At 45.4% G+C, this 269,103-nt stretch overlaps 5 protein-coding genes, 1 long non-coding RNA gene and 1 pseudogene across 22 annotated transcripts; 5 read left to right on the plus strand and 2 right to left on the minus strand.

Annotated features, from left to right (window-relative positions):
• Nucleotides 1–19,919: 19,919 nt before the first annotated feature.
• Nucleotides 19,920–50,395, minus strand: ERMARD (ER membrane associated RNA degradation). 14 transcript variants are annotated; one of them, XM_032651000.1, is made up of 20 exons: nucleotides 50,337–50,375; nucleotides 47,257–47,425; nucleotides 46,074–46,103; nucleotides 45,788–45,927; nucleotides 44,730–44,831; nucleotides 44,349–44,438; nucleotides 42,083–42,180; nucleotides 41,505–41,641; nucleotides 40,006–40,120; nucleotides 38,971–39,073; nucleotides 35,460–35,489; nucleotides 34,735–34,803; nucleotides 33,032–33,205; nucleotides 30,188–30,274; nucleotides 28,550–28,626; nucleotides 27,868–27,993; nucleotides 27,335–27,553; nucleotides 26,361–26,474; nucleotides 25,097–25,190; nucleotides 19,920–22,904 (listed from the first exon to the last, which is right to left on the minus strand). In XM_032651000.1, exons 1-20 carry the CDS (start codon nucleotides 50,340–50,342, stop codon nucleotides 22,617–22,619), a joined length of 2,268 nt encoding a protein of 755 aa, XP_032506891.1. In that variant the 5' UTR covers nucleotides 50,343–50,375; the 3' UTR covers nucleotides 19,920–22,616. The 14 variants fall into 14 exon arrangements, with proteins under 14 accessions (XP_032506891.1, XP_032506890.1, XP_032506889.1 ...); XM_032650999.1 differs by lacking the exon at nucleotides 50,337–50,375 and having other exon boundaries at nucleotides 30,188–30,271; nucleotides 47,257–50,329; XM_032650998.1 differs by lacking the exon at nucleotides 50,337–50,375 and having other exon boundaries at nucleotides 47,257–50,329.
• Nucleotides 50,396–50,463: 68 nt separating this feature from the next.
• On the plus strand, nucleotides 50,464–66,810 carry TCTE3 (t-complex-associated-testis-expressed 3). Of its 2 annotated transcripts, none has more exons than XM_032651763.1 (3): nucleotides 50,464–50,606; nucleotides 58,856–59,062; nucleotides 64,029–66,810. In XM_032651763.1, the coding sequence occupies exons 1-3, from the start codon at nucleotides 50,499–50,501 to the stop codon at nucleotides 64,137–64,139; spliced, it is 426 nt and encodes a 141-aa protein (XP_032507654.1). In that variant the 5' UTR covers nucleotides 50,464–50,498; the 3' UTR covers nucleotides 64,140–66,810. The 2 variants fall into 2 exon arrangements, 1 of the variants encoding a protein (XP_032507654.1); XR_004352602.1 differs by lacking the exon at nucleotides 50,464–50,606 and adding an exon at nucleotides 55,311–55,991.
• A 5,327-nt stretch (nucleotides 66,811–72,137) lies between these two features.
• PHF10 (PHD finger protein 10) lies at nucleotides 72,138–91,415 on the plus strand. Of its 2 annotated transcripts, none has more exons than XM_032651246.1 (12): nucleotides 72,138–72,305; nucleotides 75,244–75,350; nucleotides 78,027–78,157; nucleotides 78,782–78,865; nucleotides 79,756–79,889; nucleotides 79,980–80,129; nucleotides 80,738–80,847; nucleotides 82,872–83,025; nucleotides 84,922–85,077; nucleotides 89,575–89,683; nucleotides 89,947–90,135; nucleotides 91,222–91,415. In XM_032651246.1, the coding sequence occupies exons 1-12, from the start codon at nucleotides 72,219–72,221 to the stop codon at nucleotides 91,305–91,307; spliced, it is 1,497 nt and encodes a 498-aa protein (XP_032507137.1). In that variant the 5' UTR covers nucleotides 72,138–72,218; the 3' UTR covers nucleotides 91,308–91,415. The 2 variants fall into 2 exon arrangements, with proteins under 2 accessions (XP_032507137.1, XP_032507138.1); XM_032651247.1 differs by having other exon boundaries at nucleotides 78,788–78,865.
• Nucleotides 91,416–91,967: 552 nt separating this feature from the next.
• Nucleotides 91,968–93,207, minus strand: C12H6orf120 (chromosome 12 C6orf120 homolog). Of its 2 annotated transcripts, none has more exons than XM_032651061.1 (2): nucleotides 93,097–93,207; nucleotides 91,968–92,820 (listed from the first exon to the last, which is right to left on the minus strand). In XM_032651061.1, the coding sequence occupies exon 2, from the start codon at nucleotides 92,774–92,776 to the stop codon at nucleotides 92,222–92,224; it is 555 nt and encodes a 184-aa protein (XP_032506952.1). In that variant the 5' UTR covers nucleotides 92,777–92,820; nucleotides 93,097–93,207; the 3' UTR covers nucleotides 91,968–92,221. The 2 variants fall into 2 exon arrangements, with proteins under 2 accessions (XP_032506952.1, XP_032506953.1); XM_032651062.1 differs by having other exon boundaries at nucleotides 93,023–93,157.
• A 10,227-nt stretch (nucleotides 93,208–103,434) lies between these two features.
• Nucleotides 103,435–109,207, plus strand: WDR27 (WD repeat domain 27). Its single transcript, XM_032651785.1, is given in 2 exon segments — nucleotides 103,435–103,701; nucleotides 108,881–109,207. Coding segments are annotated over 2 exon segments (594 nt in total).
• LOC116763401 lies at nucleotides 103,621–183,259 on the plus strand (annotated as a pseudogene).
• A 57,780-nt stretch (nucleotides 183,260–241,039) lies between these two features.
• On the plus strand, nucleotides 241,040–244,176 carry LOC116763567. The gene is made up of 3 exons (XR_004352555.1): nucleotides 241,040–242,358; nucleotides 242,537–242,740; nucleotides 243,780–244,176. It is a non-coding gene; the product is annotated as an uncharacterized LOC116763567 (long non-coding RNA).
• The last annotated feature ends 24,927 nt before the right edge of the window (nucleotides 244,177–269,103 follow it).

Consider the following 269,103-nt stretch of genomic DNA (forward strand, 5'->3'; position numbering starts at 1 on the left):
CCCCAGCCCAGCCTCTGCCATCAGCCACCTTTAATTATGAAACACGGCGGGCGAGGTGGGCTCAGCCCAAGGACCCCCAGAGGTCCCGGGGACTCCAGCGCCAGGCTCTGGTCACCCCCAGAGGGCCCCTGGGGCACGTGTCCCATGGGAGAGACACTCCTCTTCCGTCTCACAGCTGTCGGGGTCCCGAGTGGCCTTGGAAGGTCACTGCCAGCCAGAGTTTACAGGACATGCTGCCCCTGGTCCCCTCCCCCACCCCACTGGGTGTCTCCATCTCTCTCCATCTCTGTCTCCCCCTTTCCCCTCCCACTCTCCCTCCAATTCAGGGCGTCTCTCCCATTTTGAATCACATGTGGGAGCCTGACCTGGACACAGGGAGACTTGCTGAGCTGTCCCTGGGTGAGCAGCCTTCCTCTCCTTGAATTCAGTCCAGATCAAGAAAAACAAACTCTCCTCGCTGGAAACACAGGGGAGGGTCTTGCTTCTTGGGGAGCAAGAGTTTTCGGGGTTACACGTTGGCCCTCTGCCCAAACCGACCTCGCTGTGCTGATTTCTAATCGAAGAAGCATCCTTGCCTGTTACAGTTTGTAGTAAAGGCGCCCCTGATAACAAAACTCTGGCCCAGCCGGCCGGGCACCTACACCCACACCTTGAGAGAAGCACGGCCCCTGCATGGGCAGCTGCAAGTCCGAGGCTCTTCCCCTAACTTGGAGCTGAAAACGTCGGGGTCTTCTTTCCATCTGCAGGATGGAACCAGGGAAATTTCTTTATGTCATCACGGCAGATACATAAGACCAAATGTCCTCCAGTGCTGGAGTCCCGACAGGTTACCTGCTGTTGTAGACGGCCCAGTACCTCAGTGCCTTGTCCCGATGGGTGCGAATTGCTCCTGCCATGGCCTGGTGTGGGTGAGGCAAGGGCTCTGCCCCATGAGGTTGTCCGGGGGCCCTGCACACCCCTGGCGGCGGAGGCGAGCGCGCTGGCGGTGGTGTCGTCCTCGCCCGCGTCCCCGGGACCCACTCGGCAATGCGGAAGTCCAGCAGTGGGCCAAGAGGAAAACCAAATGGGGTTCAGCCAACATGGCACGTGGTCTTCGCCCTCAGTGTAGGAAGGGGCGGTGGATGGAGAGTGTGTCGTCCCTGCTCTGGGCTCACTTGGCCTCTTTCTGATGTGGCCATCGTCCTACCACCGGGACCACGGCCACCAGCTCCTGGTGGGCTGGTGGGGGGCACGTTCCCTGCGGAGACACAAAGTGGATATGGGAGTCTGCCCCCAAAGGGAGACCATTCGGGCGAGTCCTGGGAGCGCACGGCTGGCACGGATCCGCGGGGTGGCGGGACCCACCTAAGCGCCTCGGGCTCCAGCACGCATGCGCCTGGCTGACGGCTCAAAGCCAGGGGGCCGCTCGCAGAGCTCAGCCAGGAGCCAGGAACGCGGGGCTGCTGAGCATCGACCTCACAGGATAAATGTTCTCAAGTTAAATGGCAACGAGACAGAAAGAACGACACGATCCTGACCCTGGTGGCTGGCTCCTCGCCCTTTTCTCCCGTATTAATTGTGACCATTAACGAGCAAAAAAAGGCTCCAAGTAAACACGGTTTCAGAATTTAATGGATAATTTAAGATTTAAACCTTCACTGTTGTCATTTAGGCCACATTTAGACAAAAATAAAGGCTTATCTCAGAAGATGGAAATCTCTTAAAGAACGTGCACTCACGCCGTTCGACGCAGATGACACACAGATGACGTCTCAGGCGCGGGGGCCTGGCAGGAGGGGAGGGGGCGTGGTGGCCGCGGAGCACGCGCGGCATGAGGGGGACTGACGGGCGAGGAGAGCCCCTCCCTGGGTGAGGAGCCGCAGGTCCACGGTGTAATGGGCACATCACAGCAAAGATTGTGGACGAAAGGCAGGACACGCCGTGTCCCTCCTCAGCAGCGGGTCCGCTGCCCCATCAAAGGTGATGACAGCCTATCTGTTCCTTGAAATTTCTGACCTGAAGACCCATAACCTCCTTAATAGATATAAATCCCATGTCATTAACGTGCTCGACGGGGACCCGAACACCCCAAAACACGATGAGCAGCTCTGAATCCCCCCAATAACCAGCGCACAGAGGCGACCTGCTCTGTTCCCCACAGCAGGTTGGGGGGAGGAGGCTCGCGGGGCATCAGGGCCCCCAAACCATCTGAGGACAGTGGGAGAAGATGCAGAAGTAGGCGTAGAAGGTGAAGAGAAGCGTCAACTTTTGCTGAACAAGCCTGACCTCATTTTCTTCTGCTCTTGGCAAAATAACAATGACAATAAATTGTTTAATTCCAAAAAAAAAAAGAGTCAGATTCCTTAGGTGTCTGCACAGAGCTGTGGTTGGTACAAAACATAGGTTGATGGCTCCTGAGACGAGCTCGGAATCTAAGAAATTAGTAGAGTCTCTTAGAAAATAAATTTTCAATTTAGTGACAATCAGTAGATTCAAGGGAAAATAAGTTCTCGTAATTTCATCCTAACAGCCGTTATTCGGTGATTTGTAAGATACCTCTCTTTCAAAAAGGTTAAAACATTTTGAGCCTATGTACGTTGTTTTCACAATACAGAAACCAAGAGGGGCACCTTTATCCTCTTCCTGATAAACAAGAACCGTGGCAACCCTGGCTCAAAACCTACCACTCCCACCAGAACTTAATACAGAAATCCCAGTAACGACGGCCTTGGCATTTCCAGAATAACAGGGTAGCCTGATCCTGGCTGTGTGTTTGACCTGCCTACGGGAGCAGAAATATGGCCTGGGAGGTGCCCGACATCATCTAAAATGGGTGCAGATTCAAGGAGAACCTAGATCTTTAACCTAATAATCTCCGTGTCAGCTGACCCAAGTAAACAATGTACAATTTTAATCTATGGCGAGGCCGGCCATAAAATTAGTTAATAAATGTGCAGTGGAAAAGCCATCCGCGACGACGGTGTCTCCAGTCTCCCACTTAAGCTTTCCACCTGGCATCTGTCCCCTGACTCTCGACCTTCTGGAGTGGATAGGATCTTACCGTGTGACCCTGTCACCGAAGGTAAAGCACATCCCACGTGACCTGTGTCCTGTATAAAGGGCCTTGTGAACGGCCGCAACACCAGTTTTCAGCCTCCGCAGCAGGTGCAAAAGCCGCTGAGCTCGGAGTGACCAAGCGTGCTGGCGATCACACCCCAGACCCGGCCGGCATCCCTGACAGCCGGCGCTTCGATGAACTCCTAACGGCTCTGTCAGGTCTGCGTGATATGTGGTGCTGCGTGACTCCGATTCCCCTAAGGAGGAGCCCAGTCTTCACATCCCTCCCCTGAGAGGAAGGCTCAAGAGTCTGCCTGTGCCCCTCGTGCAGAGTAACTGCATCGAGGCCCCGCCCACCCCACGCCCTCCAGCCGCAGGGACACACCCTCGTCCGCCAGCCCCTCCAAATCTCCCCACGCTCCTGGCGGGCCTGGAGCTGCCGCGGTGCCTGTGAGGACGTGAGGCCCCTGACGATAATTTCAAGACCCAAACCCCAAATGGAACCCACAGTGGAAAGCACAACTCCGTGGTCAAGTTGGGGACGACGCGATAAAAGCCGAGGGGCAGGGTCCCCACCGTCTCCTGCTCTGCTCCGCGACTCGGGCCCGATTAGCAAAGGCTCATCGTGGGGACAAGCCGTCTGCGAAATAAGATCAACCGAGAGATGAAAAAATCAGACCCACCCCCATCGTTTTCAGGAGTGACTGTGGGCCTCACCATCCCGCGTGGCCTGGCAACGTTCGCCTCCGGGCCGCCAGGGGCTGTGAGCGAGGCCCGAGCTCCCAGACACGGCCGAGCACCCGCTTCCCGGGAGAGGCGAGGCGGCGCTTGTGAAGACAGGAACCGGGGTCGGCAGAGGCCGCGGCCTGGGCACGGTACCAGCCAGGCTGTGCCGGCAGAGCGTGGGCCAGCCGCTCCCGCCGGGCCGGCTCCGAGCAGGAGGGCCCCGCGGCCCGCGCTGGGGGTGCTGTGAGTGGCCCATGAGGGTGCCCCAGGGCAGAGCTGCTGCAGGAGGGGCGGCAGCCTCGCCGCGCACCCACTGTGGCTCTGGGCCTCCGGCTCGCTCTTGGCCCCAGATCCCCACATGCACAGAATCCTCCCGAAGTCCCCAGAACACTCTGAGCGCCAGCCTTTCCCACCTCCGACGCCCTCTCCTCAGCTGCAGGTTCAGAGCATCCCCTGGGGGCAGCCGTCCGGCATCCGCGACAGAGAACGGCGTTTCCGAGGGTCACCAGGAGCCAGCCACCTCCACGGGCCACCACCCCACACGCGGTCACAAATAAAATTCAGAAAAATTTCTCAAAGCTCATTTTTTGTGAAGGCGCTTCCCAAATCCGTGAGTGAAAAATAGAGCAGCGCTCCTAGAACTGCTGAATTTCTACTTAAAACGTCGGTTTCACAAGCTGTCAGACGTCACTGGACCGATGGAACTACATATTCGGTCAGAACGTCCTGCGCCCTGTGTAGAAAATAGGAAATAAGAGACGAATCACCCGTGAGACGCCGAGTCCGAGGCACAGCCCAGGCGTCAGGAGCAGCGAAGAGCAGCAGAAGGCCTCCCGCACAGCAGCAGGGGAGGCGCGGCCGCACGCGCAGGGGGAGGGGCGGGAGGCCACGCGAGAAAAGACGCGCGGTGCCCGGGGGAGCACCGCAAACACTGCGCACGTCGCAAAATCCCAAGTAGCGATGTTTCTCCTCAACTGCCTGACACCCCGCTAAGTGTTACTCCTCCTACATCTTCTCGGCTTCCTGTCTTTGCCTCTTCACGTGAGAGCAGTTCTCACGTGTTTTCCATAAAGAGAAGAGATAATCAGCCTTTCCTTTCACATGCTGTGTACAGAGCTGCTTTTGTTATGAACGGCTCAGAAGTGTTGCAGCTTCATGTCTTGTCACTGGTCTAAACTCTCAGAGGAGCACCTAGTCCTGGAAGGCCTTGCGGCCCGGGCAGCAGCGCAGAGCAGCTGGATCCCCTGATGCCTGCAGCCTGGCCGCCCCCAGAGGGGTGGAGGAGGGGCGGTGCAGGAACGTGGGCCACCCGGCAGCCGCTGGGCCAGCAGACTTAGGGGCCGAGGAGCAGGCAGAAGGGCCTGGGAAGGTGGGTGCAGGGGTGCTTATGGAGGGAAGTCGGGAGAAGCCACTTGTCTACATGGCACACAGAGGCCCTGGTGGGGCTAGGGGCTGGGGTTCAGCAGAGGAGTCTGGACAGAGGATGGCCCCCAGGGACACTGGTGGGAAGGAGGCCGTGTGCGGGAGGAGGGAGGGAGGGGAGAGCCGGGAGGAGGGGTGACGGGCAGCGTCTACTGGGGGAGGGAAGGAGGGCGACAGGAAGGACAGGCAGGGCCCCGCCTCACCCCGCAGACTCTCTGCAGAGACAACTCAGTGACCCGAGTGCCCTTGCAGGGAAAGGCCAGCGGGCACCCACGGCCCCCCGCCAATCCCGGCCCCCCATGCAGGCTCTCCGCTGGCTGCGGGGAACACTCACAGGGCCTCACCCCTGCCTGCCGGGGGCCCCGCTTTGCAGAGGGGGTTTGGGGCCCGCATGCCACGTGGAGGTGGAAGCCCGTCACGGCAGGGCTGCGTCTACGGCATGTGCAGCCAGAAGAGAGGCAATTTCGGTCTGATGAGGTTACTCTCCGGGGGACTCTGAACGCAGGCGGGGGCGGGGGCAGGGGGTCTCTGCCAGTCCCTGGAGCATGAGCTCCACCCGTTTCCCGACAGGAACCCCGGAGCAGGGTGCTCCCAACCCCTCTGAGCCAAGAGTTCACTTATTAGGCTCTTGACAAACCCCACTGTCCCACTGAGTCAGCTGGCAAAGCCCCGTGAGCCGCCCCCTGGCTGGTAAAGGGTCGTGTCCAGAGGCTCAAAGCCGGCCTCACCCCCAGGGCCGCGTGCCAGGGATGGCCCCAGACAATGCCACCAGCCCCTCCGTCCCCAGACCCTAACTACAGGCTCTGCTGTAAGATTAAGACACTAATCCACGTTCATCTCCGGTCCTTTGAGGCCATTTTTAAAGGTAATTCGGGGCCAGGGGAACTGAGACACAAAACCTTGGGCAGGAATGACCTCTGACCCCCTCTGGAGGCGCACACCAAGGCGTCAACAGGTGAAGCATTTCTATCCCATCCTGACAATGCTGATTGATAACATGGAGCTAATCTCCCGCCTTTGTTCCCAGGGGGCAAAGGTTTGCGCTGGGCCTTTGAATCCGGGCCTTTCAACTCTGCAGTGAGTAAATCATAGCAGGACCTGAGGCCCCAGGATTAATTCCCTGCAGGAAATGCTGTCCCGGCCCCTAACAACCACGGCCTCCCCTTGGCTGCACACGCCTCTCCCACACCTTGGAAACAGGGAAACCCTGCGTCTCGTGGCCGCTGTACCGCGAAGGGGGGATCAGGACGAGAGTTTAATGCTCTGCGGGGTTCCGCAGCTCATCTGAACAGAGCCAGGAAACCAGAGCGCACGGCGTGGCAGACAGGGCTCAGACTCCGGCCTGGGTGCCAGGCTGGCGGGTGCCCGGCCTGCCTGGAGGACGGACCGGCTCCAGACACGAAATCGGCCACAGCTGAAATGCACTCTCCCTAGAGCCGCGCCCCTCCCTCCCCACACGCGCCCCTGGACCCAGCACGTCATGCACCTTCTGTCCAGGGGTGGCCTCCTGATCTGCTCCAGGCCGGCTGCCCTAGGAGAGCCCCCGCGCTACAGACCAGCACCATCAACAGAGATGCTATGAGAGCCACACCGAAACATAGCAAGGAACAGAGAGACCAGTTTCCACAGTATATTTCATTAAACCAATGTATTCAAAAAGACACGTGCACCCCAATGTTCACAGCAGGCCTATTCACAGTAGCCAAGACATGGGAGCACCGTAAGTGTCCATCCGTGGATGAATGGATAGAAAGGATGTGATATATACATAATGGAATATTATATTATGTATATATACAGAAATGTTATTCAGTCGTTAAAAAAAATCTTACCATTTGTGGCAACAAGGATGAACCTGGAGGGTATTATTCTAAGTGAAATAAGTCAGACAGAGAAAGATATGGTATAATCTCACTTGTATGTGGAACCTGAGGAACAAACCACCAAACAAAAAATCCAAGTCCGTGGGTGTAAAGAACAGATTGGTTGTTATCAGAGGGGAAGGGGGTTGGGGGAGGGATGACTTGGGTGAAGGGCATCCACCGTCTGGTGATGGATGGTGACCAGGCTTGTGGGGGGGCTCACCCTGCAGTATACACAGATGTCATAGTACAATGCTGTACTTGAAACTTACATTTTAAAAAATCAATAACTAATTTCATGTTTAAATGTAGGTGGTTAAAAATGCTAAAATCCTTTTCCTGTTTGGAGGGGTAGAAATACTGAACAATTTTGGGTCTGTTAAAAATAAAAATATAGTAAGATATATGTATTAAAATCTTAGGGTAATTTTAAAAAGAGAAATTGAAAATAAAAAAGAGGAAAAGAGGAGGAAGTTATTTAGATCTGTTTACCAAAACCAGTAGCACTCCTATACCCAATAATTATCAATTAGAAAATATAATAGGAAAGAAGACATCGTAAACAACAGCATGAAAGCTATTTTTAAAACATTGCTACAGAAATATGTCTAAAAAGGACATCCACAATCTTTGGTGGGGAAGTGTTAAAATATTGAGGAACATAAAAAGATTTGAACACGTGGAAAATATACTGTGTTGCGGGATGTTAAGACTAACATTGTGAATATGGTGACCCTCCCCCTTAAAAGCTGTGAGTTAGATGCCAGTTCAATCAGAATTCCTGCTATATTTATCATGGAACTTAGTGAGCTGATGGTAAAGTTTATTAAAGCAAAAAGCTAAGAATAGCAAAGAACATTTCAAAGGAGGAGGAGACGGTGCTACCTGCCCTGCTGGGTGTCAAGACTGACTCTAAGGCTGTAATAAGGCAGTGGTGTCAGGAGACGCAGAGGCCACGGAACAGGACAGAGAACCCAGAAACAGATACACATGTTTCGAGAATTTTGACATATGACAGAGGCAGCAGTAAGAATGAGTAAGGAAAGAATGCACTATTAAAATGTAATAATATGACACCAAAAGCATGGCAACAAAAGGAAAAATAGATGAATCTGACCACATCAAAATTAATAGTTCTGTGCATAAAGAACAGTATCAAGAAAGCAAAAAGACAACCTACAGAATGGGAGGAAATATTTGCAAATCCTCTATCTGATAAGGGATTAGTATCCAGAAAATATAAAGAACTCCTACAGCTAAACAAAAAAAAAATTAAAAATGGGCAAGTGACTTGAACTGTCATTTCTCCAAAGATAATATGCAAATGGCCAACAAGCAAATGAAGAGCTGCTCCACATCCTTAGTCACTGGGTGAGACAAGCCAAAAGCACAGCTGAGATGTCACCTCACACCTAATCGGATGGCCGCAATCATTGTTGAAAAATGCTAAACAATGTATGTTGGTGAAGATGTGGAGAGCCTGGAGCCTCATGCACGCGTGGTGGGTGAGAACGTCCAGCGGAGAACAGCTCAGTGCTATGTGGCCCAGCAATCCACTCCTGGGTATATACGCGAAAGAACTGAAAGCAAGAACTCGAACGAGTATTTGCCGTCACGTTCACAGCAGCCAAACGGTGGAAACAACGCCAGTGTCCACCAGCATACGAAGGATAAAGATGATGTCACACACACACACACACACACACGCACACACACACGGAATATTATTCAGCGGTTAAGAAGGAAGGGAAAGTTGATACATGCTACATTATAGACAGACCTTGAAAACATTATGCTCAGTAAAATAAACCAGACACAGAAGGGCAACCATTGTACGATACCAGTTATAGGAGGTACCAGAATTAGCAAATTCAGAGACAGAAAGTCAAAGCGAGTTGCCAGGGTGGGGTGGGGTGAGGAGTTGTTGATGCCTGGGCACAGAGCTGATGTTGGGGATGAGGAACATCTTTAGGTAAAGAGAGTGGTGATGGTTACACAATACTGTGAGGGTATTGAATGCCTCTGAATGGTACGTTTATACAAATGGTTAAATGATCAATATTGTAGTATGTATATTTTACCGCAAACATCCTCAGAAGTGAGCTAGAGAATTGTGATTGACTCCAAGTCTGTACTGCAGTCAGGCATCCCCTGATTCTTCAGCATTAAAAGAAAGGTTAGGCAGAATCCATGTTGCTAGACATGAGAATCTGCCCACAGAGAAGGTGTGACTCGCCCAGGGTCCTGCAGCTTGTGAGCAGCCTTGAACTCAGACTTGGTGGAAAAAGCATAGACCTGAGGCCAGACAGGCTGGGTTCCAGCATGACGTCCCCTGCAGGATCCGAGAGCCCGCACAACCTCACCTGTAAACTAAGGACAGAATCCGGGGGCAGCGTCAGCGGGCCGTCAGCCCAGCCTCACACGCCCCCTCCGTGGGCAGCATCGCCCTGGGGCTGGGCTCCCCAGAGCCTCCATCCCCTGCCACTGGCACCTGGGTCGGCGGGGAGAGGACCTGCCACCTCCGGGCAGGGAGAGCAAGCCTGCCGTCCCCACCCCGTGCTGGCCGAGCAGGGTCAGCAGCTGGCAGCCCGGCCATCCACTTCTCTGCTGCAGGCAGACGGAGAGCTGGGCCGAGACAGCCCCGCCTCGCCGACCTGGCCCCTGCCCCAGAGGAGGGTGGAGCCGTGAGATGGAAGAAGCCCAGGTCCCTGGACATCCGCGGGCATGGGAGCCACAGCGCCCGTGGTGGGAGGGGGATGAGCCACTGGGAGTGGCCGCCCCACCCTGCGGGCACACCTACTCTGGGCAACATGGATGCCACTGTGAGCGTGCACCCCTCGAGGGGTCCGCCCGGGACCACCAGGGCTGGCGTGGGCTCAGCTCCTCCCCTGAGCTGCACGCTTCACTCCCCTGATGGTCACCTCCCGGGGCTGCCACGCCGTGTCTGGCTGACGGTGGACACAGAGCTGCAGGGCCAGCATGGGAATGTCACACACGCCAACGGCGGGGCGGCCAGCGGACGGAGGGCGGCTGTGGCGGGCAATGCTCACCTGAGAAGCACGACGGCGGGAGTGGGGCCGGGCAGCTCCAGCTCCAGGTGATGCCGGGTCAACGTTCCCTCTTGGCCACGCTGCTGACGACAGCAAACCAGCCCGGGCGTGACCCAGGGGACGGGTCTCCTGGGTTCCTTGGGAAAGCGGACGGAGCATAACTGAAGGTCGTGGCCTTAAGGTGACCACGGATCACGCAGAATTTAGAATTTTGCTGACAGAAATGTCAGCCTCAAAGCACATCTTACAGCTCCTGCAGCCCAGCCCGTGTTTCTGGGGCTGCCGTTCCAGTGCAGGGTCCCCAGGCGGTGGGCTCCACTCGGGCCGTTGGTCAGAGGCCAGTATCCTTCCTTCCACACAGCTGACCAGGAAGCCAGTGTCCCAAGTGGGACAGCGGGTTGTCACTGGGAAGCTACTCAGGAAGCACAACGGGTTTACAGCCGAGGCCTTGCAGGAGCCCCTTCCCAGCCTTTGAGAGAAAGTAGACAAATAGTCCGTTTTGAGTGGCTCCGGCCAACGGCTTGAGGTCATTTGTAGGAAACGGTGAAATCAACCCAGAGTCTCCCCGAACCAGTATGATGCCCCCGACTCAGGCCGCGACAATGGCTTTTCCGTCTGAGGACTTAATGCCACAGTCAGCGGGTCAGGGCCAGTCTGCTCGGCCCACAGACACCGGCCTGTGTGCAGACGGACGTGCAGACAACCTGCGCCCCGGGAACCCGGGCCCGTGGCGCTTCGTGGAAAGACTCTCCCGGGAGCTCACCACCCGGCCCCATCCCAGGACCCGGGACCCAGCCCCTCCCTCCGTTGTCCCGGCCACTGGGCTGCTCCTAGCGGAGGGGCCCAGCGTGGCCTCCTGTTCACACCGTTTGCTGCCTCCCGAGCCCCGCGGGGCTTGCTTTTGTTTCTCTGTTGGTCTCACCAGGACTGAGACAAAGAGACGCTGCCGGGTAACCAGAGGTATGGCCCCAAATGCGGAGCGGGGGCCACAGGAAGAGCCCCCTGTCCGTTCGGGATGCACGGGAACCGCTCTCCTGGCACCGGGGCTGCTGTGAGCATGAACATGGAGGTTCCGGGCACCAGCTGGGCTTCCGTCCCGCTGTCGGAGCCGCTGCCAGCCCGGCCTGGCAGGAGCCACTGTTGCCGTGAGCTGGAGGGAGAAATGGATTAAGTGCCGCCGAGCACACCAACCCCGAGTCAGATGGAGACTCAGGCATCAGCAGAGGAGCGGGGGGCGGGGCCCGGCTTCGGGGCCGTCAGGACAGATTGTGTTTTGGCAGCTGAGGTAACGCCTGGCGGGAAGGTGGGAGACCCTCTGCGCAGCACAGCCTGAGGAGGTGCGTGATTAGAAGCTGCCTGGCTGCGGCTCCAGGTGAAAGAAGGGACCCCCGGGCAGCGGGGAGGCTGTCCACACGGCACACGCCCTGGGCCCCGCCAGCGGGAGCCGTGTGCACAGCAGGCGAGACGCAGAAACATTAACCAGACCGACAGTCAGATCGTTTGCCTGATTGCTGCTTCGGGAACAGTTTACCTTTCACACAGGCCCACCTGTGCTCCCCCCAACACTTTATTTGGGCTTTTGGGGGCGTGTTATCTTGTTCAAACATTCCTTTGCCGAGCTGGGCAGTGGGGCAGGGGGAGGGGCTGTCAGAGGAGGGAGAGCTGCCCCTACCGTCTGGCAGCCTCGTGGGGCTCGGCTGACTCGGGACAGCAGGAACCCCTGGGCGGGCATCTCTGTCGGGAGCTTGGTTTTAATTCGCCACTAATGTTTTCAAACTGCTTCCTGATACATGAACGTGTCACCACCTCGTCTCAGCCTCTGCCAAACTGAATGGCAGGTGTGTGTACAGTGTGTTTTCTGTTTTCCGGGAAAGATAAATAAATAACACTCGCTTTGCATAATGGCTTGGCCCTCGCCACGGAGCTTGCTAGGAGGTACTTCTGACAAACACGGGTCTTCTCTCGGTGTAAATGCTCTAGTCGGGATTATCCCTAAAGAAATCCAGGCCAAGGAAGGATTTAGCTTTTTGACTGAAATATTATATTGTGCTCCCGGAAGCTGAGTCCGCAGGATGGACTTGGATGATGGAATAAGCCTTCCTGCTTATCTGATGCCTGGTCACATATGTAAAATGTCACATCACGCCAGCCGCTCCGTCCAGGGTGCGCCGTCCACCAGCGCTGCCTGGGGGCGCGTGAGCCTCGGCTATTTTGTCCTGTGCGTGGACGGTAGGTCCTCCTGACGGAGCAGGAGGCTTCCCAGGCACAGGAGCCCTGGGGCAGAGCTGAGCACACAGACGGCCGTGTAACGCCAGTTAGTCAGCAGATACGCATGGGCCGTAGGCCCCCTTACAGTGGCTTCTTCGTTAAGCAATCTTTAAAACGTTGAAGAAGCCGTTCCGCTCCTCTGCTCGGCCGCCCACCCCCGGATCACCCCTCCCGCAGTTTACCCACCGCCCAAGGCCCCACTGCAAACGTGACCTCAGTGGGCCGAGATCCGGCTGGTTGGTGGGGCTTTTTGAGCGGGAGCCTGCCCGGTGCCTTCTCATTCGTTTCCAGTCTTTCGCTTCTGGTTAGTCTCTTGTGCGGCTTTGACCCCACGTGCAGGTGAGAGGCGGCGGCACGGACAGCACGCGGGGAAACCCTTGGTTCATCTCCCAGGGCTGCTGCTGTGGGGATGGGTTCTGTTATCGTCAGCCATGCTTTGCCCCTTTTGAAAAATGGCAGCGTCAAGGCTTTAAGGCTCGTGCCATCATCAGAAAGCGTTGATTGGCTTAAACAAACATGTTCCAGGAGCCTTAGATCAGACAGCATGCAGGTGCGTGGCTCCACCCGCACTGGCAGCCGCGTGAGATCCATCATCCAGCGTTACAGCCATCGGAGAGGCGGATGCGGTCCCTGCCCAGCTGTTTAAGGAGGAGGTTCAGGAGGAAATGCCAGCAGGTGAACAGCTCTCAGCTTGATGAGGCTTTCCCAGCGCCCCTACCTCAAGGTGGTGTGTTTATTGCCAACTGCACTGCAGAGGCGACAAATAAATAACCCGTAAGTCAGTGCCTGTAGCCCATTTACAGGCACCTCCACGACACACATAATATCAAAAACTGGGTCCTGTGTGTCATCCAGACCCAGGGCTTGGGCTCCTTGCACCTGACCAAAGTCCCGGGGGATAAATATTTTGTAAAAAGCCTCAAGATCGCTCCCCTTTGGTGGTGAGTGCCTGCTCCATCTTGGAGGTAGAAATCTTTTCTCCTCTTGGTTTCCAGTCACCACAAAATTGTAATGTGATTCTGTAAAATTGAAAGGCAACAAGCAAGCTTCGGAAATGAAGGTGTTCAGGGGATCCATAGGCTTACTGTGGCGGTTCCTCCGTCTCCGGTCCCTCACTCTGCTGTTGCCATGGAGACTGGCGTGCTGGCAGGTCTGTCTGATAGCAGGCATCTGTGAACTTCGATTTCCTACGTATTTGCTTTCTAACTTATTTCTTAGGTTATTTTTAAAAGGCTAAATTGACGTGTATCCCGTCAATTTAAATTTATTGACAATGTTTATCTAATCCTTCTAGCTTCCTACATACCTACTTCTGTGCACTCTTGCTTTGTTTAAGACACTTGCTTTGTTTAAGATGAGCATACTGTATGTCACTTTCTTCATTAAAATATATATATCTATTATTTTTCAAACTCAGAGAACGAATGTCAGCTTTTAAATAATGGCATGGCTGCACAGCTCTGGGTTTTTTTTGCCATAAGGTTTGTTAAATGAATTCAAGATGCTGTTGAACTCCAGATGCTTGAGAAAATGGTACGTCCTTATGGAAAATTGGGTTTTCAATAATACATGCTATAGAGCTCAGCTAAACATAATTACATGTCAAAATAAAATTCAAAACTTTTAAAAAGCTGGTTTCAAAAGTGGTTATAGGTAATTTGTTTTATCTCTTAATAGATCTAAAGATTTAAAAAATAACAGGATCATCTTCAGAGAAGCTGAAAAAGTATTTCATAAAATTCAGCATTAAAAACCTCAATAAAGGGCTCCCCTGGTGGCGCAGTGGTTGAGAGTCCGCCTGCCGATGCAGGGGACACGGGTTCATGCCCCGGTCCAGGAAGATCCCACATGCTGCGGAGCAGCTGGGCCCGTGAGCCATGGCCGCTGAGCCTGCGCGTCCAGAGCCTGTGCTCCGCAACGGGAGCGGCCACAGCAGTGAGAGGCCCGCGTACCGCAAAAAAACAAACAAACAAAAAACCCTCAATAAAATAGGATTAAATATTTCCTTAACATGGCAAAATACACTTATCTCAGCCCAAAGACAACACAAAGTGAAAACCTTCTACAAATAATAAGAAAATTTAGTAAGATATCAGTGTATAAAATTAAAATAGAGAAACCAATAGCTTTAAAAGATATAATGGAAGAAATTACCTCCATTTAATTACCCAAAAAACAAAGATAAAGTTTCTAGGAATAAACCTAAGAAATTAACATCTATTTGAGAAACATTTTTAAATACCCTAAAAAAATTCATATAAGAAAACGTGAACAAATGGAGAGGTTACTGCGTTCTTCACCAGGAAGACTCAACATCACAGGACAGTCTCCCCAACCTGTTTCATAACTTAATGCAACCACAACAAAAATAAGGATGGATTGAGGTTTTTCTGGATATCTGATTTTGAATTTTTTTAACATCTTTATTGGGGTATAATTGCTTTACAATGGTGTGTTAGTTTCTGCTTTATAACAAAGTGAATCAGTTATACATATGTTCCCATATCTCTTCCCTCTTGCGTCTCCCTCCCTCCCACCCTCCCTATCCCACCCCTCCAGGTGGTCACAAAGCACCAAGCTGATATCCCTGTGTTATGCGGCTGCTTCCCACTAGCTATCTACCTTACGTTTGCTAGTGTATATATGTCCATGCCTCTCTCTCGCTTTGTCACAGCTCACCCTTCCCCCTCCCCATATCCTCAAGTCCATTCTCCAGTAGGTCTGTGTCTTTATTCCTGTCTTACCCCTAGGTTCTTCATGACATTTTTTTTCTTAAATTCCATATATATGTGTTAGCATACGGTATTTGTCTTTCTCTTTCTGACTTACTTCACTCTGTATGACAGACTCTAGGTCTATCCACCTCATTACAAATAGCTCAATTTCATTTCTTTTTATGGCTGAGTAATATTGCATTGTATATATGTGCCACATCTTCTTTATCCATTCATCCAATGATGGGCACTTAGGTTGTTTCCATCTCCGGGCTACTGTAAATAGAGCTGCAATGAACATTTTGGTACATGACTCTTTTTGAATTATGGTTTTCTCAGGGTATATGCCCAGTAGTGGGATTGCTGGGTCATATGGTAGTTCTATTTGTAGTTTTTTTTTTTTTTTTTTTACGGTAACGCGTTTGCCACCCCCCCCGCCCCGCCCTGCCCCGCCCCACCCCTATTTGTAGTTTTTTAAGGAACCTCCATACTGTTCTCCATAGTGGCTGAACCAATTCACATTCCCACCAGCAGTGCAAGAGTGTTCCCTTTTCTCCACACCCTCTCCTGCACTTATTGTTTGTAGATTTTCTGATGATGGCCATTCTGACTGGTGTGAGGTGATACCTCATTATAGTTTTGATTTGCATTTCTCTAATGATTAATGATGTTGAGCATTCTTTCGTGTGTTTGTTGGCAGTCTGTATATCTTCTTTGCAGAAATGTCTATTTAGTTCTTCTGCCCATTTTTGGATTGGGTTGTTTGTTTTTTTTGTTATTGAGCTGCATGAGCTGCTTGTAAATTTTGGAGATTAATCCTTTGTCAGTTGCTTCATTTGCAAATATTTTCTCCCATTCTGAGGGTTGTCTTTTGGTCTTGTTTATGGTTTCCTTTGCTGTGCAAAAGCTTTGAAGTTTCATTAGGTCCCATTTGTTTATTTTTGTCTTTATTTCCATTTCTCTAGGAGGTGGGTCATTGAATTTTTTATTGTGAGAAGATGACTAGACAATTTGATTCGAAAGTTCAAATAGAAAAAGAAACAAGAATAGGTAGGCAAATCCAGTGTTAATCATTAGACCATTGCTGTGCTGGAAGTATGTGATAAATTAGTATGTAGTAAAGGTGACATCTCAGATCAGTAGTGAAAAAGCAACCGTGGGATAAACAGCATTAGGACAACAGAGTAGCTATCCAACAAAATAAATAAGAAAAGATAAAAGCTGCAACCATGTCTCACACTGTATGTCAAAATGAGTTCCAAATGAGTCAAATATTTAAATGTTAAACATAAACTCAGAAAAGTACTAACAGAAATCATGGGCAAATTCCTTTATAACTTTGCAGTCAAGGAAAGACTCTTCTAATTAAAACTGAAAATCCAAAAGCAGTAAAAGAAGGATTTATAAATTCAACCACACAAAAATAAAAACTTCTGCATAAAAGAAAACTACCATCAGCAAATTAAGAAATAAGGGAAGACAATGAGGAAAAAATACATATGTGTATATATATATATATATATATATATATATATATATATATACTTCCTATCACAAGCTATATCCTTAGTATATAAAGAGCCTCTAGAAATCAACAAGACAAAGATCTGCAACCCAACAGATAAATGGACAAAACCTCTATATAGTCCAGGGGAAAAAAATACAAACAGACGCTCAAACTTACTATAAAAATACAAGACCTATTATATTGGCAAAAGTCCTTTCCCGAAGCCAGCCAGAAAAGAGATCAGAACTGTCAATCGAACCCAGTGGACTTGGGAACTTTGTGTTGGTCCAACAGAGGCTGAAGTTCCAAACCCTGCAGGGCTGACAGGCCACAGCCCACGGCCTGGCCACGCTCGGTTTCCTCCATCCTCAGGTGGACCCACAGGCCTCATTCAGCATCCAGTCCAGGCTGAGCGCTTGGGTCAGACAGGAGCCTCCCGCCCAGCCACCTCGGCCACGGTGACTGTGCTGCTGCCTTTGTCCACTGGGTCCCATTCCCGTCTCACACGCGCTCCCCCCGCGTGGGGTCCCTCTGGCACCTGCAGCAGCTTCTGCCCTTGCCCTTCACTTTGGGGTCATGCTCGGCCCACTCTCTGAGGTTGAAACACACCCCGGCTCCGGCTGACCGCTGCCAGCCCTCTGCAGGGTGTCCCCGCCCCCCGCCCCGGCGGCTGCCCCGCCGGCTCCCCTCCTGCCCACTGAGGCCTTGTGGGCGCGGTGCCCCCGCACAGAGGGAGCAGCAGGGCCTGACCTGTCCTCCACCCACTTCAGCGTCCACCAGGACCCGAGGACGCGGCGGCCCCACAGGTGCTCGCAGGGTGGGCAAGGAGTCTGGGGAGCCGCTGCCTCAGTGAGCGGCCGATTGGTCCGAAAGCTGGTGTGAAAAGTGCCTCGCCACCACAGCCTCAGCAATCAGACCTCCTGTCACGAATGCCCTAGAAAAGACGGGACGGTGGGGGTGAGTTAGCCGCTTCTTCTCGGACCCGACGGGCGGCGTCCCGGTAGCCACGGCAGAGCTGTCACGCGGGCGGAGGGCGTGCCTGGACCGCTGGGTTCACAGAGCACCTGCTCTGCACGAGTGACAGCTGAGAACGTGGCAACCTCTGTGGCGACGAACACCGTGGAGTCGGCAGTGCCGGCGCCGGCCTCCAGGGGGCGTCCCTCTCGGGATGGAGACGCCCTCTCGTCAGTCCCTGGGGCCTCGGCCCTCCGATGCTCGTCGGGCGCCGGCAGAAGGTGGAGGAAGCCGCGGGGACTCGGGCGAGCAGAGCCGGACAGGCAGGGCCTCGGTGGCCCCGGGAGGCGGCGGGGGGCAGAGGAGGGGGGTGCTCTGAGGACGTGTTACAAACACAGCGACGGGGCTGGACGGGCGGCAGCCATCTGGACACAACAGGCTTTACAGGCAGTGACACCCCAGCGTTTGTCTCGTCGCCGCAGCCCCACCGGGGTCGCTCTCACACCTTCTTGCGTTCCTGCCGCGCCACGATAAACAGCACGAAGCAAATGGGCCTCGACTGGTTCCCAGGTGCCCCCAGCACCAGCCCGTCCTGAATCCCCACTCGTGGAGGCGATGGCCAGGCTAAAAGGGCCACAGGGCTCCCCCGACCCGTAAGTAACCGAGGTCGACCGTCCACAGAGAAAGAACGGGAGGATGGAGCCGGCTCGCTCCCGTGTCCTGAGAGGGGCGGCGGCAGGTTTCCTCGCCTCCGGCTCCGGGGCAGTGCTGTCCTCCGCTGACCGATGCCCTCACCTCCTCCAAGCCCTGGTCCCACATCCCCACCCTCAGCCCCTCCTCCGACCTCTCCGCTCCTGGAAGACCCATTCTCTTCTTGCTTCACCGAGGGCATTTAGCTGCTTTGTGTCCATTTCTTCAGCTTCCTTCCTCCCTGAAACCCTCTGCACCATGTTTTCCCTCCCTCTTCTCTGAGGTCAGGCGGCCTCACGCAGGGCTCCGCACACCTGTCCATCTCACCTGCTCCAGGATTTTCTCCTCCTTCAGACACTCTGAGTCCTGAAACACTCTGAGTCCTGAGATGCACTGGTCTCCCCGGCCCTCTGGGCTCTCCAGCAGAGCCCCTGCCAGGCCCCTCCCCTTCTCTGCGAACCCCCGGGGACACAGTCTGTGGTTCCTGCCTGCTGCCCCCTCCCGCCCACCTGACCCCGATTGCCAGAGCCGTGGACGTCCCCCAGCCTCGTCCCGAGACATTTCTGGGGTCATGTCTTCCTCTGAACCCCCGGGGCCTCCTTCCTGCACTCGGCTGGATCCTTCTTGGCCTTCCTGGTTGTGCTTTGTTCTAACCATCATTCCTCCCAAGGGTTCGTCCTCACCTCTCTCCTCACCTGGCATACCCTCCAAGCCCAATCTGATGACTCCAACCCAGACCAAGGATGGAGAGGGAAACAGCAGGACCTTAGGGCACCTGGGGCCCCTGCTGACCCCAGACCCAGCGCCTCTCCGATGGCACTTCCTGCCATCCATCCCCGCCATCCACGGGGATTCCCTCTGCAGCCTCTTGGGACCCTTCAGCCTCCCTAGCAGAATGCCTTGCCCACAGTGGAATGAAGTACTTATTTTCTGAGTAGTTATGTCTATTTATTATGTAACTTTCATCCAAGCCAGAGAAATCGGAATTATCAACTACTACAGGGAAGAAAAAGAAAGAAATGAGCTGAAATACAGGAATCTGATCCCAGCAAGAAACTGGGTCCCTCCAGAGCGCTGACAGCGCTAACACACGTTCACAGGAAGGGCAGGCTCGTGACATTTCCTCACTGACACTCAAAGCCGTGTTACGTCTTACAAATGGGAGGGGAGAGTTGCAGTAACTCAGGGGCGAGGTTTTGTGAGATACAGTTACTCATGGGCTACAGCAGCCAAGTTAAATTCCCGCGCAGAGCTGCAGGAAGGCCCAGCAACACTCCTGAGCACCCTCAGGGGTCTCGCAGTAGAACAGAGAACACGCCTAGGCGGGCTGAAAGGAGGTCAGACTCGGTGCCGCCACCCAACAGGCCTTGCCTCCGTTTGGATGAGTCCCCGGCCCAGAACGCAGGCCTGCATCAAGACCCTCCCCTCCGCGACGCTGGGAGCCCCTCTCTCGGGTCCTTGCTCTCTCCCCTGTAAAGCTGGCGGGATTGCGCCTTCACAGTGCTGCTGTGGGGATTCGCTCTCGGGAGAACCCACCCGTAAAGCCTTGTAGAAACGGGGCTGTGATGAGATGGAGAGGAGATGCCAGGTGGCACGGGCCTCGCTGGCCACGCCCCCTTCGGGGAGAGGACCAGCCCCACCCCGGCCCCGCCCTCCTCCCCCGAGGAGATGCCTTCCCAGGCCCCCCCGCTCCTGAAGGAGCTGTCCTACTGGGTGGGTGCGGGTGGAGAGGGGGCGGACGTGAACAATAAGGACCTCGAGGTACTCTGGGAACAAGGCGCCCACCCGGTACTTACACAGACGCACCTGTGCCACCGCCCGCCCCGACTGTAACCAGTGCTGCGGGGCCCAGCGCGTGACGGGCTTTTTTGAATGTACCCTAAAATACTCTTGTCTTAAAGGAATTGAATGATGTGTCAAAAGCACTTCCTGCATCATCCAGGGTCTCCTTTGGAAAAACTTAAGAACTGATCTTAGATGGGCTGTAAACGGTCCCAAATCGATTCACTCTGGTGCCACATTATCCAGGGCCCCGGGGACCCTGAGGGGCCCAGGTGCAGGTTATGTCTGCCTCGGAGACCTGGGGGCACGGGCACCAACAGAGCGACGTCGTCTTACGGGCACTGCGAAGCGTGGCTGTAGACCGGCCGCAGCCACGCCCTGCGGAGGCCTGCGTCCCCGCGGGCTCTTCTTAGCCGCCCCCAGACGCCGCAACGCCAGCTGGGAATTCGCGGTAAAGGGGAGCCGTCAGGAGGCCACTTCCACGGCACCTCCGCGCCGAACACCGTCCTCCGCAGGAAATCCACCTCAGTCTTCAAACAAAGAGCTTCTCCCCTGCGGTTCGTTCTCTGAGCTACACGGTCAATCCCGCCCGGGCTTTCCTCCCTGAGGACGGGAGCTCCTGCCTCGCCGGGCCGGAGTGAAAGCTCGTTCCCGGGGAAAGCCCCGTGGGCCCTGCCGACAAGCGGGCGGCCGCTCTTCACCCTCCCGGGCGGCCCGGGCTCTGCCCGCTGCAGGGAAGGCCGAAGGAAGGGGCAGGTGCCGCCCGGATCCATGGTCCCCCAGCCCCTCCCCTCAGAGGCTTCCAGCGCATCCCGCGGCCGCCGCGGCCTTGCTTTGCCGAAGAGCGCCGCCCCGCGACCCGACAGAGAAGCGCAACGACGGCGCTAACAGAGCTCCGGAGCGGCCCTCGCCTGAGGAACCCAGAGTTTACTCGCAAGAGCAGCTTCGCGACCAAACCCTTGAAGCACAGCGAGGCAGGAGGCGCCGAGGGACGCGACCCAGCGACCCTCCTCCAGGTGTGCGCGCGTCGGGGCGCACCGGACACCCACCTTGAGGGGCGCCCCCCGTGGCTCCGGTGCAGTCCTGCGGCGCCGCTCGGGCTGAGGCCGAGCTGTCCTTAGCGCCGACGGGCACACGGGGGGCAGCGGCCGGCTCCCCAATCCCTCCTTCACCGAAAAGCCCGCAGAGCTCCGGAGACTGCGGTGGCGGGAGGGGACCACGGGCTCAGGCCGGGACGGTCTCCGCCCGCACGCAGCTCGGCTGCCACACGGAGGCACCCAAGTCCCTCCTCCTGGCAGGGCCACCGACGCCCGGGTCAGGAAGGGGCCGGGGGCTGCCCGCACGGTCGTCACGCCAACCTAATCGGGGCGGGACGGTACCCTCCACACGTCACCCACGGAAAACGGTGTGGGGGGCTGAGCCCGTGAATAAACGTGACGGAGCCGGGGTCTAGCCTGTGTCCAGCGTCCGAGCCTGTGGCCTCTGCCCTCTGCGGCCGCGCTCCTGAGGCCGGCACGAGCTGACTCCCTCCCGGGCTCGCTCTCGAATGGCTTGGAGAGCTTCTGATGGAGAACGAAGTTAGCTCATCTTCACTTCTTTCCTTTTCGCCAGCAATTTCCATCTGCTGAAGGTACTCGCCAGCAGAGAAAATAAAAAGCGTCCGGGGGCGCGTGAGGCTGACTCGCTAACTTCAGGCACCTCTGGCCGCTTCTCAGTTGCTTGGCCTCCTCAGCCGTGACGGACGGTGCCCATCGGGTCGTGGACCCGCAGCCGCCGGCGCCTGTTACCCTGGCGACTCCCGCTGGCTAGACAGCTGGTGTGGCACAGCCCCCAGGACGCCTGCCCCGCGGAGTGAAGTTCTACATCAGCTCAACGGTGAAGGGCAGCGGACATGGGACATTGTTTGAGGAAAACAATGAGCTTCAGCCCTCTCTGCTGCGGCTGCCACCCGCGTGGACGCAGGGCGGCATCCGATCAAGGCAGGGGTTCTGCAGGAGCAGGGCGGACAGACCGGGCGGAGAGGACGAAGCCCGTGCGCAGTGCCCAGCCCAGCACCGGCCAGGAGCGGCGTGGCCTCCCCGAGGGCGGGCAGGCACCAGCCATACCGCCCGGCACCCCAGCAAGGGCAGCGCTTGTCACGGGTGCCACGTTGCCGCCGCTTGCCCACAGGGAGCCGCGGGAAGGGCCTGCAAGCACGGCGCGACACCAGAAGAATGCACGCCGCTCCCTGTGGGAGCACACGCTGGGGTCCTCGGACTACGGGGGCAGCACCCACACAGGCCTGCGCCCGGTCTCACAGGAAGACGGCTCCCCCACCTCGAAGACCAGACCAAGACCGGCGAGAGTCCTGGGCAGGACAGGAGATGGTCTTGGGGCAGAATGGACGGAAAGCTGACTGCGAAGTGACGGCCGAATGTGACTCTGAAGTCGCCAGCACCGGCATCTGGGGTGTGGGTGTCGAGCCTTCGCGGAGGATCTTGGTGTGCGGGCGCGGCCCGTGCGGTGCTGGGGCTGAGCTACAAACAGGCCCACGGCACAGACCCAAGGGTTCTGGGACACAACCGTGACAGTAACTCTCCTAGCTGCCCTCCGGACCGTGTGCCGGCTAGAACCCCGACTCCACCGAGGCTCCTAGTGTCCTCGTGACCGAGATGGTGGGAGGTGTCGTCCGAGCCCTTGCGGCATCGGGCTGGCGCCTGCTGGAGCACCTCCTTCTGAAACCGCAGACGCCCACGCAGGACCAGGCTGCGCACGTTCCAAGGCCCAGGTCAGACACAAAAGGCTCACATGCCCACACCTCCTCGCCGTGTGCCCACAGGCTTAAGGAGAGCTTCCTACGGCCGGCTGCCCCAAGTACGAGTTGTCTGATTTCTGCAAAATCCACTGACACCACCTAAAGGAGAAAGTTGTAGTGTTACAGCCTCAAGGGCAGCCCCCCCCCCCACTGTCTCGGGGGGCAGGTCAAGCGCCGGGAAGGACCCATGGCCGTGAGGGTGGGTCTACACGGAGGAAGCAACTGGTAAGTGTGGCCAGGTGGTCAGGGGCCTGGAAGCAACGAGACCGGAAGTCGAGGGCCAGAGGTATCAGAGCGGTTCGTGGGCGTGAGGAGGTGAGTGCACAGCATGCTGACGTCTGTCCCACGAGAGCGCCCACCGCTGGCGTCAGGTGACACGGTGACCTGTGGACATCAGTGACCCCCAGCCCCCGTCACCACGGCACAGAAGCCTTATCCGCTGGGTGGCTCTCCTGGCACCACTTCCAAGGCCTCAGCACGCGCTGCAGCCCTGCGAGCAGCCCCTGGAGGACATGGCGGAGACGGGGACGCCTGGGGCTGCTGTCCACCCGACAGGCACCCTCCTCTCTGAGCCACCAGGACACATGGTCGATGGAGGAAGCAGGTGAGGGGGGAGCATCCCTGTGACCCCCTCGGAGCCACGGCTTGTGGGGAGGCTAGGCCCCCAAGGCAGCCCTTACACAGGACTGAGGGCCCGCCCGCAGTGCTGGCCTTGTGTCAGGGAACCAAAGGACCGAGAGGGGCCGACTGTAATGGGGGTGACCACCCCCCACGCCCCTGAGGACAGGGCTGCGGCCACAGGCGGGGACTTGGGGGCCCATGGGAAAGGATGCCCATTTCTAGGGATAAAAGTCAACAAAAAACTAGTTACCAAAACTAGGAAGATTTCTAGCGGGAAAGCCCTTTCAGGAATGAGGTTTGGGTCAACCTACCAGGTGAAGACCCACAACCAACAGAGGTGGGCAGCTGAGGGCAAAGGAACGCGATGAGCTGTAGAGCAGCAGCATTTAACACGAGCTTCCGCCAGCCTAGTGGCCGCGGGGCTCTGCAGATCCTGCACTGGCTGGTGAGAGTACAGATCAGTCCATTTTCCCCCTTGCCCGTTCCAGCGCCAACACCAGGAGGGTTAGGAGTGGTTAAGCCTTCGAGCCCACACCCAGGAGGCCGTGACCGACCACAGGAGCACCTCTCCAGAGGTGGACACTCGACGTGGGCGTCTGACATCCCATCAGGCAGAAGCAGGTTTCACTGTCTTTACCCACAAGTTCACTTTACAAGGGGGTTGCAGGTACTGGGCTGGTGAAGCGACAGATGGAACACGGATGGCTATTGTCACACGGCCCTACCTCCCCAACGGCGGCCTCCACGCTCATCTCTGACAGCTGAGAAGCCAGAACAGGCTGTGGAAAGTCCTTCCTGGGAGGCCAGACCTGCCAGCAAGGCTGGAGAAGGCTGTGCATCACGGCAGGTGGGTTGGGGGCAGCCCTGCAGGGGTTCCTGGAGAAACACAGCCTTGCTGCTGCCACCGAAGTGGACGAGGAGCTTCCTGCAGTAGCCACCCAGGGCCTCCTGCGAGGGCTGACCTGGCTCTTCTGGCTGCAGCCCTGGCCCTCACTCCTCCGCCCTCCTGGTTCCTGCACTAAACCCGCCAGACCTGGAAACCTGGGGACGTGCAGACCGTTAGGCGTGCTGCCCAGCGTCTTCCAGGAGCTGTTCCTCCCCAACCCTCTCCCTCGAGATCTGAATCATATCAACCTCACTCTCAGCTCCAGGGACAAGGGTGACCAGCCCAAGCCCTCCCTCTACGCCCCAGTGGCCGGTCCAGAAGTAGACGTCCACCTAGCCTGACTGGTGAGTGCAGGGCAGGGTCTTGGCCACAGCCATCGTTTCAAGATTAGGCCTGTGGCCAGTAAGATGAAGCCGCCCATTGCTGGGTGACAGCTGGGTGAGAAAAATCTCTCCTCTGGACAGTATGCATTGGGAGATGAGGCCCAAAACTGCTACGGCCATTTGGTTCCCAGGGATTCAGCTTGAGGTTCACACCAACAACTTGGGAAAAGCAAGTCAGGAAACTGCAGAGCAACGGACCTTGTGCCCTGATCAAGCAGTACCTGGAATCCACCCTGCCTTTGGATTTTCAACTCACATGCTGTAAAGTCTATTCAGGTCAGGTTTTCTGATAGATCCCAAAGCATCCTGACTTATTAGACTACTTTACTCGTGGATTTCTTGGCTAAATGTATTAACATTTGTTTCTTCTCACTAAAAGTCCAAATTTTCAACAAGGCCACCTGTGTGAGATTGACAGCTTCATCCCACTTGTTCTTGTCTTGGCTGGTGTAAGCCGCCAGGTTCTCTGTGTACTGCAGGACGGACTTTAAGAACCTGTTTAAAAGAAAGAAATTAATTTCTTTATCTATGCCCTTGTAAAATGCAATAATGATTTAAATGTATCCCCTTCATTTTGAAATTACAACTAAAGTTCTGTAGTTAATTTTTGTCTGAGGATTCAAGAAAAAGAAATACATTCAAAACAGAAATGAGAGAATACAAATTGGATGAAGGAGAAGAACGCCGAACTAGAGTGTCACTGGAGGGGATGGACACCTAGACTCCACACAGCTCACATACCCTCCATCTTTCTCTACCAAATCCACATATGACGGATGCTCTTAGCTGATGGGACTCGGTTCCAGAAAGGACCTTAGAGGCCGTCTGGACCACACTCACGCGTAATAAACCCACAGGACACAGGACCTCGGGGGCTGTGCCTCCTGTTCCCACCCTGATGACCAGCCTCCCCCGACGGAGAGAGGGGCCACCCCTTCAAAGGAGACACGTCCCACCTGGAGCAGCTATTGCAGGCTTTTCCTGAAAGATAATTCGTCAGAAAGTTCACAGGGGAATTACCTCTGACTGATGGGAAGAAGCGCTATTTTCACATTTTCCAAGTTCTCCTCAGAGGTTCCCAAGTAGCCTAAAATTTTCTCCAACTATGAATTTTTGAAATTTTCAAACTTAGGGAGAAGTTAAAAGAATAATACGATGAAAATCCACAGACCCTTTGTCTAGAGGCGTAGCTTTCCTGTAGGGTGATTTTGCCCCCAGAGGACTGTGGCAACATCTGAGCCGTTTTTAGTCATCACGACTGGGGGCTACTGGCATCTAGTGGGTGGAGGGCACCACCCTACAGTACCCGGGGCAGCCCCGCGGCAGAGACAGTCCACGGTTTTGAGCCGTGACCTGGCCCCAGGCATCTGCACAGCTGCCTGAGACGGTGGCACCCTCTCCAGCTTCCTCCCGATAACACTGCCTGGACACTATTCTTACACCAGAGGGAGGAATTCCTAAATCATTCACATGTAAATCACATTAAATTTTCTGAAACACGTCAGTTTTAAAGGCTCACAAATTTGCACTTAAGTCCACGGAGAAGAACAGTTCAGGACCAGACTGTGGGGTTGAAAAAAATCACCAAGAAAATAACCAACAGGAGTGAACATGATTCAGAATTAGCAAAACACAGCTGCGTCTCCTGTACGTGAGGGCACTGACCTTAGATACTGCTGATATTCCGAAGTATTTTTCCCAAGAACCACATGAATGTTGACCAATTCCAGTGCAATCAGCAATAGAATCAGATAAAGCACAGGAGACAGAAGCTTAATACTAAAAATAAGGTGAAAGTTAAAAAACGTAAGTATTTATCACCTTTATAAGGAGAAAAATGTTTCACCTAACCAATCCTTCTTTCAAAAGTCCTTAAATCCAAACTTCTCAAAAGAACACTCTTATGTGGACAGCCGTTATCCCAGTGGCCGTGAGCCCCGGCCCCTGCAGGCTGTGCGGGATGCCCCCCAACCTTGGGCCTGAGCTCCTCGCCTGGTTCTGAGCCCGCAGGCGCCCTGCCTGCTCTGAGGACCAGGCTCCACCGGCTCGGCACCCGGTCCCTTTGCCCAGTGGCAGCTCCTTCCTTACAAGTCAGCGTTCAGCAAAGGACTCTCCCAAGAGGAGAAACACAAATGGCTTAAACATGAGAATGGGTTCGACGTCTCTGGGACCAAATTCCAGTTAAGGTCAGACTCCAGTCTTCCCGGGAGGCATTTTTAAATATATCCTGTTTTGGGGAAGGATGTGTGGTGTAACAGCATCATCTCATAAACTGCCGGTCAGGGTGTATGTATGTATGTATGTAACCTTCCGAAAGCAAAGGAATACTTACTAAAAGCTTTATAAACACAGGTACCATTCAACCCAGAAATTCTAGGAATTTGTCCAAAATGGTAATTTCATGAGGATGTAGCACATTCTAAAATACACAGTGCTGGCATCCCCAGGTAAATCTGCTGTCGTATTTTAAATCCGGGACCATAGAACCCATATCCCAAAATTATAAATTGTATTTTTAAGTGACACATATGTAACTTCTCCTGAAAATAAGTATTTCTCTGAAGTCAGGGGTAGAAGTGTACCCTGAGGTAAGAGCTGCCCAGCAGGGCTCCTCTAAACGAGACCTGCGAGCCACGCACCTGTGAACCAGGCGCAGGTAGTTCCGCCGCTGCCGGGAGCGCAGGCTCCTGTCCTCCCACTGCCGGCGCCTCAGCTCCGCGCAGGCGGCCACCTGGTCACACACGCGGTGGCAGTGGGCGCCGATCTTCCGGAGCACGGCCAGCACCTCCAGGACGGCTCTGGGGCAGAACAGGGTCCGGACAGGGATGCTGCAGAGCTCACGGAGCAGCTGGGGCCACCTGCAGGGCAGAGCGAGAGTCCCGAGGGCCTATGGTCACCAGTCCTCCGCGGCCTGCACACCTGCCGCGGCCTCCAACGCGGTCTCGGTTTCCTGCTGCAATCGTTACACTGGGCTGGTGTCGATGGTGAGAACAGATCGTGTGTTGTAACGTCCGTCAGACAGACCGACGCACGCACCATCAGGGCTTATCTAATAATTCCTCCTGGGACACAGTAGGATTCTAACACTACCTTCAACGTGTAAGACTTCAAACACAGAAGACTGCAAGGTCGGCGACCCCAATATACTTCACCCCGGATACCCTGAACTTACTTCTCAGGTGGAAGGTGCTCCGAGTCGTGAGGAACGCGGTGGGTCTCGGGCACGTGGTGACACAGCTCAGCCACGATTTCTGTGATTAAAGAGTGGCAGGCATTTATTTCAGAATTACCTTCTGATCTGAAAAACAGAAAACATTTAAAGATACATGACAATGAGCAAGATGCCTAATTAGTGCCAGTGCAGAATAATATTTCAGTGGTTCACTGAGCAAAGCACTCAATCTGCAACTTGCTTTCCCCAAAAATAAAATGAAAAAGCCACCATCAGAGGGAGAGGTAAAAAGAAACGACACAACACACTGTGGGCGATGCACCTGCTGTCAGAAGATGCCCTGTGACCCTCGAGAGTCCTCCCTCAAGCTGACTCTGCAGTGTGTCCACGCCCACTCCTCTCCTGAGCTTCAGACCCGCTGTCACACCGTCCACTAGGCATTTCTGCCAGATGCCACCCTCCTCCACACAAGGCCTGCCTCTCGTCCCTGTGCCCTTGGTCTCTGCAAACGGTTTCCCCATGACCGGGCCCTGAACCCCCAGTCTTGGCCCTCCAGTCACCAAGACCTAGCAACTCCTCCTTGGGATCTGTCTCCCAACAGGCTTGCCAGAGAAAAAAAAATCGTTCATAGGCTGACATTCTCGGACCCTCGCGAGGCCTGCGTGACTTGGGGGGCACTCACCGCTGAGCCTCCCTTTCGGATCCTTCAGGCAAAGGCAGCAGAGGCCAAACTCCGATGCTCCTCTCACAGTTCAGCACCTGACAGGACAATGTACAACTGCTTTTCAAGATTTTTAAATAATGTTCTAGAAAATATGTTTTTAAGTTGTTACAGATGTTGTCATCACTTCCAAGAAAAGACGTATCTGTAAAATTGTTACAGATGCCACACTTTAAAACTAGGTGATGGGTCTGTTACTCGATCAAATCAGGTAAAGGAAGGCAGGTGAAATATGGGATTCCAAGGAAGTGTCCAAAATTCTTCTGACGCCTCCTGATGAGAGTTGGTCCGTGTCCCCGCCCCTGGTTGAGGCCAGCCGTGGCGAATAGCTGTGGCCTTGAGAACACAGGGAGAAGCAGGTTGGAGACGGGCCCCTCCCCTCATCCCCACCTCTGCTTGGGTGCAGCTGGCCGAGCACCCAGCACAGACTTCCACTTCTCAGATGGGTTCCTGTCTGGCAGAGCCCGTCCCAAATTTACGACCCACAAAAGCACAAGCAAATTAAGTGGTTGTTGTTGATGCCACCAAACGAGGTACTTTGTTACGCAGCTGATATCCCAAGCAGCGGACTTAGAAAAAACAGGATGCAAGATTGGCTGCAGAATAAAAGGTGACTAAATCACATGCGGCAGGAGTACGAGGCCACGGAAAAGGTGAAGGTGCAGAACGCCCACTGTGAGGAAAGGAAGGGGCGTTGACCAGGGACCTGGAAGCAGCAGCCAAGGAGCAGGAAGGCTGGCTCCCCGAAGCTTCTCTTCCTTCCAGAACCTTCCCTCCTTTGCTGAAGCCTCCCTCCCTGAACGCTTCTGGGTCCTCCTCCTAACGGCTTTTGTTCTGGAAGCTCGGAATCACGATGGGCAGACAGTGCGATGCGAGTGGATAAAGGTACCAGAGCGGCCCGACGCGCCATCGCAAACAGGACCCGCTGACACAGGAACTCAGGCTGATTCCTTCCCGCAAACAGCAAGGACAGAGCGCCGCTGGGTTCTGCTCCTGCACAGCTGCTGCTAAGCCCCTCCTACCTGAGGCTACTCAGGGCCTGTCTTCTCCAGGCTCGGCTTCTCCCCGGCGCCACTGCAAATCTCCCCAATCCATTCTGTGCTGATTTTACAGCTTCCTTTTAGAATTTCTCAGTTAGCAACTATCATGATTATTATATTCTTGGAGACGACCCCATTTTTGCCCCCTCGTACCGCCTACCATACAGAAAATATAGTCTCTAGGCTACTCGCCAAATTGTAACTTCCTGGTAGAAACGCTTAAGAAAGTTTGTTGCCTGCTTGTTTACTTTACAGGTTAACAAAGGCTGGCCTCATAAAGCTGGCGTCCCTCACCACCGAAAAGCAACACCTGTGACCAATCCCGGGTTAACAGCACTCAGCCACCCATCAAGTACCAAGAACGCCGAGGACACAAACCCCACCACAACCCTAACTGCTGGACCTTAGAAAGACACAGTGGCTTGGCCAAGGCCATGTGTCCAAGATGAACGCAGGCTACAAAGCCAGCTCTGCGGACTTGCAGCCCGGCTGGACAAGGCCTGCCTGTACCTCTCAAATCTCTGCAACAACTGACCTGCACACGCCCCTCCCCACACACCTGCTTTTTAAGCTGAGAAACTGGATGGCAGCGAGCGCCGTAGGCTTCTGCAACGCTCACCAGTGCTCTCACTGCTGCCTTTTCCTGCTTTAGAGAAAACAGACAATTGTTACTACAACTTCTGGTCAGTCTCCTACTTTTCTTCCATTGCATCTTAGGTCATTTAGGAGTCCCAATTTCCAATCAGCTTCCTTCACATAATTCTCTCAGCTAAAAGAAAGCAAAACTCTTCATTAAAATAAGTCTAACAAGGCTTCCCTGGTGGCGCAGTGGTTGAGAGTCCGCCTGCTGATGCAGGGGACACGGGTTCGTGCCCGGGTCCGGGAAGATCCCGCGTGCCGTGGAGCGGCTGGGCCCGCGAGCCATGGCCACTGAGCCTGCGTGTCCAGAGCTTGTGCTCCACAATGGGAGAGGCCGCAACAGTGAGAGGCCCGCGTACCGCAAAAAAAAAAAAAAAAATAGGTCTAACATAGTAGTCAAACCGTAACCAACAAAATTTTTAAAAGAGGCTGATTAACAATGATAAATTACAAAGGCCACTCTGTTCACAATGCAGCAAAACAAGAAATAAATGGGGGAAAAAAAGATGCCAAACAATTGGAAAATGTAAGAGATTCTCCTAAAAAACTCGGACGTAAGAATTTAAACATTAAAAATCAATATAACTAAAAGAGGATTACATACTATAAACACTCAACTGCCACACATACATTTTTAAAGGAGTAAATACAACATTATTTACAGCTGACGCATCTGTGTAACTGGAAGACCCAAGGTGGCGGACTATTGCCAAGTCAGTGAGCTAAGAGTGGACAAATTTAATGCACACAAGCCAAGAGCTTCCTACGTACAAGCAGTAGCTACCCAGACTCTCAGCAGCACAGAACAACTCATATAGTTAGTCGCTACGTGGAGAAGAGATGCACTCAACTTTCACTCACGCGGATACCTACACGCGTGCTACACGGAGCAGAGAGAAACCAGCCCTCACTGTGTGAACGTCCGGCGGGGTCGCCAGGACTCACACCTGAAGTCAGTGACGAGCCGGCAGCCACCACAGCACACACGGCTTCTCCCCTGAGACAGGAACCTCAGGAGGGCCTCAGAGCACAGTGGGGACACGTGGGGGCCACACCCCTCCCAGGGGCTCAGGGGAGCAGTGGGGGTGGCAGAGGAGGGGGGATGCAGATCTGGGGCACCAGCTTGAGGTAGAGGATTGAACGTGGAGAGTGAAGAGTGGGGACTGGCCTGTGTCAGGGAACAATGTGCAATCTTGCAAAAATGTCAATTACCCCCACATTAATCCATCAGAAGCCCATTCCTGTGGGCTGGTTGGTTGGGCTTGGGCTTTGTGTTTAACTACACAGGTTCACCGGAATAATAACAATTAGGGAAGAGGCAGGACAATTCTGAAGAAGAAGAGGGGCGGGAAAGTAATCTCTCAGATATCAAACTGTACCAGGAAGCTTAGTAAAGACAGGCAAAGAGAGTCCAGGTCTGCAGTCCAGTGCACACAGTATAGAGATGTTTATTCTCTAAATGGCGTTTGGCCAACTTGCAAGCAATTTGTTAAAAAAAGAAAAAAAGTACAGCTAGATTCTCTAACTCACTCCCAGCTGAAATAAATTCCAGCTGGATCAATAGCTGTAAATCAATAGATGTAAAAAAAATCAACAGATGTAAATGATGTAAATTTACATCAACAGATGTAAATCAACAGATGTAAATGATCAATAGATGTAAATGATTTACATCAATAGATGTAAATCAACAGATGTAAATGATCAATAGATGTAAAATGTAAATCAACAGATGTAAATCAATAGATGTAAAAATCTATAAAACTATACAGGAAAACATATGAATACATTTATAATTTTGGAAAGCAAAGGGTCTTTTAAGAACGACTTCAAATGCATAAGTCAGAGGGAAAAAACATCAAAACCTAAAGACCGGTAACAAGCAACACATACTCTGAAAATGGCAAATAAGGCTAATAAACCAGTGAGGAAAATGAAACTGAATAAAACAGAGCAAAGATGTTAACAGGAAGTTCACAAAAGAATTTCAGCATCATAGTTAGACATTTTCCACAGCAGAGAAAATTCTAAATCACCCATCAATGAAGGACAGCTTAGACAAATAATGACACGTTGATAAGATGGGGTATCAAGCAGCTGAGACAGAGTAAGGTAGAACAAAGTTGCCAAAAATAAACTGTTAATGAACTGCTAGTTATAAAACAGAGTATGTCCTGCTTTGGAACCCGCACTGCAGGCTCATGGAAAGATGTGGAAGCAGAGACACTCAGCTACTGACAGCAGTCACCTCTGGGAGAAGGGATTCCTGAGAACTTTCACTTTTTGTATTAATTTTTCTACCCTGTTGGAATTTTGAAACAAATTTTACCATAACTGTTACATGTACAGTCTGATAAAAAGATTAAAATATAACTAACAATCTAACCTATTTCTTTTAAAATATAAAAGAATTACAGTTTATTGACAAATGCAAATATTCTACTCTCTCATTTAATATTAATAGTCCTCTGTAAATTTTTCCAATTTATTTAGTTAATCCTGTTTTATACTTTGTTCTCTGGTTTGCACATCCCATCACCGTTAAACACACAAGCAAATGTATGCTTAGGAAACAGGCTGAATTACTTCAGGTGCTTTATTTGTTATAGACAATGCCTGTACATATGTACACGTGTTCAGAAGAGGCACACTGTGCTCACAGAAATTAAAAGATGAGTGAAATATAATTACATTTGACAATAAGCTACATTCCTTCATAACTTAATGACCGTGAATTTAATTAATTTTCTTTCCTACACATTACCTTAAACACTGATAATAGATCTTCATCAATAAATCTGAGTAAAAGTACAAAGGAAAATGCAAGCAACTGATTGGCTGCTTCTTTCGGAAATTCAGGTAAACTGATCTCCCCGTGGCTTAAACGATCTCTTAGACGGGGACCTTCCTGATGGTTCAGGAAATCCCAGAGAAATTCCTATCAAGAAAAGGACACAGAAAATATTTGGTTAGTATTCTCAGCAGAAAGAAGGAAAGTCCGAAGGCCCAGAAAGGGCAAGCCCAAAACATCTGAGGAGAAGCAATGTTCATTACAGAAAAGTTAGCCTGAAAAAGAAAGTCATTCAAGGTCACGCAACGGAAAAGTATCAAGTTACGATAGCCCCTGGATCTCTTGGCTTTATCACTGCACTCGACTACCTCAGGCAGGACTGCACCCCACTAGCTCAGCACGGCCCTGAGGAAACCCCGTCCTCTGTAACTGCACTCCACAGCCTCAGGCAGGACTCCCCTGAGGGCGCGCTGCTGTCTGTAACTGCACCCCACTAGCTCGGGATGGCCCTGAGGAAACCCCGTCCTCTGTAACTGCACCCCGCCCCTCAGGCAGGACTCCCCTGAGGGCACCCTGCTGTCTGTAACTGCACCCCACCCCTCAGGCAGGACTCCCCTGAGAGCGCCCTGCTGTCTCTAACTGTACAGCCTGCTCCTCAGGTAGGATAACCTGGGGAGCCCTGTTTCTGTATCTGCTCCTTGGCTGATTGATAAGAACCTAAGAAGTTTGTAGAACTCACCACCAGGGCTGCAAAACTGCTTGCGTGGCTCCAGTGCTTAGTAAAAGTACCCTTTCTCATTCTCACCCTCATGAAAAACGAGAACTGGGTTGACCACATTTGGAAGCCAACTTTCCAATCAATAAAAGAATCCACTGCTGTGCTCCTGCATGGACAACACCATTTTTCTTTCCCCTCATGGCTCTCCTTCTTACATGTCCTTTCTCACATTACTCGTTTACTTCTGAAGCCCTATGAAGACACTGCTTCTTTCTTAATGGCGAAAATCCGAGGACTCTTCCACAACACAGAGGAAAATAAGTCAGAAAACCCAATTTGCTGACCCAGGCAAATTGCTGATGGACAAACAGAATTAGACAAACTACTTCAATCATCCTAATTTCCTGATGGCAGAAAGGACGCCCAGAGAGCGTATGGAATCTGACTAGTGTCACACAGCCGCAACTGGAACCTAGGTTGCTAACTCCCAGTTAAAAGGAAAAAATATGAAAATTCTATTTACAGTCCAAAGTAGTCACTGCAATAACTTCATAAAATACAAAACTGTGATAAATAGAAAATGGCTCTAAATAACTACCTTCTCTAATCCAACACTCTTACTAGTCGCATCTGACTTTGCTGTCATTCACGAAGCAAATGCAGTCCCTGCTACCAGCGCAATACAAAACCCATAAATTCTAATATTGCTCAGAATCAGGTCAGCTAAGTCATCAGGCCTTAGGAGAAGGACATTTAAACAAAAACATGAAGCACAGTACCTGAGCTGGGCTCAGAGCCAGCAAATGACAGTTGCACAGACAATGAAGTTCAGACATGGGAATGCTTCAGAAGCATTTTTTATGGGCACGTCACAAGCCAAAATTAACATCATTTTTGAGAAGTGCTAATCACATCCATAAATACAAGGATGTTAGATCGTAAATGCCTAATACTTTACCATTGCAGGCTCTCCAAGGAAAAGAGGAAGTTGATTGATTTTACCATCATTCAAGTGTTTTGCCAATATCTAGAACAGCAAAAAGAAGTAAGTTGATTAACTGGTACATATACAGAACTTTCAGTGTCAAAAGATATTGTACATTTGGTATGACATGCTGTGTAAGTCCAAAGCAGAGTAAATGAAATAAGGACAGTCTTAAGAACATAGCAACCACCTGTTCAGAAAAGGTTTTCTCAACCAATACAATGACTTTAGGAAGATATATATATGTGTTCTTAATTGTGTGTATGTGTTTATGTATATTTACATGTATATAGGTGTGTTTATGTGTATTCATGTATATATGTGTGTGTGCATTTATGTGCATATATATGTATATGTGTATTTGTGTGTTTATGTGTAGTGTGTGTATACAGGCATACGTGTATACTGTGTTTATGTGTATTTGCAAACACTGTGTATGTGTACGTGTATATACATGTGTATATATGTATGTTATGGCCTTTCCATAACTTTAGAAGCTAGGTTAATAAGACTGGGTCTCAACTAGTCTGAAAACTATATGCAACACTATCATCACCTTTTTCTTTTTTCTTTTTCTTTTTGCTTATATGACTATCAACGTTTTCCTGTAAGCATATGATTTATGGCTGATCTTTAATTTTAATTTTAAAAGAATACAATGTTTTATCTGTTTCAGAATACCTTGTAAGTTTACTTACCTCATCAAAGGTAGTATAAAGAGCTGTTGACTTCAGAAAAGGAAATAAAAGAAATAATTAAAGCAAAATACAAGTAGTGTGACACTATTCAAAGCAGGAAAAAATTCTAGCACAGGGCCACAAATATGAAACCTTCTTTTTTGTAAATAAATCTTTATCTAGCAACACTTTGGGAAGAATGTCATTGACAACATAAACACAATATAAAAGACATGAAAATACAGCAACCCTGGCAGTCTAGCCATGTTAGAATACTGCTCTAACAAGTACTGTAGCTCAGATACTTCTTTTTTTTTTTTTTCTTTTCTGTTGAGAAATGTTTTTTTATTGTTCATGGACTACTGATCATAGACAGAAAGCATCTGGCTTACTTGTGACTTCAATCATTAGCTCTCCATTTTAGGTTAATGCCAATATTTGAGAATCAGGCCTGAGTGAAAGCAGTAATAAATACTAGACAGAAATGAACAAAAAAAGTCAGAAGTATCATAGTCCAGATTTCCAGAGGTCTGATCTAAATCAGCATATCTCAGTTAACGGGTCTTTATGATCTTATAGATTTGAATTTAAAGTGTGTAATTGAGTTTAAGGACTTGATAAGAAAATAGCATCTTTATTTTGCAAATTAAGGGTAAAATGGCTGTTCAATTTCTTCATACAAACTGGGCTTTTAAAGCATACTTAAATATTTTACCCTCCAAGCATTTTTTCCCGCTTTTTTTGTTTTTTTTTTAACATCTTTCAGATACCACAACTTCACAAATCACTACTCACACAGAGCACTTCTACTGATGGCTGGTATTTGTGTGCAAGTGAGCACAACTGAATATTTTCCCCAACAAATAGCCTTTGTTTTTCATGCTTCTTGGTATAATCAGCCCAGACTGTATAGACACGGCTCGGGGCCAGGCTGCCTCAGCACTCTAATCCCAACTCCACAGCTTCTACAAGTGAGACCCTGAGCACCTCCATGCTCAGCTTTCTCTGCAGAAGTGTAAGTGAGGAATGCCCAGCTCAAAGGCTGCTGGGGAATTCAGTAGGATTTTACACACAGGTGCTCAAGAAAGGTGTTATACTTATTAATGCTTATTAACATATTTTCATTTTAATATTACCAAATACTCCTGAACATTCATCACTGTGCAGATGACTCTAAAGCCCCTGTATTGCTGACCCTAAAATTTTTTCCAAGCTCTATTCTAAATATTCAATTGCCTACTAAATATCCCCACTACTTCCTCAAAAAAGCTGAACTTTTCATTCATCTCCATAAACGATGTGAATTAACTTCTACCTTTTTTTTTTCTGCGACGCCGTGCAGCTTGCGGGATCTTAGTTCCCTGACCAGGGATCGAAGCTGGGCCACGGCAGAGAAATTGCGTAGTCCTAACCACTGGACTGCCAGGGAATGCCCAACTTCTACCTTATTTTATGGAGTTGGTATAAATGTCTTATCTCTCACCCCTAATACACACAAGCTTCTAAAAGTCACTAGGTCTTTGCTCATCTTCATATCCTGCGTTGATTCTGAAGAGACCTTATGCCATAACAAGTATTCAATAAATAATTACGGCATTTGCACAGCACTTTATAATTTTCATGTACGTATTGCTTTGTAAATAAATTGATGCTATGTTTATTCTGGATAAAAGCCTGAGCTAAAATTTAAGATATTCTTCGATAAACTACATCCTCTGTAGAAACAGTCACACTATTTATTTGTGCAGTGAAATGACAACTAAATAACCAAATTCATGGCACCACAGAGCCGTGCAGTGACTGGTCATGTTACCATGAAGTCAATTGTAAGAGCACTCGAGTGAGAGCTGTGACAACTGGGGCTCTAGTTTCTGCTGGAAGACCCAGGCTTCACTCCACAACACTGGACTGGGCAGAGCCTACATCAAAGGCACCGGGTGTGGGCACCAGCAGACATATATGGATGACCCACTCCAAAGGGGCCTACACCAGAGAGCTCTACAAAAATGCACATAAGGCAAAGCAGAACTGCCTCAAGATAAGACAGAAAGAGAACGCAGAGAAAAGCAGCTGTTAGATCCGAGTAGATGTGGCTCTGGGAGGTCACCACTGTGGCCGGGAGTGGTCAGGCAGGGGACAGTGGGCAAATGAGAGGAAAGACACACACATGTTCAGGAACTGGCGAGGAGCTTAAATTATGCTGGGAATCAGAGGGAAAACAAACTGGAGAAAGGCTGAGGCCAGACTCTGACATCCTTACAAGCCATGCAGAAGCGTGAGCCTTGCAGGCAGGCGCTGGGAGCCATGGAAGGTTTCTAAGCAGAGGAAACCATAAAAGACACAGGAATACTCGTGAGTTTAGGCAGTGTGAGAATGGATTAGAGAAGGAGAATCATGAAGACTTGTGGAAGATGAGTTACCAGGTGAGCATGATGGGGAGCCAGGTGAGGCCTCAGCACTGAAGGACCACAAGACAAATCAGGAGTAGAACTGATCGGCAGGGCAAGTCCATGAGGAGAATGGAGTGCAGGCAGAGCATAAGATGGTACTAAAGCTTAGTGCAGAGCAATTCAGAGAATAAGGATAATAAGGAATACCAGAGAACAAATTTGTGGAAGAAAAAATTTGCTTTTCTGAAATAAAGTGAATTTGAGATGCTGGGGAAAACTCATATGAAGATATTCAACAAACAGGTGTAAACCTAACTCAGGAGATCAAAGAACCGTGAGTTAGAGACAATGCCTTGGAGACTGCTGGAACTTAATGCTATAAATTGCCCTCTTGGCACTGCTTTAGCTGCATCAACAACTTCTGCCATGTTGTGCTTTTATTTTTATTAGTTTCAAAGTATTTACTAATTGGTGTTGCTCCCACACAGGTAACAGCTTAAGGCATGGTATTATGTGAGGTCTCCCAAGGAATAAATATAAAGAGAGTACAGGGTTGAGAACAGAATTCTGAGGAACGCCTATATAAAGGGGCACAAAGAGGAAGCTGAACTAGTGAAAGCAACAAGAATCCCAAGTATGGTAGATGCTGCTGTTTGTCCCATAATATATATTCTTCCTTTCCCCTACCTAATGGATTCTCCCATAGCTAACTAGGCCCGTGGCCACCCAGAGACATTGCTAAGCCTCCCTGGCAGTTTTGGCCAAAAGGAAGCAGTATCCTTCGAGAAGGGCATGCTGTAGACCACCCACGGCCCACCTCATGGGGTTACAATAGTACACCAGTAAATATGGCTACAGAGAAAACATAAGCATCAACGCATTTTATGACACCATTAGGTTTAAAAGACTACTTGGAAATATGACAGAACCCTCAAAGACAATCACAAATAAAATAAATATATAACATATAAAATCACAATAGGAAGCCACAAAAAATGACAGTCAAGCCTTCCAAAGAAAGTTCTTAGCTAAAAAATTTATTTAACAATAAGCAAAAATATGATATTAAAAGCTTTTAATTAGGCACGGAAAAAAGTCAATACAGCAACAACAGTCACCATCAACCATTTAAAGCAGTGTACCTCAGCAGTCAGAAGTCTCTTTGGACATTTGTTAACTGTGGCAAAAACTTTCCTAAGTCCAGTCTCTAGTTGCACCAATAACAATATGGCACAGTCAGCAAACCTGTGAAATTGAAGGAAATAAGCAAAACTTCATGTTTTCAAAGTAAACACTGGCACCAACACCATAAGGGTGCTGTATTCCAGATACTACCAATATGTGTCCAAAGCAAGGAGGAGTGACATTACTCACTAATATGAGAAACAAAACCAGAATCAAAGTCTCATTAGACTAGTGACTGCAAAACTATTTTCCAGTGTCTTAATGTATGATGAAACACTTTTAGCAGCTGCAGTAGAATAAAGTGTCATCAAAGATCTGCTAAACTTGTTTCTTCACTTCTAAAAAATACTCAGAAACCAGGATTTCAGTGGGTTCTCAAGGTATCCAATCAAATGTACATATCAGGATAAGGTAACTTGAAAGGAAGGAAAGACCACTGACCTCCTGATGCTTCCACTCCTGGGCTTGCTCCCCAGGGAACACAGAGACAAACTGTCATCTTCTTTCTCTCATGATTCTCTAACATTGGACACTATGTTTCAGTCACAGTAAGAACTCAAAAAACTATTAATAAGTTGATTCTGAAAACTGATCATCAGGGAGCTCCCCGGGGGCCTAGTGGCCAGGGTTCTGGGCTTTCACTGCTTGCTGTGGCTCGGGTTCAATCCCTGATGGTGAAACTGAGATCCCACAAGCTGCACAATGCAGCCCAAAAATTTTTTTTAATTTTTAAATAAATTCATTAGTTAAATAAAAAATAATTGTCTTTATTAATTGTACAAAAACAGTACAAAAAATAATGCTTAAAACACAGTTACAAGATGCCTTTTAGTTAATTATATGAAGATATTCTATGCTCGGGTCTGCTCTTGAGTCAGTCCCGCTCCTACCTGCTCCAACTCCAATAGCGACAAAGCAGAAAGGTTAGGGTTTTTAGAAGGCCTGGCCTCCAAGCTGCCAATGACCACTATGTAATGCCACACTTCAGTTACCTGTGAGACTTGAAGTTGAGTAATGCAACTTCCCAATATGGCAACATGATTTTTAGTATAAAAGTGGATTTCTTCATCACTTCTTCTAATACTGAAAGTACCTCATAAGTAACATCTGTAAAAATAGCAAATATTTTTAAGCACAACCACACTAATCAACTGAAAAAAAAGGTGTAAACACACTTAGGGAGTGATGCCACTGAGCCGACCTCTTCAGGAAAATAAACCGTGGGCCCTGGGCAGCGTGCCACCTAAGCGTGAGACCACCTGAACTAGCGCCAGGGTTGCAGGTGACCACAGGCACCCTTGGAAAAAGGGAACGTGGGCAATTACGTCTCTTTAAGCTACAACAACTTTGAGTAGAGGAGTTCAGGGCCAACAAGCTGACCACAATGACCAAGAAAATTAAAAATATCTTCAGAAGATACAGGAATCAAGTGTGAACCCAAAGGTAAACTATGGACTTAAAGTGATTATGACTTGTCAATGTAGGTTTATCCTTGGTAAAAAATGTACCCTCTGGTGGGAGATGTTGATAATGGGGGAGGCTGTGCGGGGGGGCAGGGCGGGGTGTGGATGGGAAATCTCCGCACCTCCCTCTTGATGTTGCTGTAAACTCAGAACTGCTCTACAAAAATAAAGTCTTAAAGAATATATACATTGGGCTTCCCTGGTGGCGCAGTGGTTGAGAGTCCGCCTGCCGATGCAGGGGACGCGGGTTTGTGCCCCGGTCCGGGAAGATCCCACATGCCGCGGAGCGGCTGGGCCTGCGTGTCCGGAGCCTGTGCTCCGCAATGGGAGAGGCCACAACAGTGAGAGGCCCGTGTACCGCAAAAAAAAAAAAAAAAAAAAAAAAAAAAGAGTATATATATTATTGGCAGTCACCTGACTACCAGAAGGATCCATGATACAAAAAGGCTAAGGCTGCCGGGACCAAGATGATCTGTACTGTTCCCTCCAGGATTAACATCAGCAAATACAGACAAAACACTTCAGCCAAAGTGGAAAAGAACGAGCCTGGAGCAAACACATGGTTTAACTGCTCTTTCAAAGTCCTGTGTCCCCCAACGCCACTAATCTGGTAAATGGCTTTCTCATGAAAAGAAAACAAAAGATGATATAGGAGAACATTTATGCTAGTGGTACTTTTGGCCTAAGGATTATGAGTACAAAGACACGAGAGCTAAAAGGAGAAGGGAAAGTGCATTACAAACTGGTCCAAAGCCATTTGTATGCCAACATATCTGCACAATGAACTAACTTTATCATTAACGTTGAGTCACGTAGCCATGGCCCTCAGATAACCCTGGGGGCACTGTGGGAAGAGGTAAGGGTTGATGTGGCCAAATTTAAGAGGTTCTTCATGAAACTTTCAAAGGCATCTTGCCCCTGGAGAATAACTATTCCACCTACAGAGTTCAAGTCTCAATGCTATTTAATAACTCTATAAATATCTTTACAGAGATATATTCAGGAAAAATGTGTCATGTGGTACTTACCAGGGAAAACGATCAAATCCTCTAAGCTTGTAAGAGTTATGAAAGGTCGATGTGCCAATGTGAACTTAGTTTGTTGAAGGTAACCCTTTAGTAGTTGACCCAATCCCGCTGTCAACAATATCATCATTGAACAGTATCTAGTGGAAAATACCATAGAGATCCATTAGAAAAATGAACTCAGCACACATATAAAAAGCTCACTTTCAAAAACAAAAAGTTTAAAATTAAGAAAATAAAACAGCATTAAATTGCAGGAAACTCCATGGGCTGTGGGGATGGAGCTGTGCAGTGGTCGGGAGGACCAGTGACATCTCAGAAACCTGTGAGCTTGAACCTCGGGTCTTCCACACACCAGGGCGCTGTGCCCATCACCACCTGAGCTTCTGCGGCGCAAGTCAGTGAAATCATAACCCTATCACGCCAGTCATTCTGCCACTAACATTCAGTTTTATCTTCAAAATCTTGTCCCCAAACTCTCACTCTTCTCAAAATACATCTTTCCTTGATGTGAAATTCAAAATAAAACAAACTCTTAAGTATATCAAAAAAGAGAGAGAATCCCTCCCCCAGCATCTTACTTTGGAGGAATCTCCTCAGGTGCCACGAAGCCGTGCCACAGAACGTTGCGAAGGTTGAGTCCACACGGAGAGCCCACGAAGACCTTGAGCACGTCCATCTAGGTAGTGAGGGGGCAGATCACCGGGTCACTGAGTAAACCAATACAACACTGGGATTATGTGAGCTCTCTTCTTGGAATTAATGGAACCAACGGTATATAGTAATGATAACAATAATAATAGACCAACACTTGCTGAGCATTCAACATGTCAGACACATTTTGTGTCTGTTACTCGCTAACCCTCAGGACAACCTCTGAGGAAAGTACTATTATTCCCACTATGCAGAAGAGAAAAATATAAGCAAGGAGAGGTGAGACCAAGGTTTCAGAGGCCACAAAGCCACAAAGAGGGATGAGATGCCATCCAGGCTACACTACTTTCATACCATACATCAACATGGCCAGTATCTAGATAAAACAAAACAGAAAGTGATAAACAGAAACTCCACAGTAAGCAGTGTGTGCTCGTGATAAAATACAGAGGGCAGTGACGAAGAGCCAGACCACAGAGGCTCCAGCCTCTTCTCTGACTTGAAGCTCACCGTTCACCTGCTCTGTCCCTCCATCTACAAAGCAAAGACCCTCCCAATACAAGGACCCTGCTTATCAAACTGCAGTAACTATACCTTTCCATGGGCTGCCTCTGGGTCTGGAGCACCACACCTTAGAGGAGATTCAGAAAAACGGAAGCCATTCAGAGACTAAAAGAACTCAACCCCACGTCACATGAAAGAAGAGCTGAGCCTCCAGGAGACTCAGGAGAGGACTGAAGCTGTCTTCATACAACTTAAAGACTCGCTGGGAAGAGGAAACAGATGCATTCTGGATTTCCCTCAAAGGGCAGGAAGTTTATAAAGAGGGGTTTCAACTCAATGTCAAAAAGCTTGACAGCCGGTCCTTCGATGCTATTCTGGGAAGTCTTGGCTCTCACACTAATTTTAAATACTTTACTATCACCTTAATTAAATGTTAATGACTATAATATTAAGAATTTAATATTGTTTTAAATTTAGTATTATTTTAAATTAATTGTTCATACCATCTGGGCAATCAGAAATATATATGCGAATCAACTAGGAAAATTATCTGGGAGCTAAAAGGGCTGCAGGTAGGCAAAAGGCTCACCGCACAACACAGGCAGAAAATAAAGAGCAGGAGAAAACGACGGAACTTAAGAATTCAGCGTGACACCAAGCAGTCTGTATTTCCCTCCACACTCTCCACCAAAGAAAACAATCCTTAAGCTGAAAAGGGGTAAGGAACCGCCACCGTAAGAGTGGGAAAGCTCTACTGACAACGGATTTCTTAATGTCTTGTTTGTAGTGTCCTCCCGGCTTGGCACTACCCTGGCTTCCACCTTCACCTCAGCCCGGCCTTATTCAGTTGCCTGAAGGTTATTCACTGGTCTCAAACGATCTTGATCATGTGGCCTCTAGAAGGTTTGAAAACGTGCATAGCTCTGCATGTTTTTTAATTGGCATCTAAATTTTTTTTCCACGGTAAGTTTGAACAGCTGCAAAAGGTGTAATTTCTCGGATGTTAAAAATATTGATCTTTTTAATAAAACTATAATATCACTCTTTAAAGGGTTAAAATTTTATTCTAGAATAAGTATTACAATCTATAACTTGCAGAATTAGCATTATAATTAATACATAATCAGTGGATCAAGACTTCAAATTGCTCATTTGCCTGGCCCTCCAGAGGTTATTATATCAGAGGCTATCCCACCAGAGGTCATCACATCAAAGGTTACTACTACACCTGAGGCCCTCACACCAGCAGTCATCACACCAGAGGCTATTATCAAACCACATTAACACTCAGGACAAGAGGGAGGTGTGTCTTTTGGCTGGAAATGGGATGTGGGAAAGGAAAATATGCTTGAATCACCGAAATTAATTTTTTCCTAACAGAGCATCAATTTTTTTTTTTTTTTTTTTGCGGTACGTGGGCCTCTCACTGTTGTGGCCTCTCCCGTTGCGGAGCACAGGCTCCGGACGCGCAGGCTCAGCGGCCATGGCTCGTGGGCCCAGCTGCTCCGCGGCACGTGGGATCTTCCCGGACCAGGGCACAAATCCGTGTCCCCTGCATCGGCAGGTGGACTGCCAACCACTGCGCCACCAGGGAAGCCCAGAGCATCAATTTTTGAAGAACAGAAGTACAGCTAACATCGACTGTTTTGCGCTGTGTCTACTCCATCAGGTTTAGGCAAACAAGCTTACCACAGACTGCCCAAAGACTTGAGAGAGCTCCTCAGATGCAATCAGATCTCTTAAAAGAAAGGGGCATTCCTTCCCAATCAGTAAATACACCTAAAATTCAAACAAATATTGTGTAACAATCGTATTATGAGTCAGATGATGTTAACAAAAAAATCGCCCATAAAGCAAGTGTCTGTACAAATGAGAGGACAAAAGTACCGAAGAAACTGACGTTTTTGATCTCATAATCATTCAAAAAGAAAAATATTTTAAAAATCTGTGCTAAGTGATTGTATAGGAAAACAATACTTAAAATCAAGAAATCTGAGCTAAACTGCAAAACAGGTTAATGTTCTTTCTGATACTTTACTGGACCAACAACGAAAGAGTCCTCACACTTACGTCAGCCAGGGCTCGCTCCAGACATGATGTCAGCTTCATTAAGCTAAGAGAGATAGCAAGAGATTGAAGACTTCCCAAGGCATCAAACATTTCAGGAAATAACTGTTTAGAATAAGACATATGTTAGAATTCGTGTTCAATAAGTATTATTTCTCAGAGGCACAGTTCTATTAATGAAGTTCAAACCTCTGATGATTTCAATTGGCATATTTTAATGACTTTTTTGGTATAGGTAAACATTTTCTATATAACAATATCCAAAGAATCAGAGAGATGTTTAACTCGTTAGACGTTCAATATCTAAGGAGTTTTTGGAAAGTTCTTTATTTATTTAAATGTTTATTAAAAGCAATAAATCTGGCATAACTGTAAATTGAAAGGTCAAATATTTTGACCTAATCTTATTTCCCATTTTGATTAGTTCTTAAAAATAGGTAAACATAAGGCAGCTCACCCTGCCACTTAAGGGAGCTACTACACAGGGAAAAGGGAACACCCTTCCACCCTCCATTAGGAAATCCAAAGTATTTTAGAATTAGACTCTTTTATAGTTACTGCTCTACTGTAATAATTTAATGTTCCAAGTGAAATGGTTGGTTTGAACCAACCACCAAACCAACCATCAAGCCATCCAAAACAAGGTTTGGGCCCCAAGCTATTCCTCCTCCCTTCTATTTGCCCTCAACAAGCCAAGCATCCCCACCTCCGGTCTCCCAGTCCCACCGTCTCAAGAACACCTTACTACCAGTCTGTAAAGTCTTTCTTTTTTTCTGGAGCTGTCCATTTTTCTCTGTCCCAGAACCAGCACCCATGCACCAACCTACGTCCCTAAACCCCAATCCTGACACTGCATCCAAAAACTTCCTTTGATCAAAGGATGTCTCAGCTCAGGCTCTGCGGGCTTTGCCAACAGCTCCAACTTTGCCTTGCAACACTCAAGCCTCCTTACAGCTGAGGGCCCAGAGGATGGAAGAGACCCCTTTAAAATCAGCAAGTAATAAGGGCCTCTAAGTGGAATCTGAAGTCTTTTATTTCTAAAGGTTGTTCAAAAGCCGAACCTCTGGAACACCTGTCCACTGGAACCCCGATGAATATCGCGTTTCAAATTGCCCCTTGGTCAGAGACGACAAATGTAAGTGGACAGCCTGGCACACAGGGCCCAGCAGCCTCACGCTTCCCCCGTAATCCAGACCCTGGGCTTCAAGGATAAGAAAGCAAGTTAGTACCACAGCTCCACATCGTGTGATGCAAATGCCTAAATCATCAAAGAGAAAGGGCTTTAATTATGAAATTTCCATAAGTTGGCAACCAGTTTATAATTGGACTTACAATAAAGATACTCACGTTGTTGAAAATAAGTTACATAGTGTTTATCTGCTTATAAAAGAAAAACTCTCATTAGCGAGTTTGAAAAATAAAGGTTCAAATATTTTTTCATTTTTTCAATCTCTTTATCTGTATATAAGTTTGTACAAAATCAGCTTCATGTTGTTATATTTTAACCTGACTTTTTAATGTAACATTTATTAGACTATGAGATTTCCAATGACATTATTAATAATTATTATTATTATTTTGGAACGTATTTAGAATATGAATTTTTGGTTTCGTTTTTTTGATAAGTTTTGGTTGAACATTCACACGGTTCACAACCAAAAAATATAAAACGGTGAAAGTCTCCCTCCTGCCACCAGTTCTCCTTCCTATAGCAGCTACTGTTATAAATTCCTTGGGTGTATTTAGAAATATTTATACATACACAAGCAAATAATACATGTATGTGCTCCTCCTATTTTTTCACTCAGCCATACAGCTCAGAGAGATTTCTGGATCAGAAAGATGGGCCTCCTCACTCTTTTTCACCACTGCATAATATTCCCTTGCGTGCATTTTTTTTTTTTTTTTTTCCCATAATTTATTTAATCAATCCACTACCGCTTGACATTTGGCTATTTCCAATGTTTTTTCGTTCTTTCTTTCTTTTTCTATTACAAAATGCTGCAGTAACTTGGCACAAACACACGTTCATACCTGTGACTGGGCCTGTCTTGTACGTTCCTGGATGGAATTGCTGGGCCACAGCACATTCCCTTATAATTTTTACAATTACTATTATTTTTCCCATCCCACATCCCTACTTCAAAAGACATACAAGAATGCCTGGAAGACATTTAAAATAATTGTATGTATCACTGGTCATTCTACACCCTTAATTCATATGACTTCTTTCTTCTTCCCTCTTCCACCTGGATCACAGGCCGTAAGCTGAGAGCCCCTCAGCCCTCACTGCCTCCCGACCCCTTCCTTCTCACACCTGGTTTTCAGAGCCCAGCTTTCCCTTAACTCTCCTATGCTTCTCTGCCTCATTCCCTCTTGCCACATCGATTCCTTTTCTCTTTCAAATTAAGGCTGTACTATAACATCTCCTAACCCAAAAAGCAATGAGCAGAGAGGGAAATTTTACAGGTCAAGACATTTTAAATGCAACAGTATTGACGGGCATTTGGGCTTCAGAGAAAGTACAAACCTGATTCTGTATAAACCACACAGTCTGTAATTGTCGTCCAGCATACTTCACCATTTTGAGTTACAATACTACTGATATCGCAATTTTCTCTGGCTTCAAACCCGAGTTTACAAATCATATCATACACTGGAGGAGAAAGACACGTGGTAATAGGATCCTCTACTAATATCTGAAATATAAAACATAAAACACTGTTTAACATGAAGTAAAAATTAATTTTAGTATATATTTAAGTCACATGAAAATTCTATTCTGTCTATTCTGAGTATAGAATATACTCAGGTATAGCTACTGTGTTAACACACTTTCCAAATGTCATGAGAACTATATGATTAAAACATTGTGATTAAATGTTAACTAAGATTACTTATGCAAATATTTCCAAGTAAATGCTTAAAGATTTTTAATTTCTTTATTAATCATAGTATTTAAGAATTTACAGAAGCTCAGTGTATTTTATGGATAGTGCCTTATTCCTTTCAGCATTCTTTTGCTATCCCAAAGTTATCAAAATAAGCATTTTTTAATGAGGGGTGGGAAAACAGAAAATCAAGCATAATGAGTTAAAAGAGAAGCAAAATCCATAACTCTGACTCCCTATATGGTGTAAAAAGCAGCAAACCACACTGCTTTTCCATGAAGGATTAAATAAAACCAAATTTTCATAATTTTCCCAACATTACACGAAGCTCATCTTATAAACCTGCAAAGAGATCACATTCTAGGTCTAAAACTGACCTGGGGTCCTTATGTGATGTATCAAGTTCAGGGGTCTCTGTGTTCTAACATCAGTAAGTCCTGGCAGCTCCCTGATTTGGAAGCCAGCCAGCTTAAAATCCCGGTCAGCATCACCCTGTTATCCTGTCCGCTATTCCTGTCCCCAAAGGTTTCACTTCCCCCTCTCAGGCCTGACTGTCAACCAATCCTTTCAGGCTCTAGCAGGTGAGGTGCTGCCCGAGAGACTTGTGTGGAATATTCAGTGGTCCTCTGGGACACCTGCTCAGCCAGTCGGTGCACACCCCTAGGAGCACTGCGGGACGGCAGGGGAGAGGGGACTTGCTCCCGCTGCCTGCAGCCTGGGGCTTCCTGTGCGCTTCCTATTCCTTTGAGCACTGCCCTGCAGCAGCAGCTGAACTCAGTCTGCAGTCTTCCCGACACCTGTAGGCCCAGCTTTACCACCGAATGCCCACCACAGACACAACACCATGCGTCAGTGCCTTCCCTTCAGAACTCTGCTTCCCAGACTTGCCAGGCCCTTACACATAGCTGGGCAGCACAGTTTCCTCCTTAGACCCCTGAGTTTCAGCCAGGCAGGGGCCCTCCTCTAAGTTTCTAAGCTCTAAAATTCCAACCACTTCCCTTAGCTCCCTCAGTCCTAGGGGGAGTGACTGCTTCCCGCAGCTGCCGTGTCCACAATACTACTTGCAGAGATCTCTTTTTATCCTTTCAGATAACTAGTTAACAATTTTTACCTAGTTAACTCTTTATACCAAATTATCTTAGTGCAAAAACTAGTGTGGTTTGTCTCTGGACTAACACAGAAATATAACTCTAAAAGGTCATATTCACATCAGAAGGGACTCCTTGCATTTTTAAAAAGGATTCGAACTCTAAAGGAATGAGCTGTAGTTCTGGAGTGACAGGTGACAGGCAGAAATGATATTTCTGCACAAAAGCCCATCTACCCCACTAGCAGAGTGGGCCCTGGATTTGGCACCTGAAGTTGTAAAAAGGGTCTCTTTTGGTTGTAGGCACTGGATCGACACAGTTGTCCCTCAGACTCAACCAAACAGTAAGATCTTAGAGCACAGAGACCACGCCTTATACAATGCTGTAACCCCAGGACACAGCATAGACCCTGGCACACAATAAATGAAAAATAAGTTACATGAATGATTGGCTCCTCCTACCCTGAGCTGCAATACACCCCTCCAAGTCTCCAAGACCTTCAGATCTGAGGAATGGCTATATTCTACCCCTACCAACACACATACAATTCTACAAGTTGGCTTCTAGGTTAACTTTTAAGCCCATACTCTGTTAGACAATAAAATCCAACCTCAAATCAACAAACATGAAATGCTGCAATGCTCTGATTGTCACTCATGACAATAAATACATCATCCTGTGTATTACACTCAGGAACATGCCTGTCCCCCCCAGAAGCCGGAAACCCTGCATGTTTGTGTACATGTGTGTGCACCTCCCACGCCCTTTTTGATACTTCAGTGTCTTGTCCAGAGCAGCATGGGGTAGTGCAAACGGCCTGTGCTTGACAGCTAGAATGATCTGAGTTTGAATCCTTTCTCAGACTCTTTACCTCTTGCCTTGAAAACGTTACTTAACATACCCGAGGCTTTTAACTGTAAAGCGGTGCAAAATATTATCACCTTCTCTGGTTGTAGTAATTAGAGATAACACTTGAAAAGCCCCTAGCACACAGTACTCAGAAAGTAGCAGCTAGTGCTAAATCTGCTGACAGATGACTGACATTGAACTCCCTGAGGCAGGAATGTAAGTAAAATCCTTATTTTGAGGCAACCCCACTGAATCCGATCTCCGGTCAGTTAATGAGACCCTTGTGATTTAGTTTTACGTTATCAAAATGGCCCCAAAATGTCCAATGTAATTCTCACTTGCAAATGTGAGCCAGAGGCGAGTATTCCTACACAAACTTCCCACACTGCTCAGGGTACCACCTAGCGAAAACTTCCCTTAGGGGCGAAAGCCAGTCAGAACAAAACCTATAACCAACGGCGCGTTGTGCGTGCACGACCCGGCCCCGGTGAACAGCTCCGGGCCGTGGCTGTCGCGGCCACAGAGCCTCCACACGCGCGCAAGGCGTCCCCTCGGCCCCCACACCACGTCCTCGCGGACTGCAGCCGGGACCCCGAGCCCCAGGAACGACGTGGGGTCGGGCGGCGCCAAGAAGCAGGAGGGCGGGGCGGGACGGGTCCAGCAGGCGCCACCCCGCGCAGGCACGGCCGCCCTCCGCCGCGGCACCGGCTGCGGCCCGGACGGCGCTTCCCGCGCCGCACCCCCAGGGGCGCGCTCAGGAGAACCGGCGACTGCAACTCTACCTCCATGACTTACGGCTCCCGTCCACGGCGCCGAGGGATGACGCAAGCCACGCCATGTCACGTCACGTCACGTCACGGCCCTCCCTGCGGCGCACTTCCGGCTTCCGCGGCGCAGGCGCGAGCGAAACCCTGTCGCGGAAGTCGTCCGCGAGAGCCTGCGCGATGGAGAAGCGGGGCTGGGGTGGGAAACCGCCCTCGGCCGCGGCGCCTCAGCAGCCGCCGATGACGCCTCGGAAAGAGAGGAGGCCTAGCATGTTCGAGAAGGAGGCAGTGAGTGAGGAGACTCGGGACGAGGGCCAGCCCCTAGGCTGCAGAGCTCCGGCTTTTGTGGCGTAGACCCTAGACCACCGCGCTAACTGACTGAAACAGCTTTTTCAGTTCTCTTCAGATTTGTTCAGCTCAGGTTTCCTAAGAGGCGCTTTCCCCAGAAATACGTAATTATAGTGTGTTTAGTGCCACCACACAAACCGCAGCTTTACCAGCCAGAAGTAGGTGTATGGGTGCTGTGCTTCAAAATAATGATAATAATATTTGGATTGGATATACCAAGCAGAACAATGAGATGTTTTGAGTTTTTGTAAACAGCAGCAGCCTCACTATTTGAAGAACGTACGAGAAAGTTAAATTGAAAATAATTCTGTTCATTAACTTACTGTCTGAAATTAATGCAAAATGACGTTCTGTTTTATTGGCGGTGTAACACCGTGATTTCTGTATGAGCATAGTGTGAAAACCATTACAGTACGAAACTGTAATCATGGAGCTGGGACTTCTGGTCCACTTGCCTATAATTGTTTCTTTTCATACCTACTTTGTGGGACCCATAATCAACAGGATGAAAGAGAGATAATAGGCAAGACACTAATTTTTTTTTTTTTTTTTGCGGTACGCCGGCCTCTCACTGCTGTGGCGTCTCCCGTTGCGGAGCACAGGCCGCTCCGCGGCATGTGGGATCTTCCCGGACCGGGGCACGAACCCGCGTCCCCTGCATCGGCAGGCGGACTCTCAACCACTGCGCCACCAGAGAAGCCCAAAACACTAATTTTTGAAGATCCTTATTTCAAATAACAGAATCCTTCCCAACCCCCCTCCCCCCCAAAAAGTCATGGCAACATTTCAGGTTCTAATGACTGCTCTTTGGTGTCTACATTTTACAGAGGAAAGAGAAACAAAAGGAGGAAAAATAAATAGGGCAAGTTCTCAGAACCAAGCAAAAGCACAGCAAGGCTAGAAACCTTAATATATTGGATTTTAAATCCATGCTCCCAGAAACTTTGTTGTATTGCCTCGTAATAAGTCTGAGAAAAAGATAGGTTGCCTGCAGTAATGAAAAATATTTGTATTTTGAGGTGCCTTTTATAAACTTACTGTCTACTGAAGATCTGAAGCCTTGAAAAGTGAAGAAGTCTGAATCCAAAAGGAGGGGACGACAGATAGGTTCACTTGGTATATAGGCCAGAATCTGGGGAAAGGGGGAATGGACCAAGGCAGTTCTTGCTTATTTGCTATGAATGTGATTAACCATAGCTGCCTTTAAAATCTGGGTTTCTACAGGTAAGAAATTTGAATTGGGAAGAGACTGAGAAAAGATTTCGCAAATGCTCACTAAATGTGCCTGAAGGCAGTGAGTCACTAATTAGTCATTCCTAACTTTCAGGTAGCTGATTATTCTCATGATCCTGAGCATAAGAAAGACTAGGGCACACAATTTAATGGTTATAAATGTCTTTTGATTTTCTCTCTTGTGCATCCATTTATTTTCTTCTACTAGTAGCAACTCAATTTTCCTTTGGAGAATTAACTAATTCCCTATTGGATAGAGTTTTGGTGGGACTGTCAGTCACCTTCCTTAACTTTGTGGTGAGGATGAGACCAAAACTAGGCTGATTAGATGAACTCTTCCTGTAATAATTAAAGAAGATGGTTGAGATTAATTTAAATTGAAGGCGGCATACTGAACTGCCTCAAGTGTCAGACTCTTTAGGCTGCTCTTCCATTCTGTGAGCTACTCCATATCTTTCCAATTAGTTATGTATATGGTTAACGAGATTCCGTGCTTATTGCTTGCAACCAAAGATTCCAAAACCATAAACAAATTACCGAAAATTGAAAACTTGGTTAGTCTCACTTGTCTACGTACATTTGAAAATCTTTAATACTAGCAAACAGGTTTTAGAAATACATTAATGTAATGGCATCTCATGACCATGCTCTTTTTTTCCTAGGATTGTAGGCTCAACATAAGGAAATGCCATATCAATAGGTTAAATAATTAAACTCAGATTGTTTTAGTAGATACCAAAAAGTTCTTCATATTTAAAGCCTATTTCTAAGTTTTGGAAGTGACCACAAAGATTTTTCCGTAATTAAGAGATAAAATACTCTTAATAAAGAGAATACTAAATCAGAAAGCCAATATATATATGGAAGAAATGGCAGAGATGTGAGTTTTCAGCATATTAGAATCTCTGATTGTTATTTTTAAACCACAAATGCATGCCCTATCCCCAAGGAATTCTTTGCAGTTGAGAGCCACTATTAATGATATAATATAGTTGTATCCCTTGGGTGTATTGTGAGAGGAAAAGAAGATGGCAGTACCCTGGAGAAGCATTCTATTAATCAAAAAGAACAAAATAAAGATTTCATTTTTAAGAGGTTTGGGGAGCTATAATGCTTCTCTTCCGCAACTAAAACATAAAGCAGTCTGACAGATGATTAAAACAGCAGGTTTATTTCTGATTAAGGACTTCTACTAGAAGCCAACTCCTACCAGAAACTACAGAAAATTACAGAAAATGTATGAAGTACTTATTTCCACTGGCTGGATGTAAGGCAAGACAGGATTGTGATCTTTGAGAGATGACAAACAAAGGTGAGCCCCAAGATTTCCCCTAATGTACTGCCTGGTGAGGGCTTCCAGCCCATACCTTATGGAGATGTCTCCCTTAGTTGAGAATGATTTGGGAGTCAGGGTAGGTTAGGGTGATATAAGAGCAGAGTATTAGAGAGGAGAGAGCTGTACAAACAGTTCCCAAGATCTGCAGAGGATTTTCCTCAAGTCTTCAGCTTAGTACATCAGCGCATCTGGTGAGGAAGTCAGGTGTGGCTAGAGAAAGAACCACCCAAAAGAAACAGAAAAAAATCCTTGGACTCACACAAAATAGTTTTTTTTTTCCCCACCAGTAAGAATGGAAAACCACGTAAATCATAGGGCATTGGTTAGAGTGCTAAGAAGTGTATTGTCTCAGTGTTGGGGGAAAAAGACCCTAGACTTAGGGTTTTCTCTAGTTCAGCCTATCAAAGCTTAAATTGGATTTTAAATTGCCTCGTAATAAGTCTGAGAAGGATTACAATGTTTCCAAGTTACTGCATTCTAGAAGAAAGCTCAAGAATGCATGTGGGAATACAAAAATATACAGCAAAAATGGAAGGTAAAATTCACAATATCTGGTATTTAATTAGCATACCTTCAAAGAAGCAGAATAGTACAACTCAAAATGGAGAGAAGAAACAAAACACCCAGAAATGATAAAAAGATAGAAATAGTATAAAAGGACACTAAAGCGGTTATTATAAAAGTTATTGTATTATATTAGTTTTCATCACATTAAAGCAGTTATAAAATACTGATATTATAAAAGAGTTAATATGTTCTGTTCAAGAATGAGGAGAGGGACTTCCCTGGTGGTCCAGTGGTTAAGACTCCATGCTCCCAATGCAGGGGGCCCGGGTTTGATCCCTGATGGGGGAACTAGATCCCACATGCCACAACTAAGGATCCTGCATGCTGTAACTAAGGATTCTGCATGCCTCATTGAAGATCCTGCATGTGGCAACAAAGTTCCCGCCTGCTGCAGCTAAGACTTGGGCACAGCCAAATAAATAAATATTTTTTAAAAAAATCAGAAAAGATTAAGCGTGGTAAATCCAAATCAAACCTCTACAGGTGAAAAATATAAAGTTGGAAATGTAAAATAAACAGTGGAATTAACAGCAGATTTGACACTGCAGAGCAGGCTTAGTGAATTTTGAGACAGCAATAGAAAATCTGACATGAGCTATGGGAAAATTTCAGGCAAAACTTTTATTGTCTTTGGAGGCCCCAAGTGAGGAGAGGGGACAAACTGACCAAGACTCGAGAGAAAACTCAAATAAATAAAATCAGAAATTAAAGAGAAGAAATTAAAATTGATACCACAGAAATACAAAAGATCATAAGAGATGACTATGCCAACTAGTTGGACAACCTAGGAGAAATGGATAAACTACTAGAAATATACAACCTTCCAAGACTGAGTCATGAAGAAAGAAAAAATCTGAATTGACTGATTACTAGTGAGGAGATTGAATCAGTAATCAAAAACCTACCTAAAACAAAAGTCCAGGATCAGATGGCCTCACTGGTGGATTCTACCAAATATTAAAATAAGAATTAATACCAATCCTTCTCAAACTCTTCCAAAAAAATAGAAGTGGAGGGAACACTTCCAAACTCATTTTCAAGGCCAGCATTACCCTAATACCAAAACCAGCCAAGGACACCACAAGAAAAGAAAATTATAGGCCAGTATTCCTGATGAACATAGATGGAAAAATCCTCAACAAAATATTAGCAAACTGAATTCAATAGCACATTAAAGAGATAATACACCATGATCAAAGGGAGTTTATTCCAGGGATGCAAGGATGGTTCAACATCTGCAAATCAATCAGTGTGATACACCACATTAACAAAATGAAGGATAAAAATCTCATGATCATTCAAATAGATGCACAAAAAGATTTGACAAAAATTAACACCCATTTATGGTTTTTTAAAAAAACTCTCAACAAAGGGGTTATAGAGGGAATGTACCTCAGCATAATAAAGGCTGTATATCAAAAGCCTACAGCTAACATAATAATGAAAAACTAAGCTTTTCCTGTAAGGTCAGGAAAAAGACAAGGATGCCCACTTTTGCTGTTTTTATTCACATAGTCCTGGAATTTCTAGACAGAACAATTAGGTAAGAAAAAGAAATTAAAGGCATTCAAGTTGGAAAGGAAGAAGCAAAATTGTTGTTTTTTGTATATGACTTGATATTATATATAGAAAATCCTAAAGACTCTACCAAAAAAAAAAAACATTAGAATTAAAAAACAAATCCAGTATAGTGGCAGGACACAAAATCAATATAAGAAATTCTGTTGGGTTTCTATGTACTAATAATGAACTATCAGAAAGAGAAATTAAGAAAACAGTCTCATTTATGATTGCATCAAAAAGAATAAAATACTTAGAAATAAATTTAACCAAGGAGGTGAAAGACCAGTCCACTAAAAACTGTAAGACATTGATGAAAAAAAATTGAAGACATAATAGAAGTATATTTCGTGCTCATGGATTGGAAGAATTAATATTGTTAAAATTTCCATAGTATCAAAAGAACCTACAGATTTAATATAATACAATCCCTATCAAAATTCCAATTCCAATTCCAAAAAAAAATCTGATGAAAAAAGTGGGCAGAAGATCTGAATAGGTATTTTTCCAAAAAAGACATACAGATGGCCAACAGGTACATGAAAAGATGCTCAACATTACTAATCATCAGGAAAGTTTCATATCAAAACTCACAACTGTTAGAATGGCTGTTATCAAAAAGACAAGAGGTAAGTGTTGGTGAGGATGTAGAGAAAAAACTTTTGTGCACTGTTGGTGGGAATGTAAATTCATGCAGCCGCTATGGAAAACAGTAGAGAGGTTCCTCAAAAAGTTAAAAACAGGACTACCATGTGATCCAGTAATTCCACTTCTGGGTATTTATCTGAAGAAAACAAAAACAGTAATTCAAAAAGATACATGCACCCTCATGTTCACTGCAGCATTATTTTCAATAGCCAAGATATGGAAATGACCTGAATGTCCAATGATGAATGGATGAATAAAGAAGATACGGTGTATATATACAAAGAAGAGTGAAATCTTGCCATTTGCAAAAACATGGATGTGTCTCGAGTGCATTCTGTTAAATGAAATGTCAGAGAAAGACAAATGCCGTATGATCTCTCTTATATGTGGAAGCTCACAGATGCACAGAACAGATTGGTGGTTGCCAGAGGTTGGGGTGTGGGGAAAGGGCTGGAGGGTGGGCAAAATGGGTGAAGGGGGTTAAAAGGTACAAACTTCAGTAAAATAATAATAATAATATGCTCAAGTGTGGTTTATTCCAGGAATGCAAGGTTGGTTTAACATTCAAAAATCAATGTAACTCACCATATTAACAAACCATTAGGGATGAAAAATAGGATGGAAATTGGTAACATTTCTACCTAAATTAAAGCAGCTCACCCAGTCATGGGTCTAGCTGGATGATGACATATATCTAAGATGATGTCCTATCTCTGTAAAGCATATGCAGTGGTGGAACAGAAAATATGTACTACTTATAATTAGATGTCAAGAGGAGAGGTGGGGAGATTCTGCACTAAACATGCTCTTCCTCTTCCTAACTTGCTTACCGCATAAACTCCCTCAGAGAGGAACAAATCAGAGGGCAAAGAAGGGGAGCTATTGCTCCATAACAGTTTCTGCCACATAGAAACATCAATGGTAGAGAATAAATATTTTCCCATAGTATTCCTGGGAATATGATGTTTAATGTATACACTTTAAACTACTGGTCTATGAAGTAAGGTGTGAAAAATGAAGAGGAGTGATAGAAATATGTAGGACTGTAGGAAAATCAAGATGTAATAAACATTAAAATTAATAAAATTTTAGTAGGCAACAATGGTATTTTTATATACAACTCCTAAAAACATAAAATGTGTTTTTAAATCACCTTAAATGGGACATTGAAAGAATATCAAAGGAATTAATGCTTCAGAATAAATTGAAAGAAATTCTTGTAATATAAAAAATTAATTGTAACTAAAAGTTCTTCTGTAAATGCAGAAGCAAACCATGTTCCTGGTTTGAAACGCTATTGTACACTTATGAAGTTATTTATCATTAACATTATTTGTAAACAAGTGTTTTAAACTATAAATTATTACCTCAGACCCTGATCTCCCTCTAATCTATTCACCATACAGCAGCCACAATAATCTTTTAAAACTGTAAACTAGAAAATATCACTTGCCCGTTTAAATCCTTCCACTGGCTCCTCACTGTTCTGAGAATAAATTTCAAATTCCTTTTCAAACTCTTAGTCCTACATGATACCTTTTTGTTTTTAATATATTTATTTTATTTATTTATATTTGGCTGCGTTGGGTCTACGTTGCTATGCGTGGGCTTTCTCTAGATGCGGCGAGCGGGGCTGCTCTTCATTGCGGTGCGTGGGCTTCTTGCGGAGCACAGGCTCCAGACGCGCGGGCTCAGTAGTTGTGGCGCACGGGCTTAGTTGCTCCGCGCCAAGTGGAATCTTCCCAGACCAGGGCTCGAACCCATCTCCCCTGCATTGGCAGGTGGATTCTTAACCACTGCGCCACCAGAGAAGCCCCATGATACCTTTTTAACCTTATTCTGTTACTACTATTTTCCTCACTCTAAACGGTCCAGACACACCAAACACACGTCTATTCTCAGAACATGTTCTTTGTCCTTCCTATTTCCTGTTCCTTTTAGACTTCAGCCCAAACCGGACTGAAGGGACTTCTCCAATTATTCAGTCCAAATTAGGCCCTCATGATGAGTTTCTATCAAGTCATGTGGTTTTATTTGTATAGCGATTACCACTATTTAAATTGGCTTAGTCATTACCCCATATATGTTTTTATTGTCTGTCAGTCCTCCTCCCCACTAGAAGGATAACTCCATGAGTGCAGAGTCCTTGATTATGAGTTAATACAAGTAAAACAATTAATTCCTGGTTGTTATAATGAAGTTCACCACTGTAACTTCAGAGCCTAGAGTACTTAACTGAACCATAGTAGCCGCTAAATAAGTAGTTCCTTAAGACAGGTTGAATGTCATGCAATAAATGTTGAATGTAAAAAGCACAGAAAGATGTATATACCAAATCAATACACTTTTGTTATCTTTTCAATTTAAGACTTAGAAATGTGTTATGTAAATAATTGTATTATTTATTCAAAGATAAAATAATTAAAATTATAAGAAGACAATAAAGGATAATATTTTCATAATGTCAGGGCAGGGAGCATGAAAGGTTTTCCTTACATACCAGTCTTCTAGCCACTCTGTTGCCCTCTCAGGGGCCACTCTTGTTTCTAGTTCTTTTGCATCTTCCATGGATGTTCTAAATATATGCATTCAAATTTGTGTTTGTGTGTATTTCTGTTTATAGATAAATAGATAGATGATAGCTATATTCTTTTTTCTTCTTTTACCAAATTGATAGCCAGAAATGAATCTAGGATTTAGCGACCACACAATCATTGAAGTCTTATAATGGATTTCCAAGCTTTGTGTCAGTCCTGTCCCATTGCACCAGGGTTCTTAAAAACGAAATTTCATTTTACAATTAAAAAAGTAATCTCTGTCTCTGTCTCTCTCTCCCTCCTTTCAGTATGCACAGATTTTAAGAGAAAGACTGAGAGGATCAATTCATGATGTTCAGTACGTAGAGCCACCATTTGATGACTCAATTGCTGACATAGGTAAAGAATGGAAGAGTACCCTGGCAAAACTAAAGTTTGCTAATTCATATAGAATGGAGCCATTGAAAAAATTCCAGGCTTATTCAGTCGAAACGAAAGTCCAGCAGATATTAAAGGTAGGTTGATAGATACATATGATAGTAATATCCTAGCTTTGGGGGTTTGATAAACTATGTTAAGATTTATGGCGGTATAGTTACCCTGATTGATTTTTTTGTAGCTTTTATCTCTGAAAATATGAAATTACTTTGGAGTCATACTCAATAATCTTCATGGTGATGCTATGATTAAAGCTAGACCAAAAGGAATATTCTTTTGCTATTTCATTTAATTCTTAATTATCCGTAAATTATTTATCCTTCAGGTTCCATGTGTCTCCCATATTTGGAGGAATGAATAAAAAAAACCCATATTGAATATGTGTGAAAAATTGATTCATGGCGACACTAAAACATCTTAAGAACAGGCAATCCCCAATTTATGCATGGGTTTTCTTCTTCATTAAACCAGCTGGAATCTAAAGTTCATTTAAGACAGTTTGAAACTCAGACACATGTTTTCAGGCTAGTCCAACAAAGCTTCTTCAATTTTACAAAATTAATACTGTAATACGAATACCAATATTAATTATGCTAGTGTTGGTATGTGAAGACTACATGGTTCAGATGGAAAGAATTCCCTTCACCATCTTTCCTAATAAAGGGCCAAATTAAAAACTTGAATTATAGAATGTTTGTTTAAGGGACCACTTTTTCTGAATCCCCTTTTCACCTTTGGGCACCAGGCACCCAGGATTTTTCTGATGACCAGATTCCCTTTGTGGGACTCTACCCAGCCTAATCTACCCCCCCCCCACCTCTAATTTACAAGATGCATTCCTTTAGTAATAACTGATGTAAGCTAGCTATTGGGAAGAAAGCATATGTTTAGTTTATTCTGTATAAATGATTAATGGCCCTTTAATTGTATCAAAGTTAATTCTTAAATGAATTAACCTTTATTAATATAGAAGAATATTTAGGAAACCCACCCTCCAACCTCCCTCCACCACCATAGACATAGATACATTTCTAAGCTGAATTAATAATTATCAGATAATATTTGGTAAAGATATTATGGCTCATAACTTCAGGAAATAAATTCAATACAATAAAATAATGATTAATTCTCTGATCTAAACACTAATAGCAAGCATTTGTGACTGAGTATACATTTTGGTGTGTCACTCAGCCCTACCACATAGACTGAGTTCAAGTTTATTGACTATAGTAGAATTTCAAATTGTGTTTGCATGTGATAGCTGAGCATGATGGGGCCTGGAACAGCTTATTGGAAATATAGGTGGAAGGCTAGGGGTCATAGAGAGGCCGGGGATTTTCCTTTGTGTTTAGGGAACATTGAACACAGTTCTAGACACAGAAACAGTATATACTGATGGAGCTTATAGGTATCTTCCTATAGCATGTGCTCTTTATTTATTAAAAATGAACACTTAGGTAGATAAAGCCTGGGATCTGTTAGGCAGATTCAGAAGGGAGAATGGATGTCGCTAAGTGTCCAAAAGATTGAGCCAATTGCCTGAAGGAACTAAATTCTTCTAGACCCAGTTTAGATCCAGAAGCATTCTAGAAGGGAACCAAAACCAAAAAATGGGTAATTTATTTGGTTTTACTTGCCTGTAAAATTACCAGGTAGGCATCCATTTGTTGTCATTAGAACTCAGGACATTGGTTAATTTATCATTGGTCTGAGTCGGTTAATCAAAGCCAGGCCCCACCTGCTCACCAGCTGGTTCAGGTCTGCTTATGGTTTGTAGGAAAATGTAGTCCTTCATGGCCCACATCTGTCTCCCCGCCTGCCCCCAGCTATATATTAATTTAGTAACAAACATGAGAAATCTTTGATTTCCTTGATATTCTCCTGGAGGCCACAGAAAAAAGCAGTAGAGTGAGAAGCCATAGAAGCAGAATTAGAAAGAAGTGGCCTTTAATTTGTGGAGACAAGAAGACAGGAATAGGGACTTCCCTGGTTGTCCAGTGGTTAAGACTCTGCCCTTCCAATGCAGGGGGTGTGGGTTTGATCCCTGGTCGGGGAACTAAGATCCCACGTGCCACATGGCCAAAAAAAGAGACAGGAAAAACATAATGCAGGCTCTGCTCCTGAATTTTAGCAAATACATAAATTTGAGAAACATTTAAGATTCTCTACCTAAGAATTCCCAGAAGCTTTGTTTTAAAATTCCTTTTGTGTCTCCCTAATAACTGCTTGCTTGGTACAGTAATCTAGTAAAGGAAAACTTAAGCTTAAGGGTTGCTAATGAAGGGCAACTGAACATAATTTAAAAACCAAACTAGGGCCTCCCTGGTGGTGCAGTGGTTAAGAATCCACCTGCCAATTCAGGGGACACGGGTTCGAGTCCTGGTCTGGAAAAATTCCACATGCTGCAGAGCAACTAAACCCATGTGCCACAACTACTGAGCCTGTGCTCTAGAGCCTGTGAGCCATAATTACTGAGCCCACGCACCACAACTACTGAAGCCCGCATGCCTAGCGCCCATGTTCTGCAACAAGAGAAGTCACCTCAATGAGAGGCCCAGGCACCACAACGAAGAGTAGCCCCTGCTCCCTGCAACTAGAGCAAGCCCACGCACAGCAACAAAGACCCAATGCAGCCAAATATTAAAAAATAAGTAAATAAATAAAACTAAATTTTCTTCAAAATTATTATTGAAATAAATTGGTAAACATATCAACCATTTAATATTATTTGGTTAGAAATATGTATATTTTTCAAAAAGTTACATGTATTAATCAGACACATTTTCTACTTCAATTTTTGTTTAGAAAATATTTGGTTTGAAAATTAAAATATTTTCTTAATTTTTTTAAAGGAAAATCTTAAAGATGTCAAATATGATGACAAAGTCTTCTCTCATTTGTCGCTTGAATTAGCAGATCGCATATTGTTAGCAGTCAAAGAATTTGGGTTCCACCGTTATAAGTTCATTATAAAAGTATTATTCATTCAAAAGACGGGTCAGGCAATCAATGTAAGTACCTCACTGATCAGCATCTACCGAGTTCAACTATGAGGTCTCCCCTCTAAGTGACTTGATATTTATTGCAATGTCTCAAAGGCACTTCCGGATCCTGAGGTGCATCTTGACTGAAAGGATAATTATGTGAACTATATTTTCTTTCACTATGAATTATTTGAAAAATACTAAGCTAGAAATGGTAATTTTCTGTTAATAATTTATTAAATTGTATGGGTATTCTGTTCCTTGACCATAACAGTTTTGACAATTTAATGTCATTTAATAATTGATTAACCAGTAAATTGATTTAGGGCACTAAATAATAGGTATAGGTACTGAGGAAAATACAGAAAATTACATGACATGGACCATGATTGCCAAGGAGTTTTTACTCCAGTCAAGAAAATAAAACAACACAATTTAGAGTGTAAGAAAATAAAATGATGTGGAGAGTGTAATAGCCTAGGTTTTAGCGTCCAGCTGGCCTGGATATGAATCCTGGCAGCGACACACACTGCCTCTGGCCTGGACATCGTTTTCCTTCTGTAGAATGGGGATGATAAAACCTACTTGCTTATCCATATTAAAATCCCTAACAGAGTGCCCAGCCCAGAGGCCTCAATAAACAGAAAGACACTTTTTGTATTCAATACATATTCATTGAGCAATTCCTACACGAGAAAGGCTTATTACTATTACTTACAAGTAAGAGTGAATACCCTGAGAGCTGTGTGCGTTTCTAGTGAGTTGAGCGTGAGTGTGTGGGGTGGGACAGTCTGAGGGGCTCCATGAGGAAGCCTGGCGGGAGGACTTGGCTGGGTGGAAGGCTGCCGCCCACAGGGCAGTCAGCAAGGCTCTGGGGAGGACAGAATTACACCACAGCCTACGTGCACACTTGAGGAGCGAGACGCTTCTAGATGGTGACGAGTGCTCTGCGGACGGAGTGACTACTTGGGATTGTCTGGAGACGGGGAAGGGCCTCTGATGTCTGAATGACAAGAAGAAACCAGCCGTGCCAAAGATCAGGGAGAATGTCCAAGCAGAGAAAACATGGAGCGCGGAGACGCTAAGATGGGCGAACTCACTGTGCTTGACTACTAACCAGAGAGGTTGTGGTGTATTTAGGCAGCCCCACCCCAGAATTTAGCAGCCTGTTTGCTCACCATTCTGTGGGGCAGCTTAGCCTGGATTAGCTGTTTGGATTTTCTCCTGGTCTCACGGATGCACTTGTAGCCATCCAGTGACTCGGCTGGACCTAGACGTCCACGACAGCCTCACTCACAGGTGTGACAGTTGGTGCTGGCTGTTGGCTGGGGCACCTGGGTCCCCCTGCACAGGAGCCATCATCCTCCAGTGGACTGAATGGGCTTCCTTACATGTGGGGCTCCTCACAGCATTCCAGGAGGTGAGAGCAGAAGACCTCTTAAGGCCTTTCTTGGAAGTTGCAGTGTTACATTCTTTTGCTCAGAGCAAGTCCCAAGGCCAATTCATATTTGCAGGGTGGAAAAATAGCCTCTTGATGGGAGATGCCACAGAGGGTTTTTGACCATTTTAGAGCCACCACAGAAAAAGATTATGTGTGGCTTTGAAGGTGAAGCAAGGAATTAGGGTTTCTCTTTTAACAGCCTACTCACAGAGTCAATACCATCTTTTAATTTCAAGACAAACTTTCGGGCGAAAATCTTTTAAGGGTGGGAAGAATAATTCCTCATTACGGACTATAACACCGCAGACTAGTACTGCATGCAGAACTACTAGACCCAGATTACAGAGTGCCTCCTGTTCCTGCCCCCAGACACTCTCTGCTAAGGGAGGGTCATTCTGTGTTAGATAACTTACCAGCTCCAGTAAAAGAAAAGATGGACCCAGGAAGCATCACTGTCAAGTCTTTTCAGCAAAGGGAAAATTGGACAAATTACTTTTAAAATATAACTTTCTGAGATAGTGATGCCTCTTCTAAACAGTATCAAACATTGTATAGATTTAAAAATGACTACTTAACATGTTCGATCTAAAGTGGATCTTCTAAACATTTCTCTCGTAGATTGCCAGCAGATGGATCTGGGATGTTGCTTGGGACAGCTGGGTTGCTGCGAAACACGAAACTGAAACTTACGTGGCATTGGCCTTAGTATTTGCTCTTTACTGTGAATAGCTTGTTACATGTACTAAAGAGTGTTTACTTCTCAACTTTTCAAAAATACATGAAATTTATAGATTTGTGAACCTCATAGTAGTTTTGATTAGCTATTTTTATGTCTCCAATTGAAGCTTCTTACTTGTATTCTTTTAACAACAAAGTTAAAGCTGGATTTCTACCTTTATACTTACTAGTTATCATATTTATTAACATTGTATTACCCTGAAGTATAAAAGTATAAGAGGTATATGTATATGCCTTTTTCATATATATATACGAATACATGAATGCTTATGATGGATTATAATATGGGGGAATTATTTATCATCCTAGTTAGGTTTAAGAAAATTAGAATTTGCTACAGGATATTATGATGCAAACTTGTAAAATGTCAAATTAAGTAAATGTTAAGATAGATTTTTGGAAAACTTCCAAAGGCAGATATTTTGAATGGTATCTTAATATACTACATGCATTCTTTTGAAAGAAGTCACCAAGTTTGAAAGAAAGATGTTGATATATTTAATACTTCCCTAACACCTCTCCCTCCAATTGAAACACTTCCAAGTGTGCAGTCTTTCTAGTTGTTAGTCCATTAGTTAAGCTCTTTTTAGCTGCAAGAACCGAAAAACCTAACATAATTATTTTTTAAAAAGAGGAAAATTGTATCTCTCAGGCATTTGATCAAGGATCCGGGTTCTTTCTGTCATCCTGCGCTCCCCTCAGATTCTACGTACACGAGTTTAACTTGGTAGAATTTAACCATGTTCTCATGGCTTTATCATCACGATTCACTCCCTGAGCTGGGTTGGAGCTCACCTTCCCTGAAGCACACGGCCATGTGGAGAGTGGACACCACTGTCAATCGGGGCTTCTCCTGCAAGGAGGCAGGGGGTGGGCTTGGTGAGCCAAGCAGTAACGTCTGTGATAATTCATACTATTTTCAAGTTATAGTCAGAACTTGAAAACACATGCCCAACTTAATGTACAGTAAAAATACTGATTAGTTGAATAATCTATAAACAGAAAGACAGAGGAGAGTTTTCTTTTCACTTGTGTGTTTTAATGCATTGGATAATCCAGGACTGGCAGTTCCATACTACACAACATAGACATAAAAAACTGTAAAAAGCTCAGGCTCCTGGAAATTTATGCTATCTGGATATGCAGCTCTTTACTTCTGTGTGTCATTGCTGCCTACTAGTCCCCTGGCCTGTTCCTTCTCGTTTCTTGAAAACCTGAGCCACTGGATTGCAAGCTTCATCTCCACTCAACTCCTGCTGTCATTCTTTGGGACTTCAATATCCACGTAGATAATCATCCAGTAAGGCAGCTCTCGCTTTGCACAAGTTGTAGCTACTACAGTTTAGTAGAATCACACCAGTCCCCCAACAACATGGTTCACATTTCAGTGACCACAGTATATTAACTGTGAGTAACTTCATAAAGTACAAACTCCTCAGCCAGCTCTTCAGTCCTCAAGTCACTACGTACATAGCAGGTGGGCGTCATGAGCCTTCTGTCAAAGTCCGTCAGTCACTGGTCACTGCACTTCTGGTATTCAGCTCTTCAGGTCACAAGACAGCAAAGCATGTAGTTGTGTTGCCTCCTTGTCTCCCAGTGACAAAACCACATGATGTCTTACAAAAATGGACCACCAAAAGAGGAAATGGGGCAAAAAAAGGAGAAAGTGCATCAAAGAAGAAGTGATGATGCTAGAAATGAAATTGGTTAGGAAATTTGAACATGACAACAGCAAAACCAAGATAGGATGAGACCTAAGCCCGCATGGAAGTACTGCAGGAATCATGGGGAGAAAGTCCAAAATAAGTAAGAAAAGTAAGGTGAGGTTGCGTCAACATCTTTTAGCTTAAATTGTCTAGGAACAGGAAGCCACTTGTGGTTGCGAAAGACTTTCTTCTGCTTTGGATAGAAAACTGTACGGTATCTGCTGTTCCACACCCACGGATTTAACCAATGGCAGATGGTGTAGTAGTGTAGGTATATTTAGTGAAAACAATCTGTATAACTGGACCTGCACAGTTCAAGTATCAACTGTAATAATAATTTTAAAAAATCTCAATCAGTTCGGCTAGCATTCAGGCCAAAGCGTTGAAAGAAAACGGCAATTACAAAGAGACAGAAAACCAACCTTTTTCTGCCAGCAAAGGCTGGTTCCATCATTTAGGCGTCGACATGAACTGACTCATGTCGATCTATCTGGTGAATCTGCTGTGAAATATGCACCCAGATGTCACAGGTTAGTTACAGACAGTTGTTGTGAGAAAAGGATGGAGGTGTCCAGAGGAAAGGAGGCTAAGGGACCTCATGTTAAAGAGACTCTTGGCGATTACTTACAACATTGAAAATGCAAAAGATAAAATGCTGGAAGCCATCCAGACTTCGAAAGAAGTATGACAATTTATCAAGGCATAGGAAAGATAAGTTACAGGATGAGAAAAAGGCAAGCACAATTTAACTTACTCTTGGTAAAGTTTTTAAAAGAAAATACTAATTCTCAATGTTTGTCATGTTTCAAATTACAGTGTACTAAATGTAAGTTTTACATTGAAAAAAATTCTGTATAATTGTCAGTAAGGGAGTTTTCAGTTTTTTAACGAAAGCTTTTTAAAGTCGTAGAAGAACTCTACTTTTTCTCTTTGATTAATAAGATTACTTTGTATGACTCCAGCTCCCATGGTTGTTTTTATGGCCCTGGGCTATCATGCAAGTAGGACTGTCTGTGCTCTAGGTTCCCAGTTCCTTGACCAACTCACATTCAAGGACCTTTTCATCTAGCACACGTCGGGCATCTGCTCCTTGGTTCATCCTGTAGACCTTGTTAGCCTCAAGATCAGTATGACCTCTGAAATCTCAGTTTCGAGCAGGTTACTCTCATGCAGTGGTTTCCTGTGCTTCTAGCTCACCACCTGGCACACCCTGAAGACAGTCACTTTTCAGTCTTGTTGAACCCTCCCGCTCACTGACCTTCCTCGCTCTTTCACAGCTCTCTTGTTTTCTGCCTCAGATCTCATGGCCCATCTTTTATAGCTGCTGTACAGTCACTCCCTGACAAACACACTCCAAATTCCTTTGCCCCTCTTCTTCCTTTGGGAACACCCCTTCCCGAACAATCCCCAATTCCCTTGTCTTCTTTGTCCAAGCCTGAGTTCAAATAGCTGAACTTGACTGACTGGTTTCACTTTAAATTCACGACCACAAACCTCCAGTGGGCAAATACTTGGCATCCTAGAAGCTTTGTTTTCCTATCCCCACACCTCCTCTCTCCCCCAGTTTCCTATATTCCTCTCCTCTGCTCACCTTCAGCTTATGATCTCATCTCATACCTGATCAAGGAAAGAAGAAGTATCAGAGGAAAAATCCCCCAAGTTCCCACCACCAGATCTCCAAAGCTACTCGCACCTGCAGCCACAGTCTGGTTTCCGTCTGGTTACGATAAACGGACTGTGCTTCCTCCTCTCAAAGGCTCATCCCAACATGTGTGCTGCCTCCCGTCCTTCTCACGGCAGGCACTCTCCAGCACTATCCCCTCTCTCTCCTGCATCATGATTTCCCCATTCTACCGAGTCATCTTGTCAGCACGCAAACATGCTCTAGTGTCTTCTGCAGTGAAAACGACAGCAACCCACCTCTCCACCCACCCTCTTTCTCTATTACTCACACTTCTCTCTGTGCAGGACCCTGGTTCCAATCCCTAGCCTCCCATTCCTTCCCTAATCGACATCAATTTAGCTTCTGAAATCGCCACACCATTGAAACAGCTTGGGACAATAAAGATTGGTAGTTACTACCAAATTTCTAAATACAATGGACATTTTCCTGTCCTTATCTTACTCGACTTCTCAACTGACATGTTGATCAGTCCCCTGTTTGAGACACTCTACCCTCTCAGCTCACAATACTTGATAGTTTTCTTCCTTCTTCTCTCTTTCCGCCAGTATCTCTGGAATTCTTGAACTTGGGCCTTTTTCTCACCTATAGCTACATATGCTAAGTGGCCTCATACAGTTTTATGGCTTTTTTTCTTCACCACTCTATTGCCAGTGCTTTACTCAGGGCCTAACTTAATACATAGTAAGGTAGTATTTGACGAATGAATGAATAAATGATTCCTTGTATTTTTATCACGTAACATAGTTCTTAGTTGGTTTCCATAAAATATTTGTGAAATAACTGAATGGACATTATTATTCTAATCCTGCAAATGAGGAAATGGAGGGTCAGAAAGATTAAATAATTTATCCACGATCACACAGCTAATAAGTGGCACAGCTGGTATTCATTTGGTCTTAATTCCAAATCTTTGTTCTTGCCATTACATCAAACTGCCTCCCTGTATATTTCACTCCTAACTCCAAGAATCCACCTTCATTTACCCTATTCTCAAGCCACAATGGGAATGACCTTTGCACTTGAATATGCCTCTTATTTTCCCACCTCTCAGTCTTTTTCAGGCTTGAACCCATATTTCCACTTCTAATTGCACATTTACAGGAAGTTGTCCTACCAGTCTCTTGAGATACTTTTCAAATTCTATGTCAACCTTAAAATGTTAATTTTCCTGGTTGCAAGTAAATTTTCTCCCACCTGTGAACGAAAAATGTCACCTGCCGTATCAGTAAACAAAGGATGTTGCAGCCATCAAGCCATCACGTTATGGCCACCTGACAGTCGGCCCTGGGGGAACTCAGGATGGCGGCAGGATGCCCCACCATCCCGCAGTCATGTGCTGAAGTACCCGTCCACCCGGGCAGTGCACCTGAAGAAACTCAGGATGAGAAAACACAGGATACTGGCCCCCAGTAGCTGAGGTGCACATCAAAGGAATGCTTTCAGTGAGCTCAAACTCTTGCATCTTCCCATACATAGAAAAGTACTAAATTCCTTAACTTGAGATATCTGGTTTTCTTTAAATAACAGTAATCTTTTGATGTTCCGACTACCAGGTCTTTGTTGCAAAAACACCTGTATATCCTGGCTCCCCCATTGCCTCTTCCCAGCTGTCCCTCGGAGTGATCTGAGAATCCTGTCTCCTGGGCTTGAAGTCCTCAGAATGTCCACCGAATAAAACGTAACTCTCAACTTCTAGGTTGTGCATTTTTTTTCAGTCAACACACCTAAACTGCCTTTAAGTACAACTGTATATTTGTATCATATTCTTTCAGTGTTGAAACTGCCTATGTGCAGGGATTGTAATCGCACAGTGCCACCTTAATATTATGCTTTACCTTTCATGTTGAAAGGCTGAATCAGTGATTATTGACTTGGAATGAAGAGTTTTAACTTTGTATTTGATCTAAAGACAGAATACTCAAGGGACATGAGTAGAACCAAGTAACTGAATATACAAATATATATTTAACATTAAACTCTATCCAGAGAATCTAACTGAGGGTCTGGATCAGTTGAGGGAATTTGGGGGAAAGATGTTGGTTCTTCTTGGCTCATTCAGACAATTAGGCCATTTTCTTCAGTGGGCTTTTGACAGGGAAATGGGGAGCTGCTCTGACTGAGGTTGTGAGATAAAGCAAAGTCTAGATTAGCAGCAGCTTGTGAGTTTTGAGTTGTTGGTGATGCCATCTCTGATCTGAGGCAAGTGGAGAAGCCAGGAAAGGGTGGGCTGGGAGAGTCAAAGGAGGTCCTTTGTGTCAACGTGATGGGCTAGAAACAATCCCTTTGTCTTATCTTTCCAAACTTGTCTGCTGAGTGTAAGCGAAAATAATGAAGGAAAGGGAAGCCATCTTGCATTCTAAATCCAAGAATCTTCTCTGTTGCCATAAAACAAGTCATCTACACTCTCAGATACAAAGTGTCTGCTGAGAGGTCAACTTTAACACATTTCTGGCACCACTGTCATTTTTTTTTTTTAACATCTTTATTGGAGTATAATTGCTTTACAATGGTGTGTTAGTTTCTGCTTTATAAGAAAGTGAATCAGTTATACATATACATATGTTCCCATATCTCTTCCCTCTTGCGTCTCCCTCCCTCCCCCCTCCCTATCCCACCCCTCTAGGTGGTCACAAAGCACCGAGCTGATCTCCCTGTGCTATGCGGCTGCTTCCCACTAGCTTTCTATTTTACGTTTGGTAGTGAATATATGTCCATGCCACTCTCTCACTTTGTCACAGCTTACCCTTCCCCCTCCCCATATCCTCAAGTCCATTCTCTAGTAGGTCTGTGTCTTTATTCCTGTCTTACTCCTAGGTTCTTCATTACATTTTTTTCCTTAAATTCCATATATATGTGTTAGCATACGGTATTTGTCTTTCTCTTTCTGACTTACTTCACTCTGTATGACAGACTCTAGGTCCATCCACCTCATTACAAATAGCTCAATTTCGTTTCTTTTTATGGCTGAGTAATATTCCATTGTATATATGTGGCACACCTTCTTTATCCATTCATCCGATGATGGACACTTAGGTTGTTTCCATCTCCTGGCTATTGTAAATAGAGCTGCAATGAACATTGTGGTACATGACTCTTTTTGAATTATGGTTTTCTCAGGGTATATGCCCAGTAGTGGGATTGCTGGGTCATATACCATTGTCATCTTAACACAGCTGTCTCTCGTGTTCTTTTAAGGTTCAGTTACTTTGTTTTCTTCTTTTAATTTTTGGTGAAGTCCAAAAGTGACCAGGTGAAGCCTAAGAACTCGGATTAATAATAAATTCAGTTCAAATAAAATAGGTCTCTTTCTTGGTGACTTTTATGGGTCTACCATTGTACGCACTTTACAACAACCCTGAAGATTCAATAAATGATCGGCTAAGGCTATGCAGCCAGAAAAAGCGAGGCAGAATCCAGCGGAGGTCAGTATACTCCCCAAATGTTCCGCTGCGGAAGCGCTGTCCTCCCTCTCCGCACGCTCGCTCTCCCGTCTTGGGTGGGAGCTGCTGCAGCAGCTACATCCCAACGAAGTCGAACGTGAACTTGTAAGTTTTATGATTTCCGCACGCACTGAGGTGAATGTGGATAAACTTTTCAAATGAAAGCAAGCTGAGGATGTCTTTGGAAAGTACACATTCCATGGCAGGTGGTTCAGGAGCCCCAGACAGCTCGAGGTCGCGAGCAGAGAACAAAGGCGGACGACGGGCAGCGACTGGGAACCGGGAACACCGGTTCCCGGGAACACCCGGGAAGGGGGGTTGGGGAGGGACCCCCGGGAGGGAGGGGACGCCCGGAAGGGAGAGGACCCCCAGGAGGGAGACGATGGGGGTGGTGAAGACTCCGGAAGGAGGAGGAGGAGGAGGAGGAGGAGGAGGAGGAGGGGGCGGGGCGGCGAGGACCCCGGGAGGGAGGGGAGGGCAGAGGCGGGAGAGGGACCCCTGTAGGGAGAAGAAGGGGGCGGGGACCCTCAGGAAGGAGGAGGAGGAGGGGGAGGGGAGGGGAGGGGAGGGGAGCCCCGGGAGGGAGGGGGTGGGGACAGGGGCGCGGACACCTGGGAGGGAGGGGCGGGGAGGGACCCTCGAGATGGAGGAGGAGGGGGAGGGGCGGGGAGCCCCGGGCGGGGCGAGGTGGGAGGAGAGGGCTGACGTGTGAGGGGCTGGGCCGGGGGCGGCGGGCAGGGGGCGGCGGCGAGCGCGCCCAGGGCGGCGGGCCGGGGCGGGGCTGGGGGCTGAGGGGAGCGGCGGGAGGTGGGGCCGCGGAGCGCGCCGGGCTGCGGCGGCCGGTAGGCGGGGTAGCGGCGGGCTAGGGCCGTGCGGTGCCGAGGGCAGCGGCCGGGGGGCGGCGGCGGCGGCGGCAGCGGGCGCGGCGGGCGGCGGCGGCGGCGGCCGAGGGAGCAGAGGGCCCAGCGGGCGCGCACGGCGGCGGGCTCGGCGGGCGGCGTCCTCGGCGGCGGCGGCGGCGGGCGGCGCGCTGGCGGCGGCCATGGCGGTGGCGGCGGCGCTGGCGGGCCGCGGGGCGCGTGGAGGCAGGGGCCGGCCCCCGGGCGGCGGGCGGGCGGAGGGGGCGGGGCCCGGGCGGCGGGCGGCCCGCGCTGCGGCGGCGGCGGCGGCGGCGGCGGCGGCGGCGGCCGGGACGAGGCGGCGGCGGCGGCGGAGGCGGCGGCGCGGGGCGCTCGGGCTGATGGCGGCGGCGGGCGGCCCCGGGGCTGAGCTGTCCCCGCGGCCGTGCGACAGCGACCCGGCCACCCCTGGAGCGCAGTCCCCGAAGGTGAGGAGCGGCGGACCGGCGGCGGCGCCTCGGGCCCGGGGCCGGGGACCTGGGGGCGGCCCCGGGGGCGGGGGTGGCGGCCGTAAGGAGGCCGTGAGGGGGCGGCGGGGACCCGGCGTCGGGCTGGCCCGTCCGGCCCACCGAGCCCTGGCACAGTCGCGGAGCCCCGCGCGGGTCCGGGGGCGAGTCGGCCTCGTTCCGAAGTCTTTTTGGCGGTTTCTGCGCCGAAGGAGCTTCTGAGCACGTCCCCCGGGGGACTTTCTGCTCCGCGTAGAAATAAAACTTTCTTCAGAAACGGAGAGAGTTTTCTTCACGTTAGTCTGGGATACTGTATGTTTTTAAAAGCTTCTTCATTTGAGGAGTATCTTTTTGAAATATTTGAGCTCTTCCTAAAAAACAGAAATGTGTTCAAGTGGAAAAACAAGCCAGCCAGTTAATGAACTTGGTTTGAGAACAAATAACCGTACTGTTATTTTCAGGCCGACTTTTTTGTTTTCAAGTTTTGTAGTTTGCACTGTTTTAAGGAAGTAAAACGGACTTAGTGTTTTAAAGTCCGAGAGGAGTGGAGAGGAATCGACATGAGCGGTAGGATGTCGTGCATTAAAACATTTTGTTTTCAAAGTTAGTTTACTAGTTTGTGACAGAAGGTTGCAATGGAGCGATGAGTTGTACAACCCCAGTATTTCAGTTGTAAGTGAAAAGTTGGAATTGCAACGTGATGGGAACCGGAACCCCGAGGACCCTTGTCTTCGCTGATCCGGGGTCAGCGTTGGCATAGGGACGATTCTTCGGTCCCCTGGCGAGGCTGCCCATGCCAGGAGCCCCTCCTGTGCGGTCCTCTGTGCACGAGGGTCCTCAGGTGCCCCGACCGGTGACAGCGGCCAGGCGGTGGGTCTCCGCGCAGCTGTGCTCGCAGAACCTGAGGCCTGGCCTGCGTGCGGCGGCCCCCCCCCCCCCCCCCGAGTACAGGCCCAGCTGCAGGAGCGTGTCTGAAGCAAGTGTGGGACCCCCAGAAACGGGTTTAATCCCAAGGTGGGAGCCGCCTGTGACTCTGAAATGCAGATAGCTGATATCGGAGATTTCGGCAGCCTTAAAGCTTAGGACTTCTGGGTCAATATCGAGGTTGCAAGCGAAGTTCTTTCAACTTAATTGTATTCCATCATAATATTAGGAGGTATATATTGCTGTTTGACCTCTCCGATGTTCACCTTATGTTATAGCACATTTACCTAGAATTTATAATAGTGAATTCAAACACTACTTGTGAAATTGTGGTTTCAGCTTTTCTGAGGACTTCGCATTTTTAACTTTTTGTCCCTTTTTGAGTGTCTAAATTTTTAAGCCAAGGGAAATGTGCTTCAATGGATATTAAAACCCTTAAAGTGCTCAGAAGCAAGTAAAATATAAATGATACTCAAATGCTTATTGAATATGAAATGTTTCACTTGGGAGAATTACTGTTATGTGTAAGTTTTTGGAGAATGGATTTAGACTGTTCTCCATCTCCTACCTGGTTGCTTTTCTTTATAGGAGTATACAGAGCTCTTCAATTGAATGCTTATTTTGTAAGAACTGAAGAGGAGAATATTCCCCGTTGTTTGCTATTTGGTAAAGAATCTGAGTAAATTCCTAACAGGTGGAGATTTTTTTTTTTTTTTTTTTTCGGTACGCGGGCCTCTCACTGTTGCGGCCTCTCCCGTCGCGGAGCACAGGCTCCGGACGCGCAGGCTCAGCAGCCATGGCTCATGGGCCCAGCCGCTCTGCGGCATGTGGGATCCTCCCGGACCGGGGCACGAACCCGCATCCCCTGCATCGGCAGGCAGACTCTCAACCACTGCGCTACCAGGGAAGCCCAGGTGGAGCCTTTTAATACTTTATAATCATAGCATCATAATCATATTAACTAACTTTTACTGGGCACTTAATTGTTTGCTAGGCCTTGCTCTAAGGGCTTCCCATGTATTAACTCATTTAATCCCTACATTAGCCAAGTATTGGAAGCAGTATTAGGGTCCCAGTTTTACAGATAAGGAGCTGATCACAGAGGATAACCACTCAGCCCGTGAAGGGCAGTGCCCAGTAAGATTCCAGGCAGTCCAGCTTTGGCATGCTTGACCAACATACTTACTACCTCTGTATTCTTAGAACCGTGGTATTTAACAAAATTGTACTGTCTTAGGAAGCTACATTACCTTGATTTTGTTTTTTAATTTGTTTTTTAAAGTCTTAACTAATATGCGATTAAATTAATTTCCTGACACTTGATAACATCATTCATTGCCTTAATGAAACGGTCTAACTTAACAGCCCTTCATATTGTCACGTAGTGGAAGATGTCGCTTAAAATTTTTTTTAAGCCTCTCCTTTTTGGGAGGTATTGTGTGGTGTTATATAGGTTGATGACTCTTATTAGGGTATATTTTTTGCTAAATATTTGCAATGTAAGAAATAAATTAACAGGATTGATCATCTGTTTTTAGTCCTTTTGTGTTCCCTTTTCACAGGGATATAAGTACCTAAAGTAGCCAGTTAGAATAGTCCAATAAACCAGCTATAAGTTGAGTTCAACACTACGTGATCCGTACATTTTTATCCTAGCTAGGGTAGGAGGATTTGCTTTAATTTCAGAGTATTGCAGCAATTTTATGTGTTTCTCTAAAGCAGGAGGCAGTTTAACCTCTTGGTAAGAAAGCAAAAGTAGATTTAGACTTACAAGTTTATTGAAAATTTTCTTACTTTGATTTGTATTGAAGATTAGTTTTTCCCAGGTCTTGCCCATTCCAGATTCTTGTCCCTCATTAATTATAGTAGGAAGTTAACATTTGTATAGTCCTTAGAAAGCCTTTAAGTTGAGCCTTCTAGCAAGTCTGGGAGGATACATAATTAATCTTTCCTTATTTATTGGTCTTGTTATCTCTTGAATCTTTTAAATGTTTAGGATGATAATGAAGATAATTCAAATGATGGGACCCAACCATCCAAAAGGAGGCGAATGGGCTCAGGAGATAGCTCTAGGAGCTGTGACACTTCCAGTCAGGATCTTGGGTACTGTCATTTTATTGCTTACTAATGTTTTTTGTGGTACGTGTCTTTTCTCTGCATTAGCTCCCTGCTCCCTATCCCCCAGCGCTGGCAAAGGCAATCATTAAAGATTGTAGAATGTTTTTATTGTGTTTTACAACGTGAGAGCCAAGTTGCTTTTTGCTACTTAGTGCAATTTAAACTCAATGTTTCATGTGGTTAAAATACACTTAAATTCACCATTTTAACTATTTTTAAGAGCATAATTCAGTGGCATAAATTACATTCACAGTGTTGTGTAACCATCACCACCATCCATTTCCAAAACTTTTACATAATAAAATTCCCATTTCGCGTATCCCCAGCCCCTGGCGGCCACCATTCTACTTTCTGCCATTACGAATTTGCCTATTCTAGGTACCTCATGTAAATAGAATGATACAGTGTTTGCCTTTTTGTGTCTGGCTTAATTTGCTTAGCATAATTTCTTCAAAGTTCATTCATGTTGTAGCTTGTGCTAAAATTTCCTTCCTCTTTAAGGCTGAATTATACTCCATTGCTATAATTATTCTCTGTGTTATGTTTCTCTCTTTATCTGTTGATGGACACTGGGTTGTTTCCACATTTTGGCTGGTGTGGATAATGCTGCCTTGAACATTGGTGTATAAATATATTTGTTCAGACTTCTTTGGGTATATACCTAGGAGTGGAACAGGTGGGTCACGTGGCAATTCTATGTCTAACTTTTTGAGGAGCTGCCAAACTGTTTTCCACAGTGGCTGCACCATTTTATATTCCCGCCAGCAATGCACAAAGTTTCTGACTTCTTCACATCCTTACCAGCTTGTTGTATTTCCTTTTTTTTTTTTTGATAACAGCCATTCTAAAAGGTGTGAAGTGGAATCTTGATGTGATTTTGATTTGAATTTCCATAATGACCAGTCAAATTGAGCGTCTTTTCATGTGCTTATTGGCCATTTGTATATCTTTGGAGAAATGTCTGTCCAAGTTTTCTGCCCATTTTTAAATTTTTTGTTGTTGTTGTTGTTTAGACATTCTTATCAGACATATGATTCGCAGATATTTTCTCCCATTCTGTGGGTTGACTTTTCACTCTGTTGATAGTGTCTTGATACACAGAATCTTTAATTTTGCTCAAGTCCAAATTATTTACTCTTTCTTGTGTTGCACATGCTATGAATCCACTGCTGATTCATATCTAGAATCCATTGCTAAATCTGAGATCATGAAGATTTACCCCTATGTTTTCTTCAAGTTTTCTAGTTTTAGTTCTTACATTTAGGTCGTCCATCCATTTTTAATTAATTTTTCTGTGTGATATGAGGTAAAGGTTCAATTTCATACTTTTGCATTTGGTTGTCCAAATTCCTAGCACCACTTTTTTTTTTTTTTTTTGCGGTACGCGGGCCTCTCACTGTTGTGGCCTCTCCCGTTGCAGAGCACAGGCTCCGGACGCGCAGGCCCAGCGGCCATGGCTCACGGGCCCAGCCGCTCCGCGGCATGTGGGATCCTCCCGGACCGGGGCACGAACCCGTGTCCCCTGCATCGGCAGGCGGACTCCCAACCACTGCGCCACCAGGGAAGCCCCCTAGCACCACTTTTGAGAAAACTGTTCTTTTGCCTGTTACTTTTAATTGGATGGATGCATAAAATGGTGTTATATTCTGCCTGTATTATCCCTGATGAAATTTAGAGGTTGAATTGGTCCGGGTCCAGACATCTGTAGTCTTTACTATTCAGGATTGGGGATTGATCTGTAGTGCACTGGGTATGTGGAGTGTATGTACTTTATAGTTCAGTTTATTGAGAAATGGGTTTTTAGAGTTCTGCTTTCTCTGCTGTTTGTGACTCACTGAACAGAAGATGGGAAACAGAAGTTGATTACTTTATCCTTTGGGTGCATGAAATAGTGGCTGTGGGTGCTAAGCCCATGAGAAAGAATTCAGAACTGGTATCACTACCCCGATTTGCAAAAGCTAAAAAACGTTGCCTTTGTTCCTGACAGTTGTGAGACTTTGTTCTTTGTGATATGTGGAAAATGTTATGTCCAGTGTACATTTTTTAAAAAAACATTCATTTATTTTTGGCTGCGTTGGGTCTTTGCTGCTGTGCGTGGGCTTTCTCTAGTTGCAGTGAGTGGGGACTACTCTTTGTTGCGGTGCACGGGCTTCTCATTGTGGTGGCTTCTCTTGTTGCAGAGCATGGGCTCTAGGCATGCGGGCTTCAGTAGTTGCAGCATGTGGGCTCAGTAGTTATGGCTCATGGGCTCTAGAGCGCAGGTTCAGTAGTTGTGGCTCATGGGCTTAGTTGTTCCACGGCATGTGGGAAGAGATCTTTCCAGGCCAGGGGTCGAACCTGTGTCCCCAGCATTGGCAGGCGGATTCTTATCCACTGTGCCACCAGGGAAGTCCTCCAGTGTAATTTTTTGCTTTGGTATTCCAGATGGTTGTTTCTTTTATCTCTCCCTCTTTTGTAATTTCATTGATGCACATGAAATCATAAGAACTTCTTTGTATTACAAAATCATAGAAGACTGAGAATTAAAATAATTAAAATAGTTTTTCCAAATCCTTAAAATATATTCTCAAAAATGTTTAAAAATGAATATCCTTTAAAACAAAAATGATTAAAGTGTTATAAAAGCTACATTTAAGGCATAATACATATTTCTGTGCTTAGCTTTAGCTACTATCCAGCAGAAAATTTGATAGAGTACAAATGGCCGCCTGATGAAACAGGAGAATACTATATGCTTCAGGAGCAAGTCAGTGAATATTTGGGTGTGACCTCCTTTAAACGGAAATATCCAGGTATTAAGTCTTAGTTTATATAACAGATTACATCTAGCTTTTAACTAATAGTAATTCTTGTTGATAGGTTGTCAAGTGCTGAATACTTGAGTACGGATTGTTTATAACGTTTTATATTCTTCTGCTGACTGATTTTTATTTGCAGCTTTCATTCGTTCAGCATCTCTCTTATGTCTTGTAAACTGATATACAAGCAAAATGAGGAAGATGAATTTCCTGGAAAAACTTGAGGGAGAAATCCTTTTGTAGCCCCATGAATGAACTAAGGGCTCTGTTACTTGACTGCTGCTTCTTGGCCTTAGGGATCGAGGTAGCTGCATCAGCTGTATCTGAACTTGGAGAGGCTGTGTTTCACCAGCTAGTTTAGTACAGCTATTTGTCTTACCTTCTGGCTTTGGATTACTCTGTTTTCAGTTTTATTTTACCTTTCATTTTTTTAAGTTGTAAGCTTTTTTGTGTAGTCTTTTAATAATAATATTTGGAATATGTAACAGGGAATACTTTTTTAAATCCATGAAGATTTTAACTTTAAACATTTTTTAAAGGTTTTTAAGCTTTTAAAAGTTTTACAAGTGCAAAAGACTATTTTTGATAGTCTTTTATTCTTTTTTTTTTTTTTTGGAGATTTAGAGCGACGAGATTTGTCTCATAAGGAGAAACTGTACCTGAGAGAGCTGAATGTCATTACAGAAACACAGTGCACTCTAGGTAATGAACATTAATGAGGCGATACCGGATGAGTATTTATTCTCTTTCCCAAAATATTTTACAGAATTAATAAATAGATTGAATTATTTAAATGCTAAACTGTTAACTTCATTTTTGATTATTGTTAAAATACAGAAGAGAATGATGTTTTATAACAATATCATTTTCTAATAACTTTAACAGAAGTGTCAAAGTGTGTGTATGTTTTGTGTGCAAAATTTGTACAGTACTTTTTAAAAGTATTGGTCCTCGTCTCTTAAAAGGCAAATTTTGCTCAATTTTTAGTTATGTATAGTTATCTCCCTGCTTTATTTGTAATTTTCCCTTCATAAATATATTAAGGCAACTTTTTAATATAAAACCATGGGAGTTCATCTCAGCAGTTGGTATAATCTGATGCCATGAGTTCCAGAAGTTGCCTTTGTGATTTATGTGTGGGTGCTGATGCTTTTGGTGAAATTTGAATTGACTCTGTAATATTTCTGGTCTATCAAATTTGAAGACTAAGAACTGAAGTATATACTGAAAAAGTCCGTTTCTCATCTAGTGTCCCATGTTGATTGCCAGTGGTTAGTGTGTGTCATTATTTAGCAGTTGTTTCTAGTAAAGGGATATGTGTTTATATATAGTATGTAGAATCTTAAAAAAGTTTTGGTTGAAAAATTGATTTATTTGCCTTTGCAGCTTTGGTAATCTATTTCTTTTTAATTGTTTGACTTTGTATTATGAGTATTATTTTTTACTATTTTTGAATGTATTAAACTATTTTGCTTTGACTATTGGAAAACTTCTTAAATGTAGAGTAGTTTGAAGGAAAAGCAAATTTTGCAAAGTGGTATGTTCACTTAGCCTTGAAAAAGCTTCTTTACCTTTTCTTTGGTCTGAAATAGGCTTAACAGCATTGCGCAGTGATGAAGTAATTGATTTAATGATAAAAGAATATCCAGCCAAGCATGCTGAATATTCTGTCATTCTTCAAGAAAAAGAGCGCCAACGAATTACAGATCACTATAAAGAATATTCTGTAAGTATCTAGGTAACCACCATGTTGGTTTGGGGGAATGACGTTTTATAAAGTTAGATGTGACTTCCAACTGTAATATTTTTATTTCAGCAAATGCAACAACAGAATACTCAGAAAGTTGAAGCCAGCAAAGTGCCTGAGTACATTAAGAAAGCTGCCAAAAAAGCAGCTGAATTTAACAGCAACTTAAACCGGGAACGTATGGAAGAAAGAAGAGCTTATTTTGACTTACAGACGCATGTAGGATCTCTTACATTTATTCATCCCTGAGCCTCGCTAATTGCTTGTTACCGTAGGCTACTGAACACCTTTACCGTAGTGTTTCGTACCAGCAGTATGTCCTTTTCTTCCCCAGAACCGAAGCTGTCGTTTTTAATGTGCCTGATACTGTTTGCTTCACTTCTCTGCGTGTGTGTGATATGTCTCTTGCTTTTTGGTTGGCATGCTACTGAAGGAGTCTAGTAGCTGCATAGCATCCTTGTGTGTCCCAGGGGTAGGTATAAGAGACTTCCATAGTCGTTCACGTACTTCTCACCCCTACCACATGAGGTTAAAACTTACAATTTCCGTTTCATAGATGAGGACGTTGAGCTCCAGAGGTTTCATAAGTAGCCCTTAAGTGGTGAGCAGACACACTGCCTTTCCTCAGAAATGACGGCCACGGTAAACAGCCAGACGAACTCACTAGAACTAGGAATACCAACCCCCTTAGGTCATAGCTCCTAACGTCTCTTATATTTTTAGCTTTTGCGGGGAGAAACACGGTAGAGAGCAAGAGGGAGCTGTTTTCCTAAAGCCTTGATTCTTCGCATGGAGTCCGGTGTGTCTTTCTCTTTGTGTTAAACCAGGTTATCCAGGTGCCTCAAGGGAAGTACAAAGTGTTGCCGACAGAGAGAACCAAGGTCAGTTCTTACCCAGTGGCCCTCATCCCTGGACAGTTCCAGGAATATTACAAAAGGTACTTAGTGGTTTTTTTTTTTTTTTTTTACCATTAACATCAGTGTTGGTGAGGGACTTCAAAGCCTTGTGTTTGTCTTCTAGAAGTTTTTAGCTCTATAAGCATCACCATAAGATGTATAAGATTTGTGTCAGTCTTTTGTATCTTCTATGGTTCTGTGGTGAAGAATGCTCTCTACAGAACTTGAACATCTGCTGACAAAGCCTGAGGTGCCATCTCACTGCCCACCTGTTTGTGTTTCTGTGGACAGGTGCCAGGGGTTCTCCAGACCTCCATCCTTAAAGTATGGTCCATGGCCCAGCATCGCTGGTGTCATGTGGAAGCTTATTGGAAATGCAGACTCTCAAGCACGCCCCCAGACCTTCTGCCTGGGCGTCTGCATTTTCACAGATGTAGAGGGTGTGAAGGAAGGCACAGAGTGGCTGTGGGGAGGCATGGCCACCTGGGAGCTTCTGCTACCCTGGCCTGCCACTGCTTCTGTTCCTGTAGCAAGAACGCTGCTTGTCTCTCCTTTCCAACCTGGATATAACTGAAAACAGGGCCCACAGCATCACTTGTGTCAAAATCTCAGCTTTTACTTCATAAAAAACCTTATGCTTTCTAGGATAGAGAATATTCTTTAGACAGTAGTATTTAAAATAGACTATACGTGCTTCCATGGTGGTGCAGTGCTTAAGAATCCGCCTGCCAATGCAGGGGACATGGGTTCGAGCCCTGGTCCGGGGAGATCCCACATGCCGTGGAGCAGCTAAGCCCATGTGCCACAACTACTAAGCCTGCACTCTAGAGCCCAAGAACCACAACTACTGAGACCGCGTGCTACAACTACTGAAGCCCATGTGCCTAGAGCCCATGCTCCACGACAAGAGAAGCCACAGCAATGAGAAACCCGCGCACCTCAACGAAGAGTAGTCCCCGTTCGCCACAACTAGAGATAGCCCATGCGCAGCAACAAAGACCCGACACAGCCAAAATAAATAAATAAATAAATAAAAAAAATTAAAAACAAATAGACTATACAATCACACTATTTGAAAGTCAAACTTAAATCATGGGTCAGCAAATTTTCATTTTCTCACTTTGGGCAAAGCACATTATTGAGTGATAGGCCTGTGTCCCAACCCCTGTGCTTTTTGGTGTGACGTCTTAGGTCAGCGGGATGCTGATCCAGTGTCCTCTCCCTACTGAGGTTCCGAGATCATAGCCGCCTGGTGCGATCCTGTGGGGATGGCTCGGACGTCATCTGCAGGCCGTGTGCTGACTGACCTGGGGAAGGGGTTGCTGATCCCTAGTTTCAGATGAAAGAGATGATTACATTTGTTAGAATACATGCTTCACAAATTGGTTTAAAATAATTTGTTGCTGGAAATTTTGTTTCTTAAATAGTATCTTGTACTGTGCACCGCTGTGACTTACCTGTGTTAATTTATTTGATGCTCACGTTCACTCTGTGAGGTGGACTTGTTACCATACCTGCTTTACGGGTGAAGCAGCAGCAGTGCACAGGCAGTGAGGACTCAGGAAAGTGGGAGGGTGGAGGTGCTCAGGCAGGATTCTGTATTGCCACAGTTTCGTCCTTGTCTGCTGACATTTTTTGCGGGGGGAGGGTGTTGAGGGTAAAGGAGAGAGACATAATCTTTTGATAACAAGAATCAAATATACATTTTATATTAGACTGGTGAAAAAATGTTTAGACTTTTTTTTTATTCCTTGTCCCTATTTGAGTACCAAAATGAAAAAAGTATTTATTGCCTCTAATCATTTTTCAAAAGTATTTGTGGTTAATATTAAGGCTATTATCGTAGTTCAAAATTAGTCCATATATATTTAACAATAAAGGAAAACTGGGGACTTCCCTGGCAGTCCAGTGGTTAAGACTCCGAGCTCCCACTGCAGGGGGCACGGGCATGGGCACGGGATGGAACCAGTTCTCTCCCTGGTTGGGGAACTAAGATCCCGCAAGCCGTGCGGCACAGCCAAAAAAAAAAAAAAGGAAAACTGAAAATCCTCTCTCTGAACTATAGGTACTCGCCAGATGAACTGCGGTATTTGCCATTAAACACAGCGCTTTATGAGCCCCCCCTGGATCCTGAGCTCCCTGCTCTCGATAGCGATGGTGACTCAGATGATGCCGAAGATGGTCGAGGTGATGAGAAACGGAAAAATAAAGGCACTTCGGTGAGAACGTTTATCTTCAGTAGGAGGTGTCTCCTTTTCCTTTGAAGTTTTGCTGATAGCTTTCCTGGAGTGTTAAATTGAACTTGTATCACTACCCTCTTTTTGAAAAAGGACAGTTGCATATAAGTTCCAAAAGCTTCCATCAGGAAAAGTTATTGATTGTGTGTGTTGATACGGACTATCTGTGTGTGGCCTTTGGTAAGTTTTATCCTTAAAGTTGCCCCTTTGTGGTTTTCATGAGCAGGTTAGGCAGGGTACTAGACATTGGTTTACAATCTTATGCTTAACCGTCTTGGGTTAGGGGGAGCACATTAACTTGTGTTTCTGTTGCTTAATTAATAGTCTTCGGCCTCTTCTGGGATAATGTTAAGGTTACCAACATGTGCTGTTAGTTAGGTTTTCCTGCATGACTTTTTTTTTGTAGCAAAATGCAATTGCAGGACAGTCGGGAAGTTGATGTGCTCTGTGGAACTGAAGGAGAACAAAGAAGACAGTAGTCAGGGGTTTGATTTTTATTTAGCATGGCATATTAAGCAGCTGGCCGTTTTATATCTTTCTAGCCGACCTGAACGTGGGGTTGTGTTAGCATTAATGGGCACTACACTTTGTCACTAACAGCTTCTAAAACATATTTACTGATACATATCGCATTAAAGAAAGATGCTCTTCAGATACTAAAGTGACGACACTGCTTTTCTTCCGTCACGTTGGTACAGGGGTGCTGTGTTGTGACGAGGGTGTGATGAAGTTGACACTCTCCTACACTGCTAGTGGGAGTGTTGGTTAATACAGCTTTCTGGGAAAGTGTTTTCACAGTCTGTACCAAGATTTTTAACTTCCATGGAATTTGACTCGGCAAATACACTAATAGAATTTATCCGAAGAACCTGATCAGATGGTAACAAAATTTAAAATCCAATGAAGAAATGTCCATTGGAGTGTTATTTTCTATAGCAGAAATTAGAAATATCATGTCCACAGTGGGTTACATATTACATTTACATGGTAGAAATGCAGTTCAAAGAATATTTAATGATGTGATGAAGTGCACATAACACTTAAAAATATTAAAACACAGATGCACACACACATACAGTGTAATTCAGCTTCATGTTTGTGTTTTAAAAAATGAGGGCACACATGTAGGTAGGATGTGTGTGTGTTAGTGTGTGAACCTGGGTATCTGTACAAACACGTAACTAGAAAAGAGATACATCATGTTCCCAGGCGTTGTCTCAGGATATTTACCAGGGTGGTTATGGATAACTTGGTCTTTTCTTTTATAATTTTCATAATTTATATGAATGTAACATTTTTATTCTAATTAGAAAATTTTAAATTAAAAAATGGAGAATTAAGTGATTATTGAACTCCTAAACTTTGAACATGTACAATATGTCTGATACTGTTGTAAATACTTGACGATATTGGCCCTCTGCCTAGTTTAACATTAGGAAGTTACAGGTGTGGGCTTGAAGAACTTCTTTAACAACCTTTATTACTCAGTAAAAATACCCACACTTGGTTAAAGTAGTTTCTTTTTTAAAGAATATTTTTGTGTGAAACAAATATGCTCCCTTGTGACATGGTAAAATGGTGTTGAAGCTGTGTCGTGTAATAATAGCTGAAGTAGATAATTCTGTTACTGTTGACTTAGGTCAGAAAACAAAGTCGATTAAGGTACTTGCTGATATAAATGGAACTAGCTATAATGTAAGATGGATAAATGATTCTTACCATGACTTCTTTCAGTCTCACACTGGAAGATGTTTTCTTAGATTAGAATTCTTTTTATTTTTGAATTAATGGAACTTTAAAACTTTTCTTGGATATATTCTGTAGTTTTCGAATCTGCATGAGTTCCAAGGAACCTCTGTTTGTGCCTTTGGCTTGCAGGACAGCTCCTCTGGCAACGTGTCTGAGGGGGAAGGCCTTCCTGAAGGCCAGGAGGAGCCTCTGCAGGGAAGACAGAGGTCCAGGGACAAGGCTGCTCCTCCACGAAAAGATGCTTCCAAACGTTCTGTACTGTCCAAGTCAGTTCCTGGGTACAAGGTAGAAGAAAAAAGCCCCTGACTCAGCTTCCTTCCTGACCAGCCTCTCTCCCTGAAATATTTTAACTCTGAATTTCAAAGTTGTGGAGCTCCTGCCTGCTGCACTTCACTAGCTGTTCTTCTGTGGTGTGTGCCCTCTGTCAGCCTCCCTTCCTTTTTGCTTTATTTTCCTGGTGGCTTTTCTATCACTTTGGCTATGGTTTAGCTTCTGTTTTCTGTATATGTACAATTGATAAGAGAATCTTTTTTTGTTCTTTTAAATAATAACCAGGCAAGTATGGGTTTTTAAGGAGTGATCTAATAGGCAGAACTTTATACTTGTTTCCTCAGACTAAAAAGCATCATGGTCTGATGCTGAAAGCGCCCTGGTACTGGTAAAGCTGGGCCCGCTGAGCCATGCAGTGGGGAGGGAGCCCCTTAGGCCAGGCTGCATTTCTGCAGTGCCTTTCACTAAGAGCCATCTGGGTTCAGTCTAGGAACTCTTGGGTCCACTCACTGGCCACGTTGAGCTAACCCTCTGGTGGAAAACAGTAAAAGTGGTCTACATTGTGGTGGCTTTCAGCCTAACCTTGGCAGGTAGCCTGTGCAGTTCTGTGACGAGTATTTACGCATTATCTAGCAGGTGGTTTGGCTTAGATGTTAACTTGTTAACTTTTGATCCGGTTATTCTCAGAGTCAGGTAGCATGCTGTCAGCAATAGGGTTATTTTTATCGGTTCCTCCTTCCGTCTGCCCCTTCCCCTTCAGAGGGTCGGGTGAGCGATGAGTAGCCTTATTCATATATGGGGATTTAAGAGTATCATAAAAGGAGAAGAATTAGCTGCAAGTTTTATGTTTTGAGTGGTAACAGTGAAATATACACTTTTCAGTCTGCTATGTATCAGTATGCTTGTTACGTGCTTATGAAGGGATTTTGAAGGAGCATTTTAGAGTAAGTTGATCAGAAAGTTTTGCTGAGCGGAGTTGCTGAACACTTGTGTATGTCAGGTCAGGGTTGTGGTGTATAATCCAGAAGCACGGGTTCAAGTGGGCGCTGGCCAGTGTCCCTAGCCTAAGCAGAGCCCTGCTAACAGTCCATTGCCTTTCTTTTCCTGAAGTAAAAAAGCAACTTCACAAATTAGCATATTCCGTATTTAATTAGAAAATGCCTTTACGTCATCAGCTTTCAAGTATATATTTTTTCAGCCCAGCTTCATTCAGCAAGGACGGCTGCACTAGGCTGCAGCCATGTGATTTTTGTCCTTGTTTTACATACATAGATTATCTAATTGTTTTAAACTAAAGATTTAAATTAATGCTTAATAATTGAAAGCAAATGACCTCCAGAGATTAAGTTTTGGAAAGTTGGCCTGCTGTGTTTGCTAACAGTGTGCTTCTGGTCCTGGAAGAGCTTGGAATGGGAGCTGCAGCTCAAAGCACACTGTCAGTGTTACATAGACCTTTCAGAAAGTAAGCCTGGATTAATCATGGGTTAAAAAAGAAAAAATACTGAAACAGACGTTTAGAGGCTGAAAGTGAAGAACTATTCAATGCTATCATTGATTTAAGGTAGAAGAAATGAACTGATTGACCTAAATTGGTAGTACTCACGGGAGTCTGATACGCAGAATGCATTTTATAATCTGTGAACATTTTTAGTACCTGAAAGTGTTTCAGTTATTTCCAAGTTTGGAACAACCAGTATCTAGACAATACATTAATGTGAACATGTTTATTAAAAGTTACCCTCTCTATGAAAAGTATTAATAAGCCAAGATGTGCCTAAAAATTAGGGTACTTTAAGCTGAAGGTCATATATATAAACATGTTTTAAAATATGGGAGTTAAGAAAAATTATAATGTATTTGATGTCTTGCTTAATAAGATTCACTAGTGCTTGCCCTTAATTTTGTAGGACAGTATTGTTAGGTTACATTAACCTGAAATCGCAGCATAATTATTAGGATTCAGGCCTATGTTAAAAGTATATAATTAAAATCTATACTATATTAATGCTAACATGGAAGTCTCACTATCTTTGGTTGTTTTTCAAGCAGGAAAATAAGTGTATTGTGAACCTTTTATTTGAGATGCTGAGAACTCTTAGGGAGATTATTTTTTCTTGTCAGTAGTGAAATTTTGATGTTGTGCTGTTACGAAGTAGGACTGTCTCCATCAGACATGTATGGAGGGTTCCGTTTATTAACCTTCAGAGAGTTCCATACACTGTTTCCTTCCTCCACACCACTGCAAAGCCCGAGAGACGAGCTTCCCAGTCAGCGATTGGTACCCGACGTGTACAGTCCTCCACGTGAGCAGTGTGGCTTCTGAGAGAGCTCAGGAGTGCTTGAGTGAACAAAGTGTTTTCTTATATTGAGCTGTGGCATATCATCATAGAAAATGCTGCAAAGCTCTCTCTCTCTCTCTGTCTCTCTCCCTCTCCCTCCCTCTCCACCCGTCTCTCCCTCTTTTCATCAAGACGAAGACTATTGGGTAAGAAAAATTTTAAGTGGTTTAACAAAACATTATGATTTTAAGCTTAGAAGTAAACCTAGAATTTTCTTGGTATCCCTTTTATCATAGGTGTTCAATGTATATTTTAATGATTGTAGAACTTGAACTGCTCTAGAATGTGAATGACTAGCTTTGTGTTTTATTCTTTTGGATTTTTTGTAAAGGATCTCCTATGAGGAGTTCTTGATTTAGATTTCAATACTGTGTGGTTACTTCCTTGACTTTACTGAAAAATATTAAAGTACTTAGTATGCCAGTATCTAACTTGAACTACAAGTATTAAATAAGTGTATCTTTTACATTTAGTGCAGGTACCGTAACCAAAAGATATTTCTTTTTTTGGTGGATTGATAGGTAGCTTTCTGCTGTATATTATGGCGGTTACAGATTTGATCATAACTGAACCAGAATTTGGATCATAGAAGTGCACTTCCTAGCTATTTTTTATTTAGGAATGAGAACCTTTTATGCTTAGAATGTAGCAGTGACAACAGAGGGTAACTACACTGCAAGACTTAAGAGGTTTGAGCATGTGACACTATCCTTCTCTTGGGGAGCAGGGTATAAAGATACACAGGAGATGGAGAATAGTCAACAGTAAAGTTTTATATGTATGTTTTAACTTCCATGATATTTATTATTTTGTAGAGACATTTGTGATTGTTTAGAGTTATTGTTTTTATAATATTTATGTATAAGGTTGACTTTTTTAAAATAAATAAGCCAAAAATTATTTTTGAATGCCTCTGTCATCTTTTGTAGAGAAAGATAATTAAAAAAAATTTAAAAAACCTAAAGAATTCAGAACAAATTAGGCTGTGCAGGTTTTGAAGGTGGCAGTGAGACATTTCAAAGCTGGAATAATACAGTATGCAAAGTTGGAATTTTGTTTAGGCTCCTCTTTTGTTCAGTAGCTTAGGAAAGGGAAACATAAGATGCATTTGGCTGGGTTGTATTAAACAGAAATACAATATTTCTATTTAAAATGCCTTTTCTCCCAGTTTTTATATAAATGAATGAATGAATGAGTGAGTGAGTGAGTGAACATGCCCCCGGCCCCCATTTCCTACCTGGCCCCGGCTTGCTCTCCTTTCCTACCACTGCCCCATGTTCATGTGGAGCCAGTGAATATCGTGTTACTACGGTCGAGGCTGTGATCTTCCAATGTCCCCTTTCCCCTCCCGATTTCAGGTGTAGTGAACCTTCTTCTTTGTTCTTTTCCATGTGTTGCCACGTGTTTTCTTAAAGCCCAGATGCCTTCATTGGATAGTGCCTGTTTTTAATCTGAAAAATGAATGGTACTTAAAACATAGGGTGTCTGCATACTTTTAAGTGATAATTTCATATTCTGCCTGTCTGAGAACTACTTTTTCATGTTTTGTATGTCATAGTGAATGCTTTTCCTCTTAAATATAGGCTCTTTTATTAATGTATTAGATATGCAAAGGGAATAATCACACAAACCTTTTTTGCGCACGATTGTATGCTGAGACATCTTGCAATTAAAAATGTTAAAACATTGATTTTGTAACTTAGATTTTATAGATCTAGTTTTGCAACTTTGGAGAATATCAGGTTTTTTAAACAAGATGAGCATATAAGCTGCTTACAATGGAGTCTTCCCTTTGGGAACAAGCCTAAAACTTCCGTGTAGTGGTCACTCAGTACTTGGACTTTTCTCTTTCAGTTAATAGTGCAGTTTGACATGCATTAGTCTTCCCTTCCAGTTCATTATACGGATCTTACTGGGCATGTAGGGAGTGTAGAATGCTGTATCTAATCCTAACATGAGATCATGCCATTGACAAAATTTAAAAATGAAATCTAAGGCTTTAGTCGGTAGGCTGTTGTATGTTGAAGGCAGATTCATGTCAGGTTATGTCCTTCAAAAAGGTCCTCGTTAGCAAGTTAACCAGAGTAAAGATAAGGCAATACAGTGATAATTCCTTTTGAACCCATAGTAAGTTCTTCTGGCATGAATTTATAGCCCTCTTCTACCCTTCCAGCCAAAGGTCATTCCAAATGCTCTATGTGGAATTTGTCTGAAGGGTAAGGAGTCCAACAAGAAAGGGAAGGCTGAATCACTTATACACTGCTCCCAGTGTGATAACAGTGGTAAGTATTGACATGTCTTCACATTTTAACCACCCTATTTGTTGCTTCGAAAACTAGGATTCTTAGTTGTCAGCTAGACTTGAACCAAAGAATCATCAAATATATAAAGTCCATGTATTTTTTTCGACTTTGTGTTTTCGTTCCTCTTTGGCAGTTAAACATTGTAGCCATTCTTGAGACGTCCAAGCAAACTAGCATTTTATTATGCCATATTAAGTTACAAATTCTTGTGTGAAATACAACTAATACTGGTTTTGGTTTAGGCCATCCTTCTTGCCTGGATATGACCATGGAGCTTGTTTCTATGATTAAGACCTACCCATGGCAGTGTATGGAGTGTAAGACTTGCATTATATGTGGACAACCCCACCATGAAGAAGAAATGATGTTCTGTGATGTGTGTGACAGAGGTTATCATACTTTTTGTGTGGGCCTTGGTGCTATTCCATCAGGTAAAGATTAAAAAAAAAGGAATGTTATCTCTGAGTGAAGGGACTCTTCCAGCATTTTTTTTTTTTTTTTTTTTTGAGGCTGCATGAACACCATAATCACCTGACGGGCCTGGAGATCCTTTTATTCACAAGAAGTGACCAAAGCTGTGATCATGTCCACCTGTTTTTCATCCTTAGACAAGCTGACTAAAGGACAAGTGAGACATCAGACTGCCTCTAAGTTTTGGAAGTAGAGCTCAGTGTATATAGATTGAGGCAGTGTTCTACTGAAATAGCTACAGGAGTAGCATCCATTTGTTTCAAAGCCTTGATTTTGTAAGTCATCTAGAAACGTAACAGAAGCTGCGCCTTTATACAAATTAAACCAGATTTTTGTAAGTTGAGGCAGCATAACAATTCCAGATAACCAGAATGAACAGAGAGTAAATCACAGTAATCGGACTAAAACATCACACGCATAGTTGTGTAACTTTAGAACTTCTTTGCATGGGTGACACCGTCTCATACTTTATAAAATACGTGCCTAGGTTTCCTGGGACTTGTTGAGATGCAAGCAACTTACTTATTCAGACTTGTTTAGTGATTGAGATCAAGTACGTTGTAGGGCTCATCACAGTGCCGTCAGACACTTGACACGCTTTACAGGGCTGTGTGAGTGCAGCACACCAGCACTTGAGAGGATGCCAGGAGCGCACAGCTGCCGCTGAGCAGCACAGGCTGAAAATAAGCGAAAGTCAGTAACAGGTTTTATATTGGGATTTGTATGCTTGAACTTTTAGCGTATGATAGTGTTTGAATTTCAGAAAGGATTTTAACTGTTGAAAGGTCCCTACCATTATTTAGTTCCTCCCATGACCCCTTCCCTCCCCCTGTGCATTTCACTCACAGGGCATTGATGACACGGATTACCTTAAGGGAAGTTTGCATTTTTCTCCTTAAATTAAGGAACTCGTTAGTGCCCGTCCCACCAGAAATCCAGTGAGGATTATCAATAGCCGTTGCCAAAGAAGGAGAGCTAACTGGGTTTAAAATTCAGTCCTAAAAAGTTAAATTTCATCCTGTATTAACTAACAATTTTTCTCCTAGGTCGCTGGATTTGTGACTGTTGTCAGCAAGCCCCCCCAACACCCAGGAAAGTGGGCAGAAGGGGGAAAAACAGCAAAGAGGGATAGTTTTTGACCCCAATACTGTAATGTGCATTGAAATGAAGTATTTGGTGCCAATTTACAACATTCTCATTTTTATGCCAATAAAAGATTTCTGAAACTGTGTGCTTAAAATCTGCAAGTTCATTCATTTTGTTATAAGCTACTCTTACCCTTGAAACCAATTTCAGGTAGAAGAATAGTTCCATCTCCCAAAAGGTCTTTATCTTAGTACCCTGTCTCTTTCCAGAAATTCAGTGGTAATATCATGCAGCTTAATTTGAAACACTTTATTTCTCCGTTAGCCTAAAAGTTACTATTATTTTCATGTAACTTTCCTAATCTGTATCCTTTCTTGTCTACCATGGGTAGCATAGCAAAGTTATTTAATAACGGAAGACTTTTAATAGGAGCCCAAGATGATAAAATTACAAATGACCTGATGAGATTTGGTGCAGGTGGGTTTAGAACTGTCTTTAACTGGGACCTGCCTACCAGGAAATCCTGTTTGGACAGGAGGTGCTGTCCCTGCTTGGGGTGTAGGCATGGGACTTTAGTCCATGCTCAGGCAAGTGTGCAGAAATCATTACATTTCAGACTTGCTTTTAGTTAACTCTTCAACGCTGACACTTTGTAACTTCATAAGTCACTGCAATCATGTTTAGTCACCTGACAGACTAATCAAAATGGGGTTTAAACATTTTATTATGCACACTCCTTTTACAGGAATTTTGATGTTTAGAAAGAAAATAAATGTCGTGCTTGATGCTTTTCATACTTCTGGGGTGACTGAGGTAACAAAACTGTATGGCTTTATTTTTCCATCCCCCATCTAGGAAAGGTAACCAGAATTCCAACCAGGTACAAGTAGCTAGGTTCACAGCGAACTGCACTCAGCTTCACAGATTAAGGGTATTATACTCCACAGTATGTTCAAAGAATCAGAAAAGAATTTCAAGTACCAATTTCAAAATACTAATTAATATCGTCCAAAGAACAGATTCCTCTTCCTGAGACGCATCTTCTGGAGCATAAGCCTGCTTCCGACTCGTATCTGTACCGTCTGAATAAGCAGTCTCACCAAAGGGGTGCTGTTCGATCGTTGTATCATAATACACTTTCATTTCAAATTCACTCTCGTGGTGAGACGGATGTCCATAAATCCCTATTCCCACGGGGCGCTGGAAGTGCGCTGGTATGAAAACCACGTCCTGGCCACAAGTGACAGACTGTAACTCGTAGTCGTCAAAGCTCGGGTGCAGGGTGCTATCGGATACATACAGGTCCGCATCACCTTTCAAGCTCTGCATCTTAAGAACTATCTTTCCCTCATGATTTAACCTCAAATAGCTGTAATTCCCAGCTCCTATCTGACCCTGAACAACGTGCAGAAGGATCCACTCTTCTGGAACTTCCTCCTCGTCAGAGGCGTTCAACGAGGAGACAGCCTGAGATGCCAGAAGCAGCAGCAGAGCGCTCTTCCACGGAGCTGCCATGACTGGGGCGCCTAGTGCGGTGCCTTCCTCATCTGTGACTTGTCCTGCGGACACACGACAGCGGGAGGACACGCTGAGCGCGTCCGGAGCCGCAGACTGCGGGCGGGTCCCGGCCACCTCGGCGGCCCGCCCCGCGCTGCCCCCGCCCCGCCCCGCCCCCGGCCCGGGGAGGGGACCCGCGGGGAGGAGGACGCGCGCGAAGGCGGGGCGGGAGGGGCAGAGGAGGGGAGTGGGCCGGGGACCCACCGGGCGCGGGGTCGGGCGGAGGGTCCGCCGGGGTGGGCGCGGGCGGCAGGTCCGGTATCCGCCCCTGGACTCACCTCCACTCCCCGCAGGCGCCGCGCCGGGAGCATGAGGACCGGGCGGCCGGGCCGGAGGAGCCGGAAGTGAGGCGCGCCCGGAAATAAGGTGTCCGGAGGTGGCACGGCGCCCGAAAGTGAGGAAAGCCGGTAGTTGGCCGGCGCCCGGAAGTGAGGCAAAGCCCGGAAATGAGGTAGTGCGTAGACTCCGGGTTCTCGCGAGAATGGCGAGGTGGTGAGGGCGCCGAGGTGGTGAGGGCGCCGAGCTGCGGGGGCTCGTAACCAGGGCGACGGGGGCGGGGCGCTGGCCCTACGCCGCAGGGTGCTCACCTGGATTGCGCGTCCACTTGGCGAGTTCAGCGTCAGGTCCCAGAGGGTCCCCAGGTGAGAAACAGGTGCGCCCGAGGGACCGTTGTCCGGGCGCCTGTTACCTGTTCTCTCTTTCTCTTAACTGTGTTACTTCTCGAAATGCTCCTAAGAGAGGCTTCAGACTGAAGTTGTATTCATATTTATTTTGTTAATTTGGAATATGGTGTTAATGGACGCCTGTTGGCCATTGGAAAAGATTCTCCCAAGAAAGATTATGTGCATTTTAGTATCACACTTTCGTGTTGATTCCAATTCCTGTGTTTCATTTTAGAACTTAATGGATCACTTTTGTGGAAACAGGTGGAGTGTAAATATTAAAAACAGGCAGTGACCCTTGTGCTCCTTTCTACAGAACCTGAACTCTGCTAAGCAGCTTACAAGATGTGGGTTCGTCATGTTGCTAAGGAGATTGTCATGTGTTGGGTGAAAGAATATGTCTGTTGCCGCATTGAATAGTTACATTTGCTTTCACCTTTGGGCATGTAAAAGAGACATGACAGACTTAAGGCTGATTATTTTGGGGGGGTTGGTTTGCCTGAAGTTAGGAGAAATTGTATCCAGGTGGGTAGTTACTGGTTTGGGTTGATGATGAGATGGCACTAGTGGACCTCAACACTTCCTCCTGCAAGAAGTATCTGGTTACCTGTGACACCCGCTGAACCGGGGCTGTTCCGAGTTTAACATTTTCCTGTCAAGAAAGCATATCAGACTGGAATACAAGGAAGTGTGTAGGTTATAGAGATACATCTGGAGCTGTTTTAAATCATTGGAAAAGATTGACTTTAAAACTTTAGCATCATTACTGCTATTGGTAGTCAATGATTTGTGCTTGCCTAGCAAGTCATGGTGGTGTGGACTGAAAAAAATGCACAACCTAAAAGCTGAGAGTTATGTTTTATTCGGTGGACATTCTGAGGACTTCAAGCTCAGGAGACAGGATTCTCAGATAGCTCTGAGGGATGGCTACGAAGAGGCAAGGGGGAAGCCAGGATAATATGTAGGAATTTTTGTAACAAAGACCAGGTAGTTGGAACATCAAAAGATTACTGTTAATTAGAGAAAACCGGATATCTCAAGTTAAGGAATTTAGTGTTTTTCTATGTATGGGAAGATGCAAGAGTCTGGGCTCACTGAAATCCTTCCTTTGATATGCACTTCAGCTATCTGGGGCCAGTATCCTGTGTTTTCTCATCCTGAGTCCCCTCGGGGTGCACCGTTGGGATGCTGTAATGTGATGGTTTGATGGCTGCAACATCCTGTGTTTACTGATACGGCAGACAACTTTCTTCATTCCCGTGGCATAGGAGTACAAAATTTGCGTTTCAAGAACCACAGGTTTGTAAAATCAGGCTTTACTCAGCCTGACCAACAGAAAGAGTATATCAGTTTTATTTTTAATGAAAGCAGCTAAATATAAAGAGTAGTAATACCTTTTAAAGTGTTTAATAACTTAGGAAAGGACTTAAAAGTCACGGGAATGCCTGAGTATAATTCGGTAGTGTTCCCATACCTCTGTGATCAGCCATTGCTCCATTTTTATACTAGTTCTGTCCTCAAAGGAGCTAGAATTAGAACCTGTCTCCGGTTCTGGAGAATGTGTAGAACTTTATATTTTCTTTTGCTACAAAGTAAGCCATTAAGGGTACTTTAATTATGGTGCCTGTGGGCACTCAACCTGCTGTCTGACTACCACACTGTGTTTTCCTAACTCAAGAATAAATTGGCACATCTCTGGCTGGCTTAGCTGCTAAAAGAGAAAGGTTATGATCTTTTTTACTCAAAGTGGAGTAGTTTTCTCTTTCTAAAAAATATACATATACACATTTATACAAAGGAAAATAAAACAGAAGGAGACGCGCAAGGTTTTAACAGTGGTGCCCTTGTTTTTTTTTCTAGTCTGGATTTTCTAATTGTGTGCAGCTTACATGCTCTGCTGTATCAGTGGAAGGGTCTTGAATATACAGCCTCTAGCTGTCTGGGAGTTACTGACTTAACTTTAAAACAATGGTCTCTCTAGCAGCCACTGTCTCCAGATTTTCCTAAGGTGCTTCTGTAGCCTGAGATACACGAGAACCTCATTAGAAACGAACTGTAGTGTGCCCTCTCAGACTTGTTCCTGTGATGCGCATACTGGACTCTTACATTGATTTTCCCCGGGGAAGACACAGCAAGGAGGGGAGGTAGGGAGGGAAAGGCCAACTCTATTATTTTTGCATTGTTTAAATATTTTGCATTGTATTGCTTTTGTACATGAAAAAGGTTAAAAGATTTCTGTCGGTGTGGGTAGACTAGTGCAGAAGCAAAGGACCCTGACAGATAATAGCATGCTTCCTGCCCACAGGGTCCTTGTGGCTGTTCAGGCCGGATGCCACTCCTCAGCATCTCTCCACCCTCCAAGGCCTCTCCATCTAGCCAGCGGTGGTGGGGGGGGCGGGGAGGGAGGGAAGAGAGTCAGGTGGGAGGGTTTTCTGGGCTGGGCTTGTAGGTGGCCTGCATTGCTTATCCCACATACTCCCTGCCCCTGCTGCCCTGGCCAGAACTCAACCACGTGGTGGCACTTAGCTCCAAGGAAGCTGGGTCTTGTAGTTTCCAGAAGGGAAGGGAATGGCTTGGGGAACAGGGGCAGCCACCGTTATCAGACTAAAGCCAGAAGTCTGCTTCGGCTCTGAGCCCACAAGCAGAACCCATCTCCCCGGGGCACAACCTGGGCAGGGCGTCCAGCGGGACACAGAGGACTCTCAGCATGCACTGCTCTCCCCGTCAGCCCCGGACGTGGTTCCTCAGGGTCCAGTGACCCATGAACTGCTCCCCCTCCAGAGACTCTCCCCTTCCTAAGGGAGACAGGTCCATAGCAGTGCTGAAATCAGGTGGAGTGGGTGTTGGAGGAGTTTCCCAAGTGGACCCTGACTCTGCTGCCTGGGGACCGGACGGCTGTTTTCTGAAGCCTTTGGTCCTCCCCACAGACCTTCCCCTCCATGGCCTCGTGTAAAGTGGTCTGTGAGGAGGGGGCTGCCGTGGTCCCCCTCCTGCAGCCGTGAAGATGGGGGCCCGGAGACGCTCAGTCCTAAGCAGTCAGCCGTCGTGCCTGCTGTGCCCTTTCTCTGGCCTCCTGGCTCTCCCAGGAGCACGTGGGCTCCTGGCTCTGTTCGTCCTGTCAGCTCCGCCTGCCAGCCGGCAGCTCTACCTCAGTCCCGCCGGGTGTGCTGTTCAAGCCCGACTTTTTCTTTTCTTTGTGCGTACTTGCTCTCTTGTGTCTCTTGAAACTGAATGGCTGAGACCTGGAGGTTATGTGGAACTAAAGGCTTGAGTGGGGAGGTAACCATCCTTGACCCTGACCTTCCCGGGAAGGCTGAGTCTAGATGGTCCCTGGTCTCTTGGGAGCTTTGAGGGGCAACCCATTCCAGTTTGCCTCCCTGAAGCCCCCAGGCTTCTGGATACTTTCTGTTTCCACTCGTTTCTGCTTGCTTGAGCCAACTTTAAGTGTGGGCTACCAATGCTGGTTCTTTCCCATCATTTCCTTGAGGGCTACAGGATCAGAGAGAGGGGTCTGCCTTCCCGGTCATTACAAAGTGGAGTTTAACCAGATGCTCCGTCGCCGTGGACCACCTGCATACCGTGTTCTGGTGCGTCTGGGCAGGCTTTTGCAAATAATCTCACGTTTCAGTGCCTGACACAGTAGAAGTTCATTTCCTGCTTTTCACCACCCCAGCCCAGTGCTGCTGGTCAGGTGAACCCTACTGGGTAGCAGCTCAGGTGACCAGGTGCTTTCCACTAAGCGCCCTCTCTTGATGTTCCGGTGGACGGAGGCTCGTGCCGGTGGGGCCGAGCCTGTGCGTAGGGCTGCAGCTTCTCCCTGCATTCAGCTGGGTTGTGTGACTTCCAGAGAGGCCGGGGAATGTGGTTTGGCTGTCGGGAGAAAGTGGAAGGGGTTTTTTGGTGAAAAACTAGCAGGAGAAGGCGTACTAGGAGGCCGCAGAATTCGCGTCTCTGCACAGCCAGGGCACCTACCAGGCACTGGTGGGGGACCACGGACACCAAAGGGGATGGGAGGAACCCCGAGCGACTGGTTGTTTCAATTATAGTTTTATTTTTCCTAATATATTTTTTATCTTTCTAAGTTTATTTTGTTTTCTATTCTTTGATATTGTACTGCTTCTTTCCTTCTTCCTTTCTTCCTTCCTTCCTTCCTTCTTCCTTTCTTTCTTTCTTTCTTTCTTTTCTTTCTTTCTTTCTTTCTTTCTTTTTCTTTCTCTCTTTCTCTCTCTCTCTTTCTCCCTCCCACTCTCCCTCTCTTTCTCTCTCTTTCTTTCTTTCCACAAAGCTTGTGGGATCTCAGTTCCCAGACCGGAGGTCAGGCCCGAGTGCCTGTGGTGGGAGCTCCGAGTCCAAACTGCTGGACTGACAAGAGAACCTCAGACCCCAGGGAATATTAATTGATGTGAGGCCTCCCAGAGGTCCTCATCTCAGCACCAAGACCCGGCTCTATCCAACTGCCTGCAAACTCCAGTGCTGGACGTCTCAGGCCAAACAACCAGTAAGACAGGAATACAGCCCCACCCGTCAGAAAAAAAAAAAAAGAAATGACAGAAAAATATGTTACAGACGAAGGAGGAAGGTAAAAACCTACAAGACCACATAAATAAAGATGAAATAGGCAAGCTACCTGAAAAAGAATTCAGAGTAATGATAGTAAAGATGATCCAAAATCTCGGAAACAGAATGGAGAAAATACAAGAAACATTTAACAAGGATCTAGAAGAACAAAGGAGCAAACGAACAGTGATGAACAACACAATTACTGAAATTAGAAATACTCTAGAAGGAACCAATAGCAGAATAACTGAGGCAGAAGAACGGATAAGTGAGCTGGAAGGTAAAATGGTGGAAATAAGTGCCAGGGGGCAGAGTAAAGAATAAAGAATGAAGAGATCTGAGGACAGTCTCAGCCTCTGGGGCAACGTTCAACACACCAACATTCAAACTATAGGGGTCTGGGAAAATATTTGAAGAGATTATAGTCAAAGAGAAGAGAAAAAGAAAGGGTCTGGGAAAATATTTGAAGAGATTATAGTCAAAAACTTCCCTAACAGGGGAGAAAGGAAATAGTCAAGTTCAGGAAGCGTACAGAGTACCATATAGGATAAACCCAAAGAGAAACACACCAAGATACATATTAATAAACCATAAAAATTAAATACAAAGAAAAAATATTAAAAGCAAGCGAAAAGCAACAAATAACATACAAGGGAATACGCATGAGGTTAACAGCTGATCTTTCAGCAGAAACTCTGAAAGCCAGAAGGGAGTGGCAGGACGTATTTAAAGTGATGAAAGGGAAGAACCTACATCCAAGATTACTCTACCCAGCAAAGAGCTCATTCAGATTTGATGGAGAAATTAAAAACTTTACATACAAGCAAAAGTTAAGAGAATTTAGCACCACCAAACCAGCTCTACAACAAATGCTAAAGGAACTTCTCTAGGCAGGAAACTCAAGAGAAGGAAAAGACCTACAAAAACAAACCCAAAACAATTAAGAAAATGGTAATAGGAACATATACATAGATAACTACCTTTCTATCCTGTTCCATTGATCTATATTTCTGTTTTATCTTGTTCCTTCATCTGGTACGTAGCCCTCTGCCTTTTCATCTTGTCTATCTTCCTGTGAATGTGGTTTTTGTTCCACAGGCTGCAGGATTGTAGTTCTTCTTGCTTCTGCTGTCTGCCCTCTGGTGGATGAGGCTATCTAAGAGGCTTGTGTAAGTTTCCTGATGGGAGGGACTGGTGGTGGGTAGAGCTGACTGTAGCTCTGGTGGGCAGAGCTCAGTAAAACTTTAATCCGCTTGTCTGCTGATGGGTGGGGCTGGGTTCCCTCCCTTTTGGTTGTTTGGCCTGAGGCGACCCAACACTGCTCCTACCTGGCTCTTTGGTGGGGCTAATGGCGACTCTGGGAGGAGTACTTCCCAGAATTTCTGCTGCCAGTGTCCTTGTCCTCATGGTGAGACACAGCCACCCCCCGCCTCTGCAGGAGACCCTCCAACACCAGCAGGCAGGTCTGGTTCAGTCTCCTGTGGGATCACTGCTCCTTCCCCCTGGGTCCTGATGCACACACTGCTTTGTGTGTGCCCGCCAAGAGTGGAGTCTTTGTTTCCCCCAGTCCTGTCGAAGTCCTGCAATCAAATCCCGCTAGCCTTCAAAGTCTGATTTTCTAGGAATTCCTCCGCCCGTTGCCGGACCCCCAGGTTGGGAAGCCTGACGTGGGGCTCAGAACCTTCACTCCAGTGGGTGGACTTCTGTGGTGTAAGTGTTCTCCAGTCTGTGAGTCACCCACCAGCAGTTATGGGATTTGATTTTACTGTGATTGCGCCCCTCCTACCGTCTCATTGCGGCTTCCCCTTTGTCTTTGGATGTGGGGTATCTTTTCTGGGGAGTTCCAGTGTCTTCCTGTCGGTGACTGTTCAGCAGTTAGTTGTGATTCCGGTGCTCTCGCAAGAGGGAGTGAGCGCACGTCCTTCTACTCCACCATCTTGAACCCTTCGTCGTTTTTTATTTTTTAATTGTGTTTGGTAACCTGCAATCCTTCTGAAATTCAGTTGTTTTTGCTATTATTTCCCAAGTGTTTGTCTAGTCCCTGAAAATTAAAATGGTCTGTTTCTTACACTCAGGGTGATATTCCTTCATATTGTATCCCAGCTCAGCTGTCTGTCCAGAGTTCTGTCCTGGGCTCTGCTCAGCCTGTTGGTTAGAATTAGTTGGGATGGGCTGCAACTCAGTGCAAAAGAAAGCCACATCTATGTCCTGGGAGAGACCAGCCCAAACCGTGCATTTGGTCCCAAGGGTTGGCGAATCCTCTTGGGGCTCAAGTCAGAATAACTAGGGTGAGTAGGTTTGGAGGTGGCAGCTCCGGGCATGGTCACCTGCCGCCGTGGGCGTAGATGCCAAGCCACTGAGGTGGCCCTGAGTGGCAGACCACAAACGCACGCTCCTCCCCTCAGTGTGTTTCCTTCTCTGCTGAGGCAGTGCTTTCTGGGACCAGATGGGCTGTGAGGTTACATAAAAGCACCTGGTGGAGGTGCCACCCACCACGAGTCAGAAAGTGTAGGTGTGGTGATTCCACTGACTAGTCTTAACAGTTTTAATCTTTCTGATTTTGTTCTCTGGAAAATGGGAAAAAATATAACCATTTTAAAGGGTTATTGTAAGATTTAAGTGGTATAATGTATTATTGATAAACACAAATCTGCATGTTAATATCTATGAAAGTACTATTTGCAAATCATGGTGCTAAACTCTATAGGAATTACAGAAGAGATTAAGACAGTTGAAATAAGACAAATACAATACAGTTTATCACAGTTTGATGGGTGGATTCTTAAAAACTTTGAAACAATTGTGACTTTTGATATATTATTTCATGTGTTTCTTGAAATGTTTATGCTTTCAAAACACAGCGGAAGGAGGCACAGTAACTTCCTTTCATCCACAGGGGACACGTACACCCATCATTTCCACGTGCCAGCAGTGCTAGGCACTGGGTACTTTACAATTATAAAACTTGCAAAGCAAATCATGGTAGCTTTGAAACATTTAGCTATTTTTTATATGAAGCTCTCTGCTGTACCTTGGAAAATGTAAAATAAGTAAGTAAAACCAATTTGTAAATTAGAGAAGAATGTGCTTTAAAATATTCAACACATTTTATTTTTGTTTTTGTTTTCTCCAAACATCGCAGGCTTCTCAAGTCTTTCAAAGTCTCTGATTTATTACTACAGAGAATGTGTGTCCTGGGGAGATCGGGGAGCGCACAAGGCCTGACTGGGCCTGGTGTCTGGCCTTAACAGGTGCTAAAATAGGCCTTCTATCCACCTCCTATTAGAAGTGCTTCCTGCCTTCTTTGGAGTTATTTCCAACAGAGTTTCCTAGGTAGCATGTTTTTGTTTGTCTCCTTTGTCTTGTTAAATCGCGACCCCTGCACCTGCAGGCTGGGAGGTGATTACGGCCCCACCCATTGACCCAGGAGGTGTATGCTGGGGGGTCACCCTCCATGAAGTGGCCTGGGGAGTCTAGATCTGTACATTCCTCGTCCTGCGGGTGCGTGCTGCGTGGGAGCCCCGGCCTGAGGCCCCTCGGCCGGTCCCCTCTGGCAGTGAACTTCCCACCGCTGAGGTCCTGCGCTCCCGCTGTCTCAGATTGTGTGCTGTTTCTTTTCACAGTTGGAATGAAATCAGATAGTCCATTATTTAGGGCTCTCTGGTTGGAAATAACAGAATAGCCTAGACGAAGGGAAACTCCACCGAATCCAAGACAGAAGGAGTAGAACCAAATGCTGGGACCCAGTGGCCCAGACCCAGTCCTGCTGTTCTCTACACAGCGCGTCCTCTGCTCCACACCCCACGGCAGCATCCCGCTTGCCCTCGGCTTCCGTGTTCTTTGCTTCTGTGCTAATGGGATTCTGGCCCCCGAAAGAGAGAATCACTGCAATTTTAGCAGGTAACCCACCAGGTGTCTGCAGCAGATTATACTTTTAGGATTGGCACGACCCCTCACTCGCTGGGTGTTTGAGGGACAAATCTGAAATTCCCCACGGAGAAAGAAAGGGCTGGGCATGGATTGGATATGACGGCAAAAAAAGGAAGGAATTAATATTCACTCAAGCTTTGTGCCTGGAAACTTGGAAACTAGGAAAACGGTTGTGCAGTTAAGAGAAATGTGGGGACAGGAAAGGTCTGCAAGGGAAGGAGAGGGTGGAAACTGAGGTGTTGGCTGACCTTCCGTTGTCCTTGCAGAGCTACTGACCAGGCTCTCTGGGCCAGACCCCAGGCCTGGGCTTGGCTTTAGCCCCGTCGTCCCCACCCAGCCCCTCTCAACTCTGACCCCCGGCGCTGTGGCCAGACTGACATGTGTGTTTCCAGACGGGCAGCCCTGATTGTCTCAGTTCGTAGCTCCCCAGGGTCACCTGAGCATAAGGATGGGCCCTGCTCTGCGGTCTGTTGAGCAGCGACCCTCCCAGGATCTCCCCTCGGGAGCATCAGCTGCCCCCACTTCTTAGCCCCACCCCATCTCTGCTGGTGACTGTCCAGAGTCTTATTCTGTGATAACTACCACTTCCCCCATCAGGCCTGTCCAGGCCGAGTCCACACAGCCAGCATGGTGACCACATGGCTGGGTTCTTTGAATCTAAACAACCCGCTTGGTGGCCGGACGGCGAGGCGCTTTGCTCACGACTTTGTAGCTGAGGCTTCAGGTGTGTCTGGTGCGCGTGAGGCGGTGCGGAATCAGGGGTGACCCGGGGCTACTGCCGCGTGTGTATAACCTGGTAGCCGTTACGGAGTTACTGACTGTGAAGTGGGACAGGTCTGAGACTGTTTTCATTTCTGTCTGTGTGTCACTGATTGATGCTTTATAAGACACAGCCAGTGAACCAGTGGTTGTATAAGCCGAGATAACCAACTTTAACGACCTAGAATGTTGTGAACTAGTTGAACGAGTCCCAGATGCGCAACGGGTATGGATTTGTTTTGTAGTTCACCACTGACTTTGTTCATCAGTGTAGAACATAACTTTGCATCTTAATCGTTGCTAACAGTCTTCGATTTTGGTCGCGGCTCTCTGAAAGCACTTCTTGGTGCCGGTGCTGGAACATCGTTTGGTCCTCGCGAGGCCTCTGTGAGGGTGGCCGGCGTTCCCTCCGTTCCCAGTGGGGGAGCAGGCGCTCCGCGTCGAAGCAAGGTCTGCTCAGTGGGAGCCGTGGCGCTGGAACCGAGGTCTGCTTAACTTGAAAGCCCGTGGGAGCAGTGAGCAGTCATGACAGGGAACTTCCGGGGTGTCAGTGATTTTCTTTTTCTTGGGGGTGGGGAGGGAAGACGAGTCACCAGATGTGACGTGTGTGTGGTCATACTGGTAATTACGAGTAAACAACAGACTGTCCTCTGCATGAAATACCATACCCATAGTCCGCTTATATGTACTTTGTGTTTCAGGTTGAAGATGGAATAACCACAAGAGATTTTCTCCATGAATGATGACCACGCAGGTGACATAGTCGTGGAAAAATACCTGGTGGATTCCAAGAAGTCCGCATCCCACGTTCAGCTCGCCTGCAGTGGGCAGTCCTGTGCTTTCCCCTTAGATGGAAACGAACTTTGTGTATGGGACACCAAGGAACCTCCTCACCAGGCATTTAAAAAGTTATACGTGTTTTTTGTTAAGTCACAGAAATTTGCCGTCAAGCTCTGTTCCTCTGATGCTGTTTGGGTGAGTTTGCCCTTTGTGGATTCAGTTACCAGCTGTAGGAGAAAAATGCTAACAAAACAAAGCATATTAAGTTTTGACTTAGGAAATAAACTGGAATCACTTTATTTAAAAATAAATTTAAATACTTTAAAATCATTTAAAATTTCTTCTTGAGTAAGAATATTATCAAGAAGAGGTTCTTCTTAACGCAGTCAAGACAAGTTGAACTTTTAATTTTAATTGTAGATTTTTAATACAACATGTAAGTGAGTTTATTGTGTTTATTGCAGAATCTTTAACATCAAACTGATAGGGTTTTAAAGACATCAGTTTTCTTTCTAAAGGTTATTTCATGACTAATATAATTATCTTAATACTCCTAAAAACAGGTTTTATTGTAAAAAATAAAAAAGCAAGTCTATCAACATTTTTGGTATTGGGATAGCTATAATCTTCATTTTGGGCTTCAGGGGTTTGAGAATAGTGATGACAGTATATGCAAACCAAAACTGTATTTGCTTTGAAATTTTCTTTAACTTTCAATTATGCTGGCAAACACTTTACTAATGGTGGAAGCTGTTCATCATTGCTGAAGGGAAATCTGTATTTTGATTTCTTTCCCACTTAGTTAAGAGAGGTTTTTATGTGTTTCTTCAACACAATTTGCATTGATGAGTTGACCCTACATTCCGATCTCTGGCTTGATCTCTCTTGTTTTTCTATCGAGCATAAAATACTTAGAAAAATGTGTCCCAGGTGTTAAGTGCACATTGTAGTGATAATACCAAAGTGAACACAGCCGGGCGGCCACTGCCCAGGCTCTGCCTCAGCTGGTGCTCCCTTGTCTCGTCCCCAGAGGTGGCTCTGGCCCCACTTCCAGCATGTAGCTTTGCTCCTGTTTGAACTTTGTATAAACGGTGTCACACATTACACATTCTTTTTTGCTGGTCTCGTTGGTTTGCCATTATGCTTATGAGATTTATCCACATTGCTTGTTTTCATTGCTGTGCAGTATTGCGTTGTACGGCTAGACCACACTTTATCCGTTCTACTATTATTGGAGGTTTGGTTGGTTTCCGTATTTTGATTGCTACATTCTTTTATGTGTCTTTTGACGCACACGTATATACAATTGCTGAGTCTTAAGGAATGCATATATTTAGTCTAAAAGTTAAAGCTAAGATTTCCAAAGTGGTTGTACCAACCTGTCCTTCTTCACATGGTGGGTCCACGTCCTCACCTACACTTGGTCCTTTGAATGTTGTCCCTTCTGGTGGGTGTAGTGGTACTTAATTATGATTTGCAATTCCCTGATGATTAATGAGGTTTAACTCCTTTGTGCACGTTTGTTGGCCATTTGGCCATTCCCTTTTGTGATATATGTGTTCAATCTCTTGCCAGTTTCCTACTGAATTATCTGTCTTTTTCCTGTTGATTTGAAGGGGTTCTTTATGTATCTCAATATAAACTTTGTATTGGTGTGTGTGCATTTTCTAGAGTTTTATGTAAGTGGAGTCAGGCAGCTTCTCGTTTTGTCTGGCTTCTTCCACTTAGAATAATTATGTTGAGATTTATCTACGTTGTTGCATGTATCAACAGTTTGTTCTTTTTTTAATTATTGAGTAGTATTCCATTGTATGGATATGCTCTAATTTGTTTATCCGTTCTCCTGTTGGTGGACGTTCAGGTTATTTTCACTTTTGACTATTACAAAGAAAGTTGCTATGAACACTTGTGTCAGTTAGATCGAGTTGGTTGATAGCATTCTTCAAGCCTTCTATTTATGACCACCTGCTCTATCGGTTATTGAGAGAGGCATATTGAAATCTATGACTCTAAATGTGAATTTGTCTATTTCTCTTCTATCAGTGTTGCTCCATGTATTTTGAAGCTCTGTTATTAAGCAGGTAAATGTTCAGTATCTTTATGTCTTCTTGGTGAAGTGACTCCATTAATATTATGAAGTGACATGCTTTATCCCTGGTAATATTTCTTACTGTGGAATTTTGGCTACACATTTCTTTTTGGATTCTACTTTTTACTTGCTTTTTGTATTCTGAGGCCATTATTTTTTAAGAGCAGTTTTAGGTTTACGGCAAAATTGAGGGGAAAGTACAGAGAGTTCCTATATCCCTGTGATATGCGCCCACACATGCGTGTTTTCCCCCGTGCTCAGCATCCTCCAGATGGTACATCCGTCACAGTCGATGAACCGACATTGACATTGTTTTCACACGAAGTCCATCGTTCGCCTTAGAGTTCCCCCGCTGTGTGGTACATTTTGTGGGTTTGGACAAGTGTACAATGATATGTAGCCACCACTCTAGCACCACGCAGGGTGTTTTCACTGCCTGAAATTCGCTGGGCTCTGCTTGTTCGCGCCTCCCTACCCCAGCTTCTGGCAACCACTGATCTTGTACTGTCTCCAGAGTTCTGCCTTTTCCAGAATGTTGTATGTTGGGATCATACGGATTGGCTCCTTTCTCTAGTCATGTGTAGTTAAGGTTGCTCCGTGTCTTTCCAGGACTTGATAGCTCATTTCTTTTTAGCGCTGAGTCACACTCTGCTGTCTGGATGGACCAGAGTTTATTTATTCATTCAGCTACTAAAGGACATCTTAGTTGCTTTCAAGTTTGGGAAATTATGAATAAAGCTGCTATAAACATAAATTTCTGTGCAAATTTTTGTGTGGACATAAATTCTCAACTCCTTTGGTAAATACCAAAGAGCAGGATTGCTGAGTTGTATGATGAGAGTATGCTTCATTTTGTAAGAAACTCTAATAAGGTGGCCACACCACTCTGCGTTCCCTCCAGCAAAGGATGAGCGTTCTTGTTGCTCCACATCCTCGCCAGCATTTGGTGTTGTCAGTGTTCTGAATTTTAGCCATTCTAACAAGTGGATAGTAGTATCTTACTGCTGTTTTAATTTGACTTTCCCTGATGAAAAGTTTCATACGTTTACTTGCTATCTGTGTATCTTCTTTAGTGGGGTGTCTGTTAAGGTCTTTGGCCCATTTTTAAATTGGGTTGTTTATTTTCTTGTTGTGTCTTAAGAGGTCTTTGTATATTTTGCATAACAGTCCTTTATTATATATGTCTTTTGTAAATATTTTCTCCCAGTCTGTGGTTTGTCTTTTTAGTCTCTTGATAGTGTCTTTCACAGAGCAGAATTTTTTAATGCTAACGAAGTCCAGCTTATTAATTCTTACTTTCATGACTCATGTCTTTGGTGTCTTATCTAAAAAGTCGTTGCCAAACGCAAGTCGTCTAGATTTTCTCCTATGTTACCTTCTAGAAGTGTATAGTGTTCTCCGCTGTATTGCCTTTGTTCCTTTGTTAAAGGTCGGTTGACTCTTTCTGGCTCTCTGCTCTCTCCCAGTGATGTGTTTGTCTTTTCTTTTGCCAACATCACTCAGTCTCGATTGGTGGAGCTTTGGAGTAGCTTTGAACTCAGGTAGGTCAGTCCTCCAACTGTGTTATTTTACAGTATTATGCGGCTGTTCTCGGTCTTTTGCCTCTCCGTGTAAACTTCAGAGTAAGCTTGTTGATTTCATTTGGATTGCATTGAATCTGTAGATAAAGTTGGGAAGAACTGACATCTTGACAATGTTGAGTCTTCATGTCCACAAACATGGAGTATCTCTCCATTCGTTTAGTTCCTCTTTGATTTCTTTCAGCAGAGCTTTATAATTTTCCTCGTGGTGATCTTATGCATATTTTGTTAGATTTGTACCTATTTCATATTACATTACATTTTTGCTAACGTAAATGTTATTGTATTTTTAATTTCAAAGTCCACTTGTTTAATGCTAGTATATAGGAAAGCAACAGAATTGTATATATTAACTTTGTGTCCTGCAAACTTGCTATAAATTGCTTAGTTTCAGGAGTTTTTTGTTCATTCTTTTGGATTTTCTACATAGACAATCATGGAAACATCTGTGAACAAAGGCAGTTTTACTTCTTCCTTCTCAGACACTATTCCTTTTCTTTTCTTGTCTTAGTGCATTAGCTAAGACTTCCAGTATGATGGTGAAAGGAATGGTGAGGGGGACATCCTTGCCTTGTTTCTGATCTTAGTGGGAAAACTTCTAGTTTCTCACCTTTAAATATGATAACTTTTGATATTTTGTAGCTATTCTTTATTATGCTTGGATACTAGTATACTGAGAATTTTTTTTTATCACGAATTGTTGTTGGATTTTTAAAATGCTTTTTCTACCTCTATTGATGTTTTTGTGTGATTTTTCTTCTTTCGCCTGTAGATATGGTGGATTCGTTGACTTTTGAATGTTGAACCAGCCTTGCATACATGGAATAAATCCCATTTGGTCATGGTTTATAATTCATTTTATGCATTGTTTAGTTTGATTTGCTAATATTTTGTTGATTTTTGCATCTCTGTTCATGAGAGGTATTGGTCTGTAATTTTCTTTTCTTGTCATGTCTTTGTCTGGTTTTGGTATTCAGGTAATACTGGCTTCATAGAATGAGTAAGGAGGTATTCCCTCTGTTTCTTCTGAAGTGTTTCCTCTTATTTTTCTTCTATTTTCTGACAGACGTTTTGGAGAATTGGTCTGATTTCTTTCTTAAATGTTTAGTAGAATTTACCAGTGAGCCCATCTTGGCCTGGTGCTTTCTGTTTCAGAAGGTTATCAATTACTGATTCATTTTCTTTAACAGATATAGGCCTATTTAGACTACCTACTTCTCTTTCTGCAATGTCTAATCTGCTTTTAATCCCACTTAGTGTGTTTTTCGTCTTTCATTTTAGTTTTCATCTCTTGAAGTTAGAATTGGGTCTTTTAAAAATATATTCTAAGCCTCTGTTTAACCTTTAGAACATATGAAATGAAGTTATAATGACTGTTTAAATGTCCTTATCTAGTAGTTTTGACACCTGGATCAGTTCTGGTTTGGTTTCAAGGTCTAAACGACTTGTGGGTGTTTTCCATCATTTCTTATTTCTCTTGTTTTTTGACCGAATGGTCTTGTCTCCTTGAGTACCTTTCTGCTCAGATGGGCACAGCGTCCCTTCTGCCTGCTTGCCACGGGCCATAGCAGGTCACTGGCCAGGCGTGGAGCCGCGGCGGATGCAGGGAGGAGGGAGGACGGGATGCACAGCTCACCTGGAGTCTGTGCGCGTGACCTTCTGCAAGACATGCCGTCATCCTCGTGATGCAGTGTCTTCCCTACAGACAATGCCCGTGTTCCACGTGTTTCCAGAAGAACTTTTCAATGTTTTTAATGCTCTCAAGGAGCCAAAATCAAACCAAAGCTCACGCCATTCTGCACGTAATCCTGGAATAGAGGGTTACGCTCTCAGCATCCCCCATGAGGTCATCTCGGACATTACACTAATGACCCAACTCCCTCCAGGGCGACTTCCACGAGGGGCCGTCCTCGGCACCCTCCTGGGAAAGGTGCTGTGTTTAAGGCCTAGTCCCACCGATCATGTTACTGCGGTGTGTGCTGGAAACAAAGTATTCACACTGGACGTTGAGCTAAGACCCGACACCGCGTGAAGTTCCCCGGCACGACGCCCACGGCTCCCGGTGCTGGGCCTCACCTGCCTCTTCTCAGCAGGGTTTGTAACTGGGCCTGTTTTTGTAAAGATGTGAGGGGCAACGAATGAAAACATTTCTTTATCTTGCGATTGGAAAGCACTGGACGCAGATACTGCTGTTCTATGTAAATTAGGAAACCTTTCCAGGAAGTCTGGACACCAGGGCTCACTGAGCACATGTGTGGTAAACTGTGTTTCTCTGATCGGCTCCTACTTGAGCGGTCTCTTCAAGGCCTGGAAAGCGTAGTGCTTTTATCTCTTCTAGCAAAATTTGCTTTTCATCAAGAATTGGCCTCTTCTGCCTTAATTCTCAGTTGGGACGAGTTTAAGTAGGTGTGCCACCTCCTGCGGGTTCTGTGCTTTGGTGGCTCTACGCGCTGGCCGGACGCCGGGCCTGGAGAGCAGAACTCACCTCCTGCCCGAGACGCAGCTTGGAGACAGATATTCCAGGGCCTGGTGTCGTGTCTTGTCTTCCATTTGCCAGATGAATGCAGTCAGCAAAGCTAGTTGCCTGCAAGGCGTTTTCTTGCCATTTCCACCGGAAAAACCTAGCGTAGGAGGGACGTTAGCGCACCAGACCTTCACTGATGGTTAAGCCATGGGGCCTCAGGTGTGCCGGGCAGTTTGCGGTGCAGAGTGTACGTTTCTGTCTTCAGGCAATTTTGGGCCAGATTGTGAAGCTGAGGGTCGCACATAACAAAAGGTCAGATGGTGGAGGTGACCTAGGATCAGGGCAGGGCTGTGAGCTTGTTCAGCGACACGTTGGCATTTGAGCTGTAAATATTTAACACGTTTTGTGCAGACACCTTTTGATGGTTAACTGGCTTAGCACTAGGTCACCGCCCAAACCTAACAAACACCATCTTCATGTCAGGGGAAGGTAAACCAGGATGAACAGGCGGACACTTAGCACGTACAGTGTTTGAAGGAAGACAGATGCTCCCGAAAGACAAAATGATAAGCCTGGCATGGAGTGCGGACGCCTCTGCAGGGCCGGCCCGGCGGCGGGTGCGGCGGGGCAGCGTGTGTGGGGTGTGGGCCGTGGGGAGGTGGGGCGCCCCAGATGCTGCTTCAGGGCGTGACGGGGGTGTCGGCCTCGGTCAGTCTCATCTCTTCAGTCGCTGCTCCTGGGGCCACAGGACCGCGGCGCTTCCCTCTCGGCTCAGCCCCTGAACTTTAGCTTCCAGCGTTATGCACAGGAAGTTCCAAATTCGGACCAGGGGATTATGTAAAGTAGAATTAATTTTAACAGAAACTATTTTCTGTGAGATTCGTAGAACTTATTAATAAAAATAATAATCACCAGAACACTCGGTGCCTGGTCTTCCCTCACCAATTCCCCCAGAGCTGGTCTACCCTAGCCGACCCTAGCCGGGCCCAGTGACCGCGGCCGGGTTTTGCACTTGGCAGGCACGTGTCATCATCGCGGTGTCCGAGGACAGAAGCTTCGAGGTACAGGACGGGCATTAGACTGTGGTAGTGTGTGAACGATTCGTGTTGTGCTTCTGGTTCGTGGTCACTGCCACGCGTGTAACGTCCGAGGGGTGACTGTCCTGGACTCGGCCTGCTGTCTTGGCTGCTTGCTGGGCGGGTGTGGGGAGCCGGGGCTCATGGCACCCTCTGGTGAGCTGGCATTCCAGGTGGGCTGAGTCAGTGACGGAACCCTCCTTCTCCCGGAATCCAGGGCCCTGGAGAGCTAGCACCTTAATTTACCTCCACAGTATATCCTGGGGGCCCAGCAGCAGGGCCACTTTCCGATATCAGAAGATTCATTCAGAGCTAAATTAGGCTTAAGAAGGAAATAACGCAAAACGCAAGCTCAGTTCCCATCCACCTCCGAGTCAGTGCACTGTATTTTCTAACTGACAAAGTGAGGATGTCCTATGTTGTGGCTGGAGAAAAGTTGGGGGTGATTAACAGGCATCTGCAGAGAGAGCGAGAGAGGAGAGAGATTGTAAAATGCTTCTGCTGTCACCTTGAAATTTCGCACTTGCAAAAGCTCTGGAGCAGGCTGCTGGGGCCAGAACCCCAGCTCGCCACTTACCAACTGCTGCTGACAGATTAACCGGGCTCGCCTGACCTCTCTTATCTGGAAAATGGAAATGATGGCCTCCGTCTCCTCAAGGGGTGTGAGAATTAGAGCTGATGTTTGGAAAACAGGAGGGTGCGCCTGTCGCTTAGTAACTGGTCCTTTCTCTTCAGGATACAGGTGACAGTGACCTTGTCCCCTCTCCTGGGCAGTGCTGATGAAGTGCTGGAAATGTGTCCAACCTTCTCTTGTCTGGGTCTTCCAAACCTATAGGTTGTTATTTCTGGAAATGTTTATCTCCTGTATGTATGATGCTGATATCTTTAATTGTATTTCTGTAGTTTTATTATTTATATGCTTATTATTTTGTCCTTTAGATAACCATTCACATAAATTAATTTGTAATTTGGTAGAAGTATTAGTTCAAACTATAGCAATAATGGCAAAATTTTTACCTCTTCTAAAGAAGCGTGTGTCTGTCCAAAGGTTTGGGACCATCGTATGGGATCATTAACATACAACTCATCAGTGTTAACAGGTAACTTAAAACTTTTACCTGTTTTCTGTCCGTGGGCTATATGTAACCTAATACATACATGTTAACCTGTAAGCCAGAGCTGTGACAGTCAAGGGGGTCTGAATCCATTTATCAGTCTCAGGGATCGAGCATACTTCTTGGAATTATGTTGGAATTATTGTCCTGAAATTAACTATGGGGACTTTATTTGACTGTTAAGAAAACAATTATAAACTTGATTTTGATGTCATCTATAAAGTTTATTTAGGACGTGCAGTGTTTTCAATATTCATGTATCCTAACTCTCCTTCTAAATCCTTGACACTGTGGATTCACAGTAAGTTTTAAATGAAATGACATCCTAGGCAACGATTTAAAAAAGAGACATTTATTTAATTGCTGTTTTCACCACTAATTCCGTAGTCTTATTGTTTCTTACTTAAGAATCGTTGTTGCTGCGTGTTTAATGTTTTTTGGTGCTATTCTCACTCTGGGAGTTAGTGACTCATGGAGGGGCTGGGATGACCCCCCAGGCTTCCCCCCGGGCCGTTCCGACCACTGTCTTCCCACACTCATGCACTTTCCAAAATTTGTGTTCACTTACAGTTTCTACTTCCTGGTGAGGAACTTACTTTGGAATAGTTCACATGTGACTAAAAGAAATAGCATCAGTGAAAGTGCTGGCTCCCAGTTTAAACTCTGTCAGGCGCCTTTAAAGCTAAGAACTCGCGTGCCCCCTCCAATAGCCTCTCCCCTCCCGAGTCTCCTTGTGAACCAGCAAAGGCTGCAGCTGGTCACCGGCTGTGTGGATGGCCAGCTGAGAACCACAGGCTAACTCCAGTTTTCAGACGTTGTTATGACTAAGTGAACACGTGCACAAAGGTCTCTGTTTCACTATTGCTTTGTGTCCTTTGCTGAGGCCGTACCTCCAGCGCCTGGTGGGGTTTTCATACCCGCGGGGCCTCGCCTGCAGAGAAGCTCGGTCCTCTGTAAGATCTCGTACAACCATTAGTGTCAGCTTTATATATTTTGAGAAATTTGAAGATATTTGATATTTTTAAAAACTTAGTTTTGTTGACTTAAAAAAATACGCACAATGTGAGAGCTGTGAGTTAAGTTTTATTTGAGGCAAAATGAGGACTGCGGCCCGGGACATGGCACTTTAGATAACTGAGAACTGCTCCGATCAGGCGAGGGGCTGGGAGGGTGAGGGCCAGGGTATGTAGGAGTTTGGCAGCAAAGGGCAGGTAGTCGGAACATCAAAGGACTATCGTTAAATAAAGAAATCCAGGCATCTCAAGGTAAGGAATTCAGCGCTTTTCTATGTATGGGAAGATGCAAGAGTCTGGCCTCAGTGAAGTCATTCCTTTGACGTGCACCTCAGCTACCTGGGGCCAGTATTTTCACGTCCTGAGTTGCCTCAGGGCTCGCCAGGGCTCGCCGCGGGGAGTGGCTGCAGTCTGATGGCTGCTAGATGGCAGCTTTCTTTTCAGCCCTGAGTTTCCTCGGCTCAAGTTGCAGGCAGGGCTGCAATCTTTGGTGACTGTGACATCCTTTGTTTACTGATGTGGCAGGAAATATTCCATTTATAAATATTCCATTTACCAGATTTTAGGTGAGCAATTGAGGTTTACTTCACAAAGCGTGGATACTGTTCTCTTTTAAAAACAGTGGCTGTTGATATAATTTGGGAAAGACCTCGCGTGAGGAGGTAACCCAGGTCTTCCTCCTGTGCGTCTCCTTGGCTTTCACATCGCACTCTTCTGATGCTTCTGTCCCCAGACCGGGGGGAGGGGGTCCCCCGGGAAGCCGGTCAGCACGACACCAGTGGGGGTCCCACAGTTAACCCAGTTCTGACACTGTCTACCTGGAGGTGGTTAAGGGCTCAGTCCTACGAGACTGCCCCTCACTTCAGATGCCAGTCGCAGGTAGCGGGTCCCCAGGTCACCCACAACTTTGCCTGACTCGGCTGCAAATCAGAGGTTCCCACGGCCCCTTCCTCTGCTTGATTAATACAGGCGAGCAGCCAGAGGAAGAGCTACCAGGGCAAGGTTTGGGGGCGTCCTCAGCGTAGGAGCTTCTGTTCCCATGGACGTGGGGGGCATCGCACCCCAGGGAGGATGTTGTCACCCACCTGGATCTCCCTGAACCTGTACTTCTGGGGTTTTTATGGAGGCTCATTGCTTAGGCAGGATTGATTCGATCCTTGGTGGTGGGTGATTGAAGTCCGTATCCAGCCCCTGCACCCCTCCCCCGAGGTCAGGGGTGGTTCCCCTGGCAACCAGTCCCCATCCTCAGGTGACCTGAGGGCTTTCCAGCAGTCACCTCATTAACGTAACAAGCGACACCGTGGTCACTCTCATCAGGAGATTCCAAGGGTTTTGGGAGCTCTGGGCTGTGTCCGCAGTGCTGTGTTTGGAGAGACCAGGCGTGTGGCGCTGGGGACAGGAGCACATCGTGCTTGGTCCAGTGTTTTACGGAAGACAGTGACCGCTGGGTTGTGTCTGCACCTCAAGTCGGCACTGCCCCCCCGACGTGCCGTTAGGAGGACGCCCCCGGGTGGGGGCATGAGGGAGGGAAGGATTGGAGGCCAGAGGAGAGCAGCCAGGGCGCCGCCTCTCACCCTGTCGGCTCCCTGCTCACTCTTCTTGGCTTCCTGCTTTGCATCCGACCACCTGGTGAGAGTCCTGTGTCTACACGTGTTCTTGCGTGTCTAGAGGTGTTTTGCTTTTCCAGCTTCGGACCTTCGGTTTGGTGGAAGGACACCATTATCGCTGTGTGTGACACACGTTGACCTGAGGAAAGAGAGAGTTTCCGCACCAGGGGGGTGGAGTCCAAGCCATGCAGCTGGCCAGGTGATGCCCTGCAGACCCGCCCACGGGGCTCAGGCCCACAGCGACCCCCTCCCCAGCAGGGGTTGGAGAGAGAGGGAGGAGAAGCCAGGGTCCCGGGCGAGGCAGGTCCTGTGGGAGCGGCGGGGTGGGGCGGGTGGAGGCCTGTCTCAGTGGACAGCGGGCTGCGGCTCTCCAGCCCGTTGGCAGTGTCACAGCGGGGGCTGCCCAGGGGTCCGCGGCTTTTCCACTGAGCCCGCTCGTCACCCCTCCCTCCCCACGCCTGTCCCCGTTGCCAGGTGCCCGAGGATCTGCCACTCTGCCCCAGGAGGAGCTGGGGAAACTACTGGTTTTACTGTTTAATCCCGCTATGGATTCTCTTTCCTAGGCACCTGCGTCCATTCATTTTCTTGTTACAGCAGGTGTGTTGTCTCTGCTCTGCTCGCCTTCAGATTTATCGTGATTGGTGTTCTTTCAGTTTGTGATATATGTATATATATATATATATATATATATATATATATATAGGTAAATGGCTGTAAGCTCTTTCTTTTTAGAGTAGGTCAGAAATTGCCTTTATCCATTAGATCTATTTTTTCCTAATGTGTTTGCCTTGGCTTTCATTATTTCTTGTGTAAATACTCATTTATTATGAAGTAATAAGCCCACTTTAGGAATTCACAGTTATCTCTAAGTAGACCATTTCCTCCTCACCCCCTTTCTGTGGATCTATCCTTGAGACTCCATCTCTCTCCCTACAGGCCTCAGGATATAGGGTCTAATGTTTATTTCTAACCTTGTGCTTTATAATGTATAAGCCTAAGGATTTTTCTTGATTTGTGATCTGAGCTTTCCAGCAACATGCATTTCCTACAACATCCCACTGGGTCAGCTGTTAGCCTTGACCTTGACATCATTTTAATGTCGCCTCTCAGATTGTCAGTAATTCTGTCCGTAGAAGACAGTCAGCCTCCCTCCACAAAGGCACCGGACACAGGAGAAGAGATTGAAGTGACACTTCCTGTCCTGAGCCTGGCGCCCTGTGACTGTGGATTGTAAGTACCATGGACTCCACCACGGCCGTATGAAGAAAGCCTCCTTCCTAGATTAGGTTCATTTTTTTTCTAGACTGATTAAAATAAACCGAATTATCTTTGTCTGACATAACCGTAAGTGTTCTTAGGACTGCATATTTTATGTCTTAAGGTTGATAATCTCGGCCAGTTATTTTTAAGTCTATTTAATTAAAAAAGCGAGATTAATTTTCTTCACCCAAATCTAGGCAGATCTTGACTTCTGCAATAGGGCAAAGGGTGATGTCGTGACCTCATTCCCCTTGGCTCCACACAGAGTTTGGAGAGCTCTGGAGATGACTAAAGAGCAGCCTCTGGTCCTGCTGGGGTGGGAGACCTGAGGAGGCTGCTGGCGCGGCCGCAGCCCTTCTGTGCTTGCGCAGCAGGCAGTCGTGTCTCTGCACAGGTGCCCCTGCCTGCTCCGGAACAGCGCCTGGCCTGAACTTGAGCTGACTAGTGGGTCTGAGGCCTTGGGTCCCCACCGTCCCTCAGGGAGCAGTGATCCCACTTCTGCTCAGACTCGCTTGGTCTCCCTGGGGCTGGTGTTGGAGGCTGAGGACCCGAGAACAGCCTGGGCAGTGGCTGAGGCTGCTGTTTGGCTTCATGCCCAAAGCGCATGTGGGACAGAGGTGTCTGTGGAGGCCGTTCTGAGTCCAGGTCTGGTGAAACCAGAGGCGGCTGATCAATCAGATTACAGCCTGCGTCTAGTTTGTAAACGGAAAAACAAAGAAGAAATGGCAGATCTGTGTTTGCCTTGATGTGCACGCTGCTCTCGGTCAGTCTCCAGTCTGTCAGCACCACCCGGCAGGGTCTTCTGTGCAGCCGTCACACAGGCGTGGAGCCCGCCCTTGGGGAAGCCCACCTGTATGGGGTCTCGCGGGGGCCGATGTGCTGACCTCCTGTGACGTCAGGGGGGAGAAAAACCTCCGTCCAGAGTTGAGTTGGGCCCAGCTTGTGGCCTTCCCTGGACAGTGGGTGTCTAGGAAACCCAGACCCTGGGATGTGCTGAGAGGTTATAAGTGATCGGACTGGCCTCCTGGGACACAGGCAGAGGGACCCTCAGGTCGCCAAGGTTGTGTGTCACCTGTTCCGCTCACGTGGATCCAGCGCAATTCTCGGTGCCCTGGAGCTGAGGAAGATCAGGACACTTTTTTCTCCTTTTCTTTTAAAATGAGTCTTTCTTCTGAGAATGCCAGCTGCTTGCGGACTGGAAGCCCAGCGGGTTTATTCATATTTAAGTTGGCAGACTTTGAATTGGAGGCCATTTTACGTTGCAAGGGTAAGACCTACGTTCAAAGGATCTTTGGTGTGAATTTTGTGTAACTTTAAAATTTTGCTTTGCCTGCTGCGTTTGGAGGTCAGAGGTGAGGAGGACGAGATGCGCTGGTCCCCAGCGCCAGCTGCTCTCACCAGGCTGGCGGGTCACCGCTGCGCTGCCCTGGCCTCTCCTGGTGTCCCCAGTCCCGCTGGCAGCCCGGCGCCCTCCCTCCTTGTCCCGGGGCTCGGCCAGGCCGCGTCAGGGACCCTGAAGTCGGCTCTGCCTGTGTTCTCGCCGCAGCCTTGGTGTGGTGCCTGGTCACCCTCACACCTGTCAGGCTGAGCGACGTCTCCTCGCCCCTCCTGGTGTCCGCTGAGCTGCAGGGATGACCGACTCCTGCCCGCCCTCCCGGCCCCCCGTGGGCCCTACAGCCGAGGCCACTTCTGAGCCGGCTGCCTGCACCCTGCGCTCTGAGGGATCCCGGCCGGCCAGGGGTGGGGCCCAGGCCACACCTCACCTCCTCGTGGGACGTCCCCCCTCCCTTTTCATCTGTCTGCTTATGTGACGGTCCCTGAACTCTCCAAGCCTCCACTGGCCTCAGTGCCCACGCCTGCCCCCCTATCCCGCTGGTCTATCCTTTAAGACCCAACTGGATGTCCCCTAGACCCGGCTCTGTGTTCTCACAGGGACGCTGCGCTTCCCAGCACTTTCACAGCCGTGTTATGTGTTTAGTCCGCGGGCTTGGGCTGGGTTGGCTCTCCATGGGCCGGGCCTTGAGCCGCGGGCCCCAGTGGCAGGGCCTGTCTGCTCCCTCCTAATGTCCTGGTGTCCTGAGGTCGAGCCCCCGGCCCCAGCCTGTGTGCAGCAGGCACTCAGGGAGACGGCAGGGAGCACCCCTGCCATATTGCTTGTCTGTTCCTCTTTGCTGGGAATTAAGATTTCAGGAGCCTCCGCGTTCAAGTTGCTGGCTCGTGTGCTGTGATGAGCAAAAGCAGTGGTCGTGAGGCCAGTCGTAGGCCATTCACTGTGCGTAGAGTCTGCACGGTGCACCTGTCTGTACTGTGGTTTATCCTTCTTTTCTCCCAACGGCGCTGTAGTGGCTGCTTACTGAGACTGTGGGTGTGAGAGTTCAGGGGATCACACGGGGCCCTGCAAGCAGTGCTATCAGCACAGCTAAAGCTGCGTCCACAGTTCGAGTTCATCATTAATTCTCTCACGACCGGTCCGTGCAGGCCTTCTGCTTGCTCACATCCATGTTCGAAAATCAGATGGCCCTGGTGGAAGTCAACCCCGCCGCCCCGGTGAGGTCTCAGCGGCGCCCCGGCGTGGGAAGGGATCTGTCAGTGCCGCCCCGGTACAGTCTTTCAGGAAGGATGTGTACGTGTGGGTTTATCACTCGGGAGAATTTAGATTCCTTTTTATCTTAAGAAATAGAAGTAAAGTTTAGTAAGCTCCCAGCTGTACCAGCAATAAGGAAATTATTGCTCACACCATGGCTTCTATCTTGTTTAAAAGTAAATGGCTTGTGGTTTATTTTCGTGTGAAACATTATTTTATTTCAGGATAGAAGGTAGACTTCACAACAGGACTTTTATTAAAAATACGAATTCATTTTTTAGCAGGATAAGAATAAGCTTGACGGTTTTCCTCGCTTCCACGTGCTGCACATCTGTATCTGCATGAGTTAATCGTCCAAAACTGCCTTTAAGTCGCACGTCTCCTTGAAGTAACTCCGTCATATAAGTTTGCTCTCATAGACCAGTTTTGTGTTTTTATTTTAGCTCCTGTGTCTTATCGACTCCTCCGCTGTATTTCGGACTTGTTAAGGAAAAAAGTACTAAGCCGGCTACTCACAAACAATCTGGTTCGTGTAATGTAGTCTGAAATACAAACTGCAGAGGGGTTCCTTGTCTGAGTTACCTTTGTTTAGCTTCGCTCTGTCGTTTTGTGAATTCACGTTCGTCGAAGTGCAAATTCAGCGTTTTCTTCTTCCTTCACTCCTTCCTTTCTGTGCCTCTTGCGTGTTTTCACGCGGTGTTTGTGGTGGGGAGTGTGCTGACATTTCTTCTCCTGAGTTGGGTATAATTCATAGGAATTCAAAACATGAAAAATACTGGTGGTGGTTCTTTAGTGGCCAGCACAGAGTAGACTTATTGTGAGAAAAGTTTGTTCTTGTTTCCCTTTGCTGAAGAGTTTCACATTTTATTTATTTATTTATTTAATTTTATTTTTATTATTTTCTTTTTTTGCGGTACGTGGGCCTCTCATTGTTGTGGCCTCGCCCGTTGCGGAGCACAGGCTCCGGACGCGCAGGCTCAGCGGCCATGGCTCACAGGCCCAGCCGCTCCGCGGCATGTGGGATCTTCCCCGACCGGGGCACGAACCCGTGGTCCCCTGCATCGGCAGGCGGACTCTCAACCACTGCGCCACCAGAGAAGCCCAAAGAGTTTCACATTTTAAAGTGAATCTCAGACATGATGCTACGTCTGTGTCCTGCATGTGCATTTCTTTTAATTTTTAAAATTATTTATTTATGTTTGGCTGTGTTGGGTCTTTGATGCTGCGCACGGGCTTTCTCTAGTAGTGGCAAGCGGGGGCTACTCTTCGTTGCAGTGCATGGGCTTCTTATTGCGGTGGCTTCTCTTGTTTGGGAGCACGGGCTCTAGACGTGCAGGCTCAGTAGTTGTGGTGCATGGGCTTAGTTGCTCCGCTGCATGTGGGATCTTCCCGGACCAGGGCTTGAACCTGTGTCCCCTGCATTGGCAGGCGGATTCTTAACCACCGTGCCACCAGGGAAGTCCCTGCATGTACATTTCTAAAGCACACTGACGTTTCCTTACCCAGCTTCGGTGCCAGCATATCCGCACCAGCAGGGATTCTTTGGTGTCTTGTGTTAGCCAGGCTTTTCACCTTTGAGTATGACATTAGCTGTGGGTTTACCGTAAGTGGCCTTTGTTATGTTGAGATATGCTCCCTCTATACCAACTTTGATGAGAGTTTATCGTGAATGGATGTTGAATTTTGTTAAATGCTTTTCCTGCATCTATTGAGATGATCATGTGATTTTTAGCCTTCCTTTTGTTAATGTGGTGTATCACATTGATTGATTTGTGAATATTGAACCATCTTTGCATCCCTGTAATAAATCCCACTTGATCATAGTGTATGATCCTTTTTATACATTGTTAAATTCAACTTGCATATATATATATATATATATATATATATATATATTTTTTTTTTTTTTTTTTTTTTTTTTTTTTTTTTTGCAGTACGTGGGCCTCCCACTGTTGTGGCCCCTCCCGCTGTGGAGCACAGCCTCCAGATGCACAGGCCCAGCGGCCATTGCCCACGGGCCCAGCCGCTCCACGGCACATGGGGTCCTCCCAGACAGGGGTACGAACCCACGTCCCCTGCATCGGCAGGCGGACTCTCAACCGCTGCGCCACCAGGGAAGTCCTCAACTTGCATATATTTTGTTGAGGATTTTTGCATCTGTATTCATCAGTGATACTGGCTTGTAATTTTTTTTGTAGTATCTTTGTCTGGCTTGGGGATCAGGGTAATGGTGGCATTGTAGATGAATTTGGGAATGTTTCATCTCTTCAAGTTTTTGGAATAGTTTGAGAAGGATAGGTATTAGCTATTTTTATGTTTGGTGGAATTCCCACGTGAAGCTGTTCAGTCCTGGACTTTTGTTTGCTGGGAGTTTGTAAATTACAAGTTCAATTTCACTGCTAGTGATCCATCTATTCAGATTGTGTATTTCTTCCCGAATCAGGTTTTGAAGATTGTATGTTTCCAGAAATTTGTCCATTTCTTCTAGGTTGTCCAGTTTGTTGGTATATAACTGTTTATAGGATTCTCTAATGTTTTTTTCTATCTCTGTGGCATTGGTTTTAATTTTTCCTCTTTCATTTCTTGTTTTCGTTTATTTGGGTCCTCTCTCTTTTCTTCTTGATGAGTCTGGCTAAAGGTTTGTCAATTTTGTTCTATCTTTTAAAAAAAAATCTCATTTCATCGATCCTTTCTATTGTTTTTTGGTCTCTATTTTATTTATTTCCTCTCTGATCTTTATTATCTCCTTTCTTTTGCTGACTTTGGGCTTTGTTTATTCTTCTGTTTCTAATTCCTTTAGATGGAAGTTTAGGTTGTTTACTTGAGATTTCCTTGTTTCTTGAGGAAGGTCTGTGTCACATTAAACTTCCCTCTTAGACCTTATTTTGCTGCATCCCATAGATTTTGGAAAGTTGTGTTTCCATTTTCATTTGTCTTGAGGTATTTTCTGATTTCCTCTTTGATTTCTTTATTGACCCATTTGTTGTTTAGTGGCATGTTGTTTAGTCTCCACGTTTGTGCTTTTCTCATTTTTCTTCCTGTAATTGATTTCCAGTTTAATGATATTGTGGTTGGAAGAAATGCCTGATAGAATTTCTGTCCTCAGTCTCTTGTTGAGACTTGTTTTGTAGCCCAGCATGTGATTTATCTTGGAGAAGGTTCCATGTGCACTTGAAAAGAATGTGTATTCTGCTGTTTTTGGATGGAGTGTTGTAGATATCTACTAAGTCCAACTGCTCTGTTGTGTCATTTTTTTTTTTTTTTTTTTGCGATACGCGGGCCTCTCACTGTTGTGGCCTCTCCCGTTGCGGAGCACAGCCTCCGGACGCGCAGGCTCAGCGGCCATGGCTCACGGGGCCAGCCGCTCCGCGGCATGTGGGATCTTCCCGGACTGGGGCACGAACCCGTGTCCCCTGCATTGGCAGGCAGACTCTCAACCACTGCGCCACCAGGGAAGCCCTGTTGTGTCATTTAAGACTAATGTTGCCTTATTGCTTTTCTGTCTGGATGGTTTGTCCACTGATGTCAGTGGGGTGTTAAAGTCCCCCACCATTATTGTGTTGTTGTCAATTTCTCCCTCTATATCTGTTAATATTTGCTTTATATATTTAGGTGCTCCAGTATTGGGTTCGTATATGTTAATGAGTATAATATCCTCTTGTATTGCTCCCTTTATCATTATATAATGCCATTCTTTGTTTTTCTTTATAGCCTTTGTTTTAAAGTCTGTTTTGTCTGATCCGATTACTGCTACTCCTGTGTTCTTGTAGTTTCCTTTGCATGAAATAGCTTTTTCCATTCTCTCATTTTCAGTCTGTGTATGTCTTTAGCTCTGAAGTAAGTCTCTTGTAGGCAGCCTATAGGTGGTATTTCATGGTTTTGAATAAGAGTTTATATATATATATACACATTTATGTAAACATATATATATAAATGTTATGGAGTAAAGTTATACATGTAAATAGGGAAACTTCACCTTGTTTCCGGTTTATTTTTTATTTCTAACGCCACTTCGGACTATCTCAGTTATTTTCTCTTATCCTCCTTGAAGTGAGGAGTACCCTTTGGAGAGTCCTCTGTCAAGCAGGCTCATCAGGCAGTTTGCCGTGGCCCACGACCGAGCTGCCACGCTCTGTGTTCAGGATTCAGGTACACAGTCCAGCCGGAGCCGCGCTTCTCTGCATTTGTAAGAGTCTCTTATTCTGCCCGCTGTTCCATTTTAAACAGATTTTTAAAATCTTGGTTACTTGAAGTTATATGACAGTGTTTGAGTCGAGATTAAAATCAAAACTCACTTCCCCTGGAACGTTATTAGAATTAGCCCAGAGCGTCTGTGTGTGCGTTGCAGTTCCCGCAACACGAGCACTGGGTCCAGGTCTGCACTCCGTGTGTGTGGCCGTCTCCTCCATAAGCTCCAAGGGAGCCTGGCGGGAGGGCTGCACGTAGAGGCTTATTCACAGACAAAGGGAAGCTGCAGAATAGCCATCAGCTGCCCCCTGGAGGCCTGGTCTTCTGGTTCCTCAGTGGGTTGAGCCCTTCCTCCCCCAGGTGGAGGAGGGCACGCAGGGCCGGGCACTCTTGGCCTCGTGGCAGCACCGTGATGTCAAGTGCATCAGAATGCCTTTAATTCCTTTCTGGGACCTCAGCAGTTTTCTCGGTGAAGTTTGGAAGAAGTCGGGAGGCAGTTTTCATCCAGGCAGCTTCACTCTGAGCTCTTCTTTTCAGAAGTAGACGTCATTTCTGCTCCCTAGATTTGCTCACAGGTGAGAACATGCCTTTGCTCCCAACCCAGGGTCTGTTGTGTACCAGCACCCCCTCACCCTGACCTCCATGGGTGCTTGCCATCTGTGCAGAGCAGATCCCTAAAGCTTACGGTTATTTATAACTGTGCTGACTTCCTTCTGTTTTTCATATAATTCTAGCCAAAGAATTTTTTGGAATAATTTTAGGCAATTAGATATGTAGTGTTATCAGTAAACTGAATATTTTTGTGATACTCAACATGCTTGCTTACAGAGTGTTTGATTAAAAAGTGGGCCCTCAAGTTTGAATGTTGGATCTACAACTGATTTCTCCCTTGTTTTAGGGAACTGTTCACATGGAATGGCTTAGCCGAGCATATGCCTCTCAAGAGCCGTTGAGTGGGCGGCCTGGGCTCAGACCTGCGTCCTGGGCGTGACCCTTGGCTCCCCGCCCTCAGGCTCCTCGCTGTAGAAGAAGTCGGGCCACGACGTGAGGCACCCGGCGGGCCCTCGGTGCCCGGGGATGGGGAAACTGTTGTTACACTACCTGAGAAGATGAGCACCAGGTGAACTGGAGATTCTACATTTTATCTGCTGCAAGTGTGACTCCTCTGAGCTATGATTTATAAGGAGTTCCTCTCACGTTTTTAAGCAGGAGATGGACAGCAGCTGGCCTGTGGCTTAGTCAACCACTTGTCCCTGGTCTTCAATGACGATCTTCAATGATGATCAGGGACACCTGCTGTTTTTTCAGGTAAAATGTAGAATTTTAGTTCATGTGGATTTATGAGTGGGTCTTGTTACCAAACTAGGTCCGCTTGCCAGACGCTGAGATGCCATGGGGTTATTCATGACGAGACGGGAGAGCACATCTCAGATTCGCTCCCCAAGGGTGGGGACTGAAGCCTCAGTAACCAAGGGACCCGTACGTCAGAGGCGTTATCTATAGAGCTGGCTAGGGAGTCAAAGATAAGGCGAGCTTGGTCGGGACGCGTTCCCCGTGAGGGTCCTGACCAGCTCTTCCCTCACCTGCTGTTCTGTAGGACGAGCTCGAGGGTTTCTGTTGGTCACCCATTGCTGTTAACCCTGTGGGCATGGTTTCTGGACAGGCCTTTTAACCCTATGGGGCATGGTTCAGCCTCATTATGGTCTTGTTATTAGTTGCTAAGTGCAATTCTCGTTCCCTTCAAGACGAGGACAGACTAGAACCATGGCTTGAACTGGGGAATGAAATGATGAGATTTAACAAACCAGATTCCACTGAGCTCCGCTAGACCAAGAAGGGTGAGTGTAATTTGTGAGACCGGAACTGTGGGCATATTTGTGGTAGGGGCCCCGAGGTTTTGGGGGAGTGAAGTCGTCTTACAGACAGGACAGAAACATGGTTTGGAAGTTAGTAGCGTTTGTAAATAAACATTTTTATGAACGGAACAAGGCAAAGAACTTTTTTAAGCAAGTAGGTTTGAGAGGAGGACAATGATGTTAAAATTACTGCCTCTTTGGCTTTGTAACTGAGACCTGTAGGTTCCTGGTCCTAAACCTTGAGGTCTCGCCCCTCTTCGTGAGACTCCTGGTGCTGCTTGCTTCAAAACTTACACTTGGGGCTTCCCTGGTGGCGCAGTGGTTGAGAGTCCGCCTGCCGATGCAGGGGACACGGGTTCGTGCCCCCGTCCGGGAGGATCCCACATGCTGCGGAGCGGCTGGGCCCGTGAGCCATGGCCGCTGAGCCTGCGCGTCCGGAGCCTGTGCTCCACAGCGGGAGAGGCCACAACAGTGAGAGGCCCGCGTACCGCAAAAAAAAAAAAAACCTTACACTTGGTAGGTATTGTAACAACAACCGAAAAAACAAAGTATCTTTCACTAGTCCGTGTGTTTTTGTGAACTACAGAGGAGGAACCAGGGGTCACTGGCCCCAGCCGGTGGGGAGGCCACACCCGGCAGTGGATGAGAGCACGCCCCGGCCTCTCTCCGGGTTCCCGGCCTCGGCTCTTCCCAGAGTCTGCAGCCGGCTCCGGACAGAGGGAAGGAGCGGCCCTTCCCAAGGGCAGACCAGGGCCTGGGGGGCGTGCTTCTTGCAGCGTCTCTTTTCCTCACCCACCCAGCCTCTAGCCCATGTAATTCCAGGACGGCCCGTGGCTCCGCCGGGCTCAGTGCCTGTGTCGGGAGTGCGCTTTCAGGGCCCCTCGTGCACGTACACCGGGCAACCCCCATGATGGGTGTCCACGGTGATTGCGTTGGTTGTGGACGTCTCTCTGTGGATTTTATTGTTGGCAAAAGGGCTTCTGCTGAACTAAGAAAATGCAGTAGATAGTCCAGCCTGCATTTTAAAATGGGCTCTGTTTCCATTTTGGGGAAAAGAGGCATCATTAGCCCCCTTTCCTGTTCTCAGCACAGCATTTTGCCCCATGCGGGTAGTTGGTTAATGGGCATACGGTTCAGCTTTGAAAATAGGATTGGTCTCTCAGCGTTTACCCGGAAGGCAGGAAAGTGGGTTTCTGTTTCCATCATCGTCTAAGGGAAATAGGAGAAGTGTGTTCTGGATAGTTTGATTGTGGTCAGTATTAGGTGCTAAATTAAAATTCCCTCCTGGAGGACCTGACCTCTGAGAGTGCAAGCAGGTGGTGTGTCCCGTGTGAAAACCACGGATCACAATGATATTTAATTTACTAACGGGGTCTGTGTTTATGCTTTAGGCTTTAGAACGTCGTTTCCCACCACACGCTGCTGTCCGGCACGGAGACGTGGGGAGCCCGGCCCCATGCCTCCTCTTAGCCCGTGCCTGGCACCGGGCAGACGCGGGGACAGGCTGCATGGGTCTGAACACGTCCCTGGGGGGCCCACCCCCTCTCGTGTCGGGCTGAGGGCAAGGGGTGTAAAGCCAGATCCTGGGGTCAGTTATTTCGGAAGATTAAAGTAATTAAAATTTCATTAAGTATTATGGAATTGCATGAAAACGAATTCTTATAAAAGGATGCAACTGAGCTGAGAACTCTTGCTTCTGGGTCTTGAGTCCTTCGTCTGTCTGGGCGCTGCCGAGTTGGCCCCCTTCCCGCTGCCCTTCCTGTTGGTGGGGACCTCGCGCCCCATCCCTGTCCACCCACCGTCCGTCCTGATTCTCGCCCGGGCGGGAGCCTCCTCCCTGGGGGAGAGAGGACTGCGGGCCTGGGTTTTGTGTCGCTCACTCTGTTTCTAGAGCGCGTCCCAGCCCACACCCGGCACATCGGTCTTCTTCGGAGGCGAGAGAAGAGAAGACGTGTGTGACACGTGGACACAGAGGAAAGCGCGTCCTGGCTGGGGTCCCTGGGGTCCCGGCGCTCACCCCGAGGCCACGCGTCGGCACAGGCCTCCGGCTCCGCGCTTCGTGTGCCCAGGCGGAGCTTGGAGGAGAAGGTCCCGTTGTTGTCACTGGGAGTTGCGGGTCTGTCCTGAGGCGCCGGGCAGGCTCCTTACGGCGTCTGCTCCGCTGCGCCCCTGCCTGCTTGGGTACCGCAGCCGCGCCGTCGGGAGCCGGGGAGGGATGCTAGTCAGTGGTGGGAGGGCTGGGAGGACGAGAGGAGGGTGTCCCGCTCCGCAGTGGATGACTGTGGGCCCCGCTGGATCCACCACGCGTGGCCCCGCGGCCTCTTGCCGCCTGGGGAGGTGGGTGGTGCGAGCGCCCTCGTTTGACGTGCGAGGAAAGGCCGCTCAGCGCGACAGGGGCGCGTCCGGAGGTCCGAAGGGACGGTGTCCGGCCCTCCGCGCCCACGCGGAGGCCGCAGCGCCGTGTCTGCGCGGGGGGCGCGGGGTCGCGGCGTCCCGAGGAAGCGCCGAGGTGCCGCCCCTTCTGCGGCCTTGGTGCTTCGGCGAAGCTCCCGGAAACTTACACCAGAGGGCAGCAAAGCCATTTCGGATAGTTTTCTGCTCGGTAAATTTTAGCTCTCAGTTTTCTCGAGGTCATGTCACAGAGCTGCAATGTGCGTCTTTCCCGGTGTTTCCAGTTCTTCCTGTTAGTTTTCTGACAGGTGTGATGTGGTGATGTTGCAAGTCCCTGTCTAATCTCTAACTTACCATCTGTAATTCACACGCCGAGCCCACGTGAGCACAGACTGCTGGAGGTGAGCTCCTTGCGACGGCAAGGATGTCTCCTAGCCCTGCGATTTCAGTCACGAAGTGTCAGACTCGGGAGATCTGAGGCCTTGGATCGCCCAGGATCACGGCGCCCAGGACGTGGGGCTGGAGCCCTTCCCGGCGCGTGGCATCGGCTCAGAAGCGCAGCTTTGCTGCAGCACGGGGAGCATCGCTGGTTTTCTGGTGCGAGTGTCTCCCCGTCGCCCGCCGGCGCACCCGCCGGAGTCCAGTGGGCAGCCCAGCCCTGCCCTTTCCGTTTGGCACCACTTCTCGCAGGACCGCAGTTTTCATTTCCCAGACTCCAAGAACCCACCTCCAAGAAGCCTCTCGCCGCACGGGCTCCTCAGCGTGGCAGGCGGTGGCAGCGTCTGGGGGTGACTTTAAGGGTGCCCCTCCCCCCCGCCGCTGCGAAGGCCTTTCGAGTTGGTCACTAGGGCGGGGCGGGACGGGGCCCAGACAGAAGCCACAGCGCTTGCCGCCGCTTCATCAGGACGGAGCTGACGGGCCGGGCAGCCCAGCGCTGGGGCCGACGGGGCGCGGGACCCCTCGTTTGGACGGCCGTCGCGCTGGCCAGCGGCATGACCTGGACAGTACTGCCTGTCCCTTCCTGAGCAGACGCTTATTTTCCTGTAAAAGGAGGGGATGGATGCAGTAAGTGATAACCGGTCCGTTATCTACAAGCTTAATTATTCTGATGCTGTAATTGCTGGTCAAGCCGTTGGGTTACGTCACAGTTCAACACCTTCAGAAACCATATTTAGCCTTTAAATGAAGTAAAATCCACCTCCTTGGGCGTTGGTTCCTCTGGGTCGCTTGGCTCGGAAATGCCTCTGGCTTCCAGCGTTACTTCTTCCTGGACGAGGTGCGGTTCTGGTGTTTTGGATGAAGGTACTCGGTCCTTCCTTCCTGCTCTGTCCCGCTCAGGTCACGACAGAGCAGTGAGCACTGTCCGCTTCCTGGGACGGACGCTGAAGGTGTGGTCGGTCCGCAGGACAGAGCTGGCACCGCATCTGGTAATGGTGACCCCAGGGAGACTGTCGGGCAGTCCGCTGTCCGAGCAGAGCTTCTCCAGGGTCCCCATGTCCTACCCTAACCAGGAGGCTGGGCAGCTGGGCAGCACACTGACACTGATCGACGGTTCAGGACTTTCTTCTGTGTGTGCGTGCGTGGTGTGCGTGTGTGTGTACACATACGTGACATGCATGCGCGCACAGCACACAAGTACATGCATGTGTGCACATATGTACACACAGTTAAATAAGCCTTTCGTTTGTGTGGCCTAAAAATGACAGCGAATAATACTAAAATACTGGAATAATTTAAATATAAATTCAACGTGATTTTATAGTACAGATGAAAATATGCCCAAGGGATACTATGTGGAGGAAGTACCTTCTGGGGAAAAAAATGTTTCAGTGAACTTATAGGAGATCACTTGGAAATAGAATGGGAAAGGGGGACAGGAATATGACAGGAAAAGAGGTGATGACAGGAGACGCGGCTTCGATTCATCAGATTGTGCTGGCAAAAAGCATATTTTCAAGAAAGCTGTTAGCATTTATTTTCTATGAGTCTTGTAAAAAGGGACTGAATCCTGGGGAAACTAATCAGGAATGGAAAGTTGGTTAATTCCCAGGCCTCTGCAGGGTGGGGCGCTCGGCAGCAGTGAAGAGAGAGGGAATTTGTTTTAGGCCCTTAGTCCTTTCAACTTCTACCCTGTGACATGGGCTGTGCAATGAGGCAGCAGACACCTCCGAACTATGTTTTAAAACAGGTTTAGAATTTTGGCTTGAATATGTATACTGCCCAGTTATTTTAGAGTTTTTAAACGGCCAGAATTCAAAACACTCATTACAGTAAAATTTAATCATGTAACATCTTTTAGAAAGTCAGGAAGAAAAACCAGAAACTAAGCTGGTTCTAACAAAGTACATTCTATACATTTAGAATAAATAGATGTTTGGTGTTAAGATGAAAGGATCTCATATTTAGAGCAGTAGAGTTTTTGTTGACATTTATTTTGTTAGTAATGGTTACTGATTTTCATTGCAGGGCAAAGACATTTCCTAAGCCTGTACAGTCTGTGCAGTTTTATTACATAGACGCGTTTATCTTGTCGTCCTCGGCCTTGAGTTTCAGCTGGCCGAGCATCACATCGACACCAGCAAAGGCGCCACATGAAGGCAGTCATCTCCTCTCGGGCCTGTCCTCTCTGGACTCGGGGTGCCGCATTTCAACAGGAGTTATGTGTAAATAAAGCGTTTACATTTACAAATGCCATCCAAAATGTGATAATAGCCTCCTGTTACCAGAAATCCCCCTTCTCCACACGTGGAGCTTCCCTGTAGGGCCGTCCCTGGGCTTGGGGTGATCTTGCCAGGGGCCGGGGCTCATGAAGGGGGTCATCACCCTGGTTCAGCAACATATTTAACTCATTTCGTATGTAGAACCGTTACTGTTTATAATAAGTTGAAATTACGGAATATTTCATATATATCCACAGATGTACGTTCGTGTGGGCTACTGAACACCTGCCTGGCCACACCTGACTTCGGCAGATATTAATGCTTTATTGTCTTTTTTTTCAAAACTTTTTGAGGAAACGAAACCTTGCAGAGAAAACTGGAGGCCTCCCCTCCGAGCCCCGTTCCCCCCCAGCTTTCCTCTTCCCGAGACCAGCGTGCTCGCTTCCCGTCCCTGCTCTGTATTTGCTGTGCATCCAGGTGTCCTTTTGGTTTGATGGAGGGGTCGCGTGTGACGCGCCTTTCGTGCTTACAGCCGCGCTTATTCCTTTAGTGTTAGTAAAATATGATTATTAAGTGGCATGAAAACTTTTTTTTATTTTCAAGTTTTTTAAAGGTAGAATCTTTAGTTGTAGTGAAAGGGAAACAAAATGATGGATCATATTTCATTCTCTTCCAGGTATAAACAGAAGAGCAGGTGCACACCTGTTTTCAGGATCCCCATGACAGATGCAGCAGATTACTAGCTTATCAGCAGTGAGTGATTTTTACTCCTGTATCCTTTCTCCTGCTGTCCTCCCATCACATCCTTACCATTGCCCTTCCAGCAAAAGCATGTGCTGAAGGTCCAAGCCCCAGGCTCGGGCTGAGCGCCGGGAACTTGGGGAGCTCATGGTCCTTTGTGTAATGGCTTCATCTCAGTAGTGAAAAGAGCCTCAAAGGAAAAATAAAACTGGAGGCAATAGAGCATATGACATATAGCAGGGTGATATAACCTGATGCTTCTGGCCTATTAAGTAACATAGTAACTTAGTACATTTAAAAAGTAAACTGCTACACTTAGTATGTGCACCCTGTGATGAACTGAACAGCTTACCCCATTTCATGTGGAAGATGGCAAAAATTACAGCGGTTGCTGTTGAATAGCAAATTGATTCCAAAACTTTAAGTTTTGAGCTTTTGTGGCTAACATCATCATTTTAACTTAAAGAGCACTGATTTTAATTTATTTAGAAGCAAAGCTCTGAGCTTCAGACACTCATTTTATAAACTTTTAATTTATTCAAAGGTCTAAGTCAAATTCTTCTGAAAAGTGTTATACTTGAAATTTCAGAAGGACTGATACAAGGTGTTACAGGTTCTAGTATATTTTGGTTAGAAATGTGACATTTTTATGCTAGAACCTTTTGCTAAAAGAAAACCCCAAACCAACCAACCAAAAAGCACCTATAGCAGAAATGTGTCACCCTGATTATTCTGGCCTTGAGTGAGGATTTCTGCATATTTTGGTGTTAGCATTGGGTTTATTATTGAACCTAGTACTCTTTCTACTCTATACTTTTCTGCCACATATACTTTCTTTAAAAATTTATTTTATTTTATTTATTTATTTTTGGCTGCGTTGAGTCTTCGTTGCTGTGCGCGGGCTTTCTCTAGTTGCGGCGAGCGGGAGCTACTCTTCGTTGCCGTGTGCGGGCTTCTCACTGCAGTGGCTTCTCTTGTTTTGGAGCACGGGCTCTAGGCACGTGGGCTCAGTAGTTGTGGTCCACGGGCTTCATTGCTCCGCGGCATGTGGGATCGTCCTGGACCCGGGCTCGAACCCATGTCCCCTGCATTGGCAGGAGGGTTCTTAACCACTGCGCCATCAGGGGAGCCCTCCCACATATACTTTTTAAGACAGTGCTCTGGGCTAAACATTGAAGGTTAGGTCATTGGTACATTGTCCCTCCTATGCCACATTGATGAAGTTTACCCACCACGTGCTGTGTCGAGGGCTTGCCCTTCATGTGTGCAGCCTGTGCCTGGGGTCTCTCCCGCCCACGGCCTCGCCGTCTAACCTCTGGCTCAGACCTGTCTTCCAGCTCAGTACCTACATGCCGGACGGCCGTTCCACCTCTATTATGGGGTGTCTGACATCTGCAGCCTCACTTACCTCTTAGTAGACTCTTGGCTTCCCACCTGGAAATCCATACCGCCCGGGTCTCCCCACCGTTTGAGCAGTGCGCCCACTGGCTCCGGCCAGTTGCCTGGGATCAGCTAGGGGAGGGGCTCTGGTCAGGCCTCTCCTGTCAGGCCTCAGAATCATACCTAATCATCCATCTGTACGTCTCTGGTTGGAAGGAGTTCCCAACCGAGTCACAGGCCTCGTGGTTGCTGCTGGCTGGAGCAGGACCCTGGAGGTTTCGACCTCAGTGCGGCTGCAGCGCCGCCATCACGGCAGGAGCCCATTCTTGTCCCGTCCACCAAATTTGTCAAAGGAAAGCGAGTGAGTTTTTGACAGTGCACAGCCTTTGTCAACTTTGTTTAAAGTGTTTAGCAGATGCAAAGGTACGATGCAGTCAGTTTGCTGCCAGGTTCAACGGTAGTTTTTACTGGGCATGAAATTCTTCTAAGCCTTGATGTTTGACGTTAGAAGACATTTTAATTCTGTATCGAATGTTAATGTTTACACTTTTGTCTTTGATTAGTTTATGGGCCCAGTTTTTGATTTTACTGGTAATCCATTTTCACTTAAAATGTGGTGGAGCGTTTGGGTGTTTCAAGCGCTAGGCGGACTGGGTGGCAGCCATGGAGGTGCTGCGGGAATGGGAAGCAGCCTTTGTGAATCCGCAGGTTCTCTCTGTAGGATGTAGCTAGTCTGTCTCTACAGAGGATGTGTTTAAAAATACTCACAGCTGACGGTTGAAAATCGGGGAATTGAGGAGGTGGCCCCTTCCATGAATTCACTGCCTCACAGTTTAGTTCAGAAGACACTTTGTTACCCAAAAGACCAACTGAGAGACTTGTGAACAAAACTTTTGTTTGTAGGACTACAGCTGCAATTTGGTTTTTGATATATTTGGAATGGCTTTCTAAATCAAGGGTTTAATGTATAATGCCTTCTGAAATCTGCATGGTGATTCAAGGGTATCCTCTTTATTTCAGTGAAGTCTTACCACATTGCTTAAAAGGACTCTCTTTTTTTTTTTTTTTTTTTTTTTTTTTTTTTTATGCGTTACGCGGGCCTCTCCCTGTTGTGGCCTCTCCCGTTGCGGAGGACAGGCTCCGGACGCGCAGGCTCAGCGGCCATGGCTCACGGGCCCAGCCGCTCCGCGGCATGTGGGATCTTCCCGGACCGGGGCACGAACCCGCGTCCCCTGCATCGGCAGGCGGACTCTCAACCACTGCGCCACCAGGGAAGCCCCAGCACAGAATCTTAAAGGGCAGAGGCCTTCACCTCCAGATGCAGGTCCTTGTGCCCCCGGGATGGCTGTCCATCCCTGGAATCTGCTGACCTGAGTCACAACTGACTGTTACCAACAGAAAGCAAAGGATACAGTCCCTTACAGGAAATGAGATGTACGTGCTGAGGGCAATGGGTTTTTTGAAAAGACCAGTCTGCACACAGACTCTAGGGGTTACAGTTTGACGAATAGCACTTAGAATGTTTAATGTACTATTCTCAAAATGCAGTACATAAAATTTATCTTAAAGATACATATTTATAACATCCAAGTGTCTCTCTTGAAATGTTACATAGGTTGTATATTTGATCAGTTTTTGCAGAGTTTCTTAGAGTCTTTAGTTAATATAATGCAGTAAGAATTGACTAAATTTACCAAATATCGCCATTCTTTAGTTAAAATGTTTCAGTCATGAAGATAAATAGGAATCTCACATGTGATGTTCCTTTAATGCTGTTAAGTGTTACATTTAAAACATACTTCTTTCCATGCTTTCGGACACTTGCTGTCTCTGAAGTATTATGAGTTACAGTATTAGAAAAAGATTTCTTTGCTCATTTAACTTTTGAATGTATTGTACGTGACTCTTATTAAAGGTGGTCATTTCAAAGCTATCATCATCATCACTGTCGTCATCACCGTCATCATTTTCTGCGTGTGGAAAATGGCTTGTCAGCATTTCCACTATAAATTTTTTTTTTGCATGTTCTAATCTTTATTTCTTTCTGGAGTTTATCACAGAGTCATAAAGACTTGATTGAAACTTGGCATATTAGAGCCTAGTGTGAGATTTTTTTTCAATTTGGTTCCCAAATTTGTTTCATCTGTTTAAGTTAAAAATGAAAAATATGATTTTGGAGCTTTAGATGCTCTTTTACTTATAAAAATAAAGCCCTGGCTTTAGAATAATGGTAAAGACGCTTCTTTTCAACTTAGGTAACCAGTTTTTCTCATATTCTCAGAGAAGTTATTTCATTTTGAAAAGTAACGTGATGCTGTTTTGTCTGACATCTTCCTCTGTTTCCATTTCATAAAAGAAGATATTTTAACCTTTTGCATAGAATACTTTTCTCTGTTATAAGGATTAAATAAGATAATGCATGTGAATTTCTTAGCATATGCTAAAGTCATTAACTGGAAGCCATTTTTAAAATACAAATTTATGAAGGCTGGCGGACATTGCCTCAGAAAACTTTCAATCTTTGCGTGCAACTAATTTCACACAATTCGTTTGTTCCCACGAGTTTAAGGAGAAATGCACAGAATTTTGCTTCCTGCAGTAGAAGGTCAGAAGCTGAATTAGAAATGATTTCTGCTTTCAAAGAAATCGTCATCGAGAAGGTGGTAGATGTGGGCGTGAATAACATTTACACAAAGCTGACTCTTTAAGCATCGTAAAATGAGAGGAAAGGGCGCCGCAGAGCAATGAGGACTGGGACATTTATTCTGTCTGGAAGATGAGAGAAGTCTGCATTTGGCTGGAATCCCACGTCCTTCCTATTGTTAGACAGAACTTGATTTTACGGGGACTTTGAAGGTACATAAAATAGAGAAGCAGGTTGACTGAACTCGTTAAACTTCCCATGTATTGGAGGGTCTGGACTGGTCCCCGGGTCTCCCCAGGCCTCTTTCTGTTCCCAGACTGACTCGTATTTAAAATCGCGGAAGAGGGTTGACGTGTGGTGCCGCGGTGAGTGCAGACCCTCAGAAGGGAGGTACAGGGGTGTGCGGTCTAGCCCTCTGTCAGCCTTCCCGTCCCAGCGGCCGTCTCCTGCCACTCCAAGCAGCCCGTCTGCACCGGGCTCTTCCCCAACCACCCTGCTGCTAAAACACACGCCACCATTTCAACGTCTGGCTTTCAATTCCTCGAGGTCCCAGCTGCTTCCGAGTTGGAATCAACTTTGCAGGCAGACTCTGGCCACTGCTCTTGTCTCATCCCTGCCTGGCCTCCTCAGGTGTGGGTGTGGACCCTCTGGTCTCGGGCCGGGCATCCAAGGGGGGCCCAAATTGCTGGGCCCAGGCCATTCTCTTGCACCGTGGGCACTGCTGTGACATGTACCAAGCCCTGGAGAGTTTTAGATGCCCCAGGGGCACTGACCAAGACAGAAGAAGGGCAAACCCCAGATGTTTCCCTGTCCCCTCTTGGGTGCAGTTGGTGATAAATACTGCTCACCGAGGGTTCCTATGCACCACATATTCCGGCGTGGTGTCCTCACAGGAATCCTAGTTCACAGACGAGGCGGCTGAGACCCTGGCATTGGCAAGTCCCGAGACCTGTGGGCCGTGAGTGTGACCTCAGGCACTGGCTGGCCGCAGAGCTCATGCTCTTAACCCTGGCGGAAGGCCACTGGGTGAGGGTCCCCACGCTGGCTTCTTCCCGTCCAGCCTCGGGGAGCTGTTGCTAGAACACAGATGAGCTCACATGCTCCACGTCTACAGCACTCCCCCGGGAGGTCTTGGCGGATGGCCAGACTGCACCTCCCACCACCTGCCTCCGTGGCCTGGACCAGCGGCAAACTCCTGCTTCTGTGTCAAGACTGGCCCCATCGCTGCCCCACGAGGCCGCCCTGGCCTGTCTGGTTGAAATCAGGGCTTTCCTTTGCTCAGCGGCCGTGCCTCCCTAAAGCTCTCCGTGCCAGGGGACGGTGTGTGACGCACCCTCCCCGTGAGATCCTGAGACTCCGACCTCCTTGAGGACAGAGCCGTACCTGGCTGACATACAGTTGGCGCTCAAAAATGCCTTGCGTAGTCAGAGCCCAGGGGGCTGCCGTGGGTAGTTTAAGGGGCCCATCTGCATGGTGCGGAGGCGCGTTTCTGTTTGCCCACGGGGCACTGGGAGGGTCTATCCTGCCTCAGGTTCTCCACGGCCCTGATGTAAGGCGGCCTGTGAGTCTCTTTCTGCTGGAACCTCAGCAGGGGTCAGTCAAGTCCCTTTAACACCCTGTGAACGTTTTATGTTTTGGCATTTTGGCATTTTAAATACATTTTTTGCTCTTCTAAATTACCTTTTTTTCCCAAACACTATTCGTTCACGTCAAACTCCTTGGTCCATGGCGCAGTATTTAACCAGGCTGGGACGCCACCTCCTTCTTAGCGCCCAGCTGAGCCGTCGGGGGCCTCGCCTCAGGCAGGAGGGACCCCGTGGCCTGGGCCGTGGGTGTGGTCTTGGTGAGCCGCTCTCTTAGATGAAGGCAGCTGGGTGTACTACGTGGGAAGCCGAGCTCCTGTGTCTCGCCCCACTCTGCCGGGGCCGGCTCGGCATGGATCTGGTGTCACTTCCACTGGAGGGGTGGCTACGACGCGCACCTCCCGTCCCTGGGCGGCAGGCGCGGGTTCGCAGCGCTCAGCGCGTCTGTCCCGCACGCGCCGGTGGCGCTCTTCCCGGCCCTAGCGGAGCACAGCTCTACCTTGCGCCCGGGTCGGGCCATAAGCTGCTTTCTCCAGTGGGGGCTCGGGTGCAGCTCGATTGCGAGCAGAGCCCGCCGGGTCGCCTCGGGAGAAGGGCAGGAACAGCCGGCGGACCCGCAGAGTCCAGGGCCGGGCGCCGGGAGCCTCTCCCCGCACGACTTACCCTGCAGCGCCCTTTCGAGGAGATGCACCTTAAGAAGTGACACATTTCTTTTAAAGGCTCCCTGTTTTTATAGCTTTGACAAAAATAATGAGTAATAGTGGATTTTACATGAAACTTTGAGGAGATTAAGTTTTGTCAAGATCTGGTTTTCCAAGTGCTTCTCTTTTCTCTCTGTAAAAAATTCAGTCGAAATAACCCAGGGTGGTTGACTGTGTCAGTGTTTATTTCAACAACTCCCGCCTTAAAGCCAGTGTGTGGGTACATATGTGTATATCCATGTAACACGCTGCACACATATATGTGCAGGCTTTATGTGTACATGTGCGCGCGCACCTTTGTGTACATGTACGTGTGTGTATGTACATATGCATGTGCCTGCACGTGTGCGTACGTATAGTAATCTACCTGTGAATGAACCCCTTTAGTTGTATCATACCTATTGGCGACCACTGGTACCTGGCACTGTTCCCAAGTACAGGGGCACATGAGCGAATGACACAGCAAGGTCCTGACACTTGAAAATTCTGTAGTCTTACAAAGAAAGAAGCAAGTGGGTTCAGCGCAGGTCAGACACCCCGAGCCTGAGCCCCTTGGGGGACCCTCCCTGACAGGTAACCTGAGCCGCAGGTGGGTGACGTGGGGAAGGGAGCCAGCTTGATGGGGGAGCAGCTCTTGGGAAGCGGGGTCACGGAGGAGCGGGGTTGGACTGGGGGCGCTGATCCGGGCAGGGGTCAGTCCCTTGGGCTCATGGGCCTTGGTCACATAGGGTTTTGTTCTGGGCGGGGGGCCATCAGGAGGGGTTGAGGAGGAGGCCGGTGCCCTCACAGCGCCCGAGTGCATGCGCATGGGTGCTGCGCACCCCCTTGTCTACGCGGACGTTGGAAATGGCTCAGTCGTGCCGCCAGGGGCCCAGCTCAGCCTCTGGGTGCGGCTCTGCGTGTTGGGGGCTGGGGGCTGGGGTCGGGAACGGGCTGCAGGAGGGTGAAGGGGCTTTGCACTTAGCTCCTTCCTCATGCTCCCAGGAGCAGGCACCTGGTGACCCTGGCGGCAGCCCCAGCCAGGCTCCTGCTCAGGGACCCAGCACCAGCCTCCGAGGTTCCCCTCTGTCGGGGGTGTTCCCAGGTCCCCCGTGCTGGGTGGGTCCCGCAGTTGCAGTCTGAGGGTCCCTCGTTCCCTCGGGAGAGAACAAAGCAGCTCCGGGAGACCATCCTCCAGATTCCACGTGCTCTGCCCAGCGTCTGCCGTGGCCCCTGTCCTCCTGGTCCCTGACTCCGTGGCCATGTCTGGACCAGAGAGCCACGGGGCGATGCAGGGAGGGCGTGGGGGCAGTCCAGGCAGGAGGTGGGCCGTGACTAGACCCGTCTTCACACAGTGCTGTGAGGCCCCCTCACAGTGGGCACCTCTCTGAGCCAGTGCCCCTACAGGGGGGTGACCCTACAGGGGTCCTGGGAAGTTTCCTTCCAGATGCTCCCTCCTGGGCCATGAGTGACCGTCTGGGACACCAGCGCGGGGAGAATTCCTCTCTCTGAAAACCGCGTGTCTTTTCGCTAGGAGTTTCAGTGCATTTGCTTTAGGAAGTGGCTAAGGATGTCGTCTGTGCTGGGCAGCTGCTCACACAGGGACTGGACAGGGGCCCAAGTCACCGCAGACCCCAGGGTCTTTCAGTGCCGAGTGTGGTATTCCAGGACTCACCGTGGCGTGCTCTTGGATGAGAGGTGTTAGATTGGGAAAAACAGTTCTGAGGGGTTTTGATGGGAAAATAACTGGTTTTACTTCCTGAAAATAAACATCTGAATGGTATACGATGGAATGAAAGGACAGGAGTTTAAGGTTACGGAGGTTTACACCATGTTTTAATAGCTTGTTTTCTTAAATTTCTGTTCAGTTACACAGTGTACATCAAAGAGTTCCAACTAAACACAGCCCCGTAAGGCCTGTCATCCTGCAAGTCCAAATTCAGGGGAAGCACAAATCACAATTGGCCCAAATGTCCTATTTCCAGTAAAATAGAAAAGAGGTCGTTGCTGATTTCTTCTACGCTTACTGACAAGTGTAGCCACATTTATCATGCATGAGTGATGCTCTTTTGCAAGCATCCTGCTACATTGTACTGACCTCTTCTGAGAATTACCCCTGTAGCTGTCTCCTTGTGTTGGACAAGCAGGAGTTAACTCATTTTATCATCCAGTTCACAAAAAAGTGAGGGCCATATTTTCATATTTTTGAATTATGTTTTCTATCATTAAATGGCTTATTTTTAGAATGAAAGTATGTAAATCTTTTTTATGATTTATTGATACCTTTAAGAATGATAGCAGATGTTTTTTCCTTATACATTTAAAAGATCTGATTGGCTATTACTCTTTTTTTCTGTGTCTGAATGAGCTTTTGCATTTGCATTTTTTTATGATGTAAATATGTAACACAAGACAGCTAATTTGAATTGAAAAGCTAAAAAATATGTAAAGGTTTAAATAGTGTTTTTTTAAAAACATCTTTATTGGAGTATAATTGCTTTACAAAGGTGTGTTTGTTTCTGCTTTATAACAAAGCGAATCAGTTATACATATGTTCCCATATCTCTTCCCTCTTGCATCTCCCTCCCACCCTCCCTATCCCACCCCTCTAGGTGGTCACAAATCACTGAGCTGATCTCCCTGTGCTATGCGGCTGCTTCCCACTAGCTATCTGTTTTACATTTGGTAGTGTATATATGCCCGTGCCACTCTCTCACTACGTCCCAGCCTACCCTTCCCCCTCCCCGTGTCCTCAAGTCTGTTCTCTACACCTGCATCTTTATTCCTGTCCTGCCCCTAGGTTCTTCAGAACCATTTTTTTTTTTTTTTTTTTTTTTTAGATTCCATAGACATGTGTTAGCATACGGTATTTGTTTTTCTCTTTCCTGACTTTCTTCACTCTATGACAGACTCTAGGTCCATCCACCTAATAAGCATATATTGAAAACTGTTCACAGGGTATTGTGGAAGCTTATGATAGAAAATAGAAAGTATGAAGTAAATTCGTGAAGATGATAAACTTTCTAACCGGGAAAAGAGGAAAGCACATTTCATGAGGTTACCTCCGTGGCTTAGGCGGCATTTTGTCGACGAGCTGCTGCTGATGCCTGGTCAGCTGGCGAACATACTTCAGCTGTGCACAGTTCCCTGGGGCTCATCCGAGTCTGCAGCCGTGCGTTCTGTCGTCCGAGTCTGCAGCCGTGCGTTCTGTCGTCTAGGCATCCGTGTACAAAACCAGCTCCAGCACTTCCTGCTGCAGACTGGCAGGACGCGTGGACACGGTCACGGCCGTGGCCTTCAGCCCGGCCGCTGCCCAGGTATGGTCTCCTCTGTTTCATACAAGTCTCACATCATAGCTTTCCTGTCAGCCTGTATTTTGGTGCAATTTTGTAATATTAAAGATTACACGCCAGCATTCATCGAGTGCAGGGAGATGAACTTAGGAAGTAGACCTTTACTGGGGAGAAAGAGAAATCGAGGGTGTTTTCTTTTACAGTGAAAGTGTTTGTCACTTGGTGCCGACGGACGTTTGCGCTAACTGAAATATAAAAAAATAATGAGATATCCATGGACAGGAACATTGAAGGAAGAAAGCAAGTACACGGCAAGTAAGGAAATGATTTTGAAATTCTTGTGAAAAGGATTTAGGTGGAGAAGGAGTTCCACAAAATTTAAAGAATCTTAATTAGGAGAAAGGATTAAGAGAAAGTAACATCAACTGCAAATCAACCCAGAAAAGTGAATGATCTTCTATTAAAATGCAGAGGGAGGGACTTCCCTGGTGGCGCAGTGGTTGAGAGTCCGCCTGCCGATGTAGGGGACGCGGGTTCGTGCCCCGGCCCGGGAAGATCCCACATGCTGCGGAGCGGATGGGCCCGTGAGCCGTGGCCGCTGAGCCTGCGCGTCTGGAGCCCGTGCTCCGCAACGGGAGAGGCCGCAACAGTGAGAGGCCCGCGTACCGCAAAAAAAAAAAAAAAAATGCAGAGGGAGATTTTTTGGTAAAAGATGTAAGCAATGTTAAATATTAATGAAACTTGAGTATTTGGGAATATTGGTTTCACTTTGTCCCTTTAAGTTTGAAGCTTTGATCCCGAGAGTGCCTGTTGTGTGATTGCACACGCGAGTGTGTGTGTGTACTGTGTGGGGCTGTACCATCGATGCTGTTTTCCGTACCTGCTTCCTTTCGCTGACACTGGATTGCTGCAGTCCAGGGTGTGTTATGGTGCCTGGCAACATAGTTTACCTTCCATTTGTATTGAATGTTGGAAAAATGAATAAATGAAGCTTGTGTCCTTGACTATAGAGCTTCCGTCGCTGTCACCTGAAGTGTTCTTTGTACCCCATCCATCACTGACCCTAATTTAGCCTTTGCATCCTCTGCTGATGGGTACTTAGGTTTACATTTTTCTATCCTCTTATAAACAATACTGGGATGTACACTTGGCTATGCTTCACTCATCCCCAAAATGAGGTTGCTGCATATACTGTAGTGTACCAGCTTTTCTTAATTCATAGTATGCATTGCAATTACCTATTTTAAATTTTTAGTGTGGTTTTTGACATTGCTGGATTCCTTTTTGAAGCCTTTCGGTAGCACAGCCAGTAATACTGAGGAGTGTCATGAGTGACAGAGCCAGAAGAGAAGAGCTAGGCTAGGAGGCAAGTACGGTGTGTGGCAGGGGGCTGGGTGTGGTGATTGACAGGTGGAATACTGAAAATTAAGTGTTGGCCTCAAAATACCCTTTAGCATAACTGATCAGAGGAACTTTTTTGAATTCTTGAAAATTTTCAATTAGAAAACGTTGTGTAGGTCTCTGTTGCCATCGAGGTTATTTTCATGAATGAAAGAAGCAAATGTGACCTGTGCACATGAGAAAGAATGGGAGGAAGGAGGACCAGCACTTCTTAGGGACGCGCTGGCTCCCGACAAGCTGCCACCCTAGAGCCAGCAGTTGGAGAAGCCGACGTTCGCGTTCAGCATCTCAGGAAACCACGAGGCCACGCAGAACCTGCAGGAAGGTTTTCAAACGTTCATACTCTCTACCACACTTGTTTTTGTAGAACTGCTATTAAATTGGAGGAATGATGATAAAATAATGCAGTGCTAAATGTCTTTGTGATAGAAACTTCTAACAGAACCCCTCATTGTTCCAAAGTCCTGTGTTTTGTCTGAGCACAGTGGTCAGAAGATCTCTGTGAAGGAGCAACACTTCTTCAGTGATGGGCTCACGGTGTGTTTAACGGGCTTTGTCTCTTAGTACCGTATTTATCTGATTTAAGCTACATGCTACCCGTTCACTGACATTTTTCCGAGGTCAGGGGGAACCTTAGAATCCCCAGGCTTCCTTTTCAGTATGGAGTACTCTTCTGTCTTATTGACTCTCTGGTGCATCTCACACTGATGTTTAAAATTGTGTCCATAGAACGAAATACTGGACTCAAGCTTTGGTTTTAAAACATATACTAAATGGTCCATCAAACAGCCATTTGAAATTTCTACTTGAGTTCTAATCCAGGCCTATTAACATTTAACATGCATGTTTAGGCATAGAGGGTGGCTTGATCCATTTCCTGACCAACAGAGAGGGGCCTGGAAAGTTCACCTTCCACGGCTGAGGTGTCTGCGTCTTGGGTGGTGATACTTACCTCCTAGTAGGGGCAGGGGGGTAAAAACATGCAAGGGCTGGCTTTGTGGTGGGCACCTTATAAATGTTCCCCTCTCCACAAGAGACAAAGCAAGTAATACCATGGGTGTACTACCGCAGGGAAAAGTTACACACGACAAACTAGTGGGGTAGGTGCGTGGCTCTAATTCCTCTGAATCTTGCAGATTTAACGCTACAGCTAAAATGGCTGCCCTCCCCCTAAAATGGCTGCCCTCCCCCTCCAACCCTTTCCTCTTTTTCTTTATTATTATTTTTCATCTCATGAATTTCAGGTGACTTACCTGGATTTGAATACATGCGTGTAGTTCTAAGCCAGATCCTCCAAGGCCCTTCTTCCTGGTTGTGTGGTCAGCGCTGGCCGCTCCCTGGTGGCTGGTGATGCCCAGCCCTGCCCAAGGTTGTTCTTCCTGGACTGTGGAGAGAGGGACCCGCCAGCCCCGCACGCCTGCTGGGGCGCTCGAAAGTCCAGCCCTCGTGAGGATCAGCTGTGTCCATGAGCGTCGGCAAAGGGAGCGTTAGCTCCTGCACCTCAGGAGGGTGACGTGGCGCTCCTGGGACTTATTCAGGAACTGATTCAAAGTGGCTGGCATGGTGCTGACTTTATTCCAGGGACATAGCATAACTTTGGGGAAAGCAGGAGACAGATCCCATGACTAGTTTTTTCTTGTTTAATAAATTTTAATTGAGAGAGATATTATCCTCTTTCCAAAATGAAAGATTTGAGCCCCTCAGAATAAGTTACGAGATATGGTTCAAAAGTAGTGATTTTCATCATTGACATTTGCTCAACTGTCAGAGTAAGACTTGTGAGTCTTTTGGAAGAAGATTATACTTGTACTAATGGAATTATTATTAGCAATGCATGCGGCTAAGAGTCGGGCTCTGAAAATGAAGGGGGAATCCTACCAGCTCAGGAGGAGCAGGGCCTCCACAGGGCGGCTGGGACCCGAGAGGCTGTTAGGATGCTGCTACGGTCCTGCCGGGAAACGCAGCTGTGCCAAGTGGGCCTGGTCCAGTGTGGCTCCGGAGGGCGGTTGTCAGCTTTGGGCTTATTGGACATGCGGAGGGCATTGGTGTATTTGTCTTAAGATATATCCATTTAGAGGGCTTCCCTGGTGGCGCAGTGGTTGAGAGTCCGCCTGCCGATGCAGGGGACACGGGTTCGTGCCCCGGTCCGGGAAGATCCCACATGCCGCGGAGCGGCTGGGCCCGTGAGCCGTGGCCGCTGAGCCTGCGCGTCCGGAGCCTGTGCTCCGCAATGGGAGAGGCCGCAACAGTGAGGAAAAAAAAAAAAAGAAAAGATATATCCGTTTAGATACTTCACTGTTGAGGTGGGAATAAGTTCATAGTTAATCTATCATTGCTGAGGTGATAGCCAAGCAAGACTGTGATTTCTGGCAAAAAAGATGCATGGTATTGAAACCAGAGATCAAAAGAAGACAGAGGAGCGTGACGTAGAGGGACGGGTGCCCTGGGTGAGAGTGTGGTCTGGGGTAGGGCTGCAGACCCAGGAGAAGTGCAGGAAAGAAGGTCAGGGAACTTGCAGGTGAGCCACGGAGGAAAACCGCTCCACACGGCTTTCCTCTGAGGACAAAAGTGCATGAAATTTGTTGGCAGGTATAACAGAGAGTCACAAATATACCTTTGCCTCATGCCATCAAATTTATCTTACATTAATATCACAATCACCAATTTCATCTGATGTCAATGATAAAATAATGAAATGATGGCATTAATGAAAGAATATAAGAGCCCTTTCTTACTGACAGTAGATTTTAGGGTATTTAGTAGGTATTCATTTTCGGTTTTCCAGTTCTGTACCATGTGGGGTTTATTATGGAATATTCTGCTTTGGTCTTTCCAGCGTTACTGGGTTGTATTTAACCATGTCACTAATGTTACCCTAGAACACAGAGGAGAAACATGGCAGACCTCAAATAGTTTATGCAAAGAGACAAGATATAGGTGGAGTCCAGAGCGCGGCGTGGTTTAGTACCTGGTGGGGGAAGAACCAGGAGTAGTTACGGGACATGCGCCCGATGCTGGGACGGCTGTCCTTCCCCTGCAGCCTGGCAGTACCCGGGGAAAGAGAGGGGAAAGTAAAGAAATGGAAATCTGAAAAATGATTTCGCTTTAAGAAAGTGATCACTATCTTCTTATAGTGGACATTTAAGTTGTTCCTGGTGTTGTGAGTAATATTCTGATGTACATATTTGAGTACACAGGGGTTTCTGTATCTAGATTTATCTTCTCAAGATTATTAGGATAGTAGCGCTGAGTAAAATAGCGAAACTCTGAAAGGATTCTGATAAATATAGACGAATATTTCTCGAAGAGTTTTTTGTTTCCTTACCACATTCAAGTATTAATACCTTCATTATCTTCTTAAACTCATTATCAAGAAATAGTATCCCATTATTTTGATTTGCCTTTCTTTGACTATTAGGGAGAATATGCATTATCTCATATGCTGTTATTTGTTTTCTTTTCTTTTCTTTTTTTTTTGCGGTACGCGGGCCTCTCACCGCTGCGGCCTCTCCCATTGCGGAGCACAGGCTCCGGATGTGCAGGCCCAGCGGCCATGGCTCACGAGCCCAGCCGCTCCGCGGCATGTGGGATCTTCCCGGACCGGGGCACGAACCCATGTCCCCTGCACGGGCAGGTGGACTCTCAACCACTGCGCCACCAGGGAAGCCCTTCATTTCATTTTTAAATTGCTTGTTATATCCTTCATATCTTTATATTTTGGACCCAAAGTTTTGCTTACTGATTGTTCTAGCTTTTAATTTAAAATTGACACTTTGTCCTTTGTATTAGAGTCAATGCTTTTTCCAGATTTGGTTTTGCTTTTTATTATCTTGTTTCCTCTTTTAAAAATTTTATTTACTAAAGAATATGAGGATGAAATTTAAATCCACCTGTTTTAATTGGGCCACGTTACTTTGAGAGTTATGGTTTAGCTCTTCCAAGGAAAAGGAACCTAAGTCTATACGTGGAAAAAGTCTGTACATGTCAATTATAAAATAATGAAATGATTGCATTTTTAAATGGAATTAAATTGAAAGTTTGTGATATTTATGATTGTTTTGTCAGTTTGGATCTGTAAGTCCCGTCTAAGTGCCTGTAACACACAGGAGCTGCTCTTGTGATGGTCTGGAGCAGCCGAGGGCAGGCTCGGGGAGCTTCCTGGAGAAGCTTACTGCTACCCGCTGTGCTGTTCCCACCACTGCTGCATGGCCAGGGCTCCTGGTCCTGGTCTCCCTCCGCAGGCAGACAGATTTCCTGCTTTTTAAAGACAACACACAGGATTGGCTGAGAATGGGTACACCTGTGTTCCGTAAAGAGCATAGATGATTTACTGAAAGTGTTTGTTTCTAGACCAGGAGGCACCAGGCACACTGGGTTTTCTTGTCTCCTTGCAAAGTGGTGAGAAAAACGCCCCGTTTCTAAGCCCTGTCTTCTGTCTGGGTCGCGTGGTCTAGATTACTCATTTGTGCTGAAATGTCTGTGTTTTATTTCTGTCTTACTCCTTGTGTTTGTCCTGGTTCAAAGTTCGGTTTTTTGCTGCCCGGTCCTCACTCGTTGACTTTTCTGGAAGGCTGTGCTCTCCCCCAAATTCTCTGGGAAAGCTGCCTGTGGGTTCCTTGTGCCCGTGACTTTGATCGTGGACTCAGGAGAAGGCAGGAGAGTCGAGCTGGATCCGCGTGCGTTGTGACCACAAAGACCAGAAAAATAGCTCAGGGGGAAGCAGCATTCAGGCACGTGGTCAAGTTGAGGGGGTCACGAAGAGTTACGTGTGAGCGTAAAATCCCTCGAAGCTGTTCTCGGCAGTGTGGGGAGACAGCAGCACACCTCTGGAAGACTAAATACGGCAAAGGTCACCGAAGGTCAGGAGCCAGTGGGCTGCCTGCAAACAGGGCAGGGGAGTCAGGAGCAGCCGTGCCCTGACCTCAGACTTACAGAGCCCTGCAGGGCGTAGGCTTGAGGACCCCACCATCATCGCGGCGATGAAAAGGGCTCACCTGCACGTCTGCATGTGGCCTGGCTCCCCCAGAATGAGACCCCAACTCCCTTCAGATCAGAAAGTGTTTCTTCAGTGCTTAGAATTAAATGTAGAGATAAAGTACATCTGACCCACACTATTAATAGATTTTCATAAATTTAGGAACAATCTGAGGGTAAGTGGTATTTAAGGTTTTTGTAAATGTTTTAAGGACTTTGATATATTAAAATATCTGATTCTGATTTGAGGTGTGGACTGGCCTTAGACTCATGACTTTTCAATTGAGAAAAATGGGAAAATTTCACTCGGTTTGTGAGCAGCGTTTGCATTTTTAGGAGGGCTTGAGGGCCACCATACTTATACGGTTTAGGTTTTTAGAGCTGTGAGAATTAAGAACTTGGGAGCGTTTTGGTTTTGTAGTTTTGTCATTTAAAGTATGCAAGAAAGGGTAATATCTTAATTTGAAATGAATCGTGACAATTTTAAGACAATTTAAATGATATTAAATCATTGCCTCAGGGATTTTAATCTGTTCATCACGAGTAGATTCAACGTAAACTGAAGGCCACTTTGCACGTGACCGTTAAAATCTGCTAGATTTATAAATATAATAAATAAGATATTAAGTTAAACACTTAAGGAAACTAGGTTTTAAAATGTAAACCCTTAATAGATTGGATGATAATTTAAGAAAATGAAAATGAACACAAATCATTTTCTTCTGTATGAACCCTCTTGGCACGTCAAAAACTCACGTTGCCATGGCGTCCCAGCACCACCCTGGGTTGCGTTGCTGGTCTTTCTGGCATTAACATTTCCTTTGTGGGATGGCGATTCACTGCGTGCCATGTGGGTGAAAGAGGGCCACACAGAGGGAACGGAGTCTTCTGCTCCTGGGATGGGTGCTGGGACGGTGCGTCACTGTGCCAGGATCACAGCCCCAGAGCCGCCAGGGGCACCACTCTGCCTTTACACCCAAGTTGCAGTGCCACATCCCACGCAGAAACGCTTACATACGTGGGACCTGACATGAAAGAACTCTATGTTTTCTCTCAGTTCCACTTCTTTTTTTTTCGGCTGCACCACACAGCATGTGGGACCTTAGTTCCCCGACCAGGGATCGAGCCCATTCCCTCAGCAGTGGAAGCGCAGAGTCTTAACTACTGGACCACCAGGGAAGCCCCTCCTCTTCTTAATAAGACTCGGAACCTTAGATGAAACAACAAAGACCACATAGGAAAGAAAACCCTCAGGCCCCGTCAGTTATCGCGAAGGTGCATTAATTCATAAGGAATTGTGAAATCATTGATCTCTTTTTGTTTCTACTCAGGAATATGCATTATTGAAAAGTAACCATCTTGATCTTATTTTCCTGGGAGAGAAAATGACCAAGTCCTCTGTTCTCTCCCTCAGCATATGAGAATGGGTTTCCCACGGCGGTGGCCGTGACATCATTTATTTCCCAACTTCATGTCTTTACGGATTCCAGCAGGTGTAGGTGCGTTAGCATTTTCAGTCTGCGCGTGGCTGTCTGGTTCTATGCACCCCTCCCCCATAATTTGTATGTCGACGTCTCTGGAATAGACTGGCTTTATCGTCTCTTTTTCAAGTTGCCCAGATTATTGTTGGAGTTGCAGCCTCAAACTGACATAGAAAAAGAGGTGCTGATGGGGAGAAGTTCCTAAGAGTGTCCTGACATTGCTGAGCCAGGGCCAGCCAGGCAGCTCACGGGGGGGGCTTCTTAAGGTCTCGTCCGGCCCAGGGCAACTGCATTGTTTCAGAGGGTGGCACATGTGGAGGCCAAAATTGGTTTCTCAATCCATCTCCTTTAGTCTTGTGGTTATAGGCAAATACTTTCCAGATTTTTGCAATCGAATGTTTGTGGCTGGTGCTTGTTTGTGATGTTATAATTTTCATCTTTTATTTATTTATTTTTTGGTTGGAGACTGCTAGGGAGGCACCACTTGGGATTCTGAGACTGGTTCCATTTTATTTTATTTTTTAAAAAATTTATTTATTTTATTTTTGGCTGTGTCGGGTCTTTGTTGCTGCGCACGGGCTTTCTCTAGCTGTGGCGAGCAGGGGCTGCTCTTCATTGCGGTGCACAGGTTTCTCATTGTGGAGGCTTCTCGTTGCAGAGCACGGGCTCTAGGCACGCGGGCTTCAGTAGTTGTGGCTCACGGGCTCAGTAGTTGTGGCTCGTAGGCTCAGCGCTTGTGGCTCGTGGGCTCTAGAGCGCAGGCTCAGTAGTTGTGGTGCACGGGCTTAGTTGCTCTGTGGCATGTGGGATCTTCCCGGACCAGGGCTCGAACCCGTGTCCCCTGCATTAACCGGTGGATTCTTAACCACTGCACCACCAGGGAAGCCCTGAGCCTGGTTCCATTTTAACCTAGAAGTCACCATAGAACTAAAACTATTTAAGAAGAACTTAAGGAGATCTCCTGGGATAATTAGTTTTATGTGTTGACGCCTGGTGAGGGATGCCAGACAGCTGGTAAAGCGTCATTTCTGGGTGTGTCTGGGAGGGTGTCTCCAGGAGAGATGAGCATTTGAGCTGGTGAACCGAGTAAAGACTGCCCTTCCCACTGTGGGGCGGGGCCTCACTCAAACTACTGAGGGCCTGGAAAGAACAAAAAAGGGGAAGGAAGGATGAATTCCCCTCTCCCCTTGAGCTGGGCGTCCACCTTCTCCCACCTCAGACCTCAGGCCTGGTCCTCAGGCCTCCACCCTGGACTGCATGACACCACCAGCTGCCCTGGGTCTCAGCCTGCAGACAGTGGATCCTAGGACTTCTCAGCCGCCGTAACCACGTGAGCCAGTTCTAGAATAAATCTCCTCGTATGTAATGAGTCTATATCTGTCCTGTTGGTTCTGTTTCTCTGGAGAACCTAACACATCTCCTTATTCGGAATTTCCTTATTCCTGTTTCGTTACTCCTAAAGTTTAAATGCTTTTGGTACCAAAATAGAAACGCGCCCTGTCCCCTCCCATACAAGCAGTCTTGTCAGGGTGCCTTACGCTGTAGCCCCCTGTGCCTGGATTTCTCGCTTTCGTAGGAAAATGCATTCAATCGGTTTCTCAGCGGACAATCCTGATATGTGCACAGCAGTCCGCTCACGCCAGGGCTCACGGCATCCCTGGTCCTTTCCCACTGATGCCAGGAATCCCCAGCCCCCCGAGGAGCAGTGCCACAGCCCGACGTGCCCTGATTCACTTCCAGATGCCCCGGGTGAGCACCAGGTCAGCGCAGGCCCCCACGGAGTCCCAGCCCCAGCCGTGCCCAGTTCCCTCCAGTTCTCGCGTTGTCTGAGGGGCTGCTCCGCCCGGGCCACTGTGTGCCTTTCAAAAAACTTTTCAATGAAACCAAGCAAGCATATTAAATATTCCTTTGTCATTCGAATGGAGTCCTCAGTTTGAATTCCCACACTCTGTGTTAACGCACACGTTTATGGTCAAGCACAAACCATGGCTGGTACGTTCATTCTGAGTTCTCCACACTGAGATCGGATATCTTTCTTTAGAAAACATTTCTCCAGTTTCATTTTGCTTCTTAGCTACCACTCTCTAAAGAGGAAGAGGTGCTAGGATGAGGACCAGATGGTAACCCTAATAATAGTGATATTTATCAACTGATTTTTAAAAAAATTTGTTGGAGTGTAGCTGATACACAGTGCTGTGTTAGTTTCAGGTGCAGCAAAGCGATTCAGTTACACACATATCCACGCTTTTATTAAGATTCTTTTCTCATAAAGGTTATCACAGAATATTAAGCAGAGTTCCCTGTGCTGCATAGTAGGTCCTTGCAGGTCACCTGTCTCACGTGAAGTAGTGAGTGTATGTTTCCCCCAGGCTCCTGACTTACCCCTCCCCCCTCAGCTGCTCTATAACTGCCGGGCTCTGAGCCGGGCGTTTGGTTAGTGCCGGTTGATCTAACAGTGTCAGCAAAAGTTAGCGGTGAGCAGCGCTGCTGTTTCTGTTTCTTCTATCTGAGGAACTTGGGCTCGGAGATGTTCCGTAATCTGTGTAATAATCACAGTAAAATAGAGACATTTTATATAAACGTGGTTAGGCTGTGGGCTTGGAGCCGTGGCCTCGTCAGGGTGTGCTCCCTCGCTCAGCCCTGCGAATCTGTCTCGTCGCCTGCGTTGTGGGGAGAAGGGCTCCCGTGCAGAGCTCCGTCCCCAGGACGTGATGCGCGTGTGGTGGGCGCACGAGGCCTCCCTTCCCGGTGGTTCAGTGAAAATTTATGAGTGGTCGTCCTCAAAATAGTTCTGTGTTTTCCTTTGAATGTAGCGTGTTTTGAGGGCCAGGAACACCATAAGAATGTGGTCTGGGTCCAGGAGGAGAGACGCCTGCTCTCGGTGACTTTGGCAGGTGCCAGGGTCACCAGCCCCCGGGTGACTTGACCCCTGCCCTCTCAGGGGCCCCGGGCCGGAGAAGAGGGCTGCTGTCTCCCAGAATTAACCCCAAGATTTTTAGAAATCGAAAGTAGCGCTTTATTAAGTGGTGCTATTTTCTGTTGGTTACGAAATGCTTTTCTTTGTTACCTAGCTGATCAAAGGGTTCCTTTTAATGTGTGATCATTCGCAGACCAAAACACTGGGCTGTTGAAGAAAACTTGATAATAAAGGTAAAGAATGAACTTATAATATCGGCTAATGAGAAACTGGAGCTTGGTTTACAAAACTCACTTTTTAGCGCTCAGCTTTTTAGGAACGGGTTGGTTACAGGAGGTAGGAGGCCCCTCTGTGTGCAGACCCAGACCTGCCAGCGTCCGCGGGATCAGTCAGCACCCACTGCTAAAGGAAGGAAGGAAGTCATTGCATATATCATAGATGTTTAATATCTGGGGAAGGTATTTTTGGTAGATGGGCGTTAATGATCCCCTTAAAATATGAAACAAGTAATAGATCAGGGCGGGCAGTGTTCTGTCTAATTCGGAATAGGGTATCGATCGCCCGAGGTGTTTCTAATTCTGAATATTGTGGAGAACTAATACTGAAATTCAGTCTTCTGATGATTGATTCAGGATAAAGTTTCATTTTGGTTGAAAATTTTACCAAAGAAAGTTAGGCTCTACATTTAGGAATTGGCCTTAAAGCCCAGGCAAAAGCACATTTAGCATTTCGTTGGGAAGGGAGCACTGCGTCTCTCTGCCAGGTCTTAGCTGCCAACAGGCGGAGTATGTCAGGACAAAGACGGTGCCGTTCAAGCAACACGAGGGTCCATCTCCCAGACCTGCAGTCTTCTAAAACCCCAGAGGTCACACGAAGCCCGGTACGGCTGAGTGACCTGACCTCGGCTGTAATTTCTCTAACTGGAGCAGCTCTCCTGGACTGCGCCTTCAGTCAAGGGGGCGTCTGAGACAACGGCTTACCTTCTGTTTTGTTTGCGCTTGGATTTCAACAGACGGCCGTGCATGCACATGTCTTGACTTTTGTCAGGAAGTTCTCAAACGTGCCCATTTTGGGAAGTGGTAGGCGGGAGCGGGGACTCTGTGTGTGACACGAGTGGACCTGAGCCCCTCCGTGGGCACCGACAGTGTGTGTGTCCTTCAGCCCGTCCGCATCTCGGCGTCTGCAGCCTCAGCTGCGAGCAGTGGCCTTGGCGCTGGCTTAAGTGACACTGGGTTGATCTGTTCATTTTACCGGGAGTATTTCAAGAGCTCCCAGGACTGGTGGCAGCACCAGAGCCGGGCTAGGAAACAGGCAGAAGCCAGGGTGTCCACAGGGCTGGGAAGCAAGGGCCAGAGGAACTTTCCAGAAGCTGGGAGAGTCTGGCCAGGGCCACGCCCAGGACAGGTGGGTTCCAGCCGAGCCCTCCGTGCTGGAGTCAGACAGGAGCGCAGGTGTGTAGCCGTCTGGCCGCATCTGATGCCGTTCCCCGTCTACACTGGGCAGCGTGGCCAGAGCCCGGCGGAGGGGCCGCCCCCTGTATTTAGGTGTCGGGTGCCTGCAGTGGAGCCCGTAGGTTTCCCAGGACGAGGAAGAGCGGATCACCCACAAAGTGTCCAGTGCAGCGATGAAAGGAAGGGCCTCCTGGGAGTGAGAGCACAGCCCTTATGAGGGACGCTGCCTGCTGGTCATGAAGGTTAAATGTCACGTAGGTCCAGTTTTGGTGCCGGCCTGGCTCTTCTGAGGAAAGAGCTCGAGAAATGATTATCCTTTTAAACCTTCCTCCTACCCTCCTGCCCCCCAGGATCACAAAGTTAAGCCAGCCTGTGAACTTGGAAAATAGATTTCCTTATCCTCATGGTTTGGATTTTAAATTTTAGATTTTAATTAACCTCAGTCCTTAAAAATGACATTGACAGGAAAAAGGCTTTTGCTACCACGTCTAACTACGTGAACCATTTCTCCTAGCTTTTTGTCTCTTGTGAAAAAACAGATCCTTACAGACTCCTTTCATTCTTGATGACAACAGTTAGAAAAAATCCTGCTTGACATTTTCAGTAGACAGCAGTCTGTGCTTAGTTAGAGATGCACTGATGTCAGCAGACGCACGCTGTACTTAGTTAGGGATGTACTGATGTCAGCAGACGCACGCTTTGAAACTGAAGCCTGTTCAGTCTGATTTGGCGCAGTTGAAACTTTGAAGCAGCGGCATCACTTTGCATCAGAAGTAGCTGCTCCTGTCAGACCTGTGGCCACCGCGGCTGCTTGCTGTCACCTTCTGACTTCTTCTTTCTTTAAAATTGACTCCTTTTCCTCTTTGAGTCAGTGATTCTCCTCCCTGGATGCTCTTAGAATTGCAGGAGGTCCCCAGCAGACCTCCCTAAGGAGGAGATTAATCCCCCAACCAAGGAGTTTAAGCCAAAGTCTTGGCCGTGTCATGGGGGTCCTGGGGTGCTGGGGGTGGTGTGGCCCCGGGTGAACCCCGTCTTCTTGGTGCAGGTTTTCTCCGGGCGGCTGTACGTTGTGTGCTGATTCTGAGTGCTTGGTCCTTTCCCTCACCTTAGACTCCCGTCTCTGGGCCTCTTATCCCCTTTAGACCCAGGTTCCATTTGCTGCTGGGCCTTCCCGCCGGAAGCCCTCAGCGTTTCCAGCTCCACGTTCCGACTCCAGACCAAGTGTTTTGTCCCAGGCGCTGGCCCCTGGATGAGTCCTTCCTTGTTTGACTGTCTGACCGCCGCCCACCCGGGAGCCGTGCCCTTGGTCTCCATCCCCACCTCGTTCACTCGCCATCAGACATAATCCAATCGACTATCGATCTACGTGTGATTTCTCCTCCACTCATCCTCTCTGCTCCCCACTTCACTTCTGGCAGGTTGTACAGACACTTCTTACCCACCTTCCCCATGCCTGGACTTGCATTCTGCAGCAGGTCCCGTCGCGCGCCTCCTGCCCCCCGTCCCTCACCCCTCCCCTTTAATCATGGCCATGCTTGCCGTGGACGGTGAGACCCCGTGTGCCATGATGTGTGAGGGTGAGACCGGACTCCTGATTCCTGCTGGCCGGCCTTGCCGTCTGCCTGCTGCCCTGGATTCATCCTCTTTGTGGTTGGAAGGGTCCTGGCATAGGTTTCTGCCCCGTCAACTCCCCTCCTTGCACTGCTTTATAGCAGCATTCCCGCAGTTTTGATATGTTATCTTTTCATGTTCATTTAGTCCAACCTCCTAATTGCCCTTTTGGTTTCTTCATTGGTTCACGGATTATCTAAAAGTGTGCTATTCTGTTTCCACATATTTGGGGGCCTTCCCAAGATCTTTCTTTTATTGATTTCTGATTTAACTCCATCTGGTACATTTTTTGCATGATCGGAATGTATTGAACTTTGATTCACGTTCTGTGTTCACTTGAAAAGAATGTGTTCTGCTGTTGGTGGTGGAGTCTTCTCTAAATATCAGTTAAGACATGTGGGCTAACAGTGTTCTCTGAATCTTCTGTATCCAGAGTGATTGTCTATGTGTTCCATCGACACTGAGAGTGGTACTGAAAACTCTGACTATACTCCTGGGTAAAAGACCCTCCACTAAGGAGCCTCCACTAGGAGGATCTCTTTTCCTTGTGATTCTGTCAGTTTTTGCTTCATGTATTTTGAAGCTCCTGTATTAGGTTTAGGATAGTTATGTCATTTTGATGATTGGATCCCTTTACTGTTACGGAATGGTGTTCTTTCCTTATTTGTTTTGAAATATACTTGATATTGATATGGCCACTCCAGCTTTCTTTGGATGAGCGTTAGGCTAGTATATCTTAAAAAATTTTTTTTCTTCGACCTGCTTGGGTCTTTCTATTGGAGGTGCATTTCTTACAGGTGGTATTCAGTTTGTCTTACTCTTTTATCCAATCTGATCTCTGGCTTTTAATTGGTATCTTTAGACCATTTACACCTAATGTGGTTATTGATATGGTTGTGTTTAAGACTCTCACTTTGCCTATTTGTTTTCCATTTGTCCATCTGTTATTCGGTTTTTTTCTTGCCTTCTTTTGGCTCAATTGGACACTTTTTGTATTTCTATTTTATAACTCATTTTTCTGGATTCTAGGCGTAACACCTTGTTTTATTAATTTCACAGTGTATACTTTAACTTATGCCAGCCCACCTTCAAGTGATATTACCCCACTTTGTCTACAGTAAGAACCTTACAGGTAAGTAGAAGTTCACCTCCATTTCTCCTCTCCAGGTCTTTAAGCTATGATTATGGGGTATTTTACTTTTCCATATGCTATAAATTCACATTATGTTATTATTAATTTTGTTCAAACGTTATCTCTTAAACAGATTTAAATGATAACAGAAAAATCTTATATATTTGCCATGCAATTCCTCACCAAACCTCTTGAGCCTTGATTTTCTTACCTCTAAAACTGGGTTGTTGAATGATATGATCTCTGTGGTTCTAGAATAGCTTTCTTCTCCACTAAGAGGATTGCTATAGTGTTGAATTCTGTGTGCAGGTGCACGTGTGGGTGTGGTATTTTTTGTATCTATGTATATTCTTTATTCCCCATACCTTATATATACATGTATAATTATATACAATATACAGTAAACCAATCTTAATGATTACCGTATGTACTGGATAGGTCACTGAGGATTACAGGGGTAAGTTGACCAAGGTCTGATATCCAGTGAGTGACAGAGCCAGTGTCAAGCCCATCTTTGTCTGGATTCAAACCCATGGGGCATCAACTCTCAGTTCTGATTTTGCCTCTGATGCCACTTGTGTTTTCCTGTCAAGTTGCTGCCAGCCTCCCGTGCACTGGGCTAAAATGGATGTCATTTAGAGTTTCTCTTCTTGGCCACATGCCCAAGCCTAATTTCTTATTTGTAGCCAAAGACAAAATGGTTTGAGTTCAATTGAAACATTTCCTTTTATTTATTAGATAGGTACTGTGTAATATCACTATTATAAGTGCTTTATTTATTTCATCACCACATCCTAGAGAAGTGGGTACTTAATTATCCTCATCTTACAGATAGGGAAACGAAGGCATGAGGAGGTTAACATACTCGAGCAGTCCTTACTGTTGGCAAGTGGATATGCTGAGATTGGCTTCCCATTGAACTGGCTTCAGGTCCCACCTTCTGAAGCACTGTGCCCGCCTGCACACCCAATGAGCTGTGTAAGAACCGGAGAGAGAAATCCTAAGTGCCCCCAGTGAGGACCGGAAGGCTCCTAGGACAAAAGAGGCTTGAAAGGCAAAGGATTTTAAGAGGCAGGAACAAGGGTGGAGACCACCTCTTACTCACGGAGACACGGGCACCAGCAGTATGTTCTCCATCTTAGATCATCTGACTAGAGATGAATTCTAAATCAAGATTTCAAAAAAGTTGCTTGTTTCCATTCTATGAGAGGCAATATATATTCTATTAATGTGGCATTAATGCTTTTTTTAGCCATCAAGTGCTTTCAAACATGTGTTTTCATATACAGTGTTCTAGTTCTGAAGAGTATTTTATTCCCAGACACTTCCTGACTTTCCCATCATGCCCACATCATAAAAGTTAATTTCACTTCTAAAGAATCTACAGTATCTCCCTTTTGGAAAATGTTCTGCAGATTCTAGCAAAGTCAACAGCCAAACCATAAATTTAAATGTAGTATAGACTTGAGGAGCAGGAAGCCTGCTACTGTCGCATTGCTTATTTTATTTATTTAATTTTTTAAAAATTTATTGTTAATTTATTTACTTTATTCCTCTTTGGCCGCATCAGATCTTTGTTGCGGCACGCGGGGTCTTCACTGAAGCATGTGGGATCTTTTACTGTGGTGCACCGGCTCTTTCTTGCGGCACGCAGGCTTCTCTCTAGTTGTGGCGTGTGGGTTTTCTCTTCTCTAGTTGTGGTGCGCGGGCTCCAGGGTGCGTGGGCTCTGTAGTTGCGGTGCATGGGTTCAAGAGCTCGTGCGTGGGCTCTGTAGTTGCGGTGCATGGGTTCAAGAGCTCGTGGGCTTTGTACTTTGTGGCACACAGGCTCTAGCTGAGGCACGCGAGCTCAGTAGTTGTGGAGCATGGGCTTAGTTGCCCCACAGCATGTGGAATCTTGGTTCCCTGACCAGGGATCGAACCCACGTCCCCTGCATTGGAAGGCGGATTCTTTACCACTGGACCACTAGGGAAGTCCCTGCATTGTTTATTTTAATATTCAAGCAATTTTCTATGATGGCCAAAAAAATGTACCACAAATTGATCTTTCACTGTAATGTAGGCATAATCTGTCAGGATGATTATTTAAGATGAAACAAATAAGGTATTGACTTCACGATTTCTGGTTGCTGATGGAATTTCTGCAACAGAAGAGGAAGGAAACTCAACGCTAAAACTAGTAGGGAATTATTGTTTGTGCTGGAAACCACCCGAGTCAACGAGGCTGTAACAGCCACATGGACAGGGTGTCGTGTTGCACAGCACGAGACAGAGGATTTTCAGCTTGAACCGTTAGTAGCAGAATTTATTCCAGGACTCAAATGTGAACGACTTACCTCTCGCCAACAGTAGTCAACTGAAGTCTGTTTTTTGCTATAGATTTATGGCTCATGTGTTCTGGAGAAGTACTGGATCTATTTTAGCTGAGCAACAAGTACTCGGGTTGGAAAATCATGGTATATAAGATGTACTTGCATAAAAATCTCCTAGAGTGTTTCTAAAAAAAGTAGGGATATTTGTGTCCTATCCCAGATGTGCTATTTCCATAGATCCATGCAAGAGGCTGGACATTTGAATTTTTCTCCAGACATCAGCATTTTGTTGCAGCTGGGCATCAGATCCTACTCTGAGAGCTTCCTTATTAAGTTGCCTAGATGGTGGTGCAAGGCTGTCCACCAGATGCATTGTCTTCCTGATTGACCGCCAGTACTCAGCTGTCCAAACTCTGGGTTTCAACCCCTGACTTATACCCATTTTTCTAGGAAGACCCACATCCATCATTCGATAGCAAGAATCCACATGGATCTGAGCCCAGGGCTGTTCTTGAGCTCAGTGGTCTGGGTTTGCCAGGCTCCGTCTCCAGCCTGGCCAATGACAACATGGGTGTAATTACCTGCATGAAATCCGTGGTGCCCAAGGCCAGTAGGTTACACATTGGACTGACCTGTTAAAATAACAAAGAGAAAGTTCTAAATTCAGATATGATCCAAATCACTAATTAATATACTTTAAATGCAGATTACTTCAATGAGGAAAGCATTTTATATCCAGAAGCCATCATTAGTTTGTAGGAAATGGAAAAGTCAAGGGGAACGTTGGATTTAGATCAATTTCTGATGAAACGCAGGTCACATTTGCTTGTTTGAACCCAGAAAATATTAAATCACGTGGGGAAATACGATGACATTATTTACTCAATACTCACGGTTTTTAGAAATCATAAAATACTATAAATTTGAAAGGGTTTTATAGACATTAAAGTTTCTGTGAACACTGAAAAATATGTCTGTGCATTTTTACACTATAGTCAATGTCTTTTTTAAGTCTAAAGTATTGTACAGTGTAGAAAATTACAATGAAGTCAGTCATTTTTGCTTCTAACCCTCCTTTCTGACCATTTTTTTACGTATGTGGAGGGGAAAGCAAGATGTTTTTCTACATTTTGATATTTTTAATCAAAATGAAATAAATACCGTATGCTAACACATATATATGGAATTTAAGGAAAAAAAATATCATGAAGAACCTAGGGGTAAGACAGGAATAAAGACACAGACCTACTAGAGAATGGACTTGAGGGTATGGGGAGGGGGAAGGGTAAGCTGTGACCAAGCCAGAGAGAGGCATGGACATATATACACTACCAAACGTAAAATAGAGAGCTAGTGGGAAGCAGCCGCATAGCACAGGGAGATCAGCTCGGTGCTTTGTGACCGCCTGGAGGGGTGGGGTAGGGAGGGTGGGAGGGAGGGAGACGCAAGAGGGAAGAGATATGGGGACATATGTATATGTATAACTGATTCGCTTTGTTATAAAGCAGAAACTAACACACCATTGTAAAGCAATTACACTCCAATAAAGATGTAAAAAAAAAAAAAGAAAGAAAGACTTTAAAAATAAGAGATAAAAAGGAAAGATTGAAGGTAAAAGAGGACGAAGTTTTGAACGTTTATCCACAGTAGTGTTAAAATAAGCGTGTGTGGTGAATCACGCAGGATGACGCCTCTCTTTCTGTAAGAGGTGTGATTATCCCCCAGAGCTTGGGGCACAGTTCATTGGGGTGCGGGCAGATCCACACACCTGTGTGATGCTCGCCCTCCAGATACACAACACCCTGCACCCCAGGATCTTCCACACCCTTCCCACCCACCCTCCTGTCCACACTGCGGGGTGAAAAGTGTTCAAATATCATCTCAGAGGCTGGTTTGTCTTCTTGGATCTTCACGTGGATGGAGACCTCGGCTCTGCTCAGCGATTTTGAGATGTGTGCAGGTTGACACCTGCGCCGTGGTTCCTGACTTCATGGGGTGGAGAAGGGTTCCAGTGCACGCGTGCAGCAGGGGCTAACGGTTTCTCAGTTGGGGAACTTCTGATGCTTCCAGTTTCTGGTGATTGTAAATACGATTATGAAAATTCTTATAACAAATCCTTGTGTGGCATGTAGTGTGTAACCTCGGGTGATGGGGTGTGCAGGCTTCAATTTAAAGTAACTGCCGTTAGCTTCCCAAGTGGCCACGCGTTTACAGCCCCACCAGCACTGCAGCAGGGCCCCAGGAGTTCCCCATTCTCAGCTGCATTTGGCTTTGTTAGTGTTTTTTAATTTTAGCTATTATGGTATTTTTATTGTGGTTTTAATTCGCATTTTAAAAATAATGAGTGGTACTGAGCACTTTATTATATGTTTATAGGCCTATTATTATTATTATTGATGAGTTGTAGAATTTTAAAAAAGTGTATTCTGGGTACCATCACATGTCAGATGTACGTATAGTGACTATTCCCCCCTAATCTCTTGGTTGTCTATTTATAATGTATCCTCTAATGAAAATAAGTTTTACATTTCTATGAATTCCAACTTCTAGTTTATGCTTAGTGTTTTCTGTGGCCTAAGACAGCTTTGCCAGCCCAAAGGCAGTGAAGATATTCTCGTTTTCTTCTAGAAGATTTACAGTTTTTACTTATACTCAGGTCTGCGACCCACTGAGTTAGCTTCCATTGCTGCCCGGCAGTGCTGGCAAAAACAGCACGCGTTTATTATCTCGCACTTTCTGTGCTCCAGCAGTCTGGGCACGGCCAGCTGGTTCTCCCCCCAGGGTCTCTCAGGGCCGGGGCCGTGTTTTCATCTGAGGCTTCAGGCCCCCTCGGGTCGTTGGAAGGTTTTAGACCTTTGTAGTCGAAGGACCGATAGCCCCAACCTCTGGCAGCTACAGTCCAGTCGGAAGCTGCCCTCAGCTCCTAGAGCCCTGCAGTGCCCCCGGCAAGGCCACCTGCTTTCTCAGTCAGCAAGGAGAGACTCCAGCATGAAGCTATGTCCCATCCCATCTGTTCTGTTGTGCAGGCTGGGAGCAAGGCTCAGGCCACCTACTCTCAAGGGGGGAGGCGTGTCCCCAGGTGAGAGCACTGGGAAGCCGTGTCGCCTTCACACCGTCTTGGATGAGCTTGCGGGCGTGGGGAAGCTGGGAGAGCAGAGTCGCTCTGTCCAGGACGAGGATCCTTTGATCCAGCAGACAGTCCTTAAGAATGTTTTCATCTTCCGTTGGATTTCGTTAGTGTCTTTGTTGAACATCGATTGACTCTCTAAGTGTGGGTAAAATAGCTTGCTTAATACCTAATCTTTTTATAATTTGGGAAGATATTTAAGTTTATTAACTTGGTTTTACTCGCAATGGTATGGTTGTTGTTGTAATTGTCTAGCAGAGAAAATTGCTGCCTCTTCTAATCATGGCTCTACGTATTTTTGCCATAAGCGTCTTTGCTCTTAGCCTTTTTGCTGCAAACATTTTCGCTGCATAACTGACTGGCTGTAAGGCAATTTTGCCATAAAAGATAAAATAACCAAAAATTAAAAGAGGTACATTTAAAAGTACATAATAAATGAATAGCAAAATTAAAAAGACTTTGTTGTGAAATACAAAACATTTGAATAATATAAAATGTGTGTAGATTCATGGCGATCCTGTGCTAATAACCGATCTTATTTTGTGGGTTGTACCCAAGCACCTGCCTTCCAGGTCTTTCCTTCATAGTATTTTATACTTTTTTTTGTTTGATTCATCTTCTCATTCAGCATTGCACTTTTTCTTTTTTTGCTAATATTTTTTTCTTCATTAAGAGAGGTATCAGCTTCCAAATACTGGGATGGTGTTTGTAACTGAGCTCTGCATCATGTCCTGAGGGCCTCTACCCTGCTGTGTCCTCTGGGTACACTGTCACCTGTCCCATGTCCGTGTGACAGCTCTGCACCTTCAAATCACCAAAGAATCTGCAAACTGATGTGCTAATCATTTTCTGGTAGAGTATGCAGTATGGCTTTACACTGTCTCATTTCACTCTTCCAGTAAGTTGTTTTTTTTTTTTTTTTTTTTTTTTTTGCAGTACACGGGCCTCTCATTGTTGTGGCCTCTCCCGTTGCCAAGCACAGGCTCCAGACACGCAGGCTCGATGGCCATGGCTCATGGGCCCAGCCGCTCTGCGGCATGTGGGATCTTCCCGGACTGGGACACAAACCCGCGTCCCCTGTATCGGCAGGTGGACTCTCAACCACTGCGCCACCAGGGAGGCCCTTCCAGTAAGTTTTATCCCCGTGTTTTCTATCAAGTTGATATGCATGATGGTCATCACCCACTGTTTTAAGGCCGCCACGTACACTTGTCACTGTGTAGACCGTGAGGGCTTCGACTTAAGTCATATGAGAATGGGACCACTGCGTCGATGGAGAAACGAAACCAAACCATCAAACAAACTGTCAGCCAGCTCTTTAATCTTTCACTGCAGAATTGCCTTGTGGCCCGTTAGTCACGTGGTGAAGCCTCTGTGGCCAAGGTGCTTATGGGGAAAATTCTGGATGCGCCTAATAACACTTCTAAAATGTTTTACCGCCTTGTGATTCCATTATAAAACTGAGCGCTCAATGTCATTCTGGAAAATAACTCAATATAATATTGTAATTGACCTCACGGTAATTACATGTAATGTGACCTCATGTAATGTGATCTCATGGTCACAGTTTCGCTTAATTACTGTATAATTTTCCCTCTAGGGTTTTAGTGAAAAAACGTAAACGAAAATTTAAGTCCTCCAGGATTTCATCCAAACTCCCTGGCTTGGTCAACAGGGTCTTAGCCAGCCGACTGCCCAGCTTTGTCACCCCACACTGTGTACTGCAGGTCCCGTGCTGGCCCGGGGACCACTCCTGTCCTCGTCCTGCCCCTCAGGGCAGATGCCCGCCCACCCCGGAGGCCTCCTCTAAATGCTGTCTTCTGTGACATTTCCCCTGAAATAAAGTCGGCTTCCTGTCTTGGCACTTCAATAACAGGTTTTAGATACGGATGTAAAGAGCGCATAGGGTGTTCCATTCTTAAAGTATCAATTTATGTGTCGCCTTCTCCACTAGAATTTGAGTTCCTCGGGAGGATGGGTTTTCATCTTCATTTTTATCTTTATTCCTGAGACTCAGGCCCGTCACCAGCAGAGCAGCGGCTCACTGACTCTGGAAGAAGTGCATTGGCCGTGTGTTATGTGTTCCGATAGCATCTTTACTTCTGACAACTTTGCTCACTTCCATATTGTCTCGGAAGTACGCTGCTTTTCCTCTGCAGGTATTTCCCTCAGGTGGAGGCAACAATGCGCGTCTACAACGCAGAATTCCAGGAAACTAAGCTATGCAGCCGTTCTACTTTGAAAGCATTTAAAGTGGTGAATTAGGTGTTAGAAACAGAGTGAGTTTTATGTGTAAAATGTAGGCTGTAATGTAACCAGAGGGTCTCTCACTGTACCAGCGTGGAAAGGGCAGCCGCGTCCACCGCTGACTAAATCGGAGGCTGGTGGCACCGCAGCCCTGGGAGTGAGATGCTAGGGTCTGGATGGAAAAGGGGCTGCACAAGGGACATCTATTTTGTGGCTTTAAAAGTTTGAGATCTGGGATCCTAAGATGTTTATTTTTTTCTAAGGATTCACTGCTTCAGCATTTTTATTTGGGTACACCCGTGCTATTTCAGTATTTAAAACTGCATTTTCCCAGTAATGACATATAAAAATATGAGGGTCATAAAGCAGGGCCACTCATCATGGCGCATCAGTGATTTTCTGCAAACAGCCGCGGGGCACGTGCAGCTCTTCTTCACATCGTCTTGATCAGAGGAACTTCCGGCGTTAATTGCACTCCCCACCCCCCTTCCTGCACAGGCCCATCAAGTTTCCGTCAGGAGGCTGTGTACATCTGTGCCCGTCTGCCAAGCCACTAAGTTCTTCCAGATCCTGAGGCTGAGGGAGCCTGTGGGCCGGGCTGTGTAAACCAGCCCACAGTTCTAGGCTTAGAAACACGGGTCAGTATCAAATTTCCACGATTGCCTTAACTGGGAGGGAAAGTCCTGTGCGGTTCTTACTTTGCTGGTTCAGATAATTATGACTTGTCAGTCTTTTTGCTCACGTTAGATTTTAACAGAACTGGAACACCGCTCTGTAGAGCTGACAGTGACTGAGAGATTATAAAGAACCATCTCTTCATTTTCCATTTTTGATAGCCACCCCACCCGCATTTAGAAGACTCAGGGCCATAGAGCTAAGGTGTGGCAAAGCACAGCAGGAAATCCAGGCTGTGGCCCTCCCTCCCCTCACCCCCTTCCGTACCCCAACTCAGCCCTGACACGTTAGCAGACACCCTGTGGCTTGTGCTCCACGTTCATGGAAATAGCTTTCATTTTTCTTTTCACTTTTCTAGGACCTTGAGAAATCATACTTATTCTTCCATAGCAAGATATCATGTTCACATAAAATAAATATCTTTTTAACCTTCAGAGTCATCCTAGAAAGGTGTCATCATTTCTTATAGAAAAATAAACAATTACAGCGAGGTTGACATGGACCCAGGGTCACACAGTGGCTGGGAGACAGTTTTGAAGCAGAAATCCCATATCCAAAACCAGAGACTTCCCACGATAGCATAGCTGATCTGCTTTTTTCTGCCTTTCCATCTTATTGCATTTATCCTTTTGTGACCATTCATTCCTGATGTTTTCGGATAATAGCATTTCGTTAAAACAGCAAGTGCTTTCTATTGACTGTAAGCTTCATGACTACCGCTGAAGGTGCGGGGCTGCCTCTGACTCTTCCCCAGCTGTACTGAGGTGTAATTGACACATAGCACTGTGCAGGCTTAGCGCGCCGACGTGACGTATGTTCCAAAGTGCTTACTGCTGTCGTATGAGCTAATGCCTGCATCATGTCACATATTTACCATCTTTGTAAGGTGAGAATGTTTAAGGTCTACGATGAATTCCTAATTTCTATTCTCAGGTACATTATAAAGATTCAAGAAAACTTTGGCAGAGACTATTGTAATATTGTTCTTTCTAAAAAAAAAGGCACCAGCACTTCCTTCTGACATTTGTACGATAAAGGGAAGAAGGGCTTAGTCTGCAGGGGGACAGAGCATGGAGGCGGGAAGGGGCGAGGCTGGAGGCCCTCGGGACGGGTGTTGACTGGGCCGCCTGCCGCAGGCCAGGAGCTGAGCCCGTGGAGCCGGCCCAACGGAGAACGGCCGACCTGCGCACGCAGCGCAGCTGCGTCTGGACGCGGCTGTGGGCAGTTGTCACGTGGACTCCACTCGCCTCCCGGTCCGGGTCACAAGCCCCGCCGACTCCACCCAAGGGACACACGGAGCGCCTCAAGCACCTGGGCGTCGGCTCCCTGGAGCCCAGGCTCCCGCGGATGACCCGAGGCCTCAGGGAAGGGGGCCATTTTAGCCTTACTGGAGAGACAGCGGTCTTTTAAAATAGTTAAAAACTCCCAATACGCAGAGAAATGCAGATTAATTATTTTTACATACGTGGTGATAAAAATTCAACCAACAATGTTTAGACGTAAGTAGTAGAGAAAGTGACGTGTGACTATAACGTCAGTGAGGTTCCAGGGCAGCCGTTTATTCACCAGAGTGGGTCACCCTGTGTGACCTTGAGGGAGTCACGTGACCTCTTTTATTGCTAGTTTCCTCAACAGCACACTGTGGAAGTGTTTATTCTACAGGTATTAATGAAGCACCTACTGTGGGGCGTAGGACTGTTCAGAATAGACGTCACCCGTCCACACAATCCAGGTGCACAGGTACAGGGACTCCCACAGGTCCTGGGTGGGTTTTGCGGGTGTGAGTGAGGCAGACCGAGGCTCACGATGACGGGAAGGATAAGCCAGAGACAGAGTCGCTGAAGGCCACGACGAGAGAGGCTAACCTCCGTGTTAGGGAAGCGGTTGGCAGGTTGAACCATGTCCTGTGGGCGCAGAGCAGCCGTGGTGCAGAGCGGCAGAGTTGGCAGCCCTGCCTCGGTCCTATCTCTCCTTACCGGGCTTTACAGAAGCCTCGTCCCCGTGGTAAGAGACCCGCGCAGGCTGCTGGGTCAAGATAAAGATGTGGGGAGGCAGTGGACACAGGAGACGGAGGGGGAGTGGATGGTCAATCAGGAGAGAGAATAAGGGGACGCAGGCCGGCCAGGTGCAGGGGAGCAGGTGCAGGGGGTGGAGGGGGAGGGGACACAGGCCGGCCAGGTGCAGGGGAGCAGGTGCAGGGGGTGGATGGGGAGGGGACACATCCTATGAAACATGCAGCAACTGATTTGAGAAAACGCTCCTATTGTCCCCTTTTCAAGATTTAGTGGAACTTCGTGAAATCCCCAAAGCGAAGGGGGTCAGTGTAAGTCTGGATGTGTTTTCCAGCTTTTCAGGAGAGCTGAGCAGACATGGGTGCATTCCGCCCTATGCTCAAGACCCCTGAAGTTTTCTCATGTGAAAAGGGACACAGCCTCAAAGTTCTGAGTGGGAGTGGAGGCACGTGGAGTCCTGAGGCCTGAAGTTGCTTCATGTTTCATAGGATGTGTCTGAACTACAAGGGAAAGGGACAGTCTGCTCGTGTGGGCGTGTAGTGAGCTAGGTTGTCAGGGAGGGCGATTCCTCCCACTTTGTCCTCTGTCAAGATTGTCTTAGTTATTCTAGGGCATGAGCCCTTCCACATAAATTTTAGAATAAGCTTGTGTTTGAATAAAAAAGTCCTAGTTGGGGTTTTGATGGGAATTGCATTAAAACTATAGATCAGTTTGGGGAGGATTGACATTTTTAGTTCACCCATGAACATGGTTTGTCTTTCTGTTTATTTTGATATTTGATTGCTTTTGTCAGTATAATTTTCACCTTACATATACTGTATATGTTTTTAAAAGTTGTGTCTAATGTATCATTTTCTTATTTATTTGTGTGATTATTTATTTATTTATTTTTGGCTGCATTGGGTCTTCGTTGCTGCGCGCGGGCTTTTCTCTAGTTGTGGCGAGCGGGGGCTACTCTTCCTTGCAGTGCACGATCTTCTCATTGCGGTGGCTTCTGTTGTTGTGGCTCACGGTCTCTAGAGCACAGGCTCAGTAGTTGTGGCATGCGGGCTCAGTGGTTGTGGCAAACGGGCTTAGTTGCTCCACGGCATGTGGGATCTTGCAGAGCAGGGCTCGAACACATGTCCCCTGCATTGGCAGGCAGATTCTTAACCACTGCGCTACCAGGGAAGTCCTATAATTTTCTTTAGAGTAGTTGTGAATGATACTGTGTTTTTAACAGTGGTTTCCATAAGGTCATTGTTAGCATATAGCAATGAGATTGAGTTTTGTGGTGATAGTGTATCTCGTGACTTTGATGAATTTACTTATTAGTTCTAGGAGTTTGTTGTGTGTGTGTGTTTGGTAGATTCCTTGGGATTTTCTAGGTAGACAGTCATGTCATCTGCACATAGGGATAGTTTGTCGCTCCAACGTGTGCGTACTTTACGTCTTATTCTTGCCCTGCTGTAACCGCTGGAGCTTCTGGTGGGAGCAGGCTTTCTGTCATTGTTCCCAGAGTTGGGGGAAAGCATTCAACTTTCATCAGTACGTAGGATGTTTGCTGTAAGCATTTTCTTCATGGTCTTTATCAAGTTGAGGTAATTTTCCTCTTTGATTGGTGAGAGCTTTTTATCATAAATGTGTGTTGGTTTTTGTCAAATGCTTTTTCTGTATCAGTTGGTATCATCTAACTTTTCTTTAGCTTGTTGATATGGTTGATTGTGATATTTTGATTTTGTATAATGTAACGTGTCAGTATTTGAAGATCTGCATAGCTCAGTGAACTGATGTTTCCACGTGATTAATGCATGGTGTTACAAAACCATGCATTGGTAAAGATCCATTCATTCAAAGTGGAAGATAGGCCAATAGATTTTAATTCTTAAGGTTACAAAAAGTTTGCGGATATGGCTTCAGATTCTACAATTCACATAGCCTTTAAGAAACATGCACTCGTCATATTTTGGAGTAGCATCCAAGAAGATTATTCACGATTATCTGAAAGAACTATTAAAAATACTTCTTCCTTCCCCAGCACATATCTTCAACCAAAACAACGTATTGCAGCAATTTGAATGCAGAAGCAAGTATGAGAATCAGCTGTATTATTTTAGGTTAGACATTAAGGAGATTTGAAAAATATAAAACCATGCCACTCATTTCACTAAATTTATTTTTGTTTTAGAATATATAGTTAATTTTCCAAAATAGATTATTTATGTTGAAACATAATGGATTTATTATTGTTAACTTAAATGAATTCAAAAGTAAATGAAAAATTCTTAGTTTTAATTTATAATTTTCTAAATATTGGTAGATGTAAACTACATAAACAAAAGCTCTTTGAGGTCCTCAATAATTTTTAAGAGTTTGAAGGGGTATTGAGACCAAAAGGTTTAGGAACTATTGCCCTATGATAGGATTACTGTGGCTTTAAATAATTTCTTGGATTCATTTTAGTAAGATATTTTTCTAAAACCTTGCCCATTTGCTAAGATTTAAAATTTATTGGCATGAAATTATTTATCGTATCCTGTATCATTTTTATTATTTAATTTTTATTGTAATTTTAAAATGTTGATACTGCTCGAAACTTACAGAAAAATTGTAAGAATAATACATGGACATACTATATAGTTTTTACCCAGATTAAAGAATAATTTTATTTTTGTTTTATACTGTTTTTAGTTGATTTATTGTTTATTCATGTCCCTTCTTTCTTACTCTCTCTACATGTAGCTATTTGCACTTGAAATAAGGCTAGTTCAAATTGAGATGATCTGTAAGTCTAAACTACACAACAGCTTTTGAAAACTTGGTACAAAAAATATAAACTTTCTCATTAAAAAGTTTTATATTGATTATGTGCTGAAATAATATTTTTGTATACTGCGTTAAAGCAAATATCAAAATTAAATCATTTATTTTGATTTTTAAAATGTGGCCACCAGAAAATTTAGAGTTATACATATGGCTTGCATAATATTTCTATTGAATTACATCCCTATAAATTTATTTTTCAAGACCATTGAGAGTAAGTTGGAGACATAATAGCCTTTGTGCCAAAGCACATTATCATGCCTTTCCTAAGAACAATGACATCCTCTTACATACATACACACAGTTACCAAAGCCAGGAAATGTGACATTAATACGTAGTGTACCATCATCTATTGGTCTAATCCACAGTTCATTTCCAATTAACATTTAAACATTTTTTTTTTTTTTTTTTTTTTTTTTTTTTAAATAGTAATTTATTATTATTATTTTTTTTTTTGCGGTACGCGGGCCTCTCACTGTTGTGGCCTCTCCCGTTGCGGAGCACAGGCTCCAGACGCGTAGGCTCAGCGGCCATGGCTCACGGGCCCAGTCGCTCCGTGGCATGTGGGATCTTCCCGGACCGGGGCACGAACCCGCGTCCCCTGCATTGGCAGGCGGACTCTCAACCACTGCGCCACCAGGGAAGCCCTAAACATTTTTAATAACTATCTTCCCGTTCCAAGATGAGGCATTTCACGTTAAGGATCATGTCTTCTAGTCTCCTCTAACTTGGAAGAGGCTTTCTTTGTCTTGACCTTGACTTTTTGAAGAGCACCGGTCAATTCTTTTGCAAAATTTCTTCCTTATGATTAGATGCTTGTTTTGTCAGGAGTGATGTGTTCTTATTGTAGCAACACGAGATTGGTTTGTTTTGATGATCTTGTTTATGTTCATAACTTGGTTAATATTCTTTGCATCAGTTTCTCTATTATAAAGTCAGTATTTTTCCTTTTATAATTAATAAACATTTTTTGGGTGGATACCTTGTAATTATATGAATATTCATTTGTCATCAGACGTTCACCTACTAATTTTAACATCCACTGATGAACCTTGCCATTTAGGAGCATAGATTTTTACTTCCTTTCTTTAAACTCATTTGTTTTCTAATAAATTATGAGAAATATGAAACGGTACAGATTAAAAGTGTTATCCTCAGGATTTCTGCAAATGTCTAAAAATTATACCCCTTTTCTACGTAAAGTTTTGAGCCAGTAGCAGTGAAGTTATTTAACAGCTTGTTTATCTTCATGAATCATAAAACTGTCCCTTTCATTTATTATTTTCTTCCTGTTTATTTGGAAGAGGAGAAATCCTAGAAATGGTCAATCATTAAGAAAAAAAATCAATCTTTGTTAACTGGCCTTTAAGATTTATCATTAGTTATTGCATTCAAATTTTTTAAAGTCTCAAGATATTTGTCTGATTTGTGTCCTTGCAGGCACACCTGTCGGGTAAGTGTCAACACAAATAAACACCTTTTCTTTACCTGTTGCTGGGTCGGCTCATGGCTGCATTCACGGGGCACTTTTGCTAAAAACTTTCCAGTCATCTCCTGGTTAGATGAAGCTTATCTTTGACTACATTCCTCAGAAGGGCTCATGGTGACAGAACACCCCAGTTCTTGCATGTTTAACCCTGTTTTCTGTGCCTGGTGCACAGGTTCTCTTACTGAACTTTTGCAAATGGTGCTCCATTGTTTTGTACGTGGTTGTTTTTAGAAGCTAGATGTCTGTCTGATTCCTCGAGGCCTTGAGGGTGGTGCCCTTCAGCTTTGAAGCCTGAGGTTTTACTGGCACACATCTCAGGGGCCGTTGTTCCCATCAGTTCCCTGTCAGGCCAGCACTCTCCACATGTGGGTGGAGGGACTCCTTTCCTCCCCTGGGAAGTCTCCCTAGCTGACAGTTTTACATGTTTACCCCATCCCATTCCTCGGGTTCTGGTTGCTCAAGATGTCTTTTATCTGCCTTTCATCCCACTTTATTCCATTTTCATTCTTAACCCTCTTACTTCTTTTTACACCATTTCCATTTCTTTTGGTTGTTTTCTTGCCTTTCTTCAATGCTCTTAATTACCTTTTTTCAAAAAACATCTTTATTGGAGTATAATTGCTTTACAATGTTGTGTTAGTTTCTGCTATATCACAAAGTGAATCAGCTATACATATACATATACATATACATCTCCATATCCCCTCCCTCTTGAGCCTCCCTCCCACCCTCCCTATCCCACCCCTCTAGGTGGACACAAAGCACCGAGCTGATCTCCCTGTGCTATGCGGCTGCTTCCCACTAGCCATCTATTTTACATTTGGTAGTGTATATATGTCCATGCCACTCTCTCACTTTGTCCCAGCTTACCCTTCTCCCTCCCTGTGTCCTCAAGTTCATTCTCTAAGTCTGCATCTTTATTCCTGTCCTGCCCCTAGGTTCTTCGGAACCATTTTTTGTTTTTTTCTAGATTACATATATATGTGTTAGCATACGGTATTTGTTTTTCTCTTTCTGATTTTACTCTGTATGACAGACTCTAGGTCCACCCACCTCACTACAAATAACTGAATTTTATTTCTTTTTATGGCTGAGTAATATTCCATTGTATATATGTGCCACATCTTCTTTATCCATTCATCTGTCGATGGACACTTAGGTTGCTTCCATGTCCTGGCTATTGTAAACAGTGCTGCAGTGAACATTGTGGTACCTGACTGTTTCTGAATTATGGTTTTCTCAGGGTATATGCCCAGTACTGGGATTGCTGGGTCGTATGGTAGTTCTATTTTTTAGTTTTTTAAGGGACCTCCATACTGTTCTCTATAGTGGCTGTATCAATTTACATTCCCACCCATTGCAAGAGGGTTCCCTTTTCTCCACACCATCTCCAGCATTTATTGTTTGTAGATTTTTTGATGATGGCCATTCTGACCGTTGTGAGGTGATACCTCACAGTTTTGATTTGCATTTCTCTAATGATTAGTGATGATGGGCACCCTTTCATGTGTTTGTTGGCAATCCATATATCTTCTTTGCAGAATGTCTATTTAGGTCATCTGCCCATTTTTGGATTGGGTTGTTTGTTTTTTTAATATTGAGCCGCACGAGCTGTTTATATATTTTGGAGATTAATCCTTTGTCCATTGATTCATTTGCAAATATTTTCTCCCATTCTGAGGGTTGTCTTTTCATCTTGTTTATGGTTCCCTTTGCTGTGCAAAAGCTTTCAGGTTTCATTAGATGCCATTTGTTTGGTTTTGTTTTTATGTCCATTTCTCTAGGAGGTGGGTCAAAAAGGATCTTGCTGTGATTTATGTTGTAGAGTGTTCTGCCTATGTTTTCCTCTAAGAGCTTTATAGTGTCTGGCCTTACATTTAGGTCTTTAGTCTATTTTGAGTTTATTTTTGTGTATGGTGTTAGGGAGTGTTATAATTTCATTCTTTTACATGTAGCTGTACAGTTTTCCCAGCACCACTTATCGAAGAGGCTGTCTTTTCTCCGTTGTGTATTCTTGCCTCCCTTATCAAAGATAAGGTAACCATATGTGCGTAGGTTTATCTCTGGGCTTTCTATCCTGTTCCACTGATCTATATTTCTGGTTTTGTGCCAGTACCATACTGTGTTGATTACTGTAGCTTTGTAGTATAGTCTGAAGTCCGGGAGCCTGATTCCTCCAGCTCTGTTTTTCTTGCTCAAGATTGCCTTGGCTATTCGGGATCTTTTGTGTTTCCATACAAATTGTGCAACTTTTTGTTCTAGTTCTGTGAAAAATGCCATTGGTAGTTTGATACAGATTGCATTGAATCGGTAGATTGCTTTGGATAGTATAGTAATTTTCAGAATGTTGATTCTTCCAATCCAAGAACATGGTATATCTCTCCATCTGTTTGTATCATCTTTAATTTCTTTCATCAGTGTCTTATAGGTTTCTGCATAGAGGTCTTTTGTCTCCTTAGGTAGGTTTATTCCTAGGTATTTTATTCTTTTTGTTGCAATGGTAAATGGGAGTGTTTCCTTAATTTCTCTTTCAGATTTTTCATCATTAGTGTACAGGAATGCAAGAGGTTTCTGTGCATTAATTTTGTATCCTGCTACTTTACCAAATTCATGGATTAGCTCTAGTAGTTTTCTGGTAGCATCTTTATGATTCTGTATATATAGTATCATGTCATCTGCAAACAGTGACAGTTTTACTTCTTCTTTTCTGATTTTGATTCCTTTTATTTCTTTTTCTTCTCTGATTGCTGTGGCTAAAACTTCCCAAACTATGTTGAATAAGAGTGGTGAGAGTGGGCAACCTTGTCTTGCTCCTGATCTTAGTGGAAATGGTTTCAGTTTTTCACCATTGAGAATGATGTTGGTTGTGGGTTTGTCATATATGGCCTTTATTCTGTTGAGGTAAATTCCCTCTATGTTAATTGCATTTTTATTTGAGTCTGTTCTTCCTTGTTCACCTTGTAATTTATCCTACTTTCTGAGGGAGACTCATGTAGACAGCAAGCAAGCGACTGAATTGCAGGCTAGATACAGTCATTTTCAGTAACACATAGGTATGAAGTTCACTCCAAGACACTCTTTCTGAGGAAAGAAATTTACTTGAGCAAATATTCCAATAAATTGAGGGTTGGGAAAAAAGGGAAGCCTTGAGATCCAGAACGTGATTAATCCTACCCAAGATGTAATGAAGGGAATCCCCAGACTTCAGCTGTGCATCAGGTTTAGAAAACACTAGGTCCAGATTCCTGCATGTGGATGGAGGGTTCTGGGGAAATCTCCAGGAAGAAAGGGGCTCCAGGCAGTAAACAGTGATATTGAAAAATAGAACATCTTCAAGATATGATGAAAGTTTTTTAATTAATAAAAATAAAAAGAAAATTAGAGAGTTTAAGAAAATGAAACAAAGCCTTTATGGTCCTGGTATGAAAGAAATTAAAATGAGTTTACACATCATGACTCTTAGCAGTTTATGTAATGTGAGAGTGTGTGTTTGATTAAGCTTGATTCCAGGAATATTTTGCTTCTGATGCCTGAACAGTTGTCCTGTGGGGTCTTGGAGAAGGAGTGTTACTTGGCTGAATGATTAATGACATTTACACGAGTATCATAAGGTAAGTGCTGGTTATGATTTTGAATTTTTCCTTATGGTCCATAAACTAAGGATAGAAAATTTGGTTATAGTTATAGAAACCACATAACTGTTGGCCATTTAAAATTTGGCTAAGAGATGTGAGAGGTGAAAGTGGGAGGCTTGGTTGTGAGGGTGGGATGGCCCGTATCCTCGCTGTACACAGGTGTACACACTGTGGACCACACAAAACGAATCACAGTATAATTGTGAAGCCCTGGGACCGAGAGGTCTGCAGAGAGTTCTGTGTTCTAACTGAGGTACGTTCTGTTCTTTTGCAGTAGAGAGCCAGGAGGCACAGTTGGTTATAAACACGGAATCAGCCTTGCTGTTGAGAGACGCTGTCTTTGAGGTGGGCTTGTGAGTGGGGAGAGCTGAGATGAACAGGTGTTGATTTTGAGCACAAAGTCTGAACCGCACACATCCTCACCATGAACATCCCATTAACGTGATGATTTTTTGTGCTGGCGAACATTTAACATGATTCTGAGAGCAAGAAAGAAGTTCAATATTTGGGGCACTTTGATTAATATGAAACACTGACAGAAAGAACTGACTACAATACTTTTATTTTGAATTATTACTTCCTGTGCATATGAAGTGGAATATTATTGTTGGGTCAGTTGCTGTCCTTGGTCCAGTTAACAGTGGACAAATGTCATGGCAGTTCTGGCTGTTACCCCGTGGGTAGGGGCAAGCCCCAATGCTAGAAATTATATAGTCTAAAGAGTAGTTTTGTACTTTTTAATTTGTGTATGAGATTATATCACAGAAATGTTATTCACTATGTGTATTGCAGAAGAAAACAGATTGAGAACTATTGCTGTATATATTTAGGATTTATTCAATATGGGGCCAATGTATGTGAATAAACCAGTGAAAAGAGAGGCCTTAATTGAAATTGCAAGGCCCTAGAAGGAAGCTGACAATACCTGAGCTTGGGAAAAAAGGAGGAGGAACAGGAAGAGAACAATTTGTAGGAAAATCTCTCCTTTTGGTTTTAGGAATGATTTAAAGGATCAGCGTTTCAGCTTGTAGAAGACAGGAGAGCTGTCCTTAAGTCTGTAGAGTTACCATGTGGGAAGAGTCCACTTGTTTCTTGGCTTCCATGTTGCTGAACTAGGTCCCAGGGTTGGAAGTTTCTGAAAGATTTATTTTTAGCTCAGTGTAACAAAGAGCTTCCAAACTACCAAAGAAATTGATCACTTCCACCAATTAAAGTGGCTTAAAAAGAATGCATTCTGTTCAAAAGAACTTTCCTCCTACTCTAGGCAGACAGAAATCACGGGTTACAGTGGCCATGGGTGGGGTGAGTGGTTCTACCAGTAACTCACAAGTTGCTTTACAACTCCATGACCATAGGAGTCCTGTCCCCGGACTGTTCAATTTCAAATATCTTATTATGAAAGAGTTTAAGCATATATTCAATACATAATAGATCTCCATGTACCCATCACCTAACTTCAACAGTTACCAACTAGATTCTTGTTTCAGCTCCCCACCCCCAACACATGCTCTATTTATTTTGAGGAAATCTCTGGCACGGTATACTTTTAGCTGTAAATATTTCAGTATATAGTAATATCCTCAAAAGATAAGGACTCTTGGCCATATATATTGAACCATCCTTTATTGAGGTGTAATTTACACACCCCCTGGCCATAGTCTTGATAGGTAAGACAAATCCCTCCGTTTCTTGCCATGTTTTTCTTCTACCACCTTAGTCCAACCACCATTATCTCTCTCCTGGACCACTTTCGCGTGACCTCCTCTCGTCCACCCGGTGGCCAGACCATCTTTCTGAAACATCAAGCAGACTGTGTCACTCTTCTACTCCCTGTGGTGGCCATCCCGCTGCCTAGAATAAGATAAGAGCTTCCCACTGTGGCCTCTCAGACCTGCCCGGGGCCCGCCTCCACCCACTCTCCTCCTGGTCCAATAAGCTCCACCCGCGTAGGCGTAGTTTAACATCTCCCAGTCATTTCTGTTTCACACCAAGCCGTCTGCGTTAGAACTTCTGCCCTTGCTCTTCTTCCCGACTAGAATGATTTTCCAGAAATTTTCTCATGAACGGCTTCCTGCCTTTCAGATCTCAGTTCCTTAATAATGTCTTCAGAGAGACCTCTGACCACCTGATCTGAACAGTCTTCTCTCTTGTTCTCTGTCCTATCGCCCCGTTTCAGTCTCCATAGCACACAGTTCTCTAAAAGCAGTCTGTCTATGCACGCGTCCACCCTCTTACTGGCTTCTTCTCTGCACAGAATACAAGCCACGCGAGAAGGGGGTTGCATGCCTGTCTTGTTTAATATCAGGGAGAAAGGTGTTAGGGCAGCTTGACTGTGATCTGTTTCCCTCTAGTTACTGGGAACACACAGGGGCCACTCGGGAGAGAGAAGGCAGGTAGGCTGGACTGTCTCTGTCACCAAGGCAATACCCCATCTCCTGGTACATAGACTCATGGTATTTGCTGGGAAGAGAGTCTTAATCTATGTGATGCTTTTAGCAGGATGTCTCTGGGTTAGGATTGCGTGTGGTAAGTAAATCTATGATCTGTGGATCTGTGAGCCATGGCTCCCTCAGAAACGTCTACAAGCTGCACGAGTACCTGAGGTATGAAGTGGAGATATTCCATAGCCTGAAGGTTCCCCGCTGTGTGAACTGACCCTGTGCTTGGCCCAGAGGCCCGGAAGAGGAGGAGGCTCCGAACTTGAGTCTGCTTTTTCATGCGTCCTGATGGCTTCATCCTTGAAATTGCTAGTGAAACCCTATCCAGGGTAAGAGCTCTGATTCGTGTGAGTCCAGTTTGAGTATCTGATCAATTTGTTGGCCCCACTGTCTGATGCCCAGAGCCTACAGCACTGCTTGGCTCGAAGAGCAAAATAAATCCTTGCCTGTGAATGGGCACGATCCAGTATCTTGGGGACGGTCGACTGGAATTAAAAGAGCCATCTTTTTTGTAGCAGTTTTCTTCACTTTTAAGCAATCCATGTTACTTGTTTTATTAGTTCCATACTTTATATGGGATACTCAGATACAAAGAAATATATCCAGATTAATAGTGACAGTGGCTAGAATCAAGGTTCATAAAAATAACTGACGTACTTTGGAAAATGCTCCCTTGAAAGCGTGTGTCACAGTGACCATGTGGGACTGATGAGGACTACGTAGGGCCTGGCTGTGCTGGCGTCCCACAGAACACACGGTAGGTGCGGTCCTGCTGTAAGGCGTATCATTGCATTTTTAAAAGCTTCTCCACAAGGGAATCTTGAAAGAAAAAATCCTCAAGTTAGAAACCGCAGAAACTTTCGCTCTCATTTGAACTATCAACACAGAACTTCATTTTTGCTCTTTTGAGTCTGTTTTTGTTGCTGGCACAGAAGCATACTTTAATATTTTCCAGAGATGAAGACTTGCAGGTACACTGGCAGCTTCTGGGTTTGCTCCTGTAAAGTGATCCCTCAGGCTTGTGTGTGGTTGTTGGTCCTGATTCCTTTAGATGGAAGTATTTGGGAAAGGTATTGGGTTAAATGGAGACACAAATCTGAAATAATGTTGCTATTTTCTGCTGGAAGCAACTATTCCAACGTGGATGTATTGGGCATGAAAACTAAGCAGTAATTGTTTTTACTTATCATTAACAATTCATTCAAATCTATATGGAAAACTGCATTCTCTGAACTTCATCTTTGGCCTCCTTCATTGCCCTTTCCTAACTTGCCAAGTTTTGTATTATCCTGACTTCAAAAAAGATGGAAATTTCCCAAGTATGGGTGGTCTTGTTTCAGGCAGATAGCACATTGTTAAATTATTACACCACATTTTAACCAGAGCACAGTTGTTTTAAGCTATATTAAGTACATCTGGGTAACAGCTAGTAAGTTTCATTTCCAAGGATAAGGTGAACTACTGGAAAATATCTTATTGCTTTTAAATGTTGCCTTTGCTTTCCATGATTTATGTCATATTATAAAAGAAAGAAAGAAAAAAGAACTTCTGATGGATGAGTCTGTTTTTTCCCCTGTTGCTGAATTTAAGAATTTGAAATAGTTCATGGTCTCCTTTATAAATATAAATAGTTCATGAGGTCTCCTCTCATGCCTTTTAATTGTCAAACCCAAGAAAATATAATAATAGATCTTTGAGCTTTAAAGAAAATTATGGAAAGGGAATATGGGCACTAAGTAGTGCTACCTTATGCTTGGCATGCCAGGAGACCTATGCTCAGACTTTGGTTCTGAACAGAGTTTATTTGCTGCTCCTCAAGTTCTCTATGATTGATGGCAATGTATTAGCTCACAATCCTGCCAGGTATGGGAATTACATTTATAGCCTAAAGAAAATAAGTGACTTACTGAAAATTATGGAGCTAGTTCAAAGCAGAGCACGTGTTATAAGAGGTCTCCAGAATCTTAGGTGGGTGTTTTCCCACTACACTGTGGTAGCCTTTCAGTACAATTTAGAATTTTACTTGTGAATGGTTAGCTATCTTAATTTTTAGCTAAGCCATCTTATAAAATTATACTTTAAATGGTTCACAGAATTAAAAAGATATTCATAGATACCTTTTACATTAAAATATTCTTATAGATGAGTAGAAAATACAAATGATTTCAAGTTTTACCTGGATGAGAAATTTGTATATCCAGACATTAGAGTATATGAAGTTACCAAGGAGGGAATTTAAGATAAGAGCTAAAGGTGACCAAGAAAAAAGAAAGAAGACTCAAATTACTGAAATCAGAAGTGGAAGTGGAGACATCACTGACTACCTTACAAATGAGCTACTGTATGACAGTAATGTATGTAGCTTGGGTGAAATGGAAACAGTCCTAGAAAGATACAAATTAGTGAAATTGACTCAAGAATAAATAGAAAATTCTAGTAGATTTCTAACAAGAGACTAAATTGTAATAATAATTTAAAAACTTCCCACAAAGAAAATCCAGGACAAGATGGCTTCATTGGTAACTCCTACCAAACAAGAAGAATTAATACCACTTCTTCACAAAATCTTCCAAGAAATTAGAGGGAACACATCACAACTCATTCAGTGAGGTCAGTATTACTCTGATTAAAAAAAAAAATCAAAAGAACTGAAAATTAAGACCAATATCTGTTATGAATATAGACACAAAAATACTCAACAAATGACTAGCAAATCAAATCCAGCAAAATATATAAAAGATTATACACCATTACCAAGTGAGATTTATCCCAGGAATGCAAGGTTGGCTTAACAAAAAAGTAAATTAATGTACTATGTTATGTCAATAAACAAAGTAAAACATATGATCATCTCAATAGGCACAGAAAAATCATTTGACAAAATTTAACACCCATTTATGAATATTCAAACAATGACAACAATAGAAGAACTTCTTCAAAATGATAAAGTCTATCTATGAAAAACTCACAGCTAACATCATTGTTAATTTTGAAAGACTGGATACTTTCCCCCAAAGATGAGGAAAAATACAAGGATGTCCACTCCTACCACTTCTATTTGTGATTGTCCTGGAGGCTCTAGTTGGGGCACTTAGGCAGGAAACACGCATACACATTTACATCTTGAGAATCATTACCAGCTGGTGATCCACTACCAGTTACTTATGGGATTGTCGTCCCTCTCAAGTGTCTTGGGATAAAAACAAATGACAGTCATTGTAATAGATGAGACCCAAGGTCTCTTCTGCCCATGTGGCTCTACGAACACAGAGCTCCTTTCCTTTGGGATGCCCAGAAGTGGAATCTCAGTGCCATGCCATTTTGCCTCTGAGTTTTCTGACTTTGAACACGGGATGTATGGTCTGTTGAAACAGGAGTCTGAGACCTTACTGCGTGGCTGCCGTCTTTAGGAAACCCTTAGACTCCACTTGGGCAGAACTCTCTTAGGACCTTTCTCAGGATATAGGAGGATTCGCCACTAATTCCTGTTTAGTCACAGTTGTCACTCCCACAGAAACTCATTTTCAGTCATTCCCAGTCACTCCTGGGCGTGGGATATAAAACCCGTTGTGTATCTACTACTTGTTCCTCTAACCTCACGTCCTACTGTCCTGCAAAACTCCTTGCCCAACCTGCTAAATTCCACGCCCTTTCCATAGACTCTGTTCTCTCACACAGCTGTGCCTTCCCCTGTGCTAGCTCTTCTTTCTGGAAAAGTTCTCTCCACTTGTCCCCTCCCTAATTCTTATTTGTCCTTCAAGGCCCTACCTACCCTACCCAGGGTGCTCTCCCCTGGGGCTTTGTCTTCTTCTGGGTGAGGATTACCTCCCAGATCCTTTACAAACCTGTTAACTTACTTTTCTGTTTCCGTTCTACACTTTCATCTCCTACAAACTCTGCATCTCCAGAGTCTAGTATATTAGTTACCATAAACCATAGATGCTCAGAAGTATGTGCTGAATTGGTATTGATAGTTAGATGACCTCATGGTGACACAGATCCAGTGATAACTCCCCTTCAAGGTGTACCTTCACCCTAGGCATCTATTTTTTCTGAAGTTACCTTGTCCTGGGGACCTGGTTGAGACAATGTCAGAAGTAGGAGCCTAAGCTTCTTATTTTAGTTAAGCTGTGAAAAGAACATACCCTACCCATCGACCTGGACAGATACACCTTTATCACATCAAAAATTGAAAACACTTAAAGCCCTGAGTTTTATATGACTAAAATTAACAAAATTTCAAAAATAATTGAATATCATCACTGTGCAAGTTTGGGTGTTCTGCTGAAGCATTGGCAGTGGAGTTAAATCCTCACTTAATGAAAATAGGAATAAAAATAGGAAAATACGCCAGGCTTGGTGACAAGCGCTGCTTCCACCCGCTGCTCACTTCCAGAATGAAGAATCCTGCAGGCACCTGCATCAAATCCATGAACCTGGGTCAGGGCTACACGTCTGTGCAGGGCGCTAGGAAACCGCCTCCTGGCCTCTGCCTGGAGATCAAGAGGTGGCCAATTCCCTAACATCGGGAGGGTCTTCAGAAGGTGCTCAGTGGTGAGAAAACATGACAGATATCCTTTATGGAAGACAGACAAGAGTCTTTGCTAAGTGGATGTGCGTGTGATGCCACGATAGTGGGATTACACAGAGGAGGCTGAACAGTTTCCTTTGTGCCTCTCTTACACCTTGGTAGTGATGTGGGGACATTATCCTGTTCATATCTGTTAGAAGGGAGAATGTTTGAAGATGCTTGTTGTAAAATCAAGGATTTTTAAATGTAGGTGTTGTTAACATGCACTTGTTTCCCCACTAAGAGTTAACATTGCAGTAGTCTCTTGGTCCAAGGAGGGGCACAGCAAGGCTGAGCTTCAGCAGGAAAACATACAAAAGCTGAAGGTCATTGTTAATTGCAGAAAACATCATTGCTTCCTAACTCTTTCACACAAATATGTAAATATGAACGTGTGAAAACTGACCTAAGGAAACTGGCAGCAATCACTTTCATTAAAATATTAAAGTCAAGAGAATATAATTTTATGTATCAAATGTAACACATCCAAACATTCATACATTCATTCAATCAAAATTACTTAGTGCCATGAAAAACAGTAACAGACAGGCTGGTGAGATCCTTGTTTTCATAAAACTTAATCTAGTGAAGAACACAGACAGTAAATGTGAAAAAACCAAAATAATGCTGGGCAGTGTTAGGGTCTCTGACAAAAGCAGTGGGATTTGGTGTGGAGGGGCTCTCACGAGTGGGGACTATGAAATCAAAGCACAAGTAAACTGTCTAAAATGCAAAAGACGTTGCTGTTATTTCAGAAATCATGGGTGTGTGTGTGAGATGTTTTAGGTAGGTTTGTAACACTTCTCAGAAAAATAATTCTCTAATCATAGACTTTAGACCTGTGTCTCAGGACGACGTTAAAATTCAACCTTTTGGTAAGCGATGTATTATTTTTATCTGATCCACAGAATAGAGAGGTAGAAGGCATTGTAAGTGGGGTAGGGGGGAGGCGTGGCCGCTGGACCTCTGACCCCCTTCAGGACAGAGCTGTTCTTTACCAGCAGCGAACACCAGGTTCACACACCCTGGAACCAAGTCCCTCAGGTGAGAGCCCAAAACCTGTGTTGGGTTTTTGCACAGTTGAGGCCATTTCCTCCCCCCGTAAAAGCCAAATGGGTACATGTGTTGTGAGGCAGACGTGGGGTCCGACGTGTGTGCGTAACTCACGGAGAACAGACGCGTCTGTGCATTTGGGTCCAGAGAACCAGAACTTTGTGACAGGAGGGCTTGAGGCCGTGGAGGCGAGGTTCCCCCTGCAGCTTGGGGACCGTCGGTGTGCTGGGCCCCGCGTCTCCAGTGACATATCTGTAGCTGTTTGTACTTGCAGCTTTTGAGCCCTGGCCACGGAAGATGGTTCATATTATATTTAATGGTTGTTGATCTAATATCTGGCAAGTGCGAGAGCTCTGTTCCTGACGGTCTGGCGGGGCCCTCAGCTCTGCGCTCCCTCACCGCTGCGGCCTCCCGCCCCGAGCAGCTGTGGCCACATTACAAGAATGTGACAGTTGGACTGTAGTTTCAGGCCTGCTCAGTTTCTTTGTAAATGATTTATAAGGCCAACTTGAAAAAAATCTATCTTTAAATAAGTTGCAGCGTTGGAGTTATGTTCAACACATAGGATTCCTATTACACATAATTCTATTATTACTAGCTATGGCACAGTCCTAACAAAGTCTGTGAATTATAAAAATATGGCAAAAATTGTTTTGCATTTAAGGATAAATGGTGTTCAAGAGAACAGAATACCAAAGGAAAAGGTACAATAACAAAAGTTTCCACATATAGAGCCCACAGACTTTACTGCAAGTGTGCTGGTGGTAAATCTCCCTGAATTTTTAAGATGGTGGCCCATTTAAACGGGGTTTGTCCAAAGCTCACTGCTTTCATTTACTTATTGAAGGACAAGCCAGAGTTGAATTAAAAAGTGAATCATAGCCCCAGTCACTGAGCCGCCGCCGAGGACCCAGCAGCCTCCCCCTCGAGCCCCCTTGCTTCCTGACGCTCCATAGCCCCCGCCCGCCTTCTCCAGCTGCCGCCTTCCGCAGGCCGATTCCACCGAGGAAAAGGAATCGTATCGTATGTCCGCCATCCAGAACCTCCACTCTTTCGACCCCTTTGCTGATGCAAGTAAGGGTGATGATCTTATATCCATATAAGAATTCAACAGAGAAACGGCAGGAAGACCCTTACTACTGTCCAAGGAATCGCTGATGATTACGATAAAAAGAAGCTAGTGAAGGCGTCTAAGAAGAAATTTGCCTGCGAGGGAACTGTAATTGAGCGTCCAGAATACGGAGAAGTAATTCAGCTACAGGGTGACAAGCGCAAGAACATATGCCAGTTCCTCGCAGAGACTGGACTGGCTAAGGGCGATCAGCTGAAGGTTCATGGGTTTTAAGTGCTCCTGGCTCACTGAAGCTTAAGTGAGGATTTCCTTGCAATGAGTAGAATTTTCGTTCTGTCCCTTGTCACAAGTTTACAAACCTCACAGCTTGTGTAATGTAACCACTTGGGGTCTGCTGTTCACTTGGACGAGTGTAACTGCTTCATGCAATAAACTGAAAGCAGCCATGCTGTGTAGTCTTGAAGTCCCTCATTTAAACAGAGGTCAAGCAGTAGGCACCTGGCAGGGTCCGGCCTGAGACAAAGCAGTAACAGTGATGTGTCAGCCAAGTCCAGAGCCCTGAGATCACAGACGGCTATGTCTGGCCAGAAGCTCCCAGCAATCCCTCTATAGAGTTCCCTGCCCTAAGAGAATGTCGCCACCTGAACAGCCCTAGGTGAAGCTGAGAGTGGAGGATGGGGGTGAGGCAGCGACGGCAGCTGTACTGCTAGAGGGAGTCTTTGATCGTCAGGGGAAAGATCCCCTGGTATCTCCAACGTGACCAGGTGGGCAGAGCTTAGAGCAGCCACGTTCATTCTATTGAGGTGATAGGACATCTGGCTTGCCACCAAGGTCTTTTTGACCAGACATATCCCAGCTGATCGATGAGCAAACTAGAATGTGAGGCCAACCTTCTATCAGAGTTAAACTTTTGACAAGGGAACAGATTTCAAACCGATGTATTCGTCATGTAGCTGTAGAGCTCGCAACTTACTAGCAACAGCTGCCCGATGCCATGTGAAGTAACAAACTGGTTTTTGGTTTTCTTTGGGTTTTTTTTTCCCCTTCAGTTTTAATGTTATGTAATGTATTTAAACACTTATTTATATAAAACTTGTTTTCAGAAAAAAAAAAAGTGGATCATTGCTCTGATACAATGAGTGTGGTTTGTCCATGATTAATAAAACCCTCTATTCTTAGTATAACTTGTAGAATATGAAGTCATTTTATGGGACATTTAAGATACAGATAAACAAAAATATGTTGGTGGAAATTTTTTTTTTTACTTCAGAGATGATATTATTTCTAAATACGTGCCCACTTTTAAAGGAACAGTATATATTATTTTGGAAAATAGAAAACATATGTGAACAAAACAAAGCAAACAAACAAAAGGGAAAAACAAAAGCTCTTAGTTATTAGGTGCTCACACCCGGAAGTAAGGGCTGTTGACATGTTAATGTTTAAACTTTGAGATTTTTTCCTGAATATGTGTGTATATAACACATGCACATGCATATGGACATAGGAATATGAGATCCTATTGCAGATACTGGCTTTTAGTCTAATTTTTCAAGTCATCAGCTTTGATGTTTGCATCTAGTTCTCATACAGGGGTGCCCCGTGGTTCATGTAGTCAGTCTTCTGGTGCTACATTCAGACTGCTTCTCATTGTTTTGCTGAGATGTACAATGCTATCATGAACACCTAGTAGATGCATTTTTATACTTGTGTGATTATTTCCCTACAATAATTTTCAGAAGTGTAATTGCTGAGTCAGTTCCCTCACTTTTCTAACAGCTTTTGATAAATATTGACAAATTTTCTCCGAAAAGGTAGGGCCAACTTATATATCTGCTAGTAGAGTGTGAAGAAACTGTCTACATCAAAAAATAGAAATTATTATTTTAAAAATATTTGTTAGCCCAGATCACAGGCCTATGCCCAAACTGTAAGGGCCTAGGAGAGAGAGTAACTTACAGTCTCCGTTCTTGTGAATGGAGTTCCTCATTTTTGCCTCCACAACTCACGAAGGGGCTTCTCCAAAGCAGAAAGAGTCTCAGTTATTAGACAGCAAGAAAGGGAACTGTGCTCGGTATCTTGGGCATGTATTTCATTTTTCTGTGAATTATTTGTTCACCCTTTAAATTATTTTTTCATTAAAATACCTTTTTTGGGGCTTCCCTGGTGGCACAGTGGTTAAGAATCTGCCTGCCAATGCAGGGGACACGGGTCCGAGCCCTGGTCCGGGAAGATACCACGGGCCACGGAGCAACTAAGCCCGTGCGCCACAACTACTGAGCCTGTGTGCCACAACTACTGAGCCTGTGTGCCACAACTGAGCCTGCACACCTAGAGCCTGTGCCCCGTAACAAGAGAAACCACTGCAATGAGAAGCCCGTGCACTGCAACGAAGAGTAGCCCCTGTTTGCTGCAACTAGAGAAAGCCCGCATGCAGCAACAAAGACCCAATGCAGCCAAAAATTTTAAAAAACACCTTTTTTTCTCTTTAACTATTAACCTCTTTTCATATGTGAGCAATATTTTTTCTCAATTTATGATATTTTTAAAAATTCCAAGATCTGTTTTTTTTTATCAGACTTAGGAGAACTGCCCCCAAGATTACATATTCATTGATATTTCCCTAATTTTGTTTCATATTTACATACTTTGTTCTTATATATTTTTAATTTTATTTAAAATATAATCCTTGTGGATTATATTTGTATGTATGGTATGAGGTAAGTCTATTAACCCATGTATTTTTTTTCTAAAGGATTATCTAGGTATCCCAATTACTGATCATTTATTTCTTACTGATTTAAAATTCCAAATCCTTCATATAATGTGCTTAGGTCTGTTTATTAACATTATTTTCCATTCCAACACAGTCCACTGATTTTGATTATGCAGCTTTATAATAACTATTCCTCAGTATCCTTTTAAAAACATTTTACTTAGTTCTTTAAAAATAATTTTATTATGCAAAGTTCCAAATATATCCAAAGGTAAGGAGAGTGCTCTAATGAACCCACTCTTACCGTGGCCAGCTATAAGTTTATCAACACTGAACCAGTCTGTTGATATTATTTACTCCAACCCCTAACCTCAAGATCATTTTGAAGCAAATCCCAGATGTTATTTCATCTGTAAATATTTTAGTATGTATTTTTATTAGATATTTTTATTGAGGTACAGTTTACATGACTTAAAATTCATTTTCAACTGTACAATTCAGCTGGTTTGAGAGTTTTTGTATATTGTACAACTATCACCACCCATCTGCTCCAAAACATTTTTATCATCCCCAAAAGAGGCCCCATACCTATTATAATCAGTGTCAACTCCAGCACCACCAACCCCCTGGCAGCCACTAATCTACTTTTGGCTCTTCGGCTTTGCCTTTTCTGAATATTTCATATAAATGGAATCTTACAGTATATGTCCTTTGTGTCTGGTGCTCTTCATTTAGCATGATGTTTTCAAGATTGTATCAGTGTTTCATTCCTTTTTATGGCTGAAAAATATTCCAGTATGCATATGCCACATTTCGCTTATGTATTCATCTGTTGATGGATTTTTGTGTTGTTTCTACTTTTTGACTATAACAAATAATGCTGTTGTGAGGAGTCATATACAAGTTTTTCTCTAAACATATCTTTTCATTTCTCTTGTGTGTATATGTAGGAGTGAAACTTATCAGTCACATGGTAATTCTATTTTTAGAAAGTTTGAGGAACTGCCAAACTTTTATACAGTGGCTGCATTATTTTAAATTTCTATAGCAACGTGAAAGGCTCCTGATTTTTCCACATCTTTGCGAACACTTATTATCTTCTATTTTCTTTTTTTTATAGCTATTCTAGTGGGTGTGAATCGCATCTCATAGTTTTTATTTGCATTTTCCTAGAGATTAATTATGTTGAACACCTTCTCATGTGCTGGTTGGCCATCTGTATATCTCTATGTCTTTTCTGGAGAAATTCCTTCCTTTGGAGATATTCTATTCCAATTCTTTGGAGAAATTTTATTTAAGTCCTTTGTCCATTTTAAACTGGGTTATTTGACATATTGTTTAGTTGTAATATTTCCTTATATATCCTGGATATTGGACCTTTATCAGACAGTTAACTGGCAACTACTTCCTCCCATTCTGTGGGTTGTCTTTTTACTTTCTTTATAAAATCCTTTAATACACAAAAATCTTTCATTTTAACGAAGTTCAATTTGTCTTTTTTTCTTTGGGTGCCTGTGGTTTAGGTGTCACATCAAAGGATCATTTGCCAAAGCCAAAGTTATAGAAATGTACCCCTGTGTTTTCTTCTAAGAGTTTTGTAGTATAAGTGCTGACATTTAGGTCTTTGATTCATTTTGAACTAATTTTTCCCTATGGTGTGAGGTAGGGGTCCAAATCCATTTTTTGGCTCAGGGATATGCAGTTATCCCATACTGTTTGTTGAAAGGATGATTGTTTTCCTGCATTGAATGGTCTTGGAAACCTTGTCAAAAATCAATTGACCATTGATTATGAATGTATTTTGGGGCTCTCAGTTCTATTCCATTGTTTTAAATATCTATCCCAATCCCACTACCACACTGTCTTGGTTACTGTAGCTTTGTAGTTAGTTTTGAAATTGAGAAGTGTGAGTCTTCCAACTTTGTCCTTTTTCAGGATTGTTTTGGCTATTCCCTTGCATTTCATATGAGTTTTAGGATCAGGTTGTACTTTTGTGCATAAAAAGAAATTGGAACTTTGATAAGGATTGCATTGAATCTCTAATTCAATTTTGGGGGTATTTTTATTGTAACAATATTGTTTTCCATACCATGAATACTGGATGTCTATTTATTTGTTTATTTATTTATTTTTATGGATCCTATGGTAGTTTTATTTTTAATTGTTTGAGAAACCTCCATAGTAGCTGCACCAATTTAGAATACCACCAACAGTGCATGAGGTTTCCCTTTTCTCTACATCTTCACCAACACTTGTTATTTGTTGTTTTTTTGATAATAGCCATTCTGAGAGGTGTGAGGTGGTATCTTATTGTTGTTTTGATTTGTATTTGCCTGATGATTTGTGATACTAAGCATCTTTTCATGTGTCTGTTGGCCATCCGTATGTCTTCTTTGGAAAGTGTCTATTCAGGTCCTCTGCCCATTTTTTAATCGGGTTGTTTTCTCTTTTGATGTTGAGTTGTATATGTTCTTTGTACATTTTAGATATTAACCCATTATTGGACATATCTTTTGCAAATATCTTCTCCCATTCAGTAGGCGACGTTTTCATTTTGTTGATAGTTTCCTTTGCTGTGCAAAAGCTTTTTAGTTTGATACAGTCCCATTTGTTTATTTTTGCTTTTGTTTCCCTTGCCTGAAGAGACATATCCAAAAAAATATTGCTAAGACTTATTTAAAAGAGAGAACTGCCTATGTTTTCTTCTGGGAGTTTTATGGTTTTAGGCCTTATATTTAAGTCTTTAATCCGTTTTGAGTTTATTTTTGTATATGGTGTGAGAAAGTAGTACAGTTTTATTCTCTTTCGACTTATTTAGATCTTATTTAATACAACAATGTTCCATAGTTTTCACTGTAAAAGTCACGCACATCTTTTGTTAAATTAATTCTAATGAATAAGCTAATTGTTAAACTAATTAATAAAACTAGTATTTTATTCTTTTTGATGCTATTTTAAATTGTTTTCTTAATTTCAGAATGTTCACTACTAGTATATAAAAATGCAACTAATTTTTGTATATCCATCTAGTATGCTGCAACCTGGCTGACCTAGTTTGTTAGCTATAATAGACATTTTTAATGGATTTTTGAACTTTCAATATATAAGCTCATGCCGTGTGCAAATAGAGATAGCTTTGTGTCTTCTTTTCCATTGTAGATGGCTTTTATTTCTTTTTCTTATCTAACTGTTCTGGCCGTAACCTCCAGTACAATGTTGTATAGAAATTATGAGAGCAAACATCCTTGTCATGTTCCAAATCTTAGGCAAAAGTGCTTAGTCTTTCATAATTAAGTATGATGTTAGGGGCTTCCCTTGTGGCACAGTGGTTAAGAATCTGCCTGCCAGTGCCGGGGACAAGGGTTCGAGCCCTGGTCAGGGAAGATCCCACATGCTGCAGAGCAACTAAGCCCATGCACCACAATTACTGAGCCTGCGCTGTAGAGCCCACGAGCCACAACTACTGAAGCTCTCATGTCTAGAGCCTGTGCTCTGCAACAAGAGAAGCCACTGCAATGAGAAGAAGCCCACGGACCGCAACAAAGAGTAGCCCCCACTTGCCACAACTAGAGAAAGCCCATGTGCAGCAACAAAGACCCAATTCAGCCAAATATAAATAAATTTATTTTAAAAAGTATGATGTTAGCTGTGAATTTTTCATAAATGGCCTCTATCAGGTAGAGGAAGGTCTTCTCTATTTCTAGTTTGTTGAACGTTTTTATCATGAAAGGGTGTTGCATTTTTTTCAATTTTTTCTGCATCTATTGAGATGATCGTATGTTTATTCTATTGATATGATGTATTACATGAATTGATTTTTCTGTGTTCTACTAACTGGGATAAACCTCACTTGATTATAAGGTATAACCCTTTTTATATGTTGTTGCATTCAGTTCTCCTGTATTTTGTTGAGGATTTTTGCCTCTATATTTATAAGGAATATTGCTGTATAATTCCCTTTCCTAGTGATGTCATTGTCTGGCTTTTGTATCAGAGAAATACTGGCCTCATAGAATGAGTTATAAAGCGTTCACTTCTCTTCTTTTTGGAAAATTTGAGAATGATTGGTATTAATTCTTCTTTATAGTTTTAGCAGAATTCACCAATAAATATATTGAGTGCTCAGTGTTTCTTTGTTGGAAGTTGTAATTATCATCATCATCACTCAGTCTTCTTAGCTAATAGGTCTATTACTTCTTGAGTCAGTTTTGGTAGTTTGTGCATTTATAGGAATTGTTCCATTTCATCCAGGCTATCTGATTTGTCGGCATACAAATGTTCATGGTATTCCCTTACAGCCTTTTTCATTTCTGTAAGGTCAGCGTAATGTCTCCTCTTTCATTCCTTAGTCTGTGTCTTCTCTCTCTCTTTTATACATTGCTTGCCCATAAACATAGATTTATATTTATTATTTATAATTATTGCTTTATGTATCTGTCTTTTATATCAGATTAAAAATACAAGGAGTTACGAACAAACATACATTTATTCTTTTATATTTACCTATTTAGTCTCCTTTACTGGTGCTCTTTATTTCTTCATGTGGACTCGAGTTATTATCTAGTGTCTTTCTATTCAGCCTGAAGGGCTCCCTTTAGCATTTGTTGTAGGTAAGTCTGCTCATGACAGACCCTTTTGATTTTTATCTGCAGGTTTCTTAATTTCTCTTTTTTTTTTTTGGCCACACAGCGCGGCATGCAGGATCTTAGTTCCCTGACCAGGGGTTGAACCTGTGCCCCCTTGCGTTGGAAGCACGGAGTTTTAACCACTGGGCCACCAGGGAAGTCCCCTCTCCTTCATTTTAAAGGGTAGTTTTTCTGGATATAGAGTGGTTGAAATTCTTTTTTTCTTTCAGCACTTTCAGTGTGGCACCCCACTGCCTTTTGGAATCCATGGTTTCAGACGTTAATCTCATTTGTGATAACTGGTACATGATGGATTGCTTCTGTCTTGCTGCTTTCAAGATCATCTCTTTGTTTTTGTCTTCGGATAATTTCATTATGATGTATCTAGGTGTACATCTATAAATTTATTCTACTTGGAGTTTGTTGAGCTTCTTGAATGTATAGAATAATGGTTTTCATCAAATTTGGGAATTTTTCAGCCAATATTTTTTGAAATAATATTTCTGATTCTTTCTCTCTCTATTGCCTTCTGGGACTCCCGGTATGTGTAATGCTGGTACGTCTGATGGTGTCCCACAGGTTTCTGAGGCTCTTCTCCTTTTTCTTCATTCTTTTTCCTTCCAGTCCTCAGATGGGTACTCTATTGACCTAGCTCAAAGTTCATTGATTCTTCTGCCAACTGGAGTTGCTGTTGAATCCCTCTGGTGAGTTTTTCATATCAGTTATTGTACTTTTTTTTTTTTGGCGGCACGCGGGCCTCTCATTGTTGTGGCCTCTCCCGTTGCGGAGCACAGGCTCCGGACGCGCAGGCTCAGCGGCCATGGCTCACGGGCCCAGCCGCTCCGTGGCATGTGGGATCCTCCGGGACCGGGACATGAACCCACGTCCCCTGCATCGGCAGGCGGACTCTCAACCACTGCGCCACCAGGGAAGCCCTATTGTGCTTTTTAACGTCAGAATTTCTATTTCATTCCTCTTTATAATTTCTCACTCTTTACTGAATAATTTCTATTTGGTGAGATATCATTCTCAAACTTTCCTTTAGTTTGTAGGCATAGCTTCCTTTTTCTCCTTGAACATATTTAAAGTCTTGGTCTAGACAATTCCACGTGTGCGCTTCCTCAGGGACAGTTTCTATTGTTTGCCTCCTTTCGTGTGTATGGGTCACACTTTCTTGTTTCCTTGCATGATTCACGCTTCCCTTCTTTTGTTGAAAACGGGTTATATGAACATTATAAGGTGATCCCTCTAGAAACCAGATTCTCTCCCCTTCCCAGGATAATTTTTCATTGCTGCGTACAGCAGGCATTTTTATTTGTGTTTTAGTGACTTTCTGGATGAGTTCTGTAAATTCTGTATGCATTATTTGTCATTTATAGCCGTTGAAGTCTCCATACAGTTAACTTAGTTGTCAACTAATGACTGGACAGAGATTTCCTTAAATATCTGGAACCAAATTATTTCCCAGTCTTGGAACAGGAGCTGTGTGTGTGTGTGTGTGTGTGTGTGTGTGTGTGTGTGTGTGTGTGTGTGTTTGGACACACCTTCAGTACTCAGCCAAGAAGTATACAACTCTGTCTTAGCTTCATTCCTTCACTGAGACTCAAGATCAGAACAGAGGTGAGAACTCAGGTCCTTTTTGGACCTTTCCTGAGCCTGTGCACGGCATAGGTGTGCACAGGGACTTCTCAATTCCCAGGACTGTGGCAATTCCCTTCTCTAGCCTTTCCTTCCAAGGTTTTTGGTTCGTGAGTTTTTTGCCCCAAATGTTATCTGTCATCCAGGCAGCAGCAAGGAAAGCATTAGCCTGTAACAGTTTTAGACAAATGCTTTAGCACGGGCCGGTTCTGCATCAGGTAAAACAAAGACAAGCCTCTTGAGCCAGTCTTCCGGGGAGACATCAGATAGGTCAAAATAAATGATTAAAATTCTTGTAAATGAGGTCTGTTCTGCTCCATCCAGTATAGGAGATGCAGTGAATTATTTTCACGGCTACCACTGAGCAAGGGAGTTGGCAATGGGAATGGGGTGACTCAGACACCAAAAATCTTGTGGTTCTCACTGAGATTCAGCTGTTTTGTTGAGTAAATGCTCTTATGGTTCCTGTAACCCTTTGATTAATTTTCTGACTTCTGAAAAAAAGCAAATTCTGACAGTTCAGGCCAAGTTTTCATTGCTTTTATGGAGGGGCAGAAGTTGGAGTTTCTTATTTTTCTGCTGCTTTCCTCTTACTCTTGTGATTTATTTCTTCAGCTGAATGTCAGAGTTATTTATTCATATTGAGGTTTTGACTTGGATTACGTTCAATTCATAGATCAGTTTTCAGTGAATTGAGACCTTTATAATTTTGAAGACTTCATTCAAGAACATGATAGCTTTTCTGCTTATGTGTCTCTTTGTAAGTTATTTAAAAATATATAGTTTTCTTAGAAATGTTAAGTTTATCCCTCCTTTTATTTTATTTATTTTAAATATTTTTAATAGATAAGTGTATAATAAATATGTATGCATATTTATATTTATTTTATAATAATGAAATAGTCCATGAAGCCTATTTTTCTATTATATTTCCTAAGAATATATTGTTGGTATGAGAAAAAGCTGTCAATTTGCAGACAATTCTTTCATTCAATATTTTTATTCACATGGCATCCTTGAGTTTCTTTTTAAGTAAACATGCAAAGAGTGATAATTTTGACACCTAATTTCCAAATTTATGCTCCTTATTTTATTCTATTCCAATATTTTATTAGATAACATCCCCAAGTACTATTATATCAGTGTGGTGGTAGCAAGCGTTCTTGTTTGATTCTGACATGTTTTAGATGTAGCTTTTAAAATTATAAAACAATAAATTTCTAACCATAGAGAAGTTTCAGTAACCATAGATATGATATACATGAGTTTGGCAGAAATATCTGCAGAGTTCAAAGATTAAGCGTGCTTCTGATTGTTGGCTTGAATTTTCTCCCTCTGTTTACAAGTAGAATCTTGTTTCACTATTATTCTTTCCGCCTTTTCTTTTTATTGTGAAATATAATATATTGAAGACATGTATATAAAACAAATGTGTACACCTCAGTGATTTATCATTGAGCATTGTTCCAATAGGTACAGAACCTATTTCCATTTCCATATTCCCAATGGATATTTCCTATATCCATTTCTCCAAAAATATATATGGTATTCTAGCTTTTATGATCATCACCTCATTGGCTTTATTTTTAATTTTAAAAACTTACATCCCTGAAGCATTTTGAACTTTTTATACATGATACACAGTATATTTTCCTTTGTTTTTATACTTACAAATAATGCTGTCTTGCACATTCTCACACATGTCTCTGTTGTTTATGTAACTAGGGCAGGAATTGATGGGTCATAGGCTTGTGTATTTTCAACTATAGTAAATAAAGCCAGTTTTCCAGAAATGTTTTGCCGATTTAAAGACCCATCATCCCTGAATGAGATTTTTCAGTAGCTCTATATACTCACCAACACTTAGTGTTGTTGTTTTTTTGATTAATTAATGTATTTGTTTTTATTTTTGGCTGTGTTGGGTCTTCGTTGCTGTGCGTGGGCTTTCTCTAGTTGTGGCAAGCGGGGGTTACTCTTCATTGTGGTGGGCAGGCTTCTCATTGCGGTGGCTTCTCTTGCTGTGGAGCACAGGCTGTAGGCGCGCAGGCTCAGTAGTTGTGGCACGTGGGCTCAGTTGTTGTGGCTGGCGGGCTCTAGAGCACAGGCTCAGTAGTTGTGGCTCTCGGGCTTAGTTGCTCCATGGCATGTGGGATCCTCCCGGACCAGGGCTCGAACCCATGTCCACTGCATTGGCAGGCGGACTCTCAACCACTGCGCCACCAGGGAAGACCCTCAATGTTAAATTTTAACACATGCTATTTCTCCATCTATTGAAATGATCATGTGTTTTTTTCTTTTTTTTAAAACCTTTATTCTTAGAGTAAATCCAACTTGGTCTTAATGTATTACACTTTTAATATACTGAGGGATTTATTTGGATAATAATTTATTTTGCATTTAAAAAATTTATGTTCACAATTGAGTGGGGTATATATATAATTTTTTCTTATAAGACTTTTGCTAGGTTTTCATTGTGTAGGTGCTGATTTTATTGTTTTCTCTCTTAATTCAACCTGAAGTAAAGTGAGTCTTACCTAGATCTGGAATTTGTAAACAGTCAGACTGTGTGGACTGCCAGTTGACCATCACTTCTTCATTAGTTATCTGTCAAGTGGCTCTGAGATAACAGCTAGAAGCTACTGGGAAATGCACTGTCCAGTGGGGGCTCTGCTGGACAAAAGGGTTTCCCATTTCTTACCTGTGCTCTTGGGCACCTTAATTCTCAGAGTGGTGAGAACAGAGAAAATGTCCAACTTTTTTATTACTGCGTCTGTATCTTTTAGTACAGGACCTGGCAAATAGTAGACCCTTGATATATAGTAAGTAGGTCTACAAATGAATGACTGACTACAATTTCTAGCACATTTACTGTTAGAGATATTCCTTTAGAACCTCATTTATAAGTGATGTACTGCTCAAAATGTCCTAATCTAGTCCTAGACTCTCCTACTTAGGCCTAGTTACTTTCTGGAAGTTGTTGTCTCTGAATATATGTGAATATGTCAAAGTGGACAAATTCTTATCAGGGACTGAACAGTGGGGTTCTGAACATAGAATTTTAAAACATGGCTACGAATTATTTGATGCTTCTTTCATGAAGAGGTGAGTGCCTGTCCCTTCCTTATGAATCTGGGTGTTCTTATGACTGTTTTGACCAAAGAAGCATGACCACAGGATCCATATGCTTTCTAAGGCACAGCATGGAAGCCCATCCAGCTTCTACTCTGTCCGCTAGAATGTTTGCTCTTGGACTCTGAGCCCCGCCGTGGAAGCCTCGCCAGGCTAAGGTTAGCACCCTGCAGAGGCTGTGTCGGTGCCCCTTCGGCAGCACAGCTGAGCCCAGCAGGTGACAGCCACCAGTGCAACATGGAGCAGAGGGGTCCCCCGCCTGGACTTGCCCTACAAAACCAGGAAATATAAGAAAATGGGTACTATTTTAAACGGCTAGGTTTTGGGGGTAGCTTGTAATGCAACAATTGGAGCATCTTTGGATATTTTTTCACATATTCTTTATTTCGTGAAGATATATTTTCTTGGTCTATTTCCATTTCCTTTTGAGTTGGTGGTAATTTTGTCCATATTTTGGCATTCCCATTTCTTAGTTTTTTACACTGTCTCTTTTCTCTCTCTTAATAGACGTTGTTTTAAGACGAAGAGACTATGATGGGCCTACTAGGCAGGCACTGATTTTAACATATTTTCTCTTGAAACAGTGAACATGACCTTCTGTTAATAAAGAATGACTTATTCTTTAATTAACCTTCTGTTAATAAAGGTGATTCGAGCCATTATATCTAATATTTTAAAAAGCAAAAATAGACACAGACGGTTCTATTGTGCCCAGTGTTGCAGTGCTCATGTGTACAGGCTGTTTGTGTGTGTGTGTGTGTGTGTGTGTGTGTGTGTGTGTGTGTGTGCGCGGTACGCGGGCCTCTCACTGCTGCGGCCCCTCCCACTGCGGAGCACAGGCTCCGGACGCGCAGGCTCAGCGGCCATGGCTCACGGGCCCAGCCGCTCCGCGGCATGTGGGATCTTCCCGGACCGGGGCACGGACTCGCGTCCCCTGCATCGGCAGGCGGACTCTCAACCACTGCGCCACCAGGGAAGCCCTGTTTGCAGGCTTTAAACAGGTTTTAAATAACAAAATTAAAATCTACTTGTGTGTAGTCTGGAAAGCCAGTGTGATTTCTCGACAGTCTCTTGCTGGCTGTTCTTACACATTTCTTTGCCTTACTAATTCTATTTTCCTCTAGAATAAAGCAGCTAATTGGAATAACACAATTTGAAGTTCCTTTTGGGATCCGTGATTATACTTCTCTTTTGTTAACTCATTCGATTTTAAAACTTAATTTAACTTTTTGGTCATCTAAGAGATCACATTATGAGTAGGTTTTGAAATGTTTGACTTTTTAACTCTGCCTTTCCTACATTAAAATAATCTAAAAAATTGATTGACTTTGTGAACTAGAACACAAAGCTAATGCCTTAGGTAAAACCTCTCCGAGACCCTCTGGGAAAGAGCAACAAAAAGGACCCACCATAGGCTTGACCCTTGAATTGAATTGTTAGTTTCAGGAAGACAGTGTAATTTGTTTATAGTGAAAGCTTCCTGTCAGTTGTTTTGTTTTTCTTTTTTTTAAGCCAGAAAATTGGGTGTGAACTGCTAAGGACTAAAACTTGACATTTGGTTTTTTCCTTCCATCAGGGCAAACAAGCAGCTAGGAGGAGTAGAAGAATTAGTATTGGATAATTTCATAATTTTTAAAGACTGAAGCAACAGAATGACTTGCTTTGTTAATTTAACAATAATATATTACAAGAGAAATGGCTTGCTTAAGGTTGTCTCAAAATTACCATTGGAAGCTTGAACAGCTGATACTAGAGAATCCACTTACGGTTCCATTTCTGTTATCAGTTTACCTTAAAGAAAAGTTCCCTGAGTGAGACCTGGGGATAACATTCTGCTGAGCTGCTGATTCCAGGGTGAAGATCTCTAAAAACTACAACAGTTAAACGTTATTTAGGAATTTACTTCAGTTGCATTTAAAGTTGAAATAGCATTTTGTTGTCTAAAGGCAAAGTATTGGATTACCAAAGTGTAGTTTGACAAAACAATGCGCTATTGCCATTGGAAGGGCAATTTTTAAATGTATATTGTGTCAGTCCTGCTTCTCTGTGTAGAAGGAAATAGCATAATATTTTGTAAATGCTCAGTAAAGCTATTTTTGCCATAATTTGGACTGAAGGCCTTTGAAATAAACAATGTAAACTGGCCCCTGTAGACATGTGGCTGTGGTGAGACCCTGACCAGGCCCTGCTCCCCAGCCCCTGCGTTTTATGACGGCTCCACCTCCCTTTCAGGACAGCAGTAAACTGATGGCCATGGCTCTCTGTGTTTAAGACTACAAAACAGGAAGTTATCCATCCATCCATCCACACATTTTTCTGTGAATGACAAAATCATGTAAGATGATGACAGATATAGGCATTAGCTAAAAATACTAAGTATAATTTGGGGACTAAGGTGATATCTGGAGCAAAGGTTAGAAAGCTTTTTTTTTGGTGAAGGACCAGGTAGAAAATATTTTAGGTGTGGGCCAGGAGGAAAATTGAGGCTAAGGAAAGGAAACAAATCTCAACGGTGTTTTCACTAGCGACTTTCAAAATATAAAGATTGAGTGCAATTTTTGTTGTAATACAGATCTGCAGATGAGAAGAATGAAATAATATTTTTTGGGAGGGGTAATATTTAATTGGGGTTCAAAGTTGACATTCCTTATATCAAAATTAATTGCAAATGTTCATCTGTTAATGCTTATCTGTAATGAAATTGTACATATTTCATCGTTGAACATTTCTTTGCACACAGGTAGGTATTACCAAACACTGATGTCAACCCACGGATGCTTGATTTTAATTGAGCATATTCACTCCTTGGCGAGTGGTCATAGAATCCCGTTAGCTTCTACTCTTGATATTTGTCTGTTAATATTTCGTTAAGTTGCAGATTAATCCCCTTCAGCTGAAGGTTAGGTAGGAGCTCTTAACACGCCGCTAAACGGATTTTGAAATGTGGAGATTTCCTTTGCCCTGCTGGAACTGTTACAACAGCTGAGCTTGGGAAATACGTCTGCTTCAAATGCATATGGGAATGGAGATCTCACTTCTTGTTTTGACTTCTGACGGCATGGGAAATGTACAAACCCTCTGTAACTTTCAATTCAAACATTAGTTGTCATCAAAATGACTTCAGTGCAGTATAGATTTCACATGTAAGTATTGTTTTGCCTTGTAATTTTAGGTTGAATTTATTAAGACACAGTATCAAGCTAATTCCACGGTTCTTCAGTGTTTGATAAAAATGGTGGAAGGCAGGTCTCATTTAGAAAACTTTGTCTCCACCTCGAACTCAACAGCTGCAATAGAGCTTTACTGGTGCTGAGTTGCTGGGCTGCTGTGTGGTGAGCAGATCAGCGCTCAGCTGGCATTTCTGACTTCACAGCCCTGGGGAAGATGAGGCAACCAGAGCATTAAAGCTCACCATCGTCACTGCAGGTTCAGTGAGATAGGATAGACCACGATACCTTCTGCAAAGTAGGTAATAAATAACCCTAAGCTTCACACAGTTTACATTCTCAAAAGTGTTGTCAAGCTCTTCCCTCCACAGGTTTTACCACCAGCAGTTATAACACATCTTAGTGGATTCCACTTCAGGTTGTACCAAATCCACGTTTTTCTCAACTTCTTTTGAAATATTCTCATCTGTAGTTGATCCAGGCTGACTATTGACTGAGACTAATTCTTCAGTCACTTTGAATTGCTGACTTCTTAAGTCAACAACAACATCTGAGAAAATATTACCAGTAACCTTTGTTGACTCGTCAGGAGTCGAGGAAGAGCTCTTGAGATAATTTTCCTTGTTGTTAGTGAACTATTGATGTCGCCACAATGTCCTCAATTCTTCAACATCCTTGAGTCAAAAGGCTAACAGACTTCCACGAGCTTATTTGCTGGGGCCCATTTCCACGGCTGCTGCAATCAACCGTGATCTACTTAGCTCACAATTGGTTAATTGTTCTGCTTTGTTGAGACATTCTGCTTTAAACTTTCTTCGTTTTCTGACCATGCCGTCTGTGAGTTCTGATGAGCCTCAGTCTGGCCTGTGGGTGGATGAGGCATCATCCTTTGGGCTCGGCTTGAGTGTCACGGCAAAACAAGCGCGATGTTGTAACGGTTGTGTAACACAACCATCCACACACCCCCGCACCCCAATCTGGCTCACTGAGTCCACTTTTCTCTTCTTGTTTTGACAAGGCAATAGAACGTCACGGTAAGGAGTGAGTGGGGGGCTTGAAACGCTGCCAATTGATGGTGCACCGCGTGGCGTGTGGTGCAACAAGCACAGCGTGAGCCGTGGGACCCACATCAGGTGGCCACCACAGCCACGCCCTCTGCATCACGGCAGCAGGTATCCACTGACAACATGGGACCACGTGGATGTGACTTTCTTCGTGGACACTGGAATTTGAACTTCATGCCATTTTCGTGGGTTACGAAATATTCCCTAATTTTTTCCAACCACTTGGAAACATAAAAGGGGCTCTTAGCTCACTGGCCTGTACAAAAGCAGGCGGTGAGCAGGGCTGGTTCCTGAGCCCAGTTTGTGGACTCACGGAGGAAAGTCGCAGAGAAGTCAGGTGCAGTTTGCAGTTGGCAAATGGGGAGGAGAGGACTCCATCCCGGGTAAGGGATCCGGGAGCTTGACCCGGCATCACACATGCCCTGGTTATGCACCCATGTCCACCTTCACTCAGCTAAAGGTCAGAATTGTAGGAAGTGTGAAGGGTGGGGCACCTCCATTCTGCATCGCTCGCCCACTTGCGGGCCCACCGTTAGCCTGCAGACTGTGGACGTTCCTGCTGCAACCTGAGCATCTCACGGACACTCTGCCTCTACCTTTCTCCCCTTCCACCTCTTCTCAACAGGTCAGGTCAGAAAAAGGGCAAGAAAGGAGGAAAACATGCTGCTTTGGGGTTACACATCTAATTTTGTGCATGCCTTATTCTTAACCAAGTCTGTTAGGGAAGAAGGTCAGAGACCCAAGGTAGAATTTGGAAAATCAAATCTTAAATGGAAAGAACAATGCTTTTCAGAATTCAAAATATTTTAATTTTTTTTTTTTTTTTTTTTTTTTGCGGTACGCGGGCCTCTCCCTGCTGTGGCCTCTTCCGTCGCGGAGCACAGGCTCCGGACGCGCAGGCTCAGCGGCCATGGCTCACGGGCCCAGCCGCTCCGCGGCACGCGGGATCCTCCCGGACCGGGGCACGAACCCGCGTCCCCTGCGTCGGCAGGCGGACTCTCAACCGCTGCGCCACCGGGGCAGCCCAAGGCGTACTTTTTGAAGATGATGACTGCAGGTACTTTTACCTACTCTACCTATGTTCGCCTGTACCGCTGCATTCCTATCCTGTGAATGTGCTTTTGTAAACTCACTGGGCCCTGCTTCCTCTTTTAAGTCTTGGAATCACTGCATTTGCCCTCATTCAAGCAGGCTTGCTCTTCATTTGGTACAATGTTCTGATTTCTTTGCGCTTCCAGACAGCAATTACGAGCAGAGGCAGGGTTTAGAGATTATAGTTCAGACATTTGGAGAAGTTCTTACTATTGTCTGTTCAGATAGGCACCAACAAGACCCTTGAATTTTCTTTTCTGGTCCCTTACTTCAAGTCCTGTCAGCATGTGAATGGGACGGAATTTGCAGCTGCTCAGGGTTTGTTATGAAGGGCAGTGGACTGTGATGGGACGCGGTGCCTCCTGATGGTCGTTGTCTCCTTGGAAATACAGGCGGCGTGGTGTATGTGCCGGTTTTCTTCCATCAAAGGGAAACGTGACTAAAGTGGAAAAATTAGTGCCTGGACGTCCTCCAGGTGTAGCTTCTAAAGTTGCAGCATTTCAACTTTTAGCTCAGATGAAATACTGCACGTTTGCAGAGAAATTGCAGTTCCACAGAAGACAGGAAGATGTTCTAAAAGTGCAGATGTACACCATAGGGTTAATTTCTGGAAGCTCTGTCTATCAGTTTAACAGCTTGCAAGGTGTTAGTAGCGTTTATATCCTCCATATAAACGTAGCACCTAAGGCGGTGTCTGGGTGGCCGTGCCGCAGAGCACAGCGGTTCTTCAAGTGTGGTCCCTGGGCCAGCAGCGTCAGCACCATTCAGGAACTTGTTGGATGCAGACTCTTCCCTCCACCCCGCCCCCTGCCCAGTCCTACTGAATCAGCACTCTGGGGAAAGGCCCAGCGATCCATACGTACTCAGCTCTCCAGGTGATTCTGCTCACACAACGTCTGGGGGCCACTGGTGCGATGGTTGAGGGGACTGGGTCTGTCGGCACTTCTCAGACTTCAGTGCCTTCAGAGAACCTGAGATCCTTGAAGACACAGATCTAATTCAATGGATGTGGGTGGGCCAGTACCCTGCCTTTCTAACAAGCTCACTAGCGACGTTCACTGCCGCTGGCCCAGGGAGATGCCTGGGCCGGGGAGTGCCAGCCGTCTACTTGGGGCTGAGTATCAGCTCTGCCCTGCGACCCACCACTTAGATGGTCCGAGTCCTGCGGTGGGGTCAGTGCGTTTGTACGTCTGAAGGAAGGGTTCTTGCTGCTGCTGCCCCAGTGGGCTGAGGTTGGCGGCTTCGTCCAGGTGGCCGCGGGCACACCAGGGAAATCACTCAACATTAACTTTCTCTCCCCGTCCAGAGAGAGCCCCTGAATGGAGCTAGATTTTGACAATTAGCAAGTGATTTTTAACTGACCGGAAGTTATCACTGTCTTAAGAAGACTACAGTAACTTGACTAGCAAGTTAAGGCTGATACATTTTTACATAATCGGCATTCGTTGCCATAGGAAAATGTGCTCCACTGTGGCCCGGTCATCGTCACATGGAACCCCATGTGCCACTTATTATGAGGAATGACAGCCAAGTAATACTGTCTTTGTTGATAGATCTCATCTGAGGATCTCTGGCAAATTACACGAAAAGTAGAAGATAAAGTTTTCATTTCTTTTGTAGAAACCCTAAGCCTAAAATAATTGATTTTTATAGAAGCTTTGAGAGGATGTTAAGAGTGGGTAACAGGATACCTTCATCTAAGACAGAAGCCTGCTATGCTTCCCCAAATTATGATGAATGTATTCTAATAGACATCAAAGTTGAAAGAGTTTTGCAGTAAGCAGTTGAATTCCCATTATTTCGATCCTGGGATTAATATTTTACCACATTTGCTTTATCACGTAACTATCCATCTGTCTTTCTCTTTATCCACTCAATAATACATCTGATTTTTGATGCATTTCAAAATAAATTTGACACATCAGTACACTTCCTGCCAATACCTCAGTATCTATACTTTTAACCAGTTACTACCATTTTAAACTAGAATTTTGTCCCACTTATTGGCAAACCTTCCTTTTAAAGGCACAGGTGCCCGGCATGCTACACCAAGGACATAATAAAAAATAGACAGGCTTTTAAATTTATGGCTTTTGGGCTGAAATCTTGTGTAAGTGTCAAGCTAGATTGATACGGGTTTAAAATAATGAGAAAAAGATTATTAATGATTAGAGTTTAATTGACCATTGGTTCTTCTTTATGTAGCTGTGGAAATACTGGGCAGACCCAGGAAATGACAGCAGAAATTAAAAATGTCAGCTGGCTCCAGGCACTGAAAAGTCCCCAAGACATGTAGCTAACACGTTAAAGTTTGCATTTTTTTTTTTGCAAACTCTCATCTTCCTTCCAAAAGAGGGAGCATGTAACGAGCTGATGGATGACAGGCTGTATGTCGGGGGATGGCTCTTGGAAGCCGGAGAGAGAATCGTATTCCCTGAATGCCTGCTCATACTTCTTCCCAGAAGTGTTGACACAGCACACGGGCGAGGGACCTGTCACCCGTCATCAGCTTGGTGAGGACCAACCTCCTGACCGAGTATGAATACATCTGCACTGTCTTCAGCTTTGGACCCGTTAGTACCCACCCTCGGTCTGAGGTTTCTCAGGAGGTTACATTGTGGCAATTGGCTGTACACCCTTCAGAGTCTTCTTGGTGGTGGTTGTACGTGTGACCCCCCTCAGTGACCCACCACATTCATTAACCTCGGGAACACCTTCACTCCTACACTTGCACTTGAGCTGTCGTCTGAAGGCTTGAGAAGTTTTCCCAGCCGGACATCCCAATATTTTCAGCCCAACTCCTCCACTCGTGATGTGGCCAGAGAAGTCTTGCTTACGGGCACAGCCAGAGAAGCACTTGGCAGGTGTCTTTGCCCCGTGTGTCCTGATAAAGCTCAGGACAGGACGACAATCTGATCTTCCCTTTGGCCAGGTGCACATTTCAGGACGAGCTACTGGGATTTCAGGGGCCCTACCACAAGTTTTCTTTGACCTACAGAAGACTCAGCTAGCCTCCTGAATCTCAGTTTTTAGCTGCTATCCAAGAATGGGCAGAATAAGGGTCCCAAAGACATCCCCGTCCAAATCCCCAGAACCTGGGAATATGTTACTGCGCGTGGCAAAGGGGGATTAAGACAGGTGGAATGAGGGGCGCTAATCAACCGAACTTGAAGTTGAGGTTTTCCTGGGTCATCCATATGGGCCTAGTGTAGACACAGCGTCCTTAAGGGGGAGGTGGACTCGGGGAAGAGGTGGAGCAAGGCCTGTGTCAGCCCAGAGCAGGGAGGCGGCCGGCTGGCACCTCAAGCTTAGCCCCGTGGGGCCTGTTCTGGACGTCTGGCCTGCAGAGCTGTATGGTGACAGCTGATGCTGTCTGAGACACAGAGTTTGTGCTCGTTTATTTTCGGCAGCAGTGGAAGCGGTGTCCAGCAGGCCTCACCAGGTGAGGCCTGAGATGTGGGTTGCCCGTATTCCAGACACTGTGTCGAGCCTCCGTTTTGGTGGCAGAACTTTCCAGGGATAAATGCCACAGGACACGGGGGCCCGGGCTCCGGTCCCACTGTCTCCTGTCTCGTGCAGTCGGGGTCCTCAGAGGGATCCTGCCTGCGGCGAGGGGAGGTCTCGCGCCTGGCCTGCTCTCCTGCGCACGTGTACGCGCCCCCTTCTCCCTCCCTGTCCGCTGGGCCACTCACTCATTCGCTCCATCGTTAATGCCCTCCAGGCGCAGGACTGCGGCTCCAGCCTGCGGGAGGGCTGCAGGTTTGCTGGCCCCACGGCCCAGCGAGCGCACAGGCGGCTGCTCGTCAGCCTGGAGTGGTTTTTGGTCCTGTCCTTGCGTTTTGTGCTGGGGAAGTGTCCGGCTGCAGTCTGCAGTAACCAGGTCCCCACCCCCAGCACGGGACGGGATCACTCCAGGGACACAGCGCTTGACCCGCCTCCGCGCAAGCCTGCGGGGGCGGCTGCCAGAAGTTCCCACCAGACAGGGCAGCACCGGGCTTCCTGGGTTACCGATCAGCTGACTCCCAGACACCAATTTCACCCTATCACGTGCGTCCTCAATAGTTATGGAACAGGATGTGGCAAGATAAAGGGTCGGTTCACACCCCGCTAGTCCAGAGTCACCTAACGAGAATATTCGCATGTCTTAGTGCCCGAGAACAGTCCGTTTCTTCACACACCACCATGCACTGTGGCTCCTGCTTGTCAGAAAGTTCATCGTGTTTTCTTCTGTTGGCTATGTTAATTGTTGTTCAATATCTTTAAGCATAATTTTTTTCCTGAGGGTTGTGTTTGTGGCCTAAAGTATTTTATTCAGCTTGGCACAATAGCTGGCATGTGGAGGGAGACTGAATACTGTCTGCTGCACGGCTCGGGGGGAGCAGGTATTCCTCAGCTGTTGCTAAAAAAAAGATAAACAAAGCTGCGTAAGCAACGCCCCCCCCCCGCCCCCGCCCCAGAGCTCAGTGGCCTGAAACGACCCCTGGATCTCCCGCTATGTGGTTGCCTGCTGGCTCCACGCCACTGGGACGCCGGACGCCTTCCTGCTAGACCTGCAGGTAGCGTGGGTGGATCTGACCTGCCGGATGGCAGAAGATGCAGGCGGGTGCAGGAATCTTGGGAAACCATGGCAGGGATTCCAGCTCCTGCAGCCTCGCGGCAGGTGGGATCGTGCACTTGCCAAACGCCACCACCAGCTTCCCGAAACTTGGGAGCCCCATGGCCTCTCACCCTGCTGTCCCTATCCCACACCAGTGGGTTCTAGACGGGAACCTTGTTCTAGAAACCCTAGGAGCTAGAGCACCCCAGACACCCAGCAGCCCTGCCGCAAGGCGTGCACAGAGGGCTCAGGGTCCCCGTGAGCTCCTTCTCAACCCTTATCGCCGGGCGCCATCTGGTCCTGGGGCCTGCGGCTGGTGCCACCGCCTGGAGCAGCTGGGGGCTCCTTCTGATGCAGCCCTGAGGGGCTCATCGTTTCCCCTTGTGGCTCTTCCCCCCTCTCACGGATGGGGGTGCAGCACGTCCTCCTCCCGGAGGGGAGAGCCGTCCCCCAGAGCGTGGGCACTGAGAAACACGGGGCCCCCTGGATGTTCGGGGTCTTCTTCCCCGCTCTGGCTCACACGTCTCACCTCCAGAGGACGCACGACTTCCGGCTCCAGATCCTATTTGGCTGACACCCTCAAGGCCAGGGACCAGGGGAGGCAGTCAGGTTTCCTGCTGAGTGAAAGATGCCCCAGCTCAGATGCTGAAGGGACACGGCTGTCCCTGTGACGTGAGGATAAGTGGCTCCTGGTAAAAACACACACAGAGCATCTGCCAAGGTTGACAGCCTGCGGCCAGGGGCTTGCTGGCTTGGCGGGCAAGCACGGAACTTCCCTGGAACAGCAAGTTTGCACGTGGTCCCCATCTTGTTAAGCATATAAAATACACCTTTGTTTTCCAAGGGGCACGTATTGCATGCAGGCCAAATCAGGATCATAGGAACTAAAAGCTCTTCATTTTCCAAGTGGTTGAGAGCGGCGCTAATCTGTGCCGGCCCCCAGGGGATGCGCTGTTGCTTTTGGCTTCGATCTTCTGCTGAGTACGAGTCTAGTTCCTTCCCTCCAGTGACCCGTCCCGCAGAGAGGGAGCTGGGGGCACTGCCAGCGGCTGTGCAGGTTGGTGCACGTGTGCACCTGGGAGCCCGGGAGTCACAGGCCAGCAGGTCCACCGTGAGGCCGACTTCGGGCTGAGGCCACTTGTCACCGAGCCCCCTTCCCAGCCTCCTCCTGGGTGTGTGCACGGCACCGAGTGGGTCCAGCTGTGTGTGTTACTGGGACCCCTCGTGGTCAGTGGGCTGCCCCAGCCTCGCCGTGGTCAGACCCTGGGATGGAGACCCCTCTCCCCAGGGTCAAGGCGGCCACGTGGCCTCTGCAGACATTGCTCCCGGCATCTCCCATGAAACGAGGGCCCTCTTTGCCAGCCACCCAGGCACGTGCTTTTTCAGAAATGTCATTCTCCCTCACCAATGGGTTCCCCATCTTGCGGCGAGGGAAGGTCTTCTGGGCTGCTTTAGGTAGGGAGGGACGGTGATGTGTGTGGCACTGGTTACACATGACTCCACACCCCAAAAATCACAGAGTCTGGGCTTCTCTCTGGGGGCTGCTCCTCTAGCCCCGCCGGGCACAGGTCTGACTCAGCCGCTCGGAGCTGCTGGGGTGCTGCCGGAAACCGCCTGACGTACACGTGGCCCCCCTCCATCTGGCCTGAATACTGTGAGCCCTAGTATTGGGGAGGGTAATTCTTCCCACTTTCTGTCTCTTTTTCAGCGTTAACTATTCTAGGCCTTGTGCCTTTCCGTATAACACTTAGGAGAAGCTTGTCTATATATACAAAAAAAAAAAAAGCTGGACGTTTGCGAACAATTGTATGAAACCCATAGACCAACTTGGGGAAAACTGACATCTTGACTGAGTCACGCAGCTCATGAACTTACATATACCAATTACCAGCCATCATTGCCGGTATTCTGACTTTCTTCTTTAAAACTTAAATAACAAATCATACCAACTGTTTTCATGTCAATTCTGATAAATTTCTTTCCTCATTAGTTAATATATGAGCTGGTCGTTTTCCATTTTCATCCTCTTTTATTTTTAGCAGTTTCAAATTGTTTTTGAAGTAAGAAACTTTAAATTATAAATCAGCAGTATATCTAATAAACGCTTTTCTCATCGCTTACCTATATATGTTTATATTTAACTTCCAATGTTCTTATGTACTTATAGCTTACAGGATTCAATTTTTTTTTTTTTTTTTTTTTTTTTTTTTTTGCGGTACGTGGGCTTCTCACTGCAGTGGCCTCTCCTGTTGCGGAGCACAGGCTCCGGATGCGCAGGCTCAGCGGCCATGGCTCACGGGCCCAGCCGCTCCGCGGCATGTGGGATCTTCCCGGACCGGGGTACGAACCCACGTCCCCTGCATCGGCAGGTGGACTCTCAACCACTGCGCCACCAGGGAAGCCCCAGGATTCAATTTTTATATCCCATTACCCATTTAAAAATTTTACTTACAACTTTGATTTTGGGGTGTACACTTTATTTAACGTTTGTACAATTATTTGTGCGGTGTGAGTACCTCGATGGGTAATTACGTCTTGGGAGTCACCCACTGTGTAACTGGCACATTTTAATAAATGCCTCTGTGCCTGTTTTAGCAAGTGTACTGATTACCTGCAGCACCATTCCTGGTAAACCTTTCTGCCCAGAGAGGAAGTGCTGTAACTGTTCGCGTTCGGAATCCCCATTTAACAGCTTTCTTCCCCGTTTACTAGAGGAAACTCCGGTGCTACAGGAAGTACATTTCTGATGACTCCTGTGGGTAGTCTCAGTCTGGCTAATTCTCCATGCTGGAATTTAATCCCCACCAACTCAAACCTGCCTTCCTTCATCTTACTGAGGGCCTCACACCTTTCCACACCTGCCTATTCAATTCCATGGCAACATTGTGGGAAAGGCGTCATTATCACCGCTTCTTGTGAGGGAAACTTGGGATTCTTGAAGGTATCTTGCCCAAGATACCACATGGAACCATAACTCAAATACAGCTTTCTTTTTTTAATAGATATATATTCCAAGGAAAATGTGGCAAATGCCTGGTTATTGCGTGTCTGGCTTCATAGACTAACATACTGCTCATCGTCTCCAAGCATAATTAGAAGTGCAGTGTGATAATAACATGTACCAAATCATTTTTGGATTTGGATTAGCTGATTAAAAAGGAAAAGGAAAACCTACATCCTTGTGCTCCATTCCCACGTACATAAGCAAGTGAAACAAGCTGGTTCGTTTCGTATCGCTCTGTAACTAGCAGCTGAAAGTAACAGAATCCTAGGAGGTGAGGACCTCACACCTGCGTCTTGCTGAGCGTGTGTGTTTGTCTGGTGAGGGGAGATGCATCCGGGTTATCCGTTGGGCAGAAGATCGAGTGATCTTTCCCTATTTTAACAATGTTGCTAGATGTGATCGTCATATCTCAAAAGCCTTTGCAAAACTCACCAATGCCTGTACGTATGATTTTAGAAGCCACATTAAACACGTGACATATGATTTAACAGCACACATATGCATGAATGTCGCTCTTACAAAGTTTCTTCTCTGCATGCAGAAAAAAGAGTTTTTTTAAGCATATTGCTAGTTGGGTAGTATCTTTAAGATATTTTAAATAACGTTCGCCTTTATAACCAGTTTCCTCTTATTGTGCAAGTAACCACAGACAGGAGGCGAAGAACTTGTAGGTTTTTGACCTAGGAACTGCTGAGTGGTGGTAACACTTGCGGGTTTGGAGAAAAGCACTTTGGGTGGGAGAGGAAGTGCCCTGAGTTCAGGACCTTCGTGAGACAGTGATGGAGCTGCCTCCGAGGCCGTGGGACAGGTGCTTCTGAGCCGACTTTTGGCATTTGCTGCCGTTGGCAAACCTGTGTATTGTTTCATGGTCGTCGGCTTCTCTCCATCGTCCATCCTGAGTGCTGGCTGCTGGAAAGGCTGTGGGCGCCCTTAGTCATTTCAGGGGAACGGCCTTTGGCCTCGCTGACCCTCACTAGGATCTCTCTACTTTTTCTTTAGTTTTTGCTCTTGTCTTTTTTCTCTCCTCCTGTGTTTAGTACCATTCATTTGTACGTTTCTAGCTTGTTCAGTTGAATATTTCACTTATTTTCAGACTATTTTCTCTCTTAATGTTCACATTTAAGCCTATAAATTTCTCTCAAAGTACCAGTTTAGTTTCAGTTCTGGCACGAAGTACTTCTGTCTTCATTTAGTGTTAACTATTTTAAAATTTCTGTAACAGTTTCCTTTGTAGTCAATGAATTACTTAGGAATGCTTTGCTTTGTTTTGTTTTGTTTACGTTTCTGACCTAGTCCCTGGGATAGTGACCTGATTCCTGATTAATTTTCATAAAATTTCCATGTGTTTCTGAAAAAAATGCATATATTAGATGTCTGTTGTTACAGGATTCTACTTAATATCCATTATGTCATATCTTTTGGATCAAACTTGATGCTGTTTTTCAGATCTTCTGAAACCTTATAATTGATTATATTTGCCCTTTGACCTGTGGGTTTGTAATGAGGATGAATTAAAAGCTGCCTCTGCATTTATGCTTCTTCAGTGTTTCCTGTGTCCCTTCCAGCTTCTGCATTAGGTGTCCTGACTCCGTGTAGTTTGTGATCATTGGTTTTCCCAGGGATTTCGCTTTGTAGTATTATTTTTCATTCATTTTATTTCCCACTTATGTTTTTGGAGTTAAATTAATTTTCTTTTATCTTATATTAACAGCACTAAACCAACTTTATATTGGTTAATATTTATGTGGCATAATTTTCTCATCTTTTTACTTTCAGTCTCTCTAGTTGAATTTCTTAATTTTATAGTTGCTGCCTTTTAACTGGAGAATTTACCCATTCATGATATTTTGGACTACTGATACATAACGTTTAGACTTACTTTTACGAATGAGTTTTGCTGTGTTTCATCCTGTGCTTTGACTCTTTTGTTTCCCTTTCTGCCTCTGAGAGGTTGATTTTTAAATATTGTTCCCAGTGTCGGTTGGAAGCTCAAGATTGTAGTTTGTGTTGTTTTAACTGTTACCCTTTAAAAGTATTTATTTGTCTGTTTATTTATGTTTTGGCTGTATCGCGTCTTAGTTGCAGCACGCGGGCTCTTCGTTGTGGTGTGTGGGCTTCTCCCTAGTTGTGGTGCACAGGCTCCAGAGTGCGTGGTCTCTGTAGTTGTGACACGTGGGCTTAGTTGCCCCGAGGCATGTGGGATATTAGTTCCCTGACCAGGGATCGAACTGGCGTCCCCTGCATTGCAAGACAGATTCTTAACCACTGGACCTCCAGGGAAATCCCCGTTTTTAACTATTACCCTTAATACTGTAATGTATATACTTAACGATACATTTTAATGAAAGAATTTAAGGTTACTCTGTATCTCTGTTTCCACCTGGACAAGAAAAAAGATCTCAGAGGCTGATGTGGTGTAATGAGCGGTATTACTGTCTAGAGTTTTGATCAATTTCTGTGTCTGTTATTTTTTGTCTTTTTTCTTCCTCTAGGTTACCTTCTCTTGCTGAAAGACATCTTTTCATAATATCTTTTTATTTTTTTCCTTGAGGTATTGAAAGTAAGTGATAATATCTCTTGGTCTTTGTATACCTGAAAATGTCCTCATTTTGTTGTCACTCCTAAATGATAGTTTGGCTTGGTATACATTTCTAGATTGACATAGTATTAACATATTAATAATAATAATATTATTAACACTTTGAAAATATTATTTTATTGCTTCCTGATAATCTAATGCTGCTGGTAAGGAATTTGCCATCTGTCACCTCTTCAAATATTGTTTCTCCAAAACTGCCTTTATTATTGTGTTCTGCATTCTTTTATATATATATATATATATATATATATTTTTTTTTTTTTTTTTTTTTTTTTTTTTTTTTCCTGCGGTACGCGGGCCTCTCACTGTTGTGGCCTCTCCCGACGCGGAGCACAGGCTCCGGACGCGCAGGCTCAGCGGCCGTGGCTCACGGGCCCAGCTGCTCCGCGGCATGTGGGATCTTCCCGGACCGGGGCACGAACCCGCGTCCCCTGCATCGGCAGGCGGACTCTCAACCACTGCGCCACCAGGGAAGCCCTAGATATATTTTTGAAACCCTTAAAGTATCATCCATGGCTCTTAGCTGAGCTTTTATATTTTAAAATCAATTTGTCTCTCTAAGCTGAATTTTGGGTGATTCCTCAATATTATATTCCAACCAACTTCTTTCAAATGTGTTTCGTCCTTGCAGGAAATGTTCTGCCACTTTTTTAATATCCATTTTTAAATTTCCAGTATGTTCTTTTACGTATCCACCTTCTTACACTTTACTGCAGTTTGTAAAATAATTTCTTTTTTTACATTTGGCTATTGTTCATTCATCTCTTTGGGGATTATAAGCATAACTTATTTTCAATTACTCTTCAGACTATGTTTTTTTATTTCAGATTGACCTGGAATGCAGTTATCTTCCAGCTGTTATTTGGTTATGTGTCTTAGCATTCAATTTAAATGTGTTTTTATGATTTTAATTTACAGATTTATTTTTGGTCAAGAAGCATGCTTGGTCTTTCCCTTTCTCTTTCTCCACTGCTCTCTCCCTGAATTTGGTTTTTGCAATTGCTTCTTTCCAAGTTTTTTGGGACATAAGCGCAGAACCCGGTGACAGGAAGACCCCGGTTCTGGTCATCTGGCAGCTCATGTCAGGGTCTTCGCCCTTGACGACTCTAGGTCTCCGTTAGGCATGTGTTTAGCTCAAACTGCGGCACCAGGTCCTGGTGTAAATGTCAGCCTCCCTTCAGGAACCTGGAAGTCCCCACCATTCCTGGGCTCCAGCCTTTTTGTGGAGACTCACTCCCTGCCCGAAGCCGGGAGCCCAAGGCATAAACTTGTGTTTCTGTTTCATTTCTGCTCATGGAAGAACTGCCTTGTTTTGAGCCTAGCTATGCCAGTTTATTTTTCTCTTGTTATATTTTATATATAGTTTTCTATATGTTTGAAATAAAGGAGCTGCTTCAAAGCTTTAATTAAAAACTTGATCTTAACTAGAAGTTTCATTTAGATATTGAATAATAGAACTGTAAGAGAGGTTAGGAATTTGGGATTTCACACTTCAGATGTAGTTTGCAAACTTAAAAAACAATTCCTAAGTAACCTAACCCTCACCCTACCCCCAAAATAGGCAATCTCCAGATTCATTGCCATAAATTTGACTTCACTTAATCTATGAAAACCTATGAAAATTTTGGGCGTTATTGTTGAGGAAATGGCCACCTTCTCCCTTGGTCAGTTCTTTCTCAGGTGATGGCTGCAAACCGACATCATCCATTGCCCAGGAACCTGAAATTCCCATACACTGTTCAGTAACTTTTTTCTCCTTCAGAAAATATGCTTGCGTTCTGTAACAGTGAGAAGGGTCTCTACTTGATAAAATATGTGAGTGATTATCTCAGTCCAATTCTTTTTATGCAGCAGTACATGTGTGTGTGTGTGTGTGTGTGTGTGTGTGTGTGTAGTCAGTGATATATGGATAGTCTAAACTAGCCCATAAAGTTGATTATCCACTTGGAAGTTCAGCTCCTGAACTTGGGCCCTGTCATCAACAAAGGTGAAGTTTTAGGCAGGTCAAGGTTACAATGCTTCACTCTGGAGATTTCCAGGCCATGAAGAGAGTCGTTGGTTCTTTAGAGATATTGGATAAGTAGAAATACCGCACGTTCTTCTAGTTATTTGAAGCACAGATTCTGCCCTTCTGAGCTGGAGTCTGGAATGCCAAGTGGGCTGCGTCTGCGGAGTGTGAGGTGTGGGGAGAGCAGCCCTTGGGATGGTGTCTGGTCCAGCATCTCACTTCTATCTGCACGGAAGCTGCAGAACCGGGAGTCCCACGCCGGCCCGTGAGTGGACTCTGGCAGGTCTGTGGATCCTTTCCTTTCAAGCGGGAAGCACTGCACACCCATTCCCAGCCCTGAGGAGGCAGCGCTGGGAGTCGGAAAAGCTCCCTGCCCCCGAACCCCCGCCAGACCCCTTCCTGCCCCCGGCCACCTGCCCCCCAGACCCCTTCCTGCACCCAGACCCCTTCCTGCACTCAGACCCCCCCCGACACCCAGATCCCACCCCCGACACAGCCAGATCTCCACGCTGACCCTGAGCAGCAGGGATTCATTCCCTGGGCCTCACCCTGCAGACTCCCAAAGCCTCTTGGAGACAAACAGACCTGTTAAGTAGCCCTCCCCTCCCCAGGGCCTGTCTGCTCCCAGGTGGAAAGCAGCCAGTTCCTGGCCTTACCTGCCCTGCAGGAGTCCAGGGCACACGGGTCAAACTACCTCTAATAACGACGCAGGAAGTTTTGGGGTCAGGAAGGACACAGTTGCTGGAAGCCTCTGTGCGGAGGAAATGTCCCGTGGCGTCCCCAATGGCTGGGTGACCCTGCCCCCCGGCTCATCCTGAAGCCTCTGTGTGGAGGATGGGCTGTTCCACAGTGAACGCCTCCCTGGGTGAGTGGCTCAGTGCTGAGCCGTCCGGGGGAGTCTAGCCAGGGCAGACCCCTGTGTCTCCATCCAAATCCCACCCAGGCCCAGAGGCACCTCCCGCGGAGCACAGGGCAGAGACCCGAGCTGGGCCGGGCCTGGTGGAGCTGAGTTACAGGAGCGGCTCACGGGCAAAGCCAGAAGGACAACCACAAAATATTTCCACATGTCAGACTTCAGCACACTTAAACGACGTGGAAATATTTACCCTGGATTAGAGACTTCGAGAAGTAATTAAATGATAGAATTTAAGTCTTTGGAGGGCTTAGCCTTGGCCCATGGTGGGACCGTCTGGAGATATTTCAGAAACCATGGTACCCAGACCCATCCCGGAAGCTCTGAGTTAATTGACCACGAGTGGGGTCTGAGTAATAGCCAAGGACCCTCCACGAGGCCTGGATAATCAGTCAACAGGCTGAGACGGACACGATCTGACCGGTGCCCTGTGGGAGAGACAGGTTACACACCGTGGAGGTGGGCGATGCTACAGCACGGGACTTTCTTCTCTGAAATCTGTAAAACGAAACAGGTGACCATCCAGGCTGCAACGGGGGAACAGTGGTGTGGTGCCTTCTCCAGCTTTTCTCTGCCGTGATGGCCTGTGAAACTAACACTCAAATATAAGCTAGTTTTAGGCTTTTAATCCAAACTGAATCCTTGCACTTAACTGCCTCTGTCAAGGCAAAGCACCTGTGTGGAGACACTGTTAAAGGTTTCCGCTGTGGAGGTGTTACATATGTTAGTTTGCACCCATATTAGTACTTGCCATGTGTGTACCTCAATCCCCAATCTGGAACACAGTTACAGTACTGACCCCACTTGACAGATGATAAAACTGAGGTACAGAGAGGCTGGATAATTTACCAGAGGTTCCATAACTGGTAACTGGTCCACTTGCCTGTGAGTCTGCATTATTTCTGCCTCAATCACAGGGAAATCCTTGCTTTTTTTTTTTTAACAAGATATTGAATATAGTTCCCTGTGCTATACAGTAGGTCCTTGTTGTTTATTTTATGTATATATACACACAAGTAGTGTGTATCTGTTAACCCCAAATTTCTCATTTATCTACCCTCGCATTCCCCTTTGGTAACCATAAGTTTGTTCTCTGCATCTGTGTCTGTTTTGTAAGTTCATTTATATCATTTTTTTTTAGATTCCACATATAAGTGAAATCATATGGTATTTGTCTTTTTCTGTCTGACTTACTTCGCTTAGTATGATAATCTCTAGGTCCATCCATGTTGCTGCAAATGGCATCATTTCGTTCCTTTTTATGGCTGAGTAGTATTCCATTGTACATTCATACCACATCTTCTTTATCCATTCATCTGTCGATGGACGTTTAGGTTGCTTTATCCTTGGTCTTCTTACGATTTTATTCCATGCTGTCCTCTAAAGTTTTGTGCCAGGTTAAAAAAGGGGAAAGAGAGTTGGAGAGCTCTCCTTTTGTTTTCATGCTGGCTACCAAACAAAATATAGAAATGTAATAGGATAAGGGGGTTTTAATCGTGGATTTAAAAAGGTCAAACCCAACCCATCATACTGTCCCCGTAAAGAGAGCTAATTCAAACTGGCTCTGTACCAACCATTCTCATACTGCTATTTCTCCTTTTCTACTCACTGTCCTGTTTGAAGTAACTGCATAAGAACAGCATTGAATACAATCTTAAAATTCTGCTTTAGAGAACATTTGGAAGTCTGTTTTCATTTTAAGTTCAGCAAGGCTGAACAGTAAGTTTTTCATGGAGATTTCGGACCTGCCCCCTCATCTACCACACGGTCTCCCAAAGCATGTGAGCAAAGCAAATTCTTACCAGGCCCAAGACGAACAACAGCTGTGCCGGAGAGTCTGGTAGCTGATTCGTCTTGGCGCAGATATGCCTTGTGTTTCAATTAGGCAGGAACCCAAGTCTGACAGTTAAACAGTGACATGCCTTTCTCCCTTCACGCCAGCAACGTATAGGGGCTTTCTCTCCCTTTGCGTCCGTGCTGTTAGCGGTGGCATTAATGATCAGGGACGCCACCACGTCACAGGACGTGTGGAAGGTGGATTTCCCATCTGGCGTTCCCGTGATCTCCTCGTCACCTCCGACGGGGAGGGGTAGATGGGTTTTCCGGGGAGCGTGGAGTCATGGGTCTCTGGGTGTGAAAGTGTTCAGCTATTGGGACGATTTTCAGATCAAACAGTTTTAAGCAAATAAGACTAAACATGCTTCTCTTACAGCGTTTTTCATTAATTGCCCTTAACTCTCCAACCTGCTAAGCAGGGTTGAAATAGAGATTTACTCATGCCCACTGCTCAGAGTAAATGCGATGCTTTTTCTTGTGTTTTTTTTGTTTTGTTTCTTTGCTTTTGTTTGTTTGTTTTGCAAGGATGCTCTGCGTTTGGGGATTTATTTACATTTAGGAAAGACATCTAGTGAAAGGATGGTTTGTAGATAACCCCACAGGCCAAATTAGAAAAGAATCGTGTCTTATGCTGGATTCATGCAGGAAAAATAGTACATTGGAAATGTTTGGATCTTATTCGCATGACGGTTATGGCCTACGTTTGGTTACTTCTTGTTATTCACTTTCTCCTAGTTCCTTGTTGACCTAGGACCTCGCTCATGGGGTTTACCGCCCTTCACAAGCAAGTCGGTCCTGTTGTCTGGGGGTGGCAGCTCTCACTGCAGGCAAAGGCCAGAAGGCCCTGCCCGGCTCCTGATGGGCCAGCCAAGGATTGAGGGTGGATGTCCAGCCAAGCCAGGCTTTCCCTGCTGTCTTCAAGCTGGCGCCCCTTCTCTCTCTGAAATGCTTTCCTTAGTTTACACGTGGAGCTCACTTACACATCATGGCACCTCCTCACATTCTAATCAAAATGCAGGAGATGTTCCTGGCTGTCACAGAGGAGGGTGATATTTAGATGATAAAATAATAGTCTTTACTATATGCCAAGTACTGTTCCAAGACTTTATTGACGTTAACTTAGTTCTCAGATCCCCTGAAGTAGATGCTGTTCTCATCCCCGTTTTATAGATAAAGAAGTTGAGGCAGAAGAGGTTAGGTAACTTTGTCCCGATTTTATGGATGAAAACATTGAGGCAGGTGATCTTGTGTAACTTCACTGAGAGGACACGGCTGCTGAAGGGCAGCTCGAGGTTCGAACCCCACAGCCTGACCCGACCTGTGCCCGGCGCCTGTGCTCTGCCACCTACTACCAACAGTGGGCCGTACATTTTTGTATGGGGGACAAGGAAAGTACGAAGGTTCTAGAGAAACTTGTGTTTAGAGAAAAGCAGCTATTTTCAGACCTGTTTAGACAATAAAATATAGTAGGCAGAGCGGTATGACTTGCCCCTCTTGTTGCAAACTTGGAAGATGGCTCTGACTGAATGAAGAAACGGGCCTCAGAGCTTCTGGAAACACTGACACAAAGGACACATTTAAACCCTTGTCTCCCTAATGGAGGAGATCGAGGCAGATGGAGGCTGTGTGATGTTTCATGATTATGAGGAAAGCAACGAACAGAAACATTTAGCGCTTAGCAACCTGTGCTGTTAGAAACAGATTCACAAGTTAGATGTGTACCGAGTGTGACCAAGTCTGGACTTAGAACCTACAGTGCTTGCCTACTTTTGGTGTATTCTTCTGTTACTGTTAGAATAAAACCCATCTGGTTATGATTTATTTTTTCAGGATTGCTCCATTGTATCACATAAGGTGTGTGATATTGAAAAGAGGTCTTTTTTTTTATGCTTTGGGCATTAAAACACCTAGAGAATATCTCCCTCCCCCAGGTCCCACCACGATCTCGGTAGAGACCGTCCCACTCTCCCAGGTCCCACCACAATGGGTTTGAGGAAAATTCCTCTCACCCAAGGTCTCCCGAGCCCCTTTGCAGTCAATTCCCTCTTCCCGCTCTGGCCACATTTGATTTCTGTCCCTGCGTGTCTCTTCAGGAAGCCATGTAAGTTGGATAATACGCTGTGTATTTAGTGTGTGCATTCTTCCATGTAGCCTAATGCTTCCTGAGACTTTCTCATATTGTCGCACCTGCCAGCAGTTTGCTTCATTGCATGGTTATCACACTTCGGGTAAACATTCACCAGTTGTGGATGTTTTGGTTGCCTGAATTTTAGCCTGTTATGAATTTAGCTACAGAACCATCCACGAAGAGCTCTTTGTGCCAACATATGTTTTCATTTTCCTTGGATACATACTTACATCTGGGATTTCTGGGTCATATATTAAATATATGTTTTACTTTATAATAAACTTCCAAACCATTTTCCACATGACCATGCAATTCTACGTTCCCAGCAGCTGTGAATGTATGAGAATTCCACTTGTTTCACAATGAGGGTAGGGTACTTTTTATTCTAGCACCAGCTGAATATAAAGCAAAAAGTGATTATGGGCCCATTTCAGTTATGGATAGACCTATGTGAAGCCTTAGGAAGCCATGGCCCACTGCATTCAACTGTGCACTTAAAAATACATCTTCATTGATATTTATCCCCAAATGCAGGATCGTTTCAACATCAGAGGATCTAATGACTTAACTCACTACTTGGATAAGAGAAAATATTTTGTATTATCTCAGTAGACACGGAAGAAGCATTTACATCCACTACTGTTTAAAATTAAAAGGAACTCTAGCAATGTAGGAATGGAAAGGAGAGTTTCCTTATATGCCAAATTATATGCCAAATTTTAGAGGAAATACTTTACATAATGGACAGATTTTACAAGCACTCTCCTTACAATCAGGCACATGACAAGGGTAACTATTCTGACAGCTCCTTTTCACATAATACTGGGGATCTTGGCCTATAGAACAAGGAAAGACAAATAAATGAGAGTGAAAGGGCTTGAAAGAGGAAAGACAAAGCTCTCGTTAGTTGCAGATGATTTGAGTCATTCAACTGGAAAAACTAATAGAATCATTAAGCTGTTAGAACTAATATGGTTCAGCAAGGTTGTTGCATGTAATAACTAGTTACAATGATCAGTACACCAATAGTAAGTAACAAAACTTAAAAATAAGATTTCCTTCATAATACCAAATAACTCTTGAAACTATCTGGGAGCTGAGCTACAAAAAACAAACAAAAAATGACCATGGAGCAAATTTTAAAACTCTAATAAACTACATAGAAGATCTAAATAGTATTCCCCATCCTTCTATAATTTAAGTTACAGCCTAATATTATAAGGATGCCAGTTCTCCACTATTTTATAAATTTATTGCAATCTCAATCAAAATTCCAGTAGCACTCAATAAGCTTGTTCCAAAAAACATATATTGGAGAAAAAAGACCCATAAAAAGCTCAGTCAACTTCATATTTTCCCTATTAGATAATGAGAAATACGTCAAAACCACAGAAATGAAAACAATATGTTATTGGTTCAATAACTGAAATAAAGCCAGAGGAATATAATAGAGAATTCAGAGATATTTGTGGATTTAATATTTATTAAATATGGCACCACAAAACAATAGGGAAAAGAGAGATTATTTGGTACAATGTTTAGGAAAAATTAGCTCTATTTTGAGAAGAAGTAAAACTGTATTTCTATTGAAAAATGCATACACCTGATAACGTTAATATCTAAGTTTGAAAGGTAAAACTGTAAGTAAGTAGAATAAATTATACGAAAGTAACTTTGTGACCTATGCTTGGGAAAGACTTTTTTTTTTTTACATCTTTATTGGAGTATAATTGCTTTACAATGGTGTGTTAGTTTCTGCTTTACAACCAAGTGAATCAGTTATACATATACATATGTCCCCATATCCCTTCCCTCTTGCGTCTCCCTCCCTCCCACCCTCCCTACCCCACCCCTCTAGGTGGTCACAAAGCACCGAGCTGATCTCCCTGTGCTATGCGGCTGCTTCCCACTAGCTATCTATTTTACGTTTGGTAGTGTATATATGTCCATGCCACTCTCTCACTTTGTCCCTGCTTACCCTTCCCCCTCCCCATATCCTCAAGTCCATTCTCTAGTAGGTCTGTGTCTTTATTCTGGTCTTACCCCTAGGTTCTTCATGACATTTTTTTTTCTTAAATTCCATATATATGTGTTAGCATATGGTATTTGTCTTTCTCTTTCTGACTTACTTCACTCTGTATGACAGACTCTAGGTCCATCCACCTCATTACAAATAACTCAATTTCGTTTCTTTTTATGGCTGAGTAATATTCCATTGTATATATGTGGCACACCTTCTTTATCCATTCATCCGATGATGGACACTTAGGTTGTTTCCATCTCCGGGCTATTGTAAATAGAGCTGCAATGAACATTTTGGTACATGACTCTTTTTGAATTATGGTTTTCTCAGGGTATATGCCCAGTAGTGGGATTACTGGGTCATGTGGTAGTTCTATTTTTAGTTTTTTAAGGAACCTCCATACTGTTCTCCAAAGTGGCTGTATCAATTTAAATTCCCACCAACAGTGCAAGAGGGTTCCCTTTTCTCCACACCCTCTCCAGCAGTTATTGTTTGTAGATTTTTGGATGATGGCCATTCTGACTGGTGTGAGGTGATACCTCATTGTAGTTTTGATTTGCATTTCTCTAATGATTAATGATGTTGAGCATTCTTTCATGTGTTTGTTGGCAGTCTGTATATCTTCTTTGGAGAAATGTCTATTTAGGTCTTCTGCCCCTTTTTGTATTGGGTTGTTTGTTTTTTTGTTATTGAGCTGCATGAGCTGCTTGTAAATTTTGGAGATTAATCCTTTGTCAGTTGCTTCATTTGCAAATATATTCTCCCATTCTGAGGGTTGTCTTTTGGTCTTGTTTACAGTTTTCTTTGCTGTGCAAAAGCTTTGAAGTTTCATTAGGTCCCATTTGTTTATTTTTGTTTTTATTTCCATTTCGCTAGGAGGTGGGTCAAAAAGGATCTTGCTGTGATTCATGTCATAGAGTGTTCTGTCTATGTTTTCCCCTAAGAGTTTGAGAGTTTCTGGCCTTACATTTAGGTCTTTAATCCGTTTTGAGCTTATTTTTGTGTATGGTGTTAGGGAGTGTTCTAATCTCATACTTTTACGTGTACCTGTCCAGTTTTCCCCGCACCACTTATTGAAGAGGCTGTCCTTTCTCCATTGTACATTCCTGCCTCCTTTATCAAAGATAAGGTGCGTGGATTTATCTCTGGGCTTTCTATCCTGTTCCATTGATCTATCTTTCTGTTTTTGTGCCAGTACCATACTGTCTTGATTACTGTAGCTTTGTAGTATAGTCTGAAGTCAGGGAGCCTGATTCCTCCAGCTCCGTTTTTCGTTCTCAAGATTGCTTTTTCTATTCGGGGTCTTTTGTGTTTCCATACAAATTGGGAATTTTTTTGTTCTATTTCTGTGAAAAATGCCAGTGGTAGTTTGGGGAAAGACTTTTTAGACAAAATTTGGAAAGTATAAAACACTAGACAAAAAAACTTTGGTGAATTTATTTTCATCAGAGTTAAAGATCTATTTTCAGTGACGAACAGCATGACAAAGTTAACGGCCAGTAGCTGACAGTAGTACTTACAAATGAGTAATATATGAAAAAGTGGACCTGGATTCTTGCTGCATCTCAGAGTCACTTGGGGCCTGTGTTTTGGTGTTCCTGTTTTTGCCTCACCCCACCCTAAATGAACCCAAGTCTCTAGGAGTGGACATGGGCACTGGTATTTACCTAGAGCCCACCCCCATGTGATAAAGATTCATAATGAAGCCCACCAATTGAGAAAGATTATTGTGTGTACCATCCTGGAGACTTAGTATAAAGTATGGGTTTATTATTATTTAACTTTTCTAGAACTCATTTTGTTCCATCAATGACAATTAAATTTTCCCCTACTTCTGGTTATTTCTAGTTAATATCCCCTCAAATAGTCCCTCTTCTACATTTTCTTGGATTTCTCTTCTTCTGGAATTCCTATTAAATGAATATTAGACTTAGTCTGTCATCTAAACTCTCTTTCACATTTTTCATCCTTTCAACTCTATGAGCTACATTCTGGATGATTTCTTCATATCTGTTTTCCAGTTCACTAATTCTATCTTCAGGTGTTTCTGATCAGCTCTTCAGCTCTTCACCCATCAATTGACTGTTTATGTTCGGTAACTACTCTTATTTCTAGTTTCACTTTCGTTCTTTTCAAACTTTCCATTCTTTATTATGGTGCCTATACTCTTATTACATTTCTAGTCATTTTAAACAATTGATTTAAAGACTGTATATGATATGGCTCTATTGTCTAAAGTTTTTGTACTCCATTTCTGCTGATAATTGTGTCCACCAACTCCACTTCATGGGGAAATATTCAAAGATGGCCATGATCAGAGTTTATCGTGAGGGTCCTGCATGGCTTTAGTTGAAGGAATGATTGAGGAGGGTCTTGGTTTGCTCTGTGAGGTGCTCTGGGAGTCTTCCTGGCCAAGACCACATTTTTTTGTTTTTGTGAGCTCGTTGGCTTGGATATTCTTGTTTCATGTAGCATAAGTTAAAACTGCAAGAGCAGCCCTGTGCTTACGGATTTTGGAGGCAATTTCCTCACCTCAAGCTAAGATAGCCTTGTCTTCCTGGGCATCCGGGTGGTCTTTCTAGTCCACACTTCACTCAGCTTTAGACACATGAACCTTCCGGCTTTGTGTGACTTCCTCAGTCCCAGCTCCCTTCCTGAGATCCCAAGTCCTTGCCTTCTGTGTCCATATGGCCAGTAAAGCCTGTGTCCCTCCCCTTCTTAAAACAGAAGCCAGTGATTTCCTGAGGCTGACAGAGTGTGCCTCGTAAGCTTACCACACTGTCTCTTTTTCATTTTTGCCCTTATTTTCTTGCCTGCTCAACTATATACATTCATGCATCCTGGGCAAACCCTGGAATTGTTGTAATCTTCACACTAACTGCCCTAGGGTTTGCTAGTGGAATCAGTATCCCTGCTTCAGTTGGGTATCCTAATCTTATTTCAGGAATGGTGTCAACCCTGTCCCTCATAGCTTGTCTTTTAGTCTCCCCACTGTTCTGGGAATTTTCTACCCACATGGTTATCATAGGTGCATCAAGTCGCTGAACACACAATCCCACTCAGGTCAAATTTTGAAACTGAAGCTGAGAAGAAGCAGTGGCAGAGCTGAAACCTGGTAGGTTAAGTGATGTAGATTTTTGTTGTGTTTGTTTTGTTTTCTTCCGGCCATGTGGACCAGAGAATTAGAAAGACATGGTTTCCAAAGGGAAAGAAGAATAAGGAATTCATGTATCAAGGAGCAGACACAGGTGATGAGGACAGAGTCCTGCTGACAGTTAAGTCTATGGCTTTGGCTTTTCCTGACTCCAAAGTCCATTTTGTTCTTTGCTTCTTTTGATATTCCCATAACACATAATAAAATGCCTTCTGTTAAGCTAGTCCAAGTTGGGTTTCTGTCCCTTGCAACCAAAGGAGTCATTCATGTCCCACTCTGAGTTCTCACAGTGACTTTCCAGTCCTCCCTGCAGATGAATTGGGAGAATTTTCCTTTTCTTGATTCTGGGTTGCACTTTGATACCTGGCTCCAAAGGGACTCAGGTCATGTCTATACGTCTTTTAAAAAGCGTCTTCTAGAGCTAAGTCATTCGCTGTCTTCCTACAGCTCCATTTTCCATGATGCTCCCACATCTGCCCTGCTGCCTCCTTTTCTCTCTTCAGCCACCAAGTGACACCTGCTCCACAGGGACCAATGCAGTCACTGGGGGTCGTACAGTGTATATTCCAAGTATATCAAGGGAGACCTGACATTCTGAGTTAATTCCTGGCCAAATTCGAACAAAATCCGTGTGAATAAGACCTACTGCATCTACCCACTGGATTTTGCTGCTTTTCTCTTTTCTTAATGGTTCAAGAGTTTGGAAATAGAAGTGCTACTGCTATCTGAAAATTGTTTATGTTGTTTCAAGATCTGTTCTAAGAAAGGGTTCTTAATGTTCCAAGATGTTGTTAGTATGAGATTTGTAGCAGTGTTTTGCAGATTGAGCTGTATTTTTATCCCGGTTGTATGTGGTTTATCATCATTGTCTCTGATATAATCCAATTCAAGAGAAATTTTAAAACAAATGTGACACATGCCCATGAGTATAAAATTATTTTGGATCTTGAGAATGAGTGCAATTCTGCCCCGATGTGAAATCTCTCTTTTAGCCTTTTCTTTGAAATAAGAACTAAGTGCTCCTTCTAGAACAGTACGCATCCTGGGGCCCAAATCTGCACTGTCAGCATCTGTCTATCACATCAGGTCATTACAGCCACCAGGCCTTGATCTTCCAGCCCCCAGACTGTGAGAAATCAGTGTCGGTTGTTCATACACTGCCCGGCATTTGGTGCTTTGTTTAAGGCCTGAAATGGCTAAGACGGGGTGTTTGTAAGTGTCTGGAGGACGCACAGTGAGCTAGAGGAGTGGGTCGAGCCCCTGCTGGTGGCCCATCTGTGCAGAGGCCTCCCGTTGTTTCCTGGCACCCGCCCACTCAGGGCCCCTGGGCTGGGCCATGTCACCATCTCCAAAGCACCTCTGGGCCCAGAGCCAGAGCGTGCGGGTTTCTGTGCAGTTGCCGCACCCCATGAGACTGCGGGAACTCTGAAGGTCCATCTGCCCCCACCACAGCAGACACAGTGTTTATTACACAGGTGTAGACATGAGGCACGCCGGACCCAAGATCAAAGTCAGCCTGACCTTGAGACGGCTAACGGATTTTGTTTAAATTCTTGACCATAACACTGAAGGGAGTAATGAAGTGACTTAGGAAGGTGTATTGGCGGACGTTTGCGAGATGGGCTAGAAGGAGGGTGGGTGGATGAGGACAAAAGCTAAGGCGCAGGTCGGGTGATTCCAGTGTGAGGGACCAGGACCCAGCCTAGCACAGCGGCCGTCTGAAGGTGGGAGCGGGCGACGACGACAGGTATTGGAAGGAGAGGCAGCAGCGGTTAGATGCTCAGTATGTCGTTTGAATAGAGGGAAGGTTCAAAGCTTCATCCGGATTTTATATCATTTGACAGACGGGCATCACAGTAGGACAAGTGTGAGTTAACTGGATTTGAAGTTATACTGTGACATCCAACTGGCCATAGATAGAGTAACATTTTAAATATAGAATTTCAGTGCAGATTAGAGGTCACTGCGAGACACCTAAAAATGCCAGAGTGGCAGCCCTGTGCTTCACGCACGCGGAAATGACCGTTGCCTGGACAAGGCTAAGGTCACTGATGTTAGAGCAGTTCTGTCGAGGCGCTTGGCAGAGGGCGGGTTCAGAGCATGTTTTTCAGGCCCCTCTGGCCCCTGCTATGGAGATCTCTTTCCGCTGACAGAGTGTTCAAACTACGGGCTTTCAGTGCTTCCTTAGCCTTTAGAATAAAAAATCTCTTCATTTATTTGTTTTTTAATCAAGTTGATGAAAACAGTCCCCATCCTGTTTTTGTTTTTGTTTTTTTAAGTCCACTACTCTTTGGGGCAAAGAGATAGCTGGGGGTCTCTGAGGCAGGCCTGCCCAGTGCTGGTGTGATTAGAACATTTAAGCCAACCTGGGACCTTGCGAAGGTGACTGTGAACTCATCGCAGCCCCTCAGGGCCCGGAGTCAAGGGTGGAATTTGGAGCGAGGAACGAGCTCTGAGTCCTCACACCTGGCAGTAACTAATGGCTAGGACTCTACTCAGGCAGATGTTGCTGCAACTGTCCTAGTAAAGGACGCAGCCACTGTCCTGCTGTGACCGGCAGGTCCAGCCCCCGGTGGCGCCCTTAGTGAAGCCCAGGACCCTGGCGCCGGCTCTGCAGGGACCCAGCCCCACACGGTCCGGGTCCCAGTTCCTCTCAAGGTTATGGCCAGGTCAGCGCAGGCTGGGGTCCCGGGTCAGTACACAGCACTCATTTCCCCATCTGAGGTCAGGCCGGTTAGACACGGGAGTCGGGAGACGGAGAATGGAAAGCAGCCTTATGGCCGAGAAAGCAGATGGGAGGCAGGCTCACCTGGGGCTGTGTTGTCCCGCCACCTCCCTGCCCCCAGTTCACGTGGTGAAGGCCTGACGCCTCTGTGGCCGTATTTGGATGAAGAGTTGAATCAGCCCTAGGACTGGCAGCCGTCTAAGAGGAAGAGCGCCCTCCACATGCCCAAGGGGCGAAAGGCCACGTGCGCATATGGCGAGAGCACAGCCTGTGGCCAGGGAGTGGCCTCACCAGAGCTGACACCCTGCCCTTGGATTCAGCCTCCAGATGTGTTGTTAAGCCCCCCGGTGTACGGTGCTCTGTGAGGGCAGCCGGTGCCCATAAGCCTGGGGCCGGAGGCTTGCGGGCCTCTCCCGAATTCTCTCCCGGAGACGCAGCCCGTGCCTCGCAGGGCTGGTGCAGCCACAGCCGCCCCACCACGCGGGCCCGGGGAGCGAGAGGGAGGGAGGGTTGGCCAGGCACCCTGGCGCTTGGGCCTGACCCAGCCGCCCCACCCGTGCCCGCTGGGCAGCAGTGGGTGTAGGGAGGGTCCCGGCCCACGGTGTCCCGGGCCCCCTGCACGGGAGGCCCCGTCCCAGTGACCGCGGATCCAATGTGGTGCGTCTGGTCCCTGAGCTCTCACGGTTGTTTGGGACCGTGGGACGTTTAGAAAGGACCCCTTGTCCCCTTTGGGCGGCATAGACGGATTGATTCTGAGCTCGGCAGTGACAAATATTAGAATAGCAACAAAATGCAGTTTGGATTAATCACGTGTAAGCATAGCACCTGTTGTATATATAGATCTTACTATTTTTAATGCGTTTTGCTCTGTGGTCTAGAAAATTGAAATAAGGAAAACGTACCCCTTAAGCTTACTCTCCCCATAGGTTTCTCAGTTAATAAAAGGTGATCGAAACCACACGTGTCTTATTTTCCATCGCAGCCCGTCACAGCCACCTTGGGCGGCAAGCTTCAGCTGTTTCAGGCAGAATGACGCCGACCTGTGGGCTGGAGGCCGCTGGGGGCCCACGTGGGGCCTGTGTGCAGGTGCTCGTCCTGTGAGCGGCCGGCCGCGTCTATGCTGCCCTCATATCCGTGGCCTGCGCACGCCTCAGAAGGAATCCCTGCCCTGGAAGAATGGAAATGGCCTCGAGCACTTGTGCCCAGAGTTTAGGAAAGTTAAAATAGAATGTTCTTCAATAAGAAATAACCTGGTATTTGTTTCACAACTTAGACTTTGCAGAGAGAGAGGGAAGGGGGAGAGAGAGACAGACACAGACAGAGGGACAGAGACAGAGACAGAGGTTGGGAGGGAGGGTGGGAGAGTTCACTTTGGGGTGGTGGGAACACAGCTGTGGTGGTCCTAACCCCAGGCCTTCTGGTTGATGTGCCCTAGTTTTACTGGGTGAACTGGCCTTTGCCCGGGGCCTCCATCTCACACACCTTAGCTTCTGGGCCTCCTCCCACCGCTGTGGATGACCATCCAGTGGGGACAGGGTCCAGTCGCCCCAGCACGAGTTCCTCAGAGATGTATCTGCCTCCAGAGGTCCCCCAACCAAGTCTTTCTCAGATCCCAGAAGAGTCAGGATGCTTCTAGAGCAATTCCAGGTACAAATGACCAACAACACGGGAGGCCATCCACGTGGAAACACCCTGTGAAGATCTAGTGTTACCTGCCCCACCTGGACCCCTCCGAGCGCCCCAACTACCCCTACTCCCCTTGCTCCCCAGAGACATGACCCTCCAGCTCCTCAGAAACATCTGGGGCTGGATTCCTGAACTCCTCACTGCAATTCCAAACACTGACCATAGATATCCACACTTCTTGCAGAATGAGAAGCAAAATTTTAGCATAACTAATTTTAATTTTTCTAACATTTACAGTTATCCAGACATTTTTATCCATTTATAGTAATCATACTCTTCTTCTTTGTTAAAGTAAATTTCACTTAAAACTAGTTTAAAATAGGTCAATGGAGCATTCTATGGGCAAGTGAGCCCATAGAACCTTATTTAATAGTCTTAAGTTCAGTTACATCATTAAAATTTAGAAATTTTTGTAATATTATTCTTAATTCTGGTAAAATACACATAAAATAGAAAACACCATCTTTAAGTGTACAGTTCAGTGGTATTAACTACAGTCTCATGGCTGTGCGACCATCACCAACATCCATCTCCAGAACTTTTTCCTCTTGCAAAACTGATATCCGGTCACCATTAAATCCTAACTTCCCCTCCCCTCCCCCAGCCCTGGCACCCACCATTCTACATCCCGTGGCTCCTCTAGGGACCTCGTATAAGCGGAAGCGCACAGTATTTGTCCTTTTGTGACTGGCTTTCTACTGAGCGTCACGTGCTCAAGGTCCATCGGTGTCGTAACAGGTGTGGGAATTTTCTTCCTTTTTAAGTCTGAACACTCTCCCGTTGCACTGGTGGACACGTGGATTTTGCTTCCACACTTTAGCTATTGTGAATCGCACTGCGATGAACACTGGTTTCCAAGTATCTGTTCAAGACCTTGCTTCCAATTCTTTTGGAAAAATACCTGGAGGTGGAATGCTGGATCATGTGATAATTCTATGTTTAATTTTTTGAGGAACCTCAAAGCATCCGTACCATTTTACATTCCCACCAACTGTGCACCAGATTCTGTTTTTTTGTTTTTTTGTTTTTTTTTTTTTGCGGTACGCGGGCCTCTCACCGCTGTGGCCTCTCCCGTTGCGGAGCACAGGCTCCGGACGCGCAGGCTCAGCGGCCACGGCTCATGGGCCCAGCTGCTCCGCGGCATGTGGGATCTTCCCGGACCGGGGCACGAACCCGCGTCCCCTGCATCGGCAGGCGGACTCTCAACCACTGCGCCACCAGGGAAGCCCCGATTCTATTGTTTTTAACATGCCAGTTTTGTGTATGACTTTCATACTAAATGTTAGTTGATGTTATATATTGCTTTCATTTTTATATAAATTTTCTCCAGAGTAAGTCCTGAGTCCCATTACATCAAATGTGACTTTAAGAAAATAATTAATTTAACATTATTTAATGTCAATAATAATAGCTAAATAATACCTTAAAGGAAAACCTCTAATGTGTGAGCTCTATCAAGGGAAGATGCAGGACAAAGTGAATTTGGAAAAGCTACTGCTGAGATGACAGCCACAGCGAGCTGAGGGCGTGGACGGCGGGGCTCCGGGGCCGCTGACTCGGGCTAGGGGTAGACTGTTCTGCACTCAGAAGGCCTCCCCGGCTGGTCTGGGTGCACAGCAGTACTTCTGCACACACACCACCAGCGAGGGGCGGGGTGTTGCTGTCATTACATGCTGCCTAAATCTCTCTTGTTGAAATATAATGTTTGTATTTTATCAGCATCGTCAAGCAGTTATACATTTTCAAGCAATGAGCAAGTGCACCATACGTAAAAGTGATTGGTTCTTCCACCTTCCTCAGAAAGCAGTATTAAAAATAACGTATTTATATCAAACTTTGAATTTTTAACTAGATCTCATTTCATTATCCCATTTTTATAATAACCATTGGAGTTTGATAGGTATTATTTTCATTTTCCAAATACTTGACAAGGGCTCTGTCACAGTGAGAGGAGTGATGAAATTTCATCTTGGAAAACCCATTTAAATGCATTCTTTTCACATACCAAATTCATAGGTTTAATCAGGCTGAGAGGAACTGGCTTTTGTCAGGTAGACGTGAAGGACATTGTTGCACCGGGCTTCCTAAGGTGCTTTCACCAGGATAAAGACTGCTGGGATGGCACAGGTGGTGTGTCCGCTGGTGGAACCAGCATTGGAGATGGGAGGGGTGATGCTTGTGACATGGAGGGTAGAAACCAGGGGGTGGAGGGCATCCTTGCTGAGAGAAAAAGACCCCACAGGAGGCTTCTGAGGAGGCCAGACTGGGGAGGTGACCTCCTGAAGGCTATGGGAAGACATCTCATACATGACAACCAGTGGTTTCAAAAGCATCTGGTGCATTGTGGAAGGAGGTTAGCCAGACCATCATCTTGACCCCATTAGGATTTCGCTAGGCAGGCATTCCCCACCTTACGGGCAGGTAGACTGAGGCAGCCTCCTGTGAAGGCCTTGTTCCAGGTGGGCTGGCTGGAGGGGGCGGGAATCTGAGGAAGCCTGCTGGCAAGCGCTTGGCAGGGGAAGCGGCACTGCTCTCCAGGGAGCCTGGCCTGGGATGGAAAAGTAGGAAGAGACATCCCCCATCATTAGATGGCTGCTGTGCAGCCTGACGGTTGGCTTTTCTTTGTGATTCAAGAGCCTGACTGAAGCACCCACCTCAAAGAGGGCACCTGCTCCCCTGAAGGAGGTCTCCAGCAAACACACCATGGCCACTCTAGCGAGAGCCAGACCGCTTCTTCTCAGAGGCTCCTCTGTTTGGAGGATCCTGGTTGATTTTGATAACTGACCATTTGGGCCACTTGTTTTTTCCTCTTCTCATGCTTTACATTCCTATTCCTATGTTTTATCAATAAATTCACCAATAAAGAGTGAGGCCTTGAAACCCTGGGCTCCCACCCTCAACCCCAAGAAAAGCAGAACCCAGGCCCATGCATTCTTTCTCTCTCTCTCTCTCACTCTCTCTACCTGTGACCTCATTGTGTGGCCCCAGGTGTCCTGGGGTCCTGTAAATAATAAACCTTTATTTTTTTCAAAGTTTCCTGAAGATTTTTGCTGAAGGATGTCTTGCAATCATAATAAGAACCACAAGGGCCGGTGCAACCACAACATTGATTATTGATAGGCTGAGATCAACACAATAAATTGGTGTAGTTGGCAGGGTTGTGTGATTGCACTTGGAATCAACCAAGGGTGATGCTCTTTACCTGCAACTTGCTTAACAACCATCTGACTCAGGTGAGTAACACCATCTGGGGAAGGACCACTGCTTGGCGGGGGTTGCAAGCTGCTATGTGCTTCTGCTTATCATCGCCTCTGCTGTGTGTTCCCTGTGGTGTTGATCCAAAGATCACGGCTGCCATAACAATCCAACACTCTCCCAAGAGCAGTGTGATCAAGGCCATCTGTCTAATGACTAACTATAACGGCCTTAATTGACTATTAACGTGGGGAGGGTTCTCCATGCCTTGAGGCCGAGGAGAACTAAAGAGGTGGATCGGATGGCAAGGCTATTGTCATGGTCCAAGGAGAGGCTCTGGGCTAAAGGACATGAGGACAGGATTCGGTAGGTGAGCAGGACGAGAGACCTCTGCCTTCAACCTCTGAGTCAGTGAGTTGCGCCCGGACTACGTGTCCTAACCCAGAAGAGTGAAGTAACCTTGCACCCAGAAACCAATGGCACCGCCCCTGACCCAGTGGGATATTATGGATCCAATCCCTGGTGTGATGTTGCTAAAAAAATAATGGACAAATATAATGTCCGGAACACCTGGTGCCAGCACTTCCTATGAACCCTGAGGAGGTGCATGAGCTCCTTGACAAATGCAAAACACCATGGAAGGCTCCTGGGTGTTGCTCTGTGCTGTGCACACCAGTGTGCCAAGACTCTGGATTAGGTCCCAGAGGCCTGGCGGCCTTTCCCAGAGACTCTCTGCTTTGCCCAATGGAGGCAGACCCCAATCCCGGAGAGGTGTCTTGGGACACCCTGGGGAGGAAAGAGGCCACCTACGAAGAGGGCTCACAGTGACATCATCCCGAATGCTCCAGTGGCAACACAGAAGATTCAGGTAACAGGACAAAATCAAATAGGAACTGAGATCAGAAACTACACCTTAGTTAAAATGAAAACTTTTACTGAAGATTTGATGCAGCAGAAAGGAGAGAGGGGAATGAATTGGCTATTGTGGGATTTTTTGTTTGTTTGGAATGAGCTCTTATTATCCACAGCAGCCAAAGTGCACCAACTCGCTGGTATCTCTAAACATCTTAAACTCTATAACATTCCTAAAGTTCCTGTAATTAGGAGAGTAGCCTGTAAAAGTAAATCTCTGGACTCAAGGTCAAATGGGCCCTCCTCAGGGTTGGAAATAAAGAGGGGGTCATTTTGGTCACTACTGTCACGGAAATGATAAACCTATTGGGCTTCTAAGGGTTAAGAATTCTAAGTAATATATGTTATTAAAACGTCTAGAAATAAGGAAACGTCTATACGCAAGGAAAATAGATGTGTTTTTGGGTACGAAACGTATGAGGTATGGAGATTTTTTTTTCTTTTAAGTAAAAAGAAAATAAATTTGTGCTAAAGTAAAACTGGTTATTTCAGAAAGGAAAATAGGAAAATAAAGGACAAAATGGGGTATACAGTTGGGAAGAGAGAGAGAAAAAGAGTTTTATCTTGTGTAGTGAAGTTGGGTAAACTCGGATCATTATTATAAGGTGTGTGTGTGTGTGTGTGTGTGTGTGTGTGTGTGTGTTTTAACCTAAGCTTTAATAGCAATAGTATGCTTATGTAATTTTCTTTCATCAGCTGAAAGGACAAAGTTTTCTTGGAGTATTGGTATGCTTCTGATAGATTACAGAATGCTTTTCTTTACCATAAGTAGTCTGGCTAGAAAGCAAAGGTTTTGTGTTTTATCAGAAGAAATCATGCTAAAACTTCTTTACGGATATTCTTGTATGGATATATGTTATTGATATGTGTTCCAGAAATTATATGAAATTCCTAGAAATCTTATATGTATGTTATCATTTGTAATTCTCATTATCATCTTAAAATGTTGTATGTCACAGACATAACCAAATTTCCTTGCCAATTGCATTATAATGAATTCTCATTAGATATTTAATCATGGTCATTTTTAGGTCTTTTGTCATTTACAGTTACTGTTTTACTCTGACGCTTTTTACAGATGTGTTTCATATTCAGAGATTTTCATGGAGGGGTCTCTGACAAGTGTTCTGGAATGTAGGTTTCCGGTAATGTTCAGATCACACCACTGACCTGGGTAGGAACTTACATGACACTATATTCGTGAAACTGCCAACCCCAGATCAAGATCAACGAGAATTAATTACACGGGAGTGAATGAACTGATGAGGATATCATAATTTTGTGACTTTCTTTGAAACATTGTTGGTTCTTTAATCTTTTGTTTTTTCCAGATTTAGGGAATCCTATTCTCTTAAGCTATCTATGATTTACAACAATTTGGTAAAGTATATCTTTGTGAACAAAGGTGAAACATTTATCTTTTTCTCCCTACATGATCCCTCCAGAATTAGAAAACTCTCAGTGAGTATTCTTATTTTCATGGCAATATAGTTATTTGCATAAGTTCAATAAGATTCCATTCTCCTTGTAACAGGACACAATTGGAAACATTATTTAATTCCCAAGACTTTGGCTGGAAGGTATTATTTGAGAATGTGCAGAGACTCAGATATGACAGCGACTGACCATTGGGGCACTTGTTTTATTTTCTCTTTCTGCACTTTAAATTCCTGCTTTCATGTTTTAAATTCACCTGTAAAGAGTGAGCCTAGGAAAACCCCAGGCCCCCACGCCAAGCCCCAGTAAAAGTACGACCCCAGGCCTGTGCTCACAGTATCCTTCTCTCCCTTCCTCCCTCCCTCCCTCCCTCTCTCCACCTCTCTCTCCCCCGACCTCGCAGTGTGGCACCAGGTGTGCTGTGTAATTTCCAGGTCCCGTAAGTAATAAACCTTTAGTTTTTCAAGTTTCCCAATAGTTAGTGCTGAGGGGTGTCTTGCAATCATAATGAGAACCACAAGGGCTGGTTCAGCCACAGTGTTGGTTATTGACAGGCTGGGGCCAGCACACAACAGCTATTAAGATTCCTTTTTGGTATTTGAATGATAAAATGACTAATGTTATGTGGCATATGTCATGGGCTTGCACAACGTCTGGCACAAAGCAAGAATGTGATTGTGGTCCACCCAAGCCTCGCTGCAGAGGGGGTGGTCTAAACAAATTCTGGAATAAACAGTTTCTGCTCTTTTTGACATTCTGTTTAAGGGCATTCTTTTCAGATGTGGGAGTGCGTTCTGTTTCATTAGCAGAACTGACTTCGTGTTTCAGACTTTGGGAGGAAGGTGCCTGGGTGTTTTCATGGTAAAGGTTACTATTATTAGTTTTGCAAATGGTTGACTGGTAAACAGAGAAAAGGATGAAAGTTGTGGGATATGCTGACACCTACAGATGCATCCGTCTGGAAGGAAGGGTTGAAGTGGGGTGCGGACAACCCAACATCTGAAAAGTTAGCTTTTTCACATGTCTAGCAGGAATCTTTGTGCTGGTACTATTAGACTGAACCATATTAAATTACCAATATTTGACTGTCTTTAACCTACAAAACGGCAGCTTCATACGGCTCAACCAAATATGTTTTTCAAAAGAGGGAGCAGTAATATCCAGATCCAGATCCAGATCCATATGCAAAACCTGCATTTCTGCCACCCTTTCTTTCCCCTCTGACTTCTTTCTTTCCACTTTCTGATAAAACTTTATTTAGTGCCAGCTTTGTTTCAGGCTTTAATTTTAGGAATAATTTATTTATTTGATTGGTTTCTTCTGTATGTTCCCAACTTAACTTTAATTTTACCGCTATTGACAGCTTCACGGTACTCTGACGCACTGCCGACACGAGAGCTGGGTCATGAAGGTACAGGGTATCGGGAGAGCTAATGAAGATTCTGGTTTTGGTCTGGGACACGTCTCCAGTGATGGGGTTCCTGCTTTGCCATTTAGGTTTCGAGTCACTTGCGGTGTGAGACCTCAAGTTACGAAAGTATGTATGTCACGTTTACTGACCACACTCTGTTAAATCTGCCCTTTCCTGTGCAGTCCTTTATTTGAATTTTTCAACAGAGGACTAAAAAAAATGAATGGAAGCAATTTAATTCCTATGTTTCCCTGGCAAAGATAAGAAGATAAAGATTCCAGAAGAAGAACTGAACGGTAACAAAGTTAATATCAACATTGAAGAGAAATGTAGAGTTTGACTCGGAACAAGTGTGCTTGTCTGTAATTTTGAAATTAATGGCCAGAAAAGTGAGGTTGCGTGGAAAAGATGGGCACTTACATGAAGGTTTCAAGGAAGAGTGGGGACAGATGAGGAGGGGCAGTGGGGCAGTTGGTGATGGAGCAGAGACGTGTATCCAGGCGCGGGTGTTGGGCGTTCAGATGTGACCCTGAGGCAGCTCGCCCGAGGAGGGGAGACCATCCTACACCTCCTCTGCCTCCTCTTTTCTTTTGCCAGCGTGTGACTTGGACATTGATTTTCTGAAGTTGCATCAATAGCAGATTCATATTCTCCATACAAATACTTTCAACCCCCGAGTCTTAGAAAACGGGGCATCCTAACTCTCCACGTGCAGGGTCCAGGGCACGTGGACACAACCTCCTGGCATTTCTGTCCTGGCAGCATGGCTCCACTCGCCAGCGTCTGGAGGCAGGTGTTTCATTGCACCGTTGTTGCTAGATTACCACTCTCATCATCAGAGTGAGCAGCTCTTCTCTACTTCTGCTAACGTTTTAAGGAAGTACGTTGGTCAGGGGCGCCCACGCTGACCAGCCACGTGACCTGAGTGCCTTCAGGCTGTGGGCCACCGTGGGCAAGACTGGGATGTGAACTCGGGCTGCAGCCCTGGGGCCATTAATGGCTGTCACATGTCATTTGAATTGCAGTAGCAGCTGTTTATAGAGAGATGCTCCAAGTTGAATCACTATGTACTAAATTTGTAGTTACCCATCTGGATAACAAAACAAGCTATTGGCAGGAAGAAAAGGAAAATTACAAAAATTTAACAGGGCAAAGTACGCATGCCGCGTATACTCTTCGCTCTGAAATGCAAGATTCAGTAAAGATGATTTCCACGTTTGGAGCTTGGCCTCCGGTGGGTTTAGCATCACCCTTCTCTGATGTGGTTCTTGTTGGTAGCACTCTGCTCCCCAGTCTCCGACTTTTCAGTGTTTCTCTCTGGGTGGCTCTGTCAAGTTCCCATCATGCTGTAGCATCTTCCTGGAAATGTCTCCTTTTTGACCAAGACTAAAGCCGCTGCTGCCCTTTGTCTGCTCTCCTGCTGCAGCCTTTTCTTTATATAATGATCTTCCGACGTCCAACAGTCTCCTATTATCCAGAAAGGACCCTGCTTTTGTAATTTACAAATATTTACTAGCCACCAAGAAAACGCTAAACTTTCCACTAAAGAACTGAAACTTTGCCTTTGGACCTGGAGAGCCACACACATGATGGTATGACAGAAGTACCCGGGCACGTCAAATCACATTCCGTCCTCAATGAATAAGCCCTGGGTGACTGAAATACATCACAGATGGATGAGAAAATATGAAAACAAAAATACCTTCCTAAGTGAAACCATACTGATTTACCTTCTGTGAAATAAATAAAGTAGGATGTTTCTTTCAAAGATATGGAATGAATCCACGCAGTTTGCTATAGTTGTTTTAAAGTAAACTATATTTTAAAAATTTTGCGGGGGGGATAACTAAGTTGACCATTTTTCTTTCTGAATGGCTAACAAATATTTTGCTTTTCAAAAGAGGAAAATTAATTAGGAAAATCAATAAGCAAGCATAGAACGGGAGAGAGTATTTACAGTACATATATCAGACCAAAAGCTTGTGTCTCAATAATATAAATAATGACTATAATTTATCATAAAAGACAAACAACCAAAAATGGCAGAATAGTTGAATAGGCACCTCACAAAAGAAGATACATGAATGGCAATATGAAAGGGAAAATTGCTCAATATCATTAATCATTAGGGAAATGCAAATTAAAACCACAATGAGATACTTCTATACACATTAGAATGTCCATAACTTAAAAAGATTGACAATACAGTGTCGTCAAGGATTTGATCATAACTCTCAAATATGGCCAATAGAGTGTAAAATGGAATAGTCTGGGAAAATGTTTGGCACTTTTTCAAAAAGTTAAACATGCATCTTCCCTGTGTCCCAGAAATTCCACTCTCAGATATTCATCTAAGAGAGAGAACATACAGGTCCACAAAACGCCTCATGTGAGCCTGTTCATCGAAGCTTTGTTCGTAGTATCAAGAACAAGAACAAGCCCTGAGGTCCGTCACCAGGAGAGCGGAGGCGCTGTGGTGTGTGTATACAGGGGATACTTCTCACCGAAACAGGTGTACGCTTCTGATACGCGTAGTAACATTAATGGAGCTCACCTATTATGCTGAGTGAAAGAAGCCAGACGGAAAAGAGTACACAGTCTATGACACAAATTACATGAAGTTCCAGAAGAATTCAAACAAAACTATGACAAGAGAAATCAGACTGCATCAGGGGCCTGTCTGGGTAGGGACAGAGGCACCTTCTGGGGTCGTGGACACCTTCTGTCAGCCATGTGGGTTCCTTGAGTGAATGCCTTTGTGAAAGAGAATGTGCTTCTATATGTAATGACGTCTCAATAAAATGTTTCCTAAAAGAAAAACAGACACAGATGTGTGTGCATATTTCCAGTAATGGGTGGGGAATGTGACCAAACAACAATTTTAGTGGTAAAACTGGATCTAAATTCTGCAATATTTCATCCATTTGCTTATTTAACAGCTCTCGTCCTGCACCCGCTGTGCTCCAGACCCTGTTCCGGGACTTGGGAGACCACAGTGCAGTGGGGACGTGCAGTTCTGGAGCTGGCAGCCAGCCTGAGGACGGGCTTCCTGAAGGGGGCTGGGGTCCCCGCCTCCATCTCAGTGGGAGACTTTGATGGCATCCGGGCTGCTCACCTGAGACAGCTGGGCTCATTCCTCCAGAGCAGCGACCATGACTCTGTCCTAGGGGTCTTCATGATGATGTTTTAACTACCCTGCAGCCTACCATTCAAAAACCAGAGCTCTAATTCCATCAGGTGTAAGTGCAAAAAATAGATTTTGATGAGTGAGCATTCTGGAAAAGAGGTAAGAGAAGTAAATGTAATAAGTAAAAATTATGCAAAGGGGAAATTCAAAATGTTGAGTAATTTTCTACCCCAGATATTCCGACACCATTTTAAGCTTCTTAACTCTGGTGCTAGTACTGCCTTCCTCTCTCTGTTGCTCAAATATCACTGCAGTTGGTTGGGTGCACACGGGCCTTCCTGCTACATCTCCTGTCCTTTAGTTTAGTTTGTTTACAGAATTGTTCTGGATGGACACGTGTGTGCACCTCTTTCTCCTCCACCCCAGGAACGCCTTTCTAGGTTGGAAGGCCCACTTTTCTGTTCATGTTTTCTGAGCCCTTGCTCTCTTGTCTTTACATGAAAACTTGCTTGCGTCCCTGTCCTGTCCTTTCTAACGTCTTCAGTCCTTGATGCTAAAGGGCCGACCGAACAACATTCAGGCAAAAGTCAGTGGGGCTGGGTCCCAGGAGCACACCGCTCACACAGGCCCTTCAGAACCACAGGCCTGCATGGCGTTGCTGGCACAGGGGTCAGCATGGCCCAAAGGCCTTTTGTTTCCACGTTGCCTAAAGGTCCATCTTCTCCCCACATGTGACGGTGTGTCTGCTGTGCTGTACCCGAGAAAATCACCGCTTAATGCATAGTTTTCTTTGGCCTCAACAGATCCAGATGTTATGAGGTTTGTCAGGAATTCCCTTGAGTTTGTACCAAATCTTTGTATCTCTTTTCCTTCCTATTAGACAAACATGTTTGACATAAACTATTTCAAGGACTGCAAATAGAGGAGAGGTCTGAATGGATGGCTTTTACTTTACGGGGAGTTAATAAATCTCAGAAGATAATAATGTGAGCAGGATGCAAATGAAGCTGAATAGTTAGTCTGCATAGAATCCAGTAGGTGGTACGGAGCCCACGTTCCACGTGGCGGAGTCCCAGTTCCAGACGATCACCGCACAGTCTGCCAAGAAACCAGGACTTGGGGAAACTATGTCAGCCTTTGAAACAATATGAGCTGTAGGCAGATTACTGACTAATCATAGAACAGGTGGCTCATTTAAAAATTCTTATTATTTCAAGAGTGATAATTTTTGTATTGGTCGTGAGTCTTAGGGCATAGAAAGGTGGAAGAAATATCGGAAAGGGAGTTAGTGCTGGCGCAAGAGTTTGCCGTGATAACGCTGCAGAACGATCCACGCACCTGCTGGCTCCGTGCCCCTGGGCAGTTGAGTCAGGCGGAGGTCCCTTCACCTGGGGCGCACCGCCACCTGCAATGGCTCTTCCTGGGTCAGACGGCAAAAGTGCAAGGTGCCCAGCAAACTCTGCCCTTTGTGGCCTTGGCCAACATCACGTCTCTCCATGTTCCAAGGTATATCACAGGACCATGGCCAATTCACCTCTCCCTGTGGAGGCTCAGTGAAACTCCAGGACTGGGGGCTGGGGGCACAGTTCTCCAGGGCACAGGAGGTGCCACCCAACACAAGCTAGAGCTGTCTGAGGCCTACGCTCAGCTGGATGTGAAGGCGTGTGGCTTGGATGAGACAATATTTGTGCACAAACCGCTTTTCTTTGTGATCCTCACGTGTGTCCGTATGATAGCAGAGTCACAGCAACAATGCAGCCACAGCAAAGCGACCCTGTTCCCTTCCCAGATGGTAGTGATACGGAAAAGGAGAAATCTTTGTCCAACTACTGCTACTAATATTAGAGGAAGGAATGATTCCGTTGATTGCCTGATGACCCTCTGCTCAGTTATGGATCCCCAGCTGTCCTTGCTGTACCTGGAGTTGAGCTCAGTTCCATGCTGAGGTTTCTCTCCCCTACTGCAGTAGCTCAGATAAAATCTGTCTTGTCATTTTAACAAATGTGCAGCACATTTTATATATATATATATGGCATCCAACTGATGTGTTCGAAGATCACATATGTCCTGGTGGTGTAGAAATTGATTTTTCTTCATTTCCTTAATGCCTGCTGGATATTCCCATCTGTCAACCCCACAAGCAATTCAAACTGACATCCTAATCTGGACTCATTATCTGTCATCCCCAGCCAGCCTCTCTCTGGGTTCCACTCTGTCAGTAGCCCCATCACCCATCCATTCACCAAGCTAGAGACCTCAGAACCCCCTTGGGCACCTCTGTGCTGGGCCTCACCTCCACCCCAAACACTTCTCAGTAAACAAAATTATTTTAAGAGATTAGTTACGAGATTATCAAAATGAATTTAAGAAGCTAGAAACGAGCTCATCCATTGAGTGGTCACAGCAAAACACCTCCCACGATTGCAGAAGTTACCGTTTGGGTCCAGCAAGGCAAAGGGAATAGGAGAGATGCCTGTTTTGTGCTATTGAGAGGCATATATCTGCTGACACAGAGACAAGACCAATCCAGAAGATTGTTAAGTCAAAAAGCCCTTATTGCAGATGGATGATTCTGTGTATAGACATTAGTAATTGTTAATAACTCCTGTAGAATCCCTGAAGAGAAATTCGTGGAAGAAAATAATTTGTCCTGAAGGCGGTGCCATAACAAGCATCTGGAAGAATATCAAAAGCAGTGTTTGAAACAAATGAGGTCGATGGAAACCCCACCTGCGTCTGTCTGTCTACCATTCCTGTGGGTGCAGTAAGAGGAGATGGAAGGCTCTGAACCAAGAGTTCACTCTGGAAACCCAAGGTTCAAGGAGTGCACAGTTTTAATCACATAAAGAGAGAAGCTCTTTATGTTAAAAATATTCCTGTAGCTCTAATTTCCACACTAGAAGTGTTATCTAAATGATGAATTAGTAAAATCCAAGCCATTGCTGTCCATCCAGTTTGATCTTTATGAGAGGAAATGTAATCTGAAGACCACTCTGGAATTTCTAAGCTGCCTGACTGCTTAAGGAAGTTTAACCAAATGTTTTTAAGAAAAAGAACGAATTAGGAAAAAAAAAACCATGACATTTTGTGAGAGATTCTTACTTTGAAGATTTGTTTATGCTAGTAGTGTCTTACAAAAATTGTTCACTTAATTGACGTATGTGAGGTCCAAAGTGTAAACAATTGAAATATATTAACATGTGGTGAAAAAGTCCACAAACGTACAGCAAAAGTCCAGCTTTGGAAAAGTAATGTTAAAGATGGCTTTGCAGTCATGTGTGGTTGGTGTTATAATTTGAAGCCAAAAGAACAAAATCAGTAGAGAAACATCTGTATATTCTTGTGGAAGAGTTTCTTTATTTTGAAATAGTTGAATTTAAAAGTTCTGCTGCATTCGAAATCCTTTTGCATCATCAAAACAAATCTCAACTACGTCAGTCAGTGAGAGAAAAGCAAGTTAGATTCATAAATGATCACACATTTTAAGTCTATTTTAATGAGATCAATTTTTCCAATTTTGTTTAATGGCAAGACAGGACATTCAGTCAATTAGAGGACGAAGTGATAACTTGTCGGCTCATGAGTACAAAGACTTGTTTTTTAAGCAACGGTGATTATCAGAATGATTCGGTAAAAATTCTGAGTCAGATTCCTGTAGCCAATTTGTTTACAAAGCCTGATATAAAAGAGTGGTATTTGCAAGCACATGCTAAAGTTTTCATTTAAAGTTTGAAAATATTGTTGTTGGAAGTGTTCCAGCTCAGCATTTAAGAATCTCTCTAATGTTTGATGTTTAACTTTTCCCCCAAGGTCATGTAATATAAAGAAAGGAGGAGTGAGTTTTTGCTTGCCTCGCCCATGTAGATGCTCCCGCGTCCCCCGGTTCACCCTGAGCGCCAGCCAGCCAGCCGTTTCTGTGTTGTGGCCGTGTGGAAACTTGGGAGGCCCAGGGCACTCGCAAAAGCAGACCTGTGTTGTGGCCTCCCTGCCGCCTTCGCAGCACTTCCGTCCCTCCTGGCCGGGATCGCAACCACCATCCTTGAACAGTCGCCCCTGTTCCCATAGCGCTCCCCGCACGTGAGAGTCCCCAGCTTCAGAGCTCAGCCCAAGTGTATGCTCCGCTTGCCCTCCCCGTCCTGGGACCCCAGCCGCCCCCCTCAGCTCTGTCCTCCCGCAGCCCACGAACTCCTTGAAGCAAAGGCTGGATGTCACGACTCTGCATCTCCAGCTCCTACGCAGGGCGGCTGCCTGCGGTTCGGTTCTGTTTTCTGAGCAGAGTGGGCCGGAGCCTGGCGCTCCACACAGCCCCACCACACATGTGGGAGAGGCCAGCTCTCTGGTCTTCAGGCTCCATGTTTTTTCTCTAAGTGACAGAGCCTGTTTTTAAATAAAGCACACCTCACTGGGAGGCCCCATATATGAAAACAGATTTGGGGGGCAGTTCAGGTAGCAGAGGGAGGGGGGACCCCAACACTGCCACATTCTCCCTCCCACCCGACCCAACGTGCGAGGACTTGGGCTCATGAGTTCAGGGAAATTAAGCTTCCCGTTTGCCCAGCCCAGGTCGGGGCTCAGCTGTCACGGCTACCGCTGGACTGCGCGGGGCCCTGCGCGGGGCCCGGGGGCCGTGAGCGTCCACAGCCCCACCTCCGGCTGCAGCCGGGAGGCTCCGGGCCAGAGCTCCGCTGGGTGGGGAGGACGGCGCAGCAAGGTGGGTGCTGGTGCTGGCGTGGGAGCCGTGCTCTGCACCACCCGCCTCGCCCCTGCAGTTTCAGTTGGGGCGGAGGGAAAGTTCCACGGCGACGACTAATCTCGTCTTTAAATTTCCATCTGTAGTAACAACAACAGTGCCTAACCCTATATAGTGCTGCTGGGTGACGGGCACCATCTAAGACATGCCTCTGTCCACACATTACCTCAACCAGGCCTCCCGCCTATTCTCGACCCCACGTTATAGCCACGGACACTGAGCCCAAGGCAGGTGCCTGTGGCCTGAGAGCTGGAAGTGCAGCCAGGGCAGCCCGGACCTAGGGTGCAGGCTTGTAGTCACGACGCAGAGTGGAGAGCCCAGAAAGGTCTCCAGTGAGCATTTATGAGGGATTTCATGGCAGCAGAAGCGAGCCGTGGGCTCACTACAGTCACGTTTGAGGTTTTCCATTCACTCAGGATTGAGGCAAAACCAGAAACATTCCAAAACTTGAGAAGTAGGCCCCAAAGCTACAGTCTGCATGTGACCCCTACTCTTCTGATGGTGAGGTGGTATTTTTTAATCAACCCAGCTCCAGCTTATCATGGTAGGCTTGCGTTGTCTGTATTTGAAGGTGCTGATGATTACAAGCCCATGCCTCCCTGTGTGCCCAGCCCTCTCCTAGGCCCTGACTTAACCCTTGCCTGAGCCTATGGGGGGAGCAGAGAACAAGGGGAGCCCTGGGGGCAGGTAACAGCCTCTGCTGCACGCAAGGGGCCTCTGGCTCTTGTTGGTCACCGACTCTCCCAGAGGAGAGGGGAGCAGAAGACAAGGTGAGGCAGGATGGGCCTGCGCTGCTGGCTGGTGGCCGCAATCCAAGACCAAGAGCAGCGCTGGAGTCTCACCCGGAAAGCGTCCGCCCTCCATGGCCGTCCGCAGCCATGCAGGCCCTTTTCCTAGATTTCACCTCCCACAAGGTCTGGCTGCCTCAAAGATTCAACGTCTAAACCACCACAGACCAAGGGCCTGCCCTCCCCCAAGGACAAGCTGCTCCACTGGGAGGGTGCTGACCTCGGACCCGGGATTTTGAGATGCGGCTGGAACATGGGCAGCCCTGCAGGCTCGGGCAGCATCACTGCACCGGGCGGCCAACGTGATGCCCAGAAACGCTTCTCCAGTTTCACAGGAAGCCCAGTCACATCTGGGGGCCCCTGATGCCGTCCACCGACACCTGTGCTGCGAATGCCCTGAGCCACAAACATGGGCTCCTGGAGGACAGCAGGTTATGAAATCTCACTGCAGAGCGTTCGTCCAGAGGAACCCATCCTTAAATGACCTGCGAACTGGGCGGAGAACACTTAACAGACACGTGTAGGTATGGTTTTCTATTCCAGTGATGATGGCAGTTACCTGAGTCTAAGTCATCAGCCTCAGGAGAGCATATTGTGAGGACACAGAAAGGCGTCCTGTGAAACCTATGACTACAGACCTGACACTGTTGAGGGGTGGCAAAGGCTCAGGTGAAATATTGTGTCTTTGTTTTGTTTTAGCAGAAATGTCCCAACCATGTGTGGAAAAACACATAAATGGAAGGCCTACTTGGCGGTTTGTGTGCAGCCGACTCCTTCAAAGACATTCTGCTTCCAAGTTGGTGTCTGAATGTGCGTTTCAGGGGGCCACCTAGGATGTGACAACAACAGCCTCTCCCTGACCCAGAAACACCACCCCAGCTGATCATGGAGCCCACAGTTCTACCAGTAAGTCTCATTTCTACTTCTCTGAGTGATTTTATAATACTTATTGTAGACAGGGACGGCTTCATGGCAGAAGTCAGCTGGGAGGCGAGTTTGAAAGTTATCAGTCAAGTGTCTCCCGTGCTGTGTGGAGCTATTTCCTAACCCCGTTCCTGTGGTGGCTGCACGCATCCGTAGGCACTGTCCTCTAGGCATCCGTTCTTTCCGGGGATCTTTAGTAAACCCCTATCAGGCCCCAGAGGATGGGGATGCAGGAAGGAACACGAAAGCCATGGAACCATTCTTACAGGGCTGTATTCTTCCAGTTGTCGCGTCTCCAAAACGCTGGTCCACATTTGACTCCCTCTTCCTCTCGCACCACACATCAGGTTCTCCAGAGATCCTGCTGGCATGGCCTCCAAGGGTGTCCTGGGCTCGGCTGCGCTGGACTCCTCCACTGACGTGAGCCGTCCAAACGCCAACACTCTGGCTGGGACGTCACGTTACTTAGCCTCCTCTGAGGCCTCTCTGGTGGCTCCTGCCCCACAGCAGACGGGCTGACGCTCACCCTCTCTCCTGTCCTCCTGGGCACACGCTCCTCTCTGAGCCCAAGCTCTCCTGCAGGTGGGAGTAGCCCACAGCTGCGTTTGGGCTGGAATGGGGTGGGGTGACTGCACTCCTAGGCTGAATTCTACAGCTCCAGGGGCACAACTCCTGTCCTGCCCTTCTGCAGCTCAGGTCAGGGGACCCAGGTGACACAAGGGACCTTGGTCCTGAAACATGGCTTGGAGGAACGCCACTAGTCTGGAAAACTGGTTTTGACCCACAAGTACACAGTTGGCCCTACGCTGTCGCTCACCTCCTGTACCAGCTCGAATAGTTTGCCAAAGCATTTCTGGAAGCTTGTATCCTTCTCTCTCAGAACAGCAGAGCAGACTTCCTCCAGCCTCCCTGTCTCCCTGCACCCCACAGCCAGGCACAAGCCCACTTCGCTACCTACAGGAGGACTGAGCAGAACAGTGACACTATGAATGTCTTCAGTACACGTGTTCACTCCCCCCAGGGCTTCATCTGACGCCGGCTCATGCTACGGACTGGGAAGGACTGAGCATCAGCCATACAGCTCGGATTTCCTGACGTGCGTCCACGGCACAAAAGCCATAGGAGGTGCTTTGGGAAAGAGATCCTGTAATCATATGTGTGTGGGAAATGCTGCCCATTTCTTTCTTAGAGCTTCAAGACCGTGGTGGTGATGCACAGGAAGTGTCCAGAACTGTTAAGGTTCCACAATCTAGACGTTTCTCTAAACCTTCTGAAACGGATGAACTTTCTTTTCTTGGCTTGTTGTGTTTGGTTCTTCACTTCTGAGGCCACGCAAGGGAAAGTGCAAAAGACATCGGAGGAGAGAGAACACCGAGCAAGAGAGAGGCCTGCTGGTCCTGCAATCCCCTAGAGAAAATCTATGCTGTTAAGGGGTGGAGCTTCTACTCTAAATATTTAGTAAAAAAAATAAAAAAATAAAAATCGCTATGCTTTCTGAGCCACTTTATATTTTTTCCCCTAAGACTTCACCGAGACCATGATTCAGCCTTCCATTTTGTATCTGCAGACATTTAAAGCGGGGATTAGACCTTAGGTATTTCGAAAAACATCTAATAAGCTTCCGTCCAGCCGCGCTGGTCTCCGCTCCCTGGCCGGAGATCCCGGGAGCACCAACCTGCGTCCCCCGTGGGCGCCGCCTCCCGCCCTCCACTCCCCCGCCAGACGTCCGGTGACTGCGCTTAGGGACACACGCTCCTCCAGCCGAGGGATAGCCGCGCTTCTCCCGGTCACGGCGCAGCCGCCTTCCTTGAAGCCAGGCCCCTTGTAGATTCACCGCAGCGTGGAGGCTTGGGACGAGGGACCACTGTCACTGCCCCCCAAACTGCAACCCCCGTCCTCTGTTCCAGGCCCAGGCCGCGGTCGGCAAGCTGGAACCTCTCTCTGCCTCCACTGGCATCGGGCAAATGCCTTCACACCCGGAAGACAGCGGCTCGGCGCAGCTCCTTGTTTGAAGACTACAGCTTGGTGGCTTCTAAGGAAGAGTCCAGACTCTTGCAGGACCACAGCCATGTACTGTCCCTGGCACCACGTAGACAGCCAGAGCGCCCAGGCCGGGTGACCGGTCTCCGGCGCCCCGCCCACGCTGGACGCCGGCCTGGTCAGGCACACGGCGCACGGCCGTCCTCTCGCTGGGCCGGCGTCACCGCACCCCAGTGTCCGCGGACAGCTTGCCTGGGCCACGCACAGCGCCGGGCAGAGGACACGGGCCAGACGCCGCCCATACAGTGTCCACTGGTCACTGGGCAAATCCTGCTGAGGGCCGCCCTGCCGGGTGGGCCAGGCGGCCGTGAGAGCGGCCGGTGCCAACCAGGCATCACGGATGAGCCACGGCCGCCGGAGCAGTGCACGCCGCCACCCGCTCTGCCCGGGGAAGCAACACCCACGCCGTCCAGAAGCGGCTGCGAGACCAGAAATGGGCCCGGAAAGGGCGCAAAGGGGGCTAGTCCCGCGAGACGCGATAGAGGCGGAGTCGGGTGGGGCGGGGTTAGGTGGGGCCCGCCCACCCGCCAGGGGGCAGAGGCCGCGCCGCAGCTCCGCTTGGAGTCAGTGCGGGCCTGGTGCGCACGCGCCGGCTGCTGGAGCTGCTGCTGCTGCCGCTGCCGGGGTGGTGACCTTGTCCGTCCTTCATCCAGCCTGGAAGAGGGTGAGGCGCGGCAGGCACTTCCTGTCGGGGCTGGTGCCCTGTGGGGAGTTTGGCTGTGCTCCGGGCACCCCCGGGAGGCAGTGCTTCAGGCAGAGGGTGGCGGGCCCGGAGGTCTGGGAAGGGTGCTGCTGAGGAGGGAACAGAACTGAGGGGCTCGGAGGCGGGGCCCCTGGGGAGGACGGCCTGGTCGGCTCTGTCGCTGTCACCTGGGGGTGTACGAGGGGCGTGCCGGGACCCCCGGGGCAGAGGGCCCCCCAGCGGCCGCCTGCTTCCTCCACGTTCTGCTGCCTCGGGTTGAGCGCCCGCTCTTCGCACCCAGGATTCTCCGGCCCTGGGTTCGTGGCTGTCTGAAATCCGCCTCCGGTTGAAGAGGGTTGGGAATGAGAGTGACGAGACCTGGATTCTGTGGACGGAGCCCCTCGGTGGCCCAGAGGGACCCAGAGGCACGGCTCCAGGGTTTGGGCTGAGCGTCCCGGCAGCGTCCGCGTCGGCCGGTCTGTGCGCCTCCCGGGACTGAGGCTGGCGTGGCCCGTGCCCGGCGGCCAGCCCTCTGTGTGCCTTCTCATTTCCTCCTGTTGTTTGCTGACACTTGGACCTTCATCTGGTAACGAAAAACCATGAGGCTTGGCGTCTCACCCGGGTGGTCCGTGAGCCAGAAGTGAAGTCCCACACTGGGAAGCTCAGTACGGCAGAGTGTCAGGCAGCTTTGGGACGGCGGTCGGCGTGGCCAGGGGCGCGTGGGCTCCGCCGCAGCAGCTGTTTGCACAGCCCCCTTGGCGGCATGCGTTCCGAGGAACCTGGTGCGCACAGCTGACTCGCGTTCCGGCTCTGTCGCGGAAGCCTCCAGGGGCATCTCGCGTGTAATTCAGTTGGTACACTCAGGGCCAAGCCAGCTTCCGTAATTTTCCTTTTGATAACTCAGGCCTCAATTTTATAGCTCACATGAACATAATTAATAAGACAGGTCTTACTTAGCACTTAATTAGTTAACAAAGGGCTTGTCAAATTCTGAAGCTGAAATTTGCTCAAAAATATAATGATTATACAGTGTCGTTCTCCAAACTGACTATAGCTATTGTGACTTTTTAAAGGAGAGGAAAGAGTTTTTCTACTCCCTTGGAGGAATCGGTGGTGAAGGGGAAGCCTGGCATCCTTATTCCTCTAATATTGGGTTGCCCAAAAAAGTTTGTCTGGGCTTTTCTGTAAGATGGTATGGAAAAACCTGAACGACCTTTTTAGCTAACCCAGCAGTTCCATCCGCTAGTGTGTGCGGTTGGACCGGGGCTGCAAAGCATGTGCCTCTGGTTTATGAGAGGAGCCCATCAGCCTTTCCTTATGAGACACAGCTTCCAGCACGACTGACGGGTCCCCAGAGGGAGCAGGGAGACCAGGCTCTTTGGGGCAGGGAGGCTGAGGTGTGTGGGATGGACAGCATTCCAACGGCCCAGACTCTCAGAAGTCGGTCCCCACACCCAAATGTCCCTTGTGAGTGACCTGTGAAACTCAGAGAAGAGGGACATGGCCCTGCCTGGGTTGATGAGGCCATCTTCCTGCAGGTGAAGGTGGCACAGAGAGAACCCCTCAGAGCTTGGCCTTGTCACCCCACAATGCGCATGGATGCTGGCAGGGAGCCACACAGGAGGCCACTCGGGGGACAGTGCACCACCAGGGCGCCAGGTGAAGACATGACTCATGACAGTGCGACGTGTAGGGCAGGGTCAGGTAACACGGAAAAAAACCCTGGAGCAAGCTCCCGTCGTCCTGCTGCTCCGCTCCCAGAGCAGGATGCGGAGTGCCAGCATCTCCTTGTTCTGGTGGAAATGGCAACGCGAGAACAGAAAATGAGACGGGAATGCATCTCGGCACGTTCACACAGCACACCCATCACACGTGCAGCCGCAGAGTGTCTCGAGAAGGCGGATTCAAGACAAGTCGCACTCGGTGTGTGCCGGTCAGAGCGAGCCTGTCCTTCCTCTTCCTTTTGCCCCAACTCGACTCGAGTCCGCGCTCAGCCCCTTGGCAGATTGTCCCCTTACCCCATGGATTGCTTTCTACAATTTACACCCTCAGCAAGTGGTTTTTGAATGATGGGCATTCAGTTGGATTCAACATTAGTAAATGCTCTGTGTCAAGCCCTGCTGTGCAATGATGTCACCCTGTAGCTTTTTGACCCAAATCTCCTTCCTGGGAGTCACCCCTCACATACTGATGTGTTGTCACTGGTTTTCCTGCTTCATCTGCACTTGGGTCATTGGTGGGTTGGCAAACACTGGCCCTTTCAGTGTCTCCCTGCTCTCAGCCCCTTCAGCTGCTCAGCATCGACAATGCCCCTTTCATCCCAGAAGGTCATCTCTGGGCCAAACACGCAGGAGGCCTGGAGGCCTGACGTGGCATCGTTCTCTACCTGTCAGAGGACATCCACGTACCCAGAGAAATATTCCTTTTCTTCAGACAGAGAAGTGGGCAGGGTGAACCCTCCAACTTGACGTGATACAGCTGTAAGGGGTCATGGGAACGGGGAAGGAACTTGTGTATCTCACAACCTGCTTTTTGCCACTCACAAGGTTTGAGATGTTCCATGAGGTAATACCCCTTCCTTTAACTGCAGCTGTGCGCATTCCTGTGCTGTGGGAACAGAGTCAAGACGTTTTGAGACACTGAAAGGCATCTCTGTCTCTCGAGGGAAGGCAAGTAGGGAAGTACATGGAGACTTCTGGTGTCCTAGGAAATGGAGCTGGGAGCCTTTCAGACTTGTTTAGCAGAACAGAATGGATTTTGAGGTCAAGAAAATGATCTTGTATTTTGCCAGAAAAATCTCAATTACATGTGAGGAACCACCTTTTTCTTGCTCTAATGGATTTTTTTCAAGATGAAGTTAGTGATGAAACTGGCTAATTTGCATATTTGCAGGGAATAAAAATTGAGTCAAGAATTTTTCATTGGGTGGTTCACTTTAGCAACTTTAAAAAAAACTTAAAAGGAATCCAATACTTCTTTCTTGTGATTATAGAAAGCTGTATTAGTTAAAAAGTTCTGGGGCTTCCCTGGTGGCGCAGTGGTTGAGAGTCTGCCTGCCGATGCAGAGGACACAGGTTCGTGCCCCAGTGCGGGAGGATCCCACATGCCGTGGAGCGGCTGGGCCCGTGAGCCATGGCCGCTGAGCCTGTGCTTCCGGAGCCTGTGCTCTGCAGTGGGAGAGGCCACAGCGGTGAGAGGCCCGCGAACCACAAAAAAAGAGAAAAAGTTCTACCATTCTCTATCACATCTGGTTTTTTTGCATGAATTGACTCTTTTGTTTTTTACATCTTTATTGGAGTATAATTGCTTTACAATGGTGTGTTAGTTCCTGCTTTATAACAAAGTGAATCAGTTATACATATACATATGTTCCCATATCTCTTCCCTCTTGTGTCTCCCTCCCTCCCATCTCCCTGTGCTATGCGGCTGCTTCCCACTAGCTGTCTATTTTACGTTTGGTAGTGTATATATGTCCATGCCACTCTCTCACTTTGTCACAGCTTACCCTTCCCCCTCCCCGTGTCCTCAAGTCCATTCTCTACATCAGTGTCTTTATTCCTGTCCTGCCCCTAAGTTCTTCAGAACTTTTTTTTTTTTTAGATTCCATGTATACATATATATGTGTTAGCATACGGTATTTGTTTTTCTCTTTCTGACTTACTTCACTCTCTATGACAGACTCTAGGTCCATCCACCAAAACATCTAGTTTATCTGTTGTTGAAGCTCAAAGGCCCTTTTGCTTTAGTTTGGGTAAAGCCTGTCTGTAGAAGCAGGTTCCCAGGGTTGCATCCCTGACCATCCCCTGACTTCTGTCAGTTCCACTCTTCTTCCCTTGTTGACCCTGAGTTACGTTTCCCACAATAACTTTCAATTCCAGGCATTCACCCAATTTTCCTTTCCCAGGTTTCATAAGGCAGGCTCTCTGAGTTTATGAGAACTTTGAGCCCATCCGTAGCAAGTCAAATGCTGTCTCCCTCCCAAGCACTGGGGTCTAGAACCTGTCACTCTCGTTATGCCTTGTTCTTGTCTCCCAGCTGAGTGTGTTCATGTCTGCTGACCTGCCTGGGTTCAGGTGGACCAAAGGCAATGAGCCGTCTTCAGGTGTGATCTCCCTCCCTCTCGGTGCTTTGTGAGGGGCAGGGGCAGGCACCATTCATTCACCGGCTCACCATCCACAAGTATTCCCTGAGTGCCTCCTGTGTGCGCTGCTCTAAGTGCTGTGAGTTCAACAGTGAGCAGAACTCATGCAGAGAGAACATTAAACAAGACAAGTAAATGTGAAGTTAGGAGTCTTTGGAGGAAAGACAGGAGAAGGGGTCTACTCAGGGTTACTAGGCAGGCTTCACAGACAGGGACATCTGCAGAGCTGAGGGTGGGCCGTTGGGATGTCTGGGGGGAGAGCAGAGGAATTGGATGCAGAGGTCTGAGGTAGGACCTTGCTCAGTGTGGTCAGTGAGCAGCAGGAAGGCCCCAGGGCTGGAGCAGAGGCGGGGGAGAGGAGGTGATGGCCTCAAAGAGGACCTTTCGGCAAGGGAGTGACACAGACTTGTGATGAGGCCTCTGAGGGGACACTGGGTGATATGGGAGACCCTTGAGGGTTTAGAGCAGAGAAGTGATTCAACTTGACTTAGTTTTCCAAAACCTTACCCTGATGCTAAGGGCTTAGACAACCAGGAGGTCAGAGGGCACAGTCCCCTCACTTCTGCCACTTCAGGGACCTGCAAACCTCCATCGAGTCTGACAGTGAGTCCCAGAAGGACTCACTGAGAATTGTATACTCACGGTTGTGGTTTAATTCAAGGAAAAGGCACAGACTAAAGTCGGTCAAGGGTAGATGTGTGTAGCACAGGGTCCAGGAGATGCACAAGTGGGGCCTCTGATGGCCCTCTCCCCTTAGAGTCAGGACTCTGCTGGTATGTGTGTGATGGCCAGCCAACCAGAAGTCACCCAGCCTCGGTGCGGAATTGTTTCTGGGGCTCTGTTTCGTAGGCATGAGTACCTGTCCTCGTGGCTTATCTGTCCATAAGTTCCCTGCCCCTGAAGGCCTCAGGGCCCACACCCTACATCACATTGCTGCTGCCTGACCAGCCCAAGGCTCCAGACAGACACAGATCCCTCCCAGGAGCTGAGGACCAAGACCAGACCTCTTTGGGGACAAAGGTAGATTCTTTACTGTTCATCTGTCTACTGTGTTAAGTGGTGGCCGCTGAGTCTCAGCGAGCGCTGCCAGCTTTGACCCAAATACATCTTCTCAACCAGAGCAAGAACTATAAACATAACTAATACTTCGGCCTCTTGAAGAAAAATGGATTCTTGTACGTCAATAATATGATGTATACTCTGATTGGAGAAGCACTAAGCAAAGCATTGAAGGCTTAGGCAGTTCCTAAAGAGCTAATTTTGACTCAGGCTTTGGCAGTATTATCATTTAGGAGAGAGATTAATTCTCTTGATGTGCCATCACTCCTCTGGTTCGGGGAAGATACAGAGGACCGTTTGTGTGATTGATCATTCAGTGAATGGACAGCCGCCTGCGCTCACCACATTGTGTGTCTTCCAAACACCTGGGTTATAAACAGCAGATATTTGCAAACTACTGGAGTTGCTGGGGCACCGAAGCCTCCAAAAGACCTTCAAACATTGCTGATGTCCAGGAGCTCACAGACCAGGGAGGACTTCTAAGAACAAAGCTGGAAGAAGCGTTTTTCATTGTTGTTGAGCATCAGCTGTGAGTGATGGGTGTTTCTGGAGAAGTCTCCTGCCCCAGGACACAGAGGGTAATTATGAGGGAGGGAAGCACAGGGGGGCCCGTTGGGGGGGGGCCCATCAAGGAGAGGTTAAGCATATGCACATATGAAACTCAGAATTGGCCACAGGCCGCGGTGTACGTTGAGTGGGGACCTCAGACGGTGAAAAGGGGACTCTTGCCTGGTAGAGTCCAGAGGATAAGAGTTTGCTGGGTTCATCCTGAAATGAGAGTTAAACAAAAGTCATAGGTACTATAAAAGTTGTGGTGACTTCTGCTGAGGTAGTTCAGAGAATTGGTTTTCCTGAGAGAAACACATGGATGATTTGGAACAGTGTGTTAAGACCAGTCTTCCTTTCCTTTAGAAGCTAAACAGTAAGAACTTCCCTCCTCTCTTCCTTTTCCCTCCCACGGTTGCTCTTTCTTGCCCAGTTTCCTAGTTTATTGTATTTCCTACTGAAACTTCAAAAACCGTTGAACAATAAAACAACCAGCAAAGCCGGCCGAGGTTGTCCTCTCTCCTCCTGCAGGTGGGACGGCTGACTCAGCCCCTCCCAGGTGTCCTCCGGACAAGCTGCTGTTGATGAAAGCAGAGTGCTATCCATGTGCAGTGCTGGAGAGGATGAAATATTTATGGTGGGGATTCCACACCAGATGGAAGAATTGGGAATGATCCCTCACTTTCCTGGGAAAGCAAACCCACAATCTCTAAATCCCATAACCTGAGCACAAATGGCTGTTGGCTCACGGACTCCAGCCGGGCCTTCCCGCCTCCCCTGTGTGGGGACAGATGCTCAGGGGCAGAGTCCGGCCGTGACTCATGTGTGACGGTAGCGCTCAGTAACGCCTCGGAAAGCTGCAGCCTTTGGGACCGCGCTCAAATCCCTGTTAGGGATCTTTAGAGCAAAACCATATTGCTAGAAGGGATTCCTCTGTGGGCCATGAATTAACGAGGCTTGTCGAACGAAACAGTCCTCAGGGGCACCGACTTGGTTGGTTCTAATTTGTCCTGTACTTTTACAGCTGGTTTGTTTCCTGGACTTCCAAGATTTACAGATTGCAAGTATGCTTGTGAAGGGGTGGAATCTACTTGCACATTTGTTTCTAACTACTGATTGTCGGGGGATAGTAGAATTCAAATATTTGCATAAGCTTTAGAAACCAAGGGTCAGTTCGGTGAACATTTCTAGGCGTTATTCCCATAAGAGTGTGAAAGTTGAGCACATCCATGGTTTTCTCCCCTGATTTCTTGTTTCCACATTCCTGTGTACGTCTGAGGATAAAATGGTTTCCAGTAACTTTCTCAGTACCTACTGATTATGTCTGATGTTAGCAGTTTGGTTGATTTGTTCAGTTTTAAATTATTTTGTATTTTCTAAACAGCTAAACAGTGTTTTTTTTCTCTTGTAAACTATTTATAGGTACTTTTACGTGTGATAATATGCCATATTTTCTTCCAACAGCCTGGACCCCAGGCCTGTTCTTTGCTAAAACAACACAAGGTTTAATCCTGTTAATCCATGGCATCATGACAACAAAAATGCCATATATGTACTTTTATTTTCCTCAAGTAGTCTAGATATTTTACAGATGGAGGCAAAGGAGTGTATTAGCTCTTTGGAAGCAGAGCTTAGAGTCAGTGTGATTTTATTAGAGTTCGCGGTGGAGGAAACAAGGAAATCATTCCCTAAACACAATGTCAGTCACCATTTCTCATGCAAAAATCATTTAGGTTGTTCTTTTATCAAAGTTACATCTGTATCGAATAATTTATTTATACTTGTTCATACAATTTTTATAATCTTTTCCAGGGAAGAGGAAACTTAGGGCTTGAGTTATATCTATAATATTTTAATTTTCTATAATAAAACCTCAAAGCAATATTATAAAATGACATTCAGTGGAGGTGGGTGGAATGGTGGGTACATAGGTTTTTGTTATGTTTATTCTTATTAAATTTATGTTTATTACATTATTTCCAGGATGGCTTCTGGCTTATGCATGTTTGTGGAGGCAGAAATTTTCTATACTTTCTAATCTGTTCATAATCAACTATAAATATAATCTTGGCTTTACTCTGAGCAGTTAGCATGTTTTTGGATACAGAAAACCCAACTGAAAATGACTTAAAGAAAATATCTAAGTCACTATTTCACATGACAAGAAGCCCAGTGGTGCAGTGGCTTTAAGTTGAGTTCACAGAGCTGCCGACCACGTAATTAACGCCCACTGTTTTCCCAGCTTTCTGCTCTGCCGCTACCGGCCTGCCTTCCTGTCCTTCGTCTGCCACGGCCGCAAACTGCAGTTTCTGGCATCACATGCAAGCATGAGAACAGGAAGGTGTGAGAGCACGCAGCTTGGGGGATTGCAGCCACGAGAAGATACAGGCCTGAGAATACTGAGCAGAGGAGAAAAAGGTGTTTCTTTCTGTTTGTGTTTCTCCCCTGAAGCCCCTCAGCGGCACTTCTCCCTCATGACTCATTGGCTGAACTTGGGCCACAGGCTCCTGCCCACAACGGCGATTGCAAGGGGAGCGAGATTCTGGCTGGCAGAGCCTCACCGTGTGCCCCCGAGGCTGGGGCGTGAGGCTGCCACCTCTGCAGTGTGGGCAGAAGGGAGAAGGGGTGACATAAACCTGATGACCTCTCTGTGGTCCAGAAGAACCGGGGTGGGGAGGGTCTTGGTGGGCTGCCAGCAGCACTTCCCACCTTTGCTGTGCTGGCTCCGCACGGGGCAGAAGGCAGGCAGCTGCGGGCCTCCCAAGTTGAGACCTCTGTCCACCCTTCCTCCCAGTGACTCAAGGCACACGTGGCCCTACATGAACATGGAGCCCATATGTAAGCGTGTCCTCTGGGGGACTTAGAACATTCGAACTCATGAAATCAGAAATGAAAGGCACACGGCTTATAATTCCATTTATTTACTTCCATGGGCTTTTGTAACCGTTTAATAGTCATCCTGTGTGTTTTAAGATATTAAGTTTGTTGCTTTTTGGCTCTCAGTCCTTTCATTCTAGGTCAAGGGATATTCCAGGCAGGTGCTTGTTGCGTTTGTAATTAGGCTGGGGTGTGTGGGTACCAGATGTTGGGAAAGTGAAATTTTTCTGTATGCGCAGCAGGCCCCGTACGCTGGAAGCGCCTCCTTTGCCCCAGGTTGGGAAGACGTTGACTCTCCTGGCTCCGCTGCCCACTGCACATCCCAAATTGAGAGCGTCCTGCACTGATGGCGTGCCGTGCTCCTCATGGCGTCTGAACTGCCATTTACAGTCACCCAACATTTAAAGACGATCTCTTACATGTGGTTGTCACACACCCTCCTAAGTGAGCTGAGTGGGTTCTATTCCACTCATTGCATAGATGAGAGAGTCACCCAAGGCTGCAGAGCCAGGATGTGGTCCAGGGAGGGATTTTACTCAGAATTTCTCTTTGTGCCTTGATCCTTCAACTCTAAACACTTGGGTACGTGATTCTCGCTTTGCATTGTTTGAAAGAAGAGAGGAAGGGGAGGTTTCAACAAGAATGGTGAAAGGGGTTACTTGCTAAATTAAGCAATGGCCTGGGTGCAATTAGGAAAGAGAACGGGCTGAGGTGCTTTCCGTTTGCACCAGCTCATTGTCTGCCCTGTGGGGTGAATGTAACCCTTACGATCTTAAACTTTGGGACCAGATGGACTTGTGTTGAATGTCTGCTTCTGTCGTCTGCCTGATGTGCAACCTTGAAAATGTTCTTAAGAACGTTTCAATGTTTATGACTAGCCCCGATTTCTTCATTTACTAAGTGGGAGCAATAAGGCTTATCTGGTAGATTGTAAGGATTAAATAAAATAAACAGGTAATGATCTAGCATAGCACCTAAAACACAGGAAACAGCCAAAGATGGTGGTAGGTAATTACTCCTACTAAAGGAGGGACTAGACAGTAAATGCAGAACTACCTAGTTACGCTGCTTCCAAATCTGCACGAAGGTCAATGGCAAAACCAAAAGCACTTTATGAAGAACTGTTACTACTTATGGTTCCTTCACTTTGTGACACTCTCAGGGCCAAGTCCAGTGTTTTGTGGGTCTGTCCTGCTGCGTTTCCTCAAACACTCTTATGAGTAGACTGATGCCTGTTGGTCCTTTCACTGGGTCTAAATGTTTGTGTGTGTGCACCTTGGGCCAAGCATGCCTTGTCCCCAAGCCTCCTTAACATAAAGGTAGAGTTATTTCTCTTAACATATCGACAGAGCCCTAGATGGCAAAGTGACTGGAATGGAAGAGGGGCACCCAAGGTTAGTCTTTGTTGACATGTGGATTAGGCATCGGCTGTGGATTCCTTAGGGAGGAATCCTAAGCACACATTTTTCTTTTTTTTTTAACATCTTTATTGGAGTATAATTGCTTTACAATGTTATGTTAGTTTCTGCTGTATCACAAAGTGAATCAGCTATATGTATACATATATCCCTATATCTCCTCCCTCTTGGCGTCTCCCTCCCACCCTTGCTATCCCACCCCTCTAGGTGGTCGGTCACAAAAACAAGCTCATCTCCCTGTGCTATGCAGCTGCTTCCCACTAGCAATCTGTTTTACATTTGGTAGTGTATATATGTCAATGCCACTGTCTCACTTCATCCCAGCTTACCCTTCCCCCTCCCCGTGTCCTCAAGTCCATTCTCTACATCAATGTCTTTATTCCTGTCCTGCCCCTAAGTTCTTCAGAACCATTTTTCCCCCCATATACATGTGTTAGCATATGGTATTTGTTTTTCTCTTTCTCACTTACTTCACTCTGTATTACAGACTCTAGGTCCATCCACCTCACTACAAATAACTCAATTTCGTTTCTTTTTATGGCTGAGTAATATTCCATTGTATATATGTGCCACATCTTCCTTATCCATTCATCTGTCGTTGGATATTTAAGTTGCTTCCATGTCCTGGCTGTTGTAAATAGTGCTGCAGTGAACATTTTGGTACATGGCTCTTTTTGAATTATGGTTTTCTCAGGGTATATGCCCAGTAGTGGGATTGCTGGGTCGTATGGTAGTTCTATTTTTAGTTTTTTAAGGAACCTCCATACTGTTCTCCATAGTGGCTCTATCAATTTACATTACCATACATTTATTAACAGTGCTGGCAGGGGTTCACTGAGATGTAAATCAGCAGGCAGGTGCCTGTGCCTGGCATGGACACCACCCTGGGGACCGTGGGTTCCCTGGGAGAAAGAAGCTTTAGAAGTAACAGGTAAGAACACATATAATCGGGACAAAGGGCATCCTGATGTCCGTAAGTGGCCTGATTAATTTTTATAACATTATACTTTCTGGCACAAAACGAAGAGAGAAAAGGAGATTCTAAAATTGGTGCCAACAAACCACTAATTCAAGTTACTCAGTGGTGTATTCCTGCCTACAGGGTTTGTTTATTTTGTGCTCTGTGGACTTTACTTACTTCCAACTCAATGCATCCTGTTACTTTCTCTTTCCTGAATAGAAAATTCTCTTTCCCTGAGTTTCTAAACTTTGTTATTTTAATAATATATACACAGAAAGAAATACCAAAGTTTGATTTGTAATTTCCCCTCTATATCAGAAATACTGAATATTTAAGAACATAGATTTTCAGATTTTTCTATACCTATTTTTATTATTAATTTCCAGAGTGCATTTTATAATCTTGAGACATAAACTCAACTTCAAATATTTATCTTCTAAGGGCTCACATGATCTTATTAGTAGTCATTAGGCTGTAATGGTCGCCCAAGTGAATTATAGGATTATTTTTTCTATTTCTATTAAAATGCCATTGGGATTGTGATAGGGATTTCATTGAATTTGTAGATCATTTTCAGTTGTATGGACCTTTTAAAATACTAATTCTTCCAGTCCATGTAAATGGGATGTATTTCCATTTATTTTTGTCTGCTTTAATTTCTTCCATCAGTGTTTTATAATTTTCAGTGTGTAAGTCTTTCGTCTCCTTGCTTCAGTTGATTTCGAGTATTTTATTCTTTTTGAAGCTATTATTAATGGAATTGTTTTCTTAATTTCCTCTTTAGCTAGTTCATTGTTGGTGTATAGAAATGCAACTGATTTTTGCATGTTAATAATTTTGTATCCTGCAACTGTGTAGAATTCATTTATTATAACAGTTTGTGTGTGTGTAGTATTTGTAGTTTTCTACATATAAAAGATGTCATATACAAATGCAGATGAATTTACTTCTTCCTTTCTGATTTGGGTGCCTTTTATTTCTTTTTCTTACCTAATTGCTCTGGCCAGGACTTCCAGTAGTGTTTAATATAAGTGGTGAGGGTGGTCATCCTTGCCTTGATCTTAAAGGAAAAGCTTTCAGTTTTTTTTACCATTGAGTATGATGTTAGCTGTGGGATTTTCACATATGTCCTTTATTATGTTAAGGTAAGTTTCTTCTATATTTAATTTGTTGAGAGTTGTTAATCATGAAACCGTTCTGAATTTTTTTTTTTTTTTTTTTTTTTTTTTTTTTTTTTTGCGGTACGCGGGCCTCTCACCGCCGTGTCCTCTCCCGTTGCGGAGGACAGGCTCCGGACGCGCAGGCTCAGCGGCCATGGCTCACGGGCCCAGCCGCTCCGGGGCACGCGGGATCCTCCCAGACCGGGGCACCGAACCCGCGCCCCCTGCATCGGCAGGCGGACTCCCAACCACTGCACCACCAGGGAAGCCCCTGAATTTTTTTAAATGCTTTTTCTACATCTGTTGAGATGATCATGTGATTTTTATTCTGTTAATGTGGTGTATCATGTTTATTGATTTGTGGATGTTGAACCATCCTTGCATCCCAGAAATAAATTTCACTTGACCCTTTTAATCTGCTGTTGGATTTGGGTTGCTAACATTTTGTTGAGGATTTTTGCATCGATGTTCGTCATGGATGTTGGCCTGTAGCTTTCTTTTCTTGTGTTGTCATTGTCTGGCTTTGGTATCAGTGTGATGCTGGTCTTATACAATTAGTTTGTAAGTGTTCCTTCTGTTTTTTGAGAAAGTCTAAGGATTGCTATTAATTTTTCTTTAAAGACTTGTAGAGCTCATCTGTGAAGACATCTAGTTCTGGGTTTTTCTTTGTTAGGAGGTTTTGGATTGCTGACTGAATCTTCTTATTTGTTATCAGTCTTTTCAGGATTTCTGTTTCTTTTTTTAAAAAATATTTATTTATTTATTTTTATGGCTGCATCGGGTCTTATTTGTGGCATGTGGGATCTTCGTTGAGGCATGTGGGATCTTTCATTATGGCACATGGCGTCTTTGTTGTGGTGTGCGGGCTTCTCTAGTTGTGGTGCACAGGTTTTCTCTTCTCTAATTGTGGTGCATGGGCACCAGAGTGCGTGGGCTCTGTAGTTTGTGGCATGCGAGCTCTCTAGTTGAGGCATGTGAGCTCAGTAGTTGTGGCATGCAGGCTTAGTTGTCCTGCAGCATGTGGGATCTTAATTCCCCGACCAGGGATTGAACCTATGTCCCTTGCATTGGAAGGTGGATTCTTTACCACTGGGCCACCAGGGAAGTCCCTTTCTGTTTCTCTTTGATTCAGTTTTGGTGGCTGTATGTTTATATAAATTTATCTATTTCTTATAAGTTGTCTAATTCATTGGCATATAATTGTTCATAATGGTCTCTTATGATCTTTTTTATTTCTGTGGCATCAGTTGTAATGTCTCCTATTCTATTTTTGGATTTTATTATTTGAGTTTTCTCTCTTTTATCCTTGGTTAGCCTCACTAAGAGTTGGCTGATTTTATTTAGTTTTTCAAAAGACAACTCATTTCATCAATTTCTTCTATTGTTTTTCTACTCTCTATTTTATTTATTTCTGCTGTAGTCATTATATTTCTTTCCTTCTACTAGCTTTGGGCTTTGTTCTTCTATTTCTAGTTCTTTGATGTGTAAAATGAGATTATTTGCGATCTTTCTTTTTAAATATAGTTGTCTATCTTACACACTTCCTGTTGGTACTGCTTTTGCTGTATCCCATAAGTTGTGGTATGTTGTGTGTTTATTTTTGTTTGTTTCAAGATATTTTCTAATTTTCCTTTTTATTTGTTCTTTGATTCATTAGTTTTTCAGTAATGTGTTATTTAATTTCCATGTATTTGTGAGTTTCCCCATTTTCTTTAGTTTTATTCCTGTGTTTGAAAAAGATACTTGGAATGATTTAATCTTTGTAGATTTGTTAAGACTTGTTTAGTGATCTAGCATGTGATCTATCCTAGAGAAAGTTCCATGTGCATTTGAGAAGAATGTATATTCTTCTGCTGTTGGGTGAAACGTGTCTATGTCTGTTAGGTCAGTTTGGTCTATAGCTTTTTATTTCTGCTGTTTCAGTGGAAGTAGGACTGATGAAGAGTCAGTGCAACTTCCTGGCTGTTTCAACCCATATCGTATGAATTTTAGGCATGCAATGGAACCCTGTTTTTAGAAAGCTATTAAATCTCAGAGTATTTCCTATCATGAACAAAATGAGCTGAAATACTTTATGCAGAAGATTGCCCTGGTGGTACGGGACATTTCAAGTACTGATACCCTAATTGCATAAATTATATTTTATTTTCCAGATATAGTTCATAAGATAAAACTAAAGAGGAAAAACCCACTCAATTTACATAGAAAGTTAAGATTAAGAGAAGGTTGTAGATAAAGCTAAGAAAATAAATAAATTAACACCAAGAATGTATTTTACATCTTTGTTAATAATTAATAGACTATATTTATTGATATGTGAATCTGCTCTTCCTAATATACCACTGATAAACAGCTTGAGTTACAATACTATCTAAAATTTCTGAGTAATATGTATTTTTTTTTACATCTTTATTGGAGTATAATTGCCTTACAGTGGTGTGTTAGTTTCTGCTTTATAACAAAGTGAATCAGTTATACATATACATATGTTCCCATATCTCTTCCCTCTTGCGTCTCCCTCCCTCCCATCCTCCCTATCCCACCCCTCTAGGTGGTCACAAAGCACCGAGCTGATGTCCTTGTGCTATGCAGCTGCTTCCCACTAGCTATCTATTTTATGTTTGGTAGTGTATATATGTCCATGACACTCTCTCGCTTTGTCACAGCTTACCCTTCCCCCTCCCCATATCCTCAAATCCATTCTCTGGTAGGTCTGTGTCTTTATTCCTGTCTTACCCCTAGGTTCTTCATGACATTATTTTTTCTTAAATTCCATATATATGTGTTAGCATATGGTATTTGTCTTTCTCTTTCTGACTTTACTCTGTATGACAGACTCCAGGTCCATCCACCTCATTACAAATAGCTCAACTCCGTTTCTTTTTATGGCTGAGAAATATTCCATTGTGTATATGTGCCACACCTTCTTTATCCATTCATCTGATGAAGGACACTTAGGTTGTTTCCAACTCCAGGCTATTGTAAATAGAGCTGCAATGAACATTTTGGTACATGACTCTTTTTGAATTATGGTTTTCTCAGGGTATATGCCCAGTAGTGGGATTGCTGGGTCATATGGTAGTTCCAGTTGTAGTTTTTTAAGGAACCTCCATACTGTTCTCCATAGTGGCTGTACCAATTCACATTCCCACCAGCAGTGCAAGAGTGTTCCCTTTTCTCCACACCATCTCCAGCATTTATTGTTTCTGGATTTTTTGATGATGACCATTCTGACTGGTGTGAGATGATATCTCATTGTAGTTTTGATTTGCATTTCTCTAATGATTAATGATGTTGAGCATTCTTTCATGTGTTTGTTGGCAATCTGTATATCCTCTTTGGAGAAATGTCTATTTAGATCTTCTGCCCCTTTTTGTATTGGGTTGTTTGTTTTTTTGTTATTGAGCTGCATGAGCTGCTTATAAAGTTTGGAAATTAATCCTTTGTCAGTCGCTTCATTTGCAAATATTTTCTCCCATTCTGAGGTTTGTCTTTTGGTCTTGTTTATGGTTTCCTTTGCTGTGCAAAAGCTTTGAAGTTTCATTAGGTCCCATTTGTTTATTTTTGTTTTTATTTCCATTTCTCTAGGAGGTGGGTCAAAAAGGATCTTGATGTGATTATTTGTCATAGAGTGTTCTGCCTATGTTTTCCTCTAAGAGTTTGATAGTTTATGGTGTTATATTTAGGACTTTAATCCATTTTGAGCTTATTTTTGTGTATGGTGTTAGGGAGTGATTTAATCTCATACTTTTACATGTACCTGTCCAGTTTTCCCAGCACCACTTATTGAAGTGGCTGTCCTTTCTCCACTGTACATTCCTGCCTCCTTTATCAAAGATAAGGTGACCATATGTGTGTGGGTTTATCTCTGGGCTTTCTATCCTGTTCCATTGATCTTTCTGTTTTTGTGCCAGTACCATACTGTCTTGATTACTGTAGCTTTGTAGTATAGTCTGAAGTCAGGGAGCATGATTCTTCCAGCTCCATTTTTCGTTCTCAAGATTGCTTTGGCTATTCGGGGTCTTTTGTGTTTCCGTACAAATTGTGAAATTTTTTGTTCTAGTTCTGTGAGAAATGCCAGTGGTAGTTTGATAGGGATTGCATTGAATCTGTAGATTGCTTTGGGTAGTAGTCATTTTCACAATGTTGATTCTTCCAATCCAAGAACATGGTATAACTCTCCATCTATTTGTATCATCTTTAATTTCTTTCATCAGTGTCTTATAGTTTTCTGCATACAGGTCTTTTGTCTCCTTAGGTAGGTTTATTCCTAGATATTTTATTCTTTTTGTTGCAGTGGTAAATGGGAGTGTTTTCTTGATTTCACTTTCAGATTTTTCATCATTAGTGTATAGGAATGCCAGAGATTTCTGTGCATTAGTTTTGTATCCTGCTATTTTACCAAATTCATTGATTAGCTCTAGTAGTTTTCTGGTAGCATCTTTAGGATTCTCTATGTATAGTATCAGGTCATCTGCAAACAGTGAGAGCTTTACTTCTTCTTTTCCGATTTGGATTCCTTTTCTTCTCTGATTGCTGTGGCTAAAACTTCCAAAACTATGTTGAATAAGAGTGGTGAGAGTGGGCAACCTTGTCTTGTTCCTGATCTTAGTGGAAATGCTTTCAGTTTTTCACCATTGAGGACGATGTTGGCTGTGGGTTTGTCATATATGGCCTTTATTATGTTGAGGAAAGTTCCCTCTATGTCTACTTTCTGCAGGGTTTTTATCATAACTCGGTGTTGAATTTTGTCAAAAGCTTTCTCTGCATCTATTGAGATGATCATATGGTTTTTCTCCTTCAATTTGTTGATATGGTGTATCACGTGCATTGATTTGCATATATTGAAGAATTCTTGCATTCCTGGAATAAACCCCACTTGATCATGGTGTATGATCCTTTTAATGTGTTGTTGGTTTCTGTTTGCTATTATTTTGTTGAGGATTTTTGCGTCTATGTTCATCAGTGATATTGGCCTGTAGTTTTCTTTCTTTGTGACATCCTTGTCTTGTTTTGGTATCAGGGTGATGGTGGCCTCGTAGAATGAGTTTGGGAGTGTTCCTCCCTCTGCTATATTTTGGAAGAGTTTGAGAAGGATAGGTGTTAGCTCTTCTCTAAATGTTTGATAGAATTCGCCTGTGAAGCCATCTGGTCCTGGGCTTTTGTTTGTTGGAAGATTTTTAATCAGTCTCAATTTCAGTGCTTGTGATTGGTCTGTTCATATTTTCTCTTTCTTCCTGGTTCAGTCTTGGCAGGTTTTGCATTTCTAAGTATTTGTCCATTTCTTCCAGGTTGTCCATTTTATTGGCATAGAGTTGCTTGTAGTAATCTCTCATGATCTTTTGTATTTCTGCAGTGTCAGTTGTTACTTCTCCTTTTTCATTTCTAATTCTATTGATTTGAGTCTTCTCCCTTTTTTTCTTGATGAGTCTGGCTAATGGTTTATCAATTTTGTTTATCTATCAATTTTGTTTATCTTCTTAAAGAACCAGCTTTTAGTTTTATTGATCTTTGCTATCATTTCCTTCATTTCTTTTTCATTTATTTCTGATCTGATTTTTATGATTTCTTTCCTTCTGCTAACTTTGGGTTTTTTTTTGTTTTTCTTTCTCTAATTGCTTTAGGTACAAGGTTAGGTTGTTTTTTCGAGACGTTTCCTGTTTCTTAAGGTAGGATTGTATTGCTATAAACTTCCCTCTTAGAACTGCTTTTGCTGCATCTCATAGGTTTTGGGTCATCGTGTCTCCACTGTCATTTGTTTTTAGGTATTTTTTGATTTCCTCTTTGATTTCTTCAGTGATCACTTCGTTATTAAGGAGTGTATTGTTGAGCCTCCATGTGTTTGTACTTTTTACAGATCTTTTCCTGTAATTGATATCTAGTCTCATAGCTTTGTGGTCGGAAAAGATACTTGATACAATTTCAATTTTCTTAAATTTACCAAGGCTTGGTTTGTGACCCAAGATATGATCTATCGTGGAGAATGTTCCATGAGCACTTGAGAAAAATGTGTATTCTGTTGGTTTTGGATGGAATGTCCTATAAATATCAATTAAGTCCATCTTGTTTAATGTATCATTTAAAGCTTGTGTTTCCTTATTTATTTTCATTTTGGATGATCTGTCCATTGGTGAAAGTGGGGTGTTAAAGTCCCCTACTATGAATGTGCTACTGTCGATTTCCCCTTTTGTGGCTGTATTTGCCTTATGTATTGAGGTGCACCTATGTTGGGTGCATAAATATTTACAATTGTTATATCTTCTTCTTGGATCAATCCCTTGATCATTATGTAGTGTCCTTCTTTGTCTCTTCTAATAGTCTTTATTTTAAAGACTATTTTGTCCAATATAAGAATTGCTGCTCCCGCTTTCTTTTAGTTTCCATTTGCATGGAATATCTTTTTCCATCCCCTTACTTTCAGTCTGTATGTGTCTCTAGGTCTGAAGTGGGTCTCCTGTAGACAGCATATATATGGGTCCTGTTTTTGTATCCATTCAGGCAATCTGTGTCTTTTGGTGGGAGCATTTAGTCCATTTACATTTAAGGTAATTATCGATATGTATGTTCCTATTCCCATTTTCTTAATTGTTTTGGGTTCGTTATTGTAGGTCTTTTCCTTCTCTTGTGTTTCTTGCCTAGAGAAGTTCCTTTAGCATTTGTTGTAAAGCTGGTTTGGTGGTGCTGAACTCTCTCAGCTTTTGCTTGTCTGTAAAGGTTTTAATTTCTCTATGAAATCTGAATGAGATCCTTGCTGGGTAGAGTAATCTTGGTTGCAGGTTTTTCTCCTTCATCACTTTAAATATGTCCTGCCAGTCCCTTCTGGCTTGCAGAGTTTCTGCTGAAAGATCAGCTGTTAACCTTATGGGGATTCCCTTGTGTGTTATTTGTTGTTTTTCCCTTGCTGCTTTTTTTTTTAATCGTTCTATTTGGTTTTATTGGTTTTTTTTTGTTTTTTTTTTTTTTTTGCGGTACGCGGGCCTCTCACTGCTGTGGCCTCTCCCGTTGCGGAGCACAGGCTCCGGATGCGCAGGCTCAGCGGCCATGGCTCACGGGCCCAGCCGCTCCGCGGCATGTGGGATCTTCCCGGACCGGGGCACGAACCTGCGTCCCCTGCATCGGCAGGCGGACTCTCAACCACTGCGCCACCAGGGAAGCCCCCCTTGCTGCTTTTAATATGTTTTCTTTGTATTTAATTTTTGACAGTTTGATTACTATGTGTCTTGGCATATTTCTCCTTGGTTTTATCCTGTATGGGACTCTCTGTGCTTCCTGGACTTGATTAACTATTTCCTTTCCCGTATTAGGGAAGTTTTCAACTATAATCTCTTCAAATATTTTCTCAGTCCCTTTCTTTTTCTCTTCTTCTGGAACTCCTATAATTCGAATGTTGGTATGTTTAATGTTGTCCCAGAGGTCTCTGAGACTGTCCTCATTTCTTTTAATTCTTTTTTCTTTATTCTGCTCTGCAATAGTTATTTCCACTATTTTATCTTCCAGGTCACTTATCCGTTCTTATGCCTCAGTTATTCTGCTATTGATCCCATCTAGAGTATTTTTAATTTCATTTATTGTGTTGTTCATCGTTGCTTGTTTCATCTTTAGTTCTTCTAGGTCCTTGTTAAATGTTTCTTGCATTTTGTCTATTCTATTTCCAAGATTTTGGATCATCTTTACTATCATTATTCTGAATTCTTTTTCAGGTAGACTGCCTATTTCCTCTTCATTTCTTAGGTCTGGTGGGTTTTTATCTTACTCCTTCATCTGCTGTGTGTTTTTCTGTCTTCTCATTTTGCTTATCTTACTGTGTTTTGGGTCTCCTTTTTGCAGGCTGCAGGTTCGTAGTTCCCGTTGTCTTTGGTGTCTGTCCCCAGTGGCTAAAGTTGGTTCAGTGGGTTGTGTAGGCTTCCTGGTGGAGGGGGCTAGTGCCTGTGTTCTGGTGGATGAGGCTGGATCTTGTCTTTCTGGTGGGAAAGGGACCAGACAAAGTCCCTATTCTTTTGTCTCTGTTTATTCTTTTTTCTTTTGTCCTACCCTGGTAGGTGGGGACTTTCTTGCCTTTTGGGAGGTCTGAGGTCTTCTGCCAGCATTCAGTAGGTGTTCTGTAGGAGTTGTTCCACGTGTAGATGTATTTCTGGTGTATCTGTGGGGAGGAAGGTGATCTCCGCGTCTTACTCTTCTGCCATCTTCCCCTCGTCCCTCCCATACACATTTGGCCATTGGACCAATTATTTTCGGGTAATGTGTTAATGTCACCCAGAATTAGTCTTCATGGAACACATTTTGACAGTCACTACCATAACCTAGTAACTTGCTTGTGAACCAAACCCTAAGCCTTTGACAACTTAGTCTGTTCTTGTTTATCTCAGAAGCTGGCTGAACCAAGAGTAGCATGTCTCCGTGGCCCCCACTGTTTCCAGCTGTGCCATCGCCACTGGAATCGACTAAGATTAAAAGGTCAGAAAACAAGTTTGTACATTTACACTCACGGTTGACCCCCCACCATTCTGAGTGACCTCCCCATGACGTTGGATGGGCTGCAGTGTGGGGAGTATTTGCCAGCATGAGGTCCCCCTAGTTCTTGAACCCCATCAGTGATGGCAAGGTGGCCCTTCATCTGGAGGACGGGCTTGGAGACAGTGCACTGGGGCGACTGAGTGGTGTGTCTGCATCCCGGCTTCTGGGGGCGCAGAAATGAGCCCGTTTTCCTACCTCACCCCTGGCAGCATGTTCCTCTTCCACCTGGGTGGTGCTCTTTGGTCCAAGGATCATAATCACGTGTCTGTTTCTCTATAATCCACATCCCGAGGCTTGGTGGCAGTCATATCCAGGTACCATAGTCATTTATTATATGTTTTCATGATAATCCGGTGGGTTTTTTGACCAAGGGATATTTTTCTAGCACATTTTCTATTACCTGACCATTATAAATCCACAAATTTACGGTTTTTCACAAGTGTTTTAATCGAGTGTAGCCATTTGTTTCCTTCAGATCATTTGTGGGGGCCTTGACAAGATGATGTCTTCATTAGCATCTCCAGACTTACTGAAAGTGTCCCCTCAACACCACCACCACCAACAAAAGCAAAAGTAAAAAAAGGTTGTTTAGGGTCATCTTGCATTGTCCTGCTCAACATTAGGACCCAGCCACTCCTTAAGAGGCCCTATTGGATAATTTAAGAATAACGTGAGACACCAAATCGGCATACTAGGAGCACATGGTATATAAGGGGAGTGAAAAGAGCAAGAGAGAAGTTAATAGTCACTTGCTTAACAGAGCAGGAAACCTTCCTTCTTAAGAAAGGTCATACTTTTGGTCAACATTTCTGATTTTGCTTTTGTCTTTACCAAGATACTTTTACTTTTTTTAAAATTAAGGTATAGTTGATTTCCAATGTTGTGTTACACAGCAAAGTGACTGAGTTATACATAAGTATAATTCTTTTTTAAAAAAACTTCTTTTTCATTATGGTTTATCACAGAATATTGAATATAGTTCCCTGTGCTATACACTAGGACCTTGTTGTTTATCCATTCCGTATATAGTAGTTTGCATCTGCTAACCCCAAACTCCCACTCCATCCTTCTCCTGCCCACTTTTACCTTGTTCTAATGACAGTTTGTTAATCCAATTTCCCCTCTCTTTTGTTCTTGAGTTACCACTTTTTCTTTACTAACTTTGATGTACCATGGTTTATAATGTCACTAAAACATTTAATTTAGTTACAAGTTTTCCCAGTATCTAGAATCCTTCTCCTACCCACTTTTACCTTGTTCTAATGACAGTTTGTTAATCCAATTTCCCCTCTCTATTATTCTTGAGTTACCACTTTTCTTTACTTTGATGTACCATGATTTATAATGTCACTAAAACATTTAATTTAGTTACAAGTTTTCCCAGTATCTAGAATCCTACATTTTCTTTCCTTATCAGACTTGAGCTCAAACATCCTAGAATTTGCTACAGAGTCTGCAAGTTGGGTCAGTCGTGCATCAGCTGTCTTGAGAAGAGAAAGCAATGCCAACCTCCTTCCATGAGAACATGAAGGAACAGTCATGCATAGGAACCTGTGTCAGGTAGAATCTCAGGTGATTAATAGACAACAGGTGCTTGCAAACACAAACAAAAAGATATGTTTATAACGTGCTGACCTCTGCCCTTTATGATTTCCTTTATCTTTTCCTCAGTTTCATTTGGTGTTCCCTTTCTAGTTCTTGGCATGGAGGCTTAGACAATTATTTCTCAGCTTTCCCCCCTAGTGTATGTATTGTAGATATAAATTTCTCTCCTACCACTCTTTAACTGCAACAAATGAGTTTGACTATGCTTTCAATAGCCTTATTTAGGTAAAATTGATATACAATCAACTGCACTAAGTATATTTATTGATATACAGTAAACATACAATAAGTATTGTATATTGTATATCAATAAATATACTTAGCAAAGTAAGGACAGAAGAATAGAAATACTGTAGGAACTTCCTAAAGAATATCTTTTTAAAAATCTACACCAAATCTGGTACTTAGAGGTGAATTATAGAAAGCCCATTTCCTCCTCTGAGATAATGACAAGCCTTTCCCACTGTCCCTGAACAAAATGTCAACTCTTTGCAAAAGCCAGAGTCCCTTGGAACCAGTTAATTCAGGACGAAATACTAACATATATTTATTTATTTATTTACTTATTCATTTATTTGAAGTATAGTTGATTTACAATATTAGTTTTAGATGTACAATATAATGATTCAATATTGTACTCCATTTAAAGTTATTATAAAATAATGGCTCTGTTCTCTGTGCTATACAACATATCCTTGTTGCTCATCTATTTTATGCATAGTAGTTTTTGTATCTCTTAATCCCATCTCCCCAGCTTGCCTCTCCTCTCTTCCCCCCCTGCACTGGTAACCACTAGTTTGTTCTCTATATCTGTGTGTCTGTTTCTGTTTTGTTATATTCATTTGTTTTATTTTTGAGATTTCACATATAGCTGATATCATACAGTATTTGTCTTTCTCTGTCTGACATTTCATTTAGCACAGTACCCTCCAGGTCCATCCGTGTGGTTGCAAATGGCATTATTTCATTCTCTTTTATGGCTGAGTAGTATTCCTTGTATACATGTACCACATCTTCTTTATTCATCTGTTGATGGACACTTAGGTTGCTTCCATATTCTTGGCTATTGTAAATAATGCTGCTATGAATATCGGGGTGCACATATCTTTTCTAATTAGTGTTTCATTTTCTTTGGATATATACTCAGGAGTGGAATTGCTCAGTCATATGGTAGTTCTATTTTTAGTTTTTTGAGGAACCTACATACTGTTTTTCATAGCGGCTGCACCAATTTACATTCTCACCAACAGCATACAAGGGTTCCCTTTTCTCCACATCCTTACCAACACTTGTTATTTGTGGTCTTTTGGTGACAGCCATTCTGACAGGTGTGAGGTTATAT

Source organism: Phocoena sinus, chromosome 12, assembly GCF_008692025.1.
Source record: "Phocoena sinus isolate mPhoSin1 chromosome 12, mPhoSin1.pri, whole genome shotgun sequence".
Lineage (NCBI taxonomy): Eukaryota > Metazoa > Chordata > Mammalia > Artiodactyla > Phocoenidae > Phocoena > Phocoena sinus.

Coding starts and splice junctions, on each gene's coding strand:
- ERMARD (XM_032650998.1), bottom strand. CDS start 47,458: ATGTTAAACAGTGTTTTATGTTTTATATTTCAGATATTAGTAGAGGAT. Junction 35,490..38,970: donor AGAGACTTCTGACTGCTGAG/GTACACTGCTTT, acceptor CCTTTTCTGAAG/TCAACAGCTCTTTATACTAC. Junction 27,994..28,549: donor TCCGAAAGGGAGGCTCAGCG/GTGAGTGCCCCC, acceptor TCTGTTTTTCAG/ATCAGAAGGTAATTCTGAAA.
- TCTE3 (XM_032651763.1), top strand. CDS start 50,499: ATGGAGAAGCGGGGCTGGGGTGGGAAACCGCCCTCGGCCGCGGCGCCT. Junction 50,607..58,855: donor GCATGTTCGAGAAGGAGGCA/GTGAGTGAGGAG, acceptor CCCTCCTTTCAG/TATGCACAGATTTTAAGAGA. Junction 59,063..64,028: donor AAGTCCAGCAGATATTAAAG/GTAGGTTGATAG, acceptor TTTCTCTCGTAG/ATTGCCAGCAGATGGATCTG.
- PHF10 (XM_032651246.1), top strand. CDS start 72,219: ATGGCGGCGGCGGGCGGCCCCGGGGCTGAGCTGTCCCCGCGGCCGTGC. Junction 89,684..89,946: donor CTCCCAGTGTGATAACAGTG/GTAAGTATTGAC, acceptor GTTTTGGTTTAG/GCCATCCTTCTTGCCTGGAT. Junction 90,136..91,221: donor CCTTGGTGCTATTCCATCAG/GTAAAGATTAAA, acceptor TTTTTCTCCTAG/GTCGCTGGATTTGTGACTGT.
- C12H6orf120 (XM_032651061.1), bottom strand. CDS start 92,776: ATGGCAGCTCCGTGGAAGAGCGCTCTGCTGCTGCTTCTGGCATCTCAG.